The sequence below is a fragment of the Halichoerus grypus genome, chromosome 11 (genome assembly GCF_964656455.1).
Source record: "Halichoerus grypus chromosome 11, mHalGry1.hap1.1, whole genome shotgun sequence".
Taxonomy (NCBI): Eukaryota; Metazoa; Chordata; class Mammalia; order Carnivora; family Phocidae; genus Halichoerus; species Halichoerus grypus.
Genome location: NC_135722.1, coordinates 43807184 through 44083485, shown reverse-complemented (window position 1 = coordinate 44083485; position 276302 = coordinate 43807184). Strand labels below are relative to the sequence as shown.

The 276302-nt window shown below is 48.8% G+C and overlaps 1 protein-coding gene across 6 annotated transcripts; it reads left to right on the top strand.

Annotated features, from left to right (window-relative positions):
- Positions 1-53171: 53171 nt before the first annotated feature.
- Positions 53172-263598, top strand: MICAL2 (microtubule associated monooxygenase, calponin and LIM domain containing 2). 6 transcript variants are annotated; one of them, XM_078058397.1, is made up of 36 exons: positions 53172-53347; positions 100068-100408; positions 136058-136265; positions 139576-139692; positions 141043-141144; positions 143531-143686; positions 146968-147068; positions 151377-151634; positions 152696-152811; positions 153671-153797; positions 154435-154525; positions 155249-155396; positions 156511-156710; positions 157088-157194; positions 165453-165521; positions 168530-168679; positions 170144-170266; positions 171307-171525; positions 171708-171809; positions 172987-173112; positions 177582-177644; positions 182428-182535; positions 183567-183753; positions 184926-185014; positions 186241-186343; positions 202221-202401; positions 206317-206480; positions 211203-211277; positions 215742-215896; positions 217154-218483; positions 234087-234202; positions 238119-238208; positions 240943-241036; positions 255812-255911; positions 259811-259884; positions 263000-263598. In XM_078058397.1, the coding sequence occupies exons 2-36, from the start codon at positions 100145-100147 to the stop codon at positions 263182-263184; spliced, it is 5898 nt and encodes a 1965-aa protein (XP_077914523.1). In that variant the 5' UTR covers positions 53172-53347; positions 100068-100144; the 3' UTR covers positions 263185-263598. The 6 variants fall into 6 exon arrangements, 3 of the variants coding, with proteins under 3 accessions (XP_077914523.1, XP_035943808.2, XP_035943806.2); XR_013442423.1 differs by lacking the exons at positions 202221-202401; positions 206317-206480; positions 211203-211277; ... (6 more) ...; positions 259811-259884; positions 263000-263598 and adding exons at positions 189037-189127; positions 190114-190343 and having other exon boundaries at positions 53178-53347; positions 171705-171809; XM_036087915.2 differs by lacking the exons at positions 202221-202401; positions 206317-206480; positions 211203-211277; ... (6 more) ...; positions 259811-259884; positions 263000-263598 and adding exons at positions 189037-189094; positions 190114-190343 and having other exon boundaries at positions 53178-53347; positions 171705-171809.
- Positions 263599-276302: the final 12704 nt, after the last annotated feature.

The window sequence follows — 276302 nt, the reverse complement described above, 5'->3', positions numbered from 1 at the left end:
ACGGGCCCGAGGCTCTCTGAGCCCAGAGCCTGTGTTCGAGCCTAGGTTCCTGCCTGGCAGCAGCGCCAGCTGCCTGACTTAGGAGCCCTTCTCCGAAAGCTGCTGCACTGCCCCGGCCAGTGAGGGCTACCACGCAGGGTGTGTGATTGTTGGGAGAAGTGTGCTGGTGGGACAGTGTCCTCCTCTGGAAGAGGAGGACGGAGCCTGAAGGAGACGGGACAAATTTCACAACTGACATGGCTGAGGCCAAGGTGGGAAGACGGTACACCAGGAATTACACGGAGGGAGGGCAAGAAGAGGCATCCCCTGTCCAGAAACTCAGGACACGTGTGAGGAAGGGAGGACTCTACCCCTCACCTCACCCTGCTGACCCCCCGTCTGGGAGCCCTGACTGAGCCCTCCTGCTCTTCGCCTCCCTCACTGCCCTCCCGTCCCTGGCCCAGGGTTGCTGGGAAGACCAAAGGAAAGGTAAGGGACTTGGCCCAGTGCCTGGCACATGGAGAGTCCTCAGAGGTTCCCACGTCTGTCCTCACCCTCTTCCACTCAGCGGACCCGACATGGGGTGAGGACAACGAGCCGCTCAGCCAGGGTCGGAACTCACCGCCGGGTGCCGCGCTGACCCACACAGATGTAACACCAACCACAGATGCAAACCCTTTATTTGATCTAACCTTTTCTAGGGGTCCCATGGAAAGAAGTCAAAAGAAACAGGTGAAATTACTTTTCATAATATATCTTATTTCACCCAATATATCAATATCTTGTCATTTCAACATGCAATGAAAAAAAATCAGTAAGATAGTCTATGTTCTTTTCCCCCCTTATCCTGAGTCTTTGAGATTCGGTGTGTATTTCACACTTGCAGCTCGGTCCCTCCCCAGGCCCTGCTCCTGAGGAGATCTGGAGCTACTTCTCTGTCGCTGAGTCACCAATGTTCCCTGTGCCTCGGGGCACATCACTCCCTCACGTGGGTCTTGTTGTCCTGCTCCATGAGATATGGGGCTGGGCGGCTGACCTCTGCTGTTTCTTCCTGGAGGGAACTTTTACGATCATAAAATGGGGCCTAACCGGTTAGTGCCCTGCCCTGCTCTTCCCCCCTCCCCGCCTCATCGCCCCCCCGCCCCCCCGCCCTCCTGGGTTGCTGTGAGGCCCTGTGAGAGCTCGGGGATATGCAAGCAGTGCTTTGCAGGGAGAGGGAAGTCAGTTATCTGTGTCATGTCTCCCCCATCCCTGCTTCCTGAGGATTGCTGGAAGCTGCCCTGACTTCGTTAGCCAGACTCCAGACTACTGAGGTCTCTAACTGCAGCTACCCTGAAGGATTCCCTGGCCTCATTCATGGGCCTCTCCCCTCTTTCCTGGGCTTTGCATTCTCTTGCGGTGGGCTCCTCTAAACTTTGGAGCAAGACAGAGCTCTGGTTTCCACCTGAGCTCCCTGAAAGCAGGCCTCCTTTGGTGCTGTGGGGAAATCGTGTGAGGCTCAAGTCTGAACCCCATAAGCCCCAACCATCCATGAGGGCCCCAGCTCTCCCACCGACGGAGCTCAAGACTCAGTCAGCTTCAGAAGCCCCACTCGGCTCTGCATGTAACAGTTCCTCACCCACACACCTCCTGGGCAGAGGGATAGTCCTCAAAGCACAAATATATCTGTACCTGACTCCTTCCCTGTACTTGGGACTTAGACTGGTTACAGTGGAGTTGATGGAGACCGTCAGTCAATCACTGCAGTTAATCAATGGGGAAACTGAGGCCCAGAGAGGAGGCATGTTGCCAAGTCATGGGACCAGTCGGTGGCAGAGTCTCCTGTCTCTCATCCTGGGCTCTACCCTCCCCTCCCGGCACCCCCCTCTCTACCACCAAACGTGCAGTTGGGTCCATCTGCTCTCTTCGCTGGCGGCTCTGCACCTGTCATGGACAGCCTTGGATAAAACCACTCAAACTCAGAAGCCCCTGGGGGTTTGACTCTGGGTCTGCTGGGTGGGGTGGGGGCTGCAGAAAACAAGGCCCTGGGGGAGCTGGACCTCTATAGCCTCACCCCCAGCTGTTTCAGCTCCAGCCCCCTGCCCCAAACACGTTCTCCCCTTTCTGGCCACCCGGAGCCATCCCCAGTGAAGCACTCTCCCTCTCACCTCCAGGCCTTGGTCCCCAGGCTGCTCCTTCTGCCTTTCCATATGCAGCCAACTCTTACCCTCAGAGACCAGCTCAGACATCCCGTCCTTCACCCTGTTTCCCAAAGTCACTCTGTTACGGCCGCCACCAGACTCCGTGTCTGGCTTCTCCCTGCATATCCAGGGCCTGGCACCGTTTAACGATGGAGGTGTGAATGAGGTCCTGGATTCTGGCATGTTCCCATTCCGGACTGGACCAGTACAGGAGCAGCCTCCTCTGCTTCCTCCTGCCCAGGGTTGCCCATCTCTCCTTCCCTCCCTCCCTTCCCTAGTTGCCCTTTCCCTGCAGGAAAGTGCCCCAGCGGGCCTGGGCAGGTGGCCAGGCATTGCCCTTCCGCCCAGCCTGGTGGGACCTGGGAGGTCTCTGACTGCCCCCAACAGTCCTGGTTCCCCCTGGCAAGCTTGTGTGCACCGGCGCGCTGCAGTTGCCCGCGAGGTGGCGCCAAAGTGCTGCCAAGAATGGCATCCCGGGCTCCCTCTGGGCTCCCCCCAACAGGGCCAGAGCCCACCTTAGGTCCTGTTGCTGTGACAGGGTCCTGAAGGTTCTGCTCGTCATTGGGGCCCCGTGCTCCATCAGGCTGGGCTCTGAGTCACTCTTTGTACGCCAGCCCCTGCCTGGGCTGTGTGGGACATGGGGGACAGAAAGCCATGCAAGGACTGGCAAGGTCCTGTGTACTTCCTGTGCGTCGATTTCCCACCATCACAATGATTTCAGTGTCCTAGGCTGGGAGCTGGCAGAGAACTTAACCATTATTAGATGCTGGTGTGCCTGAAATGGGTTACAAGTTTATGCAGACATTGACTCTCAGGGTCCTGACCCTTGGGGTGGCTGGTGGAACCAGGAGAGTGGGACCCCTTGAGCCAGCTGCCTGTGGCAAGAAGCAGCCTCATTCATTGTAAAATTATTTTTTATAGATTTTATTTATTTATTAGAGAGAAAGAGAGAGAGAGAGAATGAGCAGGGAGGGGGCAGAGGGAAGAGGGAGAAGCAGGCACCCCGCTGGGCAGGGAGCCCGACGCACGGCTCAATCCCAGGACCCCAGGATCATGACCTGAGCCAAAGGCAGATGTTCAACCGACTGAGCCACCCAGGCGCCCCTCATTGTAAAATTAATATTTTCTATACAGGTATACCCCGCTTTTCAAAAGTTCATGTTATGCCACTCAGCTTTCTTGTGAGACCTGCGCTAGTACCTGTTTTCGCCCACTGAAGGAAATCCAAGGAGGATTTGGGCTTTTATGGAGAAAGGCAAGAAGTGGACATCATGTTCAGCCTTGGTTTTGCAGGGCCTTGGTGGAGGCAGCGCACACCCCAGGCAGAGAGAGCAGCCCTGCCTCACTCCCTCCCCGGGAACGACACTCAGCATCCTGGCATCAAGCTGCCACGGCTTTGAACCGTGTCTGTGGGCATCTGTGTTTTTCTCAATGTATTTTGTGTATCCGCTAGCAAGATGTGTCCTAAGGCATAAGAGAGGTTGTTTGGGGGCCTGAGAAGTTATTTTGGGGGGCCTGAGTATATAAATTAATGGTAATGCCTTCCTTGCTTTACACCATTTTGGCTTGTGAAAGGTTTCATAGGAACGCTCTGCTATCAGAGAGCAAACCTGTATTTACTCAGAATGAACGTGATCGGGAAGCACTTACCTCAGGCTATACTGTCCAGTAAGGACACTAGCCACTAGCCACAGGTGACTACTGAAATTAAAATTAGTTACAATCAAATAAAATTCACAATCCACACTAGCCACATTCCAGGTACTCAGTGGCCACACTGACTAGCAGCTCCCACATCAGACAGCACTGGGATGAAGATTTCCATCCTTGCAGAAAGTTCTGTTGGCTAGCAAGGATCTGGAGCTTACTCTCACCTCTCCTGGATAGGGTGTGCTCTAGAATTTCAGAAAGCTCTTGACCCCAGCACGCTCCGTTCCATCGCTGTGGCTGTTGCAAGGGCACAGAGAAATGAAATCAGACAGACCTAGGATTAATCCCGGACTTTGCCATTTACTAGTTTTGTGGCCTTGGAGAAGTCACCGAGCCTCTCTCTGCCTCTGTTTTCTCATCTGTGAAATGGGGGCGGTATTCCCCTGCTCCCCTGGCTCCTGGGAAGATTACATGAGGCAGGGCAGTGAGTCACCAGATGAAGAGCCCGGCACACAGTTTTATGGCTAGCCACCCCAACTCTGGCTGCGTCTTTTTGCAGCCGCTCACCCACAAAAGCCCGTATCTCTGGTCTCTACTGTGTTCAGACCTGTGTCGGGTTCCACAGTCTATTCAAAGGGAGCACAAGGCTTAATTCTAGAAGAGATTGCAATCTAGGTGGGAGGGCAAGGTAAGTGCATGAAGCAACCTGAAAACAATTCTGAGGCAATACATAGGACAGCATATCATCCAGTGCTGTGAGGCCCCACGGGGAAGGCGTTGTGTAGGGCCAGGAGGTTCATGGGAGAGGCCTCTTGCCGGAGGGGGGGCGGGGGGAAGGATGTGGTCTGCAAGGCAGCATAGGCGGGGACGGGCAGAGCCGATGGCAGAGGAGTGGCGTGGAGGACGGTGCTGGGCCAGGGGAACAGCATGAGCGAGGGCGGACGCGGAGGTGGGCCAGGGAGTGGCCCCAGCTAACATGCGCGTGTGCATGCGAGGGGCAGTGGAGCCGAGGGTTTTGTGGAGGGAGAGCCAGGAGGCTTTGCCAAGAAAACCCCTCCGCTCTCGGGAGCCTGGCTGAGTTGCTTGAGTTTGATGGAGCCTGTGGCTGCCAGGCAGGTGGGGTCGGCGCTGTGAAACAGGCCTGGGGAAGGTCCCGTTGGCGGCACCAGTAGGAGGGTCTGTGAGGGAGATCCTGAAGTCAAGGTGACTGTCAGAGACCTTTACTGAGCGCTGTCCGCATACCCTGAGCTCAAATTGCTGGATCCCAACATGTTACCCAGAAAAGGCACTCCGTTGGCTTGTACAAGCAGTCCAGGTGGCGGTGGGCAGTGGGTGGGCAGCGGGAGGAAGCAGGATGGAGGAAATGCATTCACAGCATATGCAAATCGGAGCCCCAGCTCTGCTGAGAAAAAGAACAGGATGAGGGCTGAGACTGGAGGTAGCAGTGAGGAGAGGAGGGAGGGGATTCCAGCTGGGCTCTGAGAAGCAGGGCTGGGTACACATTCACCAGGCAGAAGCCTCTCTCCACAGGTGCACACACCTGTATACCTACAAGTACATGGGTGTAGCCCCCCAATTTACACGTGCATGCTAATCATACCCAGACCCTTAAGGAAACATGCACACGCACATGTACGCAAATGCACGTGGACGCACACATGCAGGCACACACCAACACACATGTGCGTATACACGTGTTCTCCACCACCCCCCACCCCCCACCCCCGCCCAGTCCAGCCTCTCCTAGGGCTGGAGCTGGGGCTGGCATTGGGTTTACGGCAACCAAGCCAGGAAGAATCTGTCCTGCCTGGGCACCGAGTCCATTTCGGATGGAGCCTTCTCCAGCCTTTCCTTGTAAACACTATTTATTTTGGAAAGCAACTTCTCTGTTTTCAAATAAAAAGTTGGGACATGTGGTATTGAATTTCCCTGATCTGACATTGACCTAGAAAAATGTGCTGGCAGGAACAGAAAATGCGCTGCCCCACTGTGCTGGCAGGCACAAGTGAGTTTCGCTCTTCTTGGCTTTCACTGCAAAGGTTAAGGTGCAAACGAGGGGCTAGTGCTGCCTCCTTGTGCGAGCAGTGTTCTCCCTGCAGGGCTGGGGGAAGCTGAGGCCTGAGTCTGGGGGCTTCCTGCAGGCCTGGGTGCTCATGGTGTTGAAGAGCAGGCTGGCAGGGTCAATCAGAGGCAGCTCTGGAGGGGCAGCTGATCACGGGGGCCAGTGACAGGGGCCAGCAGGCAGAGCTGCTCCAGTCCATGCAAAGCAGGTATGGGGCCCAGCTAGGGGGATCCCCAGAGTCATCATTGGGGGATGGGCAATGCAACTTCAGCTCTGGATGAAGTTTGAAACGGGCTCCTGTCCCTTGAAGGAGAACAGGCTTCCAGGAGACAGAGAGGCCACGATGGTCTGGTGAAGGTCAGGGTCTGCTCCAGGCCTGCCGGGGGCCTGGGTACTAGTTATATAGAATCCAAGCAGGAGCTCTGCACCATGGTGGGAACATGAGCACTCACAGTCCTTTTAGGGGCACGGGGTCCTGATCTGATGGGCATCAAAGGAGGCTGAAGAAGCAATATGCAATCCACTGCCCCACAGAACCCCTCAGAATCCCCCAGCCAAGTGGGTGACCTAATTCTCTGCCTGTTGAGACCAGGCTTCACATTCTGCCCGTTTTCCTCATGGCCTCTTGTGAGGATGAAATGAGATCAGAAATGTAATGTGCCCAGCCAGGGCCCGTAACACAATAAGTGCTCAGCGAATCTGAGATCATAGCCTGGCTTCACCACTGACTCGCTGTGTAGACTAGGGCAGCCCACCCACCTGTGCCTTAACTTCCTCATGTGTAGAAGGCAGGTAATAATAAAACGTACTTCACGGAGCTGTTGGGGATCTGATGAGTTAATACACATAAGGCACTGTGAATAGTGCCCGGCACTTAATAAGCACGATTAAATGTTTGCTTATAAATTAAATATTATTCTTAGTGATTTATTCTTGCATGCATTCACTTATTCATTCAGCAAGTATTTATGGAGGGCCTGCTACGTGTCGATACTGTTCAGGCCCTGGGAATACAATGGTGAACAAGAGACAAACTCCGTGGTAGGTAGAATGAGTCTGCCCCACCCCCTGGATGTCCATGTTCTAATCCTGGACCGGGTACATAGGCTGTGCTACGTGCAGGGGAGGGGGAGGGGGGGCAGGTTTAAGATTGCAAATCAGCTGGTCAGAAGATAGATTATCTTGGGGAATGGGGTGGGGGGGCAGGAGGCTCAACATAATCACCAGGGTCCTCCTAAGTACTGGAGGAAGACAAGAGAGGCAGAGTCAGATATGTGAGGGCCAAGCAGAGGTCAGAGCGATGGGATTTCGGGCTTTGATGATGGAAGAGGGCCACGAGCCAAGGAGTGTGGGTGGCCTGTAGAAGCTGGAAAAGGGAAGGAGCTGGATTCTCCCCTGAAGCCTCCAGAAAAGAATGCGGCTCTGCCCCTGATTTTAGCCCAGTGAGCTCTCTGCCTTCCAGAACCGTAGGATAATAAATCTGTGTTGTTTTAAGCCACTAAGTTTGTGGGAATTTGTTATAGCAGCAATAGGATACGAACCTAAATCCTTCCTCATGGAGCTTACATTCGTCCAGGGGGAGTAGATAGTAAGGAAGTAAATAAGGAAATAAACACGGTGTGTGGGATGGGCATTTCCTCTTCTTTCTCTGCGGTGGTGAGCCTGGCTGCTGGGCACAGATGTAACTGCAGGGAGCAGGGGGCAGGACAGGCTGGAGGGAGCTTGTCAGGCTGCCGTCCCCCCAGTATGGGCACCTCCACCCATCATGCCCCTCCCTGTGGCCGAAGGGCAAGGGCTGCTCGGGGCCAGTGCTGCCAGGCTCTGGTGGGACACACAGCTGGGGATCCGGGGCTCCAGGGCTGGGGAGGGGCAGGTATGCAGGGTCTGGTGCAGGAGTGGGTGGGGCTGCTGCAAGAATTAGCTGGCCCCTGGGGGGGGCCTGCTGGTGAGGCGATGAGAATGACGAAAATGTGGGATTTGTCAGAGCCAATCAGGAGGGTCGCCTCTGTGAGAACCTCTCCAGGTTTTTGTAGTACAAGCTCTTGTATGAGCATAATGAGCAGCACCCAGAATCGGTTCTGGGTGGTTTTGCTGTAAACATCTTTGCCGCAGACGTTTTCACTGCATAACTAATTGACCGTAAGGCAGTTTTGCAGTAAAAGATAAAATAATGGGCTGGCTGGTTACATTCCTCCATTGATAAATCCAGGGCCATCTGCAGAGCTAATGTATGGAAGCTGGTTGTCAGTTGGGTTTTATTGCTCCATTGACAAAGTTCTCACTTTTATGTTACACTAGACTCTCCTCATCCTCATTTCGCTCTGGGGGCTTCTCTTACCCGCCGCCGCCGATGGTCTGGAAGCTGATGGTCCTCCTTCTGGAAGGTGGCCAAGTCAATGGCAGCCCAGGGCGCCCCAGTGTCTAGGTCATTCCTCTCACTTCGTGTCCTCACGGAGGCGTTTTATCCTCTCCCATTATCGCAGGAAGAAGGGTGAGTACAGGACAGTAAGATATGTTGAGAGGGATACATTCACATAACCGTTCTATTCTATGCTTGGTAATTGTTAATCTCTTACTGCGCCTCACTTAGAAATTAAACTTTATCCTAGGTGCGTATGAGTCCATCTAGGTAGCGTCGGCGCCTTCAGGCATCCACTGGGGTCTTGGAGCTGCACCCCCCGAGAAGGGGCGGACTGTGCAGATCTCCGCCGGCCTTCGGAGTGGTCTGTAGCGTGACCAGTGCAGGGGGTGGTCTTAAAACGGTGGATGGTACAGCCACAGAGGCCACCTTGCTAGAAAATCCCGTGACAAGCTTCCGGGAGGTGTGAAACACAGAGTGGAAGGCCAGACTGCCAGCCACGGTCCACCGGAGGAGAGGACCCCCGGGCCCCCCGAGAGCAAGGCTCAGTCACAAATGGCTTAGAGCCTCAGCCTTCCGTCCACACGCCCGGGACCAGCCGCCCTGTGGGAGGGTTTCACGACGCCTTCCGGGGCTCGGTTCCAAGTACGCATCCTAGGATTTGGGAAACGGATACCTCTCCTGATGAAGGAAGAAATGAATAATTTTATTAACTTTCTCATGTTTCATTGTATCCTTTTAAATGCCTCTCTTTTAGGTTTCGTTACTTTATCTTTTACGGCAGAATTGCCTTACGGCAAATCAGTTTTGCGGCAAAGACGCTTACGGCGAAGATGCTCCTGGCGGAATACCAGACGTGCCAAGAAATCCTGCCTTGAGGAGGCTGCAACACGCCGCTTGGCTTGGCTTTCATCTTGCCCAGCTGCTTACCAAAGCCTTCCTCTTTCCTCTTCGAGGCCTTTAATTGGCAGGGCTGAGCCCAGAGAACTACCTCAGGAGATGGCTGAAGCCTGGCTTGAATCCGGCCTCCCCAGCTCCTCCCTACCCGTCACTGAAGTCGGCTCCGTCCTGAGCTGGAGGACCCGCAGCCTACCACCAGGTGGGGGCTGCTACTCAGGTGGAGACTTTGAGTGAATGGTGCCTTGTGGCCTATGTTCAGGAATTCACCGAAGGGGCATCACCCCCATGGTAGACGGACTCTAATTTATGTGAGTGCGCACTGGATGGCACAGAGACCCTGGGTAGGTAGATAGGTAGGGGGAAGAGCTGTTTGACCTAAATTCACAGTGGCCCTTGGGCCCGTGCATCAACTCTGCATACATGTGTGCATCCACCACTGCCTGCCCTCCAGCTGCCCTTGCGGTCTTGCTGATGGCCTTTGATGCCTGATTCCCAGGCCCTTGAGACTTTGAACTTGACTTGATTGCCTCACCTCACCAGGGGTGGGTGGGGAGGGGAGCGTGTGTGCTGTTGTCCACAGGTGTGCCCCTGTGGGATGTGTGCACTTGGAGCGGGGCCGCTGCACACCAGGCAGAGCTGTGTTAGGTTATGCGGGAATATACTAACTTGACCTTTCTTTTTTAACCTGAAGAAGGGGCATCCTTTCCTAATTTGCATGAAGGTGTCCTATGGGCCATCCAGGCCCTGACCTGGCTCACAGAGATGCAGCCTTTACAGCCATGATCTGTGTGGTGAGGCCTCACCCTTTACGTCCCTGTATAAAATTTCAGTTATTTAGTAGCTATGGTCCTGCTCCCTGGGTCAGCCTTGACTTGGACTCTAACTCTTATTACTCATCTGAGTCTCTTAACCCTGAGGCTGGACCCAGAACTCTGCCCCTGCCTGGCGTCTGCTGTATCTGAGCTCACTGCCTGCAGCCTACCTGCCTTTCAGAGTCCTCAGCCAGGGGCAAAGGCAGTGTTTGCATGGCCAGGGATGAGCAGAAAACTGAGTTGAGAAAATACTTCTAAAGCCAGACCTAGGGAAGGGGTAGAGTCTAAACTGGGACAGCCTTTCTGGGGAGCAGTTTGGCAATATGGATGGATTCACATCCTTGGATGCAGTGATCCCGCTCTTGGGAATTTGTGCTTAAGAGAGAATCAAAGATGTGTGCACAGATTTTGCTGAAGATGTTAGTTGAAGCATTGTTTGTGCTAGCAGTAGTTGAAAATAACCCAGAAGTCCCATCAAGAGAAGGAGTGACTGAATGACAGATGGTCCTCGACTTTCACACATAGGAGTGTTCCCAGAAATCCATCCAAATGTCACATGTTTGAATCTTGGACAATAGCTTATTTTGAAAAACTAACAATGGCTCTTAAAGTTAGGAGAGACGTTACTATCCTCCCCTACTTTAAAAACATTATCGATTCACGGAATATGCCTTTTAAGACACAATCTTGAATAATATGTGTCTTAGTTTGGGTTTCCCCCAAAGTAACACCTGCGATAACAATTTGCGGGTGGATGGGAAGCCAGGCTGGAGTACACGGAAATGGGAAATGCTGAGGGGATATGGTGAGGCGCTCATCGGGTCTGTTATGGTACGTCTCTAGATTTTGTATGTTTTCCCTGATTCTTGTCCCTTAACAGTGGAACCTACAGGTGGCTAGCCAATCCAGAGGGTGCTCATTTGAGAATGAAGACTTCCCACGTGATTTCTGATCTTGTTACAGTTTGATTACTACATCAACATTTCTACTTTCCTCTGGTTTTTATAAAATTGTAAGTACCAAATGCCATCTCCAAGTAATCTGTTAACTCAGGTGGGCTAGAAACATATATTTCATTATTTCCATTACCTGAAATGAGTTTTATTTTAGACTCATATCACTGAATGAGGGAAATTAATCCCCATAAGTACAGGGGCTGCCTCGACCCTTTTCCTAGGGCCTGGGAAGGTGTATAGTGCCAGATGTTGGTTGCAGGGTGGGGTGGTGGGGGTTGCAGTGAGGCGGTGGAAGGTTGTCTACACTGAGAGGCCTCCTCGCTGCTGGGTCACTCGTCCACACCAGCTCATCCATCCCGAGTCCCTCTGAGTCCACTGGCTCTGTGGCAGTGATCCCATGCCCTCTCAGAGGCAAGGTCATCACTCAGATGCCCTTGGCTACACTGAAAGCAAAGGCTGTTTCCCTCTGCTTTCTGAGATCAGTCCCTACAACATCTGTGTGTGACACTGTCCTTTCCCTCGCCCACCCCTACACGAAGGGACTCTGCCCGGGAGAGGGAGGGCCAGGGAGGGGACAAAGTGTGCCGGAGCCTCTGTTCCTGGCCTAGCCCCGCTATTTCTCTTTTTCTCCCATCAGAGAAGTTTTTTGTTTTTGTTTTTGTTTTGCTTTCAAGGGTGAGAAAAACAGCTCTGTCTAGCAACTGTATAGCTCCACATCTGGTGTATTATCCATCCCAGATTCCTTTCTGTTCCTGCTGTTCTGGTTGTCTATTGTTGAATAAGAAACTACCCCGTCAGTGAGTGGTATTAGACATGTACATTTTATTTGGGTCTAGGGTTGCCAGATAAACCGTGATGAATATTTCACCTGTATGTATTTTATCTTCAAATGTTAAAAACTTAAAATTTATCTTCAAATACTATACCTATAAAAATTTAATTCCGGTTAAATTTGAATTTTAGATAAACAATTTTTTTTTTAAAATATGAGTATATCCCATGCAATATTGGGGACATACTTATACTAAAAAATTGTTGTTGATCTGAAATTCAAACTTAACTGGATGTTCTCTATTTTTTTTTTAAGATTTTATTTATTTATTTGACAGAGAGACAGCGAGAGAGGGAACACAAGCAGGGGGAGTGGGAGAGGGAGAAGCAGGCTTCCCACCGAGCAGGGAGCCCGATGCGAGGCTCGATCCCAGGACCCTGGGATCATGACCTGAGCCGGAGGCAGACGATTAACGACTGAGCCACCCAGGCGCCCCATGGATATTCTCTATTTTTATTTGCTAAATCTAGCACCCATATTTTGGTCACAGTCTTGTGGGTCAGGAATTTGAGTAGGGATTAGCAGGGGTAAAACATGCCCTTCCACGGGGCCTCTTCATGCATGTGTCTGGTGCAAGGGTACTCTGTGGCCTCATATGCCCTCTTCACGTGAAGTCTTGTCCTCCAGGGCTTTTCCATGCACTTAGAGATTCCCACACAAGGAGGCTCTGAGACCCGACTCCAGAAACAGGAAATAGAAGCTGTTAGCCTCTTAAGGTCTTGGACCTTGCAACTGGGGCAACACCATTTCTGCCTCATTCTACTGGTAGAATCACAAAACCCACCTGGCTTCACTAGGAGGGGACATAGACCTGACCTCTTAATGGGAGCCGTCATCTTTAATGTGCCACCTCAAAGTTCGGATGTCATCTGTGTTTCTTACATTGTTCTTTTCCTAAGGCCAAGGTACCAGCTCTGTTCAGCTGCTGCTTGATTGGGTGAAGGGCCCTAGAAAAAGGGGTTGTTCAGAAGGGTGTGGGAATCTCGGTTAATATTTCAATAGGTCATCCCACCAGACAACCAAAAAAATCGATAGGGTCGAATATTATATACAGGTGGTCCCTGACTTACAGTGACTTGACTGATGATTTGTTAAATTTTACAGTGGTGAGAAAGTGATGCACATTTAGTAAGAACCATACTTCGAGTTTTGATCTTTTCCTGGGCTGGTGAGATGTGGTACGGTCCTCTCTTGTGATGCTGGGCCGTGGCATCATGAGGGTAGACAACTGAACACTCACAGCCATTCTCTTGTCCTACAACCATTCTGTTTTTCACTTTGAGTACAGTGTTTACTACAGGATGCCAGGTATTTGACACTTCATTATAAAAGAGGCTTTGTGTTAGATGGTTTTGTCCAACTGCAGGCTAATGTTCTGAGCACATTGAAGGTAGGCCAGGCTAAGCTATGATAGGTGTACAGGCATATTCTTTTTATTGTGCTTTGCTTTATTGCACTTTGCAGATAGTGCGGTTTTTTACAGATTGAAGGTCTGTGGCAACCCTGCACGGGGCATGTCTTTCAGCACCATTTTTCCAATAGCTTCTGCTCACTTCTTGTCTGTGCATCGCATTTTAGTAATTCTCATAATGTTTCAAACTTTTTCATTATTTTATTAAAAAAAAATTTTATTAGAGAGAACAAGCGGGGGGGGGGGGCGGGGGAGGGAGGGAGAGGGAGAAGCAGACTCCCCGCTGAGCAGGGAGCCCGACATGGGGCTGGATCCCAGGACCCTGGGATCATGACCTGAGCCGAAGGCAGACACTTAACTAACTGAGCCACCCAGGTGTCCCACTTTTTCATTATTATGGTGATCTGTGATCAGTGATCTTTGATGTTACTGTTATAATTGTTTTGGGGTGCTGTGAGTTGCGTTCCTATAAGGTGATGAACTTAAATGTTGTATATGTTCTAACTGCTCCACAGACTGGCCATTCCCTCCCATTTCTCTCTCTCCTCAGGCCTCCCTAATCCCTGCCTGAGACACAACAATATTGAAATTAGGCCAATTAATAACCATGTGTTCAAGTCTCTCACTTTAAGTCTGAAGCTAGAAATGATTAAGCTTAGTGAAGAAAGCATGTCAAAAGTGGAGATAGGCCAAAAGCGAGGCTTCTGGCACCAAACAGTTAAGCTAAGTTGTGAATGCAAAACAAAAGTTCTTGAAGGAAATTCAAGGTGCTGCTCCAGGGAATGCACAAATGATAAGAAAGTGAAATAGCCTTATTGCTGATATGGAGAAAGTTTTAGTGTTCTGGATAGAGGATCAAACCAGCCACACCATTCCCTTATGCCAAAGCCTAATCCAGAGCACGGTCCTAACCCCCTTCAATTCTACGAAGGCTGGATGTGGTGAGGAAGCTATAGAAGAAAAGTTTGAAGCTAGCAGAGGTTGGTGCATGAGGTGTCCAGGAAAGAAGCTATCTCTGTAACATTAAAAGGCAAGGTAAAGCAGCTAGTGCTGATAAAGAAGCTGCAGCAAGTTATCTGGAAGCTATAGCTCAGATTAGTCATGAAGGTGGCTACACTAAACAGACTTTCAGTGTAGATGAAACAGTCTTCTATTGGAAGAAGCTGTCACCTAGGACTTTCATAGCTACAGAAGAGAAGTCAATGCCTGGCCTCAAAGCTTCAAAGGACAGACTGACTTTCTTGTTAGGGTCAGATGCAGCTGGTGACTTTGAGTTAAAGTCATTGCTCTTGGAACATTCTGAAAATCCTGGGGCCCTTAGGAATTAGGCCCAGTCTACTCTGCCTATGCTCAAACAAGGGAACAACAAAGCCTGGGTGATAGCGTATCTGTTTGCAACCTGATTTATGAATATTTTAAGAATATTTGAGCCCTACTGTTGAGAAAAAAGATTCCTTTCAAAATCTTACTGCTCTTGACAATGCACCTGGTCACCCAAGAGCTCAGATGGAGATGTACAGCGAGATGACTGCTGTTTTCATGCCTGCTGACACAGCATCCATTCTGCAGCCCACGGATCAAGGAGTAATTTCAACTCTCAAGTCTCATTTAAGAAACATATTGTAAGGCTATAGCTGCCATACATAGTGGTTCCTCTGATGGATTTGGGCAACATCAACTGAAAACCTCTGGAAAGAACTCGCCATTCTAGATGCCATTAATAATAGAAATCAATAAAAATAATAAAGAAGTCAAAATATCCACATCAACAAGAGTTTGGAAGAAGCTGATTTTGACCCTCATGGATGACGTTTGAGGAGAGACTTCAGTGGAGGAGGTAACTGCAGATTGGTGGAAAAGCTAGAGAACAAGAATGAGAAGCGGAGCCTGAAGATGGGACTGAATTGCTACAGTCTCATGATAAAACTGTAACAGATGAGGAGTTGCTTCCTGAGAAGAAAAAAAAAAAAAAAAGAAAAAAGGCTTTCTTGCTGTGAATTGTGCAAGACTGTTGAATCTCAGATCTGTACCTCTGAAACAAATAATGCAATATATGTGAAGAAAGAAAAAAGGAAGAAGAAGAATGTAGCAGGAGGGGAAGAATGAAGGGGGGGAAATCGGAGGGGGAGAAGAACCATGAGAGACGATGGACTCTGAAAAACAAACTGAGGGTTCTAGAGGGGAGGGGGGTGGGAGGATGGGTTAGCCTGGTGATGGGTATTGGGGAGGGCACGTTCTGCATGGAGCACTGGGTGTTATGCACAAACAATGAATCATGGAACACTATATCTAAAACTAATGATGTATGGGGATTAACATAACAATAAAAAAATTTTTTTAAAAAAAGGGCTTTCTTGAGATGGAATCTGTTCCTGGTGCAGGGACTATGAGGATGGTTGCAACGACAACAGAGGATTTAGAGTATCACATAAACTTAGTTGATAAAGCAGAAGCAGAGTTTGAGAGGATTGACTCCAATTTTGAGAAGTTCATGGTGGGTGAAATGCTATCACACAGCATCGCATGCTACAGAGAAATTGTTTGTGGGAAGAAGAGTCCATGGATGCAGCAAACGTCATTGTTGTCTTATTTTAAAGAAATTGCCACAGCCACCCCAGCCTTCAGCAACCACCACCTGATCAGTCAGCAGCCGTCAACATCGAGGCAAGACCCTCCAGCAGCAAAAAGATGACTCGCTGGAAGCTCAAATGACAGTATTTTTTTAGCAAGAAAGTATTTTTAAATTATCTGCAGAGTTTTTTTCCACATAGTGCTATTGCATACTCAATAAACTACAGTGCAGTGGAAACATAGCCTTTATATGCACAGAGCAACCAAAACATTCAACTCACTTTATTGTGATACTCGCTTTATTGCGGTGGTCTGGAACCAAACCTGCAGTATCTCTGATGTATGCCTGCATTTTGACTTACAATATTTCAACTTCGGATGAGTGTATTGGGATGTAACCCATGGTAGGTCAAGGAAATTCTGTAATGATTCAGAAAGATATTCATAAAATGTTAAGTGTAACAAGTTACAACACTGTGTTTACAGTATGATGTTTTAAAAAAATGTTACTATATAAATATTGGATAGCTATATGCAATAATATCAGCAGTTGGTGGTTTATCTGTAAAAGGTGTGATTCTGGCACATTTTAAGCTTTCTGTTTATCTGTGTTTTTGGTATTTTATAAAATGAATATATGTCAAGTTTATTTTAGGAATAAAAAGGTTATCATAAAACAAAACATAATCCACTGTCCTCTGAATTATTAACCTGTTTGTTATTTGTATAAATTTTGTTGAGCATGTACCAGTTACTATTCTAGTCTTTGGGGATTCTGCCATGAACAAGCCAGATGAGATCTTCCCTAGAGCCTTTAGAGAGGACATGGTCCCACCAACATCTTGATTTTGGACTTCCTAGCCTCCAGAAGTCCAGAGAATAAATTTGTGTTGTTTTAAGTCACCCAGGTTGTGATAATTTGTTATGGTAGCCCTGGTGCATGAATGTAACCCTTTTATTCCTTGAATCTTATTAACCAATGATGTAGATTTCCATTTTGGAAATAGGCAGTCTAATTGTCTCCCACTTTGCAGGTAGGGAAACAGATTCTGGGAAGATGTGTAGCTTATCCCAGACTCCACAGAACATGGCTTCCATAGCAGAGCCAGGACTCAAACCCTGGTCTCTCTCCCCCCGACATTTAGGCTCTCCCCATGATTCCCAGCTTAGAGACCTGGGTTTCTAGCAGTTTTTTTTTTTTAAGTTTTTCTTTAAATTCCAGTTAGTTAACACACAGTGTAATATTAGTTTCAGGTGTACAATAGTGATTCATCACTTCCATACAACACCCGGTGCTTATCACAAGTGCCCTCCTTAATCCCCATCACCTATGTAGCCCATCCTTGCCCCCACTCCCTACAGGTAACCATCAGTTTGTTCTCTATAGTTGAGTCTGTTTCTTGGTTTGCCTCTCTGTATTTTTCCCTATGTTCATTTTGTTTCTTAAGTTCCACATATGAGTGAAATCATACGGTATTTGTCCAGCAGTTTCTACGAAGTCTTATGCATCTGTTTCTAAGGTCCTCGCTACCTTCCCTGCCTGTCACCCTGCAGAGACAAGAAAAGCAGCCCCCAGGGGACCTCTCCTTGGCAGGAGCCCCTCTTCCTCTTGGCAAATGAGGTGTCCTTGCATTAGGGCTGGCCCTGTTGTAAGACCAATGAGTCCCAGCTGGGATGAATGGACTTAGCTGTTTCCAGGGGTGCTCACTGCCACTTCTATCTGCAGCAGCTGATAGGCCCTCTGCATCATTTGCTGAGGTCAGTGTGTTTCCCTCACTCAAGAAACCACAGCCCCTCCTCTGACCAGGCGAGGAAAGGCCTACCATTGCTTTCCTTTCTTTAGATGAGGTTTCCCCCCCTCCCAGATTTTAAAATGAATACGTGCTTTTTGAAAAAAAGAAAAGATAAAGGACAAAGAAAACAAAAATTACTTATATCATCACCAACTGTTTACTATTTCCAAATGTCCAGAAGGAAAAAAAAACTACATCTGGTTATGTTACATATACAGACACATACATTCCCAGAACAAATTCAACTGTGTTTAAAAAATAACATATGGACTCTGCTCATGGAGAAATCGAGCCATCAGAACAAGTTTTTTACTCTATCCTAAGCATCTCCCCAGATTGTCAAAATTTCTTTGTAAGTACCATTCTCAACAGCTGCATCCTACTAGTCTGCTACGTGGATCACCCCTTATTAATCATTTATTATCTGTTACTAAGCATTCAGATTGCTTATAGTTTTTCATTAACTTTAAAAAAAAAACAGTTATGAGCATACTTGATATGTCTTTGTATACGTTTCTGATTATGCCCTTGACACGAACTTCCTGGGTCCAAGGTTACAGACATAACTTTTTTACAGCTTTATTGAGGTATGATTTACACAACATAAAATCCACCCACTGTGAGTGTATAATTCAGTGATTTTTAGTAATGTATACAATCATGCAGCCATCCCTATGGGTCAGTTTTAGAACATACTTATCACCCCAGAACATTTCCTCCCATTCCTTTGCTGTCAAACTCCCATTCCAGGCCCAGACAATACTGATCTATCTTTATAGATTTCCCTTTTCTGCCATTTCATATAAACAGAATGACACAATATATATTTTTCATATGGTTTCTTTCACTTAGCATCCTGTTTTTGTGGACTGTTGTTGTAGCATGAATCAGGACATAGTTCCTTTTTGTTGCTGAATAGTGTTGTGTGGATGTACCACGTTGTGTTTATCCATTCACCTATCAGTGGAAATTTGGACTGTTTCCAGTTTTTGCTATGAATATTTGCTTACAAGTCTTTGGGCATGTTTGCATTTCTTTTGGGTAGATACCTAGCAGTGGGTCATATGGCAAGTTTATATTTAATTTTTTAAAAAACTGCCATACTGTTTCCAAAGTCACTGCCACGTGTCACATTCCCACCAGCAGTGTTATGAAGGTCACACTTGTTTTCCATCCTTGTCAACACTTGCCATTTCAATTCTATAGCCCTTCTAATAGGTGCGTATTGGTATCTCTCTGTGGTTTGAATTCTCACTTTCCTAATGACTTACGATATTGAGCATCTTTTCTTGTGCTTATCAGCTATTTGTGTCTCTTCTTTGGAGAAATGTCTAGTCAAATCTTTTGCTCATTTTTTAATTGGGTTATGTGTCTTCTTATTGTTGCTCTTCATATATTATGGTAACATGTCCTTTATCAGATACATGATTTGGAAATCTTTTCTCCCAGTCTGGGGTTTGTCTTTTCTATTTCTTTAATGATGTTTGTTGAAGAACAAGAGTTTTTCATTTTGATGAAGTCCAATTTATCTTTTTTTGTGGGGGGGGACTTCCCTTTTTGGTGACTCATTTCAGAAAGCTCTGCCTAACATAAGGTCATAAAGATTTTCTCCTATGTTTTCCTCTAGAAGTTTTTTTTTAATATAATTTGAAATTGATTTTTTCATTTTGAATATAGCCTGTGGTAATATAAAAAGAAAATAGAGATTAGCAAATGGAAGAAAATACAGAGCACTCATAATCCCACTGCTCAGAGATAAACCACTATTAATGTTTTGTTACATATGTCTATATTGGTTACCTATTGCTGCATAACAAATTATCCCCCAAATGTAATAGCTTAACACAGCCCACATTTATTATCTCAAAGTTTCTGTGGATCAGGAATCTGGGAGTACTTTTCTGGGTGCCTTTGTCTCAGGATCACTGACAGTGCTGTGGTCAAGGTGTCAGTGGGGCGGCAGTCTTCTCAAGACCTGACTGGGAGAGAATGTGTTTCCAAGCTCACTCATGTGGCTGTTGTCAGGCCTCAAGTCCTCACTGGCTACTGGTTGGGGACATCAGTTCCTTGCCATATGGGGCTCTCCAGAGGGTGACTGGCAACATGGCAGCTGGCTCCCCTAAGGGCAAGGGAAAGAGAGCAGGTGCTCAAATACAAGTCAGTCTTTATGTAACCCAGTCTTGGAAGTGACATTCCATCATTTTGGCCTTGTTCTGTTCATAGAGGTGAGTCACCAGGTTCAGCTCCCTCTAGAGGGGAGGAGGTTATCAGGAGGTGGGGATCATTGGGGACCGTCTTGGAAGACTGCCAAAATGTCCTTGTTCGTTTTCTGTTTTTCTAATGAAGTAGGTGGCGAATCTTTACCTGTGGAACATACAGATGTAGGAGCTCCTTTCTAGATTGTAGACTCTACTGGGTTGGAATCTCCATGGGTGGGAAATGCCCTGCCCCGCCCCGCCACCGGAAAGCTGTCTTGTAAAAACTCCACAGGTCATTCTAATGGGAGCCAGGGTTGAAGATCACTGGCAAATTTAAATGTAAGTGGATGTGCCTCCGTATGGATTGCAGCTGTGCATATGGCTTAGAACTACGTTTTCCCCCCCAAATAGCCTGGAATACAAATGTGGCCTCAGTTCCCAGTGTGGGGCCACCATTTCTGTTCCTCTACTCCTCAGGGAGCCATGTTTGAGGGTCACTTTGCAGGCAGAGCCCCAGCAACCTGGCCTGATAATCATGACCTTCACTTTTGGGGGCTTCAGAGTAGCCAAGCAGGCGGCAGAGGCTGCCTGCCCCCGTGTTTGGCTCCGGAGCAGCTCCAACCTCAATCCATCAGCCCAGAGGACACTTTTAGATGCAAGTCTGCTGGTGTGGGGACTTTACGAGAACAGGAATCCCTGGCTGTGAAATCGCTGGCATTTCATGATGTGAGAGAAGATTTACAAGCTCATGCTGTGCTGGCTCTAAATTGTGGCCCAGCAATTATGTAATCAAGCCTGTGAAGCAGGCAGAATGTGAGGAGGTAGCAGGTGGGAGACAGGGAAAGCTACCACCCCACTGTGCCTGGGACCCCTGGCTCCAGCCATGCACCCAGGGGGGCTCGGTTCAGGGTTCCTTCGGGGGAGGAGTCATGCAGTAGTCATTAGTGAACGAATGGGCATGTAGTATTATGTGAGGTCATGGGCTCAGAATGGAAGGAGTTTCAAAGGGTTCCCCCTGGTGCTCCTTTAACACCTTCCTTGCTAAGAGGCCATTCTGCTTCTGCTCAGTATTCACACCTACCACCCACTGCAAGGAAGACACCTGCCACACACTCTCCCATAACCCTATTTTTTTTTTTTTTTTGCATAATCCTATCTCTACTGAATATATATTTTTGGCTTTTTATTTTTATTTTTTTATTTTTTTGTTATTTGTCTTCCCCAATAAATATAAATTCCCTGACAGCAGGAACCTTGTTTGTCCAACACTCAAATTATTGCTGGACCGTAATACCTATGTGTTGACAGAGTAAATGAATGAATGGATATTTGGATACTTCTAAGGGTGGGGAACTCAGTACCCTACTTGACTGTTGACTCTTCCTTAGCTTGCTGCCACCTACCTCCATGTGGCCTTCCTTCACTGTCCTCCCTTGTAGGGCTCCTCCGAATAAGCCCACTCCTCTCCCCTATTGGAGCTGGAGTTCAAGGTTTGAAAACAGTGACCACCCACATGTTTCTGAGATGAACGTTACCATTTCTTTTGGCCGTCCCTCACATGTCAGTGCTATCTTTGTTACCCTCCTCTGAAGGGCTCTCGTGGGTCATTCTCCCTCAGTAAGTTAGGTTAACTTGGCAGTTTGCAGAATTTGAGACCCTCCTCCCCCAACAAACATTTAGATCACGTCTTCATGCTCCAAGTTTTTAGGTAGGAAAACAGTCAGTGGGTTTAACTGAGTATTAATGCTTTAACCAGTCCTTATTCTGCTTCTTTGCCCAAAATTTTCAGGGAACAGCAGCCAAAAGTAGGGGCCCTTGGATTTGGGGGGGCAAATGGCTCTACTGATTTTGTCACCCCATAACTCTTAGGACCAGGGTGAAGGGTATGGCGCTGGAGGCAGCGTGTACTGTGTGGTCCCACCCACCAGAGGAGGAGGAGGCCAGCCCTCTGTCGTTCACAAGCAGTGCTCGTCTCGGGGAAGGACGGGGAAGGAAGGGGTTCAGACCCCTAGGGGATGCTACCAGAATCTGAGGTGAAGGGCTAGAGCATTTGAAAATGGACATACAATTTTCTTATTATTCTCATAATTTAATTGACAAGTCAAAGTTCACCGTTTTCTTGCCTGGTGGGGAGACAAAGCAAAGTGTGCAGGTGTGTCAGGAAGCTGGCTGGGACTCTGCCCCCACTTGCTCAACTCCCTCAAGCTTAGGGCAGACTAACCACATTGACATCCAGCTTGATAGGCCCATCCTGACCGCCCTCCTCCCATTGGTAGCCGTGGCCCTTCTGGTCCCAGGTGCAGGTCCCCACTCTGACTCTCGGTGGGGTGCTCTGAGGAGCCCTGCAGGGAACCACTTGGAGGGGCTTGAGAAACCAGCAGGTGCCTGGGAGGGGAGGGGCCAGGGGCTGCCTCGTGGTATCTGACTCCCATCAGCTACTGCTCTCGCCTGGGCCTCGGCTCGTCCCCGGTCCCTCGAGATGGGCCTGAGGCCTGATCAGGGGGGCATTTGGGTGAAGTACACAAGATTTCTGGGTGGTATTCTGCAGGTGACAAGGAGTGGAGGGAAGCATGGATCACAGATCATCTCATTCATCCCCGTGTCAACTCATTTGTTCACACGTGTTCTGGGTTGGCTGCAGCCAGACCCAGTGCTGACTGCGTCTCTCACCCTTCCTCTTCCAGCAGCCCCATCTCCTTCTCGAAGGATAGGATATTTCTAAATAAAATATTTAACAATAAAAAGGAAGGGCCTAGAAAAACCCAACTGTGTATAAATGCTACTTATTTTTAAACATTTCTAAATGATAAAGTACCATAATTAGAGTTTTGTAGAAAATTCCATATTCTTAACAATCTCCAGTCTCATAAAATGTCCCCAAGTCATTTATTTCTCAGTGCAAGTGTATGCACTTGAGTGTCATTCCGAAAATCATCATGGCTTGATGGCATATTTTATAGGGAGGAAAGGGGTTTGGGCAACTACTATTAAAGAAAAAACAGAAGGGGTTTCACCATCCCTGGAATCCTGGTTGGGCTGTTGGGACTCAGGGAATGGTCAGTGTCACTTAGAAAGAAAAGGCAGCTTCCAATCACACACTGTCCCAAAGCAAACACACAACGAACAAAAACTTAACGGGCTGTTTGTTTGGGGCTTATGAAGAGCTGCATCTGCTGTCCCATGGAAGAGAGAAGCCCCAGTCTGTGTAAGTGTGGGGTCCGTTCCAGCAGGTGAGCCATAAGATGGGAGGAGTGGGTGAGAGCCCTTTCTACCACCAGTCTACCCCCCGACATCCGGACTCCCTCTGCTCACCTGCTCCACAGGTAAGGCAGGGCCCACACAGAGGTGCATTCAGATGTTATCTGAGAGATGCTGACCACTACTATTGCTGTTAATTGGTGCCCACAATCAACGCATCAGATATCTGATGAATGTGCTGGGGGACCATGGCCCTCCAGTTTACCAGCTCTCACTAGTTTCTGAATCCTGATTTAGGAGCAAACCTGTTGGTGCCTCAGTCTCCCCACGTCTAACATGGGCAGTCACATGGTGATGAACCCTGGGAAGCTCACAGCAGTCACTGTTGAGTAAACAATGAGGAGTTCAGAGTGTTCTGAGGGCCCTCATGCTGTTCTAGCAGGTCTGTGTCACCGAGCCTATGAAATCTGAGGCCCACGAGGTAAGGAAGAGGGGAGCACATTGTGCCCACTGCCCTGGGGCCGGGGGCAAGTGCCCCCCTGTGCACACTGTGTACCCTGGCTTTGCAGCTCCCTGCCAGCCAAGGTCAGTGTTTTCGCCCCTGTAACATTTATAGCTTTAACTGTGGCCCTGAGGGCCACCGTGCCTCCCTCTTCTGGTCTGTTTGAGCCGGAGCCTCCAGATCAAGAGGAAAGGGATCCGACAGTTGTGGTGTGCAGCTGGAGCCCTCCAGCAGGTGTCTGAGCAATGGACCAGGCTCCACTTGGATGCCATCTGCCATGAATGGCCGGCCGTGTGCTCTTGGGGCTGACTTTCTAATCTTGCTGAGACTCCATCCCCCCCATCTCTAAAGTGGGGATTAAAAGGGCCTACCACATGGGGTTGTTGTTCAACTGAACTCTATGTAAAGAGCAGGGCATAGAGCTTGGCACAGAATTTGTGCTTGGTCAATGAGAGTGTCCTTCTTCCTCCAGCGGGTCCTTCCTGGTGTGGGCAGCCCAGGCCAGTCTGGGACAGGCTGCCTTCTCCTGCAGTCCTGGGCACCACAGTGGGGCCACTTGTTGGCTGGGCTTCCAGAACCTTCCATGTCTTTTTGTGCCAGAGGAACAGGGGCTCCGCAGGACTCACCTTCCACCCAATCCTGATAAGGCCACAGAACCAATCTCCCATAATGTATCACAGGTAAGATACTGACCATAGTCTAGAAGGAACTGCTCTGGGGTTGCAGGTTCTCCCCAACTTCTTTCAGTGTTTAGGGACACCAGGGCTGGGAGCCCCCAGGCTTTGTTCACTGATAATTGTAGGAACCCTCTGCTTTTATTCTGGCCAGCCACATGGTCCTCTAGATGTGGTACCCTTCAGTCATTTGCCCAGAAGGACTATTTTGGAAAATAGGTCAACAGGATCTTATTGACCACCCATTCCCCTGGCTCCCCATCATGTGCATGTCCATGTCCACCCACGCGCTCTTGCGCGCGCACACACACACACACACACACACACACACACACACACACACACACACACACATTCCCCTGCTTCTCAGCCCATGAAATTCCTAGCTCTAGTTGTTTGATCACTGGGCTCTTGTAGCTCTTGTTTGCCTGGTTTTGGTTTTATTGGTCCTGCAGGGTTTTGGGTAAATTGTCTTTTCTCCTTTTGAAAGTGAACATCGTATAAATGAATCAATGTTGAAGTTCCCCCCAGATTAACTTGTGTTGCCAAGTTAACTAGCTTCTGTGCTGGTCTCAGAACCAAGCTTTTCTGGTGATCTGTTTATTGAAGAATTTCTGGAGATTACACTGGGTTAAAATATACTTGTCAACCATTTGAGGTTATGTGTTTTTATCAGGATTCCTCAATTGTGCAGTCCATACAAAACAGAAATAAGTCCAATTTCTTTCTTCTTGCCTGCAACTGAGAGGCATAATCCCTGGTTTTGTTTTTGTTTATCAAGTAACCTTCTTGTTCATATAGAGTCTATGTCATAGATCAACTTATTATAATAAGTTAATGTTATATTTATAAAACTGAGTACCTTACAAAATTTATGAAATACATTTATACAAATTATTTTAAAGTACATTTCTGTGCTTGTATATTGTCAGTGTAGGCAAATGCTGTAACAAACAATCCTCAATGTCAATGTCTTAATTTATGGGAGAATACAGTGTGGGTCAGTGGGGACTCTGTTCCACAGTCATTCAGGAACCCTGGCTTCTTCCCCCATGTGGCTCCATCTTCCTCTGGGTCTTTGGAATTCTCTTCACTTAGCTCATGGATGGGAAAAGTAGGAGCTTGTTGGGGGTTCTGTGGCCAGGCCAGTGAGTGGGTTTGTATAGGGCAGGCCTGCTGTTGTGCCCATCACTTTATCACTTACGTTTACACCCCATTGGCCAGAACTCAACTGCATGGTCATCATACATGAATACAAGGAAAGGATGTGTGTGTGTCTAGTAGGAAGAAAAGCTGAATAATTGGCGAGGAGTGGCAGTTTCTGCTATAAATATATAACCTCACCCAAATGTGAACTCCATCAGAGAGCTCTTGGTAGGCGGAATGATGGCCTTCTAAAGATGTCCATATCCTAGTCCCCAGAACCTGGGAATATGTTACCTTACATGCAAAAGGGACTTTGCAGATGTGATTAAGAATCTTGAGATGGGGAGATTTTCCTGGACAATCTAATGGGCCCAGTGTGATCACAAGGGTCCTTATAAGTGGAAGAGAGAGTCAGGAGAGTCAGAGAGATTTGGAGAGGCTGCACTGCTGGCTTTGAAGATGGAGGAAGGGGCTACAAGGCCTGGAATAGGGCAGCCTCTAGAAGCTGGAGAAGGAAGGGAACAGACTCTCGCCTAGGCCCTCCAGAAGGAAAGCAGCCCTGGGGACACCTTGATTTTAGCCCAGTGAAACCTATTGTAGGTTTCTGATGTCCAGGATTGTGAGATAATACATTTGTATTGTTTTAAGCCACTAAATCTGTGGCAATGTGTTAAAGAGCAATAGGAAATGAATGCAGAGCTCATTCTACTTTGTCTCCCTACCACGTGCCTGACCCATAGAAGGTGCATTTTCACATGGCGTTCAGTGGGGAGCAAAGCAAACCTCTGTAGCGGGAACTGAGGTCATCAAGGACAGCAGGCTGTGTCCTCAGGTTGGGGAGAGTGTTGTCATGGAGCCAAGGTAAGAAAGGGCCTGGGCTCCCAAGTGGGCAGTGGTGGCCTGGAAGCAGCAGAAGGAGAAGCAAGCCTGTTCCTGTCCTCCTTGCTCTTTGGGGAGCAGGGGTGTCAGGGGAGCCGAGCTTCTGTTTTGGGAGGCAGCTGAGGAGCATGGGAGTGAAAGGCTCAAGGAGGTAGAAGGAATGGTGGTTAAGAGCTCAGGCTCTGGAGTCAGACTGCCAGGGTTCAAGGTCTAACCTCATTCCCCTTCCTGTTATCCAGCTGTGTGACCTTACGTGCCTCATTATTACTGTGGAACAAACTACCCAAAACTCCGTGGTATAAAACTATCATTGTATTATGTGCATGCTTTCTATGCATGCATGTTGGATAGGGCACAGTGAGGACAGCTTGTGTCTGATTTATAACTTCTGGGCCTCAGGGGAGCAAGTTCAAAGGCTGGGATGGCTCAACATTTGGGGGCTAGAATCATCTGGAGTTTGACACGGGCTGGCTGTCAGCTGGGTCCTCGGTGGGAGCTGTCAGCTGGAACACCCACATGGGGCCTCACCGTATGTCCTAGGATTCCTCAGAGCAGGGCAGCCTTGTACAGAAGCTCAGGACTTCAAAGGCAAGTGCCCCAGCTCATAAAGTAGAACCTGCAGCTTCTTTTATGATCTTGCCTTGGAAGTCATGCAGCATCACTCCTGATGCTATTAGTTTATAATCAGATCACAGGCCTCCCTGGATTCAAGAAGAGAATAAGGTTCTGCCTCTTGATGGGAGGGTGCCAAGGTCCTAGTAGAGCATATCCGAGGGCAGACACTGTTACAGCCATCTTTGGAAAATACAGTGTGTGGCAGCTGGCAATTTCTTTCCTTTCTCTGAGATTTGGTCTCCTCAGCAGGAATAGAGTAGTAATAGCTAACACTGTCATCTGGGTTGACACATCTAATGCCTTTGGCACAGTACCTGGCATGTGCTAATATCACAAGAGAGCAGAGACCAGGTCTGTTCTTTCTCTTGATTGTATCCATAGTGCCTTACCCCCTGCCTGGCCTATGAATGAGCCCGAGAGGGTTGTGCCAGGTTGGGATTGTCTGCCAGTGCTATGTAACAAATCACCCCAAAACTTAGTAGCTTAAAACAATAGCCATTGTATTTGCTTGTGGTTCTATGGGTCAGCAATTCCAGCTGGCCTCAGCTCAGTGGAGCTTCTGCTCGTCTCACCTGGGATCATTCATGTGGCTGCAGTTATGGGCAGTTGACTAAGGTTGGATGATCTGAGAAAGCTTTACTCACAGAGCTGGAAATTAGTTCTGACTGTCGGCTGGAGAGCCTCAGTTCTCCTCCACGTGGCCTTTCCAGAAGGGTAGCTTAAGCCCATTTGTATCATGGCCTCAGGCTTCCAACTGTGGCCCAAAGAGCAAGCCCTACTTCACAAGTGCTTCAGAAACCTCCACTTGTGTCTCATGTGCTGATTTCCCACTGGGCAGGGCAGAGCAGGTCACATGGCCAAGCCTGGATTTAAGCAATGGGAAGATAAACACCACCTTGTACTGGTGGGGCAGCGCATGGCTAGGAGGAATTATTACAGTCATCTTTGCAAATGATCTACCACAGTCGGTTCTGAGATGCAGAATAGCAGATGGAAGGAGGCTGGAGCCTCCATCAGCATGATGAAGTGGCAGGGAGAAGTGCTGAGCACATGTGACAGTCGATCCCCACATGGAGGACATTTGTGTCAGCAAGAAGACTCTGCTTCACCTTCTTTTTTCTTTTTTTTTTTTTTTTAAGATTTATTCATTTATTTGAGAGAGAGAGCACAAGTCAGAGGGGCAGAGAGAGAGGGAGAGAGAATCCTCAAGCAGACTCTGCACTGAGTGCAGAGCCCAATGCGGGGCTCCATCCCATTACACTGAGATCATTACCTGAGCCAATCAAGAGTCAGATGCTCAACCGACGGAGGCACCCGGGCGCCCCTCTGCTTCACCTTCTGCCTTAAACCTTAGGGAACTGCACCATCTCACATGACAGAATGTGCAGAGACCAGGCACGCTCTTGCTTGGCTGAAATGGCAACTCAACAGGTCATCAGTCCCAAGTCCTTTGCATGAACTCTCCACCTTCCTCCATGAAGGCTTTGCCCTTTAGGCTCACAGTATGGTGTCTACAGCAATTCCTGGAGTCACATCCAGGCACGTGCAGAGGGAAAAGCAGAACCTTTCTCAGAAACAGCTCAGCAGTCTTCCCCTTATTGCTCCTTGGCCGGGATTGGGTTAAGAGTGTGGGATTACCGTGGTTGGCCATATTAGTTCCGTAGGGCCGCTGAAACAAAGTGCCTCAGAAATGTATTGTCTCACAGGCTAGAAGTCTGAAGTCAAGGTGCCAGCAGGGCTGTAGAGGCTGTACAGGAATCCTTCCTTACCTTTTCCTAGCTTCTGGTGGCTTGCCTGATATCCTTGGCATTCCTTGGCCTATAGATGCATCATTCCAATCCTCTGTCTTCATGTGGTCTCCCTGTGTCTCTTCACATCATCTTTCCTCTGTGCATGTCTGTTTGAATTTCCCCTTTTTATAAGGACACGAGTCACATTGTATTAAAATGTACTTTGATGATCTCATTTTAGCTTGATGATCTTCGTAAAGACCCTACTTCCAAATAGTAGTAGAGGTTAGGACATCCACATATCTTTTTCGGGGACTTACAACTCATCATGTCGGCTTAGAGGACTAATCATCTGAAGTGGAATTGAGGTTAGGAGTGAACCACAATGACTCCTACAGCCCTCATGTGAAGGTATGAGGGAATGAATGAACATGGCACATAGGGGCCCACGTGGAGTCAAGTGATAGCTTTGTGGTGAGGCTTGGAGCATAATTTTAGCCCTAGAAATCATTGAGGATATTTGGGCACTTGTGCCTTCTGCTTATGACAGATTGTTGATCACAGTTATGATTTATCTCTGGCTGTGTCTTTAGTCAGGAATGCAACCCCTTACGGAGAACAAATGCTGTTCCTCTGAGAGATTTTGACAAACCACATTATGACATGGTTTCCAGGAATGCAGCATGGTGAAAACGTCCAGTCTGCTTATGCAGACACTCAGGAGTACCCAGGAGCACCCCCTTGTACACAAAAAACCTTGTCACCAGGGCAACTGCAGGATGACAGCTGGTTGCCTAGAAACATGGCCTCCCTCACTCCCACCTTCCAACCCCTCTATGCCATGTGCGGTGGTGGGAGGGGAGGTAGGAAGGGAGGCTTTGGGGAGCTCTCTCCCCTTTAGGGCAGCTCTCTGAGGGTAGGACAACCGGGTTTCCCTGGGGGGAGAGAGAGTGCTTTCCTGGAGACCCCGCTCACAAAGCATCCTGAAGTGGCCTTGTTGTTTTAGGGTATGTTTAGGTCTACCCTACCCCCAAGCGTACCACACACTTCTTAGAAGCCACACTTAAAACCTACACACACCATTGAAGTCCTGAGTAATACATAATGCAGATTAGTGGTTGAGTAGGTACTAAGTTGCTTACCTGTGATCTTCTGAGGAGATGGGGGAACTGTGCATAGTTGGGGCTTCTGAATGCCCTGGGAGGGTCCAGAGTTAAAACTAAAAATCTCCCCCCTTCATAGTCTGGACCCTAGCTATGCTCCTATCTCCACAGAGGGCTAGCAATCAGTTGTTTTTCATTGTATTTTTTTTCCCCTTTAAGGAGGACTGGGTTTTCTTTGACTAGTAGAAAAGGAAGAACAGTCAAAACAAAGAAATCAGTTTGCAGCCTGGACACTTTGAGGAGGTCAGACCCCTGTGGAAGTGGGTGTTTGGGGGCGGCTAAGTGGTGGAGCCGAAGGGTTCAGAAATGGGAGGAGAAGGATGCCGGAAGCCATTGTACTTCTGCCCAGAGCAGGGACACAGGAGGCCATCTGTCGTCCTGCCCATGGTTGCCCTTGCAGCCAGGAAAGAGTGTTCTCTTTTTGTCCAGTAGAAGCACCTTCCCTTGGACTTGTGTCCTCTCCTTGGTAATGGGGTCACCATGCACTCAGGTACCCAGCCTACCCTGGTTGCCTCCCTCGTCCTAGTTTTTCCTGTCAATGGGTCATGACGACTCTATATCCTCACTCTTGCTCGAATCTCTCTCTTCCTCCCTATCTCCATGACCCATGTTAGTTCAGACCCTTGCACTCTCTTCCTGTCCCTCTACCTCTAATTTGCCCTCCGTTCTGCCCACGATGGCCTTGTTGAACTGCTCATTTCATGACACCACTCCTGGGCAGAACATCTGCCACCTGCCCTTGCAAATCCACGCTGTCCTGCTCTTGGCCCTCGGGGTTGACCTGTATGGACCACCACAGTGGCCTTTCTTAGCTTCTGGCTTCTGGTTGGTTTTGGCTAATAGGGAGTACCAGCAGGAAGTCAAAAGGGGAAGACAGTGAGGTTGGGGGTTTATATCCTGGCCCCCTTGCTGTGGAGTCACCCTGACCAAAGGCCACAGCTCCTCTCAAGGTGACATTTGCATGACTCTGTAAGGAACTGTGCCTTCCCCTCACCCCTTCCTACCTAACAGCCCTGATGCTACTGGCTGCAGGCATAGCATTACACCTTGTGGTTTCACTACCTGCCGCCCAAACCTTAGTAAAAAACCCCTTCACTTAACACTCTTCAAATTATCCTCATTTGAGTGTGCCATTTCTTTCTGCTGGGTCCCTGGATGATTCCATTCTCCTACTCAATACCCACAAAGGCTTCCATCAGCATTTAAAATAAAGTCTAAATTGATGATCATAGGATTAAAGCCCCTTCATCATCCCGCTCCCATTTACCTTTCCAACCTGGTTCTTGACATTGGCCTTCACTTACTCTAGAATCTAATTTCAAGGAGTCTTTGGCATTTAGCCCCAGACATTTGTACTTCCGAGTATGCTGTTCCTTATGCCTGAGCTGCCTCTCTCTCAGCCTTAGGAAAACTTGACTGTTTTTTAAAACCGAATACAAAAGTATTAAAGGTATATATAGTAAACTTTCAGTAATTATATGATATGAATAAATGAGAATTTTTGAGAACCTCCCACCTTCTTCCAGGTCCAGTGTCATGCAAAGGCATATCATATTAATCCCCAGGCACTATATGGTCTTCTTCCCTAGGTTTTGGGGACAAGTGGCAAAGGGGAAGTGAGGGGGCTTCCAGTCATAAATCAGCACAAGATTGTATAACCCTGATCAAAACTTGGGCAGCAATGGCATCTTTCCCAGCAGCCTGTCTCTCATGATCCCTGGATGAATCACCATGGAAAAAATAGAAGATGTTCTAGGGCGCCAGACATATAATCAGTAGAAAAATCTTTCCCTTCAGGGCGTTCTCATTCAGTAAATATTCCCCTGCTGTGAGCTTCCTCAGGAGGGGTGCGCTGGTAGGGGTAAGGCAGGAGTGGGGAGAGGAGGGTCAGTGTAGCCCTGCCCATTAACCTGGAGCCATGGGAGGGGGCCCTGCCAGAGAGGGAGCCAGAGGGCCTGCAATGCTTTGGGTCTCCCCTCAGTTAGGTGGAACCGAGCAATTCTCCAACAATCCTTTACCCTGGGTCTGATTGCTGAAGAAATAAGTTTCTGGAAGGCACATAAGAAACTCTGACTAGTGGGTGTAAGAAGCGGGAGCTAAAGGAGAGGATTTTGCCTTTTCATCTTCTACCTTTCCGTATACATAGAATGCAGAGGTGTTATTTTTGAAAAATGCCAAAGAGGTTATCTCATCAGTGGGATTTGGGGCCAATTGGTTTTTACTCTTTTTTTTTCTGTATTAAAAAAACCTAATAAATGTTATTAAAAATCAATGCAGTTACTGTACCTTTGAGATTTCCAAGACAGCCCTGAGCTCAGATATTTTCTCCTTTTGATCTCACACATCACAGAAATGTCCCAGAAATTGACCACATGTTAGAATCCCAATTCCCTCACCTACCTGGAAGTAGTGCCAAATCTTAACTCAGACCCTGCCTCCCAATTTCTAGTATAGAAAAGATACTCAAAATTTTCATGTCTAGTACAAACATTCACTTTTTCCTTTCCTCTCCGAGAATACCCTCTGAGATGCTCAGAATACATTCCTTTTTTTTCTTTCTTTCGGGAATCTGAGGATGCAAACATGCCTCTGTAGGGTCCTGTGAGGATGCCAGTCCCCAAGCTTCAGTGGTTCGCCAAGCACCCACTGTATCCAGACACAGGGGATCGCTCCCCGACTTGTCCCCCATCATAGATCCTGCTGAGACCAGGCCTCTGTGTGTGTTGCTGGTTTTTATTCCTGTTCTGGAATTTTATCTTTTCTGTGGAGCTTTATCTTACGCTTCTTGATTAAGCTTCTCTTGAAGGCAGGCCTCTCATTATATTTTGTTATAAGCCAATAAATTCTCCTGTTTAAGATTATTCAAGTTGGGTTTTTGCTGCAATATAAAGACTCATAAGTGATCTGCTCTGCTGAAGGCAGTCCTGGCTCTGCCCCAGGTCTCTGGGCCTAGTTAGGGTCTTAATATCTCCTCTTCCCTGTTTATCAGGTCCCAGACATGACAGTGCCATCCTGCCATCAGCCCTGTTCAAGCCTCCACCATGTATAATCTCTTCTGGCTTCCTGTCTGATGGCTGGGGTCCCACTACCCTTGGACTAACCTTCAGATGACAATTGCCTGCCATGTCCTTGACCGGATGAGTCTGGCACCCACCATCAAGTGAGCCTGAGGGGGGAGAGTAGTGGGCTCACTATGGGTGCTCCAGTCTCGGAGGCTGGGGCTGGTAGGCCCCACTAGTGACGCAGGAAAAGAAACAAAGGCACACACAGATTGGTCTCAGTAGAAGTTCTTCCTGTGGGACCAGTAATTCTGAACCTGTGATCTCCGCCCCCCAACCCGGCTTAGCTGCTCCAACTGTGTGAGAGAGAGAGAGGAAGAAGTCGTACAACCACTTGGAAAACCATTGGCTGTTATCTCGTAAAGGGGAAGACGTGCACATTCTGTGACCTAGTCATTCTGCTCCTAGATACAAACCCTGGAGAAATGCATGCACATTTGTACCAGGATACACATACTAGAATGCTCATGGCAGCATTGCGTATAGTAGTCAAAACCTGGAAACAACCCAAACAATCATCAGGAGCAGTATCAACAAAAGATGGCATATCATGCAGTGGAATACTCTACAGCCATGAAAATGAACGCACGATAGCTATATACAACAACATGGATGAGTCTCATAAACATAACTGAGCAAAAGAAGCCAGAAACACAAAAAACCCAACTATAAGTCTATTCATTCAAAGCTCAAAACAAGCAAAACAAAACTATTTTCTTTAGGGATGTAGACTCAGGTGGCATAACTAAAGAGACAAGGAAGTAGATGCCATAAAATCCTAAGGAAGAGGAGAGTCTGATCAGATAGGGAGATGCAATGGGCTTCAGAGTGCTGGCAATGTTGCACTTTAAAAAAAATATATTTTATTTATTTACTTGAGAGAGAGAGGTAGTGAGAGAGAGCACAAACAGGGAGGAGAGGGAGAAGCAGATTCCCTGTGAGCAAGGAGCCCGACATGAAGCTCGATCCCAGGACCCTGAGATCATGACCTAACTGACTGAGCCATCCAGGCGCCCCGATGTTGCACTTTTTGATGGGAATGGTGAGTACATGGGTGATTGCTTTATAGTTATTAGAATGTAAAAGGTCCTATGCACTTTTCTGTATGTTTATTAATTTTTATCACTTAAAAAATAGAAGCAGGAAACAGCTTCATCTTAAGAGCAGCTTGGACAAGGGTCTCACACTTTGACGCTCTCTGCTTCAGAGTCCATCATCATGGTCCCAGAAGAGGGACAACATCCCGCCCTGCTCCTGGATCCCCCACTCCCTGGAAATCAGTCCCCAGGCCTCAGCTCTGGCAGAAGCAATCTCATCCTTGACTAAGTCTGATGCATCTTCTGGGCTCTTGCACTCCCACGGATGTAGCTGAGCATGCTCTGTGGGGAGATAGTCTGTAATAAACTTCCTAGGATGGAATTTGAACAGAAATCAAAATAGTTGTGCCAGATTGCTGGTGTGCATCGTAGCTCAGGAGTAGCCCTGATACGCCTGGGCCCGGGCTTGCACCTGGCGTGCATATCTCATGTTTGAATTTCTCCTCCTCCTTGTCCTCTGCTCAGGGCACTGGCATGCACGCTTGCTCTCTGAGTGAGATGGGAGGATCACATTTAGTTCAAGTACCTTCTCACCAGGACTATTTCTGAGTGTTTGGAGTGTTTGTCTCCACAGAACTCAGCAGCATCCTGGCACAAAGTGGTGCTCAGTGACCAGCTGGTGTTAGGGAGCCCTGTACACCCCGAGGCTGGGACTGAGAAGGTCAGTGCCCCTGAGGAGAGCCTAGAGTGAATTGTCTCCGAAGCCCTTGGGAGCTCTGTGCAAGGCACAGGAACCCCCTGGTTTGGGGCTGGGGAATGGTGAAGCTATCGTTGGAAAGATCGTTGTCTGTGGGCTGTTGGCCACCTGATGATTTGCTATGTGAGTAGAAGCTCCGACACCTCTCTACCTTTCCCTCTTTTGTCCCCAGCAAGGCAGGGTCAGAAACCTGTACTCACCTCCCTCACTAAGGATTTGTAGAGGTTGATCAGAGTGCTCAAGGTAGCCGGGGGCTGCCAGGGGATGTGGGTGGCTTGCTAACAATTTTCAGCAATGGATCCCTTGATACATTCCGCCTGGTCCAGGGTGTGCATTCCAGGCAAGTGAACCACATGAACAAAAGCATGGGAAGGCGAGGAGGCACAGAGGGCTTGGCTGCTGCCCTTTTGCCCACTCCCTTGGCTGAGGTTGCCTCTTCCTCCCCTTGGCATCAGAGGTCCCTGCTCCTGGGCCTGTGAATACAAAAGCTCAGCTCAGGTCAGGGGCCCTTTGCTCAGATGAAGCTGGTAAGTTCCTGGGACAAAACATGCTTGGTGAGACCCGAGCTTGCAGAAAGCTCGGAGCAGCCTAGGCAGGCTACAGTAAAAAGGAGAGATGTAGGGACAGGCAGGAGGGAGTCAGGAAGGAGCCTCTATCACTGACTGCAAATAGAAGCCTCAGTTTGTGGTGCGATGAAATCACCGTATATGGCTTGGGAGGAAATTCTCTACAGGGAGCTGCATGCAAATAGGTCATCAAGTAATGGCAAAAATATGCAGCCAAATGGAGGTGCCTCTGCAGAGTTTCTGTGTCTCCAAGGGCTAAGTAAACTCTAGGAAGCCATAAGGACTCAGAGCTTTATGTTACAGAGGATGGGGGACAACAGATGCTCCCTCTGCCTCCCCACCCAGCCTCCTGTCTCCTGCTTCCCCCTTCCCCGCTAGGACCACCCTGAGTCTGACCAGCATCTCTATTCCCTGTTGCTGAGATCAGGCAGGGACTTGGAGATTGCCTGAGATATTTTCTGGTGACTAATGCAGTACTTGAACAGGAAACAGACTGAAAAGGGCTTAGGAGGAGCTATAAATAGCCCATGTCCTAAAAAAATCTAACTTGGGAAGAAATGGAATTAACACACTGGAAGGAGAACAAGGAGATCACAGGCTCCAAGCAAGACCAGGACTTCTCCTGGGAGATGAGCTTTTCTTCCAGATGGAGCTCCATCTGCCTTGTAGGAGTCAACTCTACCAAGTATACCCTGTTCTGCTTTGGGGTTGACCAGCCAGCCCAGCCTGCCTGCCTGCCAATACGATGCCCTGAATTGTTGGTGGTTCTGGGGATCAAGCCGTGTAGGGATTATGTGAGGGTATGTGTGCATGAATGTAATGGGGGTGAGGTTCAAGGCTCAAAGACAGTGAATGGTCTCACTTGTTGGGGAAATAGAGAATTTAAAAAGTGTCAGGAATATTGCTTCTGCTTGCCTTGATTTCCCCTGTCCACCAAGCTATAGAAAACTTCTCCCATCTTGAACCCTGTGAAGGGCAGGGAGAGTATGTTAGGAGGGTGTGAGGGGCAGGGAGAGTATGTTAGGAGAACTAGCCTTGGATTGAATAGTGGGTCAGCAGACTGGCCAGCCAAGACTCTTACTTGTTGAGTAACTTGGAATAGACACTGAACTTTACTAAGATTGTTTTCTCTATGATGGAGAGGTTGGTCTAGTTCAGTGGACTTCAAATCTTTCCTTTTATTTTTTCAAAGCTGCATAACATTTCTCCAAAGGAAATCACAAGAGAGCAGTGCTGACTGGTTAAGGTGGGGACATCACACTTGTACACACCCACTCCCCTTGTGGTAGCTGCCAAGAAGCCACCATAGGACCCCAGGGCTTTACCGAGCACCATTTGCAAACCGCAAGACTGGAGTACTTGACAAGTGTGGCTGGCCACCCAAAAGCTACTCCTCACGATCCTTTTCTCCTTACCTCCATGTAGAGGCTGGAAAGGTAAAATACTGAAAAGTAATACTGAGCACTGGAGATTTAACTAAAGACACCAGTAAAAAACAGAGGAGGGATTTATGTCTCACAACCCTTAGCAAACTTCTTAATATCCTCATTAGATACTGGGATAAACTGATTGCAGGAATGGCTACAATCCTTCACCCCTCCCATTATTCAAACTCTCTATTTATTTATTTGAGAGAGCGAGCAAGCGAGGGCGAGCAGTGGGGAGGGGCAGAAGGAGAGGGAGAGAATCTCAAGCAGACTCCCTGCTGAGCATGGAGCCCAGTGTGGGGCTGGATCTCACGACCCCAAGATCATGACCTGAGTGGAAGTCAAGAGTCAGATGTTCAACTGACTGAGCCACCCAGGCACCCCTCACACCCTCTGTAAATTTATAGACCCTCCCATCAAGAGACAGAATCGACTTCCCCACCCTTTGAATATGCACTGGTCTTGAGGTTCGCTTTGAACAATATTTAATGGAAGATAGTGTGCCAGTTCCAAGTCTAGGGCTTAAGAAGCCTGTGTCTTCTACTCTGTTAAACCCCCACTACTGCCATGAGAACAGCCTGGGTTAGCCTGCAGGGAATGAGAGATCAGGTAGAGAGAGCTGGGTTGACCCAGCTGAGGCCACACCCAGACCAGCCTGCCCCTAGCCAACTGACTGAAGACACATGAGCACCCAGACTCATGAGAAATAACATTTGGTGGTTGTTTATGGCATGTGTTTTGGGATAGTCTTTTTCTGTTCCAGCTATCTGTTGTGGTATAACAAACCACCCCAAAACTTAGCGGCTCAAAACAAGTTATCATACTAATTTATTATGATCGCTCATGTTTTTGTGCATTGACTAGTCTCAGCTGGGCAATTCGCACCTGGGGTCTTTTATATGACTACAGTCAGATGTCAGTTGGGGCTGCAGTTATCTGAAGGTTTGACTAGACTGCGGGGTCTGAGATGGCTCATGCAGATCGGATGGCTGGTGTTTGAGGTTCACTATCATCTGGGGGCTCAGCTGGGGCCACTGACTGCACATGACCCCTCCACGTGGCATGGGTTTCTCACAACATGGTTGCTGGGTTCCAAGAGGGGGGAAGATGAAGCTGCCAGGCCAGTTAAGTGCTATCACGGTTCTGGTACAACATTACTTCCTTCATATTTGATTGGTCAAAATGGTCATAGCATCCTCCCAAATTCAAGAGGCTAAAGAAATAGAGGTTGCCTCTTGATGGGGAAATGGCAAGATGGCATTTCAAAAGAGAATGCAGGATGGAAGATATTCTTGGCACCACCTTTGGGAGGCAGAATCTGCCACAGTCGCACAATATTATTGTGGCAAAAGATAACAGATATTTTAATTTTGCATGGCCCCTTCTCCCCTGCAGCAATGCTTTCTGTCCATCCTCTCTGGCTCCTCAAGGAATCACACAGGGATTGGCAAAGGCTGAGCAAGTGGAGAGGAGAGGAGGAACTTCGGGGCCCTGAGGAAGGAGATGATGCCGCCCACCTGAGCACAAGTACCCTTGGCAAATGCCAGAGATGCTTTCTGTCAGAGCCCTGCCCTCCTGCCTGGGAGCCCCTGCCAGGGCAGCATCCAGTCAGTCAGCCCCCCTGGGGCCGGCTCCCACTACTCCTGTCCCAGCATGCCTTGTAGCCGAGCCCAGCTGCTCATGGCAGGAAACTTGCTGAAACCTCCCCTGCTGACTAGGGTTTTGGCTTGCTTTGGCACCAACGTCCTGTCTGTTTCATTTCCTACTGAGGGGCAAACCGGACTGGTTTCCAATTAATCCCATACCCCAGAGAGCCTGGAAGAAGAGACGGCCTTATAGAACTCCTTCAGGAGCCATCAAGAAAGGGAGGAGTTCCGGAGAGCCAGGAGCAGGGAAGAGGGAGGTAGAAGTGAAGTCCAAAGTCCAGAGTGTTCCTTCCTGGCTGAGGTAATGCCCCAGCAATGCACTTTATGGAATGTGCACCTCACCTTAGCGTCTGCTCACAGGAGGCCAGCCCCTCCCTGCAGTGGCCTCCCCTTGCCCACAGCCGCTCCCTCTGCTCACACACACCCTGTCCCATCTACTGAGAGGTGGGGATGATCTTTGAGCAACATCCTGCAAATGAGAGAGAAAGAATTATAGCCACTGTAAAACATACATATAGTAGAATATCTGAACAGAGAAAATTTCCAGAGTTCCACCCCTAGAGATAAATACTTCTACATTCTAAAAGAGTTTGTCTTGTTTGTTTTTATAATATTTAACCCAGTTATAGTCTTCAGATCACCTCTCTAGTATTCCCTTTGGTCTTTAGCTAAGCTCTCTCCCAGGCCACAGCGGTCATGGGGTGGCTAAGTCTTGTCTGACCCATTGTAAAGGGCAGAGCTATCTTGGTAATTGGGTTCAGGACTCTCCTCTGCAGCGACCAGGACTCAAGAACTGTGCTTTCCCCTTCCAAGAGGATCCTCAGCTGTGAAAGTCTGCCCTCCCCCTCTCCTTCCTCCAAGGGCAACAAGAGCACTCTGGAGAGACCGTGGTAATGGGGCTTCTAGATGCACAGGACCCTAGGATGCAGACCCTGGGAGAGGGAGGAGAAGGGCAGGCCTGGAGCCTCCAATTCCACTAACCCCCCTCCCTCCCCGCCCCCCGCTTCCTCTTTCCCTCTCTTCCCTCCATTGTGTCTCTCTGCCTCCTCTGTCTCCTGTCTCCCTTTTCTTCCCTCTCTTCTTCCTCTCATCAGTAACAGGCAGAAGTCCTTGGTGCTGGACCTTGATCCCACAGCCACAGGTCGATAGAGCCTGGCTCACAGTTCTCTCATTGACTGTCTGTAGGACCTTGGTTGCATGAGTCACTTTAGCTCCCCGAGCTTTTTTTTTCTCATCTCAAAACGAAGATGATAATGCCCCTGTGCTGGGGACAAAATGAGCTGGTATCTTTTAAGCACTTAACCCAGTGCCTAACACATGATGGATACGGACTAAAAGTGAACCGACTCGAACCTGCATCAGGTAAGCCCCTACTGCGTGTCAGATGCAGAAGGTCCAGAGCGAGCAAGGTGGAGATCCTTACACAAACCTCTGTCCTCATCTTTCCACGATATACTCTAGCGATTTGTTTCCATAAAAGGTGTAGGGAAGCATAAAGAGCTTCCCCTGCCAGCCATTCAGGGACCAGATTTCAAGGGCTCCTGCGCACTTAAAAACACAGAGTAGCCTGCTAGCAGGATTGGAAAGTCAAAACCAGATCCTGCAGCAAAGTGTGTCCCCGTTCAGTCTACTCGGCTCTTTGGTTTGCCTGAAATCTCGTTTCTACCGAAAACAGGAGAAGTTCATGTGTCCTAGGCGCCCGTGCACCTGTCTGTGAAAGGCAGCAGCTCCAGAGCCCCGCACAGGTCTCAGAGCCACCAGAGTTGGGTTGTCCCAGGGCCCCAACAAATGCTTGGAGAGATTTAGGCTGGATAGCACAGTGGTCTCACTGGGCGTGCCAGCTCTGACCAGCTGGGGCTGTGGCTTGAAGTACCAGGTCCAGAAGGAAGTGGAGAGTCCCAGGTCCGGAGGACTGGCGATGTCCGTCACAGTGGGATCCGCCAGACCTCCACAGCCCACTCTCATTTCCTGCTGGCTCGGCTCCACCCCTACCCAGCCAGGGCTCCTCAGAGGCACTCTCCTCTCCCATTGGCAACGATGCTCTGGGCTTCACTGCCACATCCCACACAAAAGGGAACCCGAATAAACGGAGAGCTTTACCTGACTTATGCATTGGAAAACTCAATACCATAAATATGAGAGTTTCTCTCAAATTAATATGTAAATTTAGTGAAATGCCTATCAACATCTCAGTGAAGATTGTCCTAGACATTTACAAGCGGATTCTAAAAGTCATGTGGAAGAGAGAAGGCCAAAGAAGAGCTTAAGTGACTTTGAAGAAAAACAAAAAGAGACTGACCCCCTGCCAGCTATTAAGACCTATTATGAAGTCATTGATCTGAAGGAATTCGTGCAGGAATGGAACAGACCAATGGGATAGAACAGAGAGCCCAGAAATAGGTCCACCTGTGTCTGGGTACCTGGCATATGACTGCAGTGACATTCATAAGGAAAGGACAGCCCATTCATTTAACGTGGTTGGGGAGTTGGTTATCCATATGGAAAAGTGAAAATTCAAGATGGAACATAAGAAAAAGAAGTAGAACGTAAGACTTTTTGGAAGCGAATGTGCATATAAGGGACTATATTTATGGCATTGGGGTAAGGAAATATTTTTCAGAGAGGAGAATAACAACAACAAACCCACAGACCAGAAAGGAAACAATGAATTTGCCTAAATTAAGATTAAGACTTTTGTTCAAGGAAAGACACAACCAAATAAAAAGATGAGACACAGACTACATCCAGAATAAGAACTCCTACAATCAATTAGGAAAAGGCCACGCAGCAGAATATAATGAACAAAGGGTATGACTTGGAAATTCACAAATAAATGACACCCAAATGTCCAAGAAACATACGAAGCTTCACCTTCACAGTAACTGGGAAAATGCAAATTAAGATCCCAATGAGGTATTTTATCCCCATCGGATTGACAAGACTTTTTTTTTTTTTTAAAGATTTTATTTATTTATTTGAGAGAGAGAGAATGAGAGACAGAGAGCATGAGAGGGAGGAGGGTCAGAGGGAGAAGCAGACTCCCTGCCGAGCAGGGAGCCCGATGCGGGACTCGATTCCGGGACTCCAGGACCATGACCTGAGCCGAAGGCAGTCGCTTAACCAACTGAGCCACCCAGGCGCCCTGGATTGACAAGACTTTTAAAGTCTGACAACACCAACTGTGGATTTCACAGACACGTTCCGGGGTATGGGGCATGTATGGCAGGAAATGGGTAGAATCACTTTGGAGAGCAATGTGCCCAGTAAAGGTGAAAATGAATATTCCCAGTGATCCAGCCATCCCAATTCTAGATATGTAGGGAAAACACTCTTACATGCACACAAGGAGACATACACAGGATGTTTTTGTGATATCAGTTATCATAGCAAAAAAAAAAATGTCTATGAACAGGGGAATGAGCAGATCAAATGTGTTGTATTCACCCAGTGGAACACCATTCAACAAAGCAGATCCTTATGAATACAATTCAGATACCAATATGGATAAATCTCAAAAACAAGAGGAAAAACAAATCACAATTTCGTGTAGTATGAATCTGTATCAAATTAATATGTTTAAAAATATGAAAACCAGTACAAAACATTGTTTAGAAATATATGCCTATGTAGTAAAAGTGTGAAAAAATTTATTTGAATGATAAACACCAAATTCACGAGGAAGACCATTCATGAGGAAACGGAATGTATCCCTTTGGGGTTATGATTAACTATTATGTTTATGTTTCTAAAAAAAAGAAAAACATCCGAAGCAAATAGGGCAAAATGGCAAGATTAGTGAAAGCTGTATGGTGGGTACAAGACTGATGTGTTATGCTTTGTTTCCTTAGGCTTGTGATATTAGAAAAAAGTCCCCAGGTCCCTGGTCTTTGGGTTTCCCCCAGATGTACGGTTATGGCTTCGGAGAACAGAGGCCAGAAATGTGTTCGCCTTATGTTTATACCCAGTGGTTTTCCTAGAGACTGTGCCTCTCCTGACACTCTTCTCACCTGTGACATTCGATGGCTTCACAATGATTAAATTAATTCAGTACCAGCTAAGTACCATGCACTGAGGAAACAATAACTCAGGTCTGCCTGTCCCTAATAGAGGGGCTCGTAGGCCCATAGAGGAGACACACAGCTCAACGCCCATGCTGTCAGACATGCAGCAGCTGAGGGGTGTTTAAAAACGCTGGGGCTAGCATAGAAGTGAGCAGTTCATTCCGCCAAGGGGGCGGGTACAAAGAATGCAAGGCCCTGACGGTTGAATATGAGTTTGCAAGACCTTGGGTTTGAAGAGAGGATAGCAGGAGTAAAGGAAACCAGACAGAGCACCCTCCAGTCTGGACACGTGCTTCAGAAACCTCCTCCCCACAGTGGTGGAACACCAAACAAAGGCAGGGGACTGGTTGGGAAGCCACTGAAGGTGTTTCAGTGAGAGGTGATGGAGACCTAGACCGTACCACAGTGATTTCGGCTATTAGTTTCCCCGCAAAACTGCACATTAATGGAGGGCGGGCACGATGGCTTAATCGGGTTTTGTGGATCTGTGTGTACCCCATAGCATCTACAGTTGCACCCTGCGTCTGATAGGAGCTCAGTGAAGGCCCGTTGATAGAAGGGAGGGAGGAAAGAAGCCTGCAGGCCCACGGCCCCTCTCCCTCCTTTTACAGATAAGAAGAGGGACAGAGAGCTGCAGAGGGAGTGTTTTCAAGGACGTCCTTAGCTGGACGCTTACCGTCTCTAACACAGCAAAGAGCTCTGTAGCCACTCTAACAAATGCATAAGCACATAGACCTTTAAAGAAAGAGACCTGGCAGGTAAAAAGTTCCGATACAACGAATCCTGTTATAAAGCTGTGCTCTTCATAAGAAAGTGCTTTCTTTTCCTCTCAGGCAGAAAAGGAGTCCCTTTAAGACAGATGAAATTCTCTGAGATGAATAATACGGAACAACAGCCCTTCACCTGGCCTCATCCAAATAACAGGCTCTATTCAGGTGGCTCTATAAACACCTGATTGTGTGCCGTTGGCACTGTGGGCAGGGCAAGCCCAGCAGCACTGGGGATTTTACGAGACTTTTGTTCTGCCACCAACCAGGAATTGGCTCTCCACCCCAACATAGTCAACCTCCAGTCACCTGAACAAAATTCACTTACATTAACAGACTTCGTGCAAAGCAAAACAACCTCCAAAGCGCATACGCGTGTGAAATCTTTGCAGCCTCCCCACCTCCTCTCTGTGATTCCTCCCCACCTCCTCTCTGTGATTCCTCATGTCTGAGACTCATCGTCCTCCGGTCCAAAGCTCCACCTCCTCCCACCTCCTGTGGATCTGGCTCCGGCAGGCAGGTGTTGAATCTGCCCCTCTTGACACTTCAACATCTTCCTGTCACCTGGCTCTTTCTTTCAGCATCTAAACATGCTCAAGGCTTTCAAATATCAGAAACCACTCTCTATTCTGCGTCTTCCTATTCCATGTGTCCCCTTGTAGTCATGAGATTCTGCAAGGAGTCCTCTACACTCACTGTCTCCCCCCACCTCACTTCCCATTCATACCTCTTAGCCAACCCAGGGAGTGTATGCTTAATATTTATCGGGGAGGGAAGGAAGGAAGGAAGGAAGGAAGGAAAGAAGGGGCTGATATTTATTGTGTGCTTACTATATACCAAGCAATGTTCTAAGAATTTTACGTGTATTAGCTTATGAAATCCTGACGTCACTGTCATGTAAGTGCTATTATTATTTACATTTTATAGATGAAGAAAGGAATCATTGAGCAGTTGAGTATTTGCCCTGAGTCATATCAAGCCAGAATTTGGGCAAAGGCACTCTGGCTCCAGAGCCAGAACATTCTTACTTTGTACCTAGTACGTGGTGCCTTGAAGTTAAAAATGGACTTGTCCCATTCATTCAGTCAGTCATCTGTTCATTATTTAACCCTTACTGAGACCTACCATATGCAAGGCAGAGAGATAAAGAAGTGAATCTGCCATTAAGATGCACAAAGTCCAAAGAGGGAGACAGCCAGTAATCTAGGGTGTAAAGAGCTCTGGTAAGTTGGTGTGCAGGGAGCTGGGGAAGCACAGAGGAGATAGCTTGCTTTGCTTAAAGCAGAGGTTCCCAGACTTTACTATGCATTGGAATCACCTGAGAGCTTTTAAAAGTTACTGATGCCTGGCTCCCACCTCCAGATGTTAGGATTGAATTGGTGCTGGGTGTTTTAAAAGCTACCCCCCCAGGTGATTCTAATGTTCAGGAAAATTTGGAAAGCACTGGCTTAAAGGGTAATGAGCAGGGACTTTAGTTTTCAAGTAATACAAAACCCAATTCAAACTATTTTAAGACAAAATTTAAAAATAAAAGAAAAATTTAAAAAAGAGCAGGGGAATGTGTTGGCTTACATTTCAAAAAGAAACAAAGGGTATGTGTCTATCGGTAAAATTTGCTCCAGTTCTCAAAAGATGTCACCACGGTAAGTGACAGCCCCAAGCTCAGGCTCCCCGTGGTCACAAGATGCAGCCGTCCCAGTCTCTGTACCTTCTTTCTTCACGTCCAATGCAAAGAAGAGGCCTGATTTCCTCATAGCTCAAATAAAAGCCCAGAATTGTGTTTCATTGGCTCCGACTTGGGCCTGAACCAATTACTGGGGCTAGAGAGGTGGAGGCTGCTGAATGGTGCAGGCCGAGTCATGTGTCCCACCTCTGGGGCCAGGGATTGGAGGCAGCTTCACCTCAAAGCCCACCTACAGTGGAGAGTAGAGGATTTGTGACAGGTGCTAGTATGTTCTGGGAGCTGAGGGTGAGGAGTTTAACTATGTTTTCTAGAAGGCAGAGATATTCAAATAGGAGAACAACCTGATCACTTTTGTCTTTTGAGCATGTAATTCTGACAGTTATTGAAAGGACATACGTCGGTTTTATTTTTGTTAAGATTTTATTTATTTATTTAAGAGAGAGACAGCGAGAGAGGGAACACAAGCAGGGGGAGTGGGAGAGGGAGAAGCAGGCTTCCTGCTGAGCAGGGAGCCCAATGTGGGGCTCGATCCCAGGACCCTGGGATCATGACCTGGGCCGAGGGCAGATGCTTAACCGACTGAACCACCCAGGCACCCCCATATATGGGTTTTAAAAAGGTTACCGTAGTTGTCAGGAGAAGAGATCCTGGGATCTGTACTAAGACGGTGGCAATAGGGTGGGGAGGAGGGAAGGGACTCAAGAGAGGGCTCTGAACTACACAGACATGATTTGTTATCCATCTGGAAAGATTTAGAAAAAAGAGAGGAACCAGAGATGACTCTGAAAATTCTAGTTTGGGAAATTGGTACACCATTAGTGAGATTAGGAATATATATCATTTAGTGCATTTTGGACGATTCAGTGTGACTGTTGAATGTGAGATGTGTCGAGGACTTCTAGGAGGTCCAGAGGGCAGGGGAACACAGGGATCTGGAATTTTTTAATATAAAGAAGAAAAGGAGTTTAGAGATATGGCCCTTCTCTGCAGATGTTACAGGCGTGTAAGAAACAGCTGGAGTGTCTCGGGGCCACGGTGTTCCCAGGATGTGCAAGGAGCGTGAACCAAGGCGGTGAGACTGCATAAGGTGGTGACCTAGAGAAGTTTGAAAGGGAATGATGGTCCTCGGTGGGTGGAAAGGAAGAGGGAGGGCCCTTTGGAGGGAACAGCAAGCACGAAACCCTGAGGCCAAGAGGGACGGGGGAGGAACGGGGAGATGCAGGCTGGAACCACTGGGGTGATGTTTCATGTCACACCCTGCCCCCTGGTCCTCCCACTGCCCTTCTTCCAGGTCTCTCTCCTCCTACTCTGCCCTGAACCAGCCATACCACATAAATTTTCTTTGCTCCATACTGTCCATGGGACAGCCGCATCCTCCTTCCAGGATGCTTCCCTCAGTCCTCAGGGAGATGGAAAACCTCGAGGGCTGGCCTCTCAGGCATTCTTAGAAGGCCGCTGGGGCCATGCCTTCCTGCTTTGTCCGGGGATCCTGTGACTCTTGGGCACAAGCCCAGAGCAGCCCTCATTCAATTGCTTCTTTGATTTTCTCCCAGTGGGACTGTCAGGGATTGTTGGCCAGGGGGAGGGTACTGAGCGGTGAGCGGTGCAGAGAAACAAATAGTGTATTTCTTTCTGCCAGAAGTCAGATTTCTTTTCAGACATGGCTGTACAGAGAGCGATCGGACCCCTTCAGTTAAGACACAGCCTACACCAGTTTGCTTAGTGTGCGACTTCAGCATGATGCCCAGCGGATCTAAAATGGATTTCTTCTTGGCATCCCATCTTTCAGGGTATGTCCATCTCTTTTTCTTTCCTGTGTTTGGCATCTTAAACATTTTAAACCGATATGTCTAAGAGTCTTTCCTATTCCTAATGAGTATACATCACATCTGCAGCCTTTTATAATTAATGAGATAATGCTCCTGATGAGTGTCAGGGTGAGTGAGTGACAGGAGTTCAGGCACAAGAGCAAGCTAGACCAGGGTTTGAATCCTAGTTCTGCCAGTTACTAGGACACAGTATTTAACCTCCACGATTTGAGTTCGTCCAAGTGTGGTGGTTAATTTTATGTGCAAACTTTAAAAAAAAACTTTTTAAAAAATTTTTATTTATTTTTAAGATTTTATTTATTTTTTTGACAGAGAGAGAAACAGCAAGAGAGGGAACACAGCAGGGGGAGTGGGAGGGGGAGAAGCAGGCTTCCCGCTGAGCAGGGAGCCTGATGTGGGGCTCAATCCAGGACCTTGGGATCATGACCTGAGCCGAAAGCAGATGCTTAACGACTGAGCCACCCAGGCGCCCCTTTATGTGCAAACTTGACTGGACCACAGGGTCCCCAGATACTTGATTAAACATTATTTCAGGGAGTGTCTGTGGGGGGTGTTTCTGGATAAGGTTAGCATTTGAATTGGTAGCCTGAGGAAGGCCATTGTCCTCCTCAGTGGGAGCAGACCTCATCCAAAGCCTTGAGAGCCTGAATAGAACAAAAGGGCAGAAGAAGGGAGAATTCACTCTCTTAGCTTGATTGCTGAGCTAGAGCATTGGTCTTCTTCTGCCTTTGGACTGGGACTCTCACCCTTGGCTCTCTGGCTCTCAGGCCTTCAGACTCATTAGAACTATGCTACTGGCTTCCTTGGGTCTCCAGCTTGCAGATGGTAGGTTGTGGGACTACTTAGTTTCCATAATCACATGAGCAAATTTCCCATAATAAATCCATTTATCTATCTCTCGATGTCTCCTATTGGTTCTGCTTCTCTGGAATGCTGACTAATATACAAAGTGTAAAATAGGGGTGATAATCTTAATCAGTAATTCTCAGAAGTAATCCCATAGGGATGTTGTGAAGAATAATAACGTATGAGCCCACAGTAGGCTCACAGGAAGTGGCAGTTTTATTTCCCCTCGTATTGGGGTTCGATCCGGGAAGCAGGACCATTAATGTGATAGGGAATAAGGGTTGTCATAGGGATTGGAGTTCACAACACAATTGCAGGAGCTGGTGAAGAGGTCTCTGGAAGGCAGGTGCCTCGTGTCTGCTGGTGGGCCCGAAGTTGTGTCCATCGACAGGGCTGGCAAGTGAGAAGAAAACTTGGATGTGGAGTGGGAGAAATCAAGAGGAAACTGAACTCGGAATTCCAGGAGCCAGAATTCGTGTTTATTTCTTACCACTTCCAACTTTAACACTGCAGTAGTGACTCTTAGAAGCAGCTTATATGTTCTGCCAAATTGGTGCATGTGCACTGGCCCTGGACTCAGGGATGCCGGAGGAAGCTATCTCCAGAAGCCTGGCTACTGCCCCCCACCCCCACTCCATTAGCAACGCGCATGCGCCGCACAGGTGCCTAAAGCCCTGCACTGACCTTCCAGGTGTGCAGCCTGTGGTCACTTCCACCTTCCTCATCTTGTGCACATGTGCCTAGCGGCCAGTCCTCCCTGGGAACCATCCACGAAAGAGAGTTCTGGGAAACCCAGTTCTAGCTTGGCAAGTTGCTAGGATATAAAACCACCACACTTACAAAATAGGGGAGAAAGCAACTAACACTTCATGAGGTCAACAGTAAGCCTTCATGTCTGGCATCTGATGTGATCCATACTCTGCCCCTACGAGCAAGGGCTATTATCTTCATTAACTGGCTCGCTGGAAGTCACGCTATTAGGGAGAACAGAGGTTGGAAGCAGACTGTTGGAGCCTGAGCACTTTCCACCAGAACTTGAGCTGTGAAGTTGACTCCGGCTCCATCACAGTGATACCCCGAGGGCCCCTGCAGACCCCACTCATCTGACCAGGCACGAATGACCCCTTCTGAACCAATCAGGGGCCAGGTTGCACTGCGTGGTCTCCTGCCATCCAAACTGCATCGAAGGGAAAGATTTGAAGAGAAAAGCAGTTGGACAGGAATTCGATTTTAATTAAAATGTATTTACTACAGAACACACTGAAGCTAGAGAAGAGTTTAATGGGGGGTTGGTATGTGGGTGGGTGGAAGTGTGGAGTGGATAATAGAGGGAGGTCAGAATGACATGACTTTCTGAGAGGTGAAAAGCATGAATTCCTTCTACGAGTTCATGCCCGCCCTGGTCTGTACCAACCCAGCAAATGGCCCTGTGTCCCTCCTTTCCCACTGCACTCAGCTTTCAATCAAGTGTCCACCTCTCTCCCCCACAGCCTGGTGTCTCTGGGGAAGCTGAGGCCGCCCCCCGCCCCCCCGCCCCAGGCAGGGGCCCCGCCTGGCACAGCCAATCAGCACATTCCAGTCCTCTGGCTACCCTAGGGGTTCAGGTGGGCATGTGACCCAATCCAGGCAGGGTGCGTCTCAGGACTCCTGCTTGGAATGCTGGGTCAGAAATGTTCTCTTTGGGATAAGGTTGCTTGTGGCAACAAAAGCTGTTGGCACTGGCCGCAATGAGGAAAACCAGCCTGAAGACAAAGCCAACACGGAGGAGGGCAGAGCCAAGAGAATTGTAAAGAAAGGTAGCTGGAGCTCTTACTTCCGGTCTCTTCTGTCCTAGGAGTCTCTTTCTCTCCTGTTGTGGTTAGGTCTTTTCTACTGCATGTGGAATACACTGACTGCTAGCCCTGACTTCTGTGGAAAGAGACAGCTCTATCTATACACTGGTCCTGAAGACGGAGTCTGCTTGGACCACCGGCATGTCTGTTGGACCAGTCACCACGGGGGCTCTATGGTCGGCCGGGCCTGGGAGCTGTGCCCAGTCTTGTGACCGGGAGAGTGTATAGAGCACAGGCTCAGATGTCAGCCAGGCAGATTCACCCTGCCGTATGCTGGCTCCTGGGAGAGCTTGGGCGAGTGGGGCTAGACTACTTTCATAACCCTGTGTCTCTTCCTCTCACCCCCTGCACACCTACTCTCTGTCTCTGTTTGCTTTCTTATGTCATCTCCTGCCTGCTCTCAGCTCTCCAGAGCCGACTTTCCCATCATTGCTGCCAATAGGCACACTTCCCCCAAAGTGCTACGGTCTCTCTGAGGGCATTACTGATTTCGATAGGTGCCATTTCTCCCCCAACTGTCTCTGGAAAACCCACTGAAAATGTGGTAGGCCTGATGAGTGCCTAGTGACCTTGCAAACATTTATATGTCTTATCTATGAAACATAGGGCATTGTGAGGCCTATCAGGAAGATAACGGGCTAGAACAAGGCCCCAGTGATCTTGCACTCCTGTGTCTGTTTGAGGGAGGTACAAATGTTTCCACTTCCTGGCTTAGAAAGTCCTTCTCCAAAGAGCTCCCAAGGTGGCCTGGGGCCAGTCAGCCTTTTCTCATCATTTAAGAAGGTCATCAGACTTTGCATAGATACCAGCCTTCCACTTCCTTCCGAAAGCCCAAGGGCCTTTGATAGCAGCATGGGCAGGAACTGGTGAGAACCATAATCACTATTTTACCCCTTCCTGGAATGTAAGTACATGAGGAAGGGGCCCGAGGGCAGGGACCCTGTCTCATTTGGAGGGGAAGACACAGGTGGTCTAACTCTTCTTCCTGCCCTTCAAATGTCGTAAGAAGCACCCTAGCTTCTCCACAGAAAATCTTTGCATTCCACTTAGTTCAATTCTGACCTTTCTTCAAGCAAATTGCCAGGCTTGAAATAAAAAGAAGCCAGGCCTGCCACCCCCACAGCTGTCTTGGAGTACCGTCAGGTAGATAACCAATGATGATGGAGATCACCAGCTGAAGTTTTCTCGAGGGAGGCACGCATGTGCTGGTAAACCCATGGCTTCCAGTCTGAGATGCAGATATTTTTAGGGATGAATCTGGGCCTGCCTTCTCTCCCTCCCTCTGATGCTAATGTGGCCATCTGCATCTCCCAGACAACCTTCGGCAGCACACATTCACCGTCCTGAGAAGAGTGGGTAGGGGAAGGGATTATTATTAAATATAGCTTACTGAGTCGTGGCACGAGGAGCTTGAGCTTGCCTGTGTGCTAAGAGGGAGGCCGGGGCCTCAGAGACCTGGAACCCATTCCCACACTCCCTGACACTCACAAGCGCCTTCCCTTCCCTGGGACTCCATTTGTTTTTTAAATTTCTTTAATCTGTTAAGTGAGGGACTTAGATGGTATTTCCTCTATGGCTCCTTCTAACTTTGCATGACCTTCTCTTTGAAGAGCTTAGTCTTATAAACTCCCAGACACACAGTCCAGTGGGAGATGCCATGGTTGCTGCTATGTCCAGAGGGGGTGAGGTTGTCATCTCCTGTCCCCCATTTCTCTCTACCCTGCAGCGAGATGGCCGGGAAGGGTAACTTGTGTGTGGAGGTGAGGGGCCCTGGCTCAAGAGGTCCCAAGGTGATACTATCTCCATCCATGCACTTAGCCCCCATGAACTCCCAGCTTGCCCTAAAAGCTCACCTAGCAAGGGTCTTTCTTACCTGAGCCCCTGAGTTAAAAAGGTGGGGTGGGAAAAACAAAACAAAACAAAAAGTTTGGGTCGGGGAGAAGAGGCAAAGCTCCTAGGAAGGCACGGCTAAGTTTTAGTTTTTGAGCTACTAGAACTTCTATACTGAGCAGTGTTCTTGCAAAAATTGGTTGGCCCAAAGTGTTCCTGAAGTAGTGTTAAATGTGTTTAACTTGGAGAACATTGTGCTAGAGATAAGGTGATGGGAATTATAAAAGATATAAGTAATAAAGAATAGAGCTCCCATAGCCCCTTGTACTTCTGGTTATTTATCAGCTGTGTTGTTAGTTACATGAATGCAGGAACCACGTCCAGCTCACAGTAGCATTTGTGAACTGAATGAATGACTCTCTCCAGCTCCATCCCCAACAGGGTTGCCTCAGACCCAGGCCAGAAGGAAGAGGCCTTGTGTCCAGTGAGGCTTTGTGCTGGGGGCAGAGGCAACACTGTTTCCCGAAGCTCCACTCTGTCTAGCGTTTCCTGTATCAGTCTGTAAATAAAGCAGGGCCATGCTGGTCTCATCTCCTGGCCCTAAGAGTCCCCAGGCCTGAGCTCAGCAGAATGTTTGGGCAGGTCAGGCTCCAGAGCAGTTCCTTTAGAGATAGGCGGGGCCTCTCCAGTGTTCTCGAGCCGCGAGCAGGGCTGTAGCAGTCCCAGTGCACAGTGTTAGGCATGCAGAGGCTGGGATCAGATAGCTTTAGGCTCAAATTCTGACCCTGTTACTTATTAACCGTGTGACCTTGAAAAGTACCTTTCCCTCACTGAGTCTCACTTTCCACATCTGTTAAAGGGAACAATAGCAAAGATACAGACCTTACAGAGCCATCATCAGGACTGAGAAAATGTGCACAGAGCCCACTCCATCCACGGGCATCCCAGGCAGTGTTCCGTCAAGAGGAGAGCCGCCCCTCTGGGAGTCACTGCTGACTTCTACAAACTGAGCAGGGACAGCTTTTGCTGAAGTTCAACTACAGGAAGTTGATTGAATTCTGAAGATGCTAAGAGAGCTACCAGGTAGGACAATCCCTGGGAAACCCCAAAAGGCCTGGAGTAGGATCCCCTGGTAAGGAGCAGAGAGAACAAAGAAAGCCCCAGGTTTGATGGGGGCAAGCTGTTCTGTTTCTACGTGCCTGGCAAGGGAACAAAGTTTCTCTAGAGGGTGGTCTGGAGCTGTGGAAATTCTAGCAGCCTGAGCCACAACACTCTTTACTCACCGCCCAAGCTTGCCTGTTCTCTCCTGGGTCAGCTCAGTTCCCAGAACATTCATGGATGCCTGCATTGGGCCCAGCCCGTGATAAGAGCCCCGGCTCCAGAGGTGAGTAAGACATGGCCCCTGCCCCTGGGATCCCTGTTCATGATCACTGCTATGCCCGGGGCAGTCTGCACAAGTTGTTGGTAGGATTTACGGTGTACAAAGCCGCTTGGCAGCCCTCACTAGGCCCCACCTGTTCACACTGTTTTCTGTGGATGGTGCTCTCTGCGGCTGAGGGCGTATGGGCAACCCAGGAGCGTGGGCAGAGAAGAGATTAAGGCAGCCATTTGACAGTCAAGAGAAGAGGGTGCTTAGGTGATGTGACTAAGGTCACGTGGCTGGTCTGCACTACGGCCACTCTTCCCACCAGCGGCGTTCTAAGCAAGGCTGGTCCAGGTGAGGGGAAGAGCCTATCAGCTAACAGGGCGTTTGCTGAAGCCCGGCTGGTCAAGAGCAAAAGCAAGGAGGGAGGTCCACAGCCGTTACAGGAAGTGCCATGCTGCTCCCTCACTTCCAAAAGGGGAAGCTGAGGCTTGCTTTCCAGCTGCCCAGGCCAAGGAGCTTGAGGTCCAGCCCCTGCCTCTCCGCCGACACTAGGATACTAGCACCCAGGTTTTCATCTAGCAGCACCATTACGCCCCGCCTTCATCGGCCCCCCGCTGGTCTCAGACCTGTGCTGGTCTGGGTGGGAGCGCCCGCGGCTCCTTGCGCTCGGGGCACGGCTGCAGCCCACGTGCGCCCGCCCGCAGACGCGGTGACAGCTGGCCCCGTGGGGGCGGAGCGGGCGTGGAGCGGGGGTGGGCTCCGCGCCGCACTGCCATTGGCCGCGGGCCTCGGGTCGGGGGCGGGGCGCGCCCCCGGCCGCTCTGTCATTGGCCGCGCCGCCGATGGGGGCGGTTCCCAGCGCAGTCAGCCGCGCGGCGCAGAAGTGCAGGCGCTCGCCTGGCTAAGGCTGCGCGGGGCTACCTCCCTAGCTCCCAGCTCCGCAGGCGGCCTGCGGGTCCTGACCGCCCCGTCCGCGGCCCGAGGTGAAGGCAGAAGCTGACCCGAGGCTCGGTGGCTGGCGCGGATCTCGGTAAGGGGGGTGGGGTGCGGGGCTCCAGGGAGGGCGGGCGGGGACCATGGCAGCCGAGCCTGGACTCTGCGCCCTGGCCCGCGCCGGGGACAGTCAGGTGCGGCCGCAGCATCTCTCGCTTCAAACCCACCCCGCGGGGCGTCCGGCAAGCAGGTGGCCCTGCCCGGGGAGGCTGGGGCTGCCCGATAGGTCTCTGAATCGATTAGAACGCAATAAAAGCCTGCCACCCGTACCCCGCCCGAACTACCTCCTACTCCGCCCCAACACCCAAACCCTGCAATTCGAAGCCGAGAAAATCCCCAAACGTCAACACGGAGTGGGCGCGACGCGCCCGCAGTACCGCATGCCACAGGGGCAGACCATCCCCAAACTTTGCTTTCCCATAATTTGGGCTCTGCTCTGTTCACGCTCTTTCCCGGCTCTTCACTGGGCGCTTCCCTACCCGCCGCGGTTCTTCTGCCTCCTTAACAACAGGAAGTTAAGTTGGGCCAAATGTCAGTGGCCTGGCCGCCTGCGGGCTGGGATTGGGACTGAGTCTGGGGCCCGGGCGTGGAGGTGGTCAGGGGACAGCGGCGCTGTCCTGTCTGTCGTGTATCTCCCAGCAGCCCAGGCGCACCCCAGGCCTGGGAGCACCCGGCGGGGGCGTCTGCGGCTCCCTTTTCGTTGTCGTCGTCCGTACTAGCTCTGGGAAGAAATGGGGTCTTGCCGGCAGCGTCTGCCACCGCTGACCTGGCTTCCGGACTGGAGCAAGTGGGGTTAACTTTATCCTAGGCCAGCCTCCCTGCAGAGCTGGGAATCATAGCCTTTGCTGGATGGGGAAGAGGCGTGTTGAAACCAGAGTAAACGTGTGCCTCTTTCCACGTTGTTAATTCTGTAACCTGGGTTCTTAAGGCCAAAAGAGCTTTTATTTGGAGGGCCATCCTGCCTTGTGGGACTTGAGGTGGCAGTGTGTGGACCTTCTTGCTGTCAGCCTCCCTTGCTCACTCTAGTCTTCTATGGTTTCAGGCGGTGGGGGGCGGGGGGGGGGGTGGTGAAGTCACTAGCTGGCCCCCTTGTGGGCAGGTCCCTTGGAAAGAAAGCCAGCAGCGGGTTGGCCCTCTGGTGTTTATGTGCCTGGGTGCCTGGCACCTGGACCAGCTCTGTTCTTGTCCCCTTCCTGGGGCCAACAAGTGGGCCTCAAGTCTCCAGGACAGCCCCAACTGATGTTCTGAAGACTCCTTGCAGGAAGAGCTTGCCTTTGGGCAGAAGACAGATTTATTACGTGCCTACGGACAGACAGGTCCTGCCCTGTGGCACTTTTGCAGCAGATTTCATGGTTATTATCCAAACACTCAGTTTTGCCCTCCTCATTTTAGATGTGGGGAAACAGACTCGGGTAGCATAAGTGCCCAAGGTCACACAGAAAGTGGCTGAGCCAGGATTTGGACCAGGCTCTGCCAGAACTATATTCAGTGTTCTTCCTGCTGCCCTGTGGCTCTAGAAAGTGATGTCTGCAGGATCATGGCACTCCCTTGTGCTGATTGGAGCCTCCTGGCCTTTGAAAAGATTCTGTCTAAAGATTCAGAGGCTGCTTCTTTGGCAAAGCACTTGAACTGACCCTGGTTAGCCCAGGTTGTTCAACCTGCAGACCACTTGCTCACTCTGTCCTCTGGTCAGGGATGAATGGCTGGTATTGGTCATGCTGTACTGGGGAGGGATTTGACCTGCTGGTGTTTGGGTACTATGGGGGGGGGCGGGGCTGGGGAGGAAGCCTGCCTGTGCCATTGACTTGGTCTCACCTCTGAAAGTTGGTTTCTGGGGTAGTCTAGGAAGACTATTAGCTGAAATAACCTCTACCTTAGATCTGATTCTGGTTTTGTTTGTTTTGTTTCGGGGGGACAGTTGTTGAGCTATACTAGTTATGGTTGTAAGGTGATTGAGATCCCCAGATCTTCTTATCTGTGCCGCCTTCCTTCTTCAGTCCTGGAGCTCTGGCTTTCTGCTCATCCCTCTCTTCTAAAAGAAAATCATGATTAGCCTAATACCAACCAGTTGTACTTTAGTAAAAAGCATCTTATGGACTAAGGCTGGTTTTAGCTGTGTTCATTGAAGGCCCATTCCCAGGGGCAGCAAGGAGCAAAGGAACAGTTGGGTAACCCTCCTCTGCCTATAATTGGGGTGTGTTTCTTCTCTCTGCCCATGTCCATACCCTCATCTGGGTGTGCCTGTCAACAACCATGGACCTGTTCCTTTCACTCCCTGCTTCTGAAGGGTAGAGGTCCTGCCTTCTTGGTGGAGAGCCTTCATTCTGGCTGGAGGGGTAGGGTATGGACGCAAGAAAATTTGGGCTGAACATTGCTCGTCTTAGAAGCCCTGCCAGGGCTAAAAGTCTCTGTTGTTTAAAGAGCCAGGGAAGGGAATACTGTTCATTATGCGGGGAATTTTCACTGTTTATATCAGTAGGTCCCCACATTAGCCCTCCAAAGAAGTAACTGGGGTTGTCCCCATTTTATAGATGAGGCGACTGAGACTGGGGAAGGTTGAAAGTCCCCCCCCCCCCCCCCTTGCTTCACGTGGCTAGTGAGTAACCAAGCTAGGCTTCTGGTCTCAGTCTGTATGAATGAGATTGAGGTGGTGAGTTAAGGACTGAAGGAAGCAGGAAAATCTGGTGGCTATGCTCTGTAGTCTGGAGGGGTGGTGTGGGCCGCTCCCTCGCTGCATTCACTAGTCCCCAACTTCTGTTATAATTCTTTGTGAACATGGCTTCCCACCCCACTATGAAATGGCTTTTAAAACCCTCACAAAACTTAGCAGATTTCTTTCCTGGTTCTTACAAATCCTCCTTGCTCTTTGCTCTGTATTCCCTTAGCCTTTTGTACCAGTCTTCATTAAGCTGTCCACCACAGTGTACTGCCATCCTCTATTTTACCATATCCACGAACATTTTCAAACACAAAAATAAAGACAATAATATAATGAGCCCCATATACTCATTGTCTAGCTTCAACAGTCATCAAGATTATGCCGGGTTGGCTTCATCTCTTTATTTTTCTCCCCTTCTGTCTTTTCTTCCTGAAGTATTTTAAAGCAAATCTCTGATACCATGTCATTTTGCCCCTATCTAATCCAGTATATATCTATTTTTAAAAGAATGTTTTTTTTTTCGTAACCACATTGCCATTATAGCATGTAATAAAATGAGCAATAGTTCTTCGGTCTCATCTGTCCGTATTCAGAGTTCCCGGATTGTCTCCGAAAGGACCTTCGGAATTGGTTTGTTCGAATCAGGATCCAAGTCTGTATGCTGCATTTGGTTGCTAGTCTTTTTATGCCTATTTTAATCTGGAGCAGCCTCCCCTCTGCTTTTTAACCAGCCACGACCCTCTGTCTTAAGTGCCCACCTCCCCCGCTGGCCGGCAAACCCTGCGAGGCTGTAATCCACTTCTGTGCCCAGCTGGATCCCCGTGTGGCCTCTGGGATGGGGCAGAGGCTAGCTGAGCATCTGTCCAGTGATGTCGCAGCCACTCAGGCAGTGCATTTTGAGTGAATGAACCCTGTCCTGGGCTTGTGTGACTGCTTGTGACAGTGTTTAGATAAGAGGGTTAAAAAAAAGATGACTTGCTCGCGTGTGGAGGTTTCCTCAGCAAGCATCAGTCTGTACACATTGTGAAATAAGAGGAGAACTATTTGCTGTGCTCACCACACTGCTCTGGTTTGTGGTGGGGAGCCCAGATGGCCGCCTTTCTGCCCTGATCAGCAACCGGTCTCCCCCGATCATCTGTGGGGCAGACGGGGACTGAGGTCATTTCTGCCAGAGCTTGGAATCCCAACTCACTCAGCCAAAGGCATCAGCACATTCTGACCCAGACACTTGGCGTTTGGGCTCCACAGAGACCTCTGCACACCTCGTCTGGGCAGCGCTCCTTCCCTGTGCCTTGCCGAGCTCCCCTGACCTGCCCCACACCTGGCCAGTTGTGGAGCCTTACTCAAACGACGCACACTCATGACCTTTTAGTATCTTGTCTGAGTTTGCGGAGAAGAGCTAGTGTCGCCTCTGGCACCTTTGTGGGCATCCTACTGAAGGAGAGACGGGAGGCTCAGGAGGGAAGGAAAAGGTACGCTTCACTCCTGGATTCCCTGTCAAATCTCCGTAAGATCTGACCCACCCGCAAGGGGCCCCCTCTGCAAACAGCCCTCAGAATGAGGAGTTGTTTTTTTCTTCTTCTTGTTTGTTGTTGTTTGTTTTGTCTTGGGTTTTTGTTGTTGTTTTTCACGTAGTCTTTTCCACCAGGCGAGTCCTTCTTTTTTGATGGCAGTGCTACAGTTGATTATTTTCCTTTATCTTTAGTCATCTTAGTATTTTCTCCAAATTTTTACAATAAAAACATTTTTCTAGTGGAAAATCCAAATACTTGGGGTCTTTTTCCTTAAAAAAGAGAATTTTCTTCAATGTGGATGGGTAGACAAAATTATACATGCATTTTTGTACAGCTATGTATGTGGATAAGGTCACAGAGCCATTGGGATTTTGATATTTGCCTATTTTATTTATTTGTTTTATGACATTATCTTTAAGAACTTACCTGGGCTTCCTCAAATTAGGGGATCAAGAAAGCTGGGGCTTAGGAAACAGGAACCCATGGAACCCATGCAGCCTCACCCTCTTTCCCATTCTACCTCCTCCCTTTCCTTCTTGAGAATTTCATTTTGGTTTCCCTGAAATTGTTCTAATGGTAGGCTCTTGATTTTTTTTTATTCAGCTATCAGAGGCACACAGAATGACATGGTTGTTAAGGCCAGGTAGGCAGGGCAAAGCTTCAGGCCCCAGTGGCCTGTCTTGTCCTCTTGGGGAAGTGCATGATAGCCAAACACCCCACGGACCTCACTTTGGGGGTGGGGGTGGCTGACCGCTCCCTCCACCATTTCTGTTTCCTCCCTGCATCTTCTCCAGAGGTAGAAAACATGGCTGGTCTGCACTGATAAATCTCCTCCTTTCTAAAGCACTGATCATCTGGTCTCGCAAACTCAGGCCTGGCAGGGATGATAGGGGACACGAGCCCTTTGGTCACAAACAAACTTTCACTGCAAGACTGGATCACCGTGGAGTCTGATTTTTGAGACCCTTTCCCTTCTCTGTCCACTGCTGAGGAAGTGTCCACCCCTGAGGAGCCTTTGGTGAAGTCCAGGTGTGATATCGTTTCTTAAATGTAATTGCTCGGTACCCTCCACCCACCTAAATATTATCGTAGTTCATCCTAGGAAGCTCTGGCCTGTTGCCATGGTGGCTGGCCGGGAACTGTGCATGGACAGTGCTGATGTTTTTAGGGTTGGGATTGTAGTACGTTCTTTGTTTGCACTAGTGTTTCTCTCTTCCCTGAGTGTTGGGGGAATTTCCCTGCCTGCACCCCACCCTGAATCCCCACCTCCCAGCCGGGATCCCTGGCTGCACTGGCATTCCTTGCAAGGCCGGGTCAGATCGCTCTTTGGGGAACACACAGGTATTGGCGGGTCCCCGAAGAGGGACTTGCTTCCTGCTGGTTTGGGGCCCCGGGTTTTCTCCTTCCCCTGCAGTGAGGGATGTCCAGTGCAGATGTCCTTTCTTCAGGCAGCAAGAGGAGGGTAGTGAGGAGCTGGATGGTGGCTTGTGATCTCCGAGCTGCCCCAAGAGAAGGTTTTAGGGACGTCTGCAGGCCAGAGCTCCTGCCACACCCAGTCTCGAAGCCCAGCCCTGCCAGAGGCGGGAGTGGGAGTTTAGGAACATCCCGTTCTGGCCCTGCCGTGCTCGTATCAGTGTGTTACAGCAGATGCAGAAACCATGGCTTTGCTCTCGTGACTCTGAATGGCTGGCCTTGGCTATGTATCTGAGTACTGACTGTAACAAGTAAAGATTTGCAGCATCGCAGAGTTTAACTTGGACCCGGGGCCAGGAGACGAGGTGTAGGGGAGGGTGAAGAAGTTCCAGGAAAAAGTCACTTGGGCCCTTTGGTCCCTGGGAGAGCTGATGCCTGGAGCAGGGTGGGCCCAGGGCTTGCTGGGGGCCTGGCAGAGCCGCTGACCCCTCTGTCGGACAGCTGTTCACCCTGGAGGAGCAGAAGGGCGTCCTGAGGTGTAGTGTGTGGAGTCCATGCCTGCTGTGAGGTCAGATTGCCGAAAGCTCCGAGTATCAGGACAGAGGGGCTTCTGCACAGCTTGATGCAAAGGGCAGGTGAGGAAACCCCTGCTTGAAGGAGGTAGGGGTCTGATAGCAGATGAAAGGGAAAACAGAGGAATAGATGGGGCCACTGGGGAGGCCTCTTTTCAGACTTCAGAGAGAGGACTAGGTCCATCTCTTTCCTCAGGGAATGTCCTATGGGGCTTGGGCAAATGGTGGGGGCCTTGGGGACTAGGGGGTCCATGCCAGGAGAGCTTGTCACCTGTCTGCCTGCAGCTGCAGGACAGGACTGTTGGAAGGAAGGAGGAGGCTCTGGATGAGGTCTCAGGATTCTGCTGGGTCCTCAGTTTGTGGCAGCCAGGGGCCCAGCACTCCTGCCTGCTCCAGGTTTCCATCTCTAGCCTGGGTGTGTCTGTTATCTTGTACCTGACATCCTGGACTGTCTTAAAAAAATGACTCACCCACCCACACACAGATACACACAGATGCAGGGTACTCACCCTCCCCCCCAACATGCATGGATGAGGGTAACATACTCATTCACTCAGGACAAAGGTAATTCAATGAAAAGTCTCTCTCCTTCCCATCCTCCAGCCCTCTGTTCTCTTCCTCAGTGGCATCTGCTGTCGCTAATCTCCTGTGGATCCTGGCAGACAGAATCGAGGCATTGATTTGTGCCTGTCTCCCCCTTTGCTCCTCTTTGGATCTGCTGGGAAGCACCCAGAATGCGGAGTGGGGCCCACACGGCTGCTGAGACTCGGTGGTTCTTTCAATTGGTCAAAGCTTAACTATTGCCCTTCCCCGCTACTTTGCCACCTCTCCTCATGCAGAATCTCCTGGTGTTAGATTTGTGGATGTAGAGAGCCTGGACACTGGGGAGAAACCTCAAGGGCCTGTTCTGTGATAATAGGTACAAACAATCCTACTAAGACAAACCTGGGTTCGAATCCTAGCCATGTGGCCTTGGGCAAGTCCACGAACACTAGTATTTTAGTCTATATAAAGGAGGTCATTACACCTACCTCAAAGGGTTGATGTAGAGATGTAATTAAAATATTTTTTTGGGAAGCACCCTGCAGAGGTGGGCACTCAAAGATGTCTTTACTTCCACTTTTAAGGAGTGACCCATTTTCAGAACAGGCCTGGAATCCTCTGGATGGCTTCCTGGAAATCTTTCTCTTGGTGGGTTCCTGACCTCTTAACTTCCCTGCAGAAGGTAGCCAGTTCTCCATTTTCTGTCTGGTTGAGCTCCTCCTCCCCACCACCTCCTTCTGCCCTGGGGAGCCCAGCCTCTCTGCACCACCTCTTTCTGTGCCCCTCCCCACCCCCAGTGGTGAGCAGGACGCTGCTGGCCTCCTGGAGAGGGCTCTGGGCTGTTTATGGCAGCTCTCCAGGGTGTTTATGTTGTGATCTCTTCAGAAGCTCCTAGCAGATGTCTGGTTATTGCTGCAACTTCATCTTTATCTTCAGCACGAGAGAAGAGGGAGGCTATTTTTAAAGATGTTTAATTGGCATGGCTGCACAGAGCGGCCTAGATTGCCTCCAAGCTTTATTCTGCATCGTTCCTGCTCTTTACCCATTCTGAACCCTTCCGATCCAGGCTGAGAGACCTTATATGTCCTGATTTTAGAGCAGCACTTAAATTTGGCAAGCAATTGTAATCTCTTAAAAAGGTAGGTCAGGGAAGCAAAGGCGACCAGCTGTCTTTTTCCAGGCTGGGACAGATGGCAGCATGAATGAGGAGCATTTCTGTGTCCATAGAAACCAACACCTGCCCCCAGTGCTGACCCTTCCTTTCACCTGTGGTGGCAAACCCCGCCCCCCCCCCCATGCTGCCTGCTGACTGGCTGGGAGATCTTTAGCATTGCCTTTGTCTTTGGACTCAGGTGGGGCTCAAGGTGAGCAGGGAGTGGAACTAGGGTAGTTTCAAACGATACTGACCTCCCAGGAGGGAGGGAGAGAGAGATGGAAGCCATGAGTCACAGGACCTTGGGATGTCAGACTGGAAGGGCCCTCTGAGATCATCCAGCTCTCACTCATGCCACTGTGGTTTTTACTTATGGGGAAACCGAGGCTCAGAGGTCTATTGGTACTGAGCAGAGGCCAGGGAGGTGCGGTTCCTTGCTCAAGGTCACCCAGCCAGGTGGGAGTCAAGTCTGTTCTCCCTCCACCCTTTTTGCCCAGCCGTGATCCTGTGGTTTGTCTTGGGCAGCTTTAATTGCAGTTGGCCTTCCCTTTTGGGGGCAGAGCCCCGCCCCCTTTCTCGCAGCTCTGGCATTCTTCCAGTTTAGGATGTATACACTTGTAGCACTGGCTTGCTCAATTGCTTGGTGCAAGATCTTTCGTTAACAAAAATACCTCCGCCAGAGCCTTGGGGCCTAAAATTCCCACCTTTGTTTCCAGTCCTTGTCTTCCCTTTATAAAAAATGTAGAATTTAACTGGGAAGGATATGTTGACAGATTAGCTTATCTCTGATTAGCTGTCAGCAGAGGGCTGAACCTGAGGGGATGAGTTAGCTGGGAAGAGGTGGAGGAGGGAAGCAGGACTGTTAATAGGGTGCCGTCAGGGAGGGCATGGAGCACCTCGACCAAGGCTCTTGAGCTCAGTGTGCAGCTGCCGTGCTGGGGATGCTGCAGTGAATGACAGGAGTGGAGCCCTCACCTAATGCACGGAGGTGCATTAGACAAGCTGCAGATGCCCACATAGCAAGGTAGAGTGCGGAATGTGCTTTGGAGAGCCTCACGGTGGAACCAGGGGGGACTTCCTGGAGGAGGTGGCACTTGGTGGTTGAGACGGGCCTTGGAAAATAGGATTTCCATAGGCAGAGATAGCCAGAGGTATAGCACACAGAAATGTGGAAAAGTGAGGGCACATTCAGGGAGCCACATGGTAGAAACGTGGGGGCTGCCTGGGGGCGATGTGGAAGGCTGGAATCGGGCCAGCCCCGAGCGCTGCGGTGGGGGTGGGGTGGGGGGGGTGTGCAGTTGTCAGACGCTCGTGGAGCATTGTGGGCCAGCCTCTGAAGTGGTCTCACAAGCACCCAAATATCCCCATTCAGGTGGGTGCTGCCCTGGGTTTCTGGTGCACACTTTGGGTTTACTTCCCCAGCGGAGGAAGAAGCTTGGACATGCGGGTGGGGCAGGACTTGATGTTTCCAGGCAGCTGGAACATGTAGGGGCTTGGCTGACTCCCCAGCCTTTCCCCCGGCCCTCTGGACACCTGGCCATGGGGAGGGGGCATAAACTGAGCTCAGTTTCCACTAGCTCCAGTGTTAACCTAGCAGGTGGGAGGCATGGCAACCTGGTGTGCTTAAGGCTTTGACATTTGAGCAGGGTTTCCAGCACCTGTTCTCTGCCACAGAGGTCTCAGGAACACCCTTGCTGTATGTGATGGGATAAATCGCTCCTGCAATCAGCAAAGGGCATGAGTTCAGTGCCCATGGGAGCTACGGTTGGGGTGGGGGGCACACACGGAATCAGCTTTCGTCTTTCTTTTTTCTAGTATTAGTGCTACCAATATGAGACCACATTGGTTCATTGACTGATCAGTTAATTGCTCAATTTATTCATTCTGCAACCAAGACTTCTGGAGTTTCCTTTCTGTGAAGCATGTTGTCCCACTGACCATGGTTTTTAGAGTTGTAAAACCTTTGGCAAGCCACTTCCTTTCTCTGAGCCTCAAGTGTCTCTTCAATAAGACGGGAGTGATAATATTCACCACTCAGGGTGGCTGTGAGGATTAAATGGGGCAGTGTGCCCAGCACACCTATCATGGTGCCTGGCACCTAGGGGGCAGAGACGCCCTTCCGCCTCGAGTCTGTTCCCGAATTGGCCCAATGGAGTCTGAGAGCATAGATGTGGACAGGGCTCCTCTTTGCTTCTGGCCTCCCATTCAGTCCTGTTCCCTAAGTGGCTTTTACCTTTAAGTAGTGACTTGTTAAGAGATTGGCTCAGTCAGAGCACCTATGTGTGCAATGAAGACAGATGAGGCGCCTTTCCCTTTGTGGCGAGATCTTCGCCATCAGACCTCGGAGCCACAGGGCTGTTCTGTTGGTGCTTGATTTCTCCACTGTGGTGGTCCAGCCTGGGCTTGCACATCAGAGCTGACCTGTTCCATCTTTGGACGGCTCCTCCTGTCCCCTCCCTGATGGCTCCTGGTAGCTTCTGGCATTTGGTCCCAGTCTTCTTTCTTGAAGTCATAGAGAATGAGCGTTCTCTTTCCTTCCACATGTCCACCTCCTCAGATACGGTTTTTAAATCCAGTCTGTGATACCACCGATAGGAAGAAGTACCACTATTTCGTGTACCTTCAAGAAAGAAAAAGTGCTTCCAATTAAATTGTGGAACGATGCTTTGTTATCACTGAAAAGTTTTATATTTACCGAGAGAAGAATCTTTTTAGACTTTAGACATAAGTTTATATCCCATAACACTTGTATGTACATAAAAAGGAAAACATATTGGTTAGGCGTTTCTAAAACCTCTTCAGTTTTAGAATCTGATTCTTCTAATTCACTTTTTGACTCTGCCATCTTTGTGGCTCTTTTGACATACTATTATATTTTGGTAAATTGATGATACATTTCTCAATCTCAGATGTTAAGGGGCTAGAAGATACATTCTGCTTTCAGACATTTTATAATTGAAAAGTACGCATCTTGTAATTAGTAAAACAAGATATTTAAAGGCAGCCCTCTTGTTCTCTCTCGAGTCTTCTTCCAGGTTAACAACCTGTGATGTGGTTTCAGTTCTTTTTATCTTCCTGGTGGTTCTCCTCTGAGCAAACTCCCACGTGTTCAGATTCTCATACAGTGCCCAGGCCATGTATGCTATTCGTGGTGTGGTATGATCACAGCAGAGGAAGGGAGCCATCACCTCCCTGGTTGAGGCCATTCTACTCCTCTTAATGCAGCCCAGGATTGCATCAGCTTTGCTGGCCGCTATATCACACCATTGACTCACTGACATTACTGCTGGCCAGATCTTTTTAACATGTGGTGTTGCTCAGCTGCATCTCCTCTGTCCTGAATGTGTGTGGCTTTAGAACTTAAATGCAGAGCCTCCTATTTTGTTCCCATCTGATTCAGAACAACCATTTCTATTAAATTTCCACTTTGTTAAATTCAGTGCATCCATGGTCCATTGAGCTCTTTCAGGATCCTATTTAAGTATGCCTTCCATGTGGTTGCTGGACAGGAGGGGGTTGAGGGGATGGGGTAACTGGATGATGGACATTAAGGAGGGCACATGATACAATGAGCACTGGGTGTTGTCCACAACAGATGAATGACTGACCTCTACCTCTGAAACTAATAATATACTATATGTTAATTCATTGAATATAAATAAAATTAAATTAAAAAATATGCTCTCCGTAGCATCATCCGAGTTGCTGATAAAATGCTTCTTGGGAGAGAGCCCTCTGGCTTGCTACTAGAGACCTCCCCTCAGGCACTGTGACATCTTTCATCAGCATGCTTTGGGAATGGCAGTCTAGGCTGCCCCTTTCCTGAGTCGCTGTCCGTTTGCTTTTCTGACTTCCGGCCAGGTGTCTTCTTGAATCTGGCAGGCCACGGCTATTGCAGTCTTCCATCTCCCTCCAGATCCCGTCACAGGAGGAAGTGGGCTCTGGCTGACAGCACGTGTTGTCAGTTCCCAGAGGGGCCCCCAGACTGCTTTCGGGTGTCCCCGGGCTGCCCCGCAGAGATGCAGCCGGAAGTTCAGCGGTCTCATCTGCAAGAGTTTCCAATGCTCTGGGCCAGGGGACTTACAGTCACTGGAAATATCTAAATAGATGTATTTTAGAAACCAAGCTTGTCCCCCATCCCAGCTCCCTTTCTCATCTCAGTGTTGGATCTTTGTCTGTCAGTCAAAAGATGGCTCTTTGGGAGAGGGGCCCCAATGCACCTGGAGTGGGAGCCCAGGTCTGACTTCCCAGGGCCCCTTTCTGTCCCTCGACCTCTTGGCTCCAGATGACCCCCCAGACCTTCCTGCCCTCTGCCCTCTGCCCTCTGCTGTGCAGCCTGAGCTCATCCCAGGCTTGCCTCCTCTGGCTGAGGCGGGGACAGGCCTCTCATCACTGTCTTAGGGTTTTCTTGGTTATGCAATCTCCTTCCAGTGATGGGTCGTGGGCTCCAACAGCTGGCCTTGTCAAGGGCTCCCTGTGCAACCACACGGCTCCTGTTCCGGAACATGTTCTGTAGCTGTCTGCATGCCAGGCCCTGGTATCAGGGCTTTGTAAACATGAACTCACTTAATTCTTGTGCCAACCCCATGAGGTGGATCTTGTCATTTGCCCCACTTACCAGTGAGGAAATTAAGGCACAGAGGGGTTAACTGATTTGCTCAAGGTTTCACAGTTAGGGCAAGAGGGAGAGTTGGAGTCTAGCCGATTTGTACCCAGAACCCAGCTCTCAACCTCTCTGGTGAGCGGCTTGCTACCTAGAAGGCCCCTCCCCCTTCTCCTCCTCCCGCTTCCTCTCCTTCCCTCCCTACCCTCCTTCTCACTGCCCCTGCCCCCTCCTTTGCAGAACCGGAGCTGCTTTGGAGTCTGAATCATTGACTTCCTCAATCTCAGGTCCTAGAGCCCTTCCGTGCTCCCAGCCATTTGAAGTCTGTGAGAGTCTCAGGCACCAACTTCCCCCTTCTTGGTCTCTCATAAATTTCAGAGGAAATGATTGCTTTTCCTCCATAGTTCCTGTGTCCTCCTGGTCAGTAACCCATTCTGCCATTGTTGTGGTAATCAGTTAGTCCTGTTTCTATGGATACTTCCTCCCTTTCCTGGAAGGGGAGGCCAGCCGGATATTTCAGCCAGTGGGGTTTCAGGACTTCCTTGTGGTGTTTCCTCTCCCCGCCCCCCCATGCCCCCACCCACCACCCAAGCTCTTCTCTGGCTGGCCTGAGATCCCATCAGCAACTGATACCACCCCATGGTGCCCATGGGGACCTTCCCTTTAGGCTTTAGGTCTTCTCTGAGCACACCTGTGTTCTGCAGAATATTTTCCTCTTTCATGCTTTTCATCCTCTGTCTCCAGGCCCCATCCCAAGTCCATCCCTTTAAGAGATAAAAGCTGGGCACTGAGAAGTGTATATCAGTTACGTAAAGAAAAGAATCAATATTTGTATTTGTGTGTATATACATAAACATTGTCAGGGATGAGGCGTAAGCAATGAGAGCCACTCCCAGGTTCGGAGTGGGGGCAGACTGGGTAGCTGCGGTAGAAGGGACACACTTCCTGTATACTTTAGTGAGTTTTGATTTTTGAATGTATTTCCTACCCAAAATTTAAAACAACAAAACAAATAAAAACCCAACCACAGACAACCTGGGACTGCTGCTTGGGGGACTGTGGAAAGAGCGGGACTCACCTGGTTCAGTCAGTGCTCTGCCTCCTACTGAATGGGCCTCTGCTCCTCAGGTGCGCACCGGGCTAGTGACAGCCCACTTAACCTGGCTGTAGGGATGCAAGGGGACCCTCTTCTACAGCCTGGCACATGGGGGGTCTGAGTAAACCACCTCCTCCCTGACTCTCTCCTTTGAAGCTCTGAAGGAACTTGAGACTTTGCTGCCTCTTATAATCAGTTTACTAAGAGCTGGTGCTCAACAAGTACACCTGGGCCTCAAGTGTTGGTTTTCCTCAATGACTCACCTACAACTCACTGTGGTCTTTTCCCCCTGTTGAATTCCGGGACTTGAGGTAGCTGAAATGCTCTGATTGCCTGGGTTTGCCTCCAAGAATGATGCACTTTCCTTCTCCAGACCTGCAGGATTTCACAGATCATTTCTTCCACCATACTCATCTGCCCAGCTCAGGGGAGCACGATTACAATGGGTCTAACACCCTTTGAAAACAGAAGCCCATAACTGGCTTTGCAGATAACCAAGGTCAGAGCAGACCCTGAAGAAAAAAATGCAGGCCATTGGGAGAAGCCAGTCCGGGCACCTGTAATTGAGGAAACGACCTGATTAGGAAAGTGACTTGTTTACCTTGGGCAGGTGATTGCGAAGCCGACTTTGAGCACCTACTGTGTGGCCTGGGCCCTGTGATATGGGGATGGCAATGGGGGTAGGCCCAGCCTCACCTCTACTCTAAAGCACATTCACCACATACTCGAGAAAACAAGACATACATGTTTTAAAAAAAATGAAGTAGGAGATTGTGGTCACGGTTCAGATCATTGAAGGCAAATCACAAGATAACTTCATGACTAATTCCATATGATGGTGGAGATAGCAGTGGGTGGTTTTCTAGGGGCTGGAGAGGGCCTGGAAAGCTTGGAAGGGAAAGAAGGAGTCTGGGGAGAGGTGGAGACTGCATTTGATCTGGATCTAGAAGGTTCCATGAAGTGCAAATGGGTACGTGGAAGGAAGAGGAGAGCATTTCTAGTGGGTGTAGAGGCCTGGGGAGATGGGAAATGGCTTGGTTTGAAGGTGGGCAGAAGGAGGTGAGGCTGGACATGTGAGTTTAGGACAGAGGCAGACAGCCTTCAATAAGGCAAGGAGAGAGAGAGTGTGTGTGCGCATGCTCACACACATGTGCATGCACGCACCTAAGTTCAGAACAGAGATGGGAGACTGTGGGCCCAGGGTCTCGTAGGGCACTGTTGTTGTAAATCCTAGGGAGAATGAACAAGAAAGGGTTTGGCTGCCACACATCTTAATCTAGGCATCTACAGCCTCTATTCCAGAAATGTCATCAGGAGTGGAGAAGGAGGCCAGAGGCATGCTAGCCATTCCCCCACCATTGTTGTTTGCACATTTTCTTCTTAGGCATGTCAAATGTCGATTCACTCAGCAGATATTTATGAGTTGTTATTCTCTGCCAGAAGCTGTTCTAGGTGCTATGGTTACAGAAGGGGAAAAAAAGGTAAAATCCCTTGCCATATAGACCTTAAGTTCTAGGACAGGGAGAGAAACCATAAATAATTAGGTTAAATGTATGAGGCCAGGCCATGAGGTGGATGAAGAGAGAAAAAGATAGGATGTTCTGGGTGTAGTTGGAGGGAAACAGTTGAGGAGAAGGCTGGAATTTTCGATGGAGTGGTGGGAAAGAGCTTACTGACTTGCCCTGCCTCTGGGACTGAGAAGCCAGCAAAAGAGAGGTCTGGGGCCAAAGGGAAGGAGGCCAGGCCAGATCCTGCAGGGATCTTGAGTCCCCATTTGATCCTCTTCCCTGCACTGGGGGCTTCGGCTCTAGGCAGCGGGGAGCCTTTGAGTGTGCTTGAGCAGAAGAGTGCCATGCGTGGTGAGGTGTCCCTTGTGACTTTGTAGAGGATGGGATATAGGGAGCTGAGGTCCCAGACGACCAGGGCCCACAAAAATCCACTAGTCTGACACCTCTGACTTAGGTACAGTGGGGTAGAGCTGGGAAGCAAGAGCAGTGGGATGGGGGCGGGGCGGGGGGGAGCAGGTACTGGCAGAAGGGGAACGATGGCAGAGTTTAGTTTGGAGGGGAGCAGTACGCTGAAATTCTCAGAATTTGTGGCTTGGGGTCCGTTCAACATTCTTGCTGTGACTTTTCTTTATTTTAGAATACTATAGTGCTTAAGAATGTGGGCTCTGGGTTTGAATCCTGCCAAAGTGGCCTTGGGAAAGTTACTTACCCGCTCTGTGCTTCAAGCCCCAGCCCTGTAAAATGAAGTAGTACTTACCTTTAGGTGCATTTTGGAGAGGATGAACTAAGCTACTGACTGTAGAATGCTTACAGCAGTACCTGGTGTATAGGAGGTGCCCAGGAAGTATGAGCTCGTCTGACTATCCTGTTTCTCTCTCCATATATAGGTGTGTGTCAGTAAAATTAATGTGTTGGGCATATCTTTTCTGTGGTCCTAAAGCTAAGTCAAATGAAGAAAATTAGGCTTTTAAGGACTAAATGAGGTAATGCTTGTGATGGATTTAACTTAGTGGCAGATGAATATGAGTTAAAAGTACTATGATCACCAAATATTATCGTGCAGAAAATGATTTTCCAGTGGAAATCCTTTGTAAGGTCATTTATTTAACCATTGCTTATCGTGCCTATGGTGTGCACTAGATATACCATCTCATTTCATCTTTGCAACACCTGCCCGAGATCAGCATTGTTAACCACATCTTACAGATGGGGAAACTGAGGCTCAGAGACACTAAGATTTGCCCAAGGTCGCACAGCCAATAAGTGCAGAGCCAGGATTTGAGAGCTTTTTTTTTCCCCCGCCTCTGACATTGAACTACCTTTTATAATAAGAATAATTATTCCATGAGTGATCTGTTATGTGAATGTACATTGACAATTAGGCTACATCAGTCTCCCTTGGTATTGGTGGTGACATGGAGCCTTGGGGGATACAGAGCCATGGCCAACTTCGCAGATAGACCAGGAGCAGTGTCAGAGGCAGGACCCTGGACCCAGAGTCAGAGTTGCACATGGGTGGGAGATACTGTGGGTAAGTCAGCACCTTCCCTCAGTGACTCATCCCCCAGAGCCTTTCAGCCACAGAGAGAGTCTGCCTGAGACCTGTCTGGGTTGACTCAGCCCCTGGTGTGCCGGAGGAGCAGAGTCTGACGGGTGCAAATCCCAGCTCCACCACTTAGCAGCCCTGTAAGGCCAGGATAGGAGTGAATTTCTTTGTGCCTCAGTTTTGTTATGGGCAAACCCACTCATGGGGATTTTATGACAATTAAATGAGGTAAGCCATGCAAATACCCAGAATTCCCTGGCCCCAGCAAGCCCTGAGAGTTAATATTATGCTAATAACTATTATAATGTTATAAAAGCCTCCTTTGACCTCTGAGGCCAGAATAAAATGTCCCACCCTCTCTGCATGGGCCCTCTGGGAGCATCTAGTTTTGCCTTATTATGTAAATGTCGGTGTAGCTCTTCACGGGACTGTGAGTGCTTGAGACCAGGGAATAAGTCTTAGTGTTTGTTTGTTTTGAAACCCCTGGAGACAAGTGCCTTGTCCTAGAAGATGTGGAAAGACGTTTGCCAAATGGAATGGGATCCTAGTTTCCACTTCGCTAGCAGCCGCATATTCTCACCTGCACATCCCACCTCCCAGGACTATGGAAAATGTCTGATGTTTCTAAGGGTGCTTTACAGTTAGCCAAGCACATTCACATTCATGTTTTACTCAGTCTTTACAATTGTCCCCTGTGGTCATCGGTTCTTATCCCCATTTAATAGGTAAGGAGACCGAGCCTCCGCAGAGTTCAGTAATCTGTCCACAGACTCTCAGGCAGAAGGTAAGGGAATGGGTGGTCCCCTGCCCATCCCAGGAAGCCTGAGTCTGGAGGCTCAGATCCACGGAGCCTCTCCATCTGTTCCCCTGTGCCCTTCTCCTGAGGAGGGCTGGGAGGAGACCATGGGACCAACAGACCTCTCTATGCTTCTGCTTTCTGCCCCCCACCCCACCTCCTCCAAAAAAGCACAGGACAATGGGCTTGAACCAGGGATGGGACTTGCTTAAATCACCTCCACTCCCATTTCCCTTCTCCGTGGGTCTGAGGCCAGGGCTCTGTGTTCTGGGTTTGTGGGGAGTGGAGACAGTGGGGACAGCACTGTAGCCACAGCCGAGCCTGAGCACAGACACTCCTTGGGGATACCTGCCAATGCAGGCGGAGGAGGCTGGCACCCATGCTTCTCCCAGGAGGAGGAGCAGGCCCTAGTTGAAGGGCCCAGAACCATGTCCGAGGTGCAGGGGAGCTCCTGGGGGTGCCAAAGTAGCGACTGCTGGGGGCGGGAGGCAGTTCCTTTCTAGGGGGCAAAGAGGCAGATGATCCTTCCCGCAAAGGCGGGAAAAGCCCAGGGCTCCAGGACAGACCTGAATTCAGACTTCTCAAACTCCAGAGCTGTCGCTTAAGTGGAAGAATCTTCTGTTTAGTTCAGTTTAGCAAACTGTTATTGAGGAAATACCTGTAATGTCCTGGCAGGTGTGGGGAATAGAAGTCCAGTGAGATAGGGAGCCAGCCCTAAGGAGCTCATGGCCTACAGCTCCCTTTTTACCTCTTCTGCCTTGGGGAGCCTTGAAGGCTGGGTGGCAGTGGTGATACTGGTGTGCACGTGGCAGTGTTCAGATTCCTGGCGTCCCAGAGCGTGGGCTGGAGTTTGGGCCTGGCAAAGCACCTGCTCATCGAGTTGGGGGCTGGGCCTACTGCGCGGATGGACGGGTTATTGGGCCTTTACGGTTGTGATTCTTGGCTCCCCCCAGGACTGTCCTAGGACCGAGGGCACAGACACAGGAGTGTCTCTGGGGTGTGGGTGAGAAAGACCCTAGGTGGAATGGCCCCCAGGAGGACGGCTGGGGCGGCCCATCCTGCCCTCAGGCCAGCCCCGCTTCCTCTCCTCCCCCAGCAGGCCGGTCTCTGCCGCAGTACTCTGCCCACCCGCCTGGCCATCTCTGCCTCCCACTCCTTGCTCTGGTGTTTTTGATCTGCAGGGCTTGTCTTCATCCTCTTTGCCTCTCTCCATCTCCAGGGCCTGGACTCAGCCCTGCCTGCTCCAGAAAGTCTTCCTAAATCCTCTCGGCCCAAACTCCCCCTCCTTTCTCTGGGCGCCTGCGGAGTGGAGAGCCAGCAGCCCCGAGCTCAGCATTTAGGCGAGGACTTTGGAGTCTGGCTGGCCTGGGTGTGTGTTCTAGCTCTCATTCCTGTGAGCTGGGTAACTTTGGGCAGCCGCTTTCATTTCTGAGTCTCCGTTTCGTCTTCTGAACTTGAGGATGTGGTACCCACCACACAGGGAAGTTGTAAGCTTCTGCTGAAATAATCCGTGCAAGGCCCTTAGGCCGCCTGCCCTTCCTGGCTCCTGTCAGTGGCTCTCCTGCGGCCGCTGTTACTAGTCTTTGACAGGCACTGCTGTATTTAATCCACAGCCTAGCTTTCAAAGGTAGACCTCATCCCCCAGAGGGGAACAAATGAGCCTTAGTGCCAAAATGATGCGCCTGCCGTCTCGGGACATGGAGGCAGGGAGGCTGGCTTCGAGGCCAGGTGCCGGCTGGCTGGCCCGGCCACAGCGTTCTTCTGCTGCCTCGGCTTCCTGTGTCCCCCTGCTTCCCTTGCTGTTGGGTGCTCTTCGCAGTCTGCCAGGACACTCAGCAAATGCTCATTGAATGATATTTCCTGGCTGGTTTAAAGGGAACCAGGTGGGGACAGGGGCAGGAAATGGGACCCCTCGAGAGCATTCCATCCCCTTTCACCTGATCCAGCTTGGCCACGGAGGCCTCCTGTGGACTGCGTGCCACCCCAGCACCAGGCAGGGCTGGGTCCTGTGGCCATTACACCCAGCCCTGGGCGGCGCGACCAAATCATGCCCTGAGGGAAAGTCAGCCTGTTCCTTTTGATTGATTGATTTTTAAATCGCAGAGCTATTTAAATAGCAACTGCTATGAAAAGAAAAAGAAAAGCAACGGAAATACCTGTCTGGATAGTCCCCTGTGACGGGGGCCAGCCACTGCCTGAACCGGCTGCTGGAAAATAAAGAGGAGGAAGGCCGCACCAGCTGGCAGGGGGCTGGGGCGCCGTGTGGTACTGTGACATGGGTGCCTGCCTGGGTCCGTGGGGGAGGCCTCTTCGGAAGGCACCGCGAACCTCCCGCACACCCGCAGGGACAGCCCGCGCCCTGCCAAGGCTGCTCGGCTTGGCCGGAGTGTCGTCCCAGGGAAAGGCTGAAAGCTCCCACTTCTGCTCTAGCCGACGTCTGCATAGGCCTCACTCCGCTGGGTGTTTGGCGTAGGCCTGTGCAGACTCTGGTGCTGGGGACCCCGCGTGTGGAGGTGTGTGTCTACCCCCTGGCTAATGCTGCGGGAGGTGGGGAGGCCATCGGTGTGATTTTGCTCCCAGGCTGGGCTTTTGTTCTTTTGTTGTTTCTGTTTCTCTGAAACTCTTTAAAACACACCTGAAGTTGGAGCTTCTTTTCCTGGAGGGAATTGAAAAGATGCTGTGGGAAGGCCCCGGGGGTCCCGTGTGGACTGTCTTCGGTGCTGGCCCGGAAGGTGGTGGGAGGACGAGACCCTGTTGAGCATGGTACCGTGTCCTGCACTGTAGTTGCACCTCTCAAGTCAGAACCTCTTGCGAAAGGTGACTGAGGATTAAAAAAACCAAAAAAACCAAACCCAAATCCTGGGAAACTCCGCATGGGCTTTGACGGGCATGTCCTGGTTAAAACCCACGGATACATGCCATGTCCATAGCATCACACCGTGGTTCTTGGGGATTAAAGTAACCAATGAAGGAAATGTGCCCAGGGACTCCCTCCAGATATCCACGGTGCTCCCTGTCCTGTCAGCACCTGCAGGCAGCCCCTTCCTCTGGGAAGCTGTCTCTGGGCGGGGGTGGAAGGTGGGTTGTAAACGAGGGGCAGCAGCACATGACCATCTCCCTTGGGTGGTCGGAACACAGGCCTGTGTGGCAGTGGAGGGGCCTGGGTGAGAAGGAGGCCTCGGGCTCGGGGCCCAAGCATCCTGGCTTCCATGGCAGCGTCCCTGGCAGGTGGACCGGGCATCGGGCACTAGAATTGTGACCTTGATGAGTTAGGCATTGAGCTCTCTGAGCCTCAGTTTCCTCCACTGGAAAATGCGTTGGATGAGCATCCAGCTCCTAGGGCTTTGCTGCAAGTTCAAGGCAATTGCACCAGAGAAAGAGTCACGCATTTACTCAGACAAGGTGGTTTCCCTTCTCTTAAGCACCTTCCTTCCTCCTCTGAAAAGAGTTGTCTCAAGCAACTGCCTGGAGTTTTTTTCCACCACTGTGAAGTCCATGGAAATCTGCTCCCCTTTCTCTTCTTCCTCTTTCTGACCGCTCATGTGAGGGGGACCCACGTCTGAGGCTGGGTTCCCAGCCAGGGGCCGCAGGATGGAGCTATTCACATTTTTGGTTCCAACATCTTTCTCTCCCAGGAAAGCCATGGGGGCAGGGGCTTGTAGTGGCCTCCCATCACTTCACTTTGCAGGACACCTTGCTGCACATGTTCACTTTTCCCTGGCTCTCTGGGGCTCACTGGGAGTGTGCAGCTGGCTTTTCCTCCCGGGTGGGATTTAGTGATGACGAAGCGGCCAGTTGCTGAGTGCTATTGTTAGTTGAGACGCTTTTGGTTTCAAGTGACAGGAATCCAACTTGAATGAGCTTAAGCAAAAATGGGATACCTTGGAAGGTTCTAGGGGAGACTCAGACTCAAAGGAAATGCTGCAGAATCCAGCACCAGGAAGAGAACAGGTGACCTCCGGCATCCCCTGCTCAGTGGCCCATGGCTGCAGGCAGCTCGCAGCTGGCCCCACACAGGCCTCCACCCATTCCAAGAGGACCAGGCCTTCCCCAGGTTTTCAGATTAGAACTTGGCCCAACTGGGAGCTGGTGCATACCTTTTGTACTCAAGATCATAGCCAAGAAGGAAAGATCCTCGGATGAACCTATCTTGAGTCCCATACCTACCTTTTTGGCTGAGGAGTGGGAGATAGGGTGGAATCTGTATTGGAACAAAGGGAGAAGGATGCTTGTAATATTAATAATTAAGAATAATGCTAAGTCACTAGTATGGAGTGCTTACTTACTTTGTGCCAGGCATTATTCTCAGGTCTTTACTTACATAACTCATTTAGTCTTCACAATCAATCCCATGTTCTATACTGGGGAGCTGAGGCACAAAGAGATGAAGCAACCTGCCCGAGGTCACACAACGGGCTAGTAGGAGAGCTGGGGTTGCACCCAAGCAGGGGACCCCACATGTGCTCTTCTCCATCAGCTCTAGTGCAGACAGTCACAACCCATGTCCTCTCCGTCTCCATGAACTACACGCACGGCTGCATCCTGAACCACAGTAACTCGCTTCCTCTTCAGGACAAGCCTGTGGAGTAGGTACCAACATTCGTCCCATTTTTACATCAGAAGCTGAGGCTCGCAGAAATTACATGACTCGCCTGGGGCCGTCTGACTAATTTCAAGTGGCAGAGCTGGGGTAGGAAGCCAGGTTTGCCTGATTCCAGGGCCTGAGCCCATGACCACTTCGCCGGGCAGCCTTTACGTTCAGACATTTCTCTGGCTCTAGCAGATGCTCACCTGGTCCCTGGGATGAAGAGCAGACCTGGGTCAGCCTCTGAGCCTTCCTTCTCTGTCTGGGGGGCTGGAGGGTGCGGTGTGGACACCTTGGCACACACTGCTGAGGGGCCAGTTTTGTGGTTCTGAGCCAGTCTTGGTGTGTCTCATGCTAATTTATACCAAAGGGTTCTTGAACAAGCTTTAAGTGCATCTAACCTCTGCAGTTCTTCAGTCCTTCATTCAGCAAATACTGATGGAGCATCTAGTGGGTGCCAGGCCCGTTCCAAGTGCTCGGGGTCCCTCAGTGAAGACCCTGAGTCTGTGGGGCTAGGCTGGGAGCACAGCAGAGAATAAGGCCCCCTGAGATACCCTCATGGCCCTCGAGATCATGAACCGACTCAACCACACAGGAAATCTTTCCTGAACCACCCAAGTCAGGTGCACAGGGGCCTGGAGACTTGGTGCTTCTTTGCTTGGGACTGGCAAGGTGGCGAGTCTGAGAGGAGACATTATTTCCTCATTCTCTTACAAAGGGAAGCATTGTGTCAGGGAGCACACATGGGCATGGCGTCAGGCCAGCTCCGCTGTGCGTCCCAGGTGCTGTGGCCAGGCGAGGTGCTTGCTGGGCCATGCCTCAGTTTCCCCCCTGTCACGTGGCTGTACCGCCTGCCTCCCAGAGTTGCTGGGAGGATTGTCTGCGCTAGCACATGCTAACTACCCACCGCCATGCCTGGGCATGGCTTAATCCTTTCAGTTCTTCCTTTTAACTACTGACAAGCTTTGTAGGTGTCGCTTTAAGTGGGGAGCAGCTAGAAGGGGTCTTTGGTGAGGAAATCACCAATTAGGTCAAACTTCTCATTTTATAGATAAGGAAACTGAGACCCCTCGAGGGGAAGGGAGGTGCTGGGCCCTAGGACCTTCTGGTTTAGTGGAGTACAGGGGAGTCTGAAGTATATTTAGCTGTTGGTCAGACAGAGGTTTGAGTTGGTCCTTGGAGTAGCTGGATCATAGTGTGTCCAGGTCTCTATGGGAATCTGACCAATGGTCGGCCCTTACAGACTGGTCCGGAAATGCCCACCTGCATCCCACTGTGCGGTCAGTCCAGTGTGCTTCCTTTGAGAAGCCCAGGGGCAGAGAAGTGGAGTCCTCCAACCTCTCTGAGCCTACAGCTCAGGCTGATAGAATGTGGGTGAGACAAACAAGCAGGCCAGCTTGTTTGTCGGCTGCCATGGGCCCGAGAGGTATGGCTTGATATGATGATCATGATGGGGATGATTGGAACTTCTGCCCAAGCGGCTGCACTCGGAGCCCACCGGGTTGTTTGCGGGCTGTTCGGACCCGCCAGAGCTGTGCTAGGACCCCTCTCACCTCGGTGTGGTGGGAAAGCCCATGAGCACTGGGTCAGCCAGCCCTGGGCTTGAATCCTGCTGTGCCCTGGAGCTGTGGGAGGTGCTTCTGCGCTCCAGGCCTCTCTGTTCCTGTCTGTGAGGAGCCGCTGGAACAGAACACATCCGGTCTACCAGTGTGCGTTCCATGCTCAGTAAATAGTAGCTGCTCTCCCATTCATAGACTGAGAGTTCTGAAAGTGCGTTCAAGTCCTAGGCTCTAAACACAGTCCCTGGTGTATAGAGAGAATACATGTGTGGTTATGTGGGCAAGTCGGCCCACCGCCCTGCCGAGCAAAGTATGCCTCTGTCCGTGGAGGATGCGTGTCACCTCTCATATATCTCAGATTTCTTCTCTGTGTTGACTTTTGTCCTGAGGGGCCACCTCTCAGAAGTTTGGAGTTGTGAAAGTAAATTCTTAGAAGTGCTTTAGAATGCTGGACTCCGTTTCCAAACAGGTGCAGGGCATTTTCTGCAGAAGCAGTAGGATATGACCGAACCATTTGGGTGGTCAAGGGAAGCCAAGATAGTAGTTGTTTAGGAAACTCAGCCATGACCAGATGGTCTGCTTTTAGAACTTCCTAGTTTATTTAGTGTTTTGGACCCTTTCCACCACGGTAAATATGGCAGATTTCACGTTGGTGACTTATTACCACGTTTTTACACCAGCTTGACTTACTTTCAACATGTCTGCACCTTAGAAAGTCTGGCACTTTCTGTTTTACCAGAGCAGCTACTGAAGTAATCTTTTCCAGACCCGTCTGACTTTCTCTGTAAACTCTTGTGTAGTGATGTGATAAACCCTAGGGTGCCCATACAGCGACGCAGTGGGATTTGTTTAAGCACCTAGCAGTCCCTTTCTTCACATGCAAAACTTGGAGCACAGAGAGAAATTCTCTGTGCATTTCCTCTTGTTGGGTAGTGTTTCTACGGGGTAAAGTCCACAGCCTGTGGGACCTTGTGGCAGGGAGAAGATAGGAGGCTGTAATGTAAGATAATGTAACTGACATTCATCGCCGGGCTCTTGTTTTTAAGGGAACCTGGCAACCTGTGCATGGCTCGTCCCACAAGGAGAGGACTTTTGAGTCCCTGCGACGCCTAAGAATCAAGTAAATCTCTTTCGTGCCATCGAGTCGCACTTGAGGAGCTGGCTTCAGGCTTTAGAAAGTGTAGGGGCGCTTGCACTCTTTCTTTAAGCCCAAGTGAATGTGAGCCAGTTTGGAGAGACACTGGTGGGTGAAGCCCTCCCTTGCCCTCCTCGGCCCTCTGTCTTTGCCTGCAGAGACCACGGTCGGTCGCACGGTGGTCTGTGCTGTCAGAGGAGGGAGGGAGGCAGGGGTTGAGACTGACGTGTGTCTGGGACCTACGTCAGTGTTTCAGGTGGGCGGACTCTCTGTCCCTTGTCCCCTTAGTAAGAGCAGCAGCTCAGCTGTCCCGACTCCAGTCCCAGCCCCGATGGTGTTTCCGTCTCCGGCTGGCCCAGATCCTGGCCAAGGCGAGAATCTGGCCGGCAGCTTCCGGAGGCAGTGACTGCAGAGCACTGCACCGTGTGTCCAAGATTTGAAAATGTGATTCCAGAATCTTCCTCTGCTTGGGTTCCCATCTGAGGAGAGCAGAGCTGTTCACCTCTGTCTGTAGATTCAGCAAGTCCATAGAGGCTTAGGGGCTGGGCGGCTGGGTATGGACAGTAATCGATAATGACTTGTTGGCATAGTCGCCCTCAGGAACTGTTGTGGGAGCCCCCACTGCTCTCCCCAGCTCCACTCTGTTCCCCTGCTTTGTCCTTTCTGGAAGACAGTCTGACCATCACTCCACTGGTGGCCTTCAGGGCCCCCTCCTGTTAGACCTCAGCCTCACTTTGAAGCCTCGTTTTCTGCCTCTCTCATTAGCCCTGGCTTTAGTCCCACAACTCCTGAAACAGATGTCCACACCGGGGACATGCCATTCCTTCTAGAAGCTTCCTTCCCTTCTCCAGACAGAGTTGACACCTCCTCCTCCTCTACACGCCCATAGCCCTTTGTTAGGACACCAGATACATGACTGGCTGAGTTAAGGTTTGTCCGCTTGTTTGTCTCACTCCTTAGCTGTGGGAGCCTTGAGGCGGACCCATCGTCCAGCCGTCCTGTCTGAGCCAGGCAGCACCATGCTGGAGGCACAGTATTAGGCATGTGGCAGGGGGTCAGCAGCTGTTTGTTGACTGAGGGAGTTCAAACCCCAAGATTTCTTCAGAGCTTTGTGGCCCATGAAGCTCTATGGGAGTGTCTGGTGGGAACCCCACTCCCTGACTATAATAATAATAGTCATTATCGATTACTGTCCATACCCAACCGCCCAGCCCCTAAGCCTCTATGGACTTGCTGAATCTACATTTCCTATCATCCTCACTTACTCTATAGACATGGAGACTGAGGTCTTGGCAGTCAGCTAACTTGCCCCCCAGCAGCAGCTCCTAAGGACCGGGACACATGTCTCCTATGGCCAGGCTAGTCTGGTTTCTGTAATACCAAATTTTATAATTAGAGAGAACCCAAGAGATTATTTAGTATAAACCCCTTATTACCAGATAGGAAACTGAGGCCTGGCCTGAAGATATTTTCTCAAGGTTACCTGCCTAATTGGTGCCAAATGGAGAATTGGAATGGAGCCCTGGACTTCCAGTCTAGCATCCTTCCTCTCCTCCTCCTTCCTCTTCTGCCTCCCTTCTTTGTATAGACATCAGAGAACATTTTGGGACCATCATTCTGTATTTATAGGAGGGTGAAGGACTTATAGAATGCCCTGAGTCAGAGGGAACATAGAGATGAATAGAACCGGCTCTGCCTCCAGGAGCTTCCCTGGAGGTGTGAGACCAGGGCAGGTCCTGGTGGAGGGGAGAGTGGAGGAGGGGAGGGGAGGGGAGAGCATCAGTGCCCAAGTCGGGGCTGAAACAGGGTGGAAGTCCCCATGGAGGGGCAGCAGGCAATCAGGTCTCTCATTTAGAGGCTGGCCTGGTGGGCACTGAGGATCTATGGGAGGTGAGATCCTGAACAGCAGGCTAGGGAGGGGTTGGCTGGACCTGGGGAGAAGCTACTGCAAGAATTCTGATTCTTAGTGTCTGGGCAAAGAGGTCCTGATCAGCCCATCTACTACTATGGCCTGAGAATCCTTTCTCTTTCCTAGAGAAACACAGAATACAGAATGTGTCCACAGAAGAGGGTCAGGCAATGGGCAATGAGTCCCATCATTGTCTGAAATGTATATGGGAAGGGATGTGTGTGCTGGCTCCTCTCTGTTGTGCTCCTATGGAGTTTTGTTTTGTTTCTGATTGACCACAGTTCCAGCTGGTCTTTTCCTGTCTCTCAATCATAAGGCTTTGCTGGGTGTTTCATTCACCCAGGCTTGATACAGGGCCAGGGAGGTCCTGGTTACTCTGTTTTCACTCTGCCCCTCTTGCAACTTCTAGGGCTTCCAGACAGGAAGACGGGGACTGACCACAGGCTCCATCTCTATTAGCAGGTTGAAACATAACCTTTGCCCAAATTACAGGGAATGTGGTGTTTGCCAAATATGTACCTTGGATTTTTTTCCAAAGATAGCCAGGTTATAAACTTCTCGAGGGCAGAAGAAGCATGCAGTGTTATATCATTGTTGTTTATCCCTTAGGTTTACATTGCACTTTACATTTTATAAAGATCATTTCATCTTTATAATAAGCAGGCGGATTCCTTCCCATTTCACAGATGAGAAAATTAACTTAAATTTTTACCCTGCCCAGGGTAGTATAGCCGCCTAAGGGCTGAGCTGGGACACAGCCCAGGCCTCCTGTTCATAAATTCCATGATCTTTAGACTCTGCTAAGCTCCAGCCATATGTAAATTCTTAGAGGGCATAGGACTTCACAGGAGCTCAATAAATATTTGTTGAATGTGTGAACTTTGGCTATTTGGAGGGGGGCGGGTGGGAGGCACTCTTAACCATAAATGAATCCTCTTTGGCAGCAAAGGGAACACTACCCTGTGAAGTATTTGCATTTCTTGCTACGATAAGTAGCTGGTAAGTTCTCTTCTCACCTAGCCTCACCTCCAGGAACTGGGTCATGCACACTGAATAATTAATTCCTTGAATCTCTTACTTTGAGCATCCCTCTCCTGATGCTGAGATGATTGTTGGTCTTTGAAAGGTTCTGGGCAGAGGCAAATCCTGTTGTTTGGTGTCAAAAACATTCAGATGACCCATCTAATTCCTCATGACGACTATTCTTGGCCTAATTAGGTCAGACTTCCAGTGAGTTAGTTCAGTCTGCCCCTTTTCCCCACCAACCTCCTTTAGACCAAGGAAGAGGGATCCTTGTGATTATCTTAGATATTCTGTAGGGACAGGAAGGCCCACCCCTCCCTTCTCACTGACCTTTGAACTCCTCAAGATTTTGCAGCGAGGGCTGGAGAAAGAACAATTAGACATGTCAGCTTGGGAAGGAACGCATGGGGTCAGGGAGACAGTTATCAAAATATCTTCCGGGCCTGCTCTTCCCCTAAGTGGCGCTTGGGTCATGTTTCTTAGAGTCTGCAGGGGATCCAGCTGGCCTCATTAGAGTAACCTAACTAGGTCTTGAGGTCAACGGAGTAGAGTGGAAAGAAGAGTGGGCTGAGGCCAAAGACCCACATTCTAGTACTGATTGTCCACAGCGTAGCTGCAAGGCCTTGGGCCACTCAGAACTTCACCTGCCCTCTGATTTCTCATTAAGGAAATAAGGGAGGTGTAGAGGGTTAGGTAGCATCTCAAGGAGCTTCCTAAAATTCTGTGACTTTTCAGTGTTCTCTCTGTCTGTCCTCATGATTCGCACTGCCTTCTCCAGGTCACCTCCTCCTCATGTAGCTGGGGCTTGCTTCTGTAGGCACTTTTCTCCTGGCCTTTGTAGCCTTGCCACCTCTCTCTCCCCTGCCCAACCCTGGGACATGCCAGAGTACAGATAAGAACTGCCTCTTGCAGCCCTAGTCTCTTGCCAAGCAGCATGGGGGAAAGTCTGACGTTTTGCTAGAGAGTTGGGAACCTAGGGGGTGTAGGTGGTATTGGAGGGGAGTGAGGAAAATCTTTGAGTGAGAAGAAGCCAACCCAGATGACCAGGGGTTGTTGGGATAGCCAAGCTCTCAATGCCACATGTTTTCTGGAGTTGAGTTGTTGAGTCGTTTGACCAGAGAGAGTAGATGTGTTCTGAAGAATATGGCCCCAAGCCTCTCCTTGTTTTGCCTGGCCAGGCTCTGCCCTCAGGAGTGACCAGACACTCTGGAGCAATAAAGGTCATAGTGTTGGTAGAAGTCTGCTCAGTGGGAGCTATGAGAGCTCTCAGACAAATAACTAACACACAAAGGGGAAGGTCTGAGAAAGGTGGGTTTGCCTCTAAGACTGATGATCATAGGGTGTCAAAGCTGGGAAGAATCTACAGATCATCTAATCCAATTCTTCGATTTTTATGGGTAAAGAAACTGAGGCCCAGAGACATGACTTAACAAGACCCATGAAGGAAGCGAGGGGTAGAACTGAGATGAAGGCCAGGTCTCCTGATTCCCAACCTCAGGAATCCAAAACATCCTCTGAAGTGGCTTTTCTCCCAACGCCATGTTGCCTCCTCACGTGGGTCCAGCTACCACACTTCCATGTCTCTCTGACCCTGAGCATGATTGTCTCATGTGTTAGCAGGGCCCCACTGCTGCCACCTCATTGTTTATCGGGGCCTAATAAAACCCCGGGTGCAACTGCATGGAGAGGAGGGGGCTTCTTCTCATGCGGGGGCTGTTGGGCTTGCGCTTAGTGCCTTACCACGGCTGGGTCAGCATTATTCTGTTTTATGGTGTGTTTTGGGGTGAAAGGTTAACCAAAGACAGGAAATGAAGGCTCTGATGGCCCAGCCTCGACAGGAGTGGCCCCTTGTGGGTTGGTCATTCAGATAAAAATCACCTTTGTTGCTAAGCAGGCCTGTTCTGAGAATCCCAAGCTAAGGGTGTGGGTTGAGTGTGGCCTATGCCGTCTCTTACCCTGAGAGAGGCCACTCTGGGTGGGAGGCTGGCCTCCTTATCACGGTGTTAATGGCATGTGACCCAGGGCGGGAGCCATTCACTTTTTTAAAATAGGACTCCATTTGGCTGAGCTTTTCCTGCTGAGCTCCAGGAAATGAGCGGGTACTAGGTGACACCTATGACCTTGTTAGTCCCTCACAGCAGCCCCCGGAGAGGTGACATGGTTCCTGATTGTGTTGAGAAGAAAACTGAGGCAGATACAGGTCAATGAACTCGCAGGGGCCAGGGCTCGGAGGCGGGGTGCCTGACTCCATTGTCTCTGCTCGCTCCACATTTCACATGGCCCCTCTCTCAGCACCGAGAAGGTTGGGCTGGGGCTAAGCGGGCCGGGCATTGATTGGGGCACCAAACATTTATTATGCGACTTCTGAGTGCCAGGTCCTGGGCTGGGTTGTGGGGAGGCAGGGGTGAGTAAGCCCTAATCCCTTTATTCCCAGGAGCTTGTGCCGGGGGGGTGGCAGCAGGACGGATGCATACAAAGTGACAGCTACTGTTCTAAGCATTGTCGTAAACACATCAAATGCCCCGGAAGCACTGAAAAGAGAGCCTCACGCAGGGAACACTGCACCAAGCAGGTGCTGGGGGACTTGGGTTTTGAAGGACAAATAGGAGATTACCAGGCAGATAAAAAGGCAAGAAGGTTTCCGAGTAAAAGTTGTGGTGGTATGAAAGGTCTCGATTCGGTACTTGTGAGTAAGGCAGAGTTATGTGCGTGTTTTCTTCTTAGCTGGGGGTGAAAGGAGTGGGGCCTTTAGTTGAGAGATAAACTAGGGGAGGGGGGAGGGGGTTTGACACCAGACTTGCTAATTCTGTGAGCATTGTTGAAAGAAACATCCGTAGGGACCAGCAAAGATTTTCCCGATATGAATTCTCTAGGCATCTGAAGTACCTTTCCCTGTAGAGACGTGTGTGGGGCTTGTTTTCAGATGGTGTGCGTCCATTTTCCGGGTCCTGTGTCTCACGCGCCGGCGAAGGTGTTTACTGATGGGGCGAAGACATCCGGGTGGGACCTGCCACCCTGGCAGCTCATGTTCAAAATGTCTCTGATTCCTCTTGCCAAATAAGCTGATAACAAACACCCTTGTGAGTTCATGTGCAGCCTGTCTCTCCAGGGACCGTGTTGCATTCCAGACAGGGCCACACAATCGTTCCGCAGGAGCTGGGCTGTGGGGTGAGAAGGCTACTTAAAAATAAAGACCAATGAAAAGATATAGCTGTTTTTAAGGATGATATTTACAAGGCACAAGGATCCAGGAAGTGGATGACTTGCCATGAGAGAGAGCCAGAATCTTCAAAAATATCAGCTCTGTAGAGTGGGAAGAGTCCTGGTGGAGAAAGAGAGCCCTTCAGGAGCCCTGGCCTCTCTCCTTGTGGATGAATCCTCCCTGAGATCTGCCCCAGGAAATCCGTTTGGGAAACACAGCTTTGAGCCTGACTTGTCCTTCGCTGGGAGGAGGCTAGTGAATTTGGAGTCAAAGGCTTCTCGGTCCCACATCACAGTCTCCTTTGTAACCTGTGGGTTTTGCTTTCTTTTTATGAAGAAAGAGAGAAGATCCTTTCAGACGGTTGCTGCTTATTTTGGTGAATGTGTTTTTCAGAATGTAAGCCCAAACACCAAGAGAGGAGTCCAGCATCTTCATTCAGCCAGCCCAAATTTCTTACGTTGGGGTGGTGGGCCACCGTCTCCCAAACCTCCACAGAAAATTCACCAGCGTGGTCCCACCATGGGCTTCTCCCCTGCACCGCTGTCTGTTGGTCTGTGGGTCAGTGAGGGGCACCCTGACCACTGAATGGGGAGTGGCATCTCTGAGCTCACAGGAACAAGGCCTTCGCATGTCACCAGGAGCGTGGGGCGTCCGTCTCCTTAGAGCTGTGCCACCCACCCACACAGGTCCACGTTGCCCTCAGCGCCAGCCTTGCGGCTGCTATCGATGGCACAGTACAACCCGGCAAGTCAGTAATCTCCTCAGAGGCCGGCTCAGCAGCTGAGTGTCTCTTAGGGAACGGTTCTGCCCTGTCTTATCAGAGAGGCCTTTCTGCATTTACTGCCTGGAAACTTCATTGGTTTTATACAGCTTTTGGGAAAATAGTTCCCAGGAGACCTCAGTTTCTCTGCACAGTGAGGAAATGGACAAAACTGTCTTTCTGTCTTCTGCTCAGATGCATGAACTGCCTCTTGATAACAGTGTATTTGACTTGGACAGAGAACCCCCTCGGTGGGTCCTGCTGAAGTGGAGACATACTTTCGCAGAGCTTTCTAACTCTGTCTCTGGCCCATTCGCCTCGCCCCCATCCCCCCCGGAAGGTCCCATCTGAGAACTTTTCAGGGGTGTTCATTTGCCTGGCACATCGTCATCAGTGTCTGTGGGGAAGATAGGAACAAATAAATAGCCAGGAAGTAAATCCTGAGATTTTCCAGCAGAAGCAAAAAGGAAGTGAACAGGCCTCAGACTGAGTTGCCCGAGTGCTTTCCACGATCCAGCATGCACTCGAGGAAAATTCCCTCTGGTCCTTGGTGCACAGGGATTTACAGATCTCCCATCCCTAGACTGGGCCTAGAGGGAGGGCAGGATGATCTTTGAGCCACATCCAAAAGGTTCCCTACTCAAGATGCGAGTTTTGTTTTCAGGTCTTAAAACAAATACACAAACAAACCACAATAATAACAAGAAACCGCTGGCCATGCTGGGCCCAGGGAAGCAGAGCCTGTCCATTCTGCTGGCTACCCCCGCTTGCCCAGCCCGCTCCCACTTGGCTGACTATCCCACGTAAGAACCTCCTGCTGGTGTCCCTGTTTCATCATGCAGCTTCTCCACAGCACAGGGGACTTCACGTTTAAATCACAGAGCCCGCTTCTCAAGCGTGTTGACATGCGGGTAGGGTTTGGACAGTCCGTGGGGCTTTCTGACTCAGGCAGGGCTGACTTGCCCGTACAGGGCTGCACACGTGCTCATAGAAGCTGAACGCAGTTTACAGGCCCCTGTATGGAGACCGGGGTGAGAGTGTGGCCGGCCCGACTGCCAGCTGGGGGGACGGCCTCATGGACAGAATGGGCAGGCATCTCCCCTTCCCCTGCCCTGGGCACACCCACACCGAGGCCAGCCGGCTGCTGAAGTCCAGGGAGGTCTTATTTACATTGCTAATAACATTCATGACAGTAAAAACAACAAAGCAGTCTAATTACATACCGGGAAATTGATTCTGAGATGAAATGTCTATAATTCAAATGAAAAATTTTGGAAGTCTTCTAAAAGCTATCTCTGAAAGTGGTACAACATCAGCTGTTCCGTTCCTCCTGAAACAGATTTGTACTGGTAGATGTTCACTTATTCAACCAACACGTACTAGCTACCTCCCAGGAGTGGACACCACATTGACACTAAAATTACAAAGGTAAAAATGAATAAATGACTTGTTAATGGCTGAATTAGTCAAAAAGGGGCATGATATGAAAAGTCAAATTATTTGAATCTTTAACATTGATTGAATGCCAATTGTGTACTTAGAACTAAGCTGAGTACTCTGGGAAATAGGGAAAGACACCAAAAAACAAAAGACAGTGGCCTTTTCCTTAAGTTTGTATATTAATCGTCCAGACAAGATTAATGCACAAAAAAATGTGTTGGATTCAAGGCTAGATGAAGTGTCAGATAGTCTGGCCTATGCCCCAGAAATCCTGTGTTGTGACTGTTTGTCTACCCCTACCTCGCTTCCGGCACCCCTCCCAGATGGCAATTTCTCAGAAGCTGGAGGACAGAGCTTCTTCACCTACAACGCAGGTTCTCCGTAAATGTAACGAGTGGAACCGGATGTGGTTAGTGACTCCCAGACCTGGCTTTGGGCCACGCATTCCCTGGGGAGCTAAAAGCATCTTCCCCCTTGGCCCTCCGGCTATATCAGTTCTGTTGGGGAGCGGGCCCAGGAAGCTGTATTTTTGGACCCTTCCTGGTAAATCTGCGGTGCAGCCAGGTTTGGTGGCCTCTGGCATGGACTCCAGGAGTGAAAAGAAAGCACAGGAATGGAAGGCCAGTAAGGTGGCAGGGCAGCTTTGGTGCCCGAGCACTCTAGCTCCTCCCTGAAGACCCAGCTCTGATGCCACAGCTTAGGGCTTTTCTGCAGGCTGCTGGTCACGCTATCGGTCACTCCATCCCGTCTGTGTGTCCACACGTCTTGGTATCATGGCAGCTGTTACCCGTAATTATTATTTAAATTTGATCCCCCGAATAGACTGTGACATTCTTTTGGGACCTAGTGCGTAGTAAGCCTTCGTGCCATGGGGCCCGCCCTGCTCCAGAGGATGGGTACGGTTGGAGCAGGGGCCGGGTATGGGGCGCTCCAGGGGCCCGCCTGTCGGACGCAGCCACGGGAGCATGAAAACCTCTGGGAATCAAGCCTAATAAGGAAATGGGGGTTGCACGGAGGACCTGGGGAGCCCATCAAGGGAGTGTGGACTTCCACAGAGGGGTGTAGGGAGCCCCGAGGGCTTTGGGAACAGTGTGGGGGCGGTGCTGGAATGAGGGGAAGTAGAGGCTAGGTAGGAGGCCCCTGCAGTCATTCTGGTGGTCATGAGACAAAGGGCAATCACCCCTCAAGCCACCACAGAGCCTGGATTTTGTAGCCGCTCTTGCTTGTATTTTACCCATAAGCGGTGGTTGTTGGGCATCTACCGTCCCCAGAGGCACAAGGGCCAGGCTGTGGGCTGTGCACTGGAGAGCTCGCAGTGCAAGGAGGCAGGCAGCCCTGTGAGTGGATCAAGTGCAACAGAAAGTAGCAAACCATCGTTGGAACCTCCACAGAGTACGATGTGGGAAAGGGGTTGAGGGGAAGTCCAGGTACGACTTCAAAGAACAACAGTGCTGTCTAGAAGATTGCCTAGCCGGGCATTGTGTTTCATCCTCACGTAGCCCAGTGGGGTCAGGACTATTATTATCCCCATTTTATGGATGGGAGAACTGAGGTTCAAAGAGGTTAGGTAAGTCATCCAGGTTCACGCACCTAGGCAGTGGTGGGTTATGTTTGTAACAAGTCTGCCTGACTCCAGGGTTCAAACTGGGACCCCTGGTCCTCTGCTAGCTTCGGTGTTCCAGCGCTAGAGCCCGCTGGGTCTTCACCGAGTAAGCAGACGCCGCGTGGGCATGCTAGATGAAGTAGCAGGAGCCAAGGCACTGGCAGGGAGCCGTGGAAGAGAGTCCAGTTTATCAGGAGCTGCAGTGGCTCAGTAAGTCAAGAGTACAAGGGAAGGGGGAGCAGTTGGGGGCAGGCAAGGGGGGAATCAGGAAGGTGGTTTCTGTTTTGCTCTGCTAGGACATTCGGACTTGGCCCTGGAGATTTCCGGGGGAGGGGGTGCGGGGAGGCGCTGAAGGGTTTGAAACAGGAACAGAACCTGACCAAGTGTGTGTTTTCGGTGTAAAGGTGTCTTTGGTGGCAGCTTGAGAAGTAGGCTGGTGGGTTGGAGGGAGGTGATCTGGAAGCAGGAAGGGCTTCATGAGGACATTTTGAGGGTTTCGGTGAGAGCAGAGAGGAAGGCAGGCGGTAGTGGATGGGGCTCTTGGGGAGGCAGGACTGGGTGATGGATGCCTGGGAGGTGAGGGAGAGGGGCAGGGAAGGGGGCACTCTAATGGTTTGGTACGAAGGTCTGGATGTAGATGGTGCTGTTCACTGAGTTTGGGGGTGCAGGGGAGGGACAGGGGAGGTAAACTGACTACACCTGAGGTCTCTTTATGGGAGTCACTGCGGCTGGCTTATGGGCCCAGAGTGCAGCAGATCCCATGGAGGGATAGCTTGATGGGTCATCAGGACGTAGATATTGATCAAACTATAGGAGCGTCTAGGTCCTTGAGGGTGAGAGGAGAGTGAAGATCAGAACCTTGGGACACAGCAAAATCTCAGGGGTATTTAGAGAGAGATGAGTCTGCAGAGGCTGAAAATAGGAGCAACAGTGAGCAAGATAGGTTCCCAGGTGTGATGATGGAATTGGTGTGACAGTCTTGGGTGTGAGGCCTGGACCAGACTCTGTGTGTGAGTGGGAACCAGCCTGTGGTGGGTGCAGGGGGAGGTGGAGGTGAGGGAGGGGACGTTGCAGCAACCTAGGCTGGGAAATATGTGGGCGGGGGCAGAGTGCAATTTTGTTTCCTCCGGTGATAGCGATATAGACCTAACTATGATTGAGTTTGTGCACATTTTTGAGACTGACTTCATGTTGATAAATTCACACAACAGCAACAACAACAAAAACACAAAACTTTTGTCAGGCAATGAAAAAAAAATTTTTTTTTTGGCTTGACAAATGTGGTCACTGGCACAACTCTTTAAAATCTGGGGCCTTTGGAAGACAGACTCCGTGGTGAGACACTGCTGGTCTGTGAGCTTCTCAGGGCTGGGACTGCTCTGCGGTCGTCCCAGGCTCCTGGTTGAGGAGCCGTGGGCAGAGCGAGCAGGCATTGTTGAGAAATCCTTTTCATGTTCATTTTGCTAGGATTTCTGTCTCCTCCCCAGCATCTGTGTCTGTCCTCCAGACCAATTACTGGGGTCCAAGTCCCTGAGACCTAATTCAGCACATCAGGGGATGCAATGCCAACCCGATACAAAAGTTCATCCGGGGAGTGGCCTTAAGGACATGCTAGGCAAAGACTTGGTGGAAACTATGCTTTTAGCTCTCGTGTCCCAATGTAAGTTAGATTAAAAGGAATGAGCTACCTTTTCTATTTGTGTGAAAATGCACCAATTTCTGCCTTGCTTTGGTTTGGGCTGCTTTGACCTTGAGGTGGTGGGAGTCATCCCCCTGCAGGTGCTGGAATAACGCTTAGCACATCCGTGAGCATGAGCCATGAGGCACCTCATTTAAATTTCACAGAGACTTCGTTGTTTATGTTCAAGGGAGTGCTCAGTGGTCCAGAGTCCATGAAGTTACCACATCAGCTTTCAGGGGCCTCAGGAGCTGAGGGCTGTTGGGGCTGGCGGGGGGGGGGGGGCGGGCGGGGAGGAGATCATTGAAACCAAGTAAATGACTATCTTCTCTGTCCTGTTCTCCTGTCCTAGTCCATTCTCATTTGGGGAAGGGCGGTGGATTTTCAGTACAGGGTATAGATGGGCGGGGGGGGGGGGGGGGGAGGGAGGGACTTAAATGGAGAGGTGGGCAGGCTTACTCTGAGGGTCTAGCAACTTTTCCAGGATATTGAGGTCCTAATGGAAAGTCAGCTTTATAAAATGGCAGAACTAGTTATTTTGGAAGTTGACCCCCACAACAATGGTGGTAGTGAGAGATGCCTCTCAGGTGGTCACTCCCCTGTGACCAACAGTGTTACTGGGAGAGAAAGCTTTCTGACACAAGCCCAATTCGACACACCTACCACACTGTGGTTTAACTCCACGCTTCCTGCCTAGCAGAAAAACCCTCGGTTCTCGGTGATGTCCCACACTTGAAGTTCATGTCTCACGTAGGCAAAGTCCAAGTGTTCCTGGTCACAGAGGCTTTCCCACAGGTGGGCACCCAGGGAATCTGGCTCCTCCCTTCTCGAGGCTGGCTGGGCTGTCTTCCTCCTGTGGTTTCCAAGGCTGCTGTGCTCTGGCAGAAGTGGAAGAGCATGGCGGGCCCCCAGGGGAGGTTCCTACGGGGCGTTCCCAGAAGTTGTGTGCATCACTTCTGCTCACAGCCCATTACCTAGAACTGGTCAGGGGGGCTCACGGCTGCAGGGAAGGGCCCCGGAGGAGGGAGCGATGCATCTAGCGATCAGCTAGCCTGTCTCTGCCGTATCCACCGAAGCCCGAAAAGTGAGCTCTCAGCTGAGTTTTTGTCAGCAGGTTAGCCACTGAGGGTGCATTGGTCTGATGGTACATCGAGATTTCATGATCCAGATCGTAGCATTTTGGAGTTTGATGGAAGAAGAGGGGTCCTCGGCCAAGACCAGAGATCACGTCTCTGCTGTGGTGTGCAGGGCAGGACTTCTATACCTTTTGGCTCCATCCGCTTTGTGTGGGAGCACTATGGGTATAGTGGTTAAGGATGTGGGTTCTGAACTCTGGCTCTGGGGCTTCACCTTACAGCTTCACCACTTCTGGCCATGTGACCTCAGGCCATTGGCTAACGCTCCTGATTCTCTGAAAAATAGGGATAACGTAGTGTCTAATAATGCCTGGCTCTGTGACAATGATTAACTTCTTTAATACATATGAAGCTTTTAACACATTGCCCAAGCCTTCATAGATGCTCATTTAGTGTCAACAATTCTTATGTTCCCAAGGATTGAATAGGCATTCGTTCGTTTAGCACATACCATGTACAGAGGGTCTCGTGCTAGGAACTGGGAGTAGGGAAGTAAAAAATTCACAGAGGAACTTGCTATAATCGAGGCAAGTACAGGATGCCCTGGGAGGGATCCGACCCATCTGGGGCTAGGGAGCTAGAGTGTCTGGAGGAGAGGGGCCTTGAAGTTAGTTAACTAGGAGTTAGTAGGGTGAGGATTTGCTCACATGCCCTGCTTGAGAACACCAAGTAGGCTGTGTGATGTATCTGACTTAATGTTTTTTGAAGTGGGGAAACTTCTCTGTCTTACAACAGGATTCTTCAAAAGGATCTTTACCCAGTGTCCCTGAAATTGATGCTAGCCAATGAAAAATAGGCCCAGCCCTGACTTTGAGGGACAGGAGTCTCATCTAATGACACGGCCATTGTTTCCATTCATTCGAGCATGATGGTGTGCCCAACCCATCTGAGCTGATCTGGCCCTGTCGTCAGGGAGCTTTTAGGGAATCTGTATGCTGCAGGGAAGAATGTTCCCTGATTTCACAGAACTGCAGTCTGCTGGCACCCCTGCCTGGGACGGTCAGAACGCAGGCGCGTTCGTTCTCCCCAGGAGATGTGTGGCAGGCTCAGGGAGCCAAGACCGGGGAGCTGGGTGTTGAAGGAAATTTCACAGGTGCCCAGGTGTTTGGGGGCGGAGGTATCGGGGGTGGTTGCCGGGGGAAGGCAGAACAAGAGATAAAAATTACAGCTTGTCAGGGCTGAGCTTCCATAGGCTTTCTGGAGTCAGATAAGATTTGGAAGGAAGAATGAGAAAAGCCTAGTTGACTTTACAAAAAAAAAAAAAAAAAAGGTTAAAAGTTATTTCACTGAACAAGATTCTTTTATTAGCCTAATGATTTATTTTGCTTATTATGTTTTAACTCAAAAGTATTTTAGAAAATTAACTTCAATGTTAATTAGGCCACAAATTCTGTACTCTGGCCTTGGACAGCTCCTACTATTAGGCGGTAATGATGGTTTTTTTTTTTTAATGCATTTTATTTTTTCTTGTGGGAAAATATACATAACGTAAAACTTACCATTTTAACCATTGTTAAGTGTCGAGCTGCTCAGTGGCATTAAGTACGCTCGCGATGTTGTCCAGCCATCACTACCGTCCACCTCCAGAACCTTTTCATCTTCTCAGATTCAAAGTCTGTACCCCTCAAACACTAACTCCCCACTCCTCTCTTCCCCCAGCCCCTGGCATCTACCCTTCTACCTTCTGTCTCTGAATTTGCTTATTCTCCACACCCCCACTAAGTTCTGAGATAGGAGGGCCTCCTGGAAATCGAAATTGAGAGTTCACAGTATTCCTGGGCACCCAGCGTGTGACCAAGATGATCTGGGGCACATGCAGAATAGACTGAGTTTTTGTTGGTAAGATGAGCCCATCTTACCAGTGTGTGTTGAGATACATGTAATTTTGTTACCTCTTGGCCCATAACCAGGTATGCAGGCTTCCTCCTTGTGGGTTCATGGGCAAGGCATCCTGCGGGCCCAGCAGGAGATGGGGGCAAAGGTGTCTTCTTGGAAAGAGGCCTGAGGTCCAGAGAGCAGGGGAGGGGGGGAATGCAGCCTTGGGGCCTCGTCCCTCACCTGCTGGAATGCAAGCCCATTCATCAGGTGAGGATGGTGCCCGCGCTCTCTCTTTTCTGGAGAAAAAGCACGCTGCTGGTGTGGTGGAGGCCTGCAGGCACTTGCTGACCTGAGGAAAATATGATTCCCGAAGCCCTTCTCCTGCTGTCAGGACCCATGGGCGAGTCAGGGACCGAAGACTCCTGGACTTGGGATGTGTGTACAGGAGGGCCTTGTATAAGTTGTACACACTCCTGGTAAAATATTTGGGATATGCAGGAAGTGTGAAGCTAAAAATAAAAGTCATGTGAAAGACCATCTCTCTCTCTCTTACACACACACACACACACACACACACACGAACACACTGTTCACATTTGGCTTGTTTTTCCTCTTCTATAGATACTGCTTTATGGAATTGGAATCCTACTGAGCACCTGAAATTGTATTCTGCTCTCCTTACTCTGCATTAGGGCGTAAACATTTCCCCATGGATTAAATGTCTTTCTAAATATTATTTTTAAAGGATTGTCTAATACTTTATTATTTGGTTGCACTGTAACTTACGAGACCGTGCCCTGTTGTTGACATGTGTAGACACTCAGAGCCTGAAAGATCTTCAGAGACTCCAGGGCTGGACCCATTTGCTGTATCCAGTGGCTTTGGCAAAGGCAGGCCGTACTAGTTCTCTCTACATGGCGCCGATCAGTTGGTGACTAAGTGTGGATTTTGAAGTGAGCTGGAACTGGGCCCCTTTCACAGCATCCCTAGTCGTTGCCTGTGGGATACCAAGGAGGTTACTCTGTCATCTGCCTTTTCTTCTGCCAAAGAAGGAGGGGTAAATGAGATCACAGATGTAATTGTCTAGGACAGTGTCTGGCGTGCTGTCAGCCGCTGAGCCACGCTGCCTTTGGTGTCCTCATGAGGTGGTGTGAGGGGCGGGCCCAGACTCCTCATGCCCAGGCTGAAGTTCTGCCCACCTCAGAGGCTTCGCGTCTCTTGGAAGGTCCTCGAAGAGCGGCGTAGTGGTTCGAGCGGAGGTGTGGAGCCCTGGCTAGAAATCCTTATCGAAAAATGTTTAAAATAGGGACGTGTGTACATACATACATACACAATACACATGCATACATATGCACACACAATACACATGCATCCACACATAATGCGCATGCATACATATACACACAATGCACATGCATACATACGCATCCACACATAATGCGCATGCATACATATGTATATAAACACCTGCACATACATATAAGCACATGCACACGTATGTATGTGTACACACACAGACACACACAATAGGAAGCACATGTGGCTAACTTACACTTACTTTATAGAAAATCAAGGTGGGCGAGTTCTGGAGTGACCCCTTGCCCCTGCCCCCCAAAGCCCTTGTTGCAGAGAGCAGAAACAGAGGAAAGAAGACCACCACCCCACCGCAGACTTGTTGTAATGGGTCTGTAGGATAATGCTGGTGGAAGCCCCTGGCCTGCTGTGGCCTCTGGTCACATGGGCCTCTTCCTGGCATCATGACTGGTCAGCATACAGGAGTCCGGCTCATGGGAGCGGGGAAGGATGTGTTACTGAGATTCCAGGAAGAAGTGGATGGAGGTGAGGAAGTGGGAGTGTGTGCGGTCACTTTACGCCAGACCAATGGAGTCAAGTTGCTGTTGAAAGAGTAAGGAGAGGGCTGGGGCTGGAAGGGCAGGAGCCCCAGTGGCCTCCGCTCTCAGTAGGGGAGCTGCATAGAAGGCAGGGCCTGAGCTCCCTGCCTAGGGCAGTGTAGACGGAGGGTAGTATCTAGGCCCTTGTGGCAGGCTGGGAACTTGTTTGGGCTCTCACAGTGTGTCTCCTGGATGCATTTTCCTGAGCCTTTCCTAGCAGGGCTCCAGATGGCGTGTGTCCGAAAAGTGCACGTGTGGGTTGAGCCTGCGTGGAAGGAAGGGCTTTGACTTCCTGTGGGCGATCTCTGGGGTTAAAATCAGGAACAGAAAGAAGCCTGTGGACAGACAGGATTGATCATCCTGGGGAGTGACTAAGACGAATTAGTCTCCATTCAGAGGAGGCAGTGTGCTCTCCACCTGGGGAGGGGAGCAAGGGAAGGCTGCGGACCCCTGGCTGGAAGGAAATGACAAGGACAAGGGGGCCCTTGTAGTTCCTTCCCAACCCTGGGAGATGCCCCTCTTGGTTCAGGTTGGTTGCTGTATGTCCTTGTAGGTGGAAAGCCCGGCCGGGTGAGAAGATGAGGCCTGCAGGCATCACCTGGGAGCCCGGGCTCTGCAGAGTGCAGTATATGTGGGAGGCCTTTCCCTGGCTGCCTCTAGCCTCACCTCAGTGCTGGGGGCAGGTTGCTGTGACTGAGGGTCTTCTGTGCGTGAGGCTCGGAGCTGGGGCTTCTAGTTCTTCTGACCACCCTGTGAGTGCTTGGGGGGTGAACAGCCTCGTTTCATTGCCTAGGAAACTGGCCCTGCCAGGGGGCTCATTGCGGGGTACCTGGGAGATGGTAAGTCTGAATGGGGAGCTTGGCAGTGTCCATGGCAAGGGGGGGTCTGGTTTTTATTGTCTAGTTCTTACTGGATCTACTTACTTAACTCAAGTACAAGTTGACATGACGTATTGGCTTCCGGCGTACATCACACAGGTGCAGTCACCATCTGTGGCCGTACGAAGTTATTACAGTATTATTGACTCTGTTTCCCATGCTGTCCTTTTCATCCCTGTGACTGACTTTATAACTGGAAGTATATATCTCCTAATCCCCTTCTCCTGTTTCACCCCCCCCCCCCACCCCAAGAGGTTCATCTTTAGATTACGTTTACCTTGAGACATTGCCTTTGAGCTTTGAGGGTGTGGTTGAGGGCTGAGCTTTTCTTCTGGGCCAAACTGCTGCTTTGTGAGAAGGTTCTGCCTGGTGTCCCTCCGGCGCTCAAGTTTTTATAGAACTCTGTCATTTATCCACCACCTGGTCACCCTGTTTGATGCCGTTTGGCAGGTGATGAGGCCCAGGGAAGACAGAAGGGGGGGAGGGTTCCTAAATGTGAGTGCACTGGAAGCTCTTCAGCCAGGAGGTTCCTTCTCTCATTTGAGAGGTATTTAGGGGCTCTGTGTCAACCTTGAACTTGTCTCCCAGATGCCCTGGACCAAGCCCATTCCTCATGCTGTTGCCAGCAATTGGAGGCCCTGAGGTTTTTTAATTTGTAGCAGCTGGGGGCAGGGAAAGGGGGTTGGCTTTGTGACTCACAAAGTCACACAGGCAGAACCACAAATAAGGGACTCCAGTTGGCAAAAACCAAATTGCTTCAAGGCTATTCTTGGAAACTAAAGCATCACGTCTTGTTTCTTCCCAGAAAATGCAGAAACCTTTCATATTTCTGGGTGGTTTTATTTATATTTCATATCAAACTCTAAAAAGCAACAGCTGGGTGGTGGTTGACAAGGAAAATTTTAACAAGAGCTACTACCCAGCATCCTCTGATTTAACCAATCCTTGAGTTTCTTTTGGGGAAGGAGAAAGAGTATCTACCAGAAGAATTCCACTCTAGTCTCTGGAAAGGGGCTTGGAGCTCAGACACAGACTCCCAGAGCCCTTCCAAGTCAGCCTTTCTAGTTCATTAACAGAACTACCTTGTACCAAGGACGTTTTCAGTTCATTATGGAAACCTCCTTCTTCCCCACTCTATATTTGAGGGAACTGAAATCTCAGAAATTAAATGAGTTGTCCAAGGCTACACAGCTAGGAAGTGGATTTGAACCCACATCTTCTGAGTTGAAAGCCCATGGCTTCTAGTTTTAAAGTACAGATAATTCCTTGACCTGGGCATCTGGCCCCATCCTTCTGGTTTGATGACGTTTGGGCCATTTGAGGAATCATAATTACTGCTGGTTATCATGTAGCTGCCAGGTGCTAAATACGTCACATCCATGATGGAGTTCATTCCTTACGGCCCTATGAAGCGAGTATGATCATCTCATTCTGCAGATGAGGAAACAGGCGGAGATACGTCACGTGCCACGCTGGTGCGTGAGACCAGGTTCACACCCTTGTCTGGCAGACTCTAAACACTCTGAGGCTCTTCTGGAGGAAACATAGCCTGCATGGATGTGAGAGTCATTTTTAAGGTCTTTGACTTCAACTGGAAAGCTGATTTTACAGGTTGAGACCAGACCCTTCAGAGCGGGGAGGCAGGTCTGAGGCTGGTACGAGCTGCTGGGATAGGCCAAGGCGGTGCTCTCTGCTGTCCTGCCATCTCTCTCCACCACCCCCACCACCCCAGGTAGCTCCCTCTAGATAAGAGCGAGCTCCTGGAGCCCCCACGCCCAGCGAGCACCCTCTGCACCACCTTTGGCTCTCCACTGGAGCCCTAAGATCAAGTTATTCATTTTCCTTTGCGGGGAGGAGGGGCGGCAGCTGGAGCTGGAAGGAGACAGGTTCTTCCAGTTCGTAAATGATTCTCTGGGAGTCAGGTTTGGCTTGATATCTCTAACCAGTTCACCATTTTAGACAGGGAGGAGTTGGCAACTTGAAGAATTGATTTACAGAAGTATTTTTCCAAACCGGTACATTCCGCAGACACAAATCTGCCCCACGTGAGGGATGCAGCACCCATTTTCACCTCTGCCAGGCACCTCCCAGGGCCGGGCTTGCCACCACACACCTCTCTTGCTCTGCACAGCAACCCCGCAAGATGGACATTATCACGTCTCTTACAAAAGAAGAAACTGAGGCTCAGCGCTTCTGTGGCTCGTGTGAGGCCACGAGGGCAGCCAGGGGCCAAACCGAGCTTTGGACTTGGGCTCCACTCGCCCTGAAGCCTGTGGCTTTCTCTGAACCCACCTGCCCTTCCCCAGAACGGACTGCAGGAGGGCAGCAGAATTCAAGTAGCTGTGGATCTCTCAGTCAGCGACCGCATCCTTTGTTCAGCGCTGGGCGCAGAGTGCCTCCAAAGATAGAGACCAAGGATGCTCCTTCACTCTGAACAGCAAACGGGTCTTGCTCTCTGTTTATGCTCTCTGGGTGGCAAGTCCTGTACCTGCGGGAGAGTTGATGAAACAGTAGGAGGCCGTGTTTATGTGAGCGATGCCGAGGTGAGCACTGCAGAGGTTTGAGGAGCCGAGAGAGCCTCCGGGAGGGAATCCATGTCTTATCGGCACCTGCCAAAGCACAGGCCCCGCTCTCCACGTTTTCTGGCTTTGTTGAGGTGCGGGGAACAGAGCCGCCAGGTCAGTGCTCCTGGAGGACAGAGGCCTGGCTGAAGACTGGAACTTGGCTAGGCCTGGAGCAGGGAATGGGCCTTCAGCTGAGTACGGTGCCAGGCCCGTTGGAGACTGATGGGGTGGAGGGGAGGAAGGGGAGGGGTCCCATGCTGTTGCCGGTGCCCCCTCGGCCAGCAGCGTCTGGGTGTCTGCCCCCAGCCAGTTGCTCCCTGCAGCTGGTGCCCACGGGGCTGCCGTACAGCCTTCGTGTGTGTGGGGCTCTCTCCTGGGGCTCTCCCGGTGGCTTTGTTCATGGCCACCTCCCTCTCCCATGCATCCCCGCCACCTCCTCTGCGCAGAGACTCCTCTCGGCCCGCTGCTCTATCTCCTGCACCCCGCAGCCCACGGGAGAAGCCAGATCCCCTCCATGATCTGCCCTGGATGCGCCCATCACCTCTTGTCATGAGTTTGGAACTCTAGACGCCTTGGACTTGCTCTCATTCTGCAGCTGTCCTGGCTCTGTCCAGACTCACGCCTGTATGGTGTTTCTTTTGCCTGAGAACTTCTATTCCCTGGTCTTCTAATGAAATTCACCTTGTTCCTAAAATTGTAGTGTTTTGGGCATCCCAGCCCCCCTCCGCCCTGTGGCTCCTCTGGACACCTCTAGGGTCTGTTGGACACCTCCTTATGTGGCTTCCATGCACCATGTTCATCTTTTAAAAGTGCTTGCCTGTTGTCTTATAATCAACTCTTTATACACCTGTCTTCCTCACTAGGCCCCATCTCTGCATCCCCAGGACCTAGGGTGATGCATGGCTCTTGCTTAGGCACCAGTAATTGTTGCTGAATGGATGAGTAAAGGATGAAGGAAGAAAACAAACACCATTCTCTGCTTTTAGTATTATACGGCCAGCCCACAATCCAGATGCACCCACAATAGTGTTTCTGTCTGGAGAGTGGGAAGCCACCCAGCCCAAGGGCCTTGTCTCTGTGTTTGCTGACCTCCTCCTGCCAGGCCTCTGTCTGGGGGAGCTTGGTATGCTGTATCCTCTTGTTTACCGACCCTCTCGAGCCCTCCGGACAGCTGTGCAGCCCTAGTTCCTCTATGCTTGTCTTCTTGCACTAGCTTTGGATTCTGGAAAAATAGCTATTGCTTTGGAAAATCAACCCTAACTTATTTTTGTTCCTTTGAAACTTGAATGACTTTCCTAAGAAATGCCTGAGGTTAAAGTGGTGCAGAGAGACAGGCCGATGGCCAAAACCCAGGCGAACTATTTTCGTGATGTGAATGAATACCCATCGCATTTTTCCTTCTGTTGGCCTGAGCACTTGTTCCAAATAGCTCACAGCTTGGGCTCACAAAGCACAGACTCCTTTTGTGTGTGGGGAGGAGACCCGTGTGTGTCTGTGTCTTTTTGTCTGTCTGACTGAGGTGGATGCCGTGCTTGCAGCAGATACGAGGAGTAGAGAGAAGTTTCGAGAAGTTGCCGCTTGTCGTCTGTATAGGGGAAGGACCTGCCCTCTAGTAGCTACTGGAGGAAGACTTTCAAGTTTGGTGTCTTAGGATAGGTGGGAAGGCCTTGAAATCTAGGGAGGCACGTGCTTTGAATGTTTTGGTCTGTGCACTGTTCTGTGCTTAGATTACACTAATATTAGTCAACTAATTTACAGCACCACGAATTAAAGGTTTTCAGTGGTGCTCATAAAATCTAGTATGCTTCTCTGCTTTGTTCCCCCCCCTTACTAGTTATTATTTCTAGAACTATCTAGCTCATAGCAAGATTGACCAGGTAATGCTGACATCAGCCAGGCCATATCTTTGAGCAACCTGTAGTTCTTTACAACCAGCGAGAGGAGTGGGGTGTTGGGGGCGGGGGGGAGAAAGAGATTGCCAGCAAGACACCATTGTCAGGTCAGAAGGGATGATTGTACATTTTTTATAGATGGTTTATGTTTAGCATTAAGTATTAATGTTTAGTATGCTTAACATCCCAAAGGAATTTTATTTTTCCCTCTCAGCACCCATCCCCCCCACCTTGCCTGCATTGCCATGGAGCTCACCTCTGCCTCCACCTACCTTTGCAGGTGTGACGTGTCTCCAGGTACTTCATGGTGTTCTCCTCCGGCCTCTCCATACCACTGCGCTACACAACTCCTGAAACATGGGGGAAAACGAAGACGAGAAGCAGAGCCAGGCCGGGCAGGTTTTTGAGAACTTTGTCCAGGCTTCCACGTGCAAAGGCACCCTCCAGGCCTTCAACATCCTCACACGACACCTGGACCTAGACCCTCTGGACCACAGGAATTTTTATTCCAAGCTCAAGTCCAAGGTGACCACCTGGAAAGCCAAAGCCCTGTGGTACAAACTGGACAAGCGTGGATCCCACAAGGAGTATAAGCGAGGGAAGTCCTGTATGAACACCAAGGTAAGGGAAAACCCTGTGATTTCTTACCCTTGTGGGGCATGCGGGTTGGCTTGCCGGGAGTTTGGGAAGCTGTCGCCATCCTGCCATTCTGAGGTTCTTAATAGGTGTGGGCGTGTGCTAGCATTTTGCTCTGTTGAAGATTTCCTTGGTCTATACATGCACGGATTATCCTGGGTGGGAGCCTCTGTCTTACTGTGGTGGCCTCAGCTACTCTTCTTGTGTCCTCTCCATGGCAGAGAGAATAAAGGCATGCTTGGCACTATCCTCCTCCTATTACCACTGCTACTGCTAGTAGCTATGATTTATTGAGCAACTTCTGCGTGCCAGGCACTTTATAAACATGGTCTCAGTGAACACCTCCATGGTCCTTTGGTCCATTTTAGAGCTATGGAAACTGAGAAGTCAATTATCTTGCCCAAGATCACACAACAAGGAGGCAACCTTGGTCTGTCTGATTCTAGAGCTTACGCCCTAAATTCCATTCCCCGGGGAGCCAACATTGTAGAAAGATGCCTTGACTTTAATTGGCTAAGAAATAGGTCTTTGGTCCTTATGGCATTTTCTCCCTCTCTCATTCCCTTCTTCCCCCCACCCTCTTCCCCAGGATGCATTTCTGTGCTCAGGGTCACACTCGCAGTTAACCCTCCACAAGCTGATTACTTCCCCCACTGTTTGGCCATAGGCAACATTGGTGAACGTGGCCTAAGTAAGCAGAGCATCACATCTCTTCTCTCACTGCGATGCCCATTGCCTAATGGGCAGCCAGAAGTCAAGACTTCCCGCTGGCCCTGGGGGGCTGTCAGCCCCGGGCAGTGGTCCAGACTGTATGTTTAGGTTAAAAGTGAGCATGCTGTATTTAGACCTCACAGGAGGTAGCTCAGCCAGAGCCCTTGGAATTTTAGTTGGTGCCAATCCCAGACAAGAGGATTGAACTCTCCATGGCGATCAGGACTGTTGTGTTTTTGTTTTGGTGATGAGGAGCTGTTGAGTGTACCGTGGGATACGGCCGCTTTCCCCTGCCCCCGGGGGGACAGCTGCCAAAGCTCCTCCAAGCCTGGGGCGACTTTATGGGGCATAGGAGGAGCATTCCACCAGGCCAGAACTTCAGCCCAGAGCTCTAGCCATCCAGGCAGTGCCTGCCCATAACCTGCCAAGCTTCCTAGCAGAGACAGAAGTGTTAAAGAAAAAGGACAGAAAGGGGTGTGACCGGTCCTCGAGGTGCTACCCCCACCTAGCTGCTGTAACTTCCCAGCTCCTCTATCACTGGGAACCTCTTCAGACTTGGAGAGGGGGGCACTCTTTGTTTTCAAAGCATCACCCTTTTCAGTAACAGCATGTGACCGCTTTCTTTTGAAAAGGTCCCATAGAAGTCAGGTGGCCAGGCTGCAAGATGTTTTCTCAGGAAGGTTTTCAGAGACCTTATTCTATGAGGAAATGCCATGGCCTCCTGCACCCAGCAGTTTCTGGCTGTTGAGAGGACTCTCTCGGTGATCCAAGGACAGACCTGCGGAGCGAATGAGCCAGCACCGGGATGTGATGGAGGCTCGACCACCAGGGAGATGTGCTTTTTTTTCAAAAATCACCAGTTGGTCGGTTGCCTCTCCCTGTCTGGCCAGGCCTTATTTTACAAGCTTTGATGGGTTGAAATAGAAGAGTACTTGTGGACTCTTGGGGTTGGCAGGTCACCACTGGTGCTTGAGATAACAAAGGGAAAGCACTAACATCTGTAGTTAGCGATGCTGAGTTGACAGTGCATCTTGCTCAGGAATTTTATGCCTCGTAGGAGGAGTAATAAAGACCTTTCACATGTGTGGTAGCCCATCTCCTAAGAACTACCTAGATCCTGAAGCGTGGAACACATTTGGAAATATGGTCCAAGTACGGCTCTGACTGTGTGAGGTCACTTGCGCCACATGCTTGAGAAACCCAGCTCAAAGCTAACTAAACACAAAAGGGAGTCGTTAACTTGTATAAACAAGAAGGTCCAGACAGTCTTTCCTAGCCTCTCTCCTTCCATCTATGTCTTGGACGTTTTGCTCTATGTTGGCTCCATTCTAACATCCTGTGAACAGATTTTCTCCATGTTGGTGGTCTCTAGTTCATATCTTTATAGCTCTATGACCCAAAGGCTAGACTCTCTCTCCTCCTGCTCAATATTGAATAAAATCTCAGGGAAGGATTCTGATTGGGCTGTCCCTGGACCAATTATTGTGCCCAAACCAGGAGAACTGGCTACTGTCCTTGGTAGCCCTTTCAAGCATCACATGCTTGACATGAGGGAGGAGCAGGTTCCCAAGGTCATAGAGGTGTGAGATGGATAAATAACAGGTGTCCTCTATAGGGACTGTTTATGTGCATTCCGGTTATGGTATAGTCTCTCACCATATTGGATTCATGTGGATGGTTAATACTCAGCTCTAAGAGCCTAGAGCTTGTAGTCCTTGTTGTGAGTCAAACAAAACACAGAACATGGGTCCTCCCTCTCTTCTAACATGAACAGACACTGTCTCACTCACACACCTCTTTTAGGTATCCTTGGGTGTAGTAGTTTATGCTGAGCATTAGCCAAACAAGAAATGCTGGGTATTAGCATGCACGTGGATGACCACTAATGCTAAGACATATAGCACAGGTGCGTCAGGTTATCAGGCACATAGCCAAGCTCCTGGCTAGCCACAGTTAGAGTAGAAATAAATGGAATTCAGCCAGAACCCTCACCTTTCCATTGTTGTGGACATCTCAGCACCATCTGGAGTGGGTCTGGGCTTTAGCATTTCACAAGCATGTGAGTGTGTGTGTGTGAGTGTGTGTGTGTACGTATATATGCATGCATGTATGTTGGCAGTGGTGGTTGGGGGAGATTGACCAGCATCTGTCTGGAGAAGAAAGCCTCTGGTGGGGGTGCCAGGGGACAGGGAGAAGGACCTACAATGTCATTAGAGCAGTGGCTTAGGTGTCAGTTGTGTAATTTAACTTGGGATCATGGTTCATTATTGATTAGTTATGAGGGTTTTGTCAGGCACTTAATAATTCTTTCCTTGGGTGTGACCTGTTTTGCCAAGGATAGAGTGAACCAAGGATCAAGCCAAATTAACTCTTTTAGGACTAATATATTGTCTCTGCATCAGGGTAGTACCCCGATCAAATGTCACATCCAATTGTGTAATGTTCCTCGGGGAAAACAGCCCAGAAGGAAAACAAAACAAAACAATACAATACAAAGTTTGATATGGGAATTGCCATCATCACGAAATCTGGTCTTTTATTTTATATGTACCTAGTGTCAGAAGGACATATTTTGAGAGGATGTTGTGTACCATCTCTCCATTTGATAGGTGACATAGAGGGGCCCAGGAACCTGAAGCTATTGATCTGAAGCTAGCGGGTGGCTTTATCAGGATTTGGACTCTGTTGATGGGTGTGCTCCAATATGCTTTTTTTCATTCCTTCAGCAGATGTTTCTAGTGCTCTGTGCCTTGCTAGGCACCTGACAGGGGAGGTGGTTTGAAAGAATGAGAAGTGGCTCTGAGCAGTTTGTGAGACAGAAACGTTGTTTCTGTATTTATTAACTTATTTAATCATTCATGAGGTGAATAATTTTTGAGCAGCTGCTGTGTGCCAGGCACTTGTCTCGGTACCAGTCGGCACCAGCTAGCTCTGTGGCCTTGGGCAGGCTACTTAAATCACTGATCCTCAGTAGTGTTCTCTGTAAAATGAAGATGGTCCCTCTCTCATGGAGTTGCTGTGAGCACTAATTAAGGCAATCTTTGTTAAGTATTTAGAACACTGCCTAGTACATCATAAGTGATCAGCAAATGCTTAGCCATTATTTTCATAAATATCCTAAGTGTATGAGACAGGTGCGCCCACTGTTTTGCAGAAGTAGAGAAAAGCAATGACTGAGCCTGACTGGAGCAGTCCGGGAATGCTTCCTGGAAGAGAAGGTATGATTTGGAGCTTGACATATGAGAAGAAGTTTGCTTGGCCTCACTGAGGGAACACAAGGCAGAGAGCTATATTCCAGGGAGAGTGTGTTGCTGTGTAAGAGGAATGAAGGTGTGGGTGGGGAGAGGGGAGAGGGTGAGAGCCAGGCAGAGCAGAATAGATGGATGCAGGAGGAGACCTGCAAAGAACGGCCTCCCAGGGCCAGGCTGTGAAGAGAGGGTCTCGTAGTCAAACAGAGGACCTGGGGGACCATTGAGGACGAGCCTGGATTCCCGATCCAGGGTTCTTTCTACCAGCCTCCATGGGGTTGCTCAGTGATCACAGATAACCAATGCAGACCAGAAGGGATTTGTACATCATAAAAACACGCATGCAGGAAATGACTCATGGACTCTTGTCACCAGCAGGAATGGGGCCAGCCTATAAAGTGAAAACTGTTGGGTTATCTCGTGAGGAGGAAATGTCTGTATTTTGTGAGCATCCAGCAGGGTCACCGCATACCTTTTTTTCCTGACGGTGACCCTTGCCCACCTCTGCCTCTGTAGTGGCTCCCATCGGTGGGTGGCCCAGGCTTGGGGGGTACAAGTGGCTGCTGACCTTCGGAAGCTGAGCACAGCAGGAGGCAGGGAGGTGGGGTAGGGGGCAGCTGACAGGGCAGGCTGCTATCTCCTGGTCTAGATAAGCCTATCTGACATTCCGGACCTCTGAAATCACCCACCACGGCCCTCAAAGCTGGGCTCTGCTGTGCTGGCTGGGGCGCGTCAAGTACCACTCTGCCTAATACGGACAGCGGCAGGCAGCGCTGATAGAGCAGAGGACGGTCTCCGGGGTACGCATTCCTGCAGGGGACTCTGGCGGTCTCCGGGGTACGCATTCCTGCAGGGGCCTCTGGCGGTCTCCGGGCTCTGCATTCCTGCAGGGGACTCTGGCTTTGTCCGCTTACTTGTACCGGCCTCCCGGCGCTTCTGTGTCCAACAGGTTTCCCAGCCTAGATTACGTCGGCTCTGTGTTCATTCCTTGTCCCCACTGTCCCCCATGGAGTTGGCGGGCTCAGCGTGAGTGTGTGTGCTGCACGTTAGATACGAGCTTGAGTGGATCCAGTCCCCCAAATATTAACCTGAGATAAAAAGCTCTCTTTTTTGGCTGTCCTCACAGCGAGTGGTTAATTCAGGTTCCTTGTGGTTCATTTTATAAATACAGTTATAAAGATTTCTTTGTCTTTTTAAGAAAAAAACTAGTTTCCTTTAAAAAAAAAAAAGAAATGTATGCTTATGATTAAAAAAAAAAAAAATTCAAGCAGGACAAGAGCATGTACTGTGGTGAGTGTATCTTTTCCCCAGGCCTCCAGGTTCCAGCCCTAGAGGCAATCACGGGACCGTTTTCCATCTGCTTTTCCTGAAAGTCTCTACTTATGTGGGCATGTGGGCATGTGTGTGTGTGCATCCTGCCACCCACCCCCCCGCCCCCCGCTACTTATATTTTACTGGAAAATGTTGTTGTGCACATATTGTGCACCTTGCTTTTTTCACTCAAATATATCTTGGAGATTGTTTTATGTCAGTATGTGGGGCTCTAATCCCTTTATTATTTTCATGGCTTCCCATTTCACGATTTATTCAACTGCTTTTCTCGTTCCGAGTCTCTTGCCATCTTAACTAGTGCTGCACTACGTTTTCTTTTTTTTTTTTTTTTTTTTTTAAAGATTTTATTTATTTATTTGAGAGAGAATGAGAGACAGAGAGCATGAGAGGGAGGAGGGTCAGAGGGAGAAGCAGACTCCCTGCCGAGCAGGGAGCCCGATGCGGGACTCGATCCCGGGACTCCAGGATCATGACTGAGCCGAAGGCAGTTGCTTAACCAACTGAGCCACCCAGGCGCCCTGCACTACGTTTTCTCACCCACACTCCGAACACACGTGAAAGCATATCTGCGGGATAGTCATGAGGATTCTGAGCCGAGGGGTATGTGCATCACATGGAAAATATCACAGGCCTTGTGGCGTCCTCCCTGGAGGTTCTTCCAGAGGACACTCCCCACCAGCAGTGCAGGAGATGGCCGAGAAGAGTCCTTCTCTGAAAGGGAGCTACCACGGCAGGATATCGCCTGCTGGCATCTCCTTGGCCTTGCTGGATGGGCGTTGGGACGGACGCCCCCTGAATCCTGGAGTCTGGGCTGGGTGGCCGTGAGCAGTGCCACCGAGTGAAGAGCAGTCCAGGAACAGTAAGGCAGGGATGGCTGCCCACTCTGTAACAATCACAGCCACAACCACAACTTTGTTACTATTATTAACACCCAACAACTGCATAGCGCTTTAAGTTGAAAAATAGTTGCATATACATGGTTTTGTTCAGAGGTTTGCTTTATCTGTGACGATGAATGCTCTTTAAACGGGGAACCAATACAAGTGTATACTTTCCTCTTCGAATTTCATCAAATAATGGGAGTTTTAGAGCCCTAGTCCACGGAGGATGTATACTGCTTGTGCTGAACAGGGGCCCCTTCCTGGCCTAGCTAGCTTGTTCTCTGTGTGATTCAGTTTAAGCAAGCATCACCTCCTTCAGGGAGCCCTCCTTGAGCTCTTCTTCACTTCCTCTTCTCTTATTCCATCCTCAGTCTGGGGTTGGTGCCCACTGGGGACCCCAGGCTCTGGTCCTATGAAATCTTGCTGATTGGTATCCCTCCTTGATTGCTTTTTGTGTCTCTTTCTCACTATGGGCTCTGTGACGACAGGGACATGCCTGGCTCATCCCCAGGTCTCAAGCACCCAGCTTATTTTTAAACCAGATATCAGTAGAGAGATAGTGGCTAGAGGTTCAGTGGCTATATTCTCTGATTCTCTAGGCCAGTGCTGTCTAGTAGAAATACAATGCAAGCTGCATATGTAATTTAAAATTTTCTTGTAGCAACATTTAAAATGGTGAAATTGATTGGAATAATATATTTTATTTACTCTAATATATCTACAATATTATTTCAACCTGTAGTCAATACTAAAAAATATTGATATATCTCATATTCATTTTTTTATTAAGTCCTAAAATCCTGTATGTATTTTACAGCTCATCTCAATTCAGACTAGCCACATTTCAAATGCTCAATAGCCCCATGTGACTAGTGGCTGTTAAATTGTATAGTGCAGCCCTAGGCATTCCATCATACTTGTCACCTTGTAGAGCAAGGCGGCTGCTGAAGCTCCAGCCATCACATCTGTTTCCAAGACAGGAAGAAGGTAGAAGGTCCTGCTCTAGCTACAAACATTGCCTTATTATGTAGGCAAAAGTGTTCCCAGAAACCCCATTAAAACCCCATGGGGGTAGGAGTTGTTTTCTATACTTGCTGATTCCCCAGCACCTAGAATAATGCCTGACAGGCAGTAGGTATTTGTTATAGGTTAGATCTTCAAAAGCAGATGCTTAGAAGGTGTTTGGAGTATAAGGTGTTCATTAGCAATCAACACTTGTGAAAGGAATGGGAGAGGAAGCAGGATTGGACAGAAGATGACTGTGCAGAAGAGAACCAAATGCCTGCAGGTTCAAGAATGAGTTTTGCAAAAGACAAAGGGTGAGGGCCACAGTTCTCCATTTAACACGTTCCACAGGTAGGAACACAAGTAGTATACTATATAACATAGTTATAAGAGTGTATACTTAGGGACGATAAGTTGTAAATGTAACAGTATATACATACATTCTTCAATGCATTCTATATAAAATTATATTACATAAAAGTTCTTCACCTTAAACTTCACTGCAGCTTCTTGGGAAGAAAACCCAAATATGCTCTAACTTCAGAGCCTGCTCAGAGCCTTCCGCTGTATGTACCATGTTTTATTGCCATCTGGCATACTCCCCACCTCCTCTTATGTGTCATAGTCTTAAGAGATATAAATACAGGGTAGCAAGCTGTCACCAAACGTTTGTCCACAGGAGTTCAGCAGTGGGAAGATTTTTATTCTCCCAGCCTTTCTCTAGGAGAGAGCTGTCTGAATCTGGAAAATTCCTTTATGTCCAAATCCAGGGAAGTTTCCTTTACCCCATCACCAAGTAGCTAGCATGTTGATGCTTGCCCCACAGCTGTTTGTTGCTCTCTCTCTAGCTTTAAGAAAATGATTGCTTCCATTTACTTCTTTTCCCCATTCCTTATCCTTTTTCTTAACTGTTGATATATATGAAATTTGCTATTTTAACCATTTTACGTGTACAATTCAGTGACATTAAATACCTTCCCCATGTTATAGAACAATTGCCATTTCTATTTCCAAAATTTTTCATCACCCCAGGCAGAAACTCTGTACCCACCAAGCAATAACTCCCTATCCCCTGCTCTTGCCCCTGGTAACCTCTGATCTCCTTTCTGTCTCTATAAAACTTCTATTCTAGGCATATCAGACAAGTGGAATCATGCAATATTTGCTGTTTTGCGTCTGGTCCTTGTCTCACTTAGCGCAGTGTTTCAGGGTTCACCTGTATGGTAGCGGGCATGAGAATCTGCTCCTCTCTTTTTTTTCAACTTTATTAATATATTTTATTTAACCCGATATATCAAAATATCATTTCAACATGTAATGACTATAAAAGTTAGGAGTAAAATAGTTTACATTTTTTTACTAAGCTTTCAAAATATATTTTACTCATAGCACATCTCAATTTGGGGCTGAATTTTATTTTATTTATTTATTTATTTTATTTTTTAAAGATTTTATTTATTTATTTGAGAGAGAGAATGAGACAGAGAGAGCATGAGACGGGGGAGGGTCAGAGGGAGAAGCAGACTCCCCGCCGAGCAGGGAGCCCGATGTGGGACTCGATCCTGGGACTCCAGGATCATGACCTGAGCCGAAGGCAGTCGCTTAACCAACTGAGCCACCCAGGCGCCCCCGGGGCTGAATTTTAATCAGAAATACTTAATCTATATTCAGATTCCATAAAATTTACAGTTGAGAAAGTCGACTCACACGTGCAAGTTATTCCAACCACACTTAAGTTTTCCAATGGCTGAATTGAGTAGGAGGTGTTTTTTTTTATTTATTCTTTTGTTTTTTTTTATTATGGCGAAACATAATAACATTTACCCTCGTAACTGTTTTTAAGTGTACGGTTCAGTGGTATTAAAGTGCATTTACATTGTTCTGCAACCATCACACCATCCAGCTCCCAAACCTTTTTTTTTTTTATCATCCAAACTGAAACAACCCAAACTATACTCATTAATCAAAAATTCTCCACTCTCAGGGTGCCTGGGTGGCTCAGTCATTAAGCATCTGCCTTTGGCTCAGGTCATGATCCCAGAGTTCTGGGATCGAGCACTGGAATCGGGCTCCCTGCTTAGCGGGGAGCCTGCTTCTCCCTCTCCCACTCCCCTAGCTTGTGCTCTCTCTCTCTCTCTGTCTGTGTCTCTGCCAATAAATAAATAAAATCTTAAAAAAAAAAAAAAGAATTCTCCACTCTCCCCTACCCCAGCCCCTGGCAACGACCATTCTGCTTTCTGCCTTTAGGGCTCTGACTACTCCAGGTGCCTTACGTAAGTGGAATCCTACAATACTCGTCCTTCCGTGACTGGCTTATTTCACTTTACATAATGTCCTCAAGGTTCATCAGTGTGGTAACATGGGTCCGAATTCCCTTCCTCCTGAAGGTCGAATAGTTCCACATTGTATGTGTATAGACCACATTTTGTTTGTCCACTCATCGGTCGATGAACACTTAGGTTGTTTCCACCTTCTAGATGTTGTGAATACCGGCGCAGTGAACCCCGGCGTACACGTACCCGTCGAGCTCCTGTTTTCTGGGGTATCTACTTAGGAGTAGAATTGTTGAGTCCTATAGTAATTCTGTGTTCTGCTTTTGAGTAACAACCAGACTGTTTCTACCTATTTGTATTTTTTTTTTAATTGCCCTCCCTGAGTTAAATTTCCCACAATTGCTAATCCATTAGAGAGATCATTTTGAGTGTCTACTGCGTGCCAGGCACCAGGGATGCAGCAGTAAAGAGAACAGACAAAATTCCTGCCCTCTTGTAGTGTATGTTCTTCTCAGTGAGAGGCAGAGAGTAAACGTGTGTGTGCGTGCGTGTGTGTGGGTGTGTGTGTGTGGTAAGTGCTAGGCAGAAAATAAGGAAGAAAGCAAGGTAAAGGAGATAGGAGCGTCCCGAGCAGAGGTGGGTTGCTGTTTTATATAAGGATATGCTGGGAAGGCTTTATGTGACAGCAATATTTGAGCAGAGAACTAAAGAAAGCGAGAACATGAGCATGTGGACTCTTAGAGGGAAGAGAATTCTAGACAAAGAGAACAGCAGAAGGCACAGAGGTGCTGACAAGCGGAGGTGCTCAGTATGTTCTGGAAACAGCAAGAACAACGTAGAGGTCAGACGGTAGCAGGTGGGGTCCAGGGAGGGGGCCCGGGTATGTGGCCCATAAAACCTCTGGGAGGACTTTGCCTTTTACTCTGAGTGAGACACAAAGCCATGGAAGGCTTTTGAGTGGAGAGTCACATGAAACTTCACCATGGAAGGGATGTGGAATCTGAGTGATCCTGGAAGGGAAGGTAGACCGGTCGCCCAACTATGCGTAACAGCTGTCTCAGGCATAAGGAATTTATTGCATCCCGTGCATGTCATGTCTTCGAGGAGCTGTGTGCGTTTCACCACAGACCAGCAGATTAGGGAAAGGCTAAAACCAGCCTTGCTGCCCAGATTTGGGCAGACCTGGTCATTCTGATTGAAAGTCTTCTTGGAAGGAATGTCCTCAGAACTTAACACTACCTGAGAAGAAGTATGTTCATTAATTTACTCTTTACTGCTAAGTGCTGGCGCTCTATGCTGGGCACCAGAGAGAAGGATGAAGACAGAGAAGACCCCACACTTGCAGGTCTTTCTGTCCAGTTAGGAGAGAGAAACACACAAAGATAATCTTATCATGTCATCCCAAGAAGGACCTTCTGTTGTGGGTGTTGTGCTAGAACTGGGAGAGAGGAGTTGATTCTAGACAGGGTGTCAGGGAGGTGGCATTTAAGCTGCGGTCTCTAGGTGAGAAGCAGTCAGCTAGGCGAAGAGCGGGTTGTTCAGAGAGGACAGCAAGTGCAAAGGCCCTGAGGTGGGAAAGCTCTTGGCTGGTTGGAAGCAGCAGCCAAGACAGGGCTGGGGTGAGCAAAGGGGATAGTGGTACGCGGGGAGGCTGGGGGTGGCGGCAGCCAGGAGGCAGATGGTTGAAGGCCCTTCCATGTAGTCTGTTGTAACAATGTTGGGCTTTACTCTGAGAACTCTCTTTGACTGCTTACTAGGTATTGTGATGATACCTCTGTTTCTTCATCTGTGAAGTGGGAATAATAAGAGCTATCATCTTACAGGACTGAGATGAAGGGTATATGTGAAATTTACCTAAAGCATTTAAAGTACCTGGTAGCGATTAGTTTCCTCCTCCTCCTTGAAACTCTCCTATTGCATTTGTGACACAACTTTCTTGATTCATTTTTGAAAGTCGTCCTTACGCTCTTTCTCCTTTTCCATAGGACATACAAGGTGTCCTCCAGGGGCTTGTATCTGACTCCTTTTGCTTCTGCTGGGGGTGCTTTCTCAGGGGGAACCTTCCCTACACTCAGCTGTCACTCCCCGTGATGATGACTCTCTACAGTTGCTACCTTCTTGAGCCCCACGACCCCACTTGGGTGCCTGTGGCTGTCTTTAGGATGCCCCTTAGGCACCTTTAAGCCACATTCACCAACTTCTTCCTGATACCTGCTTCTCTTCCCCTGTTTCTTCACTTCCCCTTCCTTTGCAATTCCATTCATGCTCAGCCCCTGCCCTCCATTCTCACCTCCCCCACTTTGGTGGCAGCAGTGACCTCTTACCCAGGTGGTCACAGTCGCCAGTCTCTCAACTCCCTTTTGCCTTTCTCCCTCTCCAGCCCAGCTACCCACCCCTGTGGAGCCATCCTCCTGAAGCACAGGTCTGCCTGCGGCTCCCTGGTGCCTGTCATGCGGTCCCACCCCCGGCTTGGCCTGGTGCCCTGGCTGGTCCGCCTGCTCTGGGCTCACCTGGTGTTCCAGAAGCCCCTTCCCACATGCCCCATCCTAGCCGCACCGCACTCCTTGCTCCCCATGCCCTCCCCATCCTGCTCTGCCCAGCCTTCCCACATGTCCGATGCCCACCACCCCCGCCCCCCGAACCCTCTCCTCAGAGGCCCTCCGCCTTGGCGGTTCCAGTGGCTGCCACCCACCACCTCCGCCTCAGCCACCCGTCCCCAGAGCCACGCCTAGGAGTTTGCCACCAACCAGGGCTGCTCCACCTAAACTCCTCTAGAAGGCTCCTCTCTAACTACCACTCAGAGCTGCTGCTCCTCTCACCAGGGGGCCCTCCCTGCACCTGCCCGCCCCCGCCCTCCCAGGTTCCCGTCCTCCCTCGCCTGCCCCGCCATCAGCCTTGCCTCTCCTTGCCTTCCTTTGCTGGCCCATCCTGGGACAGTTTCTCGCTACCCTGACTGCGGGCTGACCCCGCCCTGGGAGATCGGCCTCGAACTTGGCGCCGGTGGAGGAGGGAGCAGAGTGGGTGGTCTGGGGACCCACATAGGAGGGAGGACTCTGTGCTGAGCCGCATGATGCTGCTGGGAAAGCCTTTTAAGAAAGCCTAGCCGGTTGTCTAACTCCCTCCTTCCTTCATCTCCCTCTCCATCCTTCTGCCCCCTCCCTTTAATCAGCTGTCCCTTTTCATGAGACTGAGGTCATCAGATCTGTTTCTTCCTCCCTTCTCAACCAGATTCTTGGGGAAGATGGTCTCTGTGCTCCTCACTCCCGTGGCTTCCCCTCCCTCCCGTTCCAGCTTCCTTCCCACCATGCTGATAGAGATGATTGTTTTCAGGGGCCCTGGGGGCCTCGAGGTAGCCACACTGTCACAGTTGCTGTATCCTTGCTGACTCCGTGACTTTCAGACATTGGATGTGACGGGTCACCATCTCCTTGAAACTCTTCTCCCTAAAGAGGAGCCTAGGTCAAGTCCATGAGCCCTGGTCATTGGGGGAGGGGAGGATGCACGTTATGTTCCCTTGCAAGGAATTGTAAACCTGAGTATCACCAGCTCCACTTTCTTCCAGGGTTTTCATGCCTTCTTGGCGGGAAGGGTTGCCATAAAGAGCACATCATTGGCCTTCCTGCTGCCGCTGCTGCTGAACTCAGCGACAGGTGTGGGCAGCGTGGATTAATGATCCCTGCTAGTGCTGCAGGAGCCTCTTATATTTCCCTGCTCGGATTTACGGCTGCGCTCCAGATCGTACTGAAGGACTTATCCTTTATTAGAGTTTAGTGGTGCATCACAATGGGATTAAGTGTTTCTGCTCAAGAAGCAGTTTTGCACCTAGCCTCTCACTTGATTCGCCTACTAACTCTGTGAGGTAATAAGGGCTGGTGTTACCTATCCCAGCTTTATAGATGGGGGACCTGAGGCTGAACGGGATTAAAGGGCTTGCCTAGAATTTCGTGGGATAAATGGAAGAATGCAAGAATGTTCAGAACCAGGGATCCCAGACTGCAGTGCCCAGTTAATTGACCTTTGTGTGAGGACCTCACCGTAGGCACTGACAGTGTGAGAAATATGAAATCCATTGTACCTCCAACCACACTATTTCGTCAAATATAGGTTGGGGGGGAGTGTTGGTGCTCAGACATCATTCTTACCATTATTTTCAAAGGAAATCCTGTCTGGGGCACCTGGGTGGCTCAATCGGTTGAACATCGGGCTCTTGATTTTGGCTTAGGTCATGATCTCGGGCTCGTGGGATCGAGCCCCACGTGGGGCTCTGTGCTTAGTGCAGAGTCTGGTTAAGATTCTCTCTCTCCCTCTGCCCCTCCCCCTGCTGATGCTCGCCCTAAATAAATAAACAAATAAATAAATAAATAAAATTTAAAAAAAAGAAAAAAGAAAACAAAAAAGAAATCCTGTCTGAAATATTTAAGGTGGACAACAGTATTAATTTGTATTTATGCATTCATGGTTTTAGAATTTCACAGTTGAGTGTTTGCTTATTAGATGTTCTCAGTTCACGTTCTGGTACCATGAAGCTCTTTTGATGGATGTAGTATTTTGAAATTTGGGGTTAAAGATGGCATTTGCAGTCTTATATCAGCTTCAGCATCCAATTTATTTTGTTTTATTTGCACAAATTTAAAAATAAGGGGTTCCAGGTAAAAGGGTTTTTAACAGCTTGCTTTGCGATCTCTCTAATTATATTAATCCAGTAACTCAAGCGTGTAGTAGGTAGATCTGTCTAACTTGTTTTAAAGATTCAACTTTGAAACCCAATTTTTTTATCTGTAAAGTGAAGGTAATATTACCCCCTTCAAAGAGTTGTTGTAAGTAGGAAATGCAGCCGCTTAGATGAGAGCCCACAATGTTATGAGCATTCAGTAAATGCAAACTTATTATTTTGCCATACAGGTTTGAGGAAAAGGTTTACAAGTGTCCGGCATGCTGGGGATTCATGGCAGTGCCGCTCTCTGCTCTGTGGTGTTTTGGGTTTGGGTTTGTTTGTTTTTTTTTTTTCTCAGAGCAGTTTTAGGTTCACAGCAAAATTAAGGGGAAGGTACAGAGATTTCCCACATACCCCCTGCCTCACCCATGCAGCGCCTCCCCCATATCCTCCCCCGCCACGAGAGTGGTAGATTTATTACAACTGATGAACCCACACTGACACATCCTCATCTCCCAAAGTCCATATTTACCTTCGGGTTCATTGTTGGTGTTGTTCATTCTGTGGGTTTAAACGATGATGTCATGTATCCATCATTATGATATCATACAGAATATTTTCCTGTCCTAAAAGTCCTCTGTGCTCTGCCTGTTCATCCCTCTCCCCACCTTCCCAACCACTGGCAACCATGATCTTTTTACTGTCTCCACAGTTTTTTTTTTACATCCTTTTCCAAAATGTCATACAGTTAGAATCATACAGTATGTAGCCTTTTCCGATCAGCTTCTCCCACTCAGTGATATGCATTTAAGTCTCCTCCCTGTCTTTTCCTGGCCTCATAGCTCATTTCTTTTTGGGGCTGAATCATATTCCATCATCTGAATGTAGCAGAATCTATCCATTCACCTACCTAATGGACATTTTGGTTGCTTCCACGTTTTGGCAATTATGAATAAAGCTGTTGTAAACATCCCTGTGCAGGTCTTTGTATGGACATGGGTGCTCAACTTCCTTGGGCAAATACCAAGGGGGTCGATTGCTCCTTGGTCATGTGGTCAGAGTATGTTTAGTTCTATAAGAAACTGTCAGACTGTCACCTGAAATGGCTGCACCAATTTGCATTTCCACCAGCAATGGGTGCGCGTTCCTGTTCTCCATCCTCGTCAGCCCTTGGTCTGTCCGTGTTCTAGATTTTGGCCCCTCTAATAGCCATGTAGTGTTATCTCATTATTGTTCTAATTTGCATTTAATTTGCATTTCCTTAAAGGCATGTGATGGTGAGTATCTTTTCATGTGTTTGTTTGCCACCTGTTATGTTGTGAGGTTTGCTTAATTTTCAGGAGTTTGTGAACTTGGATGGTGGAAAATTTTTATTTTCACTCACCTCTAACTGAAATGTAGCATTGTTTCCAGTCATGAATGTGGGCAGCAAACCTGTGTGAGGAGTGCCTGTGACTTTATCACCAATAGAAATCACAGGTGTTTCCATTTATCCTCTTGCTTGTTACAAGTTCTTCAGACTCTCGTTTATACTTATTATTATTTGGAAATCATGTAAGGTATTAGATCTGTGGCTAGATTTATTATTTAATATATTATTAGATATGTTCAAGGTGTTAACATTTTGTTTTGTGCATTTTAAGATGTTATTCTAAGAAGGTGTCTATGGGCTTCACTGGATTGCCAGAGTGACCCATGGCATATAGAGGACCCCTGGTCTGATGAAACAGAGCTAGGAACTAGGGGTCAGGAGCTGTGTGGAGTCTGCCTGTGCACGGCAGCGGGCCATGCTGGAAAGAGCCTGGGTGCGACCCAGGTCAAACCTCAGCTCCTTCACTTACTAGTTTGTGACCCTCGGTCAGTCACTTGAGTGGCTTGAGTCCCAATTTCCTCTTCTCTAAAACAGCAATGTAAAACATACCTTACCAGCTTTAGCACCGCATAAAGAATCATTGCTAGCACAAAGGAAGTCCTCAAAAGCGTAAAATTCCTCTCTCCCACCCTACTCTGCTCTGTCTCCTCTTCTGTGACATGCAAGGTTCTAGCAGATGGCCGCTTTAAGACCTCTTGCAAATGTGGTGTAACTCTGTGTCTTTGTTTTAATTAAGGGCAGACCAGGTGGTCCATTGTTCAAGTCCGAGCTGGGGTCTTAATGCCCCATAGGAGTGCCAGGCTCCTTTCCTGGAGCAGCAGTGAGAAGCCCAGGCTCGCAGACCTTTCGTGGCCCTTCCCCTGTGCACCTTGGCTTTCTCTGGCTCACCTCCAGGCTGACTCACAGGTTGGGAATGCGTAGGCTGATCTCCCTGGCGTGCCTGTGATCGGGCCTTTGGCGTAGCATGTTCTAAGAACAGTGCCTACACTTAGTGTCTGGAACAGCTGATAGCAGGCCTGGGAAACCCATTAATCAGTGTCCTCAGTGGCTCCGCAGATCCTCGGGGCTCGCACTGCTTCTCCGTCTGTTGTTTCAAGCCAACTGTTCTTAGGGGGAAAACATAGCCTATTGTTATCTTGGTGATAAGGTGCTAAAGTGACAGAATGCTTCATTATACAGGAAGTTAGGAGTATGGGGGGAAAGTGGCTAGATGCCATCATGACTCCATATCCTCCTTTTTTGTTTTTCTTAATTAAGCATTGAATCAAAAAAAGACTTTGTGGTCACTGAGTTCAGACGACATGTGTTGTGGTTTTATTTTCTGTTGTTTAACTGTCCTGGGCCTTGGAACCATATTCTGTTCCAACTCAGTTTGCAGAGTAGGTGAAAATGTATGGCATGCCTGGCTGACCATTGCACTATTTGTTAAAAAGACTGCCAGAGTCTCAGCCTCACAGACATCCATTTGGAATACACTAGGGGAAGGTCATTGTCTATACTCTGCATGTCCTCCTCCCTGTTCCAGCCCAAACACAGAGCCTCCGCTCCAGCTCAGAGCCCAGAATCTAACCACCTCTGCTCCTCCCAAGTCTGCAAGAGAATTGAGTGTGAGGAAGGAAGTGTTTCTGAGTCTGAGCTGAGCCAAGAGGGGTTGATGATGTGTCTTGTATCTTTAATATCACTAGTGGGATGCTGGCTGGAAACTGTGATAGCTGTGTGACTTCCAGCTTGTTCCTTAGCCTCTCTGTACCTCAACTGTGAAACAGAGAAGATAATGGTACCCAACTAATTGGGTAAGTGTAAGACCTGAAGGAATTCATACAGTAAAGTACTTAGAATAGTGCCTGACACAGAGTAAGGTCATTACCTTGGTCATGATTACCAGTTGTCAGAGCAAAAGAAACCTGAACAGTGGGGCTCTTTAGACCTCCACTGTCTCCATGCCCTGTGAGCTGCTCCCGGTTCACCTTCCTTCTAGTGGTGTCTGTGTCCCAGGGGAGGGTGCCCTGCAGGCCATAACCACTGGGCATAGCTGCCCACCGAGGCTGCACAGCTGGGGTTCAGCTGCCCCTCTGCAGTCCCAGCCCAGGAGAGGTAAACTGGAGAAAGGGCCAGTCCCCAGCCTGCCTGTGGGACACCGAGCTCCTGAGTACCCTGTCCTGTCTGTCCCAGAAAATGACATTGGGGTTTTGTGATGAAACTGTTCAGCTCTCTGAGAGGCTTCACAGATCGATTCCAGATCTTATAGTAAACCAAGCCCATCCCTAGACCTTTCCATGTTTTTATTGACACAAGAATGAACTTGAGGGAATGACTTCAGGGATCCCTCACTTCAGGTGGCTATGAGAAGGGGGCTGGGTGGAGCTGAATTTGGGGGTTAACAGTCGCAGTGTAACCAGTGCCTACTGGGTCCTGTGGTTTTTAATTTCTCTGTCAAGCCCAAGGGCCTGGTGAGGTGACCCTGATCGCTCAGCCTCCGGGTGCCCAGAACCTCTCCAGTCAGCTGGGCCTCCTGAATCTCTTCATTTATGTAGCAGGAGGGGAGGAAGCAAGGTTTCATGTGACCTAGAAAATTATTTTTGAAAGTCGATGGCCAAAGGGGGGTTCTTCATCTGTTTCCCCCAAGATTCCTCCTGTTCCATGAGGTGTTTGTAGAGGACTTAGAGTAATGATTAGCTTTCATCCAAAGCACGCACACACACACACACACACACACACACACACACACACACACAGACACGTATATTTAGGGTCACGATGGCAGTGTTCTAGATGCTGGAGAGAAAGCAATGAGCTCTCACTAAATAGTCTCTAGTAGAATAAACCATGATTTAGTGCTGGAGGGCACAGTGAAGAAATATTCTACACTTGACCAGGTCTAGAGCACTTTCCCACACAGAAGACCTTCCTTGCCTGCATCCTTTCTTATTCTAAGCTTCTCGTGCTTCCAGTCCAGATGACAGGGTCTGGCCATCTCTGAGCCATCCCCTGCTGGGTTGGCTGGGGCGGGAATCCAAGCCTCCTGGCAGCTCTGTGATGTAGGTAGATGTTACTGCTATCATTTCATGGATGAGCAGACTGAGGCTGGGGGAGACCAGGGGCCCAAAATAGAGGAGGACTTCAGTTCTTAGTTCAGCTCAGTTCTAGCCGGTAGTGTTCTTTAACTACACTGCGTGGCTCAGCTGTCCTCAGGGAGGCAGGCAGCGAGGATGTCCAAGCTCATCTACAGGGTGTGAGAAAGGAGAAGCTCTGGCCCTCTGGAGGTCTGGAGGAAACTGGGGTGACACCCCATACCCTGGAATGCTTCCTCTAAACCGCTTCACCTTGAGCCTCAACCCCCACCTGCAATCCTGTTTCCAGAATCTGGCTAGGGACTTTGAAATCCTACACCCTCTTCAGCAGGTACCTGGTGCCTCCCGGGCGCATAGTAGGCGCTCAGTGGTAGAGTCCTAGAACTACAAGGTGGGCCGAGTTGCTCTGATGGGGTTGGGGTTTCCTTGCTTCCTCATTCTGGGCGTGGGAAGCTCTGGAGCCAGCTGCAGGGGGAGGCGATCCCTTACGGGATTAACTGGAGCCTGTACTTTTGCTGGAAACGGTGGGAAGCAGCAGAGAGCTCTCCAGTGCTTAAAAAGTGGGTTTTGAAAAACAAACAAGACCTTGCCCACGCAGGGATGAAGCAGAGGTTAGATATGGTCCTTTGTTGTTGTTGTTGTTTGGCTTAGTTGAATAACAGACTAGAAGGAGCTCTGTAAGTGGGCCTTAGTCCCTTTGAAAGAGGTCCATAAGTTTGTCAAGGGGACAATATGCTGTCTGTATTAAGAGTCAACTTAATAACTATCATTTATAAAACTTTATAAAGCCCTTTTCACATGTATTCTGTGTGTGTGTGTGTGTGGGTGTGTGTGTAAGTACCATATGTAAGCTTCCCCTGTAAGGTTATTATATTAATAACACACACACTCTTCATTCTGCCTGTTACATAGTGGAAACCACACAGGTTGGCTTGCAGTCTCTGGGCCTCAGTTTTACCCATCTGCACAGGGAGGATGACAGCTCCTATTTGGGGAGATGGTGTAAGGGAATGTGCCCCTTCCTGGTTCAGGTGGGATGTACCTCTTCCTGGAGGCAGGCAGGCAGGAGAGGCTCAGGCCCCAAGGACTCGTGGGTTTCTGACCTGCCTATCCAGGCTGCCCTCCAGACCTGGTTCTCCAGGATATCTGACGGGTCCCCTGGTCCACCACCATGCTAATTCTCATCAAGGAGGGCCTCTGAGTGGTGATCTGTGTTTCTCCCCTGAGAGTTTGAAGAGCAGTGCCCCAGTCTCATGGAGTGGAGATGGACAGCACCCTCCTGCTCCTGCCTGAGGCCCGGTGCTGGTCCTCGCATCTCCATGAGCTCTGGCCATCCCCTGCCTGCTCTCTTCCCCTGTGGGGATCTGCCTCTCCCCTTGTCCTTTTCTGTCTGTCTTCCTCTGTCCTCTTCCTGCCCCCTTGCCCTTCCTGTGCCTTCTTCCTTCTTCGGTCCACAGAGCTGTTTGCTTTTTAATTGCAAAGGGTTTTCTCTTTCTTGTTCCTATTTAAAACATCAGTTAGTCAATTGGTTTCCCATTCAAGGGAGGACCATCTCTAAGTTTGAACTTGAATTATGTGCTTCAGTTAAGTTTTCTTCTTTAATAGTTAGTGAAGCATCATGGCCCCAACCCTTCCCGGTGGTGTGGTCCTGCGTCTCCATCTGCACAAGGGGTGGGGGAGGAGAGTGATGCTCCTGTCAGGGTAGCAGTGGCCAAATGGGTGGATAAAAAGTCCAGACAGTGGCAAGCCCCCAGCCCTACCATTTGAATTACGCCAAGGATGTGTTGATGGTTGCTGAGTGGTCCCAGGCAAGGGCCTCAATTTTCCTGGATCTGGCTCCAGATTGACTAAGACTCTGTGGTTTTGAGGGCTTTGTTTCAGTGGTTACTTGGGCTGGAATCAGCCCTGTGTCAGCTGCTGCTGGTGGAGGTGACCCTGGGCGTTCCCCACTTGTGGATGAGTCGTCTGCATCTGTTTGACTCCCTGACTCTGCCTTGCTTGCTGGAATCTGGGAATTGCCTCCCTGAAAGCCTCCCTAATTCTCTGTGCCTGCGTGGGTGGGTCTCCCAGGGCCCCCTCCCCTGGGCTCCCTCTCTCCACCCTTCCTTACCAGACACCTTTCTTCACCCTCCACTTGCCCCACCCCATCCCATGGGGTCAGTGGGTTGCTGGTAGGGAGAGGCAGTTCTCAGAGGGGGAAGGAAAAGCTTCAACTGTCAACATTCCCAGAACTTGTCTATTGTACTCTCTGACCATTTCACCATTGTCTTTTGCTCCTCTCTCTCCACCCATTCTTAAATGTGGGCGAGCTCCCTCTTCTTCTCCTGGATCTGTGTTGTCCGGCATGGGAGCCGTTAACCTCATGGCTAGGGCACTTGAAATATGGCAAGTCCAAACCAAGCTGTGCTGTCAGTGTAAAATACATGCCTCATTTCAACGACTTACTGTGAAAAAAACAAAAAAAAAGATTGTACAATATCTTATCAGTGCTTTTTATATTGATTACATGTTCAAATGATAATATTTTGGATGTGTTGAATTAAATCCATTTATTAAAATTAATTTTCTCTTAATTTATTAAAATTAATTTAGTAAAATTAATTAAATACATTTAATAAAATTAATTTATTAAAATTAATTAATTAAATACATTTATTAAAATTAGTTTTCACATTAAAAAATGTGGCTACTAGAAAAATTACATGTGTGGCTCACATTCTATTTCTTAACTAGTGGCGATTTTACCCCCCCACCCCCACCCCCTTCAAGGACATTTGGCAATAGAGATATTTTTCATTGTGATGCTCAGGGGAGAGGGGTTTGCTATTAGCATCTGGTTGGTAGAGGCCAGGGATGCTGCTTAAAGTCCTGCAGTTCATAGGATAGCCTCCCATAACAACAAGTGATCCAGCCCCAAGTGCCCATAGTGCCAAAGCTGAGACACCCTGTTCTATTGGACACTCTCACTTTGGGTGATGTCGTCTTCTCTTATGGGCCATGACTTCCAGATAAGAGGTCCCAGGGCATCGCAGAAAGAGCAGAATGGCCATCATCAGATACCTGCAACCACGGGCAGGTTACTTAACATTTCAGAGCCTCCACTTCGTCCTCAGTAAAGTAGTCATAATGACGCCTATTCTATAGGTTTCTAATTAGTAAATGAAACTGACGTATACCATACCTGACACGGAGAAGACTTCCACTGAATAGAAGTGACTGTTCCTGTTAAAAATCTGAATCTCTTCCTCTGTTGGCTCTGTGGATCAACGATGGGGATTTCTACACGCCTTCCAGATTTTTCTTTGCGTGCCACTCATGCAACAACTTGGAAACTACATCTCTTTATGGGCTACGTGTGTCTCGCATAACCCTTTCCATTCCCAGCTAGCAGGACGTCTTTACCCAGCCTGACAGTGGCTTCCTTCCAGATTTCTGCCCCTGCTCTTTCCTGATCCCTCTATGTGCGTGCTTGGTGAACTCCATCTTGTTCAAGAAACTTCAGTGTCCTTTTTTTTTTACCTCCATACTAAAGTGGGAGTACCTGTGGGCAGAACATGCGATGTGTCCATCTCTCTCCAGCACTCAACATGGTGCCTAGAAAAAAATGTGTTAGTTGAGTGTTTTTTAGATGAACGCATGAACGAGTAAATGATAAATATCCTTTCCTTCTTGGCTCCTGGGTAGGAGCAGGTACTACAGGAGCTAGGATAGTGTTTTCCAAATGCCTTATTTTCCCTTTTAATAGCTCAGCAGAGCTGAAACCATGTCCTTACCTACCTCATCACTCCCCCTTCCCCCCCACCTCGTGTTTGCACTGGGGAAGCAGTTTGTTTGTTCTACATGGAGGCTTACGGTAATTCTTCCCCTCCGGGGTGATGGCCATGATGCAATACACCTCTGGCTCACAGAAGTCCTGCCTTCCATATGTGGACTTCCTCCTCCAGCCTAGAAGGTGGTGCCCCAGACATTCCACTGGCCCAGGCATGGCCCCTTGCGGAGGGTGGGTGTGCTAGATGCCCAGGCATGCCTTCCTCCTCGTGGCAGAAAGAATTCCCCAGCAGCCCCCAGCCAGGCTGTGAGGAGAGGCTCTCCAGAAATTTGCCCTTGAAGATGCTCTGATAAAGAAAACGTGTTCTTTAGCAGGTTGTAATCATGGGCGGGCACGAGGGTGTAGGGTTGGAGTCTCCCAATGTCTAGACACTGTGATCTATTCACAGTTTTGAAAACATTTTAATTACAAGCCACTTTATAGTGTAAGGTAACCCACTTGGAAGAGCTTCTGGGCAAGTTTGCTCATTTCTTTTATGGCAGCTGCAGGTGGAGTCAGAACTGCCTTGCTCTGGTGAGAATGGCCCGGAAGGCTTGTGTTGGACGCTGTTACCTGCTGCTATCTGTTGTTTTCTGCAAGGTGTAAAGCCCCTTCACTGGGGAAGGAGTCTCTGTAAATACACAGCAGTGTGTCTTCCGGAGCTGGTGAGGCACGTCTGGCTGTGGGACTTCCCTATAGCCTTCCGTGGGTTATGTACGGGATGTGTCTCCCAACCCCAGCAGATGGATGGAGGTACAATGACCAAGGGGATTTTCCCTTAAGCGATGTCCGGATTTTCTCTCACCTCTAACTGCATCTGAAGTTTTTTCCCTTTCTTGACCCTAACTATTGCACTGGTGAGAGATGAGAAAATCCCTGCCTCTTTGCAAGTTTCCTTTCTTTCCTTCTCCCCAAAACCTATGCTTTGAAGCAAATCGTTTAAGAAACAGCTTGCATGTTTTAGATAATATCTTCCCTTCAGTTTTGAAAAATCCAAAGGCACATCACTACTTATTGGCATTTCTAATCAATCGCAGATAATCTGTGAACCCACTAAATTGATAAAACCCCAGCAAAATTAAGGAAGAGTGGTGGTTAGTAGCTTGGGGCCGAGTTTGGCAGACCTGGGTTTGAAACCTCGCCCTGCCTCGTAGCAGATAAATGTATTTGAGCAGTGGGACCTTCACTTCAGTGTCACCAGAGAGAAGGAGATAAAATAGTTCCTATCCCATAAGTTAATTTCTGTCTCATTTAATAAGATAGTATGTGCACAGCCCACAAGATATAGTGTCTCAATAAATATTCACTATGATATTTTGGTTAGTCTCTGCAAGCATCCCGATTTGGGGTAAATGTAAGGTTTGATTGGATTCCTTTACTTCCTTGGCAAGGCAGCTCTTATGGGTCAGGGACTTTTCTGGCCTCTGGGGATACAGCATGAATAAGGGAGGCAAGTTACTTGCTTTGATGGAGCTTTCATTTTAGAGGGAGAGAGAGACACAGTGAACTAGTTAACAAATAAAAAGGAGATTGAGGGTTTTGGTAAGCACCCTGTGAAAACAAGAAAAGGTGAGAAGAGTAAATGGGGGGCGGGGTGGGGAAGATACCACTGAGGAGTGTGATCTTTGAGCTGAGACGAGGATGGGGAGACGCCGCCTCTGTACAGGGTTCCAGGGCAGGGCATCTAGGCAGTGGGAGCAGCCAGGGAAATCCATGAGAATTCAGGACATACTGACAAAGACCGCTGGGCTGTCATGAATCCCTCCTTGGAGCCCCTAAAGTAAAGGGATCACTGTGGAAGGAGGCATCAGACGGGATGATCTAAGCCAGCGGTTGGCAAAAAGTCTAAAATATTTGCTACCTGGTCCTCTACAGAGAAAGTGTGCCGACCCCTGGTCTAAAGTCCCTTCCAGCTCGGACAGTTACACACCCCTGTGGGCTCGGGAGGCACAGGGCAGCTCGCTGGTGCGGGTGCCAGTAGCCTGGCAGCCTCCTGGGTGCCCAGGCTCCAGGCAGGGCTCAGCTGCCGTGCTACAGATACCCTGATAAAGGCAATACAGCTGCCCAAGGAATGTGAAACACGCCCAGCCTTGACTCTGGCTGGATTGCAGCGTCCATGTCCCTGGGCGAGCTGGACCGTGAGATCTTAGAGGTGGAAATGCTGCTTTCACTTAGACAACTTCTGCTCAGGAAGAGGGGAGGGAGGAGACGGGCTGTCAGTCATTGCTACCCTTTATTGGAGGCTTACCGCATGCTCTGCTAGGTGCTTCTAGGAACAGTTCTGCAGCTTCTTGACTCCATTCCCATCACAACCCTAGTTGGTGGGAGCTACCCTAATGCCTTGTTTGTGGTTGGGGAGATGGAGGTCAGGAAACTGGACTGGAATGAGCTGCTGCTTTACCGAAAGTCACAGAGCTGGGAAGTGGCCAGAATCCGGGCCCCTCACTTCATGGCCAGGGGAACTGCTTCCCGGTGGCTAGTTTTCACCTGTTTGCATGTCTGAACTAAGTCATGCTGTGAGGCTAAGCCATATTTGTCCAGTACCTGCCTAGGAGGCTGGAGACCCTATAAAAGAAAAGGGTGAAGGAAGCTACCATATCCTTAACAGTATGCTCTTAGAGCGGATTCTTCCCTGCTGCCTCCTCCTTGGGGAATATTCCAGGGCTCTTGGCGGAGTGTTTGCTAGTCCAGACATGGCTGTGGAGTGGCAGGGGTGGCCTGGCATTCCTTGGGCCCTCGGCCCACAAACAGCTGCTGGGCTCAGGTAAATAGTCTCTCCTTTGCTGACCTCAGAGCAAGAAGAGTCTGTGAACATGGGAGGAACGCCCAGCCTTTGCTCACGAAGATCCATTACCAGGCCCACAGTGGCCTTTCTGGCGAGGTCAGCCTGGGACAAGGCTGTGGTCCACCGATAGGGCCAGGCTTGCTGGTCACCCTGTGTGGCCATGGGATGAGGTGGCCCTGTTGGAGGAGTCAGAGTACCTGTGAGGGAGAAGAAAATGGGCCAGAAAGGGAAGTGGACCCTAACACGCGGGAGAAGGGTGTCAGAGAGGGCGATGTAAGAAGAAAGAGCCTGATGGTGGAGGCATGAGGACCCCGTCGTGACTCCAGGCTCTGTGCTTTGCTAGGTGTGAGATCTTAGGCACATGTGTGACATGAGTCCATTTTGGAACTAGAAGCCTGGATCAGAATACCAGCTCCTTCTCCCTGGGATGCAGCCTTGGGCATTCCATTCTACCATTCTGGGCCTTGGTTTCCTAATTTGGGGCTGCTGTGAGGTTTGCATACCTTAACACACGTGAAGCACTGAGTTCAGTGCATGACACAGAATTCGAGTTCAATAAATGCCAGCTCTATTCAGTCAAGTCACCCGAGTGTCAGCTTCTCACCTGCAAACTGGGAAAAGCCGGGCCACCTTCACAATGGAGATGAGTTCGTGTACTCAAAGCATCTGCTACAGGTCGGCTTGTGTAAGATACTCAGCAGGTGCTGCTCCTCACCTCAGGTGGCCCCCAGTCATGGCCCCTGTTGAGTGGAAATGTTTGTCACCGGGTGGCTATGGCTGGGGTCTCCAGGCTGGGAAAGTGTAGGTTGGTGGATGCTCAGCTTGTGTTCCGCCTTTCTCCCTGGGTTAAGCTAACATGGTCCCAGCCAGATGGGGTGTCCTGCCATTGCTGTAATTTTCCTACTGGATCCTGCCGACGCCTGCTGCCCTCCTAGCCCCCTCACCAGCTTGGCCCCCAAAGGGCACTGGTCTGTCCAGGGCCTGCCAGCTAAGCTCACTTCTTTTTTTTCTAATCATCGCTGAGCACTAACCCTGTGCTAGGCTAGTTGTTTGGGACACAAAGGCAAGCCAGACATGTCTCTGCCTTTGAGGAGGTCACACATAATTAGAATTCACTGGCACAACGGAGGGCTGTGTGGAGCTACCTCCCTGCCCCTGTCACCCTCAGGGGTCCCCGTGGCCAGTGACCAAAGGCATGGTCTCCAGTGCCAAGCACCTGGGTTTGAGTCTGGGCTCTGCCTCTTATTAGCTTCAGCGGTGGCACTGGCATGCTAGGTTCAGGTGGCTGTGGACGAAGGACTGAGTGCTGGCTGTTGTCACGTACTGTGGGGACACCTACCTGACCGATCTTACAGCTCTAGAGCCCTAGCAAAAAGAGAAAGTGATAAACATGAACTAGTGTATCTATTTCTGGATGCTAGATTGTTTGTGTATCTTAGCTCTACTTTTTCCCCACATATGGATTGTAACTGGCTAGACATTTCTTAGCTTTGAAATATCTGGCCTCAGCCCATCTCAGAAGGCTCCTTCCCCTGTTCCTCCTCAAGGAATGTGAGATTCCTCCACACCCCTTTTTTTGGGGTCTTGGAAGGGCCTGGGACTTCTGTTTTCCTGAGGGAGAAGAGGGAGCCAAGACAGCCGGGTGCTTGGCCCCCGACCCTGCCCCTTGACTAGAATCTTCTGGCTGATAACTGCATGCACCAAGATACCAGCACCAGAGGGGACAAAAACTCTCAGGAAGAAAGACCACTGACAGGGAGAAACCCATGCTCCAGGAAGCAAAATATAGAGTGTAATTTGTCACCTCAAATGGATATCTTTAAGATTAGTACATTTCATCGTATGTAAATTTTATCTTAAAAAAACAAACAAACAAAAAACAAGTCTTGAACTCCAGTCAGTGATATTCATCCTCAAGTATTTGGGAGGAAACATACTGATTCTGCAATTTAGTTGGAATGCACAAAAAAAATAAGATAAGTTGATGAATGGGTAGAGGGACGGAAGATGAATAAATATGTGATAAAGTAAGGAGAGTAAAATGTAATTATGGAATCTAGGTGGTAGGTACTTGGTTGTTCACTAAAATTATTTCAACTTTTCTGTTATATTTGAAAACCTTTGGGAAAATGTTGCAAAGAAAACATTGTAAAGCTACTAGATTACAAAGAGAAAAAAAACAGCCTGTAATGGAAAAATATACAAGTAGACCTGGAAATATTTACCAGTATTTAAAATGCTGTTTGGAAAGCTGGATGTTAATATGAAGGAAAATAAAACTAAGCCTATATATTTTCTGCAATAGATTCCCTTTTTTGTATCAGAAAATAAATGTTTTTTATTTTATATAATGTTTATTTTATATATTATGTATATAATGGGGGTGGTGTTCCAGATAGGGGGCAAAGCAAATGAAAAAGGCCTGGTGTGTACTTAGGCCATTATGGCTGGAGTGCAGAGAGGGAGGGAAATGTGGTCGGAGCAGAAGACAGGAAAAACTGGAGGGGAGGGTCATGTAGGGCCCAAGGCCATGATAAGGTCTGATTTTGAGCTCTGTGTGCTCACTAGACACTAAACACTAGAGGTTGTGAGCTGGGAGTAAATGATCTGACTTTAGAAGGCCCTTTCTGCTCTTTTGGGGGAGGGGAAAAGGGTTGAAGGAGGGCTCCCCACTCCCTCCAAACCCTCTTTCTGGTCCAGACCTTAGTGTGCCATTTCTTCTGTCTCCGCATCCTTGGCCTTGGGTTTCCAGTCGTGAGCCTTCTTCTAGAGGGGTCTTTCTTACCAGAGTCTCCAGTTTGTCCCTCCAGCAAGCTTCTGCAGTCGTCACAAGCAATCTTGAAACAATCCAGCTCTTGTGGTCTCTGTTGTATTTTTTCCCTGGTCCCAGCCAGCCAGTCTCTGAGGCTTGGGAATACCAGCCCTATCTTGCTCAGGGGTTCTTACATGTCCTAGTGGAGGAAGGGACATGTTAATCCTCTACCACCTAGCACCCCTACAAGCCCCGGATGAGTGGATATCTAGGCTTGTGATTTCAAGCGTGCACTCTGGGGTAACAGGTTAGCTCCCACTCTAGTTCTGTGACCCTAGACAAGTCCTATCAGCTTCCCAAACTCCAGTTTTCTCAGCTGCCAGACGGCGATGAGTATGATGAGGATGCCTAACTCAGGGTTTCTGTAGGAATGAATTGAGATGCGTTTCTTACAAAGGGCTCGGCACAGCTCTTGCACGTCGTAAGCAGGTAGTAAGCGCGGGCTCTGATTTTTATTACTGCTGTTATGAACACTCTGATCACTGTTGCTCTTCCCAGTATGGGAGGTACAGGCACCAAACAAAGGCGGGACTGAGCGGAGCTGGTGCTGTTGATTTGGCACTTTGTCATCTGCAGAGGGAGGAATCCTGTTCTCCCCTGCCGGAGGGAGCTGGGCGGGGGCTGACACGCATGCCCTGACTTTAGGGAACTCCTGCCTGGGTGGGGAGATACCATGAGGTATCCACAGCACCCGGTGGCAGGAAGCACAGCCCTGAGCGTCGCACTTAGAACTTCAGACCAGGGGTCCAATACCAGCGAACTCACAAGGCCGAGGGGCAGAATGTGTGCAAATGAAACTGTCCGTGAAAACCCAGCCCCTGTGGCCACTGGGTACAGTTGCTCCTCGGAGCACTGGCTCAAGCTGGAAGGGAAGGACAGGGAGGAATGGAATGTTTCTCAGAGGGATTTGTATTCTTTTTTTGAGAGCAGGCAGGGAGAACAGGATATCTTTTTCCTTTTCCTTTGTGTAAATTTCTGAAGTCAGTAAGTGGTGTTAATTGTTACTCAGGAATAACTGGGGGTGACCCAGATACAGGAGAGGCGGGAGCGGACCAGGGCCCTGTCCAGTCCTAGGAGATTTCGCTCCCTGCCCAGAGTGGCCCTTGAAATCCCCAGGAAGAGCCCCTGTCTGCTCACCCGGCCTCAGAGACTCCTCCCCGGCTAGAAACTTCAGTGGCTGCGTCTCTCCACTTGGTGCTGCCCCATGGGGTGGGGATATGAGGCCGGCCCCTGCCGTACGCCCCCCGTACTAGCATGTGGGTGGCACCTACGATCGGGATAAGCCTCCGTCCTGGGATTCTGAGATGAGCTGTTTGCAGTCGTGGTAACCCACTAGCAGTCAGGGCCTTCCTGCCTGGCTTCAGATGAGCAGCTCGTCCGAAGAGCCCATGATGCTGGGAAGCCACACTGGGAACCAGAGCGCTGCCCTGGGGAGCCGGCCTGTAGCTCAGCATGCAGCTCAGCATTCTAGCAGGGAGATGACACCATGCGCGACCTCACAGGGCTCGGCTCGCTGCCAGGGCTGCCTGCGCCCCGGAGGCACTGGAGGAGGCTTGCACGGCCCGTGGCCGAACCCTCACGGCCATGGCACCTGCCGAAGTGGCTTCCTGGACATGCACGAGCTCTAGCTCCGTCTGGCCTGTAAATGTCCACCCCAGGGCAGCACAAGAGGCTCGGCCCAGACGTCGGCTTAGGCCCTCTGTGCAGTGGCCCCGTGCACCCAGCCTGCAGCCCAGCTCCGTTCCGCAGGCCGAGACGTGCCCCGGGCCGGGAAGCACTTCTCCCCGATGGCACCCCGGAGGTCTGCTTTACTGTCCATCAGACACGCAGTTCAGAGCACATGCCTGGGACCCACATGGCTTCCATTTGTATCCAGACTTGACCACTTCCTCATCATGGGGCCGACCTGAATTTCTTACTCTCTTTTGCCCCTGTTTTTTTGCTCAAAAACGGGGATAATAAGGGCACCCAGAGCAGGCAGCTGAACTTCTCCTGGTCCTCAGCTCGCTCATTTACAAAGCGGAGGTGATGATGACGCTGACTGCAGAGGGCCATGGGCAGGACGCGATACATGATGTGACTGGGATGGTGCCTGGCACCTAGAAAGTTCTGGGCATGATACAGTTTACATACTATAATCCTCCTCTTCAACAAGGTGCTGAGCGCCGGGCCGGCCCGCTAGCGGACGGCAGGCCTTGGTCTGCCCGCTGCCTGCAGGTGCTGGCTCTCTGCACCCCGCCCCCCAGGGACGTCTGCACACACGGCTCCCCAGGAAACTGGAGGCAGAGTTGAGGAGCGGAAATCAAGTCTCCAGACCGCTAACCCCTGGCTTAGCCCCTGGTCCCCTTGGGGTTTCCCTCTGGGGACCGAATACCTTTCACATTCTTGGCACAGTCCCAGGACACCCACCCACTTGTGGATTGGAATCTGCACCAGGTCATCAAGAAGTGGGGAGCGCTTGTGGGGCTCCTCCTGGGTGGCGCAAGAGCCCTGCGTGACCGAGGCTGCCCCAGCCGCGGGCCTGACCCACCATCTGTGCCTTTGACTGTGGGCTAGTCCTCTTGTCCCCTCTTCCCACCCCTTGATATTTCCATGTGGTGTTTGTCTCTCCATGAACGCAGAGGCCTGAGCACCGCCAAGCTTATCTATACACTGGACTTCCTGCTGGTGTTGGATCTGCCCCACTCCCCACTGGGTCATAAATTTATGTCGCCTGAGCACACTGATCTGCTGACGTCCGTGATGCTGGTGGCCTTGGCAGACTCCAGCTCCCCCCACTTCTGGGTGGGAAATGCAGACATAAACCCTGGCTGACATGAGCTGAACATCCCAGTGACTGACGGAGAGCCAGAACTGGGTGGGCGGGGAGGGTGTGGGAAGTTCATTCATCCATCAGCTGTTTACTGAGGCCTCCCGTGTGCCGGGCCAGGTACTGGGCTCTGAGCATACGGAAGTGCAGAGGACACGGGGACAGCTTTTGAGGATCACTCCCGCTGGCCTGGGAAACAGATGTGGGTTATTATAACATGCAGAGCTGAGTTCTGGGGTAGCATTAAGGACAGAACCTGTGGACGGAATGTACAGTGTAATTTGGGGCTCAAGGAAGGCCTCCAGGCTGAGTTTTTTTTTTTTTTTAATTTTTTATTGTTATGTTAATCCCCATACATTACATCATTAGTTTTAGATATAGTGTTCCATGATTCATTGTTTGTGCATAACACCTAGTGCTCCATGCAGAATGTGCCCTCCTCAATACCCATCACCAGGCTAACCCATCCTCCCACCCCCTCCCCTCTAGAACCCTCAGTTTGTTTTTCAGAGTCCATTGTCTCTCATGGTTCTTCTACCCCTCCGATTTCCCCCCCTTCATTCTTCCCCTCCTGCTACATTCTTCTTCTTCTTTTTTTCCTTCTTAACATATATTGCATTATTTGTTTCAGAGGTACAGATCTGAGATTCAACAGTCTTGCACAATTCACAGCGCTTACCAGAACACATACCCTCCCCAGTGTCCATCACCCAGTCACCCCATCCCTCCCACCCCACCCCCCACTCCAGCAACCCTCAGTTTGTTTCCTGAGATTAAGAATTCCTCATATCAGTGAGGTCATATGATACATGTCTTTCTCTGTTTGACTTATTTCGCTCAGCATAATACCCTCCAGTTCCATCCACGTCGTTGCAAATGGCAAGATCTTATTCCTTTTGATGGCTGCATAATATTCCATTGTATATATATACCACATCTTTATCCATTCATCTGTTGATGGACATCTTGGCTCTTTCCACAGTTTGGCTATTGTGGACATTGCTGCTATAAACATCGGGGTGCACGTTCCAGGCTGAGTTTTAATGAAAAGTTTTCTTTCCTTGACAACAAATCCTCAGCAGTGAGAGCCCAGACGGGTGTGGGAAATGAGGAGAGTTTTTTCAGGTTGAGTTACCACAACCCTTTGCACCTGTGGTCTGTTTGCACCGAGCCCACCATCCAGAGCATCACCTGTGGGCACACTGGGGGCAGCCGCCTTCTCTCCTGTTCTCTGCCCAGGCCCCTGGCAGCTGTAGTTTTTGGCATCTGCTCAGAATTCTGAGTTCCCAGGTTAATCATAACAAGTGTGTTCTGAGAGGAGCTGGCCTGGCCCCTGCCAACAAGCCTGTCTTGATAACATCTGCACCGAATTTTCTCCCTTTATATAATTAGGTATTTGCTTTGACTTGAGATTAGAGTGTGACTGGCGTCTCTGAAATTTCAGGCCCAGAGTATGTGCTGGGGCCCATAGTGGTGGGAAAACTGAGCTTTCACCAGTGGGGTTTCAGGTTCAGCTGGGAGGGTGGGGAACAGTGCGCTGGCTACTGTCAGCATGAAAACTGCCCTGCAGCCTCCCAACGGGTGGGAAAGGGAGCTCCTGCCTTGCTCCGGGAGCAGTGCGGGGTCAGGCCTGGTGGACAGAAGGATGCAGGACAGCTCCCCCTCCTTCTCTTCCTGCCCTTCTTCCCCCAACATCCTCCCACCCCCGCACCATCCCTGGCCCTGGAGTGACAGGACTCAGCAAACAGGAAAAGATGCACTAACTGCAAAGAAATGCACTGAATCCAGGCTTAACCCCAAAGGCAACCTCAGAGTGTCAGGGCTTGGAATCTTCCTTTGAAATGCCCGTCATGGTCTGGCTATGTCAAGCCAGAGGAGCTGTTTGGGGTGTGAGATAAGGAGTGGTCCTCCCCTGTCTGCTCCAACCAGAAAGGAGGCAAAAGGATTTGCATACCCGCTCCCCGACTCTGGAGTGAGCTGTATCTCAGCAGTGACTTCATTTCCCCTAATGGGGTTTCCACAAACTCCCTGGAAGGTTCCAGCCAGTAAGCCACACTGATTGTGGTGTGGGAGTTTCTGATATGCTTGTTTGTACTTTCCCTTGGAGACCACAGAGGCCCCAGAGGAGTGATAACTGGATGATGGAATATTTGCTAGGGGAAGGGAAATGCATTTTTTAAAGATAAGGTTTGATCCTGAGCAGAGGGGAAGTTCCCAGATGCCTCTGCAATGTTGAACAGTGTGGTGTGGGTACAGGTCTCCTTCCCTGTTGCCTTGCTCGGGTATCCTCAGGGATCTAGACCCCGCCCCAGGGGGACTCTGGCCTCTTGAAGGTGCTGCAGGGGCTGCCTGGGGGTAGGGCGGGTGCGGCACAGGGGTCTCTGACTCTCTCAGCCAGAACACTGCTGTTTCCCTCTGTCTTTACACGGTGCTGGTGACTTCGTTTAAATAGAAGGGCTTTGCTCAGAACAACTGGTTAGGTCATTCCATGCTGTCCCTTCTCTCCTAATAGGGCTGTAGCTTCCTTGGGGAAGGACCCTTGTCCTTCTTCAGACTTAGTGTGGGACCTGTATAGAATCCGGTTTTGTCGCCTCTGCTCCCCATGGCCCCAGTGTCTGCAGGACCAAGGTCATACTCCTTCACTTGGTGTTTAGGACCTTCAGCATCTGGCTCCAGACTGAATCTCATCTCTTTCCTCTCCTTCCTTTCCCTTCTCCCAAAGTATCCTCCTCTCCATCCACCTGGAACTTCTTTCTTTTTGAATGGGTGAGCCCTCTGCTGAAATGTTCTTTCTTCTTTTTATTCCTGTCAGAAGTAGGACAGAAGTAATAGTACAGCATGACAGGCCCTGGAGTAAGACCACCTGGGTCTGCATCCTGGTTCTGTCCCTCTGGATCTGGGAAACCAGGGGCCCATTACCTAGCTATGTTGTGCCTCAGTTTTCCCATCTGTGAAATGAGGATAACAATAGTTTCTTCCTCTCCTATGTGTTGTGAGGACTAAGAGCTAAAACACATGGCGCACATGAACTGAGTGTCGGGCATGTAGTAAGTGTTCAACAGGTGCAGACTCTGGTGATGGTGAGGGTGAGGATGAGGATGGTGGAGATGGTGAGGGTGAGGATGAGGATGAGGACGGTGGTGATGGTGAGGATGAGGATGGTGGTGGTGGTGATGGTGAGGATGGTGGTGATGGTGATCATTGTTAAAGACCTGCTCTGTGAAGTCTTTTCCAGGTTATCAGGAGGGTCAGCGTTTCCTCGCCTGTGCCCCTAATAGAACCAACCACAAAGAGTTCTGGTTTCTTATCACACAAGTCTGAGTTTGCCACTAGACAGAGAGTCCCTAGAAGACAGGCACTGGGTCTCAGTGACAAGAATGAGAGCATCTACACTAGTGTGTACCAAACTCCATAACATGTGCTTTTTCTTCTCATACAAGTAGTTTATAAAGATATAGTTCACATACCACATACCACATACCACATATTCACATACCACCCTTTTAAAGTATAGAATTCAGTGGTTTTAATATATTCACAAAGTTGTGCAACCACCACAACTACTGGATTCTAAAATATCGCCATAAAAAGAAACCTTTCCCACTCCCCTCCCCCCTCCCCTGGCAACCACTAATCTACTTTCTGTCTCCATGAATTTGCCTATTCTGGACATTTTATGTAAATGGAATCATACCCTCGATGTCCCTTTGTGTCTGGTGTCTTTCATTTAGCATGACGTTTTCAAGGTTCATCTATACCTCAGTACTTCATTCCTTTTTAGAGTTGAATAATCCATTGTATGGATATACCACATTTTGTGTGTTCATCAATTAATGGACATTTCAGTTGTTTCTATTTTTCTTGGCTATAATGAATAATGCTGCCATGCACATTCATGTGCACGTCTCTGTGTGGACATATGTTTTCATTTCTCTTGGGCTTATGCATAGGAATACAATTGCTGGCTCACATGGCAACTCTATGTTTAGCTTTTTGAGGAACTGCCAAACTGTTCCAAAACATCTGTACCATTTTACATGGGTTCCAATTTCTCCACATCTCTGCCAACACTTATTTTTGTCTGTCTTTTTGATTATAGTCACCCTAGTGGTTATGAAGTGGTATCTCATTGTGGCTTTGATTTGCATTTCCTTGATGGCCAATGATGCTGAGCATCTTTTCATGTGCTTTTTGGCCACTTGTATATCTTATTTGAAAAAAGTTTTATTCAGGTTATCTGCCTGTTCCTTAATTGTGTTGCCTTTTTTTATTATTAAGTTGTTAAATTCTTTGCATATTTTGGATACTAGTCCCTTATCCAATTTATGATTTGCAGCTATTTTCTCCCATCTGTGGGCTATCTTTTCACTTTCTTATGGTGGCCTTTGAAGCACAAAAGATTTTAGGAATGAAGTCCAATTTCTCTCCTTTTCCTTTTGTTGCTTGTGCTTTTGGTATCACATCTAAGAAACCATTGCCTAATCTAAGGTCACGGTGATGCACCATAAGCTTTTTAAAAGCAGTCTTATTTTCGATAATTCTATGAGGAAAGAGTAGTAGACCCATTCACAGATGAGGAAGCTAAGAGGTCAAATGCCAGAGCTGGGGTTTCAGCCCAGGTTAGTCTGGCTCAGAACCTCAAGTGTATCTTTCTGTGCCTCCCCCCAGTCCCTGTACCTCTGCATCCCTCCCAGGGTTTGGCCCGGTGCCTGGTTAGGCCCACAGGTAAGGTACCTTGGGTGGATGAGTGGCAGATCCTAACAGGTGCTTGATTTGTACTCGCTGGTTGATTTGAGGGGACCCGTTAGCTGTTGACGAGGGGTCCACAGTGCTAGAGGTCACTGAATGTCTCTCTCCTCTCTGGCCTCTGCAGTGTCTCATCATTGGGGGAGGACCATGTGGTTTGCGCACTGCCATTGAACTTGCCTACCTGGGGGCCAAAGTGGTTGTGGTGGAGAAGAGGGACACCTTCTCCAGGAACAATGTGCTGCATCTCTGGCCTTTCACCATCCATGACCTGCGGGGCCTCGGAGCCAAGAAGTTCTATGGAAAGTTCTGCGCTGGCTCCATCGACCACATCAGTGAGTAGAGCCAATGATGGCACCCCGTTCAGGGACGGGGCTGACCCTGGGTGGGGCACATCGCTCCACACTGAGGAGTTTCCAGGATGTTCCAGCTTACATGTCCCTGGGGGATCCATACATTCAGCTGGCAGACATTTCGTGAAGGGCCTGCTTTGTGCCTTACGCTGGCTCTGTGCTGCGTAGGCCCAGGGAAGCACCATGAGGTCGGGGCCTGCGGTGTGCCTTGTTCCCCAGAGTGTCTCCAGGGCATAGAAGAGCGCTCGACACATGGTAGGTGCTCAGTCAACTTCTGTTGGATGAATGGATGAAATATGGGAAATAGAATCAGAGGTGGGTAGCACGGTCTGCCCTCTCAGACGGCTCACCGAGATTTTGTCAGGAATAAACTGCGCGTTAACAGAGTGGTCAGACTTGCTGGAGGAGTTCCGATGAGGGAGGCACACAAAACCATGGAATGGGCCAGGGTGTCGAGTGCCTCTTGGACGTTGTGCTGCCAGTTCTGGGGGAAACCGAGGTTTTAGAACAGAGGAATGACACAATTGACAGGCCCTGTACCAAGTTTCCTTGAGTTCTAAAAAGAGAGAGGGCATCATGACAGGGGTTCACCCAGACAAGGAGTGGGGAGCAGAAAACATGGATTTCAGGCCCTGGGCCAGCCCTGCACGCCGAGTACGCTCCGGGGAGCACCGAGGCCCTTCTGCTCTGTGTTACTCCAGCCTGGGTCTCCAGGCAAGATCTGTGCAGACAGGCTGTGGGAGAACAGACTTCCCTCTCGGGCTGAGCAGGGAGGAGGTCTTTAGCCATTTCGTATAGAAAACTGTGTCCCATAAAAGTCAGGGAGGTTAACACTGTGGGGAGAGTTCAAGGGCTTGGACAAATCTGGGCCCCAAATCTGTCTTGCCCATTTGCTGTGGGAGTTGGGTCAAATTCCTTACCTTCTGCAGGCCCCAAGTTTTTTCTCCCGTACATGGGATGAATGCCTGCCTCCCAGGACCGCTGAGAGAATCAAGTGAGGTCAAGTTTGTGATGTGCTTATCACTGTGCCTGGCAGGTAGTAGGTACTCGGGAAATGTTTTGCATCCATTGGTATGCAGTGGGCAAGAGGCAGCAGGGTCCCCAGCTTCAGATGTCAGAGCTGCAGTCTCCCAACCTGTGGGTGGGAGGACAGCCCTGTGAGCCGTGTTCTCATGCAGACAGGAACCACGGGAAAGGGTGTGGGGCTCAGAGGAATGACTGGAGAAGGTGGGCAGCCACATAGGATGTAATTTAGTCATGGGTACAGGGGAACCTATCAGCAGTGGCCCCAGATTTTATTCCCACTCTGGCATGAGAAAATTCCAGGAGTCCGTTGGAAAGAAATTTGGGTTTGCCCAGAAGGCTGCAGTGTCAGCTTTTGGGATATTCTCTACCACCCACAGAAAAATGTATGTTAGTGCCCAATTCGGAACTACAACATTGAGCACCACTTTCCCATCAGGCGCTCCTGAGAGGCAGAGCTGGGCACCAGAGCACCACCCCCATCTGTTGGGCTGCCTTCCCTGCTGGCTGGGAGCCCCTCTCTGCCCCCACTGATGGGGCTCCCATTTAACCCCTAGTTCTCAGAAAAATCCCGATGTGCAGAAACACTGGCAAGAGTCTGGATCTGAGATTCTGACATTCAGGGCGCTCGTTGTCAAGAGCAGTTCCATAGCCTGTGGGAAGGGAGACAGGGAGAATTTATTGAACACCTCCCGTGTGCTGGAACAAGATCAATTAGGAACCTTGAAATGATGAGGAGAGGCCAGGCCGCTGCCTATGCCTGTTTCCAGGCATGAGGTGCACTGGCTTCTTTAAGCCCCAGCTGACTGGCTTCGTTTCAGACCAACCCTGGTCTGCAGCCCAGGCTTTGCCCTCGCCCCCCAGCACGTCTCAGCAGTTCCCAACTGTCCCATGTCAGCATCCACCTCCAGTTCCCACGCGGCTGCTCCAAACCTCCACCACAGCCTCCTCCTTCTGAGCAGATGGCCTTCCTCCTGTGCTCTGGGGAGGAGAAGCCACTGGGGGGCACTCCCAGCCCCAGCCCCTCTCCATCCTCCTGCACTGGCCTCCACCTGAGTACCTGTTCCCTCCCCTCGCCCCATGTCTGAGGCTCAGCTCCACTCTGCTCCCTCCCGGGTTCCTGCCCCTTACCTCACTGCCCCTCTACCCTCTCTTATTTCCTTTACTTTTTCCTATTTCAAAGCATTTGCTGTAGAAAGAGGGGGTGTAGACTTGGTCTGTGTGTCCCATTCATGCCCCCTTCCATTGCAATCTGACTTCTTCCCCACCCCCTGTGAAGGAGATTTTCACTGAGATTGCCACCCCCAGAAGCCTCCTAACTCCCAAGTGCCCCGGCCTCTTGCAGTTGTCATAATCCCTAATCTGTCCATGGGATTTGGTGCTCTGTTGGCTTCCGGGACCGCAGCTCAGGCCCTGTTCTGTCACTCCCCTGCCCCCTGACCACCGTGGCCTGCCCTGGTCTGTCCACCTGCGTTTCCTCCACTAGAGTGAGTTCCATGTCTCTGTGTGTACCATGGCACCTGGCCCATTGTAGATGCTCAATACATGTTAAGTGAACAAAGCCCACAAAATACAGAGGGACCCACAGAAAGTTTCTCACTCTACAGAAAAATATTTGGAGGCATGCCCATGTGTGCTGAATGGCTGGGGACGAGGTAGAGAAACGAGGTGGTGACACTCATCAGGGGAGTTTAGGGAGTGGGTACAAGGTGAATTCCCATAAGTCCAGCTCTGTGGAGAGAATTTCCCGCCTGACGCTGACCCTGGATGGCTAAGAGCTTAGGCTCAGTCCTTCACAAAATGACCCATTTCATCACTGACTTTACTTATGGCCATTACTCTCTAGGTCTACTCCTCTTTCTGTCTTTACCTTGTCAGACCTCTAGCCCGTCTCAGGGAGGAGGCAGGAAAGGGAGAGCCTCCATCATGATAGCATTTTCTAAAAGCTAGAGCACAGTCTTGGAATCAGGCAGATCTGGGTCCACATTCTAGTTTTGCTGCTGTATGACCTTGAGCAAGTCACTTCACCTCACTTCACCTCAATTTCTCATCTGTGAAATGGGAATAATTATCCCGCAGGGTCATGGTGAGGGTTAAACGAGAAAACACTGAGTAGCTGGCACATAATTAGTTCTCAGTCGTGATCATTGCTGGGACATTGCTCTGCTCAGAGACCACTGAGCAGCGATTATAGAGTACTATATAGCATACAGGAGGACTCAAGCATTGCTACTGATAATTCTTCTCTTTCCCCCTTCCTTTCTAACAGGCATTCGTCAGTTGCAGCTCATCCTATTCAAGGTGGCCTTGATGCTGGGAGTTGAAATCCATGTGAACGTGGAGTTTGTAAAGGTTCTAGAGCCTCCTGAAGATCAAGAAAATCAAAGTACAGTATAATCTTCCTCTTTTGTCTAGAAATCAGAAATTGCAAAATGGAAATTGCATTCGCAGCTCTCAGAGAATGTTCCTGTAAGAGTTATTCTTGTCGGGAGCTGTTGGGCATAATTCCTTCAGAGGATGTGTTACCTTTCCTGACCAACGCTGTCACTTTAGGTTTGCTCTTCTCCTCCCAGGGGATTTATTAAGTCATTAAACCTATAATTTGGTTACCCTGTCGGGAGGTGGTACTTTGACAAACAAAGTAATAGGTAATTAGGATAGAAGACGTAGATTCGGTCGTTTGATGAAGTTCATTCCTATGCTCTCCAGGCTGCGTGGGAACACACACGGACATGTGGCTACACTTGTTGTACCCACGTGATATTTTAAAACCCAGTTAAAAAAAAAAGTGAAGCTTCTAGAGCAAATACGAAATAAGTGCTCATGATATTATTTGGTATATAATATTCTGAAGCCTTACGGAAGCATAATTTACAAACCACAAAATACACCCGTGGTGGGTATGTCGTCTTCTTCAGTCACGTTGGTCTTTTTCCTTTTAGTATGTTTATGTAAATGCTGAAGTCATACACACAGTGGTCAGAGTTTGTTCATGATGCCTCTGCAGCTTATTTCTTATCGAAAGCTGCTGCTGCCTGGGCAGGGCTTGTGGTTTGGGCAGCTTCGTGTCGGAGACCTCAGAGTTTCGCGGGCTCGTTACGACTCTGACCTCTCCTGTCCTCCGCCCAGAATATTTCAGAATGGAGGAGAGGCCTTCCGTGGCTTTTGTAGCAGGACAGCATCTGTTAGTGAACTTCCAGAGATGCGTGTGCCCTTCGCCTTTCTCAGACCCAATTCTGGGTGACCAGCAAGGTGTTACCTGGAAATGTTCTCATCGAAGGCTGTGTGCTGCCCATCAGAACATTTCGAGCATAATGAAGTGGGAAGCCAAACTGGTTTCATGACACCCAGCACGTCCTTCGGGTCTGGTTGGTAATAGGAGGGCAAGGAGGAATAGAGAGGACTATGAAGAGAACATGGTAGAATACACTGAGACAAACAGGGTTCAAGTGAGACTGGCCTGAGAATCATTGAGGATAGACTCCCAGCCTTTAGAGAAACCAGTTAAATCAGGCATGGGGTGGGCGCTGCTGGTTTACCTTGTCCTGGATTGAACTGCTATTAAAGCCAGAAGGACTCCAGATGAGAGTGTGCTTTAGGGTAACTCTGGATCTTCCCTCGGCAGCTCTGCCTGCGGTGCCTCTACCTAGTGATATTATCCCCTTTTTCCCCGGCCAACACTGAAGGGACCTCCCACCTTTCTCTGCCAACTCAAATCATTTTTCTGTTCTGGCAGAGATCGGCTGGCGGGCAGAATTTCTCCCTGCGGACCACTCTCTGTCGGACTTTGAGTTTGATGTCATCATTGGCGCCGACGGCCGCAGGAACACGCTGGAAGGTGAAGGCTCTTATTCCTGGAGCTGAGGGGGGGGCACGGGAGTTGGGGGGGGCTGCAGAATGGGGGCAAGAGAGCAGGTGCCAAAGCTGGATGGGGGCCTTGATAGAAGGGCAGACTGTCCTGCCGTGCCTGAGGCTGAACATTCAGAGGGCAAGCATTTCATGGTCTCTGAACGTCAGGCTTCCCATCTGTAAAATGTAGATAACAGAACCTCCTCAGAGCATTGTCATGAGGGCTAGGAAAGGACTTGTATGTAAAAATGCTTTATAAAGGTAAAGTGCCACGGAAATTGAAAGTCAACATGCATTTATTGAGCTCCTGTCAATGAATCCATGGTACTTAGCACTTTCCCACTTACTCCATCTAGCTAAGACAACCATTCTTAGACTCTCCGTGGCCTTCTTGTCCTGTCGCATGTAATACCCCAGCAGGAGGAGCCCGTCTCTTCCGTAACTTTTAAGCACACTCACTGCTGGGCAGTAAGATAAGCTTTTCCCAGACTGTCAAGGTGCAAAACCCTGCTTCTCTGAGTTCTGGAGTTGGAAGCATAACATGTTTTCTTGGAGTAAGATCTGGTCAGGTTGGGAGAAGAGCACCACTGCCAGAAATGTCTTCAATCCCCTAGCCCCTCCCCCGAAGATTAATTGACTCAGAGGTTGTACTAATTGGCGCTAACTGTATGAAGGCGAGACTGCAGATTATGGACAAAGTGGTCCCACATGGCCTCTCTCAGATTGGTGGCTATCTGCTCTTCAAGCTGGCCCCCCTCAAGGGCTGCAGGCTGCGGATTTCTGATGGGGAGGGCATGTCCTCTGAGGACAGAACACACTCCCGGAAAGAGGGCTGATGCTGGAGGATTTGGGAGGTGTGGGCTGCCTAGCTGGGCCCTACCCACCTGCTGTGCCACCAGGACCCTTTCCCCACTCTTGCGCCTCTCTCTTCTCCTCCATCCCTACACTCGCCCGACCCCTGCAATCAATAACCCATATCTGACAAAGACTTTTTAAGCTGTTAACCTGGATGTTGTGCTGTTGGAATTTATGGGGCCATTTTGGTGGTTGGGTAAAATTGTAAGTCTGAATATTTGCCAATCCACACTTTGCCTGAGTATAGTTAGGCATATCATGGGCAGGAAAAGAAACTGTGAGAAGGAGGAGAGCCATTTAGGCAGCTTAGCACCAAATAAGTAGACTAGAGCGGGAGTTTTTCTATACTGGCACTGTTGACATTTGGGGCCAGATCATTCTTTGTCCTGTGCACAATAGGATGCTTAGCGGCATCCCTGGCCTCTCCCCACTAGACACCAGTAGCGCCCCCCAAGTTGTAGCAACCAGAAATGTCTCCACACTTTGCCAAGATGCCCCCTGGGGGCCAAGGTCATTCCCAGTTAAGAAATACTAGACTAGACAACAATGGCCATTTCTGACCATTTCAGTAAAGTCTAATGAAGAATGACTTAAAGAGGAGGTATTGAGAAAAACCCCAAGGTTTCTAGTCAAAGGGAGTATTGACAGAGAAGTTTGGGAATCAGCATGAGGTTTGAGTATGCGGTGAGCAAATGTAGGGGGAGTTCCCAGAGGAGGCTGAAGACAAAGGCATGTCCAGAGGAGCCTGCCCTTGTGATGAGAGCCTTGAGTTAAGCAAAGTAAACAACAGTGTCTGGGGCAGAGGGAAGATTCAGGACTATGGGATAGCCAGATGCTAGAAAGGAAGGGGATTGGCAGAAGATGCTCCATTGAAGTGTGACCACCTGCTTGGGATCCTCTGTGTCACCACCATTAAAAATCAATTTTAATATAAACCATTAACTACTAGAAGAACCCCAAGGAATCATTGTATTAAATCAATTGCAAGTTATACTTTTGTCTACTCATTATATATTTACTGAGTGTGGACTAAGCGCCAATCACTGGAGACTAGAAATAGAAAATTTGTTAAAATCCCCATCCCACAGGAATTCAGTCTCATAATCCTACTTTTCAAAGGGAGGAAAACATGAACAATGCTGACAACCTAGTTTGAATCGTGTAAGTTCAAAGTGCACGTGTCATGGGTGTACCTAGCAACAGTGCCTAGCAAATCTTAGCAGGATGAGCCTGCTGGGAAAATCACTTTAGCCTTTTGTTTGTAGAAGCCTAACCAGAATAATTGGTCCTATAGATTTTAGGAAAGGAGAAAGTCCCCCTGACTGAGGCCTCTGGTGGTGTGTTTCTTCCTCAGGTACGAACCTTGGCATTTCCAAATGCCTGCCCCTGTTCTCCAGAGATGCAGAACTCTAGTTTCACTGGCCTGTGAGGCATCTGAGAACAGCTTCCTCCATAATCGTTCTCAGTTTTCACACCAAATGCAGAAGAAAGACTCCCTTTTTGCCTTTTTCCTCACGCAGGGTTCAGAAGGAAAGAATTCCGTGGGAAGTTGGCTATTGCCATTACCGCCAACTTCATAAACAGAAACAGCACAGCTGAGGCCAAGGTGGAGGAGATCAGTGGTGTGGCTTTCATCTTCAACCAGAAGTTTTTTCAGGACCTTAAAGAAGAAACAGGTGGGACTTTCACCTTTCTCCAAATCAGGCCATTGTCCGTGCTGGGCATTCCCAGCTCTTGGGATTGGGACACTCACTCTGATTAAGTGGAAGCAGGGACTTCTCCATAGGATAGAAATGGGCAGGGTTCCTTCAAGGATGAGAGAGCTTCTCGAGGGAAAGTTCTGGATGTTGTACCTGAAAATGGATAAAGATATATTTACTCAGCATTTAGTCAACATGCCCATTGTGTGCTTGTATTCAGTATCGTGGGATACAAAGTTGAGGTTGACATCGTCCCCTCCCCAAATGGCTCCTTGTCCAGTGATGGACACCCAGGTAAACCACCCTGATGCAGGGAGGTCGGTCTATGCCTGAGGCAGCGTGAGCTTTAGGGAGCCCTCTGAGGAGGGAATCAGTAACCCCAGGTTGGTCCCCGAAGAAGTGTAGGTGTTCTAGTTCAGTGTACCAGCTGTCCTTCCCCATAAGGGACATCCAGGGATGCCCAGGAAACATGTGCTCACCCCAGGGCATCAGTTGTCCCCTAGCCATGGGCCTTGAGTATCTTTCGAAGATACTCATTCATGTACTCAACAAATATTTATTGACTGCGTACTTGGTGCCAGATGCTGCTCAAGGGCCTGAGAAAGAGCAGTGGGCAAAACGAGACCCCTCTCTTGGAGCTTATATTCTATGGGGGGAGACTGTCAGTAAACAAATAACTAGCACGTCAGGCGGTCAAAAAGATGATGGAGAGAAGTAAAGCACGGTGAGGAGAAAGAGGGATGAAACCCCGCTGCCAATTAAGTAAATTCCAGATTTTTCTTTTAACCTGATTTTAAAATCTTATCTCTCCTTGAAAGGCAGTGTGAAAACAGTGTTAAATAAAAATTTGTTTAAAGATTTTATTTATTTTGAGAGAGAGAGTGTGAGTCAGGGGAGAAACAGAGGGGGAAGGAGAAGCTGAGGGAGAGGGAGAGAGAATCCTCAAGCAGACTCTGCACTGAGCCTGGAGCTGGACGTGGGGCTCGATCCCACGACCCTGAGATCATGACCTAACTTGAAACCAAGAGTCGGACGCTTAACCAACTGAGTCACTCAGGCGCCCCTAAAATTTTTATGCTAGAAATAAATCATCCACACTCACTGTCAACCTAGCACAGAAATAGTCCTCATTTCCATATACTGCTTTTCAGTAACCGTCCACCTGTACCCTCCCTTTTTACATGGCTCCAGCTCTTAGCAGAGCGCTAGTACTCTTTGTGATTCTGGTTTTCTCATTCGGCATCGCATTGTAAATATTGTCCATATTGCAGCCAAGTCCTCCGGATGGTCAGTTTTGCAGGCTGCAGAATAGCTCAGGAACTGGACGTTTGTCACTGCCCGAGTGTCTACATTGGAGGCTGGCAAACTGTGGTTGGAATGGCTGAAGGAAAAGCAAAAGAAGAATATTTTTTGACAAATCAAAAGTTATATAGAACTCAGGTTTCCGGGTCCATAAATGAAAGTTTATTGGAACACAGCCATGCCTGTTCATGCATGTCACTGCCCGTGAGTGGTTGTGGGCCTGGATGGCTTGCAAAGCCCGAAATACTTACTGTCTGGCCCTTTATGGCAAACGTGTGCTGGCCTCTGACTTAGACCTTTCAGTTACTTACCCTTACAGAGCAAACTGCTCCTGCTGGAATATTTCCATTTGGTTTTCTAGGAATGGGATTCCTTATGGAGCAGACTGTGCCGCTCTCTGGCCACGAGGACATGTGTTCATTGTGCGGCCCTCTGAGTTTCACCACGGTGGCATGATTTTATTAGAGTGTTTTCTTCCACCATGTTATGCTCTTCTGAATGATTTAAGAATTAGTTCAACCCTCCCTTCCTCTTAAAAACTGAGAAGATAAATACTTCAACAAATCACCAATTATGACAGGACATTGAGTGTGTTTTTCCAAATGTTTCAATGAGTTTCCTTTAAATTTCACTGGGATGGTCACCCTTGGCCATTGTTTCACTGTGCCCCTTACAAGGTGACAACGATGAATTTCCTCCCATTCTCTGGGGGGCCCTCTGCATTGATGGCTGTTTCCTATTTAACGGTAATAAAGGGGTTCCTATGGTTACCCAGGACGCCCTTATCAACTGCTGATAGGTTGTTGTGTCTGTTCCTTTCTCTCCCTTTGAGGAAGCTAAGCCAGTGGTTCTCGAACTGACACGTGCATCAGAATCCCCTGTAGGGCTCGTCAAAGTGCAGACTGATGGCCCTACGCTCAGAGTTTCTGATTTACTAGGTCCAGGGTGGGGTCCTGATCATTAGCATTTCTGGGTTCTCAGGTGATGCTGATGGTGCTGGCCAGGGGGGCCCCACTTTGAGAACCACTGAGCTAAGCTCTCATAGCATTTTTTTTTTTAATGCAGAAACCTAACCTATGAAGTGTTTTTGCAACTGCTGGAAAGTGCAAAGCTATACAACCCAGCCCTCTAAACTGAGTTGTTCCTACCAGGGCATCTGGGTTTCCCCACACGGGGGGGGATAGTAGAAACATCACTTAGCACAGTCTTGAAAGAATTCCCACAGCTCTTTGAATCTCTGGCCACATGGAGGGCATGGTGGATGGGACTTGGAATCAGACAAGCTGCGGTTCAAATCCTGGCTCTGTTGTTGCTTAGCTGCCATGCCCCGGACAGCTCTTGGCCCTTCTGCAGCACTTCGCTCTAGCTTGGAAATACTGGCCCACAATCCCTAAAGACTTTGAGGTTTTCTTTATTTTTTAAATGCTTTAATCATATTGCAATATATAAATATATCAAATCAACATGTCGTACACCTTAAACTGACACCATGTTATATGTCAATTACATCTTAATTTAAAAAAACACATAGTGTCTTTGGGGCACCTGGGTGGCTCGGTCGGTTAAACAGCCGACTCTTGATTTTGGCTCAGGTCATGATCTTAGGGTCCTGGGATCAAGCCCTGAGTCAGGCTCCGTGCTCAGAGAGGAGTCTGCTTGGGGATTCTCTCTCTCCCTTTGCCCCTCCCCCTGCTCACGTGCACGTGCGCTCTCTCTTTCTAAAATAAATAAATAAACCTTAAAAAAAAAAACACATAGTGTCTTTGTGGTACAATACAACCTAGCTGTGTGGAGTTGGGTAAATTCTAGCACTTAGTTTTATCTTTTCCAGCCTTGTATGTTTTAAAAACTTGCCTAATGTGAATACATGCAGGTAAGTAATGACACCTGTAATGCGGCGAGGCACTGAGACACTGAGGGAGTCAAACTGAGTCCATGCACGCTTCCCTTTGCAGGGATTGATCTTGAGAACATTGTTTACTACAAGGACTGCACCCACTATTTTGTCATGACCGCCAAGAAGCAGAGCCTGCTTGACAAAGGTGTCATCATTAATGTACGTATCTCTTGGCTGCGATGTCCTGTCTTTCCCTTTGTGACCTAGCAAGTGCAGGAGTAGGTGCTGTCCCGCAGGAAACTGAGCAAGGGGGTGGGGGGCAGGTGGGAAAGAACCACCACCCACCACTCTCCTCCTCCGTGCTGTTGTGTGAGTGTTGGATGAAGGAGCCCACACCACCACGCACAGACATGTTTCTGCAGAGAGCTGTGGGCTGGGCTGAGACCCTCACCCAGGTGTTCGTGTGAGCCTTTGCCCCCAGGAGACTGGCTGAGTCTTTTCCTTCCCCACGTCTCATTCAACCCTGCCCCTGTTTCGGGAAAGTCCCACGTCATTTGGAGGCCGATGGGGGCTCCTCGTCCTAGTGGGGCACTGAGACAACATTCGCTTGTGAATTTCCCTCTGTGGCCCTCTTGTCATGGGGTGGTGGGGAGCTCTCTGTTCTCGCAGTCAGAAAGGCTTCGCTTGAATCTTGGCTCAGTCGAAGATTAACTCAGGATTGTGACTAAGCTGCTCAGCTTTTCTGAACTTCAGTCTCCTTCTCTGGAGACTCCGAATAATGGTTTCTGTCTGAAAGGGTTGTTTGCAGAAGTAAACGAGAAAATGCATACAGAGCAACTGTCCCAGGGCCTGGCCCATATAGGGGGAGTTTACAGATTCCCTGCGTAACTTCTGTCTGGTTTGGACACCTGCTTTTTTGTCTTGCTGGCTTCCTGGCCTCTGTGTCCTGCCTTTGCATCTTCATGCTTCAACCGAGCACCAAGTTGGAAGAAAGCACATGGAGTTGGGGGCCCTGGGCTGGAAGCTTCTTTGGTCAGGTTTTCAACCCTTCCAGAACCTCTGTTCCTGCCCCGGCTGTTGCCTGGTGCCATCCGAGGTCAGCCTGCTCTCGGGGTGTCAGCCTGGAGCCCGGGCGGCATGGTGACCATTCACTGTTGCTTGTCGGAGAAGAATGTGCCTGTCCTCTTGCCACTTGTGCTGGCTGCTGGTCGGGTGACATGAGTAACCCAGCCGTCCCCTGGGCCTCCTCCATGTGGCTCAGGTCCTCGCTGAGAGCCCGAGCTACAGACAGGAGGCTGTGAATGGCGGGACGGGGGGTTGGAAGAAGCTGACTGAGCACAGCTAGCAGATGTGTGAGCAATGAGTTTCAGCGTCTGGTACTCCACGGCTGACGCGGTCTGGGGGAGGTGGGGGTGGTGGCCCCTTCTTTCCTCTGCTCCACAGGCACCCCTCTTGAAGTTGCCTCGTTCATCGGGAGGACTATGGCAGACAGTGAAGGACTGTTTGGGGTCCAGGGCTGCCAGCACAGTGGGCACCTCTGCAAAGGAGGGACCGAGGAGGCTTTTGTCAGTCCCCGACCCCACCCCCAGGGAGTTAGGCAGAGTTTGACGTGGGTTTCCTATTTCACTGGCTGAGTACTCCAGCCTCTGGGACACCAGGGCTCCCTCAGGGCATCCCAGGGCATTTGTCCAGGTCAAGACATGTTGCTCATGGTGACTCAGCTCTTGGGCAGTTGTCAAAGCCCCTCCATACTCCCATCTGTCTGTCACGGCACAGGTGGGCAAGTGTGACTCACTGTGAACCTGTCATGACTGTGGAAGAGCTGGGAGCAGATCCCGGGCTCGTGGGTGTCCTCACCAAGGCTTTTCTTTCCCTCACAGACTCTGGGGGCATCTTCTGAGCCAGTGCTGAGGGGCCTCTAGGTATAAGACAGGAATTCTCATCTCGAAATTACAGGCCCCAGGCCAGACAGGAGAGAGCTGGACGGCCATTTGGTTCAGGAGCTCTGGCCTCGAGTCTCCCCGTGTCCAGCCAAGCTCTGTAGCATTTGCATAGCTGGGAGCTGGTCCGTCTAACCCAAGCCTCTCAGATTAACATTCTTGTCGTGCTCCCAGGGGAATGGCATGTCCTCTCTCGCTTCCTCTCCCCACATGGGTCAGCATCTTCCTAGAGGCACACAGAGGTGCTGAGCAAATGTGTGTTGAGTGACTGACTGATCTGCTTCCCCATCTATTCCTGCTGACCTCTGGGCTTCTTTCCATGGCTGCTGAAGGGAGAGTGAAGTTTCTCCTCAGGAAACCATGCCTCTGGGCTCCCCGCTCTGTCCATCTTGTTCTCTGTCACAAAGGGAGGGCGGCCCATTACCCCGGGACCCTGCCTCTGCTGGGCCACATACATACAGGCTAGGGATCCTGGATGCAGCAGGCTTGGTGTCGGCACTGTGGGAGGGAGCACTCTGGCCAGGTGGGCAAGGCGAGCACACACCATAGCTGGTGTCCCGATGCTGAACCCGCCCTCACTGGCAGCCGTTGCCTGACCTTCTCTTCCGGTCTCCAGCCTTCTTCCTAGCGCAGTACGTGGGGCGACTCCTCTTCCTGTCTATTACAGCCACCTGGGCTATTCCTGCTGCTTCTCTCTCTACTGCCCCCCTCTCTGCCTAGGACACAGCCTCTCTTCGGTACCTGTGCCTGTGGAAAGTGGGCCCCACCCTCATTCTCCTGCCTCTGTCTTAATTTAGAACTCCCTTCTCCAGGCCTGCCATTCCCTCCTTCTCTCCCCTCCCTTGTCCTTGTTCTCACCCCATCCCCGTGGTCCTGCTTCTGTATCCACCCACTCCCCTGGAACCTCCTGCCTGACAAGGTCCCTCGGCTCCTCCCAGCAGCCCTGGACCACGTGGGCTCTCAGCCCAACACAGCCTGGGGCTCTGCTCCCTGTGCAGGTCCCCGCGTTCCTGTCTGGGCCACCAGCACCAGGGACCTTCACGGTGCAGTGCTCACACTCACTCGTCAGCCAGCCCACCTGCGGCATGCTTTGAAGAGGGGGTGTTTTCAAGACCACTCCATTCACCCTTCCCCGTCTCCTCTCCACACCTTTAAGGGAGGGAATTGGTCATGTGACTGTAGGAACAGGCGTGAGAAAGGACAAGTGAATGGCAGGAGCTCCAGCCTGAGCACCACCGGCTGACACACGGTTCCCGGGCCAATGCTGGGTGCGGTCTGGGTGATGTAGTTTGGTGTGAACATGTTAGAATTTCTGGAACATGATATTTGAAATCGTGGTTATTAGGAAAATTGACACAGTGGGTCACTCTGTTTGTAGATGTGGCTGCGCCTGCTAAGACCTTTGTAAATGCTCCTGGTGGTGCCTGGGTGGGTCCAGGAATGTACTGCACCAGACGCTGTGTTTTGTGCCGTCATGAATTATAGGGGACAGAAATTCCCATTCACTGAGCACTTCCACGTGCCAGGCATCAGGTTGGGTCATAAAGTCTATGATTTCCTTCGGTCCTCACTGTGTGAAGTGGATTTTGTTATTCCCATTTTACAAATGAGAAAATGGAAACTCAAAAAAGTTCAGTAATTTGCCCAAGTTTGCTCAGTGAACAGCAAAGGTGGAATCCAACCTCATGCTCTGGATAACCCCAAGGCCTGTGTTGGTCTTACACACTGGTTCCCACCCATGTCCCCGCCTCCCCTTGGGATCTGCACTTTCTGTGTCACGTTTTGGGAAAGATAGCCTTCTAGCTTCTTAGCCACATGATGAGCAGATTAGACTCTGGGAGACGTCCCGCAGGTCGCTGCGAGGGTCCCTCAGGGAGGGATATCCTGCTCCTCTAAGCCAGGGCCCTCCTCCTTCCAGCGGGGAGCGGACAGTTAACATTGTAAGAGCACAGCAGAGCCCCAAGCAGCCCTAGCCTCTCAAGAAAAGAGAGCTGATTCTGGAGAGAAGGTTTGCAAGCCCTGCCAAGCACCCATGTCTTTTCTGGTCTTGTTTGACCACTAAACACAGCATGTCTGGACCATGTTAGCTTAGCTTAGTCCACTAAGAAATCACTGTTCCTTACTTGCTCTCTTGTCTTTTAATTTTACTGAAAGTTATCACAAGAACCAGCCATGGGAAATATACTCCTGCATTTACCGCTAGACCATTATTGAGTAAGCTGGTCATTACAACACTATGTTCTCTACGTGAGACCGTTCTTTTAGAATTTAGTGCCGGGAAAAAAATTTCCTCCCCTAGGAATTTCTACGCTTCCTTCTTTCTGATAAGGAAAGCCCTGCCATAGATCACATTTCCCCTTTGCCTTGGATGCCAGGAAGCTCAAAGCCAAGCGTGAGGCCTAATCACAGCTCTGTTAACCCTGACAGATGACTGATTTGGTTCCTCCTGATTCCTTTGGCCCTGATTTTCTGTTTTGCTTAGCTTTGCTGTGCAAGCCCATTCCAGGTCCTTTTGCAAAGACGTGGGTATGAAGGCTTGCCCGTCCCGGGGGCGGATTCCCGCACCGTGCTCTCGTTCTGTCCCCAGGACTACATCGACACGGAGATGCTGCTGTGCGCAGAGAACGTGAACCAGGACAACCTGCTCTCCTATGCCCGTGAGGCCGCAGATTTCGCCACCAATTACCAGCTGCCATCGTTAGACTTTGCTCTGAACCACTACGGGCAGCCGGACGTGGCCATGTTCGACTTTACCTCCATGTACGCCTCCGAGAATGCGGCCTTGGTGCGCGAGCGCCAGTCACACCAGCTCCTCGTGGCCCTGGTGGGCGACAGCTTGCTCGAGGTAGCGCCTGCATTTGGGAACCCCGCCCGATTCCCAGTAGAAGACAGATGCCTCCATTTCTGGTGTGGCCAACGGCATCTGCTGTCGTGCAGCCAAGGGGAAGGACGGGCTCCCTGCCAGCAGGCCAGAGTCGGCCAAGCCCATCCTGGCTCCGGCTTGCACCTGGCCTGCCCTTTCACCAGACCCAGAGTTGCTCATTCTGCCTTCCTTTCCCCACTCTGGGCTCTTTGGGCTGATCTCTTTGTCACAGTACGAAACTAATCGGCCCTGCTCTGCCCTTCACGGGCGGGCGGCCCTCTTCAGAACATGTACCCCCTCAGCTGGGCCACATCTTCTCCCTCACGTGGGGAGCTCTCTGGGGCCTTGCAACATGGAGATCGGAGAGGGGGCAAAAGGGCATGTGGGCTCCAAAGTCCGGCTTCCATCCGTGGCCTCCCTGCTCAAAATGCTTCCCAGAGCGTCGGCAACTGCATGCATCCTTAGATTGAACGAATGTTTTCAGCAGGGTTACATTTTTATCTTTAAAGTAAGCAGTAACCAAAAAATGTTTGTTTATCCCAAGTTAAGAGTCAAATTCCAAACCATGCTTTGGGTGCCCATGGGACAGTTCAGTTAGAACTTAGCTTGGCGAACCAGCCCTCGCTCACCATGGTGTGTAGGCTGTGATCTGCCCCCGCTGCCGCCCGCCCCTTCTCAGCATTCTCTCTTGCTACTCAGCTCCGTTCCTCCACCAGGCCTTTGCCCATGCTAGTCTTGAACGGATCAAGATTAGAAGCCTCCCCGTTCTTTAAAATCAGCATAAATGCAACTCTTTTGTGAAGCATTTCCTGATTTCCATCTCCCTCCCCTGGGTGGGGGGGGGGAGGGGGGACAGACGGACTTGCCTGTGCCTTGTTGCCCCAGAGCAGTTTTGCTCTTCCTGTGACACCGCACCCACACTCCCTTCAGGGCTTCCATGGGCTCAGCAAGCAGAGTGCTGGATAGAATGGGATAGCAGGCTGGGGGGAGGGGGGAGGGTGGGCATGAGAACCATCTGGAATTTTGCATGTTTTCTTCTCCAGCCATTTTGGCCCATGGGCACAGGCTGTGCCCGAGGCTTCCTGGCAGCCTTTGACACAGCCTGGATGGTGAAAAGCTGGGACCAGGGCACCCCTCCCTTGGAGCTGCTTGCTGAAAGGTGAGTACTGACAGTGGGGCTTCCAGCTGGGGTAGGACTGGTTCCACAGCTCAGGCAGGAAAGGGAGCAGGGCTGGCCATCAGGCAGCTCCTGGATGAGCCTGGAGCCTCTGTCCTCTTGTATTTCCTTCCCACATGTGGCCTGATTTGATCATCAGGATCCCCGGGGAAACTCTCTGTGTCATGCTTTACCTCCTCCCGTGACTTCTCTGGGGACCAGGACCTTAGGACCTGAATGCAGAAGAGAAATCTTGATCTGGAGTGACCCCGAAGTTAGGGTTCCCAGCATGGCCCAGGCACTGTGAGCGGAAGAGGTTGAGGGGAAGCCTCGGCTGTGGGGCTGTCTTCCCCTGCGGGGGGCCGGGTATCTGACCTCTCAGGCCTCTCCTGCTGTTGCTGAGACCCAGAGCTCCCCCCCAGACCCCGCTGCTGGCCCCATGGCTGTAACAGCTGGTGGACTGGGAGACGGCAAGACTGATGGTGGGGGGGGCAGGCTTCTGCGGGTCTTGGGTGTGGTGGCCTGTGGTCACGGGGGACCGGAGGCCATGGGAGGCAGCGTGGCTGAGTGGTGGTTATAGCAGAACCACAGGTCCCTCAGCTACCAGCTCTGGTGTCCCTGCCCTCTGCTTGGGGGAAGGAAGCTGGCATCACTGCTGCTGGACACCCCCTCCCCCCCCACCCTCTCCAGCCCTTCAACTGTCCCCCACTTTGTGAGTCTCAGGAACCACGGGGGCCAGGCACTGCAGGGAAGAGGTACACAAACACATCTAAGAAGCCCTTAAGAGCAGGGAAGGGGTGAGGGGATGAGGGGATGAGGCTGCCAGAGCAGTCCCTGACCCCTGGGCTCTGCCTCATCCTAGAGAAAGTCTTTACCGGCTGTTACCTCAGACCACCCCGGAGAACATCAACAAGAACTTTGAGCAGTACACCCTGGACCCAGGGACACGGTACCCAAATCTCAATTCCAACTGTGTCAGGCCCCATCAGGTAAGTCCTTCCCTGGGTCCCATCTGGGCCACCCTGCCCTGAGCAGTGGGTGGGAGGTCACGCAAAACCTGGCCCCATCCCCAAGGCTGTGGCCGCCAATGCCTCCTGGCTCCGATGTGGGACCAGTTCTTCTCTCTAGGAGAGCCATGAGAGACCATAGAGTCAGCGTCTCTCTAGCCCACAGGAAAGAACTAGAACAGATGCCATGTCTGTCCTTGTCTGCACACACGCTGACGTGTTTACTGTCATCGTGCATCGGTATCGCTAAGCACGCCTCTGTCACGGAGTCTACTCGGCCAGCCATCAGGTCCTTTCAGTTCCCAGTTCCTGAGTTTCCTCCTGTTGACTCAGGAACCCACAACCGCTAACTTCTTCTGGCTGTGCTGTTTGCAAACCCCGTCCTGCTGTTTGTAAAATCAGCCAATTGTGTGTTTTCACACTTGAGTCCCCCCACGTTTGGGTGGACAGCTGAGATCCATTGCTCTGCATCTCAGGTTCCCCGGGGCCCCTTGTCCAAAGTCCTGCCCTCCAGCGAGAGAGGAAAAGGATGGTGGACGTGGAGGAGAAGCTGGGCCGGCCCTGAGACCAGCTTCAGGGAAACCCCGGTGGGCAGCTGCGTGGTCTCTTTGGCTTGTAGGTGAAGCATTTGTACGTCACTAAGGAGTTGCACCAGTGGCCTCTCGAGAGGCTGGGCTCGGTGAGGAGATCCATGAGCCTCTCCAGGAGGGGTAAGCCGCTGCCCTGGGTCCTCGGCCAGGATGCTGGGGTGCGGGGTGGGGGATCGCTTTGCAGGGTGGCTGTGGGGGCCCAGGCCCTGCAGCCCACTTGGCTCTGCTGCTATGACCTGTGTGACCTTGGCCAGGTACCTCTCCTCTGTCCTTCCATTTCCTCATCTGTAAAACCAGGACAAGGACAGCCCCAGCTGCAAATCGGTTGTAAAGGAGAGAATATGTGTCGAGCACTTAGGACAGTAAAGTGAACGGTGGAACCGCGCCTTGCTTTTCCCTCCCTGTTGTTTCCAGTATGGGGATCTTGTCTCCCCAGCTAAATAACAGGCCCCACATGCTACACACTTTTCCTAGTGGAGGGAAGGGATGGTTAAATGAGTAACTCCCCAGCATCAGTCCGGCCTGGCTCGGGTCACCGTCCAGCCGAGAGACCTCTTCGGTCTCTGTTGCCCGCCCAGACCCCGCCTCCTCCCTGCCGCTGGGTGCACACCGCCTTACCAGCCTCCCCTCCCATCCCCTCCCATCCCCTCCCACCGCATGCCCCACTGCTGCCGCCCCTGTTGTACACAGCCTGCCCGGCCTTGCTAGATTCTTCCGTGGCACGGCCCTCTTCTGTTTTCCTGGAATGCTTTCTGTCTGATGAATCCCTCGACACTCCTCAAGACGCGGCTCAGATGCGCCTGCTCCGTGACTCTCTCCACTGTCTGTCTCCCCCTGCTGCAGAGTTAGACATCCGGCCCAGCAAGCTCTTAACCTGGTGCCAGCAGCAAACCGAGGGCTACCAGCACGTCAGCGTCACCGACCTGACCACATCCTGGCGCAGCGGCCTGGCCCTGTGTGCCATCATCCACCGCTTCCGGCCTGAGCTGATGTGAGTTGGGGGCGCAGGCTGCACCTGCTGAGCCCTCCATGGCCCAGGGGCACCCTGGAGACAAGGGGAACCAGGGGTGTTCTGCTGGATGTGGAATCCTGGCTCAAAGTCTGTCTTTGGTTTGAGTTTTTCTTAAGTTTTTTTCTTTGCTGTTTGCACTGATTACTCTGTCAGCAGCTTGATTAACCTGTGCTCCTAATATGTGAGGAGCAGACGCAGTTCAGGCTCCGTGCTTGTACTCATCCCCGCATCCCCTCCATCCCCGTACTGGGGAAATCGAGCATTCACCCCTGGGCACTCTCCCCACAAGAGAGAAATTACAGGCAAGACCTCATTCTGGGGACAGTTCGAGGATTTTACAGCCAAGAGAATTAGATCTGAGATGCAGACAGTTAGCTGTGTGGCACTGGGCAGGTCCCTTAGCTTCTCTGAGTTTGTTTCTTTGTCTGTAAGTTGGGAATAATGGCAGCGTCGACAGGAAGATTGGACACACTTTGTGATGTTGAAGGCCTAGTGCATGTATTAATGTTGGATTCAGATTGGCTGCAGAGTAACCACACACCCACAGGCACATTCATCCAGAAGGCTGAAAGGAAACCTCCCAGAGGGTTATCAGTCGGTACCTTTAGGAAGTGAGGCTGCCTCAAGAAGGGGATGGGGTGCTCAACTGTTACTTTATATGTTATTTATCCCTTGATTCCTTTTTTTTTTTTTTTTTACAAGATATCCATATACTTTTATAATTAAAAGCACAAGCATGTAAAGGAATGATTTAAAAATAAAGTAGCTGATAAGTTTTCCAAAGACAAATTATTTTCCCATTGTTTCAGCCCAGGCAGCAATGACATTGTCATGGCCTAAATCTGATTTGGTCCCTACCCCAAGTGAGGAGGAGCCTCCCTGGGCAGTAGTGGGGGGGGGGGCAGTGGGGTGGGGAGGGCAGCAGGGGGCTGGGGTGATTGGGGGCAGGAACCGGGGTTGCAGCTCCCTCGCCCCTCCCCACCCGGCGAGACCCAGCAGAATGTTGCCCACAGTGCTCCTTACGGGTAAGTTGGTTCAGCTTTTCACACCTCTGTCTCCTGTCCCTGAACTTTGCATTGTTCTGGTTCTCCAGCAACTTTGACTCTCTGAACGAAGATGACGCTGTGGAGAACAACCAACTGGCATTTGACGTGGCCGAGCGCGAGTTTGGCATCCCCCCAGTGACCACGGGCAAGGAGATGGCGTCAGCCCAGGAGCCCGACCAGCTCAGCATGGTCATGTACCTCTCCAAGTTCTACGAGCTCTTCCGAGGCACCCCGCTGAGGCCTGTGGGTAAGGCCCTGCTTTGGGACAGGCTTTGCTGTGCCCTTGGGCCATCTCCGCCCTGTGCCCATGTCTGGTTGCTCTCCACACTGGTGTCCTGTGTTCTGAGGCCGGCCCCCTGCCTTCCCTCTCACTTTGAGGCCAAACCGGGGTGGACCTGTGTGTGTGAGTGGGTGTGTGTGGCAGGTGCCACGTGAGGCCAAAGGTCTGCCCCCGAGACTGGGAGGTCACTGGTTAGAGCTGCATCAGCCCCCTACCCAGCCCATTTATATCTTTAGTTGAGGGGGAGGGAATTATTTGGAGGGACCTTGTAGCCATGACACCCCCTGAGCCTCGGGGTAGTGGTGGCAGGGTCCGATCTCTGTCATATTTTTATTTCCTAACAGATTCTTGGGGCAAAAACTATGGAGAAAATGCGGACCTCAGCTTGGCCAAATCCTCCATTTCTCATAACTATCTCAACCTCACATTTCCAAGAAAGAGGACTCCACGGGTAAGTTTCGGCCACGGATGGGGCAAGGGGAAGGGAGAATGTCACGTGCTCGGTCTGTTAATGCTGATAAATGACCCAGATCGAGTGCCCACGGGAGACATGAGTAAAGCGCTGTTTAGTGACCCAGTGCTGCTGGAAGTCCCCCGGCGCCATGTAGCTGGCATCGGTGACATGAACTGGTTACAGGAAGGGCATGGCACAGAACTGAGAGGTCATGCCGCTGAGTATTTTTTTAAGTAAATCAGATTAGCCCCGTCTCCTAAGAGGAAGGTGGAGATGATTTCTTACTTGTTAAAGCAGTTTAGATCAGTTATACCATGGCTGTTAGTGGCAGAGTGTATGGTGATGCTACATTTATACATTCTGTTCCATTAATTTCTTTCCTTTCCTTTCCTTTCCTTTCCTTTCCTTTCCTTTCCTTTCCTTTCCTTTCCTTTCCTTTTCCTTTTCCTTTTCCTTTTCCTTTTCCTTTTCCTTTTCCTTTTCCTTTCCTTTCCTTTCCCCTTCCCTTTCCCCTTCCCTTTCCCCTTCCCTTTCCCCTTCCCTTTCCCCTTCCCTTTCCCCTTTCCCCTTCCCCTTTCCCCTTCCCCTTTCCCCTTCCCTTTCCCCTTTCCTTCCCTTTCCCCTTTCCCCCCCTCCTCCCCTCCTCCCTTCCTCCCCTCCTCCCCTCCTCCCCTCCTCCCTTCCTTCCTTCCACAAATGTTGCCAACTTTAGGGCTGAATTTTTTGTTTTTCTATTTTTTTTTTTTTTTTTAAGAGAGAGAGAGAGAGAGATAGCAGGGGAGGAGGGACAGAGGGAGGGAGAGAGAAAACCCCAAGTAGGCTTCACACTGACTGTGGAACCCGACATGGGGCTTGATCTCACCACCCTGAGATCATGACCTGAGCCAAAATCAAGAATCGGACGCTTAACTGACTGAGCCACCCAGTCGCCCATTTTTTGTTTGTTTCTGATGAGAGTAGCAAATACACAGAGGTGAATAAGGTATGCCTTTGAGCAGCTCGAGCTGAAAGAGGTTCCCAAACTTTCCTGACTTAACAGCACCCTTAGTGTCTCAGTGATTTTTATCACAGTGCCCCCCGAGGTCAAAAGAAATATCTAAGAGTTCTGTTTACTAAGTAGTTGAGTCCAAATAACTTGGTAGGGGTATTTTACAAGGTGTATAACAGACTTCACCACGTTTCCCTGGAGAATTTAAAGTATCGCCCAGCGGCTCCTCTGCAAGCTCCCTGGGGGGGGCCGTGGGGTGCCTTGGTACACAGTTTAGGAACTGAGAGGCTAATGAGGCGTTGTAATTTCATGTGAATGGTGGCACGTCTGTTGTAGGTATGTTGCAAGTTATCTTACGTAATGTGCTCATTGTACAGATCAAAAAAATGGAGGCGCAGCGACGGGAGGTGGCAAGTCCTCATACAAAGCTTGCCTCTCTCCACGGGGCGGCAGGCCTCTGTGTGTGTCTCAGACAGTCTCCTATGTGTGGTCAGTCACGCCTGGGCCTGCCAGCCCCTCTGCCCAGGGTGGGGCTGGGGCCACGTAGCCTCCTGTCTTTCCCTCTGCTGTGTGAGCAGTGGTTGCTTCTTCCACTGAGGCCTGCGCTCCCTGGAGCGTTGTAGCCTTTGGGCTAACTCCCGGAGCAGGCACGCCCTGTCTATAGGAGGGACCGGGCCAGCAAGGCCAGGGCCAGGGAAGGCGGGTGTGCAGGTCTGCGGGGGTTTTCAGCAGAGCGGCGAAGGGGCTGAGCTGCACCCAGCCGCTCTGTCCCCCTCTGCTTCCCAGGCTGCCCCGTTCAGAGGCTCTGTGGGAGGGCTGCGTGGCCTACCACATGTCCCACTGAGTGGAAGTCGTCTTCTGGAGCCAAGTCACAGGCTCGTTCCACCCCAGCCCAGCTTTTGTCCCTCTAAGCATCCCCACTTCGGGCTTCCCCATCCAAGCAAGCCAGGGCAGCCTTTCTGGAAACAGCCTGAGCCAAACATTTAAGGCCTTTCTCCATCCACCTGCTTTCTCCCACCACTTAGCCCACAACTGGGAACTGGAGAGGAATGCTTAAACCTTTCACTCGCCACACCTCTGTTTACAGAATGACGGAATTATAACAGCCTGGCCAGCCCCAGGTCACATGGTGGGAATGGTCGGCAAGGCCAGCCAGGCCGTCCAAGGGCTGATAGGTCCTCACTCCACTTGCCACTGGCTCTGCTAGAAAATGCAGGGGGCATGGGCAGGCTCTGTCTGGCCTGGCCCTGGCTGAGTTTGAACCATGTCCAGTTGCCCCCCAGGGTGTGCCTAGGGGCTGCCCATCCTGAGAGGATGCGTCTGTGTTCAACCTCACCCCCTCTCCCCAGCCCTCTCTGACCCTTCCTACGCCCTCACTGACTCTCAGAGGAGCGTCTTGACGTGGGAATTGAGAAGCCCATGTTTGTTCACAACATGGCATCTTAATGTGGAGAGGGTCCGTTTTTCTATTGAGCCAGCCTTAAAAATCTCTCTCTCCTGGTTTTCACGGTTGGTGTTAAATTGTTGTCTCATCCCTAACCCCAGATAGCATCCAAATCCCAGCAAAACTGATCAGCTTCAGGCAAAATAGAAGACTTTTCCTCTACCAAGGGCCTTGTTTACTTTTAGAGAATGCAACTTTCCCATCGATCTGCGGGTCTGCTCCTGAAGATCTGCCTCTGATCCTAAAAGCATTCGCACAAAAGCCTGTGACATGGGAAAATTGCTGGGGACTCCAGATCTCCTGTTACCATGGACCTCAGACGATATCTGAACATACCTACATGGTCTCTGTCCTCCCACGTGTCCCCTCCTAGACCTATGACATGTGGGTCATGCCTGGATTTATGGCCACTGCAGTCATCACAGACAGGACACTATGGACACACTCAGGGCACCTGATGTTTGTTTTCCCCAGTCTGAGCCCACTCCTTCAAGACAACACAGCACAGAGGTGTCGCTTGTCTGTGAGAAGCCCATCCCAGGGGCCCGGGTGGTGGCCCCAGGGTGTTTATCCTCTCAGCTGGCTGACGCTGACGCAGGCTCCCCTCCAGCACTGTTCCCGGGACAGTGGGGTTCACAGAGCCTGGCTGGTGTGGGTGTCCGGTCTCAGCAGTCAGGGTGCCCGCCCCGCTCTCCTCTCCTCACCCCTCCCACACGAACGCTTTCCAAAGAGCCAGGCGCATGAGGTAAGGAAGCGTTTCCTCCATCCAGACTGGCCCGGTGCCTATCTGATGCTGGGTTGTCCTCTCGGTGCTGGGGGTAGAGCAGAGAACAAGACAAGCAAGGACCCCGCCCGAGGACGCTGCCCTTCTAGGGGGAATGTCTGAATTCCTCTCCCCTTGCCCAGCTGCTCTCACAGAACCCCCACCCAGCAGCCAGAGCTCCCCACTAGGTCTCTAGTGCTTCTCAGTTCACAGATGTGAAGGAAGTCCCTGAGAGTCGAGAGCACAGGGCCTCCAAGCTGCCCCTCTGGCCCCCATGGTTGGCAGGCTGGTCTCTCTTCTGTCCTCTGTGCCGCACAGCTGGCCATTCTGAGCTGACTTACACAATGGGAGTACATTAGAAGCCAGGCAGATGAATATGTATTTAGGTCTGCTGGGAATTTGGCACATGCTTGAACCTCTCCGAAGGTGGTTCCTTTGCTTGTCTGCAAAGTGGTTGCAGTCACATCAACACTGCATTGCATCACGTTGCCGTGAAGAGTGCGTGAACAGATGCGTGCTGCAGGCCAAGTGGGAAGGGCTCCCCAGAGGAGCGTGCCTGCCCCTTAGGAGTACCGATTCAACACAGATGCCTGTTTCCTGAGAAAATGAGTCAAGCTAGCGGGATTGGACACTTGGTTCTCCACTGCAACCATGATCAGTGTGGCACCTTACAGGGACAAGGCAGTTTCATATATATCTCATTTGCTCCTTGTGTTCGCTTTGGAGGAAGGCTGGGCATGTGTTCTCAGCCCAGTTTTAAGGAGGGGAATGTTGGCTGTGGGGAGATTAAATCGCGATGTCCTGCCTGTAGGTGGAAAGTCGAAGTCAGAACTAGAATTCAGGTTTTCTAATTCTGTTAACTAGCATTAACCTAAGTAACCGTGTGTAACACGTATATAGCGCCTTATAGGAAGTGTTTTATGTACACGACTTTGTTAATCCTTACAACAATTTGTGAGCTAGATAGGATATCTAGGTGAGGAAATAATAGATAAGGAAAATGCAGTCAGAGAAGTTAGGTGATTTTCCTAAGGTCACACAGCTGGGAAGTAAGTCATGTCAGAATTCGAACTCATGACTCCTTACTAGTCTGTTACTGAAGAAAAGAGTTCCCTTGCCAGTGTCATTGGCCTAAATATCACCACTGCTTCCCTACTCAACCAGGCCGTTGCCTGCAATGGCCGGTCTCTCTTTCTATGCTCCAGATCCAAATTTCTCCAGGGTTAGGCTAAACTAGCTAGTTAAATATAAAGGTTGTTTCCTTTGGGCTAAAATCACAGGAATTCGGGCTTTATGGGGACATGGTTATCTTGTACTGATCAAATAAATACTCAGATTAGCAAATACTTATCTTTTTTTTTTTTTAAATGGAGATACCAGTTAGTTTAATAAATGCCCTGTGGGGAAAAAAAAATGCCGTCTGGTGTATGGACTCTTTCAGATCATTGGGGAATCATGATAAAGTGTTCTTAGGGGGAAAGGCAGGAAAAAATTAAGAGCAAAAGAAAGTGAGCTGTTTGTGTATTCTCATGCTCTCTCGCTCTCTCTTGCTGGACACCGTTAAGTATTTTCTTCCTCCTTGTACTCCATTCTTTGTAGAGCAAAATAGAGTCCAAGGAGATGGGGCTACTAAGGCAACATTGGCTTGCAGATAGAGATATACAGATAAGAAAAAAATTAGGTAAATCCCTAGGTTTGAGTTTTCTCCACCTTTCTGTTTTAACCTAACTCTTTAGTTGAGAATCAGCGCTTCCATGAGAAATGCATAAGGAAGAGTAGAGACCGTTTGGGTATGTGTGTTGCCAACCTTTTCACATAGACTGCATTTTATTTTTTCTATGGGTCAGGCTGAATCAGAGGAGGGGAGGTTGCCCCACCTACTTCTTTTTTTCCCCCTGAAGGACCTGGGGTCTTCTCAGGTGCTGGGCACACTCCCTCCCAGGAGGACTTCTTGTGAGCCTGTGACTAACCTGCTGGGTTTGGACCTACTTGGCTCTGATGTTGGAATAGTCAAGTCCCAAGCTGTTGAATGCAAAAGAGAGAGTAAGAGGCGTTGCTCTTTGAGAGAAAAGCCAAGTCTTCATTTACGGTGGAAACAACCACAACAACAAAACAACAGAAACCCCTAAGATTATGCATGCAGCGTTCTTGTTGGGTAGGACATCCTGTACTTTCTCAGACCCCCGTCTCTGCCAGCAAGGCATTCACAGGCTGTGGAGCTGGGGACCCAGATGGCCTGTGCCTCTAAGACCCAACATTGTTGCAAATAAGGTCATCTATTTCTCTTGGTGTTTGCCCAAGCGTTTGGGTTGAAATCATTTCCATTCACAGAATAATGATTTATTAGAAGCTGAGAAAAATGTTAAAGGGAGGGCAGGCCCTTTGATCTGTTGTTTTGTGCTGCCTGAACAAGGAAAGGGTCAAATTTTTGAACAAAAATCAATGCCTAAACTATGGTGGATCTTGTCTTTAAAAATATCAAAGGTGCTGGTAAGCGTGGGAAGGGGGCAGGGGTGATGGGAAAACAGAAGCAGGGGAAGCAGGTGCTTTCTGCTGGGAGCAAGTGGGCACACAGTCATGTGTGCTGGGGGCTCTGAGTTCTTACTGCAGAACAGGTGAGAGGTAAAAGAATCTTCCTGCGGCGCAGCAAGGGTAGGAGGGGTGGGGCGGATTGGGCTGTACTCCTGGGTTCAAGGGGAGAGATGGTCAGTAGCCCTTCCCTCTGCCTGCTCAGTGGAACAAAGGCTGGGATGTAAGCTGGCCTGCTCTGGAGGGCCTGAGTGTGTAGGAGGCTTGGGGGTGGGGGTTCCATGGCCCTCAGGGGGCTGGCCATGTGGAGAAGGCCCCAGCTGGAGGCCGGTGGTAGTAGGGTCCGGGTAGTTTTGCCATAAGCATCTTTGCCGCAAGCATTTTTGCTCTGTAACTAATCAGCCCTAAGGCAGTTGTGCTGTAAACAAGAAAAGCACAAGAAACAAATGATGGGCATTCATTAAAAAGGACATAATGAAACATGAAAAACAAATAACAAAATTAAAAAGACTTTATTGTGAAATACAAAAGATTTGAATCCTTCAGAATAAGTAGCGTAGATTCATGGCAACACTGTGCAAACAGCTGGTTTCATTTCGCAGATTGTACCTAAGCACTTGCCTTCACGGTCTTTGGTTCATATTATTATACATTTTTTGCTCACTGATTCATCTCCATGTTCGACATTACACATTTTCTTTTTTCACTAAACTTTCTTCCTTCATTAAGAGAGGTATCCAGGGGCGCCTGCGTGGCTCAGTTGGTTAAGTGTCTGACTCTTGATTTCAGCTCAGATCATAATCTCAGCGTCTTGAGATTAAGCCCCACTTTGGGCTCCATGCTGGGCGTGGAGCCTGCTTAAGTTTCTCTCTTCCTCTCCTCCTGCCCCCACTCTCTCTCTCTCTCTAAAAAAAAAAAAAAAAAAAAAGAGGGAGGTACCCATTTCTAAATACGAGGATGCATATTTGTGACTGAGCTTTATGTTGCATTGTGAACACCTTCCACCTATTGTTTCCACTTGGCATTTTGTCACGTGTCCGTCAATAGACATCCCAAAGTTCTATGGGAAATGTGGGTTCAAAACTCTGCACCACTGTATAGATCATCATGAGGGCTAAGATTTATATAATATAAAAACGGGAGCACTGTGCCAGAGGAGAAAGGAAACCAAGCTGTCAATTACCTGATGAAACCAAACGGTTAGCCCATTATCTTTGTATCTGTTACGGCAAAATTGCTTTATATCCAATGAGTTACGTGGTAAAAACTCTTGTGGCAAAGGTGCTTGACGCAAAGCTGTCTGCAGCAAAGATGCTCATGACAGAAATACTGGACATGGGTAGGTAGACAGGTCTAACCCCAGGGTCAGGATAGACTCACCTGGCAGGGCGCAGGGGAGGCGCTGAGTCCAGCCCCCTATCCCCAGCCTAGCGCACAGCCTCACTCCATCTGTGCAGCCCCGCCCATCCTCCCGCAGGAGACAAGACTGACAATGCCTGTGCCCTTTGGTCCCTTGCAGGGTCGCTGCAGTGGGCTTATGTAGAGTGGGGTTCTCCAGACTTCAGTGTTCAGGTTCAGGCAGCAGAAAGTAGGCTGGAAGGGCTTATTGGTAGGGCATCCATGCAATTTATTGTCTAACTGGGATACTTTTGAGAATGGGGAGGGAGCACTATAAATAATTCTGATGGGGAAACAATAAAACGGTCCTGGGGCGCCTGGGTGGCTCAGTCGTTAAGCATCTGCCTTCAGCTTGGGTCATGATCCCAGGGTCCTAGGATCTAGTCCCACATCGGGCTCCCTGCTCAGCGGGAAGCCTGCTTCTCCCCCTGCTTGTGTTCCCTCTTTCGCTGTGTCTCTGTCAAATAATAAAATCTTAAAAAAAAACAAAAAACAAAAAACGGTCCTGGGAATACATTGCTGTATGATCACCATAGTTTCCAGACCATATTTGATGCTCCCTTGAAGCTGATAAAATATCATTTACTGGAATTTGCAATGGTGACCGAATGGCAGGCGTAATTTGCCATCAAATCCCTGGACAGCTGCTCTGAGCCCCGAGAATCCCCACCTGTGAGGTGAGCAGTGGCACCTCCTTGCAGGAGGGGGGTCTCCTTATGGCAGCATGCCAAGGGGCATCAGCTGGCCAGGCTGTGACTGCTTGGAGCCCAGGGACACATCGACCACAGAGACAGTCCCTGCCCCACCCGTGTCATGGGGATTCTTTGTGCTTTGGGATGTTTCAGAATGCTCTTTGGGGATGTGATTCCCACCCCTCTGACAGAACCCCTCCCTTCCCCCTCCCACACCCCACCCCCCGGTTCAGGAAGGCTCCCTCTTCTGAACAGAACTCTGTGATCGCATTTCACAGTACAGGGTGATGGGTGTCCGTCTGTCTCCTGGGATGGCACCTGTTGGTAGGCAGGGTGGCATCCCTGAAGGCTGGCGCAGGGCCTGCCCCATGCCTCAGGGCGGTTGGTGGAACCGCAGACCTCGCTGGCCCTGAGCTTACCACGCTTTCTTGGCCGCTGCAGGTGGACACCCAGACTGAAGACAGCGACATGAACAAACGGAGGCGGAAAGGCTTCAACAACCTGGATGAGGTTTGTGAGCACGGTGTCCGTTTAAACAAAGGCTGGTTGCCTGATAGCCAGTGGCCACAGCGCTGGCCCTTCCTCCTTTCCTCTCTCGTGAGCCGCTCGGTTCCAAGCTTGGCTTGATGGAGAAACCACTGGGCTCTGGTCCTCTCTCCGCTGCTTCCTAGCTGTGTCACCTGGAGAAACAGAGCCTCCCAGGCTGTGGCTCACGTCTGTGAAAGGCATGTGTAGGCAACTTTTTGCAGGATTTTTAAAGATTAAATAGGAGGACGTATATAATGTGCCGAGCATGCCATCAGGCACCTGTGCTAATCCACACAGCATCACTATTAGCAGAGAGTAGTAACCGGGCACCGGCAGCCCCTCCTGTCCCCTAGCCCTAGTTTCTACCTTTCGTTTTCTGCACTTGTCTTTTAGGCAAATGGCCTGGTGCCCACAAGTGCCACCTTCTGGCGAAAGCAGAAAATTACAGGCTACTTGGTCAAAATGAAGCACCAATCTCTCTCGGACACGGGGTCTCAAAACAGTGATCTTTGTAACAAATAGAGCTACAAGGCCCAACCTGGGTGGGTGGGGAAGCTGCCTGTTGTTTACCCCATTTTCTGGAAGGGGCAAAGGGGTGCTCTGATAACGGAACCCTGGAGTTCAGTTCACGTCTTAAAATGTGCACAAACACATTTTATCTGATGAGTTCAAATCACCTTTGTCCAAAGCTTTTCTAGAACTTCTTTGATCCCTTCAAGAGCAGTCGCTTCTCCATCTCTTGGTGCTAGTGTGAGCAAGAAGCCAGTGAATAGGGAGATAGTTGAAAGGAGCAAGCGGAGGCTGATGAACAGGGTGGGGGAGACCTCCCACTTTCCCAGTTATGGGGTGTTGGCTCTCACTTTAAGTGCCTGTGCCTCCTCCCTAGAAGTTTCCCCGTGATGCATGATGTCTCAGATAAAAACCTGCTCCTGCCTTTCATCTGTGGCTTCTTTGAGGGAGTGTTTGTGCTCTCTCTGTTGCTGGCAACACAGGAGTCAGTGTGGGAAGAAATCGGTTGCACCTGCCCCTTCTGAGATGTTTCTAGGCTGACCTGAGCCAGCTGTTTTACTAAAGTCAGGTTTCACTAAGCAATAATTTTTTCCAAATTCTTGCTACTCAAAGTGTGGGCCGGGAACGAGCAGCATCAGCATCACCTAGCAGCTGGTTAGAGATGCAGTGTCAGGCCCCCAGACTATGGACTAATCTGAATCTGCCTTTGAAAGAGCCCCTCAGTGATTCGTATCTGAGAAGCACTGGTCTGCATGACCCACTGTCCTGGCCGACTTTGGCCTTGTGTAACAGTGACCTCTCCAGTAAACCTACCCTCTTCCACTCAAGCCTATATCGATATGCAGAGTTACATTCTGCACTTCGAAGTGGGGAGTGACACTTTGGTCTGTGTTTGTCCAACACTTGAGAGTGGCTATGCATACATGGTTTCCCCTGCGGCTACGCCTCTTAGGGGATCTTTAAAAAAAAAAAATTCGGGGCACCTGGGTGGCTCAGTTGGTTAAGCGACTGCCTTCGGCTCAGGTCATGATCCTGGAGTCCCACGATGGAGTCCCGCATCGGGCTCCCTGCTCAGCGGGGAGTCTGCTTCTCCCTCTGACCCTCCCCCTCTCATGTGCTCTCTCTCTCTCTCTCTCATTCTCTCTCTTTCAAATAAAAAAAAAAAAATCAGTTGACCGTAGCTTGCCTCTTCCCGTGACTTTTCTAAGTGAACATATCTTCGTTGTCTTGAGAACATCTGTTCCTGTGTGGGAGATGCGGTGCCTCCTTGGGAAAGCACACTGCCCACCTGATATAATGGTGGCATTTGCTGCTGAGGCCTATGGGAGCAGGTCCTTTGGTAAGGAGAGCAGACATCGAACCAGTGAATGCTGGTAACTTTCCAAGTTTTATTTTTTAGCAGATGAGCTAAAGAAGGCTCACGTGGAACTCCATTTTATAAAACAGCACAGTCAAGTGACCACAACCAGCCCCTCACCAGTCAACAGTCACGTTGATATCATGGACCCAAGCACTTCTGAACTTTGAGGCATCTTCTCCAAAACCCATAACCCTAGTCTGACCATAAGAAAACATCAGACCGACCCAGTTGAGGGACTCTGTACAAAATAGCTGACCTGTGTCCTTCAAAATTGTCAAGGTCATGAAAGGCAAAGAAAGATGGAGAAAGTCTTACAGAGGAGGGAGATGGAGGAGACATGGCTAAATGCCATGTGGGACCTGGGCTCGTGTCCTGGAACCCAAAGGACATCGGTGGGAAGCTGGGGTAGTCCGAATCAAGTCTCTAGCTTAGTAGAATCGTGCCGGTGTTCATTGCTTAGTTTTGGTAACAGTACCACAGTTATTCTAGATGCTAACATTGGGTGCATCTGGGTGAAGGGTATGCAGGAACTCTCTATGTAACTTTTCTGTAAGTCTAAAATTCTTTCCAGATTAGAAAGGTCAAGGTCTTTTTTTAAAGATAGCGACCACAGAGCAGGGCTGGTTGAAGCTGGGAGTGGGGTGCAGAGGAGAGAGGAGAAAGAAGCCCAAAGCCTGTGCCTTGCCTGACTGACACCCCTCTTGCTTCCTTCATCCCCCCTACTCTTCACCTCTCACAGCCACATGGTGTATTTGGGAAACCATTTTGCTGATCACTTCATTATTATATTTGACTTCTGTAACAACCAGGTGAAGTGGGCTAGGCTCCCATTTTATAGATGAGGAAACTTCAGAGAAATGAAGTAAATTGCCAAGGTCACTGGGCTGGGAGGTGAAAGAGGCCGTTTTCAAACCCTGTCTGGCTCCCAAGTGGGGTGTGCCCGTCCTTTGGGAAGATGTGAGCATCGTCTCAATGGGCATCACCTGCTGCTCCTGCCACCCATCCTCAAACCCTGGCGTCCTCCTTCAGAAAACTGGTCCGGTGTCCCGAGTCTCCGGGCCCCTTCCTGATATCTGGGTTCTGGGATCCAGTAACCGATGTGCTCGTTTGGCCTTTGCAGCCTTCAGCCTATCCCAGCCGCAGCCTGCGCTGCAGTCCAGAGGGCGGCAGCGGGAGAGAAGGGGGAGGCCAGAACAAGGTCAAGTCCATGGCAAGTCAGCTGCTGGCCAAGTTCGAGGAGAGCTCTCGGAACCCCTCGCTCCTGAGGCAGGTAAGTCCCATCAGATGCTCACTGGACCTGCCTTCCTGGTGACCAGCACCTGCTGAGAAGCCAGCAGAAACGTGCAGGCTAGTGGTGGATTTCAGGTATGCCAGCCAGGCCTGGCTCAGGGGAGACGGGGGCTCCTTCTAGATCAGGAGTCAGCAGACTTTCCAGGAAGGACCAGGTAGCACATTTAGGCCATAGCAAAGATTTGAGGCTTCGGGAGCCTCTCGTCTCTCTGCAACTGCTCATCTCTGCTGTTGAAGCGTGAAAGCAACCATAGGCAGGACCTAAGCAAATTACGGAGCTGTGTGCCAACAAAACTTAAATTACCAAAACAGGCAGCAGGCCAGCTTTGGCCCGAGGACCATAGTTTGCTGATGCCTGTTCTGCCCTGGAGAAGAAATCCAGAATTTGGTTTTGCCTTGTAACCATGACTTGATTTGCAGCGATCTTTGAGATGGTACAGCGTAACGGAGTTTTAGAGACCTTGGCTGCCTGGGAGTCTAAGTCCAGAGTGAGAAAACCTGTGCACTCCAGGGAAAACTAAGTCACGGCCCTCAGCTCCATGGGAACCAACCGCCCAAGTGTTCTGTGACGTCCCCTCCTCCGCATTCTCTTGGGTCAGGCTGGCAAGGCTGTGGTGTCCAACCAGGGCGGCTGGGAGGCTGAAGGAGGCAGAGTGCCGTGGGGCAGGCTTCACACCAACCTGATTGCTCTCAGACTTGATTCCACGGTCTGCGCTGCGGGGTTCATTTTGCTCCCCTGAATTCCTTTGGGATGCCACCATCAAATTACAAAAGCTTGGGACAAGGGGTTTGGTTCTTTTTTGGAGAACACCTGTCATATAACAGAATTAGGCTCCTCTCAGGAGGAGGACAGACTCTTGGTTAATTAGCATTATAGGCAATCATAAATGTCTACCTGGTCTTGATGGTGGACCTGCCCCTCCCGGACAAACTGGCCTTCCCCAGGAAGCCAAGTTTTGTGAGAAGAGTTTCTGAGACTTGTGATTTTTTTCTCAATTGCCCCTTCTGGAGGCTGGGCCCCTAGAAGTCCCCAAGTGTCAGTCGAGGGTTCTCTTCCATCAGAAGGAATGTAGCATCCCTGTCATCTTGTGTGCAGGAGACTTTGCCATTTCCAGGAGGACTCCAGGCCTGGCCACCTGGGCTTGGCATAGGCTCTCGTGGTGCAGGCCCAGTGCCCCAGGTCTGAGCCAAAAGCAAGGCCTCCCTGGGATTTACACGTTGTCCAGGAGAAGGGGACTCCAGGACTTTGTGTTCACATGGACAGAGAACCAGGGTTCAAGTTTCCCCTCTGGGCCTGGCTTGTGGGAGCTCAGCCCAGTGCTGTCTCTGCACTTGCAAACTCTCTCTGCCTGCCTCTCTTCCTCTCCTCCCTCCAAGTGTCTGACTCACCTTTTCCTTCATGTTTCCTGTGGCTGCTCTTTCGGACTCACCTTCCTCCTCCCAGGAATGCCATGTCTCAGGGATAGGTAAGCCTGTCCTGCGTACTTCCTCTGACCCACCTGTTAACTCTCGCTGCCCTAGGCCGGAGGAGCCCACACCCAGCCCGTCACCTCCTCTGAAAAGGCAGGTAGGGCTCCTTCCAGTGGACCCTGTCTTGGTGAAGTCAGAGGGGACTTTGATCCAGAGGGGTGGGGTCAGTGGCTCTCTGTGCGCCCCAGGTAGGGCTGACTATAACTTCTCTGGGAAGGCAGACACAACTTGAGGTGACCATCCTTATAGGTAAGAATAACCAGGTCTGCAGCCTCTTGAAATACGTGCCAGTCCAGAGCATCATCTGCCCAACTGCTATGCTTTTGATGTTTTATTTGCTTGGGGTAAAACAGGCTGCGCCACATGGGGCATTTGGGGGACGCTCCAGGACACTTAGCTTTATTTGCAGGCCACTTGGATAGGAGATTTCTAAATAGATGGACAAGTGGCAGGGATGGTGACATGAGCTCAGGTGGCCAGTTGGCTGCACATCACGGAAGGGGTAAGGCCGGGGTACAGTGAAGCCGTCCCCTGGCACCCAAGCAGACGAGGACCTGCCCGGGGCCGGGGAGGCAGCCATGGCCCGAGGCTTTGTCCAGCGAGCATCTCTGGGTTTGGAATTTGAACAGAATCACTATTCCTGAGCACGCTGTTCAGAAACGTCTAGCCAGCAGTAGGAGGTTGGTGTTGCTCCCGTGGTGGAGGTTGAGCGAAGTCAGTGAGGATATATTGCAGTGATGTTAGGCCTGTGTGCATAGAAGAATCACCTAGAGAGCTTTTTAAAAAATACCACCATCTGGTACCCACCCCCAGACCAGTTAAACCAGACTGTCCGGGGGTTGGGCCCAAACTCGGGTGACTTTTTCTAAGTGCCCTAGGTGACTTCCCTATGCAGCTAGGACCGAGACCGGGCTTGTGCAGGTTTTGACCCGGTGGGCCGGTGAGGCCCGAGACCGTGTATCGCTAATGAGGATGGCAGGTGGCGGAAAGTCAGGACCTGAGGTTAGCGGGGGGAGTCTGACTCGCAGTGGCCCCTGCTGCGCCCTTGGTCCCTGGTCCTTGTGGGGAGGGCTCACAGCAGGGGGTGTATGAATGGGCCACAGTCGGGAAGGAAGCTTGACTTTCCTTCTCTCCCAGTTCCCCTCGGTGGTTGTGACGGGGCACGTGCTCCGAGAGCTAAAGCAAGTGTCTGCTGGCGGCGGGTGCCCGAGCAGGCCCTGGAGAGCCAGAGCCAAGTCTGACCTGCAGCTGGGCAGGCCCGAAGCCCCTGCTGGCCTGCCTCCCACCTGCCAGGGAGCTCTGGCCCTTTCCGGGGTGCTGCGGCGGCTGCAGCAAGTGGAAGACAAGATTCTGCAGGTGAAAGCCCGCTCATGGCCCTGCCTCTGCCTGTGTTTGTGGTGCCTTCCTTCCCTCCTTCCCTCCTCTGCCCTGGGTGGGTTCCTGTCTCCTGTCCCATCCTGCCCACTCTCCTGGAGGCAACCACCATTGGCTCTGTCACTGTCACTCTCTCTCTTTCTCCTCTCTCGCCCTACCAGCAGAAGAGGGCTGAGAACTTGGCCAACAGGGAATTTCACAAAAAGAACATTAAGGAGAAGGCGGCTCACCTTGCCTCCATGTTTGGACACGGGGATTTTCCGCAGGTAAACACGGGGCTTTCAGAGCCCCCAGGAACCCAGATGTTGCACATCTGGCAAAGTGGCCACGAATCCATCTCCGGAGCTTCATTTCCTCCACCCTCCTCCTTTTCTGGCAGGAGGGGCTATTGACTTTCCAAGCCACTAATGGATTTGGGCTGGCATCTAAAAAAGACTCAAATGAGCAGACGCAAAAATAATCAGTTATGACAAAGGGAAGACCAAGGTAGTAACATAGGCTGAGGTCCAAGGAAAATGTGATGAGCAGAAATGTATGCTGTTAGAGCCTAGACAGGCCTGAGTAGGCGCTGAGCTCCCTAAGAGGCAACACAAAGAAGGAAAGCTGGTCACTTGCAGGCATCACATCCCAGTGTCTTAAAGTGAAAGCATGGTGTTTTGAGGCACAATGGAGGAATCTCCCCGTGGCCCTGACTGGGGAACTCCTGAATGACGAGCCAGCCATAGGCTCTAACCCATGCTCTGCTTTTCCAAACGGCAGCATCAGCCAAGCAGAGTGGCTTTGCCTCAGAACGGCAGGGACTGACCTAGAAACTTGCTGAAACGAAGAGGGAGTGCATGGCAAGGAGAGGGAAGAGTTGATAATGAGGTGCCACAGTCCGTGTGTGTGTGCAAGGGCCACCCTTGCTTGCAGACAGCCTGGGCTCTAGAACATAACTGCTCTGCTGCTTTCACTTGGTCTCCTCCAGACCTGTGTCCTATGCTACTGGGCCGAGGTGTTGTCATGGGGAGGAAGTTTTGCAGCGAGTTCATTTCTGGGTCCCAGGGGGCTGTAGAGGCGCCTGTCGTGGCCGTCTGCCCCCCAGTGGCCGGGGGTTCTCCTTCCCTCAGTTTGCAGCTTCTACTTCACACCAAGCTCCAGAGCGAGAGCATCAGGAGTTAGCTCTGGTATTGTGGCAGACGTACGCGGCAACAGGGCGCGTCTGCCCCAGCTACTTCGCTGTGATGAAGGAGCCGGGATGGCTGTGGCAGAGTGCAGTGTATCCGGGAGCCAGACGGTCCTGCTGGGCTCCCAAGACAGAGGCTTCTCTTCTGTCCTGAGACACAGCCCTGGATTTCTTTTCCCCTCCCTGAACGCATAGGCATGGGGCTGCACGGTGGAGGTGAGCCTCGCTGTGCACTTGCCAGGGACCATCACCGTTTGCTCTGTTTCTGTTCTGTGCAGAATAAACTACTTTCTAAAGGCCTGTCTCTCGCTCACCCTCCGGCTTCTCCCTCCTGCCTTCCGTCTCCCGATCCCGCTGCTGCTTCCTCTCCATCGACTGCTGACTCTGTTTCTCCTGCCAGAAAGGTAGTCGTCCTGAACAATTAGCTGCCCCACTCCCTGCACGTTCTGAGATGTTCTCATGCTCTGCTTGACCTGCGCGGACAAGCATCTGGAGCTTGCTTTGGCTGCGATGAAAATGTGTAAGAGCCTTTCCAGCAGTCCTGGATTCGGTTGGTTCTGTGTTGGAGCAAGCAACCAGGTGGACCAGGAGACACACAAAAATGTGTCCAACCATGCTGCTCATCCAGCAAGCATTAATTGGGCACCCACCGTACGCCACCATGTGCCAGATGCTGACACAAGGAGGATGGTGGCACAGCTCTCTCACTCCAGTTTTGAGGACAAACAGCACATTAGCCTCGAAATGGAGGAGATTGCCAGTCTTTGGCTGTTTTTGACCTAACCAAATGGCAGTCTCACATGGCGAACCTACCACTTTTCAGTACTGCCCCTTAATTCTGAGGGACATAAAGGGCAAGTTTATAGGAACCCAGAGGGGAGAAACCTGAAAAGGATTCACACAGGAGGCAATATGGGAACCAAGTGTCAAGGGTTCCATGGAAGGGGAAGGGCAATGGTTCTAGAAAGGTCTAGTGTGTGCAAAGGAAGGCAGACAAGGTTTGTGTGAATGGAAAGAAGATTCTGGTGCAGCTTGCTTTGGGAATAAAAGTATTTATGGGAGTGTGGAGGGTGAGGGTGGAAGTCAGCCTGCTCTTCATGTTAAGGAGTTTCATTCTGCTCTTTTGGAGCTGCTGAAGCCACGGCTCTGTGTTCTAGAAGGATGACTCAGGTAGCAGTGCAGAGGTTGGCTCAGAGGAGAGGAGGAGGTGGGAAGCTAACTTTAAGTAGATCATGAGATGCAACCCTTGAACAATTTTTAAATTGGGGTTCTGGAGCACTTTTCATGGTTTCCATTGTCCTCCTGTTACCAAGTATGCTGAGAACACTAGCAGGCTACGGTGGGAAAGGGGTGGTCTCCAGGAAGCTTGGCCCCTGGACTGGATGAGCCTGAAAATGGATGTGAAGCCCATTTCTTTAGCTGTTGCTCGGGAAATGGGTTTTGGTCTCTTCCTCGCAAACCGTGCTCCTCCAAACACACCTGGTCTGTCTCACTTCCCCAGGCTTACCTTGGCGCGGAAAGCTAGATGTCCCCCATCACAGTTACTGCTCATTTGCTTCCATGCTGTTAGGCTGAAGCACAAACCAGCAATCTGCTGTTGCCTTAGTGGAAAATTAGGAGCTGCCTCTTGGTTTGTAGTTGGGACCCCCACTGCTGTGGGGAGAAGGGTGCAGGTAGGGTCCCTAAGAAAGGAGCGAGGAATACTATCAGCGCCACCCCCTCCACCATCCCCAGTAAGGGTATGAAGCATCCCCAGAAGGGCAGCAGGAGGTGGCCCAGAGAAGCACAGACACCTCTGATCTGCAGCTCCACTGAAGACAGCCATGGCCAGGATGCCCAGCGTCTTGTTCCAGGTCAGCCACTGGTCAGCCATTTGGCCTCATGCCTCCTGACCTGTCTGGGCTTCTGTATTTTCTCATCAGCAAGAGAGTGATCCCTGGCTCATGTGATAGCAGCTGTCTGGGTGGGGACTGGCATTTTTGTTGTCATCCTCACCAAAGCTCCAGAGCAGCCCTTTTGCCCAGCTCGGGAGAGGAGCCTCCCGTGGGGGGTGCTTTCTGTTATGGCGCCCTTGACGGGACGAGAAGGGGCGAGGGTGCCTGGGCACAGACAGGCAGCGGCTGGTGCTCCTGGCTGGCCAGCTGGGCCCACACCGTGCTTCTCTCCCACCCAGCCCCTGGCTGGCCCTGGTCCGCGTTCCCTCTAGCCTCTGCCTTTCTTTCATGCTCAGGGTGGCCTGGCTTGAGGGCAGAGCTGGGGCAAGGAAAGCTCCCACACTTCCCAAGGTCCCTGACTTGGTTTCCAGTAGGCATTCGAACTCTAGGTGCTGGCAAGAGGCAATCTGCCCAGGCACGTGCGGGCCACCAGGGTCTGACAGAGACACTTCTTGTCAGGAGGCATTGCTCCATCATCATCATGCTCCACTGAGGCCCTCGGCTTCTCCTCCATTAGGCTCCTCAAGCAGGTTTTAACCAACGTCACTCATGGAGCGAGCCAGCAAGTGAACATTCAGCCATTCAACAAACATTTATTAGACCACAGACGGCTCAGTGTCAGGCACTTTGGGCTCTTGGGATGTGCATCAGTCATCTGGAGTTACATTTCTCCCCTGATGAGGCTTGTATTCTACTGGGTAGAAATGAACAATCAACAATAATGTAATATATAGGTAAATTATATAATACATCAAAAGACAAGATAGTACTTCCTATGGAAAAATTATAGCAGGGAGCTAGCATGCTGGGGAAGGGTAGCAATGTTAAATGCAGTTGTGGTGGGGGCTGTTGTTCCTGGGAAAGAGAACTGAGCAGGAGTAGAGCCACAGATAGGAACACAAAGGTGCAAGGAGGAGACCAGTCCCCAGGCCTCCTGCCCCCCGGCCCAGTGTTCTCTGTACCACAGTGGCCAGGCGTGAATGGGAGGCCTTGTCAGACGCACCAGCTTGGAGGCTATAGCCACGTAGAGCTCTGCACCCAGGTGCATCGAGAGCTGCAAATGGGGTGGGCTTTGGGCTGACCAATCCCAGGCCCTCTACTCCTCCCATAGCTTTACTCTTTATTCTACCAGGTTGTGGTAGAACAGTCACCCCCTGTTTTTCTTATCCCATCTCCTTAGCCAGCCTTGGCCATCAGGTGATGGTGTAATTGGGCCGATGAATTACAGGCTGATGCGCCTCTCCCAGTAGGGCCGGGAATGAGTGGAGAGCTCTTAGGGCCACCCTGGGACAGTGGGCAAGTCACTGACCCTCTTTGTGCCTTAGTCTCTCTGTTTGTAAAAAGGACCTAGTCTGGACTCAACATTCCCAGCACCCTCCAGATCTCAGTGTGAAGCCGTTGTAGACAGGACTGAGCGGTGAGTTTCCAGGGGCAAGCAGTCTCCGAGAGGACATTGCCAGTGGCCCTGCAGTCTCCCCATCCCCCACCACCAATTTCCCTCCCTCTCCTGGACCCCACCCCACCACCCATTCAACACTGGGTTTTGTGCATGCGGAATCTGGCAGGGTGACAGCCTCCTCCAAAGAGAGAATTGGCTGCCACCTAAAGTCTGTGACAACCTGGTGACAAACTTTATTCAGTCCTAAAGGAGCTCTGAGAGCCTCTCCCCTGAAGAGAGCCTGAGGCTGCAGTGCTTCTGCCCAGCCAATGATGGGCTGCTCTCATTGCCCAGGGGCCCAAGCTCGCCTCCATTCAGGGAAGCCCTGGGAAGGAAAATGCACTTCGAAACTGATGTTTAGTCCTTCGCAACCTTGAGGCAGGCAGCATGTCTCTATTCCTGCCCTAGAGCCCCACACTCCAATTCTGAGGATCCAGAGATAATCCCCTCCATGTGGGAACAGACCTAGCCAAATCCAGATGAGGACCACGGGTTACAGGGGTGCGGACTTGGGTCACCAGTCCTGAGAGATGTGGCCAGGGCTGTGCCTTCAAATGGCCCTCTCAGCTATACATTTGCTTTAAGATTCAGTGATACTGCTGAGAGTTTGGCCTGAATGGTCACAGGGCGTATTGAGGTCCTCTCATTTAGGATCTAGATCCTTACCAGAGTCTTGTCTTTCAAAGACCCAACTAGGGATCATGTCCACTTGTATGTCTCCAGCACTCATTCGACTCGTCCATCCCATCAAACCAGCCCTTCTGTAGTGTTATTGATCCCCTATCATCCATCAGTTAGCTCCTTTTTTCAATCGGGGAGGCCACTGCCAATTTGGCACCTGGCACGGCTGCTAGCCGTTTGCCAAGGCTGGTGAGCTCTTGCAGGAACAAGATGGTGGCTGAGTGTTTGTGCCAAGGAGCAAGAGGGAGCTGTGGTTTAAGTCTTCCTGGGTCAGAAGAACAATGTGCGTTACAAAAGGAGCTTTCTCTACCTGGGGGTGTTTGTTTTAAAACTGGATTTGCAGGGTTTACTGGAGAGATTTGCACATTGGAGCAAAGCTAGGGGAGTCTTGGCTGGGCACTATGTCTTTCATTTGATACAAGGATAGATCTCAAGGCTGCCCCCAACCTCCTTGTTCTTCTCTTTGTTCCTGGGATAGGACTGCCTTTGGAGGTGTCCTGTGTGCATCCCAGCTTGGGGGATTTTAATTTGCAGAGTGCTGGTGTGTTTCAGGGAAGCAGGGTGCTATAGGGAGAAGAACATGGGCTTAGAGTCAGAGCACCGACCTTGGAGGAGTTGGTGGACTTCTCAGCACCTCAGTCCCCCAATTATAGACCGGAGGTGACAGCAGCTAGCCCTGATAGTGTGAGGAATGTTGCAGTGAGCTGGCAAAGGTAGAATGCCTAAACTGTCCAGTAAACGTGCTCTTTCCCCAGCAGAGGAGAATTCCAGAAGAAATCTCACTTACCTGAAATGCATGTTGATTCCTCTCTTTCTAAAGGCAAAGAAGTCACCTTCAGGTTTCCATTTCCATCCCAGCCACTTAAGAACAGTGCGGCCTCAGGTGAGTTAGAGCCTCTCTGAACCTCAGCTGCTCCATCTGCGAAGGGGGATTATGAGACCCACCTCGCAAGGCTCTGAGGGCCACACACATATGATCACAGCACAGTGCCTGGCGCCAGGGGATGCAGGTGCAGACGTGGGCACCCACGGGGAGGTCATAGCCCCAAAGGCCTGCCTGAGTCTTAACTCTGAGCATGTCATTTCCGGACCCCCTCAAACAAAGTGGTTTCAGTTCTTGCCCTCTCTTGCTCTTGCCCTGAGCATACCACTGGGCACCCAGGCCCATAGCCTGTCCTATGATGTTTCTCCCGCAGGGACTCCTCAGAGGGGAATGTTGGCCCCAGTGGGCGCAGGAGACCTCCTCTGGCCCTGCCAGTCGAAACCTCCCCTTCCTGTGAGTCCTCAACTCTGAGGTCCTAGAACCTCTGCCTTACCCTGCCTGAGCCATGTGGGCTTCATGATGCTCACAGCAGGCCAGGTGGCCTCAGGTGGCCCAGCTCCATGGTGAAGCACAGCCTGGACACCTGGTATTCTTGGCTGAGTTCCAGGCCCGAGGGGGGAAGTTAGCATTGTTTGGACACAGAGGAGTCCAGGAAGCTGCTTCCTTCTTCATTCAGAGCAAATGCCCTGTGCCAGGAGCATAGAAATGAGTAAGACACAGGCATACATCAGGGAGTGCAGACCAGAAGGGAGCTGGTGAGAAAGGCTCCAACATGCAGCTGCGGACTGACGGTCACGTTCTGAGCTCAGAGTGCCAGGATTGCCTCAGACATGCCTCCTTGTGGGGGTCCAGCTATCTTCTGCAGCCTCTGGGGATGATGCTGGGGATGACAGTTATGCCACCATGTTTGAATCTGGGTTGACTCATCGAAGAAAAGCCAGTGTGCTCATTCTGGGTAGGCCATACCATTCTTACTCATGCAGAGGAGGGAACCCAAGTGACCTAGAGTTTCCCAGAGTGAAGACCATCTAAGAAAGGAAAAAAGAAGTTCTAGAACATGGAAATGTAAAGCCCTGCCAATGGCGGTATTTTGGACTCATTAACTCCCTGCAGAGTGCTTCTTGGGGGCCCCACACCATGTGAGGTGTGGCCTGGATTCTTTGGTGACCCTTTTTTGTAGCCCTGCAAGGGTGGCAGTGGTCTCCCCATTTTACAGATGAGGAAGCTGAGACTCACAGAAGGGAAATGGTGTATGTGAGATTAATCTAATGTAATGTGAAATAATGGCGTACCAGAAATGCCCAGCCATTCCAGCTTGTTCTAATTAACTGAAAAATAATTAGAATTCAAAAGAGGGAAGAGGGTAGTAAGAAACCTTCTTCAAAATTATAAGAATATTGAAAGATACATAAAGGTTTGCAAAAGCAGCCCCATGGCCCTCCAGAATAGCCAATTCTTTAAAAACTAGTGACTGGGATGTGATCATTTTTGGCCAGATCTTTTTGTTTGCACAAACTCCCCCAAATTATAAATTCTGCTCTTGACCAGCCCTCTGCAGGAACATATATGGCCTGCCTTGTAGTACATGAATCTCCTTGCTGAGAAACCCTGGCTCTCACTCTGAGGTCAATACCAGAATGAGTTTTCTGGCAGTTTCTCTACAAATTGATCTCTGTCTTAGGATCCCGGGAGCTTGGTCGGCTAGAGCAATGCTGCTCAAAGTGTGGTCCATGGGCAGGTACTGGTCTGTGACCCAGTGAGCACGGTGAATGAGGGTGAGCATTAGACACTTATAGAGCAATCTGATATTGCCACACATCCAACTGTGTGGTCCTATTTCCAGTAACTCACATTTATTATGTCCAGAAATACTAGGTCACAACAGACTAGGATTTTTTTTTTTTTTTTAAGCAAAACCTGGTCATTTACCACTGGTAGTTTGAGGAGCAGTGAGCTAGCATTTGTCTGGCTGGTCATGTCCTCACTCTGCTGGAGCCAATAAGGCATCCTGTTGACGAGAAACAAAACAGAACCTGTAATCCTCAGGGCAATGTCTGCCTCCACACTGGTCTTTGGGGTGGGCTTCAGAGGGGTCCCCCCTCACCTCTTGAGATGAGTTCTCCATCACTGGGTCTCCTTGTGACCTCTCCAGGAAGTCCAGTCCACCTCTTGGTTGGCCATTGGTGACTCAGGTTGGAAAGGGTGTGTGGGAGACGCAGTGCTGCTCTCCTTAAGGGTGCTTTCATTATTCTTAGGAAAGCCGTGGCAATGGGCTGGGGCTGTGACTGCAACTGGGAGAAGGGAGTCTTTCAGGCCCATTCTGAAAGACCAGGTCTTGTCTTCATCCTAGATCACATGGCCAGGTGACCTGACAGTGCCCTGTCCTGGCAGGGCAACTGAGCAGGCCCGTGAGCGCACGGATGGGTCTGGTGATGCCTGCCAGCTACCTTCTAGCCCTCGGCGTGCTTCTGTAATTGCTCCTTAAGTCAGGATTGCACAAAAGCTCAGCAGCACAAAGTGCTTATTAGCTAAGTGGTTAATAAGGTCCCATTAAGGACTTGTATTTAAAGCCTCGGAAAGTATAGTCTTGATTCCGGCTAACTCAAGGAGGCGATAATTGCGCGTGGGTACCATGGCATCACCATGGAGTTTTTCTGGGAGGGCCCCTCAGAGCCAGTTCACACATGGGGCCACTGGAGACAACCACACAAGGGCAGTGTGGGCAGGGAGGTAAATCTGACCTCCGTCTTCTCTCCCCCTTTGATTTGATATAAACCCAAGAAGTACTTGGTATTCTTCAACCCCTTCCTGAGGGGCCTGTGTGTGTGTGGGCAGGGGTAGGGGGGCGGTTCCCGGTGGGGGGTGGAACATCAGGCAAACAATAGCTTGTTGTTCTGAGCCAGTGCACCTGAACCTTTCTTAGAAACAGGAGCCAAGGTTCTGGGCATTTATTTGTGACATCCTGTAAATGGCAGAGAGTGTGCTTGGAAGCAGAAGGCTGATCTCTCCTAGGCTGGGCCAGCTCGGGAGGTGAAGTGGGTCTGGGGTAACTGGTGGGGCCGCTGCTCCTGGGAAGGGACAGGCTTTGTAAAGTCTGAGGGGCTCCCATCTGTCTGAGCCGTGGGCTCAGACCCCCTACTTGGCAGGCCCATGGCCTGCTACAGTCCCCAAGAGCCCCGCACGTGGTCCAAGTGGACTGTTGCAAAGTGGCTGTGAGTGTGAGGGCTTTCTTAATGAGAAAGGGAGCAGAAGCCTCCTGGGTCTTGTCGTTCTCCCCAGCCTGCCTGGCAACCTTGCAGCAGCTGTGCCCTTGCTGGAATCCAGGAGGCTGGTCTCAGCTTCTGAGGCTGGGCTCTGCTACCGGGAGCTGGGGGACCGCTGCCATTAGCTTTGCCGTCCCCCTAACTTCCTGCTTTATAGCTGAGGCTTTCATAGCAGATTAGATGTGGCCTCCCAGGAGCAGTCCTGGGTTTAGGTTGAGGGTGTTCCTTCAACCACACCCGTCCACCTATGCTACTGTTGTCTCTGGCTGTACCTCCCAGAAGCTAGATTCTAAGGCTGGGCAGGGTCTGGAGCCTGCCTTCTTCCTGGATCCTGGGACCAGAAACTGCTTACAGAATCCCTTCCTGTGGTATGTGCCTCCCTGAAGAGGAGACTGCAGTGTTCCCAGGGTGGCTTTCATAGCTGGTGGGAAAGGGGGAGCAAGGTGGGATTTGTGGGGGTATCTGGGTGATTGTGCCATGTCTGCGTTGGCTGTCAGCTCCACTCCTGCCCCAGCTCCCAGACACATGGATGGGGAACTGGGCACTCACAGGTCGGGGGTGGCCGTCATGCCCTCCAGAGCATAGGCACCTGTGACCTGCCAGGCAGTAGTGCCCAGGGCCCCCATGGAGCTGACTTGCCAGCATCAGCCTGGGGCCTCTGGGCACTGCAGCCTGGGGCACATGGTGGAGTACCATCCTGTTGCCTCCTCACTCCTGTTCTAGTCACTTCTTCTGTAGGTCTGGGGGGCACTCAGGTCAGACACCACCATTGCATCCCAGGGGTGTGGAGACTGCAAGGCAGGCTGGGACCGGCTGCACTCGGGAAACGGGGAGGGAGGAGTCCAGCTCATCCTGGCCTAGCCCCGCCAAGCGCCAGGCACTTGAACACCCATTCTCTCCCTCAGTTCTTACCACACAACCATGAGTCAGGCACGATTTCCCCCATCCTACTAAACAAGGAAACTGAGCTCAGAAGTTGAGAGTTTTGTGCCCAGTCTCAGAACTGGTTCATCGTGGAGCTGGGGTCCAACCCTTCATCCCAGTCCTGGAGGGAGAGGGGGGCGGGTACCTCTCACGAAGCAGATGAAGCAGCATCTCACAGCCCTCCAAAGAGGAGGGATCTCTGTGGGAGGGTGGCTGCTGTTCAGCTGTCTGTCTGTGAGGTCCTGGTTCCTTAGGGTGTGAGGGCACCTGGCTGGGGCTCAGGAGACCTGAGAAGAGCTCTGAATCTCGCACATATTTGCTAAGTGGCCTGGGAGAGCTCCCTTCCTGTCTCCGGGATTCATTTACCCCATCTGTGAACAGGAAACTCGACGAATCCTGAAGGCCTTACATGCTGACGGAGCTAGTTCTACAAGTCACCTGGCTCACCCCGGGCCCCAGGGTTCCATTTCTGTCCTCTCCATCTCCAGAGTGCCCGCTGCCCGCTCCAGGCTGGTTTTGCCTCTCCTGGGACGTCGGGCGCTGTTTGCATGTGGGTGTGGAGCCCTGTCCCACATCCAGCCTGTTTGCGCTTTCCTTCTCAGTGCTAACTGGCCTCTACCTTTGTCTCTGTCTCCTCTACCTCTGCTCTTGGGTAGCTGACGGTAGGGAAAGTGTCCAGCGGAATAGGGGCTGCAGCTGAAGTCCTGGTCAATCTGTACATGAATGATCACAGACCTAAGACCCAGGCCACCTCTCCAGACCTGGTAAGGACGCACACCCCTCAGCCTTCACCCGCAGACACCGGCTCTGGTCTCCCAGGGAGGATGGCCTGGTCCGTGCGAGGCCCCCTTCTCGTGGACAGGAGGCGTGACAGTGGGGTAGACCGGTGCCGAGGTTAGAGGGAGGGCTGCGTTTTCTGACCTACAAACCTCACTCGGCTCCCCTATAGGTCATTTCACAAGGCAGAGCCTGTCCCCTGCTGTCTGGAGAGCTCAGTGAAGAGGCCAGGCAGGCCACCCCTTACCCTCAGCATTTGGCGTCCAGCCCAAGTAGCCCTTTTGCACTGGACTGAGAATCCAGTAACAGAGAGATACTCTTCCTTCTGAATTCTCCCTTCTCCAAACAAGGCTGCCTGCTGCGGTCACCAGCCATTTGACTGGACAATTCTTTTGCTTTTCTTTTGACATGTCCCCGCAGCCCCAGAACCCCCCAAGTGCACCGCTGCCTGCCCTCATCCTCCTCCCTTGCATTTAGGAATTTGCCTGGCAGCCCCGGGGGCTGGAGGACACAGCCTGTCCCTTCCCTGCAGTTCTCTTCAACAGTTTGGCTGCCACAGGCTTTCTTTGCCTGGCCTAAGTCACTGCAGGGGGACAGGGGCGTGGAAAACATTCTTTTGGGGACCTCGCCCTAGAGGCAGGCAGATGCCCGGAGGGGGCCAGCGTCTCTGGGCAGGCATGTTGGTGAGGGATGCCCACTCTGTCAGACAGACAGACGCCACTCCCGCCCCCAAACTGGAGCGGCCGGCCTCAGGAGGAGCCCCTCCTGGGCCTCCCCCGTCGCCAGCTGGCCTGCCTGGGAGCCCGTGTGGGGTGGGGTCATTAGGGTCTGTGCTGGGGGCGTATCGTCCCACCGCTTGGTCTCGGCTGCCGTGCCTGCGGTGCCACGGGCAGCAGACAGGAGCCCACGAGGTCCCCAGGATCGAGGTCAGGATTTTCCAAGTCTCGGCCTCGCACCGCGAGACGCGGGGTCAGCCCTGACGCGCGGCGCTTCTCTCCCGCCGCCCTGTGCCCCCCAGGAATCCATGCGGAAGGTGTTCCCCCTGAGTCTGGGCGGCAGCGACACCTGTCACTTCTGCAAGAAGCGCGTGTACGTGATGGAGCGGCTGAGCGCAGAGGGCCACTTCTTCCACCGAGAGTGTTTCCGCTGCAGCGTGTGCGCCACCACCCTGCGCCTGGCCGCCTACGCCTTCGACAGCGACGAAGGTAACTCCCAGTGGCCGGGGACAGCGCTGGGGTCTCCGTTCCGGGCTCCTGTCCTCTGGGGGCTCTGGGGTGCCCCACCGCTTCCCAGGGACTGTGGCGTCCCCAGGAGAGCTGTTCTGGGAGCTGGGAGATCCTGCTGGAGAGAGAGGCCACCTGCGGTGGGCCCGGGGAGGCGGGGAGCGCCTGCTGGATACCAGCAGCAGCGGCACCTACTATGCGCTGAGGGCTTTACACACGTGTCCTCGCCAGCACCCCCACCTTCCACGGCCCCGTGGGGGCAAGGACATCACACCTGGCGACCTAGTACCACGCGTGGTTCCACACCGGGCTTGTAACAAGGGTTCGATAAATGAGGATGTATTAATGTCTTTATTTACAAAGGGTGTCTTACAAAAGTGGTCATAATAGCAAGCTCCCCTCTGAGAAGCAGCCTGCCAGAATGAACCGTTAACGAGCCCCGTAACCTGGGACCTGTTACCTAACCTTTTGGTCCCTCCGTTACATCATCTGTAAAATGAGGATAATAATAGTTCTTAGCTCTTAAGGTTGTTGTGAGGTTGTTCGTGTGAGTTAATTCACGGGAGGCATTCAGAGTAGTGTCTGCTCTATTGTGAGTCCTGGGTAAGTTTTTCCAGTTGTACCGTTGTTCTTGAGGTTACTGTTGTAACAGTGAACGAAGAAGGCTTTTCCAGAAGGTGCCCAGTGGTCCTGGGCCATGGCCAGGGACCCAGGGCAGGCCTCACCTGGGTCTTTTCCTCCCCATCACTGCTACCATCTGTTCTGAGCCTTTCCCACCCCCAGGGGCCCAAGAAGGACTGCAAACTGAAAACAGTGCTGTCCATTCTGAGCCTGGCAGCTGGCCTCGGGAAGGGACTTGGCCTCCATTTGGCTTAGGGATTATCCGAGGGCTTCAGCCCCATCCCGGCATCCCCCCGCCCCCCCCCCCCCATTGCTACCGTCTGCCTCTGAGGCAGCAAACGGTCCTGTTACCTCATCGGAGTGTGGCTTCTTTAAGACCGGTGACAGAAAGCAGGTTTGAGGCCTCCTGGGCTTACTCCCAATATTGGCATTCCCTGACCTAAACAGGGGCGGACGTTGGTTTGTATCTGCTGAGACTCTAATTTACAGGAGAAAACCCATGCATGCAAGTGTGCACATGTTTCTCTTTACAGGCAAGTTTTTCTGCAAGCCTCATTTCATTCACTGTAAGACCAACAGTCAGCAAAGGAAGAGACGAGCAGAGTTGAAGCAACAAAGAGAGGTATGCTTTGTTCCTGAAAGTGCTGTTGAAACAGGGACAGCCCCTGGATAGGAGACCGTTCTCAAAGGTCCCTCCAAGTGAGGCCAGAATTTCCGGCCCTGGAGGGGCCAAGACCCACAGGTAAAGCCGAGTCCATACTGTGCGTGCGGCGTGGAGGGTCTCTCTGCCTTAGCCTGTCGTGCCAGCCTCTAGGTTTATCCCATTCTGGAGGCCGGCTGCCTGGAGAGCGGTGGTGCTCGCTTCTCCTGAGAAGGGCCTTCCTATAGTCCCAGCCATGTGGAAACCACGGGGTCCGCCACGCCTGGGTCCCACGTGACCACAGTGCTATATGCAGGGATGCCTCCTGGGGAGCCTACCTTTCCCTCATTCCCCCCCCCCCCCGCCAGTCTCTTGGATGTCAACAAAGTGACAGGCTGCTGAATGTATGGACGGTTGGTGATAGTGTCCCTTCCGGCAGCTCTTAGCACGCACCTTCTCTGCCGCGTGATTAACCAGCCCCTCCAGCAAGGTCCCACACCATACAGCTCTTTTCGGGTTATACGAGTCATAGAGGCTTAATGTAGAAAAATGGGTAAATGAAGTATGTAAAGAAGGGAAGTTAAATCATCACCACCCTATTCTGAGAAACCCATAGCTAACATTTTGTGACATTGCCCTATGTGAATGTCTTTTACCCTAGTTGGAATCCAATCATTACACTTTCATATCCTTCTTTTTATTTACTGGCACTACACCAAGAACTGTTCCCCATAACATTAAAAATTCTTGTGGAGCATCATTTCTGATGCCCATGAAAGATGATTAATAATTTATTTAACAAGTGCCACGTTGCTGAATGTTTATGCTGTGTCCTGTTTTACCTTACAACTATGTTCGCAGCCAGCATCTTTGTATGCACGTCTTGGTGCCTGTTTCAAATTATTTCCTGAGGACAGATCATTAGAAAGAGGATTTCGGAGTCAAAGGACATACGTGCGTTGTTGTTGTTGTTTAAGGACGTGTGTTTTGAAGGCCTGTGAACCCTGTGGTCACGCTGGCCCCAGAAAAGCGATGCCCATATTCAGTCCCCCTTCAGCAGTGCACAGGGGCTATTATTTGTGGGGGGCTGGCTGCAAAACGCAGGGTCTGCCGCGGTCCGTGTGCGTTGGCTCTCTTCGTCTGCTTCCTCGGAGGGGCGCTCCGTGAGAATCATGGACTAAATGCCCTCCCTCTGCTCCCTCTCTCAGGAGGAGGGACCGTGGAAAGAGCCAGAGGCCCCTCGGCGGGACGCTCCCGTGGAAAGTTCTTGCGCGGCTGCTGCTGTTGGCGCCCCCGAAGGCAGCCCTCCAGGTATCACCAATTCCTTCTTTAGGAAGGCGCTAAGCTGGCCCCTCGTGCTGCCGGGGGGCCTGCTTCACGTTCCCCGGAGGCTGCTTAACTGGATTCGGGGACTCCTGCGTGCAGCCGGCCTTCATTTCAGGGACAATGCTTATAACTACTGCTACACGTACGAGCTCCTGAGCCTCGGGCTGCCCCTCCTCTTGGTGTTCTCTGAGGTCCTGGCTTCCATGTACCGGGAGTCTGAGGAGTCCTTGGAGACCATCCGCAACTGGGTGCTCAGATGCTTCCCGGTGAAGCTCCACTGAAATGCCAACCACCCCACAGCGCCCTCACATTTCCAGTTTAGATGGCCGCGTGTTGGCAGTTAGCCAAGGCTCTGGCCGGGAAGCCTAGCATTCTCTAGCCAATTCGCTCAAAGCCAAAGAGTTTCACACTGGCCACCCGCGCCTGACTCCGTCAGGGTGGACATCTGCTCCTGGTGCCGGGGCCAGACGACATGAAGGATGTTTTTTATAGCTTTGTACTTCTTTTATACCAAAGCGAGCCATAGTTCTAGGTTTACATTTCAATTTTTAAAACTTTTAATAAGCCAAGAGAAAGTATTTTTTTTCCCTATGAGTGTCAGTTTTTCTAAACACGGTTTGAAGTTTGTAACTGGTGTCGCGAATCCCTTCCACAGTGCGGTCCATGGTCATGGTCGCTGCCCGCGACACTAATGATTGGGGCTTTTTATAGAAACAGAAGCGAGTCTGCCACCTCCTGACCAGTGCCTTTTGCTGTATGTACCCTGATGCCACTTGTCCACAGGGGACAGCGTTTTGGCACCACGAAAGCCTCAGCAGTTTAGAAGAAAAGAGTAGATCAGGGTAGAATTAAACCACACAGAGACACACGGCAGTATGTAGTCGGCTGTGATCTGCCCTCCCACAGGGAGGGGGACTGTTTTGCACCCTTGTTTAGATGTAAAATTAGTAGCTTAAAGGTTTTTCCCCTCATCACCAGCCAAATGACTGTGGGGTTTCCTGCAGATTGCTACAAACATAACACTGTCCCTTCCCACGAACAAGCAGTGCCTGCGAGGCCCCGTGGCCCCTGGCCAAGCGGAGCTCTGGCGAGCTGGTGCATTGCAGGAGAGGAGCTCTGCCCCCCTGCCCCACCCCCTGCCCGGGGCCCCCGATCCGGTCCTCAGCCCAGGCTGCAGACTGAGCCAAGGCCACTCAGGGTCCATAACGGTCAGGCTGAGGGAAGAATCTGCCCTCTCGTATCACCTGCTATGGGACTGAGGCCGTTTGTTAGCACCTCAGGGTATAGGATTTCTGGGAAGCGTGACCTGCCCAAGGAGCCCTGCTTACAGACATCCTGGCTGCTTAGCCCCTCGGTGCCATTCATATTTGGTCAGAGCAGCCAGAAACCATTTGTTTTCTCGCTGTCCTAGCAAAGGAATGTGTCTGACCTCCTGTGTCTTGACTGGCAGGGGAGGCAGGGAGTGGAAGCTGTTTGTTGACTGATACAAAAGAAATATGCCCTATTAAGGGCAAAAACAGGCCTTGGGCCTACCTGTGTTCTTCACTCTGGGCTTCCGGGGGAGGCCTCCGCTCCCCGCACCCTGCTCTGCCCGGACGAGTGCCGCTGCTGGGTCTGCTTGAACAAGGCAGAGGCCTTCCAACATGCTCAGGATATCGAGAGTCGCCAGGCTGGAGATGGCTGTGTGCACTTGTGACACTAGAGATCTCCTCTAGATTAAGGAAGGATGGAACCCGGGGTGCGTTAGGAGCCAGGGTGCTCGAGAGCGTGGAGATGACAAGTTTCTATAGGGCAGGACGAAGGGGAGAGGCATTTCTACAAACCCTTCCTTGAAGTCCTTGGAGAAAGCAGGGGCCTGGCTGTGGCCCAGCCCGTGGGAACTGGCACCTCTGTCCTCGTTGGAACCGTTCTCAGTCTGATGACTTGCGTTGGGTTTTTCCAAATTTTTGCTGCAATTTTAATATTCAGCATGGTGGGAGGAGCCCTAGATTCATGCTATGTTTGATTCTAAAAGGAAATCTTGAGGTCATGATGTGAATGCATGCACAGCCATGTCACTGCTCCTGTCTTCAGCTCAGGGTGGGCTGAGACGCTTTATGGAGTGCTCCATGAAGCCAGAGTTAGACTCTCGGAGAATGTCATTTATGGCCATAAAGAGACTGGTTTGAATTATTCTGGGGAGACAGGGTGTGCCTGTCAGAAGCCTGAGATGTTTGTATGTTCTGAGGCTGTGAACCTTCCTGGTGGGCAGAACCGAAACGCATGGTGGATCCCAGGAGGCAGACACCTCTTGGCCTCCACAGCATATTCAAGAATGAGTGTGGGACACGGGAGTAAAACTGGGGAAAAGAGATACCAGCGGGGGGGGGGGGGGGGGGGGAGGGGGCAGGGGGTCCTGAGGACGCGTGTCGCTCCGAGGGGAGAGCGTTGGCCTAGGCTAGCTACATGCATCCACTCTTGCAGATGAGTAGGTGGTCACTACCAGAAAGGTTCATCTGTCCCAAGCAAGCAATGATTTGTTCGGGGAAGTTTCCCTTTTATCAATGGTGGCCTCATCTTCAACTTCCGTGCCTTTTGTGTTATCAGTCTTTTTTCCTGCCCCCCCCGCCCCCGCCCTGGCCCCGAACTAAATTCTCCTTTCTGTCTCTCTCTTTCCAACCTTACACTGTGGCTACCAGTTCATTTCAGCCTTCCAGTGCTACACCCACTTCTTGGCTGACGCACTTCTGCTCGGAGGTGACTGGTTTTCTTGCCAATTTTCAGAGAGAGGTACTAACGCCTAACGTGCTCTCCGTGCCCCATCCTCCCCAGCGCGGTCCTGGTTGTGCTAACTGCGAGCATCTTGCGTACTAACGGACTCATTCCATGGCATGGGGGTTTAGCAACGTGGGGTGGTGTTCCGCTCGAAAGCCATGTTTGACTCTACTTACCTCTGAGCCGGCCACCAGGTCTACACCGGCTGCATGCCCCGCCTCCCCGCGGCTCCCCGTGCGGCCTGCATGCATACCTTTCCCCTCGCGAAACCACTTCCCTTCCTGGGACGCTTCCCCCAGCCATGAGATGGCACACTAGAGAGGCCTCTGTCACCTTGGAAAAGAACTTTGGTCTAGTAGCCGCTGAAAAAGTACATGCAAACAAAGCGTTCTTAAATTGATTCTAGTATAAAGATTATCGATCAAAACCATGGGTGACTCTTTCGGGAAGGGTTTAAAAAGAAACCATGCTCCCAGCCTTCATCAGAGGCTTGACCCATGCTTTGTATTTTGAACACACAATCACAATGTTCCTGGCAAATCCTTTCTCTACCACAGCTTTTACTTTAGACACAAGGGCTTTGCTGTGGCTCTTCTTACTGTTCTTGGCTCATAACGCCCCAGATGATGCAGAAGCTTCCACTGGAGCAATCATTGTCCCAGGCCGGGGGTGGCTGTGAGACATGACTCTGCTCAGCCCGGGCCTGGTGTCCATGCCCCCGTGGCTCTGCTCAGACGACATGTGCCCGCTGACTCATTACTTGGAGCAGCAGGACGTTCAAAGTGCTTTTAGAGAGAGGGGCGCCGTGCCAAGTCCGGTGGAGCTGCTGGGCGCCGGGCCTTGGGGTCTCAGGCGGAAGGTGGCGTCTGTCCTGCATGTGGCCCGGAGCCACGCTGACCTCTCGGCCTGTCTGCACAGCCCTGCATGCTGCATTGCTCACGGCACTGGTGCAGAGTCTAGCCAGTACGAAGTCATCGCTCTTGTCTTGTCTTTTCTTGCAGCGTTTCCCTCCCTTTATAGAATGTCAACCAGAGAGGGCCCTCCTTCCCTCTCAGCCTTCTCTTGAGCTAGCCCCCCCCCCCCGCCCATCTCCTCGCAACGCATGTCTGCGACCTCCGATAGTCCTTTACAGTGCCACACGGGACCCTGTATTTTGCACACAGCAAACGATGTTTAGCTTTATTTATGGTATTTGATGCTGTAAATGAAAATAAATATGGTTCTTTATAAAGCTCATTGTTTCCTCTCTTCTTTGCCATGGAAGCTGCTCCAACCTCAGACACGAGGGCTGGTTTAGGGGAACAGTCTTCCCTAAACTGCTGGTGGGGCCTGCACTCGTGGTGACATGGGACGCTCTGGGGCTGTGCTGGGCACCTCTGAAAGGAAATATTACCCAGGGGTAATATTTGGAAAAGGTCACCGATGCTCCTGGGCCAGGCTTTGGGGTCTCTTTCTTGAAAACTCATGGTACTTTTTCTGTGTAGATTCTGGGCAAAGCTGGGTGAGGGTCAGTGTCACCTGAACTGTGAGAAACAGACTGTCCTAACAGCTCCTGTTCTCATTCCCCCCCCCGACCCCCACCCAAACCGTGGACCTGTCGGAGAGCTTTCCTTAGGAACCGTTCACTAACTTAGGTTCCTCCGTAACAAAGGTTGCTCTCACAGGCCTTATGCTGGTCCAGCTGAGTGGGAGGTGAAAGGTAAGAGGACCAGACGTTGGTTTCAGAATGGCAGCGAACACGGAAGGCGTGCTTATCCAGATGGAGAGCCATTTGTGATCCTAAGAGGCCTCCCCTGCCCCCAAAGACTCAAGTCACTCAGTGTCTTAGGCTGCAAGGCTCTGCGTGCAGAGCCATTCGAGGACAGAACCGTGGCAGGCTCTGACCCAATTCCAGGCTGGCTTCCCCTTACGGGAAGGATGCAGAGTCTCGCTTGGCTAGTCTGGACAGCGCCAAGGAAGTCTGGTCCTCAACTTCCCTGGGTTGGGACGCCTGACATCGCCAGGCTGGATGTAGCTGGGCTTCTGACGCTGGGATGAGCCTCCCCTGAGGGGTATTTCTGAGGCCCTGGGCCTCTGCGCTTACCTGCTGGCTCCTGGAACTGCCTCCCGAGCTGCGTAGGGTCATGTACTCTTACCCAGGTGAGATAGTCTTTCTCTTCCATAAAAGGAAGGGTGTTAGGGACTGAAGTCAGGAGCTCAGTCGGGCAAGTGATTCATTCCTTTATTTATTCATCTGTTCAAGTATTTGTTGAACACGCACCATACCCTAGACATATTCCAGCTCCTAGGGATGCAGCAGTGAACCACACAAAGTCCCTGCCCCTCCCTGCGTCTTAGAACATATCTCGGTGTTGTGCACTGGGTTTGATTTGTTTTATTTGTACATACACTCATTTATTTACTTAACTAATATTTACTGAGCGTCTATGGTTTGCTGGGAATATAGCAGGGGTGAAATAGACAAAAGTCCTCATTACCATATTGGAGCTTATAGTTTTGTTTTGATGTTCTGATTTGAAGTTGTGTTAAAGCAACATTTTCCAAAGCGTGGCAAGGGGAAACTAGCTCCAAGAGGGGCTTTGTGAATGAGGAGCTCCGCGAATGAGGAGCTCCATAGGCGCAAAGTTTGAGAAATGCTTTATAGGAATAATGCTGGTCCTCCCAAACCTTGGAGATCCGCAAGACTTACTGGCATGGTAAAAGTCTCTGAGGGACCCTCCAGTAAAGAAGCTTAATTAACTTTGCTGAGGTGGGCTTTCCCATATCTATTTGAAATGAGTTTTTTGTTTGTTTGGGGTGGGGTTTTTGTTTTGTTTTGTTTTGCATGTCACATTCTATATAAGTGTCTGGTAGAATATTCTTTAATCCAGAAACAGTGGATTAAAGACTTTCAAAAGTAGAATAATAGAATTAAATATTAAATAGAATTAACTATGGATTAGATCATGGGGTTATAACTTTCTAAGCTTTAAAACCTCTGACAGAAAAAAATATGTAGGATTCACATGATGCAAATCTGACAATATACATTTTAAAAACTTAATATATAACAGTACAAATGGAAATATTGAGTAGGCAGGCAGACTCGGGGGAAATTAGATATGATCATAAAGAAGTTCATTGCTATGGCCTGAAACAGTTCATGCAAACGAGGTGTTCCCAGGCACCTGACAGTGTCAGTGATCAGCTCATGTTTGTTGATTACAGACCCAATGATAAGTGTGCAAAGGCTATGAATAGACACTTCTCACTGAAGCAAATTAAACAAGTAAATGCTAAAAAGAAAAAGTGAACATTTATAACAATTACATTCGAGGGAATGTAAATTCATTATCTCCTACCTACTGGATCAGTAAAGAAAAAGCGAAGTAGATTGTAAGAAAAAAAAAAAAGAGTGTTGGGTAAAAAGTAAATGGTGACAATCTTTTCTGGAAAGCAATATGGCAACAGTTATGAAGACCCATAAAAGGGCTCTGACCTCTTGGCGCAGTAATCCTACCCCAGGGAACTTATCCTAAAGAAATAATCCAGCCGGAGAAACCAATCTCTGTGCACCCTGAATATTAAGTAGAGTAAGTGGGTCATGCAGAGTGAGGGGGCTGTTCTCCTTTATTTCCATAACTCGTTCACTTTTACAGCTTTTTCTTTAATCCCTAAAATAAGGAAAAGAAGTGACTGCTGCTTGGACGGCTCTGGGGCTGGCTGTCACTGACCGAGTGTGTCCCCCCTCCCCCCACCCGCCGTGCTGGGCATGGGGCCAAGCCCCTCGTGTGCAGGCCCTCGTTAGCTCTTCACCTCCTCGAGGACACCTTGAGGGGAACCTTGACATTAAAGGAGGTGATCTAGAGCAGCATCTTCAGCTGTCAAGGAACAGAGCGTCACCAGGCCCCGGCCAGGAGTCGGATGCTGCTCTCAGGGGAGCCTTGGCCATGGGAAGGTCCTGGACCTGGCCACAGACCCAGCTTTGACTCCGGCACTGTGTATGGACTCAGTGGCCTTGGGCAAGTCCCTTCTAGAAATGGATGCCTCTGACTTAGCATTTTGTGGAGGTAGAATCGGGGAACATGCCCGATAGGGCTCTCAGGGCAGCAAGAACTCTCTTGCTGAGCTCTAGATGGCACCTTCCTGGTTTTGCACAGTAGGGAAGACTTCCGTGGGCATTCTAGATCATTCTAGATCAGTGTACCCCACAGGACATTTTGGGTTGGCCACTACATGAAGTTTCAACTCACACTGGGTGGCGCCATCTATTTTTCTCTCCTTTTCTGATCTCCCGGCCCTCTTGAAGGTAACTGGTCACCGCCCTTCAGACACCACAGCCTCTGCCGTGGGTCCCCCTTTCTTCCTGCCACCTGCCAGCAAGACTTTGGTTTGGTTTAGTGAATTCCTGAGTCTCAGCAAAGAAGGAGGGTGGCTCTAGCTCTTCTCTGGCTGCCTACTTGACATCTGTGCTCAGATTCTACCAAGTCTCCAACCTAAGTATCCACCTCCTGCTCCTAATCTTCCCCTGAAACAGGCTCTACCCTTGGCCTTCACAGTTTCAGGAAACAGCAATTCCATCCTTCCCATTGCTCAGTCCAAAGCCTTGGAGTCATTCTTGACAACTCTTTCTCCTGGCCCCACACCCACTCCATCGGTGAATCCCAACCAAGCACAGCTAGAACCTGTCCACATGTCACCACCCCCATGCTACTGCCCCAGCCTCAGCCACTGTCCTCTCTTCTGGAGTTACTGCAGGGGCCTCCTACGTGGCCCCCAGGTGCTACCTTGCTCCCTTCAACCCATTTGCAACGTAACAGCTAGAGTAATCCTTTCAGAACTTAGATCTGTCCTCTGCTCAGAACTTTCCAACGGCTTCCCAGCTCACTCAGAGTAGAAGCCAATGCATATAGCAGACTCAGACAGCTCTGGATGGTCTGGATATTCTGACCTGCTATCTCCCCGCTCTCTCTCATCTGCTGTGTCCCAGCCGCATTGGCCTCCTTGAACACCAGGCATGCTCTTAGAGCCTTTGCACTGGCTCTTCCCTCTGCCAAGAACGCCCTTCTTTAGTGTCCACGTAGCTGGCCCCACCCTTTATTCAGGTCTTTGTTCCCTGTCTCCCTCCCAGTGAGGTCTGCCTTTAATACTGCAATCCATCCCCCCAGCTGTCCTGACCCCCTTACCTGCCTACACAGGTTTTCAGAGCATTAACACCTCTGACCATATTATGTAATTCACTTACTGAGGATGTGTATTGTTTGTCTCCCCTCTTGCTAGAACACAAGCTTCTCGAAGACAGGGATCTTTGTTTCTTTTGAACATTCTTATCATCCCCACAGGTAGAACAGTGCTTGACACATAGCGGACTCTCAATAAGCATTCGTAGAATAAATAAAGGCCCTGACTTCTGGCCTGGATGCCAGACTGTGGAGCCTGTCTTGGGCTTAGGAAGGTCTTGCTGGCATCAGCTCATGGCTCAGAAAGGAGAACCTGGAGGAGAGGTATGACATTGTGTGTCCGGCTGCCTCCACAGAGCCCTTTGATTGATGGGGAGAGGGGAGTCTCGATTTTACTTGCATTTTGCCTTCCCAGGGGTGCGATCTTCACAGACCTGGGTGACCCGTGGGAGCAGGCCTGAGGCTGGCCACAGAGAGCAGTTCCAGTGTGACCCCCTTGGGTGTCAAGGCCCAGGCCACGGGCTCACGCACATCCTCTGTCCTGACACAGGAATCCAGGTGGCAGGTTTGAGACAAGAGGTGGGGTGGGGAAGGCTCTGTTGCCATGGCACATTGTTGGCCCAACTTGCCTTTGACCTCCTGAGTCTAGGCCTCCTGCAAGTATCTCTAACTGAGACCACGAGAGTACAGACAGCAGGGGGACCGAGGAAGCAGGGCTAACCCTACCACCACCACCACCCAGAAGAAGATGCCAACCTCTCAATATTGCAGGGCCTAGAAGTGTCCAGAAGCTCAGGTCTCTCTACTCTTACTGCCACCTGCATGAAGCCCAGCCAGGCCTGGCGCATCCCCTGGCCGTGAGGACTTCGTCAGGGCCCTGTGGTGGTGCCTGCCATCCCCATCTGCCCTGACGTGAGCTGGGAGCAGACGTCTGCTCAGCACTGGGTGACCAGCTGCCCTAGCCACGGGGTGTGTGCAGGAGTAAAGTACTGGGGGCCCCGAGCCTACTTCCCTTCCTGCTTCCCTGGGTTGCTGTTGGTGTTCCTACCCGGAAACGTAGAGTTCTCCACCCCCAACCTCGTTCAGAGAAACTTGAGTATAGGTCCTGGCTGTGCCCAAAGTTGGAGGCCCAGAGCTGGCCCGACACGGTACCCGTCTGTGGCAAGAAGAGAGGCAGGGTCCGAGGACTAAGGCCCTACACCTGCTGCTGTTTGCAAAAGAAAAGGAGAAAAAGTGGGCTGTTTGAGGGCCCGCTGAGCTGTCGGGAAGATACCATGTGCCCCCTCCCCTCCTGGCCCTGATAGAGGAGACCCTGCTCCTCTGGGTGTTCACACCAGGTTCGGGGCCTGTCTGTGAGCGGCCCTGCCCTGCTCTCTGGCCTTGCATCCAGCCGAGGGCTCCGTGGCGGGAGCAGGCCAGCTCTGCTGAGGCCGTGAGGGAGGGGCCTGCAGCCGGGGAGGGCTGAGCTCCCCTCCCTCCCCGCTGGCTTTTTGTTGACCTGAGCTGGTCTCTGCATAGAGGCTGCTCCCGAGGCCAGGCAGGGCCCTTTGAGTGGTGCTGCTCGCCCTGGTTCAGGGCAGCAGAGGGTGGGCCTGTGAGTACACACGTCTGCACACGAACAGGCTCACACACTCAGCCTGGGGGTGCCTGGCAAGAGTACAGGAGGGCAGGACAGCCCCGCCTGAGGCCCAGGGCTCCCCATCGATTTTCTCATTCCCTGAAGACCCTTGGAAACTGGCATTCCTGGCAGTTCACCCTGGGGTGTCACTCTCAGAAGCCCCAGGATGGCAGCTGCAGCCGTTAGGCACCTGTTCCTTTATCTTTTATTTTTTTTATTTTTATTTTTTTTAATGTTTTATTTATTTATTCATGAGAGTCAGAGAGAGAGAGAGAGAGAGAGGCAGAGGCAGAGGGAGAAGCAGGCTCCCCGCCCAGCAGGGAGCCCGATGCGGGACTGGATCCCAGGACCCTGGGATCATGACCTGAGCCAAAGGCAGGTGCCCAACCATCTGAGCCACCCAGGCGCCCCTCCTTCATCTTTTAAAGGGACACGCGCTGTGCAGGACCTTGGTAGTGACACTGACAACTGTGCCGTCCCCTGACACAGGCCCCTTCCCGAGACCCTCTCTCATCCTGCTGGGGGCTTGTCAGTGTCCCCTCACTCGTCACTGTCCACCTTGCAAGGGGGTGGGGGGGTCTGCTCTATGCTTAGTATCCTGGACATTTGCCTGTTTGCTGTCAAGATACCCTCCCAGCTGTCCCCCTGCTCTGCTCCGTAGTAAAGTATAATCCCTGCAAACTACATTTCCCAGGCTCCCTGGCACCTGCTTCCTGTTCGGTCTGACTGGTGGGAGGGTGGAGGACGGGATCGAGGGAGAAGCCAGGGTATTCCCCCGAGTCTCTGCATCCCGGGCAGTGGCTGGGTCTTCCCCGTGGAACCCACTCCTGCCTGGTGGCCCTGGCCTCTGGACTCACCGGCTCCTCCCGCTGTCCCTTCAGCCGGCGGCTTTCTGCTCTGGCTCATCTCTGGGCTGTCTCCGGATCCGCACTTGGCTTTTCGGTTCATCCAACCCCATCGTTGTGAGTTTCCTGTACTAACTTTCCTCTGTGGAACTTTCTGGCTTGAGTTCTATTTTCCTGATTGGATCCTGATAGACTTAGTTTCATTGCTCTTTTTAAACTTGTTTCCTCAGAGAGAACAGTGGGCAAGACAGCAGAGGGAGTTTTTCCAAGCCCGGAGCCAGAAGTAGCTCTGGCAGTTAGGAGCTGTGTGACCTTGGACAAATGAGCCTCAGTTTCCTAATCTGTAAAATGGACTTAATAACGATACGTAGGAGAACTTGTTGCTTTGTTGTCTCCCTGGGCTCTGGGGCAGAGTGGAAGGGTCTCCAGACTTGGAGAGAACACAGAAACAATTTCACCAACAGAACGAGGGCAAGGGTCCTCACGCTGATACTGTAGCAGGGGTCTGGGGGTGGCGTGTGAGGACAGACACTGCCTGGCTCTGCCTCTGGAGTATCCTCTTTCACCAGGGAGCACTGGGAGGAGACTGAAATGCTCAGTTCTGAGAACACCTGCTTCCCTCCAGGGGGCCAGGGAGCTGCTGGATCATTCTCTCTGCCCACCCTGTGCGCCTCCTCCCCTCGCATCCCCCAGCCCCGCTGTAGACCTGGCTTCTCCCTATGGGAATAGATAACTTTAGGCGAAATCTCGGATAAACTGCAGACAGGCCTGGGGGAGGCAGCGCAGGTGAACACAGCGGGCCCCTCCCGTGGGGCTGGCCACTGACGCGGCCGCTGTGTGTCCCGGGGCGGCCGATCCGGCTCACTCACTCACTGCGGGGCCCTGGCTCAGTTATTCTCAGGGTGCCACGTTCTTGCACTCATGCAGTGAAGATGACAACACTCTCCTTTCAGGCTCTCAGGATGTTAGAGATGATGAACATGGATAAAGGCCTCAATAATGCATTGCCGTTGCTTTCGTTGTTACCTCGAGACTACTTCCATTGCTCGTACTGGGGCTGCTGGTCTGTGCACGCAGACAGGGAATGAGAGAGGGGTCTGGAAGTAGAAGCTTGAGAGGAGTGATTTCCTCCGGGGCATAGCACTGGACCCCAGAGACCCAGCTGTAGCCTTTGGCCCAGGCCTTGGGGGGCAGAAGGGAGGGGAAGAGGATGTCCGTCTTTGGGGCTTTTTCACCTCAGCAAGGTGTTGATCAGAGAAAGCCCCACCTTCTTTTTTTCCAAGTCTCTACCTCCCCCCACCCCCAGCCGCTCCACTGATATCTGGGCTCCACGGTGAGAGACGCTGGCCCCGACCCCGCTGTCCCAAGGGCTCATCAGTCAGCCATGTCCCCACCCTCCAGCCTGAGCCCTTGCCCCGTTCTACCACTCGGCCCTGCTGGCCAGGTCAGAACTCTCTAGGAGGAGGGAGGATACAAGCAGACCCCCGGGGTGTCCCTCGCAGGTTTGGGCTGTCCTGGAGGTGGTGCCGCCGCGGCCCGGCACAGCTCCCCTCCACTGCCTGTCCCTCCAGGCTGCTCTCGCTAGCCTCGCTCCCCTCTTCTCCAGCCACGCATGCTCAGCCTTTAGTTCTCCTCCAGGTTATCATGGCCCTTTCCCTGGTCTCCCTCTCCCCTCCTGGTGGGTCCTCTGGTCCACCTTGCACTCGGCAACCAGAGCGATCTTTCTATGAGGCCACTCTGACGATGCCAGTCCTCAGCTTCCAGACTTTCAGTGCTACTCTTCACTTTGCCCTTCAGGGCCCTTTCTGGTCCCATGTCAATGGAATGGTGTCCCACTGGCCTCTTTCATATACTGTCCTGTCCTCCAGCCACGTGGACGTGGTGTCTGTTCCCATGCAGATGGCAGTGCTTTCCCTCATTGTTTTGGCTCGCAGAGGTCCATCCCGTGGAACACCATCTCTCCCTTCTCTGTTCAGATCCTACTCATCCTTAACCCATTAAAATGGTGCCTTCCACCTAAAGTGTTCATTGTTCAGATCTCCCTCCCCTTCTACTTTGTCTCGCCTTACTCATAGATGGTCTGCCTGATAAGGCTGCCTCATCTCCCCTCTGGGACGGGAAGAGACCCTTGAAGGCAGAGCATGGCTGATTCATCTCCAAATCCCCAGCACAGGCCTGGGTCAGAGGAGGCCAAGTAGCATTTACTGACGGTACAGGTCTCTGTGCAGCCCGCTCAAGCACACACACCTGTACTCAGGTATAAGCCAGGTAGAGTCGAGTCTCTGCTACAGTAACTCTGTGTGATAAGCCTCCTGAATTGCTGGGGCTCATGGCATCTATTTTACTGGCTTGGGAGTCTGTGGGGTTGGCTGAGGAGCTCTGCTTCAGGCTGCAGGTCTAAGGGTGGCCTGGGCTCCCATGGGATTGGCTAGGCAAGGCTTCAGATATGCTCCATGTGCCCACAGTCAGGGACCTAGGCTGCGGGGGCAGCAGCCCTCTGGGACAAGCTCTTCTCATGGCAAACTAGCAAGAGTGTGGGTGGACTGGCCAAACAGCAAGGCCATTTGAAGCCACTGCTCATGTCACATCCACTCATTTCCCCTGGGCAAAGCAAGTGTCAGAGCCAAGTCCCATGTCAGTTGGGCAAGGAAGCATACCTACCACCCCTAGTAGGAAGGACTGCAAGGTCACAGAAAAAAAGCACAGCTCTGTTATGGAGCGGGGGTGAAAAACAGGAACATAATCCTGCCCAAACTCCCAGAATAAAGGTCATGCACATGGGCGTCCATGGTTCTGTTCTGCTCGCAGCCATACAGGCGGGTCCCCGTCCTCTGATGTCTTAGCCTCTCTGTGCACCTGTCTTTTCATCAGCAAAATGGGGATAATAATACTTGTCTACAAGGTTCTATGAAGTTTAATAGACTTAATAAGCGTTAAACACTTAAAACAGTTCTCCATAAAAGTGCTCAGTAAAAGTAAGCTGCTGCTACTATTATTATATTATTACAGCTACTACTACATAGCCAAGCATCCAGTTACACCCCTGCTCCCCAGTGCCTCCCACGCACAGCCGCACCAGTGCAGAAGTGTGCAAATGCACACGCACAAACAAGCGTGCACGTATGTCCGGAGTGGCAAGCTGGCCACCCACTGGCCGCATCTGCCCGGAGATGTGTTTTGTTTGACCTAACAATATTTTTAAAAACATGAGGCATTTCACGTACAAATAAAGATTTCTTGAGTTATCTTCCTAGATGGTAAATATAGTTAGGGAGGTGGAGGTGTGAAGAGCCCAGCATTTAGGGGTTGGCTCGGAGACTGGCTGGCTGAGATGCAGCCAGAGAGGCAGTGAGAGAACCGGGTCCCCAGAGCAGGACCAGGGGAGGGCAGCAGCAGCTGCGGGAAGACCTCAGAGCTTGTGAATTGGACTTAGCAATAAGGAGGCTGCCGGGGGCTTTAGGGGGGTCGATGTGGGAGTCATGGAGACACAGGCAGGATTGTAGGGGATTGAGGAGTTGAGTGATGGAAGGCGCACAAGTAGAGAAGGTGAGTGCAGCAAACTCTTCCAAGATGATTGGCTGGGAAGGAGGGAGAAGAGGAAGAAGGGTTGGCTAGGGGCCAGGCATGGGAATTGGGTCAAAAATCGTTTTCTTAAAATGGGAGAGGCTTCAGCACATGCAAATACTGATGGAAAAGGTCCAGTAGACAAAGAAGTCTGTGGCACAGGGAAGAGGAGGTAATGATTCTTGGAGGGGGGTTGGTGAGGAGGGAGCCAAGTGCAAGTGAGGGGTCAGCCTTCAAAAGGAGAAAGGACGCCTGGCCCACTGTGACCAGAGAAGGGGTCACCCAGCTAGTTCGTGGCCAAAATGGAACTGGGCCTCAGGTGGCCTGTTTTGCTTACTCGTTCATTGATTCATTCAACAGGCATTCCTCGAACATCTACTCCTTACCAGGTACTATCCTAGTAAGAAAGGAAACAGACACAAATCACTGCTTATGTTCTAGTCATGGGAGAGAGATAATAAACAAAAGAGAAAGTTGTAGAATTTATTAGAAGGTAAGATGTGTTATGAATAAAAATAAAGAGGAACAGAGAGTGCTGAGGGCACAGGTTGCAGTTAAAATAGGATGACAGGGTAGGCCTCATGGAGAAGGTGCCATTTGACCAGAGACTTGAGGCGGTGAGTGAGCAAGCCCTGCAGGAAGCTGTCCAGGGATAGCATCTCCTAGGAAGAGGCAGGAGTGGTACACAGGGCTGAGATGGGGGGACAGCAAGGTGGCCACGTGGTCAGAGCACATAGTGGGGCAGTAGTGGGAGATGAGTAGTGGGAGATGGAGTCATGGGGGCTGCTGGAGGGTGTTGAGCAGAGGAGCATGATCTGACTTATATTTAACAGTAGTACTTGGGTGGCTGTGTTAAGAAGACTGAGGGGAGCATGGCAAGAGGGAAAGAAGGGAAGCCCACAGAGGATGTTTCCATAATCATGGTGACTGGGGCCAGAGCAGTAGCAGAGGAGGTGGTGACAGGTGACTGCATTCCTGACCTATTTTGAAGGGGGAGCAAGCAGGATTGGCTGATAACTTGAGTGAAGAATGAAAGAACAAGAGAAGTCAAGGATGCCATGAAAGCATTTGACTTGAGCCGCTGGAAGGCCAAGGTCGCCATTTAACGAGATGGGGAGGGCTATGGGGGAAGCAGGGTTGGGGAGCAGTGGGGCTGAAGAGGTCCACTTGGACATGAATTTGATAATGTGTCTGCTAGACATCCACGTGGAGATGCCAAGTAAACAGTAGGATATATTAGTCTAGATTCAGGGGAAATGTCTGAAATATAGATGTAGGAGTGAGTCATTGTTATCTAGGATTATTTGAAACCAGGAGACCAGATGAGATTATCACAGGCATGAGTAAGAGAAGAGATTCAAAGACAGCCCCGGGGCCTTCCAGTGTTACCAGATCAGGGGGAAAAGGTATACCCAGCAGAGAAACAAAGAGGGAAGGAGAGCTGCCAGTGAGGAGAAGGGAGCCAGGCTATGCTATCCTAGAAGCTGAGAGGAGAGCTGTTTCTAGAAGGAGAGAATGAACCGCTGGGTCAAATGCTGCTGATGTGTCAAGACAAGAATAGAGAAGTTGCCACCAGGTTTAGCAGTATGTTGGACATGGTGATTTTGACAATGGCAGTCCAGAGGCTGATGGGCCTGGGTGGTCCCTCTGAACATTTCAGGACCCTCCTATGGGACTACATGAGATATGTGTGTTCATGCCCTGTACACAGAAGTGCTCTAAATCCTGGGGCATCTGGTAGGCTAAGTGGTAGGAACAGAGGACGAGAAGGTCAGTCTTGGAGTGTCCAGGTAGACCCAAAGCCTGCTGCTCTGCCCACCCCCTACCCCAGCAGCCTCCCCAAGCTTCTGGATGGGAAGCAGGTACCCTGCAGGGCCCCTTTATCCCCATCATCTCTCTAGATACTCTTGTCCTCCCAGCAGATGAGCCAACCTCCCCCAAGAAGCCCAAGAGTGTCCTGGAGCCAGAGCCCAGTGATATGGAAGGTGAAGCCACCTCTCTCCTGCCCTCTGAGTGGACCTCAGTGAGGATCAGCCCTGGGGAGAATGTAGTTGGAGAAGACATGATGGCTGTGCGTGTCCTGGTCACCAGTGATGACAGCAGGTATGCTCAGGCTGCTGCAGGATGGGGACAGAAGAGGGATTGGACAAGAGTGACAGCATTCAGGGACTGGTCTCCTCTGCACTCACTGACCATGTGACCTCTCTGTATCTCCACGTGCTCATCTGTAGAATGGGGACAGTGGTAATACCTGTCTCACAGACAGTCGTAAGGATCTCACAGTTAATGTATATGAAGCATGTAGAACAATGTTCGGCGCATGATAAGCACTGCAAGTGTTAGCAGTTGCTGTTTTCTCAGGGAAGGGACAGGCTCTGGCCCCACTGTCTTCTCCCTGAAAGGCAGCTGTGGTGTAGGCTTCAGCGAGGGGTGCCGAGTGGGTGTCACTGTGACAGTAAGATGTAAGGTAGTGATGCATGGTGATGGGGAGGCTGGGCTGGGGGCGGGAGAAGGCATGAGAAGTGAAGCCCTGCTGCCCTAGATGAGTATTTCTCAGAACGCCATCCTTCCTGCCCAAACTGGAACCACCCAGAGTGGTCATTAGGAGTGCAGACTCCAGGCCTCCCCCAGACACTGAATCCATCCGGGAGGTCAACCAGCAAGAGGGACCAGTTGCTCAGTATGTACCAGACTCTGAGGATATAGCAGTGACCAACACAAGACAAAGGCCTTGCTCTCACAGGCCTCTCATTCAAACTGGGTGGGCAGTCAGCAAACAAGTAAATAGTTAACAGGAAAAATATCACCTATGTTCTAGGTAGTAAAATAAAATAGGAGTCTATGATAGAGGGTGACTAGTCAGCTACTTTTGATTGGTAGCCAGGAAAGGCCTTTGTATCAGTCATCTATTCTCACCATCGTGCTGAGTAACAAAGCACCATTATTCTACTCAAGATTCTGTGGGCCAGCAATTTCAGTCAGGCTCAGTCCTGCAGTTATTCTGGTCTCAGGGGGCTCCTGTGTGTGTTTGGGCTTCTAGAACATGGCTAACTGTCAGCTGGGGTGCCAGGAGGCTCTTGGGCCGTGGGTCCTTCATCCTCCAACAGGCAGCCTGTGCTTATTCACATGGTCCTATGAGAAAGCACAATCATTCCAAGTCTCTTGAGGTTTCAGCTATTCCTATCACGTCTGGATGGTCACAAGTCCAGCCTGGATTCAAGGGGTGGGGAAATTGACTCCACCATTATGGGAGGAGCTGCAAAGGTCCATTGAAAAAGGGTGTGGCTCCAGGAGGGGAATGATTGCAATCATTCTTTGCAAACAATCAACCACAGCTTCCAAGAGGAGGTGACATTTAAGCTGAGAATTGTTGACAAGAAGGGACAGTCATGCGAAGACTGAGGAAGTGGCATCCAAGCAGTGGAACACCAGTACGTAGGCCCTGGGGCGAGTGTGGGCCTGATGTCTTCTAACATGGCTGGCACACAGTGAGGGGAAGAAGAGTAAGATATTATACCAGAAAGTAAGGCAGGAGTAAGGCTGAGTAAGACAGGGAAAGGAGTTTAAACTTAATTCTAGGTCCAATTGAAAGCCATTACATAATTCTTAAGTCAGAGAGTGACATCTTATTTATGATTTCCAAAGATCAGCAGGGCTTGAGACAGAAAATGGGTGGAGCAGAGGTGGGTGGGAGTGGGGGCAGGGAGGCCCGGTGGGAGCCTGTGGTACAGGTAAGAGATGGGGGACGTGGACCAAGGTTGGGAGCAGGGGAGAAGATTTGCTAATGGACTGAACATGAAGGTGAGAGAGAGCCCAAGGGTGACTCTCAGACTTTGACCCAGGTGACTGCATGAAAGGTACAGTCATTTCTAGAGTAGCCTTGAGGAGGACAAGATTTCAGGGAAGAGGCAGGTCTGTGGAGAAAATCAAGAGTTCTGTTTTGGACCTGTGGGGTTTGACATGTCTACCAGATGTCTTTGTGCAGTTGTCAAGCAAGCAGTAGAACAGAGAAGTTTCTGGGAGGCAGGACTAGAGACAGTGGTTTGGGGGCCAGTAGCACATAGAGGCTATGAAAGCCAAGGGAGCTGATGAATCACCCGTGCAGTAAGAATATCTCTTCAGGAAAAAAAAAAAAAAAAGAGGCTATCTTCTCATAGATAGAGCTAAGCCTAGGTGAGGGCCCCAGGGCATTTGAACATTCAGTGGGCAAGCAGAGAAGATGCTGGCAAAACCCACAGGAAGGAGAGAAACCAAGAGAGGCTGAGTTGGGGAAGCTGAGAGAAGAAGTTTCAAGATGGAGGGTGTGGTTCACTGTTTCAGATAAGAATGGAGGAACTGGAGAAGCGACCTCAGGATTTTCCAACAAGAGGATCAGAAACATGGCTGGAATAGGTGTGGGAAGAATGTGAGGGATGAAAACAGATACTGCTGTGCAGATAGGTGGTTCACGAAGTCTGGAGCCTTCAGACTCTGGAAGGGGGGGCCTGGGAACGTACATTTTAGCAAAGCCCACAGGTGATTCTGACACACAGGTCAGCGTGAGCACCTCTGCCTTGGAGTGCCCTCTGCAGTCACTGAGATAAAAAGCAAGGCCCAGAGAAGGAAGGCCCTGCCCCAAGTCTCACAGCCTTCTAGGCCTCAGGTAGGCAGGACCATGTCCGTTGTAAGAGGCAGAAACCCAACGCTAGCTTAAGTAACATAGCAAATACTTCAGTTCCTCTGACTGGGAAGTCCAAGGCTAGTCCTCTCTTCAGGCAAGGTTGGAGCCAGAAACTCAAATAGCCACTCTCTGCTGCTGCCCCTTTGCACGTCGGATTTACAACCATCCACAAGGAGGCTCTATCCATGTGTGGAACTCTTGGCTACGGAGGGCCTCAGCCCGTGTTCGTCAGTCCATGTCCATGTCCCAAGATCTCAAGGTAGACCTCCAATGGGTACTACTCACATGGCATGCCCACCTCTGGGACCCATCGGTGAAGAGCACTGGGATGCCGTGGCCGGTAGGCTTGGGCACTGTGATGGATAGAGAGTCCACCAGAGCACACAGATGGATAAGGAGCAGCGACCCAGTGGAAAGATGCATGCTGGACTTATATACACAGAGAGTGAATAGTCACAGCCCTACAGATTTGCGCCTCCCCAAGCCCCTGGGGGACTGTATCTGTGCTGTCCCTGCTCCTGAGGACACATTTCTTCCATCTCTCTGCCACGCGAATTCCTGCCCATCATTCAAGGCCCAGATTACATATTCCCCCTCCAACCCTGTAGCCTTCTCTTTTCTCCCATCCATTCCCACAGGACACAAGCAATGCTGAAATGCCTAAAGTTTAGGACAGGTCCTAAATGATAAGCTCATTTTGCCCCAGAGAGCTGAGGAGTCATGCTCAAGGATGGCTGAAGGTAGGTAGACCAGCTGTCTGGCAAGCACGTCAGCATATGTTCACGGGGCTTCATTCTCCTGCTTGGATCCACACCGGTATTTTTTCATTAGGGCTCCATAAAGCACCATGGACTGGGTGGCTTAAACAACAGAGACATGCTTTCTCACAGTTCTAGAAGCTGGGAGTCCGAGATCAAGGTGTCAGCAGGGTTGGTTCCTTCTGAGAGCCACGAGGGGGAAGGATCTGTTCCAGGCCCCTCTCCTCAGTTCGTCGATGGCTGACTCCGTGTTCACGTGATGTTTTCTTCTCTGCCTGTCCAAATTTCCTCTTATTGTAAGGACACCAGCCATATTGGATTAGGGCCCACCCTAATGACCTCATTTTAACCCAATTACCCCCTTAAAGACCCAATCTCCAAATACAGTCACATTCTGAGGTCCTGGGGTTAGGACCTAATATGAATTTGGGGGGACACAGTTCAGCCCATAACGAAGCCTGAGGCTGGGCTTGAGACAGAGGTGACAGAACCACTCTCTGCCCCAGGGCGCCATGGGCAGTGACGGGCAGGGCACAGTGGGGGTGTGGGAGGTGAACTACAGGGCCGCCCGCTCACCCACCCTCTACTTCTTCCTTCCAGCTCTGATGCAGAGCCAGACTGCCCCAGCAGTGAGGCGTCCGGTGCACAGCCCTGTGAGGAGAGACCCCGGCGGCCGGAGCCCCTCACCAGGCACAGCTCCCTGAGAGAGGCCCCAACCAGGAAAGTCTCCCCACAGCACCCTGAGGAGTCGCAAGCGGTGCATGGTGAGCAGAGAGCTTGCCTGGGTGGGAGGCAGCCTTGCTTGATCCTGGGACATGGGGAGGGAGCAGAGGCTCCCCATGGCCAGTTTTTCCTCATGGAGGATCCGGTGACAGGTGCAGCCCTCAGGCTCAGAGGTAGTGGGGCTGCGGTATAAGTGGGGCTGAGGGGACTGGACCCAGGCCCAGCCTCCTTCTCCAGGAGAAGCTTTGGAGTCTCAAATGGGTAGGTGGCAGAGGGGTCTGACTGGCTGTTTTGTGTCCCGGGCTGGCAGAGATAAGGAGACCCCAGCACCCTCTGGCCTGGAACAGTCTCCTCTTTGAACATCTCCGTAGGGGCCCATCTGGCATGCCATAGCCCGCGAGGGAAGGATGTGGCTTAGCTGCCGCTGGACCACAGACAGCCAGGGCCAGCACAAGGCCATTGCCGGTGCTGGGGACACGTGGAACGCACTAAAATTTTACACAGTAATAAATACACTTCTACTAAGCACCTCTAATGCCTGAGGGTTTTCCCATATGTGGCCCCATTTCATCCTCAGGATGACCCCGGGGGGTAAGTAAGCTCACCATTTTACCCGTGAGCAAACAGACCGTGTTTTTCTTAGGTCTCACAGCTAGTAAAGGCCTGCGGCCCAGGGCCAGGGGCCTCCACACCCTAAAAAGTTGTCTTTAGCAGCCCAGCTTGTTTTCATAAAGGTGGCCTTGATGGCCTTGAATGGAATGTTTTCATTCAGTCAACAGCAGCTTGTGAGCTCGGGGTGGGAAGAAGCAGACTAACAGAACCTTGCCACCTTGGGCACCAGCAGCCTTGGTGGCCCTGGGAGAGCTGGAACTCAGCTTGTCCTGCACACCCCTCTGGTGGCCGAGAGCAGAATTTCCACCGGAACCTAGAAACAATCTCCCAAGGACACCGGGGCTGGGGGCCGGCCTCCTGGAGACTCTGGATTTACCCTCCCCTGTGAGCCTTTTTATAAAAGGACAATTGTCATCAGAACATATTTGCTCAGTACCATCGTGGTGCCGTCTGGAAGGGCTGAGCATAGGCAGTGAACAGAACACTGCGCTGTGCCCGGCTGGGGGCAGCCGCCTCTGTCCGCTTATGCGTGGCCGCTGTCTCCCTGGGCTCCAGCCTCCTCATTTACAGTTACAAATCCTGCCCGCCTTTCATCCTTTCCCTCCATTTCTCCTCGCTCCTCGATTGCCAGGGGATTTTAGGCAATTTACAAGAAAGACTAAAACAAAATTCTACGTCTCTCTCTATAAAAGATAAAGCCTCAAGATCAGGGTTAACAAAATGAGTTTAGGAGATAGAGACCCCAGAGAGGTAGAAGGTGGGCCTAAGCAGTTGCTCTAGTGGAATCATAAATTTGATCCTGAGTTTTCTGGCAGCCAGAGTTAAAAAGGAAACACAATTATTGTTCATGAGAAAAACAACATATTGGTTTGCAGCAAGTTCCAGATCTGGTACCACTTTTCCTAGTGCTTCCTGTCAAACAGACAGCAGTGAGAGACCCATGAGTTCACATCCTGGGTGAGGCTGTCTCATGCGGCTAGCAGGTGAGGCCGTCGCGACCACACACGACTCAGCAAGAGGAGTTCTTCCGGGGGATAGGGCTGGGTCAAGATGACAAGGCAGGGTGGCCAAAGCGTTTTGTTTCTGACAGTCCAGTGAAATTCCAGGCTAAAATACAGAGTAGACAGAGAAGTGGATAGACCATGTGACTTTCAAGCAATCTCTTGTTGATTTCGCTGTCATGCATCGCGTTTTTGATCATTGCTAGGCAGACCACATTGTAAGGTTAAAACCTCTGGTACAGGCTCAGCATTGTGTTTTGTGTTGCTGGTTATGTTGAATCTGTTACTTTACCGGATCATGTAGGTTGATATGTTGTGCATGTTAATGGAGCTTCACTCATCACAGTTTTCACTTGGATAAATGGCGCAGAGCTGAGCCAAGGGAATGCCAAACAAGGCCAATATACTGCTTTAAGAAGTTTTAAGAAGTTTGCACACCCATGCTCATCCGGTATTACTTACAATTGCCAAAGGGGGAAATGACCCCAAAATTCATCAACTGGTGAATGGATAAACAAATTATGCTATATCCATATAATGGAATATTATTCAGTGTTGAAAAGGAAGAAAACTCTGACACAGGGTACAACATGGATGCATCTTGAAGACATTATGCTAAGTCAAGTAAGCCAGACACAGAAGAACAGGTATTATACGATTCCACTTCTATGCGGTACCTAGAATAGTCCGATTCATAGAGAAAGTCGAATGGTGATGACAGGGGCAGGGGGTAGGAATTTGGGGAGTTGCTGATTCATGGGTACAGAGTTTCAGTTCGGGATGAAGAAGAAGTTTGGGAGGTGCACGGTGGTGATGGTTGTACAACAGTGTGAATATACTTAAGGCCACTGAACTGGACTCTAACATGGCTAAAATGGTAGCTTTCATGTTATGTAGTATTTCTCCACAATTTAGGGAAAGACTTCTGGGACTACCTCAGCTCATCGAGGAACCTATTGTGTCCTCAAAGTTCTTTAGCATAGAGCATGCCCAAGAGGATGGCCTGAAATAGAATTTAAGCCCTATGTTATCGAAGCTCAGTAGAAAAGGCTCAGTAATGGTCCCCCAAAACACCTAGTTCAGTGTTCTTTAAAATCTTGTTTAAAAGGCAGATACATAGGTTCCCACCTGCAGAGATTCAGATTTGGTGGGTCTAGCATGGAGCCAAGTATCTGCATTTTACAGAAGCGCCCCAATTGCTTCCATGCCGGGGGGAGGCCACATCCTACACTTGGGGGAATCACAGAAGAGCAGCCTCCAAGAGGGCCTGTCTGGATAAGTTTGTTGTAAAATGCACACCTAAACAATTAAATGAATCAGTCGAGTGCATTGGGTTTTAGGCGTAAACCCATTTAGAGCTGGGGGGCAGACTGCCCCATCTTATTCTGGTTTAGAAAAATTGGTATTTCTCCATTTTTTTTTCTGGCAGTAATTTGACAACAGGATGGTCCAGTGACCTATGGAGCACACTGCTAGTTTGTAACGATAAAATGATATCATTAGCACCATATGGCAAAATACTTACCCCTTATTCCTTTTGTAGTGGGTCATGCAGTAGGAGCTCCAAAAGTGCTCCCTAAAAATAAATATAAGTAAAATATAAGCTGAAAAAGGGACCCAGGCTGGCTTTATGCTGCTCAAAACAACTGGATCAAATCACTGCTACCCACCCTGGTGTGCCTATTGTGGTAAAAAATGTGCGCATGTGTGTCCCATAAACACTAGGGATGGAAAATTGCTTGTGAATTTTAACCAATTTTAATAAGTTCCATTCCACAAAGTGAAAAAGCTGAGGTGAAGCAATAAGAGCTTGAAGCCGTCTCCTACATCTCTCGGGAAATTTCTCCACCAGCTGAAGGAGGGAATAGCGGCGGTCAGCAGGAGGTAGCTATCCTGGAGGCCTGCCTGTCCCTGTTGCATACCAGCCCAGCTGGGCAGACCCCGCCCTGTGCCTGTGGGAGGAACAGGCCCAAGCTGGAGGCTGGGGGATGAGGCTGCGCCCTGAGCCAGTCCACACAGGCTCCCCCTCAAGCCCATGCACTTGATATGACAGCAGGCCTGTGGGACAGGGAACCCACAGATCGAACAGGCCCACATCATCTCCAGGGACAGTAAGGGAAGGAGGGGAGTCAGGGATCTAAGGAGCTGTCGGATCTTGTCCCAAGGAAGAGAAGCCCCCAGAAGTGGTTGCCACCTGCACCCCACAGCCTGGCTAATGAGAATGGACGCCCAGTTCTGAGCACTGGCAGGGCGTGGGATCCAGACCTTCCTACCGAGACTGAGGGCTGGACCTTGGCTTCAAACCTTCCCTACCCCATTCTCCCACACCCACATCACTCCTGGGGAGTTCTTTCCCTCCACGCCCCCTAGTCCCACCTGTGTGCGCATTCAGGCCTGCATGCAGTGCCCCATTCTTTCCCTCGGGTATGAAGGAACCACCACAGGGACCTGGAGCCTGAGGCCAAATCTGAGAGCCCAGTGTGGGAATGGGGTACGTGTGCATCTCTCACACCCTAAATGGCCAAGGCCACCTTCTTCTGCATGTGATGCTCATCTTGCTCAGCTAATTCTCAAGACCCAGCTGGGTGGAGGGTCTTCAGTACACAGTCCATGGAATCCTGGTTCCCAAAGGGTTTGGGAGGCTTTGCGGGGGAGGGGGAGAGGAGGTAGAACTTTCAGCAGCTTCCAGGTTTCAATAACAGCTCCGGTTTATCTACTACGTATACGGGACATTGATGTGAGACCAGCTTTGAAGAACTGCTCTGCTAAAAACGGGCAAACAAGTGTGCGTAAAAGCATGCGTATGTATGGGTATGCGTACATACATGTGTGCACGTACACACGTATACATGTATGTTAATTGTGGGCAAGTTGGAATGATGGCTCATAATTTGAGGCATTTTCTGAATGATGGCCGTACCTGTCCCATAGCAGGGCCTCAATACACATTCAGTGAATGAGCAAATGAAATGTTGGAGGTGTGTGTCTTAGGGATGGGAAGATGTGGTCTGGACAAGGAAGGGGCTCAGTTAATTATGACTATTAGTCCATAAAATGTGCCATAGGAGAAAACCCCATGGTTATTCTGTAAGTTTAACAGACTCTTCCTCCCTCCCCATCTCCCCTGCCCCTTTCTTTTTTCCACCACAGCTCTGCAACGGGCCAGTAGCTTCCAGTCTCCACCTCCCAGCAAATACCAGAGCTGGAGAAGAAAATTCCAGTCGAGTGAGTCATGAGCTCTCTGGGAGTGGGAGGGGACAGGCATGGGCAGTGTCTTCTGGTCAATTCTCAAGGGCACCTGTTCTCATTGCATGCATGTCCTCTCTGACCTGGCCTCCTGGATGTTAGGGGCAAGGAAAGAAACAGAAGGTTGACTCTTCCCACGGCTGACTCGAGGAAGCATTTACCAAGGATTTGGGGCCTTTCCTTCTCCTTCGGTCTGGAATCCTGGAGCCTTAGAGCTCTACAGCTGCACCTGGAAGGGGTGTTAGTAATCATCGGCTCCAAGCTTTGTGAAACACAGATGAGGAAACTGAGACCCAGAGCCTCTATGTATTTTCATTTTGTGCACTGGAGTTGGACTGGGGGCATCAGGGCAAAGCAGTGAAGGAAGCCACACCCACACCCACTCACACACCCATCCATACAAACGCACCCGCTTCTTTTTCTGAGCAGGCTTTGACCCCAGCATCCCTGAGAAGAACAGGGCTGGGTGAGGACCAGTGGCTGCAGCGGACGCCAAGGCCTCCGGACCCCACTAGGGGGCACAGTAACCCCGCTCACAGTGGCACAGCACCCCAGGGCTGGCCATGTTCTCTGTGCTGCCTCCCTTACAGGGCAGGCATCCCGCCCCCGCCCCCCCCCCCCCCGGGCCCTCTAATCCATCTCCAAGTCTACCTTCCATCTCCCCCTGCCCCCACACTCTCTCTCTCTGGGCTTTGCGCTGGGAGAGGTGGACCCAGGAAAGCCTTGGGTTAGACAAAAGTTTCTAAAAAGAGCCATTGTTGAAGTTGGAACAGAACACTAGTTAGTTGCTCCTTCCTTCTGAGTCAACACGGACTCCTGGCCCATGAGTCATTCTCCCAGCAACCCTCAGGCTCCAGGCCCCCCCTTCCTTGGATGAGGCTGGGATAATGGGTGCCTCTGGAGCTGGACCACAGCTGCACCCCGGCAAACCACTCCACCTGGGACACCCTGAAATGAACCTGGAATCATCTTGCAGTCCCAGGCACTGAGGGTGACGAGAAAAGAGAATTCATGTTTACTGAAGGCCTGGGTCACTTCATTTCTCCCCCCGCCCCCCGAGCCCCTCCCCAGATCACAGGAATTCTGCTTCTGTGGGGTGGGGGGGTGTCCTTTTGAGTCCAGATTCCACCCAGCACTTCCAGCTGACTTCACTGAGCTCCAGGAGTACAAGGGGCTCGGCCTTTGCCCTCGAGAAGTTCCCAGTCTGGGGTGCAAGCTGCAAGACTGGTGGGGGCCCCTCCTAGCAGGTTAGGGGACGCTGGAGGAGGCGCAGGAGAGAGAGGACTGCTAACCAGCAGCATGGTTTCTGGGATGGGCCTGAGGACCTTGGCGGGTCTTTAGTTATCCCAGATGTTGGTTCTCAAGTGTATATAAAAGCTGGTTTGAGGGCAGGCCTTGAGTTGGGGTCATTTGTATGGGTCTGGCCCAGAGGAGGTGTCCAGTTGTTGCTTGCTGAATGAATGAGTAAATGAGTGAACAAACGAACATAGAACCAAGGAACAAGCAGGCTGGACCGAGTGAAGAAACGAATGGAGCCCATGAGTTCAGCCTGCGCAGGCGGCTGCCCCTAGAGGGCGCGCTGAGACTGGGAGATTCGAGCATTGCCTGAACTCCAAATTTTGGGAAGCTGCACCCCGGAATCCCAGTCTTTGTAAAAATCCTCACACCCGTCATTTTGGTCATCTTCACTTTGCCCAAGAGGAAACCCCAGGGGGCAGCACTGGTCCCACTGTGGTAAGGAGCAGGACCCGGGGCACCGTCTCCTGGGTCCATTTACTGCCCAGTCAAGGCGGTTCTGGCCCCAGCGCCAGGTGGGAGGACAGAGGGAGCTGTGTGAGTGCCCTTCTCACCCTCCCCTGTGACCATAGTCACCACAGTGACCTCTAGAACCAAGGGGAAAGGTCACTGCCAGAGGGCCCAGAGAAGAGGCAGCTGAGCCAAAGGAGGCTTGGGCGCTGTACCCCAGGCCCGCTCTGCTCGTCAAGCCCTTTGCATGATGGGAGCAGCAGGGCTGGCAGCACCCGGGACTGAGGCCCCTGCAGAGGGCAGGGCAGCCTGGCTGAACTGTGCCAAGAGTCCAAGGAAAACAAGAAGGAACTTGCAGAGAAGGATGTGAGTTGCTGAATGAGGAATCCCTGGGCCTACGAGTTAGAGAAATCCTGGCCAGGGTCGGGGTATGCAGCCCCCTCTGGAGCAGGTCACCAGTTCAGCGCTGTCTTTATTGGACACAACTTGCGTGCGTGGGAGGAAGACAGGGATTAGAGTTCATATTTAGCTAGCGTGCAGCATTGACTTCGCATTCTACCCCGGGCACCGCTTTTTATCCCATTTTATTCCTTCAGCCTCCCTGTGAAGCAATGCTAGCCATCCCGTTTTTCACAGGAGGAAAGTGTGAGGCAGCTGGAGTGGGTGTGAAGGAGGTGGGGTTCCAGGTTCCCCTTTGCCATTCTCTGAGGGAACCCAAAGACATTGACCACCTCAGGCAGGTGAGATCTCCTGTCGCCTCTCAGCTTAGCTCTGGCCTTCTCCCAGGTGGCAGCTTGACTGGCAGGTGTCCCTTCAAGCTCTGCCCAGGTTCTCCTGAAGTCAGTGCATGAGGAACATGTGTGCAGAGAGGCCTCACTGGTGGGAGTGGTGGTGGGGGGGCAGGGATTACAGAAAGGAGGAGGGAGAAGCCCCTGGGTCATGACCTTGTGAACCCCAAGGCTTTCCTGTCAGGTTTGGTTCCCAAGGTGTCCCTGGATCTGTGTCAGAAGGGGGGAACAAAGAAGCAGTCTGTTGAGCTGAGGGGCCTCTGAGACAAGCTGAGGAGTTTGATTCAGGAGGTAGCAGAGGGAAGAGAATGAGGGGGCAAGGAAGAGGAGGAGGAGGAATTTGGCAGGAATTTGGCAAGCCGAAGACAGGAAGCAAGGCAACAACTGACTCACAGCGTTTGCCTTTTTAGGCTCGAACCATCTAATTGTGGGCTGCACTGAGGGTTTGGGTGACAGGCTGGCCAGCTGCCTCCCCCGCATCGGCTCCTGGCAGCCCCGGGCCTTCTCCCAGCAGCTCCTTCCTGCCACCCTCAGATCTCTTTCCCTGAGTTATCTTTTCCCTCAGAAGCTTTCTGGAGGGCTTCGCTTTGGAAGCCTGCGGAACATGTGTGTGTGGTGGCCGTCTTTCCAGAGCCCAGGACTGCGATACGCACTCTGACACACTTGCCTGTGTGTACAAGGGAAGCAGGACAGAATCCTGAAGAACCCAACTTCTGAGGGTGCGGTTGGCCTGGCCTGTATGGGTTCCAGAGGAGGAGCGTCTCACCCGAAGCTTTGGGGAAACTGAGGCAGGGGATTGTCTTGAGTTAGGAAGTGAGCTAACATCTGAAGGCTGGACAACTTGGAGGGAAATCGGAATGGGTCAGCAGAACGGCCGCAGGCAGGGAGTGGGACAGGAGTGGGTAGACGCACATTGGTCCTGGGAAGTCTCTGGGGGGTAGCCTTATTTGCTGGGAGGGTTCACAGGAGAGCTGGCTGGGCTGAAGGGTCAGACGCTGAGCGGACAATTCCGAAACGGAGTGTGGCATTTTCTGAATCCCTCTGAGGACATATTATTGGGATGCTCTGTTACAGAAGCAAAGCTCTTGAGATTTTAGGTTTAAGGTTACTAGAGGGCGCGTGTGTGCACTCATGAGAGAGAGAGAGAGATTGAGCTCACAGGCTACAACTGTCACATTTCTGCAGTTACCAGACGAATGGACTCCAGCTCCCACAGAGCAGAATGAGGCGCGTCCTCAGGGTCCCAACCACACACTCCTTTCTCCCGTCGCTCTGAGCGCACACACTGCACCTCGTTTGTTCCCTGACCAACGGGAGCTTGGCACGAACCCCACTCCATATGCTTCAAATGATTTGATGCTCATTATAACCTCCCTCCCTAGTGTTCTCTTAAAATCTCAAACTAACCATCTCATCTGAGAGCCCCTTGGCGCCCGTGTGAGAAGGAAGCCCCCACTTCATTAGTGGTGATGGTCTACCCTGCCCACGCCCACGGCTAATGGTCCAGCATCTTGTGGGAAGAGGACTCAGGTGGTTTATTGACTAAGTGACTTAACGCAGCCCAGACCCCAACCACAATGGCTTCAGGGGAAACTTTAGAGGTAGGTGCCCATTTCCAAGAGATGCCCTGGAGACTCCCTGTTCCATCTCTCAGGAACATCCTGAGTGCGAAGTGCGATGGTTCCTAGACTTTTCGTCCTTGGACCTCCGTTCCCCCACAGGAGGCTGTCACTCCTCACCTGTTCCTCCTAAGGTCAAGCTCAGCGTTGGGGCCTCTCAATCAGTCTCCAACACCTTCCTCCCTCTGACTCTATTTATTGAGTTGGAGCTTCTCTTAAAACCTCCTCTTTTCATGATAAAATAAGGTAATAACAGCTCTGTAATGGAGAGTATGTTCTTTCCTTGGTAGGTTTGACACCAGTGAACAACAAAACAACTATGTCACCTTCAAAGGAAGCTGCTCCTCTTTCTTCTTCCTCATTGTCTTCTCCCTCATCTTCGTTGCCATCTTTTTCTTCAACCAGTGTCCCGGGGAATGCTCTGGATGGCTTCTCCCTACCTCAGGTAAATGCCCTTTGGGGCCCTGTGCAGGTGTTCAGAAGGTGAGCTGCTCATGCTCCACCCACTTCCACACTTAATTCCGGATTCTTAGCACTCTTAGGTCACCCAAGTGCAAAGCCAGGGCCATGAGATGCTCTGTCAAGAGTCCACCCAGGCCTGCTTCACTTGTCCTTTTCATGAAGGCTCACCCATCCTGTTCCTTCTCAGCCAGCCCCGGGGCACAGCCACTCACTAAGCTGACTTTGTGGGGCACAGACTCTGGGCAGGACTGTGGCATGCAGAGATGCTAGGATATATGCTCTGCCCTTGAGGGCCTGGCAGATGACCTTGAGGAGTTCACAGTTGAAGGAAGGCAGACACAGACTGAGGCTGCCTTTGGTAGCAGCTGAGACTCTTGGAAGCACATCCCCCCTTGAAAAGAAAATGGCATCACTGAGATACTCAGGTTTGATCTTTATCCTTCAGTATGAGTTTATCAAGCCTCTGTTACCTGCTGGACCCTGGTCTAGGCTCTGAAAAATAGGGTGCACAAGACGAAGGGTACATGCTCTTGTAAGTTCCTGTCCTATGACCTGCCCCTCAGGCACCAGAGCTCTTGGCAGGGCACAGCCACTCCTAGAATTTCCCTATGCTCTTCCTTTGCCAAGGGCCAAGTTCTTGCATGCTTCAAATGACTACTTTCTCAATGGTGCAAAGCATGAGTCAGGTTTAGAAGGGTCATTGAAAAGTCCTAAAGGCCATCCTTCTGCCACCACAGCTCCAGCCCAGAGGGAGAACTGTCTGTCCTTAACTTAATAATCTCCAAGGAAGAAGCCTTGGCCTCTTGGTTGTTGGAGGAACATACCTATGGGTGCAATGTACCCCTTAGTAAGGACCATGGCCAAGCCAGCCATGGGGTATCTGTCCTCCCGTACACATCTGACCACTCACAGGGGCCAGGCCAGCTCTGCCTGGCTGGCCAGGGAGCTTGTCCGTGCCTTTGCCTTCCATTCTGGCTTCCTACCCACCTAATCCAGCACCCAGCAAAGCCTTTGATCAGTCCAGCTACAGGGACTGCAGGCAGATCCCAGCAGGTCCTGAAGCAGCCACTTAGAATGAAGAGCAGCCCTTTGAAATCATCCTCGGCAGATTTCTTTCAGACTTTGGGTGTCTGAGATCTGAAGAGAGGAAGGGAGGGGGCCATGGGCTGAGATATGCCTCCCCATATAGATAAATGCTGGGAATTCCTAAATAACCATTCATTTTGCCCATCCCCTCTAGGTGACAGCTAACAACCTGCCCTCACAGGTCTTAAGAGGTCACTCCAGCCCTTCTACTCCAATCTTTCTGAGGCGCGCCAGAGCCCAAGGGTTACCCAAGGACATGCCCCTGTATCTGCCTCATGGCCAAGTGCTGGAGCGGGCAGAGTACTGCATGGTGAGGCCCGGTGGAGATGGCCTCGCCAGCCCCCAGCCGCCCAGCCTTGCAGAGATGGCTTCTGATGGGTGTCAGGGAGCAGAGGCCCCTCTTGGGGACACCAGAAGCATCCGCAGAGGCCCTCACCCCACTGGAGGGAAAGACAGGTGCTTGCCAGACCAAGAGCTATCTCCCAGGGCTGGAGAGGACCCAAGAGAAAAGAACACTGGACCCAGAAGGGGAGAGGAGGATGGGTCAGAGCTGGAAGAGGGGAAGAAGCTGGACTTGAAGAAGTTAGTCCTCACTCCGGAGCAGAAGACAAAGCTGCTGGACTGGAACCATTCCATCCCTGAGAGTATGAGCCTGGAAGCTGGGGCACAGTCTGCCCAGAGAAGTACTGACAATGGTAGGGGAGGCTGTGTCCTGAAACCCGTTAGTCCCTTGCTGCTCTCCCGGACAGCGAGAGAGACCCCGCCCACCCAAGGAAGGGCTCAGGAGAAGACGGGGACCCCAGCTGAACGGGCTCCACCCAAGTCCCCACTTCGGCTCATAGCAAATGCCATCCGAAGGTCCCTGGAGCCCCTCCTCCCCAACTCGGAAGGTGGGAGGAAGGCCTCTGCCAAGCCAGAATCAAAGACCTCGCCCACCAGCCAGCCGCATGCTTGCACTCGCTCGTTCAGCCTTCGCAAAACCAGCTCCAATAAAGATGGCAACCAGCAGTCCCCGGGGAAAGACATGGCGAGCAGGGCCTCAGCCTTCTTCTCCTGGGGCTCCCCACCTGCCAGGGCTGCCCAGCCCTCGTACCCTAGCCCTCCTGACCTTGCCCTCCGCACCCATAGTTTGCCCAACCGACCGTCCAAGGTGTTTCCTGCACTCATGACCCTGCCCTGCCACAAGATGGAAGATGTTCCCACACTCCTTGAGAAAGTGAGTTTGCAAGAGACATCCCCAGATGCTTCTCAGGTTCCAAAGGGAAAAATCTCGCTCTTTCCCTCCTTCAGACTCAAAGACAAATCTTTTGAGAGTTCCCTCCAAGAATCCAAACAAAGAAAGGACCTCCAGGACCTCTTTAGCACCCCCAGGGGGGCGGGGGAGCCGGCGGACAGCACCCAGCCCCTGGAGAAGTTGGCACGGCCTTTCAGCAGCACCTGCCTGGGGCAGAGGGTCCGTCCTCCTTCTCCAGACAAAGATGCAAGTAAGTGGCGCTTTCCTAACCGAAGTCTGCAGTTCTTGCTGGGCAGTTAGTCTTTCTTACTGGACTAACAACAGGCATCTTTCACTTTCTCCTTCTTCCCAAATTAAATTCTGACAAAAGTAGGAAAACCTGAATTTGAAAAATTAAGAAAAAATTAAGTTTGAAATGATGTTACAGAGAGTTTTGAAAAAGACAAAGAATCAACCATAATCTCACCACTTGCCCACTCATTATCCGTATATGGCAACTTTTACTAAGTTTTACCCCCCAAATTGTATTTTTAAAAATCAATATATCCTAGCTATTACGACAGCATATCGTTTACATAAATGCGATTTGATGGCAGTAGACTATTATATCTAGTGGACATGTTGTTTCATTAAGTAAATTATTTTTTATTTAGAAAATAACTGTTTTATTAATTTATAGATATATATGTATATATAAATTATACATATGAGTATATTGGTATTTTATATATGGTATTGAATGAACATTTTTATGCATATAGGTTTTTCTTTCCTTTGAATTATTTTTGTTTTAGGATAGGCCCCAAGAAATGAGGTTACTGGATTAAAGATGCGAATATTTTTAAGTTTTTTAATTTGCACTAACGAATTATTTTTTAACGGTTTGGATAAAGGATACATGGGAGTTTTCTGTGTTATATCTTACACTGCATGTTATAAATATGAATTAAATGGAGGGAAAGGTACCAGTTTATATTTCACTGCTAATGTATGAAATAACTTTTTCACCATACTGTCACCTGTATTGAGTACCACATTTTAAAAACACTGCTGTTTTACTAGTCAAAAAATGGTGCCTCTTTTAAGCTTGCATTTTTTTTATTTACTGTTTAAACACACATATATTTGGTTACCAATGGAAACTTAGGCCTTTTTATATTTAAATATGATTGTAATTTTTTAAATTATTGAATTAATTAATACATCAAGAATTGGAATAATCCAATAATACAGAAATATCTTAAAAAAAAAAAAGTAACATCTATTCTCTGCCCCCTCTCCTCCTTGCCAAAGTTTTGGTATATATCCCTACCGACAGTTTAGTTAAACACTCACATGATTTATTTTGTTGTTGATATTTATTTGTTGGCTTTAAACAAACTGTGATTCTCCTATTCCTATTTTTTTTTAAGATTGTATTTATTTATTTGAGAGAGAGCACAAGCAGGGGGAAGGGCAGAGGGAGAAAATCTCAAGCAGACTTCCCACTGAGTACGGAGCCCGATGTGGGGGTCTATGCGGGACTCAATCCCAGGACCCCGAGATCATGACCTGAGCCAAAGTCACACACTTAACCGACTGAGCCACACAGGCGCCCCTCCTATCCCTGTTCTTGAGCAACTTTGTTTTTACTTATTTTGTTAACTTTTTTCTTATTTACCTTTTATTTTAGAACTTAAGTTTTCAAATGAAAAATTCTTTTCCTTCTTTGGTGCCTTAATCAGAAAGCTACATAGATTAACAAGAGACTTTATTTTCAGTCAAGCTCAGGATAAGCACAAACAGGCTGGAGTTGAACTAGATCCTTTATTCCCCATCGTAAACTTTAATGTGTTGTGCATTTTTTGATAGATAATACATTCATGTGGTTTAAAATAAAAGGGTACAAAATGCACAAAATAAATAGTCCTATCTCCCTTCCCTGTCCCTGAGCCATCCAGGTCATGTCCCTGAGGACAGATGTGATGATCATCAGCTCTTGGGCATTTTTGCAGACAGAATTCATGCATATAAGAGCAAATTTACATATTATATTCTTTCTTTCTTCGTTACATTAAGGTAGTTTGCTAGCATATTAGACACACTTTTTATTATACTTTTAATTTAATTTTTTTTTTTTTTTTAGATTTTATTTATTTATTTGACAGAGAGAGACACAGCGAGAGAGGCTTCCCGCTGAGCAGGGAGCCCGATGTGGGCTCGATCCCAGGACCCTGGGATCATGACCTGAGTCGAAGGCAGATGCTCAACGACTGAGCCACCCAGGCGCCCCTACTTTTAATTTTATTTTGGAGATCATTGTATATTAGCACATAAAGAGCTCTATGTTTTATAGCTGTACTGTATTCCATTGTGTGGATGTGGATGTAGGTAGCCAGTCGCCTAGGATGCAAGTTTATTTCCAATCTTTTGCTATTACAAACCGTGCTGCAAAAATGAACTGGGAACTTGGGCCATTTGGCATATCTGGCAGTACTGGAAGCGGAAATGCTGGAACAAAGGATCTGTGGACCAGGGATTTTGATAAATGCTGCCAAATTGTGCTCCATCACAGTGGTGCTGGTTCAGCAAAACATGAGGGTGGTGTTTCCCTAATTGCGCTAACCATGGCGCTACCCAACTTTTTTTTTCATCGTTACCAATCTGATAGGTGATTGAGTATCTCCTCATATGTTAAAAGGTCATTTGTATTTCCTTTTCTGTCAGCTATTACTTCTCTGTCTTTTGTCCAGTTTTCTGTTGGATTGTTGGTATTTTTCTTAATGATATGAAGGGACTCTATTAAAAGGGAAATTTAACCCTTTTGTGTGATAGGAATTACAAATATTTTTTTCCAGCTTCTTGTTCGTGCTTAACTTTGTTTATGGTGGGTTTTGTCACATAAAATTTTTATTTGTATAGAGTAGTTATACAATTTTTCATTTTATGACTCCTAGACTTTATATAATAGTTCAGGAAGAGCTTCTTCCAAGTTTATAGAAGAATTTTCTTATAGTTGCTCCTAGTCTTTTTTGTTTGTTTGTTTTAAACTTTTTTACATTTAAATATTTATATCAGGAAACTGTCCTAATATCAAATGTGAGGTATGGATCTAACCCTGTTTTTGTTTTTGTCTTAAGCTGTCTCCCTGGTTATTCTAAAATAATTTAGTGACTAACCCATCTTCTCCTCTCTTATGTGAGATGACATCTTTGTCATGTATCAGTACTTGGACTGATTTCGATACCATCCATTATATTCTGTTGAGTTGTCTGTTACGTATCAGTACCACACTGTTTTAATTATTTTACTTTATATATTTATACCTTTTTAAATTTATGTATCATCAGGTAGGAAGAGTATTCCATGATTGATCCTCTCTTTTAGAAATTTCCTGTCTCTTCCTGCTTTGTTTGATATTCTATATGAATTTAGCATCAGCTTGTCTATGTACCTAAAAAATCCTACAACTACTTTTATGGGATGAAGTTTACAAACAAACTTGGCAAGAATTCACAACCATATGATATGAATTGCCTTTCCATTTGCTCTCTTTTTTATGACTCCTCCCCCCCCAGAATATTTTAAACTTTACATCTTACAGGTCTGGCGTATTTATTAAGTTTATTGCAATATATAAGTTTTTATTGCTATTGTAAATAAAATCTTTTGATCTATCTTCCTACTATTGTTTGTATACCTGAAATGTGTTGATTTCTGTATAGTACTTTGGCACCCATCCATTTTGCTAGATTCTCCTTGCTTATGAACACTTTCCAATGGCTTCTCCTGGGTTCTCCCCAAATGTGCAATCATAACATCTGTAAATAATGATAATTTTAGGGCATCTGGGTGGCTCAGTCGGTTAAGCATCTGCTTTCAGCTCAGGTCATGAACCCAGGGTCCTGGGATCGAGTCCCACATCGGGCTCCCTGCTCAGCGGAGAGTCTGCTCCTCTCTCTCCCTCTGCCTCTCCCCTGGCTTGTGCCCTCTCTAGCTCACTTTCTCTCTCAAATAAATAAATAATATTTTTTTAAATGGTAATTTTACCTCTTGTTTAAAAGGTGTATACCTCTAATTTATTTTGTTACCTTAATTTCTTTGGTTTCTAGGATCTCCAGAACAATATTAAATAAAAGTAGTAATATGGTTTCCTTATGACATTCCTAACCTTAATGAGAATGCATCTCATTAATGAGAATGTTTTCCCATTTAAGCATGATGCTAGCTGGCTTTTGGGTTGACTAGGATAGATTTAAACACTAAGGAAATTACCATCTAATCCTATTTTATTGAAAGTATTTTAAATCATGAATGGATGTTGACTTTTATCAAATGTCACCCCAGTACCCTTCAAGATGATTGTAGGATTTTTTTCTCCATAGTTTGATTAATACCATGAATTACATAATAAATTCACTGATATTGAACCATCCTTATATTGCTGAAATGAATATCATTTGGTCATGATGTCTTATTATTTTAATATATTTTTCTGTTCCATTTGCTAATATATTTTTTAAGATTTTATTTAGGTGAGAAAGAGAACGTGCGGGAAGGGGGAGAGGAGCAGAGGGGGAGGGAGAGGGACAAGCAGACTCCGAGCTGAGCACAGAGCCAATGCAGGGCTCAATCCCAGGACCCCAAGATCATGACCTGAGCCGAAACCAAGAGTCAGAAGCTTAACCGACTGAGCCACCCAGGCGCCCCCTGTTTGCTAATATTTTATTTAACACTTTTGCATCAAATTCCTTAGTAAGATTGGCCTTTAGTTCATTTATTTCACACTTATATGGCTTTTGTGTATGCTGATTACAATGACTGGGGGTGAATGTGTTTTCCTGATTTACTTATCATGGAGAACTGTTTCATTTATATTTACTAGGGAATGGTATGACTTCCTTGGCTTGGAACAGAATGGGAAGGTAGAGAATGGAATTAGGTTAAGGCTGACTTGCTCTGGAAATAGTGTCTGGGCCCATCTCATGGAAGAGCTTTGTGTTTCTCTCAAATGCTCTTAGGTCAGTATCCTAAGAATGTAAAGATTTTACCTCCCCTACCAGATTTGGCCCATTAGTTTCCTTTTATTTCCCTGCCCCTGCCCAGCCCACCCACCAATCACAAACACACACACACACACACACACACACACACACACACATTGCTCTCTCCACATTTAACTTGTGGGTACACTCCCATGCAATGGAGAGAGGAAACAGTATTCTAATTGAAAATGAGAAACTCTCAAAACGTATTTGAATGGAAATACCTCAAATTTATGATCACTTGAATAAATCGGCTGAAATTTAATTTTTCTTATCTTTACAACAAAACTTTCTGGGTAAATTAATAGTATATATAAACTTCTCAGGGTCTTTAAATTCCTTAGGGGCATAAACTGATCTCAAGCACTTACCAGTGCTGATTTTATACAAACAATTTTAACACAGATTATCCTTCTTGTATATAACTAAACAAGGCACTCTGAGAACGTCTTTTTTTATTTTTGCATCAAATCTTTATTGCAGTATAAAATATATAAAGTACACAAATATTAAGTACACAACTGGATGAATTTTAGTAAAGTGCATATTTGTACAACTACCTCTGAGATCAAGATATAGAAAATCACCAGCACTCAGAAGCTTCCATCATGCCTCTTCCCACATATATGTGACATCCAACAAAAGTACTTGCTTACCATCTGACTTCTGTCATCTTGGATTACTTCAGCAGGTTTTTGACTTTATAAACATTGAATCATTCAGTGTTATGGTAGGCAGAATTCTCAGAGGGCCCCATGCTTTCTGCCCTGTAGAATCTCGTCCTTTTGATTCTGGTGGGAATGTGAATATGATGGATCTCACTCCTGTGATTCGGTTACCGGATTTTGCAAATGTAATTAAGTTCTAAACCAATTGACTTTGAGCTAATCAAAAGGGAGATTATCCTGGGTAGGCCTAACCTAATCGGAGGAGCCCTTAATAAGGATGGGGCCTTTCCTGAAACGCGCAGGGTGAGAAAGATATGATCCTGCTGGCTTGGAAGAAGTAAATTGACATACTATGAGAGGCCCTATGGCCAGGAGGCCTCTGGGAGCTAAGACAGATCTCCAGCTGGCAGCCAGTGAGAAAATGGGCCCCATCTCCTACAACCACCAGGAGTAGAATTCTGCTAATAACCTGAATGAGCTGGAAGAAAACTCTGAGCTGCAGCTGAGACCCCCGCATGGTAGATACCTCAACTGCAGCTTTGTCAGACCCTGAACAGAGGACCCAGTTGAGCCATGCCTGCCTGTACTTCTGACCTACACACTGTGAGATAATAAATGGGTCTCGTAGGTGCTGAATCTGACTTCCTTGCTCTCACAACAACAGAAAATACAAGCCTATATTATTGGGGTGGGGGCGGGGGATCCATATTGTTATGTGCAGGAGTGGTTCATTCTTTGCCTCCCTACCTCTTATTCCCTTGTGTGAATATGCCACAATTTATTTGTGCATTCTGATGCTGGGCACTTAAGTGTTTTCAGTTGCTTTTATGGTGAATAATGCTGCTTTGAGCCTTCTTAGACCGATCGTTTCTATTGGCTATTGTCAAAGATAAAGCCAGATGCTGTGAAAAGTGTTAAGGATGGATTTTAATTAACAACATACTATTACAACAGAAGAGAGAGTCCAATATGAACTGAACTCACCTTTGATTTATGCCGAGGTGGCTGGGTCCTTTACAGGGAGATTGAGGGAACAGGGAGGGGCTGAACAGAGACTCAGTAGCGTCAAAGATGTGAAAAATTACAAAGGCTCAGTCAGTATAAATGCTGATTAGGCCAGATATGTGTGTTAGCTGACAATTATTGAAGTTAGGATTCTATCTTCCCATAAAGACTGGGAGACAGAAGTCCTAGCCTTCCTGATGATTACATTTCAAAGGACTGGCTTTCACGACCTTGAGAAAGACATTCTTGAGTGGTAGGAGATACATATACATCTCAAAAGGACAGAGGAAGGATTCTTTAAAGCCCTTTTTAGTAATTGTTCTAAGAAAGGGTAGTCAGGGACCTATCAGCAGGTGTGGGCTAGAACAAACACTAAATTCCTTTGTCAGCTTTTGAGTTTTCTCAGGCAGGTACTTTTTCTTCCTACTTCCTTCCATGTAGGAAGAAGTGGGTGGGCTAAGTAGTTTATGTGGGGAGTCTGTAGTTTTTACAGGCCAAGGTTGAGGCCTAGCCAAGAAGAAGGCTCAGAGGAGCTTGCCCAAAGTTTGTTCAAAGACAGACTTTGTCAGTGTATGCCTGGGAGTGGACTTGTTAGGTCGTGGGATAGGCATGTACATGGTTTGCTTTAATAGATACTGTCCCACGGTTTTCAAAAGTGGTTGTACCAGTGTATATACACTCCAGCCGGAAATAAGAGCTCCCCTTGACCTCCATCTTTGCAACACTTGGCAGTCTCAGTTTTGTTTTGTTTTGTGTTTGGATGGCACCATTTTTATGGACGTATCTCATTATTGTTTTAATCTGCATTTACCAGGTGCCTGGGTGGCTCAGTCGTTAAGTGTCTGCCTTCGGCTCAGGTCATGATCCCAGGGTCCTGGGTTCGAGCCCCACATCGGGCTCCCTGCTCTGTGGAAGCCTGCTTCTCCCTCTCCCACTCCCCCTGCTTGTGTTCTTGCTCTCACTCCCTCTGTCAAATAAATAAATAAAATCTTAAAAAAAAAAAAAAAACTATAATCTGCATTTACCTGCTAACCTTGTTGCACTACTTTTCACATGCTTAATTAGATATTCTCTTGTGAACTCTCTAGTCGTTTTGCCCATACTTCTCTTGTGTAGACAGCCCTTTCCTTATTGATTTGTAATCTGTGTAGATTCTGGATATAAGTTCTCTGTCAGATATACGTATTATAAATATCTTCTCCCACTCTCAGGCTCACTTTTTCACTCTTTAAAGGTGAAATATTACTAACAAACTTCTATAAATAAACACTATACTTATTTTAATGCAGCCATATTTATCAGTATTTTCCTTTATTGCTGGCTTTACACCCTGGTAATGAGACCTTTCCCTACTCTGAAGTCATAAATATGTTCTGTGTTACTGTTTAGAACTGTGCCGTCCAATATGGTAGCCATGATTTCACACTTGAAATGTGGCTAGTATGAGTGAGGAACTGAATTTTTAATTTAATGTTAAGAAATTTCAATTTAAATACTGAATGGAAAATGTTCTTCTATTAAACACAACCTTTTGGGGCGCCTGGGTGGCTCAGTCGTTAAGCGTCTGCCTTCGGCTCAGGTCATGATCCCAGGGTCCTGGGATTGTGCCCCGCATCGGGCTCCCTGCTCAGTGGGAAGCCTGCTTCTCCCTCTCCCCCCTCCCCCCTGCTTGTGTTCCCTCTCTCGCTGTGTCTCTCTCTGTCACATAAATAAATAAAATCTATAAAAAAAAAATAAACACAACCTTTTGAATTACATTTTACTTTAACTGTTAAAAATGTGTCACCTAAACAGGAATGTATAAAACATGTACCAGATTCTGAAGACTTGGTATGAATGAAATAATGTAAAATATCTCAATAATTTGTATATGACCACATGTTGAAATGATAATATTTTTGAAATTTAGGGCTACATAAAATATATGTTTAAGACTAATTGCAAATCTGTTTCTTTTTACACTTTTTCATGTGGCTGCTAAAAAATTTAAGTTATATGTGTGGCTCATATTATATTTCTATTGTACAACAGTTATGGAAGTTTTATTATTTTACCTTTCACAGTTTAGTCTACTACCAAACTAAGATAGATTTTTGTATATTCTGTGAGGTAAAGTTTTATTTACTTTTTTATGTTATCCACTTGATTCAACAGCATTCATTAAAAAGGCTGTCTTCCTCCCCTCCCCCCCCATGTTATTGCTGTGACACTGTCATAAATTAGGCAGGTCTGTTTTTGGATCTTCTATCCTGTTCCACTGATTGGTTTGTTCTTACGCCTGAGTCACACTGTTTTCATTAAGTGGTTTTATAATAAATATTCACAGCCTGGAATACACCCTCCACTTTGTTCTTCTTCAAGACTATCTTGGCTATTCTTGGCCTTTTGTATTTCCATGTGAATTCCAGAACCAATTAGTCAATTTCCACAAAAATATTTTCTGAACATTTGATTGGGATTACATTGAATCTATAGATAAATTTGGAGAGAATTAACATCTGTGCAATATTCAGTCTTCAAATCCATGGACATGACACCTCCCTGAGGTGTTCTTCAGTTTCTGTCCATGTTTTGTGATTATAGCGATCTTGCACAATTTTCATTAGATATATTCCCTAGTATTCGATTTTTTGGTGCAGTTAAAAAATGATAGTCTTTAATTGATTATTTTATAGACATTTGCTAGCTTTAGAATAATGAGTATTTTGATCTAAGAATATACAATATTCTTAGTCCTCTATTTAGCCAGAGTTCCTAAAATTCTAGCTATAAATCCTTTATCAGATCTTTATTCACAAGTGTTTTCTCCTAGTTAGTGGATCGTCTTTTTATTTTCATCACAACATCTTTCAAAGAAATTTTTAGTTTCATGAAGTCAAATTTATTAATTTTTCTCTTTTATAATTTGAGTTATAGTTAAGAAATCTTTCCTAAACCCAAAGTCACTAAGAATGTCTCCAGTGCTTTCTTTCAGAACTTTTACAGTTTTTAGCTTCCAGGCTTAGATCTATAATCCAATTCTAATTAATTTTTTATAGTGAATAAAAGTCAAGGTTTCTTTGTCTATAGATATCTAATTGTCAGCACTACTTGTTAAAAAGACTATTCTTTCCCCATTGGGTTATTCTGGCACCTTTACAGATAATTAACTAAATATGTGTGGTATATCTCTATACTCTTTAATCTGTCCATTGATCTATATGTTTATCCTTAAACTAATAACATGAACTCTTGCTTACTGCAGCTTTAGAGTAAGTCTGGAAAACAGGTAGTGGGAATCCTCCAGTTTTGTTCTTAAAATTTATTTTGGCTATTCTAGGTCTTTTGTGTTTCTGTATAAATTTTAGAATGAGCTTGTCAATTTCTAACAAATAAGTCTGCTAGAATTTTGATTGGGATTGTTTTTCATCTATAAATCAATTTGGGAAGAATTGACCACTACTGAGTCTTTCTGTCTGTGAAAATGGAATATCTCTCCATTTATCTAGGTTTTCTTTCATTTCTCTTAGGGAGCTTGCATTGTGTAGATTCTGCATATATTTTATTAAATGTATCCCTGAAGTATTTCATTTTGTTGTTGTTGCTATTATAAATGGAATGGCTTTCTTCATTTTGATTTTCAGTTGCTCATTGTTGATATATAGAAACACAGTTGACTTTTTATATTGTCCTTGCTAAACTCACTTATTATTCTAGGAGCTTTTTTGTGGAATTTTCTACATAAATAATCATGTTGTCTACAAATACAGTTTGACATCTTCCTTTCCAGTTGGTATACCTTTTATTTAACTTTCTTGACTTATTGTTCTGCCTAGGACTGCCTATAAATGCTAAATAGAAATGTTAAGAATGTACATCATTGTCTTTTTCTCCCAATAACAGAGGGATTGTATTTCACTGCTGAATATATTGTTTGCTGTTGATTTTTAAGATAGGTACTCTTTATTATTTAAAGAAGATTCCTTCTACTCTTAGCTTACTCTTTTTATCATGAATAATGATAAATTTAATGAAAAGCTTTTTTAATTCTATTGAGATAATCATGTTTTTTTTTTTTTTTTACTTTAATCGGAAATGTACTGAATTACATTGATTGTTTATAGAGATTTGAAAATGTTTTGGAGTAAACCCAACTTGGTCATAATGTATCATCTTTTTATGTATCACTATATTGGATTTGCTAATCATTTTTAGTAGTTTTGCAGCTATGTTCATGAGAATTACTGGTCTGAAATTTTCCTTCTTGCAATATCTTTGTCAGGTTTTGGATTCAAATTTATGCTAGCCTTGTAACACAAGTTGAGAAGTGTTCCATCGTTTCTTATTCTCTGGAAGAGGGTTTGTTTTAACACTGGTGTTATTTGGTTTTTAAACATTTGAACACAAATGAAGTCATCTAGCCTAGTATTTTCTTTGTAGGGTGGTTTTTAATGTGGATTCAGTTTCTTTAATAGATATGTAAGTATTAAGATTTTCTATTTCTTCTTATGTCAGTTCTGGTAAGTCATGTTTTTCAAAGAATTTGTGCATTTTATCCAAATTTTCATATATATTGTCATAAGATTGTATAATAGCTTCCTTGAATACTCTGGAGGACTTTTCATCCTCAATGTTGGTAATTTGTGTTTTCTTTCTCTTTTTAGAAGTCATCAATGTTATATCTTTTTGAAGAACCAAATTTTTACTTTGTTAATTTTTTATTTTATTTCTGCTTTGTTTTTATTTTCTCTCATACTCTGTTCTTATCTTGATTATTTTCTTCCTTTTAGTTTCTTTAGGTTCAGTTGTTGGTTCTTTTTCTAGCTTCTTGAAATAGATCTTACAGCATTAATTCTCAACTTTTCTTTTGCACAGTGTGTACACTGAAAGCTCTAAATTTCCCTCAAATCACTACTTTAGCTACATCCTAGTTATGTTGTTATGCCATATTCTTTTTTTTTTTTTTTAAGATTTTATTTATTTATTTGACAGAGAGAGAGACAGTAAGAGAGGGAACACAAGCAGGGGGAGTGGGAGAGGGAGAAGCAGGCTTCCTGCTGAGCAGGGAGCCCGATGCAGGGCTCTATCCCAGGACCCTGGGATCATGACTGAGCCAAAGGCAGATGCTTAATGACTGAGCCACCCAGGCGCCCCTGTTATGCCATATTCTTATCCCATCAGCTTCAATTTACTTTTATTTTGTCCTTGATCCATTGGTTCTCAGAAAAGTATTGCTTAATTTCAAATGATTTTGAGATTTTCTAGTCACAGCTTGGTCTCTCTAATGACCAACCATCTTCCAGGAACTCACCAAGAGTCACTTCATTAGAACAAAAGGTGCTCCTAACATGGGAAGTTTCAAGGGACTTGGGAACTTTTCACTCAGAATGACAAGCATTTCAGGAGCTCTGTGTCAGGAACTGGAGTCAAAGACCAAATATTGGTGGGAATGGGGGACAGAGACCAAATTATATATTTCTTATTATTTCACACTATCCTGCATTAAATAGTTGACTATCTTTTAAAGAAGTTAAAAACCAAAAGGGAAATTATTTTATATTTACTATTTTTGGAGCTCTTCACTCCATGTGTTATATTCCTTCTGCTACAGAACTTCTTTTGACATTTTTCTTATTTATGTCTGCTAACAACAAATTATCCTAAAGCCTTTATTTTTTCTTCATTTTGAATGGATCATTTCACTGGATATAGAATTATAAACTGACAGACTTTTCTTCCAGCATTTTAATGATGTTTCATTATCTCTTGGTTTATTTAGGTTCTGATGAGTTGTCCATGGACATTCTTATCTTTGTTTCTCTGTATGTAATATATCATTTTTCTTCGTCTGCTTTTAAGATTTTATCTCTATCTCTGGTTTTCAGCAAATTTATTATCGTGAGCCTTGCTATGATTTTCTTTATGTTTACCCTGCTTCTGGCTTATTGAACTTCTTGGAATTTACAATTTTCATTAAATTTGTGTGATTTTCAACAATATTACATAAATGACTTTTTCTATCTCCCGCCATCTCCTTCCAGCACGCCAATCATACGTATTTTAGACCACCTCATATTATCTCACAGATCACTGAAGTTCTATTCAGTTTTTCAGTCTTTTTTTCCCTCTGTGTTTCATTTTGGATAATCTCTATTGTTGTTACTTAATTACACAGACTATTTTCCTCTGCAATGTTTAATCTACTATTAAGCTGATCCAGTGAAATTTTCATTTCAGATTTTGTATTTTCCATATTTATAGGTTCCATTTGGTTCTTCTTCTATATTTTTTACCTCCTCATTCTCTTCATGCTGTCTTTTTAAATTCCTGAGCATATTTATAATAGTTATTTTTAAATCCTTGTCTGCTAATCCCATTATCTTTGAGCCTGCTTTTATTAACTGATTTTTCTCTTGATGGTGAGCTTGTTGTCCTGCTCTTTTGCAATCTAGTAATTGCTTTCTGGCTGCTAGGTTTGGTGACGATTACATTGTAGGGTGTCTAGACTTTGTTTCTTCATTTAAAGAATGTTGTATAAACAGTAAAAATGTTTGGCAGACAGTAGTGTAATTTGAAGATGAATTTGTTTCTTTCAAGGTTGTTTTTAAGCTTATTTGGGACAGTTTATAATAACCTTTACCCTAGGGCTAATTTGTCCCTATTACTAAAGTATGACTCTTCTGTGGCCTCTATTCTAATGCCCCCAAAGTTTGTTCTACCCTAGCTGGGTGGAACTTGAGTATTTCCCAATCCTGTAAAAAGCTTTAGAGGCTCTTTAGCCTATAATTTTCCAACAGTCACTGGCCCAACCTCATGCAATTCCTCTCTATGCATCTAAAGTTTACTATTAAGCAATAGACTCAAGGGGACTTCTGTGCTTATTCCTGACGTGCTTTTTCTGCATAGCTCTCTCCTCTACCCCCCACCCTGACACATTCCAGCTGCCTCCACTCACTCAAACTCTGATCCCTGTCTTTTCAACTCAACAAACCTGCTATATTGTTTAGGTTCTTCCTACCTGCACTGTGGCCTGGAAAGTGCCTCTAGGGAGGAAGCTAGTGTGATTGTAGGGCTTCATTTGCTTCTGTTCTTACGTTTATCACAGTTCTGCACTGCCTGTTGTCCAATGTCTGGAAACAGCTGCTTCGTAGATTTTGTCCCAACTTCTAGTGCTGTGCGGTGGGATATCAATCCCAGAATCAGTCACTCCATTATAGCCAGAGTGGAACAATGCTGCCAAGTTTTTTTTAACTTTGCAATTGAAAAGTAAATTTCTGGAATCGGTGGTTCTGTGGTGGAAGAGAGTAAAGGGGAAGAGATTCAGAGGTAACTATATATAACGCTTGCCAGAAGTTTAAGAAATGCATTATATTCGGAAATATTTTCTTCTCGGTTTCAAAATAAGATGCAAGTGGAACTACTATATTCATTTTTGGAAGTTTCTACTTTAGGTTATTCTACTTCTGTACAATGAAGGTTAATTAGGCAGTGTTGTTAATATTGCGGTATTGTTGATTTGGATCAATGATAACGATGAGGCAGTTGCTGCTGCTGCTGATGACAATGAGATTTATTTAGGCATCTCCAATGAACCAGGCACCGTGTCAGGCTCTTTCCATCGATTACCTTTACTCTTCTACTACAGTGCTGCAAGTTAGAAGTTGTGAGTTCCAGAAACTCAGGGAGGTGAAGTTAGTTCCTCAGGCTCACACACTAAGAAGTGAACACTCCATGACTACATTCCTCCATAGTAACCTAGTAGCCGGAGTTGGAGGACAATCTGAGCTCACCACCAATGGTGCCTCCTTCCATTACTATGCTGCCCTCTGATGCTCTCTTCACCTGAGCTTCCCCATCTGGCAAATTGTAGTGGAAAACAGTTAACTCCTTCCCCAGGGAGGCTGTGCTATTGTATAGATGTTCCGCATTATTTTGCTTTGAATAACAGCATATGTAAATGTGCTCCCGGAGGTTGAAATTACCCTTATTTTCTAAAACTTGGCCTCTCCCACTGGGGTAAATCGTTGGAAATTACGGGGAGGAAAAGGCAGGCTGGAGGGAATGTGAGTCACATGGAATTGCTTCTCCGTCCCCCTCCCCGCCCAACACATATTTCTCTTCGGATATAGGCTGCCATGGCCGAGCAACGATTTGTACATTTCCTCTCATGGAGTCCTCACGGGTTGTGATAGTCAGCATCCAGCGTGGGTTCATCCAGACATTACTCATTAACTCTGCATCAGGATGATGTGCAGGGGCAGATGTTCTTGCTGAGAAGAATAAAAGCCTCCTGTGGCACCTGGAGGACTTTACCCCACACGGTCCCCAGCTAGATCACAAAGAGATTCTAGTGAACACGGGCCCTTGGCCGCCTCTAACCATCTACCTCTTGTTCAGAGGTTGGCAGATCTCCTGGACTTCAGCTCTCCCCTGGGCCCTGCATTGTTGAGCCCTCCCTATCTTCAACTGCCTTTCCTGGCATTTGAATCATCACTTCGATGATGTGATAATATCTGCAAGTTGGGAAAATAAAAGTGGCATTTGTTTAGCCATAATTAATGAAATATTTATGTTGCATGAGACTATGTGATAAAACCTTAGGCTTAGAGTCCTTTTGCTTCTGATTACATTTGGGATTTTTTTTTTCTATGACCAGACATTCTGACGCCAGCTCTTTTATACTGAGCAGATGTCATGTAGTAAAAATGGGTGCCAGATGCTGTGAGCCACAGAAGGGCGATTTGTTTAAGAGCTGGCTCTGACTTTCTTGCATTCAATTACTCTGCAGAACGAACCTTACACGAGCGTTTAGGTAACTCAGCTAACTTCAGACAAGCATTTTAATAACAGATTTCATCTCTGAATGCGTTCTAAGCAACACACCATATAAATGGTGTTTAAGGAATTAATTGATTTCTGCATAATGCCTTTTTTTTTTTTTTAAATATGAAAGGAGAGCTGCAAAGCCCTTGGCAGGGACCCAGAAATGTAATTAACGTGGAGGGCCAAATTTTCAGTTGCCCTTAGGTTCTGTCTCCTCCTGCTCATGGCAGGTGCAGCGAGGGAAGGGCAGGGAGGAAGGGAATGCGGTAAGAAGGGCGGAGGGAGAGGCAGCTTTGGGTCGTGAGGCAGGAAAAGAAGCTGGGATTTCAGTGAGTTCTTCTGTTCCCATTTCAGGTCCCAAACACATCCCTATCCAAGTGCAGGTGCCAGGGGCCGCCTCTTCTACCTCCTCCACCAGCCCCTCCTCTGCAGATGAAGACTTTCATCCCCAGCCTTCCTTGAGGTCAAAGGTAACAACACTTGGCCAACCAAAGAGGGCCTTGCTTGCGGGGGCCATTTACCATCCAGGTTTCAGACCCAATGTGGACTCCAGTGGCAGTGGTTTTTCGTTAGGAGGAGCATGTTTCATTGCATCTGACAGCAACCGCTTTTTTTACCTGGAACACCCCAAGAATGATCTGTTTTTTTCTAACTTTTAGAAGCTTGCCTTTCTCAAGAGACTCCAACTGGCAGAAAAAAAAAAAAAACAAAAACAGACATATTTACTTAAAATCATTTGGTGACTGCAGCTCTTAAAGTGGGTTTAATATGTGGTCCAACAAGCAAGCCATCGAAAAAATTACAATAAGCAGATGCATATTTCCCTGGGGGAAACACAGCTTCATTTAAGAAGCACTAGAGGCAGATTGCATGGAAAATGTTATGTTTATTCTAATCAGAAATATGAAATGAACCATGCAGTTGCATCTAGACATGGATACTCCAAGAGTCCCTGCTGTGGAAGGGACTAGCTGCGTGCCGGCTAGGGAGATGGCCGTTCTCTTTGCTTCGTGAACGTATTTCTGGAAAACACTCCAAACAACTCCCATACCCATAGATTTTAAAAATGCAAACATTGGTGTACGTCTTTAAATGCATCTGTGTGTCACATACATGAAGACACATCCCACAACCAAACCTCACTGTTGTTTTCTTGATCTACTGGGGCTGGAGCATTTTCACTGGGACTGAGGGATGAATGGTTGGACCTAAAATGCTTCCCAGGAGAACAGACAAGCAGTTCACTGTGCTAACAGTGTTTATTTTTTGGAGCAGTGAGGATCTGAGGAGAAAGGGAGAGAACCGAATTTATTTACTTAGACTCAACTTTTCCGTATCTGCCATTAGGAACTTTGGTGTCATCTCAAGTCACTCGGGGGTTCTAGCTCCCCACGGCCCAGCTTAGAGCAAGTCAGGAGGGGGCTGGGACATAGCATGAGAGTGTGTGTGTGAGTGTGTGTGTGTGTGTGTGTGTGTGTGTGTGTGTGTGTGTGTGGTAGGGGGGAGGGAGAGACAGGGAGAGAGGGAGGGAATGCAAATGAAAGAGAATATGCATGCGTTTCTCATTTCTAACTGTGGGCATCTCTGATTAGTTCAGTACTCAACACAAATGAATTTGGTGTGTTATGTTGATTCCTGGGGTTTTGTTCCTGTCCCTCTCATCCCCTTAAGTGACCTTGAGTCAAGTCTGTATTCAAATGAATACAGACATTCATCAGCCATTCTAACAGCCATTCCAACACTCACGGAGAATAAGAGAATGGAATGGCCCAAACACATCAAATAGCAAGACCATGAGATCTAGGGCAAGCCTTGCAAGTAGCTCCTTGTCCTCCTGCCGGCCCAGAACAGAGCCTGTCAGCACTTAAGCTTGCGGTGTGGAAAAGCTTGCCTGCTTCACCTGGCCTCTGACCACTCTTACAGGAAGGGAAGCTGGCCAAAAGTTCTTTCTTTACTACTTCACAAAGGCCCACCCTGAAGGAACAAGGGTTTTTTCCCCCCTCTGGTTTCTTTATCTCTTCTGTCCCATACAGGTGTGTCCCCAGCCCCTTGGCACAGAGCCCACTCAGCTCAAATGAACCTTTGCGCAGGAAACCCGAGACAGGATGTGAACACTCCACCCCTCCCCTGGACTTGGGCCCTCCCCAACGCTCCCCTCCCAAAGCCAGGCCTGGACCTGGGAGACTGGGGCAGGCGCTCGTCCAGGGTCCTGCCAGACCTCTCCCTTTCTCTGTCCTTTGTCTTTTCCTTCCTCGCCCCAAGCCTCTGTCCTTGCCTCTCTGTGCTGGCATTGCCACCATTGAGGCTGTAAGGACTGAGCCCGGCTCGTCGTAAGACTGGATGAGCATTTATGAACAAATCAGCCTTCTTTTCTGTGTCAACATCTTCTAATTAAAGGCAATAGTGACTTTCTTTCCTCCTCCAGGTTCTGCTTTGCTGACTCTTGATAAAACAGGAAGGGTTTGGCAGCTCTGCTGCTTAGAAGTATTAAGATGGTGTGATGCTGTCAAGGCACACCCCTCCCCTTGAAATTATATTAAATGGTCTTAATTTAGGAGGAAACCTTGACATTTCTATAAGGCAGGGGTCCTTGATGTGCCTGCGCAGTATTTGGCATAGGAAAGGCCGTGTAGACCAGCTGAAAATGTGGATGCTGGATTCAGGCTACCTGACCTTAACTCCTGGCTCTACCAATGACTAATTGGGCCATCTTGGGCAAGTTATTTTGGTCCAAGATTTGATTGCCTTATATCCATAACGTAAGTGTAATTTGAGGAATAAATGAGCTGATACATGTGAAGTAATCAGTGTAGTATCTGCCACATAGCACTCAGGATGTGCTGGGATTTATTATATAAATTAACATAATGGAAGCTCAAGAGATATTTGTGAGTCTGTGTATAGATTGAGTTAGACAGTCTCTGGGCAGCAACAAGTGATCTCCACCATGCCCCTCTGCCCTAACATTTCCAGAAAGATTCAGACTGCCTAATGGTGGGGTTCCACCCCCCCACCCCCCCCGCCAAATGGGCCAGACCCTCTGTTCAGAGTGGTTGACAGTCAATCTGGAAGTTATCTCCTAGAAATAGGGATGATATGATACGGAATAAGTTTCAGTTCTGAGAGCTAGAATTTCCTTCCAAGGATGAAAAAGATCTTTACAATTCTAGATCCTAAGGAGAATTCTAAAAAAATGAAATTTCATCAAGATCAATGTTTTCACTGACAATCTGTAGACACTCTGAGGCCTCCAAGCTGGCTGCTTTGCTGAGGAGCATGATGGTCTCCCCACACCTATCCATGGAATGGGTGACTGAATGACCAGGATCCACGAGGCCCTGCAAATGTAGGCGCTTTTCAGGCATAATCTCTGACCTCCGTCATGGACCTGGATTCCTCTGGCAGTATCTGGGGTACGCCTATTAGGTCCATTCTTCCCTTGTGGATTTATACTCTCTTTAATGGGCAAACATCCAGTTCAACCACAGATACTGACTGCCCAGGCACCAGGCTAGCTGTAACAAATTTTTAATTCCATATTTGTCTCTGCCAGCATTAGAAAGAAATCTCTAGCATGCTCTAATCTTTATCCTAATATGTAGAAAGTGGATGAGTATGCTCCAAGAAGACAAACTCATAGTAAAACTAGCTCAATTTGAACTTTTACTCTGTAAACATAGGAAAAATAATGGATTTTCGTAAATTATAATCACGCTGATTTATAATATGATAATCTAATAATCATGCCACTAATAATAAAAATCATGGTATTTATGTATTTATCCCATATCTTTTTCAAGTATTCTAGGAAGGGCATGACCCACATTCTCTCAATTAATTCTTATAACATCCCTACAAGGTAGGCACTCAATCATTTTCATCACTCTGAAGTTCAGAAAGTTGTGTGGCAGGCTGAAACTCACACAGCTCAGCTGGAATTTGATGCCAGCTCTGCAAGGCGCCCGGCCCAGTGCTCCACCAGTATTCTCTGCTCTCTCTGCAACCAGAAGTGTCTCCTCTTACAATTATGGGAATCTGGCCACACCGTAACTGTTCCTTTCTCTGGTGTTTCAAACCTGTAAGTGACCGCATCAAGATTTCAGTGCATCGATTTTGAGTGTTCTGGATCTTACAAGCCCAGGGAAATCAGTTTCTTACTCATGCTAGCTCATTTCAAATGTCCAACAGCCACAGGTGGCTAGTGGCTTGCATATTTTAGCACAGATATAGAACATTTCCATCATCGCTGGAAGTTCTATTGGACGTCATTGTTCTAGAAGCTAAGCAATGGTTTGCTTGGAGCAACTAGAAGCCTTTGTCATTATTTTGCAGATTTTAACCCCATTTCTCCCAGATACATTTTTTCTTCTCTTTTGGTTTTTGTAGGAGAGGAAGACACTCAGAAGAAGGAAGCTGGAGAAAGCCACAAAACAATTGGTTAAGCAAGAAGAATTGAAAAGACTTCATAAAGCTCAGGTCAGAAAACACACTTGACTTGAATGAGTGAACCTGGGGCCTGGGACCTGGAAATTGGATTGGAAAACCCTTTGGAAGTCTCTATTGTATTGGGGGAGGCGGGCTGGGGGAAAGGTCAGTCTCTCGTCTCTGAATGACCAGGTCTGTGGCCATTCTAAAGCCCTGACTCGATCCCTGGTGGGACTCAGGGGCCTGAGGAGCCCAGGTGTTGAGCTGGCCCACTCCCAACTGCAAACGTGTATCCTGCAAAGTGAGCCTGGAATGACAGCCAACACATGGCCATGGGAACCATCCCAAACCCTGACTGCCACATAGCAGTGGACTTAGTCTTGTCCTCTGTGAGGATACAACTTTCCCCTGACTTCCTGCCAGCGTCCCTGCTGAACTGACAACTATCAGGAGCTGTCTCTATTCCAAGGTTCGTCAAAAACATAAGCATCTAGTATTTCAATATAGATTCCCTGTCTTGATTGTTAGCTCTAACATTTCTGCCCAAGTGGGTCTGCCCACATCTGTCGCAGACAGGCAAAGGAAGCAGAAAGTCAAGGCATTTTCCACGTCCCTGAGGACCCCAGACTTAGCCTTGAAGAATAGCGAGGTTTTAGGACAGAAGGACTTAGAGTGACCACCCATATTCATGCAATGTTCCCTCTATTCCTTTCTGCAGTTACCCCCTTTATCTGGCCATGTAGTCTTGTTGAGGAAGGAAGCCGCTTAACCCAAACTCCTTTACCATTCACAGTGATTGACAAGGGAGTCACCCCTTTCACCTAGCAGACAGGGGAAATCCCCACAAAGTCCCTCTGTCCCCTCTCAACTTCTGAAACAGATTTCCTTGAAACATTGTAACTTGGCCTTGTGAGAACGAGATAAGCCTTTAGGATACGGATTGGCAGACTGGCAGCCCCCCTCCTTACGTGCTCCCTCCAGACTGCAGGTGGTGATAAGGACCATGATAGCCTTTGGAAGCCTCATCTGCTAGCCCCTTCTAGTCTTCAAGATTTTCATCCTTGGTTTCCGAAGACTGACCACTGTATTAGTCTGCTCGGCTGCCACGACAACATAGCACAGAATAGGTGCTTAAACAGCAGGGATGTATTTCTCCTAGTTCTGGAGGCTGGAAACCCAAGATCAAAGTGCCTTCAGGACTGCTGTCTAGTGAAGCCTCTCTTCCTGGCCTGTAGACACTGCCTTCTTTCTGTGCCCAGGCGGAGAGAGAGAGAGAGAGAGATGTCTCTCTTCCCATCAGGTCACCAGTCCCACAGCATTGGGGGCCCACCCTTATGATCTCATTTAACCTTAATTACTTCCTTAAAGGCCCTATCTCCAAATACAGTCACACTGGAGTTAGGGCTTCACTATATGAATTTGGGGTGGTGGGGGGGACGATTCAGTCTATAACAACAATAGAGCCATAAATGCATGACGGTCAGTCATAAAGTCATTCAAATGTTGCCCTTCCATGAGTGATTCGACATCCTGCCATCAAGAGATGGATTTATAAAAATAGAATTGTCTTTAAAAGAGAGAGAGGGCATGAAATTTTGGTGGCGTTACATAGAATTCCCATCTATTTCAGATTGTATATTAAACCCTGGGACGGGTTTTATGTTTAGCTGGGACGAGGAGAGCCAGGTGGCTGCTCAGGCCCAACCCCAGCTCGCGTCTCTTCACAGGGTTGGAGGTACTTCAGTGATTGTACTCTGAATCCAGGGGAGACGGAGAAGATGTGGAGTTAAGGAGGAGAGGGGGTGAGACAGAGCTGCAGTGAGGTAAAGGAGGAAGAACACACACATTCTACCTGCCCAGACAGCTGCCGGCTCCTTTCATGTCCCTGTTCAGCCAGGTGTGATGTCTATTCTGCCAAGAGATGTGCCTTCTGGCAGCATGCTGTTTGAGAGCAGAGGAAACTGCTGGGGAACAGAATGTATACGGGGAGAGGCTGTCCCCTCATTTTCCTTCCTTATACAGACAAGAGAGAAATAGCCGTAGGAAAACTAAGAGCGTAAATGCAAACTCAAATGTGAATAGGTGCCAATCCTGAGTCTAGGGAGGGTGTGAGGTTGTCGCTCACGGGGTCTTGTCTTCATAATCTACTACTCACAGCCACTGCACACTTGCATATTAAGAGGCCCCTGGGTGTTCGCCCTGTGGTACAGGGAAAGAAGAGGTGCAATCTATAGCTCAGGACGAGAGCTAGACACGCCGAGCAAGGCACACCCAGCCCCGGGAGTTGGCCCGGGGTCTCCTGCTCCAGACCAACTTCCCGGGAAGTATCTGCTGGCTCTTCTTGGCAAAATGGAATGTGACCGTGCTCTGTGTTTGCCCCCAGAACCTCATCCTACTCTGAGTAGAGGCTGCCGCTCTGCGTATGCTATGACCATAGTCAGAGGCCAAGGCTCGGGAGAGTCTGGGAGCCGTGAGAACCACCCACCTAGCCCAGCATCCTCTGCCTGAGGGCACGTCTGTGTGGTTGGCCTGGTCAAAGACGACTGTCCTCATGTCTGTGTGGGGGCAGATTGAGCTTATAGACAGACTCCTTGCTTTATGTTTTCACACTAAAGAAGGGAGACATCAAGGTCTAGTTGTTTGGGAATTCAGAGGTCCTTACCCAAGGAGGGACATCATAAGGGACAGGGCCTCTTCTTCTTAAAAAGTAAGTAGCAGAATCAGCCCCCTCACGTGACTCTGCCCCTCAAGAGTCCCCGCGTGACACACGATCCTGGCATTGCAGGCCATCCAGAGGCAGCTGGAGGAGGTGGAGGAGTGCCAGAGGGCTTCGGAGATCCGAGGCGTGAGGCTGGAGAAGGCGCTGAGAGGAGAAGCAGGTAGGAAGCCCGGCAGATGGCAGGGGTGGGTGTGGGCCCACGTCCATGGTCTGAGAATCGTGCTGGTCCAACCATGCTGTCACCCCGTGCAGCTGTTAACGCAGGTTTCCAAAATCAAACTGACGGTCCACTTTGAAATTCCTAGGGCCCTGGTCAGCCTGTGGGCCTTGTACCTGGCTTTCTGGCCTGCCCAGTCTCACTTCTGCAAGTGTGAATGTTCTTGGCAATCCAATGAGAAATTCAGGAGAACCATTCAGACAACATTAGTAGTGCATCAAAGCCCGGACTTAGACTCAAAGTCCTCATTTCTTCCTTTTCTAGCCGTGTCCCTTGGGCTGGTCACGTTCTAAACTTCTATGACCTTTCGTTTTCTCCTCTAAAATGGGGATATTTATGGTTTCCTTTAGAACTGATACAAAGATTAGAGAAGAAATTAGATATAAAATATATATAAAGAAAATAAATTAGTGTATTGCCTGGTACAAGAAATGGTAAGTGTTCCACCAATAGCTTCGGACTCTTAGATCCAAACAGAATTCCTCTGGTGAAGACCTACCATGTGGGGGACATGAAGACAGTGGGTCTATAACGATGAGCATGGCCCAGTTTCTGCCTTTGAGAGGTTCACGGTCAATTGAAGGATGCAGACACGTGAATAAATAGACTTCCCTACAGAAGGACAGGTATAGTGATAGGAACAAGCATTCGGGGACGGGGGCATGGGGAACACCGTCACGAGCTTCCTCGCTGACCTTGGGGAGAAGGGCACTCAGGCTAAGCACGTGGAAGGGGTGATCCATGACGATGGAAACCACACGAAGGATAGGAATTCACCTATTCACCTCGGAGGCGAGGAGATTGTTCTGGAAGAGGGAACGGCACCTGCAAAGGCCAAATGTGAAAAGACGTGAAGTGCCTCAGTGAACAAGGAGTCAGCAAAGGATTCCGAGGTGAGGGATGGCTTAAAGAAACCTACATTTTTGGAAGCCAGCCCAGCACTAGTTTATGGCTAGTGAATTGGAGGGGCCCTTAGAGTTAGTGGGTGGGAGGGTGGTATTGTCTCTTCAGTTTTCGGATGTGATGTCTTTAGCCTTCTGCATTTTGGATATCACGTGTGAAAAACCAGACCCTGAAAACATATCTCTGTGTGTAATTGCTTAAGCAATATGGTACTTGTTCAACAACATAGCGGAAGGTTGGGATTTCAATTCTCTCAGAAGTTCATTTATTTGAGAGTGATGCTAGCAGCAGGGGCAGACCTGGACTTCGTGAGGACTAAACTTTGTACAGAGTCACGTGGGCAAAATTGGGAGGGTTGTTCCCAGAGCCTTGCGAGGTCTCAACCAAGTGAGGGGCCCCGCAGTGTGAGCCTCAGTAGCGGCGTGGTTCAGGGAAATGCTGGGGTCTGACTTTCTCCCTCCGAGCCTCGGTTCTGGTTTATAAAGTGGGAGTGATCATCATACCTTGGATTTGTGGTGAGGATTGGCCTAAACGATTTATGTGGAAGTTCTAACACAGCATCTGGCATGGGATAGATGATTAGTAAGTATTTGTTGTTGTTGTTTTTTTAAGATTTTTATTTATTTATTTGAGAGAGAGAGAACGCGAGCGAGGGAGGAACAGAGGGAGAAGGAGACTCCCCGCTGAGCAGGGAGCCCAACATGGGGCTCGATCCCAGGACCCTGAGATCATGACCTGAGCCGAAGGCAGACGCTTAACCGACTGAGTCACCCAGGTGCCCCTCTTCCTTTCCTTACTAAAATACACTGTGCATTTCCTTGCAAAGATAACCCAAATCCACCTATCAGGAGTAGACTTCATGACACAAATAGTAACTGTTTCTTGCCTGGAGTGAGAGTCCCTGCCTGTCTCTACAGCTGTTGCTGGGACGTTCAGTACAATGAACTGCCCTTGTTGTCCATACGGCCAGATTCCCCATCAAGAAGGCTCTGCACTGGCCTTTGGGAGTCCACAGGTTTCAGCGAGAGCCTTAGAAATGGAAAGGATAAGCCAGCAAAGCTGGGGCACATTTCAGTTTGCTGGGGAGGCAGGGTGGCCTGGTGGGGAAAGGCATCCAAGAGCCCCATGTGCAAATTCTGCTCCGTTGCATTTAGGCTGTGTGACCCTGGGAGAATCGCTTAACCTCTCAGGCTGCAGATTCCTTATGTGAGAAATGGAGCTAATAATCCTTACCATTACCAGGTCATTTTGAGAATTAAGGGCATTGGTGGGCAGAGTGCCTCCCAAGAGTGCCTACCACGTTGCAGGCATTCAACAAAAGCCACCTGATATCATTTGTACAAAGTACTCTTAAATATCACACTCATGCCCCGTGAAAGAATTGACTTGCTCATCTTTGCCGCTTGAAATTTAAATTCTAGGCACCACATTTCTCAAGCTTCTGAAAATCTCCCTCTCCCCCAAGTGTACAGAAAGGCTATTTTGAATTATCGGCTGAAGAAAGCCAGCTTCTGTTTTCAAAGGTGTGTCAACCCAGCCAGAAGATGGATTCCCTTCATTCCCTTTACATCCTTAGTAATTTAATTCCCCTGTTCCGTTCATGGGCCTTTCTCTCCCTTGATTGTCCTTGTGTGGGTGACAGATGCAGATCAACGTGGGGCTGGAGCCTGGAAGAGTCGAGTCAAGGGGAGCGGCCCTGAAGGAAACCAAATGGAAGATGTGCAAACCAGGCGTCGAAATTAATACACTCCAATTTGTAATGACATTTGTGCAGTAACAATATCCCTTTGCAGTTTAATATTCTATTCAGCCCCTTTAAAAGATTGCCCTGGTGCTTAATGAATGACCAATGCTTATTAGGTTAAGTTGTATTTGAGCTGGCTTGTACCGCTCTGGTTCAAGTGATTTAATGGGAATTATTTAATAGGTATTATTAGGATAATTAGAAAATGATCACAGTTAGGCAATAATATTGAGCTATAAAGGTTGTGAATAACCAAATTTAGAGACAGGCCTGAAAACATGAGTAGTCTGTGACAGTTATGCAAGGTTCCTCTAATAATTACGTGTGCCAGTCTGAAAGGCTCTTTTGTTCCTAGGAGTTATTCATTAGGCGGGCATTGAACTAGAGGAACATGCGGGGGCGCAGGACGGAGGGCAGTGATGGCTGATGAGCAAAATGAAGCTTTGATGAGCTCCTAATTGTCGTGACAACAATTCCTCCTTTCTTTCTTCCCAATAGTCGGAAATAAACTCCCCCACCCCCGGGAAGGGTTGTTCCCCATTTTGTCAAGGAAAGGGAAACAAAGAAAAACAAAAATCCAACCACCCACCCTAGATGATAAGTCATGATATCCTGTAGGGTGGGTGTTGGGAGGCAGGGAGAAGTGTTACGGTTGGATGTCCTTGGAAAAGGGAATGGATTCCCCCGGTGCTCCTAGCTGCCCAGAATTAAGGTTCACGATGTGCCTGATTGCCCTGGGCCCCACCCTCTCTGAGGAAAACAAGCCAAGCTTTGCCAGCCACTTAGACTCTTCTTGGTCAAGGCACTGTTACCCACTGCTTTGTTGGTGATGCGGTGGTCAGTGTTAAGTGCAAGGGCCAGGGAATTCCCCAGTTTTGCAGGAGACCACCATTCAAATTTAGATGGTGTGGATAACCGAATCTGTCCTCTCTTTCAATACGTGGAGGCAGGTGAAATCTGATGAAATTGAGAGCAGCTTGGAAGGAGAAAAGATTTGTCCTTAGGGGAGGTATATGGGAATTACTTTTCCCTTATAGCTCTACCAACTTTTGGGGAAGGTTTACCAGCTGGTTGTCTGCATTGAGTTTGTTGTTTGTTTGTTTGTTTGTTTGGAAGGTTTTTAAAGAGCCAGATGGCTTCTCCTTCGCCAAGATTGAGTTTACGAAGAAATAGCAGGATGTGTGAGGCTGCCGGTAGGTGGCAGCAGGAGCACATGTTATGCCAAGAGAAACTGCAAGCCTAACTTAGCCCGGAAGAGGGAAGTAGTTTGGCTTACACTCTGTGGTTTTTATCTTGACGGCTGCTGAGGCGCAGAGGAAATAATACTTTCCTTGATAATGTAACAATGAGGTGTCCTGAAAAGAATGCAGATACTGGAATCAGACGCCTGTGAGTTTGAATCCTGACATCATTCATAGAAAATGGCCAGGAGTAACAAGATTCCAAAGTTGATGGCTAAGCAAGCCAGGAATTTGGATGGGTTTGCTGCAACTCTCTGTGCTGAAAGTACCCAGTGAAATTCAGTGCATCAGAGCACGGGAGTTTTTTACTCACAGGCCAGCAAGCAATGGGAACGCAGCACGGTACAAGTTGCGCTCTACCTGAATGCTGCAGTTTGACCTGGCGGGCCCAGAAGGTGGCCATGCACACAGTGGATGGTGCCACAGCCCAGGGGCTCAGGGCAGGGTACTTGGCAGCCTTTACAGCAAGCACTGAACAAGCCAGCCCCTTCCCAGGAAGCAAGTCGTTGTACAGTAGTCACCCTGTGGGATCCTGGTCTCCTTCTCAGAATCACCTCCTTGGCTGGTTGCAGGAATGGCTCGGGGCTGGAGGATGGTGGCGCCTTGCCATTTGGCACACTCAGCAGAGACGTGCAGGGATGTTCAGGGTCTACTGCAGATTGCCTTACTCGACAAATAGGAATTATCCATTGATTGTGCGTTCCCCTCAGATACCAGCCTCAGTGGCCACCCCGTAGAAAGTCAGTGGCCTTGCAACAAAGATGGGCCCCGTGAGGGTGAGCCCGAGATTCTCTTCCTGAAGAAGAAACCTTGAGTCCTCTCCGCTGCATGGTTTCCAGGTGCATCGAGGTCTCAGAGTTATGTGCCCTAGAGAACTGCTTTACACCAAAAAACCACCATGACAACAGCAAGACGTGCATTTTATATCACAAGTTAGTACATATAAATATATAATTGAATACAATTCATCAAGAAATAAAACTGAATTTTGCTACATATAAAAGACTAGTACTTTCCATTCCGTCTTATTTTAGTGCTTGTGATGACCCGTTAGGTTAATTTTGCAACCCTCAGATTTAAAAAACACGGTCATAATGATCTTTACCTGGAAAAATATTTGAAACGAGATTACCAAGTGGCCGACTCCACCAGAAATACAGAATGCAGTTCCCGAGAAGCATGGAGCAGCAGAACGGTGGACTAGATGCTATAACAGGCCATTCACCACAAGTCTACTTTCCAAAATACTGCTAGGCTCCCAAGTAAGTGAGGTAAACCTCTCAGGGCCAAGAAGAAAGAAGAGAAGAAGAAGGAAAGTGTGCTGAAACTTACACGTGCCAGGAAGGAAGCAAGCATAAAAAAGAAATCCAGGGTTGCCTTGAGGATAAATATCAGTGGTTTTAAAGTTTAAGCCTTGGGACTAACAAAAAGGAGGGAAGCTAACCTCAAGAGTCCCACATTATGTCAGTTCTTCTAACTCCCTGAAAAACAAGTATAGATCTTCTATGAAAGAAACCATGCTTTAGTTTACGCCCTCGGGATTCAAATTAAGTTCAATAAACTATGAGATGATAATTGATAAATAATCCTACAAAACACAAGGAAGTGAGCCACTAAGAATGGCCAAAACAACAAATTTAAATGGCCAAGAACTTCAACTGTTATTAATGATTAAATACAGAATATGCTATGTCTCTGCGTCAAACGTTTACAGAAATAGATTACACAGAAAAATGAGCAAGCAGAAAAAAACACTACAGAGGTGGACGGCAATACCACCTTCACCTTGACCAGCTGTAACCACAGTCAAATGTAACATAATGAGCTTCCTGCTATGACGTACCAAGAAGACGGAGCATCACTTACGTAGCAGAAATGCTTAACCTGAACTTAACCCTAAGGATATAATCAGACAGTTGCAAACTAAGAGACAGTCTGCAAAATAACTCACAAATGTCAATGCCATAAAGAAACAAAAGGCAGGGGGATATCTAGGAATTTTATTCTAGATGAAAGGCGACTAAAGAAACGTAACAACTAAATACAATGCTTAATCCTTTAGGTTTAAGTTTTTTCAAGTAAAAAGTTGAGAAAATGGCCAGGGATTTTTTTTAAGGATTTAAAAAAAATAAATAAATGGAGAGTCTGAAAATGAAAAATATATTCATTGAAATTAAAAACTCACTGAATATACTACACAGCAGCTTGGACACAGCGGTAGAGAGAATGAGTACATTGGACAGTATATCTGAGGGAATGAACCAGAATGCAGCACAGAGAGAGAAGGAGATGGAAAACATGAAAGCGTGGTTTGAGGGCATAGAAGATGAAACGAGAAGGTATGTGTGGTATATGTTCAGAGTCCTGGAAGGAGAGAATAGAGAAAATTAAGGTTGTGTATTATTTGAAGAGATAATGGATGAAACATGACAACAAAGCATTTATAAATGTTAGCTTTCTTTTTCTGCAAATGGACGAAAGACAATCTATAGATGCAGAGGCTCCAGGATACAGAAATCAGGATAAATTTGAAATACATCCATCCTTACTTTGGCACAACGAAGGAAAATGTAGAACATCAAGTTCAGAGATGATCTTAAAGTGGATAAGGAGTAAAGATAAGTCATCTAAAAAGGGAATGAAATTTTTACTAACAGCCTTTTTCTCAACAGCAATAACGGATGTTACAAGACAGTGGAGTAATAGTGTCAAACAGCTAAAAACAAAAAATAACTCTCAAGCTAGAACAGTAGACACAGAAAAACTGTATTTCAAGAACAAGTGCATAATAAAGAAATGTTCATTTTTTCCCCCCAATAGAGTTAACTATGTATAAACAAAATTCTAGACAATATACTTTAAGGAGAAAAGGATACGCAGAAGGATGATCTGAAATATGAAAAAAGAAATGGTGAATAAAAAAAATAAACATGTAAGTAAATCAAATAAACATTGTTGATATAAAATAATACAGATTTTTAAAACAGAACTGAAGTATTGGACTAAAATAGATATAAGTTTGGAGTTGAATGATTGGAAGTAAAGTGTCCCAGGGCCCTTATATTGTTTAAAAGAAGGCTAAGATAATAAGTTTAAACTTTGTTAAGGTATTAAGAATACCTATTTAAATTTTAAATGTAGACACTAAAACAATAGAAATAAAATTAGTAATTTCCAAATCTGTTGGAGGAAACAAAGGGAGAAGAAATTTTAAAAAATAATAATCAGCCAAACAAAAATCCCAACTCAATTCCAAATAAAAACAAAGGAACATTTTAAAAAGATAGCGCAAAGTAAGACAGAAGCAAGTCCAAATATCTCAGTAATCATAATGAAAGTTAATGAACAAGACAACTGTATCCATATAAAATATAAATATACAACAAGTTTTAAAGTAGAAGGATGGCAAAATATATACTAACTAAATAAAGCTGGGGTAATGTATTGTGTTTAAAATTCTCCCCATAACAAAAATATTTAAGAGATGAGGAAAAAATCTGGAGATAATTACATTAAAAACAGATAAAATAGCCTTTAATACCAAAACAATTATTAGGAATAAACAGGAATAAAATTACTACATAATTTTTATTTTTTAAAAAAGATTCATCCATTCACTTGAGAATGAGAGAGAAAGCACAAGTCGGGGGGGAGGGGCAGAGGGAGAGGGAAGCGGACTCCGTGCTCAGCACGGAGCCCTATGCGGGGCTTGATTCCAGGAGCCCTATGCGGGGCTTGATTCCAGGACCCTGATCAGGAGCTGAGCGAAACCAAGAGTCGGAAGCTCAACCAACTGAGCCACCCAGGCGCCCCATATTACTACATAATTTTTAAATGATCAATTCACCAAGAAGATATCACAGTTTTAAATGTATATGTATCGACTATAATAGGCTCAAAATATATATAACAACAAAAAAAAGAGATAAACTACAGGGAGAATTTCTACTACTGTGGCAGGAGATTTTAGTATATCCTTCAATGATAGTCAAGCAGAGGAAACATTAGTATAAATGTGAACAATGCAACTAATAACCTTAATTTAAAAGACATTTATAAAATCCTCTACCCCTAAATAGAGAATGTATATTCTTCTCAAGTTCACATGGTGATTTATAAAAATTAACCATATTAGTTCATAAAATAAATCTCAGAGAACCTAAATTATACGGACCACATCCTATAGTACCATGTACTTACCATGTACTTAACTTAGAAGTCAATAGCCAAAAGATGTTTTTCTAAAACCATTCATTTGGGAAGTTAAAATATATTTCTCATGGATCAAAGAAAAAATCAAATATATATTTCTAAAAATACTTGGAAATTTAAAATATATCAAATATGAAAAGGAGAACAGTAGATCAAAACTCAGGGGATGCAGTGAAAGCACTGTTGAGAGGTATCGCCCTAAATACTTTTATTAGAAAAGAAGAAAGGCTGAAAGTTAATGAGTTAAGCCTCCAACTTAATTTAGAAAAAGCAAAAACAAAATAAACCTAAGAAAGAAGATAATAAGCAGAAGGAAATGAAATAGAGTCATTGTAAAATGGAGAGGATCAAGCAAGCCAAATGTTGGTTCTTAGAAAAGACTAATAAAAGACTAGAAGCAACCCTCTTAAATTGATTTTTAAAAATAAAATAGAAGACAGAAATAAGTAGATTAGGAATGAAGGGGGCAGACATAATTGTAGATATAGCAGATTCAAAAAAAATAAAAGAATATAAATGATATTTAATGCAATTAATTTTAAAATTTGGCAAACTAAAGGTGATTTAACAATCACCATATTAACAAATGAAAGAGGAAAACCATATGGTCTTTTCAATATAAGAAGAAAATATCATTTGACAAAATTCAACACTCATTTGGGACAAAAACTTTTAGCAAAAAAGGAATAGAACAGGATAGAATTAGTTTGAAGGATATCTTTGAAAATGTTATAACAAACATCACTGTTAAATGGTAAAATATTAGAAGCATTTCTTTAAAAATCAGAAATAAGAATAATTACCTCTTCTATTCAACATTGCACAGGAGACCATAGCCAGTGCAGTAAGACAAGGGGAAAATGGCTTAAGGTTTGGAAAGGAAGACGCAAATCTTTGTCGTTTCCAGATAATAGAATTATCCACATGAGAAGCCCCCTAAAATGCACAAATAAATTATTAAAAATAAGAAGACCCTATATGACGGTGATTGAATATAAGCTTAAAATAAAAAAAGCAATTGCATTTCTAGATCTCAGCGTCAAGCAATTAAAAAATGAAAGAACAAAGATGTCACTTGCATTAGCATAAAACCTATGGTACCTAGGAGAAAATCAAACAAAAAACGTACACAACCTTTATGAAGCCAATTTTAATGCTTCACTGAAAGCCACCAAAAGACTCAAACATAATCTCACATATACAGAAACCTGATATAAGCCTACAGTAGCATTGCAGATCACAGGAAATAAGTGATTCTGGGACAAGTGGTTTTCAACAGAGGAAAAAGATGAAATTGAGCCTTACATCATACAAACAAATCAATTTCATAAGGATTAAAGATTTAATATGAAAAATGAAACTTGAAAAGTTAAGAAGAATCTTTTTAACCTCAAGCTGGTAATCTGTAGACACTATAAAGGAAAAGAAAAGATAAGCCACTACTTCAGAAACTACATCTGCAACAAATATAACCAAAAAAGAATCAGTGTTCTAGACTATGTAAAGAACTCTTACAAATCAATAAGAAATAGAGAAGCAAATATCTGCCTGTATAAAAATAGGCAAATAATTTGCAACGATGTGGATGAAAATAGAGGGTATTATGCTAAGCGAAATAAGTCAGAGAAAGACAATTATCATATGATTTCACTCATGTGTGGAATTTAAGAAATGAAACAGAGGATCATAGGGGAAAAGAGGAAAAAATAAATCAAGACGAAATCAGAGAGGGAGACAAACCATAAGAGACTCTTAACCGTAGGAAACAAACCGAGGGTTGCTGGAGGGGAGGGGGCTGGGGGGATGGGGTAACTGGATGATGGACATTAAGGAGGGCACGTGATGTAATGAGCACTGGGTATTCTATAAGACTGATGAATCACTGACCTCTACTTCTGAAACGAATAATACATTATATGTTAATTAATTGAATTTAAATTAAAAAAAAACAAATAAAAATAGGCAAATAATAAAAATATATATTTCACAGAAAGAATACTCATTAGTAACTAGGAAAATGCAAATGAAGACTATGATGAGAAACTATTTTAAACTATTAAATTACCAAAATTTATAAAACTTGATAATACTAAGGATGTGGCAAGGGTAAGAAGCCAGGGGAACTTTTTATTCAATGTTAGTGGGAGTAAAAACAGTCATAGCTCTTTGGAAAACACTTTGGCTTTCTGCTGTGAAACTGACCGACGCTTTGCATACCATACTATTCAAGAAGTTCATTTGCAAGTGTATATTCCAGAGCAGGACATGAAGAGCAACTTAGATATCCATCAACAGGAAAATGGATCAATTTTGGTATGTTCAAAGATATCCCCCAAAGTGATTTTGACTGTTGAGGAAAGGAAGACTCCAAAAAAACTATTGTAAATTATTTCATGGAAAAAAAAAGAAAATTGAATGGAATGATTCAGTTCAACTTGTGTTTGTTGAGTACAGCATCAGCAGAAATCAGTACGGCTACAAGGCGACTCTCTCATGGACCACGTTTGAGAAGGATACCTAAGACAAATTAAGAAGGAAACATGTAATGCAGGATAAAAGTCTGGCTAGAACCTGTGGGTATAATGCAGCAAAGAGGCTGAATCTGGGGGGAAAAAAAAACTCTAAAGACAGCAAAATAGTGCCTTTAAAGCTGTTTCTTTTGGATTGAGAACAAGGAAAGGAAAGGCCCAGTGCTCAGGCAGATGGTATAATGTTACATGATGAAAAAAGGCAGAATTTCCAACTCTCAGCTTTTCTGTTTTCTTTATCAAGGAAAATGGTCCTCAATCTAGAAATGTTAAACACATCTAGAAGAGGGAACTGAATCTGGATGAGAAATCCAGTTAAGAAAAATGAGGTCAGAGCAATGAATTCAGGTTTCTAAGCCCGGGTGAAAGATGGTATATAGATTCGTGTCTTGAGTGTGGCATTACTCAATCCGAATTTGTTGAATGAACCAAATTAACCTCCTGGTGTTTGAAATAACTGGTAGTTGTAACCTCTGTCTTTGGAAACCCATGGAGAATTCCAGAACCCAAGACTAAAGGCCGGTATATTTTCTATGTTTCACATCACATGGGAAAGAAATATGAATTCTGAACCTTGTCAAAATTCTAGAAAGGATTATTAAAGAAATTGTGAATATTTAGAAAGAAATTTAGAGATTACTAGGAACCACTGGTGTTTACTGAGAAGCTGTGAAAACAAATGTCATTTCCTTTTCTGGGTGGAGTTGTGAGGTTTTCAGTGCCAATGGACATGGCAGACATTGTGAAGCTTGATTTCAGGAAATTATTTTACCAAAGTTTCCTGTGACAGCCTCATGGACAAAACATAGACATGTGTGCTGGATCATCGGGTGCATTTAGAGTCTGTAGAACAGCCTCACCCAAAGCCTGAGAAGGGTCCCTGATGATGGGCCAGATGGCTCTGTTCTTGGTCCAGTCCCATCTGACATTTTGTTTTTCAATATTGCATAAAGGTCCAGGATGCCCATTTATCAATTCTGCAGAAATCCCAAAGCAAGGTCTGTGTCAGCTAGATAAAATATTCAAAAGATTTCCCTATGATGGAACAGAATAAACAAGATGATATTTAACAAGATACATAGAAAATCTTGACTCAGGTGAAGGAAAAGATCAGTTGTACAAATAGAACACGGAGTCATCAGACTTCACCACCGCCAGTGTGGAAAGACCACCTTTGTGTGCAAGGTAGTAAGAGCGCAGTGAAGACACATGGCAGCTAAGAGACCTTTGCAGCCCTAGGGTGCTGGGCTAAGGTGCAGGAGGGTCTCTTCACTCTGAGCTGTTGATAGTCTGTTTGATTCAGACTCCCTTTCAGTTGCATCCTGGAAAATGACCGTTACCATTTATTGAGCTTAAACCACGTGCCGGGGCTGGGTTAAGGTCTTTGTGTGCACAGTGAATCCTGTTGCATTTCCATAACAGATGAGAAGGCTGAGCCTCAGGGAGGCTACGCTAAGTGTTCAAGCCCATGTGATGGGGTGTGGAAGAGTGCAAGTTGGATCCCAAGTCTGAGTTTAAAGTAACTTTTATGTTCTATATGATCTCTGGTCTATATACTTTATTCTTTCAGTGTTGTCATAGCAAGGGGACACATTGTATTCTATTTGGCTGTGCAGTATTGGGTTTCCCCACTGAACTGCAAGCTCCCAGTTTCCCTAAGAGTCGAAACCAATGCTTATTCATCCCTGCCTCTCAGCACCATGAACATTACTTAGAAGACTTTGGTACTCAACATGTTTATAAATTCATTCATTCATTCATTCATCCAAGAAACCTAAGGAAGAATAACATCTTGCTTATTTCTCTCCCTCCCTCTCTCCCTTTTAATCCTTTCTGTGTAAAACTTGACTTAAATTATCCTACTTGACCACCTTGCATATCCCTCATAAAGTACAATAGCCTTAGCATGACGTTCAGGGGCCTCTATGATGAGATCCTCAGACACGCCCAGACCTCACCCTGCACCCCTCCATCCCCCTTAGCCCTGCCTGATCTCTGTCTCTACTGCCTTCTGTCCCATCCCCATGTCTTTGCTGACATTATTCCTTCTTCTTGGAAATGTCTTCTCCCATCCTCGTTACTTCCTCCCCAAGTGTTATCCATTCTTCAGCATCCCAGTTCAAATACCACCTTTCTCAGGAAGCCAGCCTCATATCCTGACCAGGAAAACCCTCCCTTCTGCATTTTCCCAGAGTACTTTTTTGCTGCTTTGTTGTTGCGGGAGTTTCCTAATGGTCTATTTTATTCTAGCTCTTTAAATCCATCTGATTCAAAAGAGCCTTAAAAAAAGAGAGAGAGAGATGGCAGGCATTATGCCTTACTATGTCCAAATTTCTCATGATATGTAGCATTATCTGTCACTGTATCCCCAGTACCTAAAGCAGTGTTCAATACCTATTCAATAAATAGGTGTTATTAGATGAATGAATGAATTTATGGATGGATGGATGGATGGATGAAATGGACAAATGAATGAATTCATCAGAAGTCAAGATCTGCATTATAGCACCAGTTTACCCATTAATTATATAATTTGGGGCACTTCATATAAATCTCTCTAGACTCAAGTGTCCATATCAATAAAAAGGTGGTCAAGAAGACAAGGAAGGGGGCGCCTGGGTGGCTCAGTCGGTTGGGCATCTGCCTTCGGCTCAGGTCATGATCCCAGGGTCCTAGGATGGAGCCCCGCTTCAGGCTCCCTGCTCAGTGGAGAGTCTGCATTTCTCTTTCTCTCTCCCTCTGCCTCTCCCCCCACTCGTGCTCTCTCTCTCAAATAAATAAAATCTTTTTAAAAAACGACAGGGAGAAAAGGGAACTCATTTTTATGGATGACCTACTAGGTACAAGGCAATGTGCTAGGGATGTGACTTACCTTACATGCCTATAAGAAGGAAGGAAGGAGTGAGGAGGAGGGGGAGTGCTGTACAAGCAGCAAAAAGCCCAGGCTTAGGATAAAGCTCACTTGAGTTCAAGCCCTGGCTCTGCCACTTACTAACTGTGAGCTTGGGAAAATTAATCTTCTAAACTTCTGTTGTCTTCAGCTATCAAGTGGTGACAATAAGCAAACCTACTGGTGAGTCTGTCATGAGGATTAAATGTGATGTCCCATGTAATGCACGGAGCCCACTGACTGGCATGTGATCACTGCATAATAAACAGTAGCTTATTACTATTATATTGTGTGTCTTATTGTTCAGTTTAACCTATGAAGAAGCAAAGGCTCAAGGTCATGTATAACTTCCATCTGCACTCTTTTCCCCTCTGCCTATGGGACACTCCAGTATAATAAATCTGTCTAGAATGGCCATGAGCTTTGCAATATAGCCTGTGTCCTCATTTCAGGGTGAAATACTAAAAAGCCACCTCCATGTTGCTACTTTTGAAATATGCCCAGATTTTAACATTGTATTATCTAAACCTTTAGCATCTAACATTGCGTATCTAAAAGCAGTGTCGGTTTTCTCATGGTTATTCTTATGCTCAGTGAAGGTCATAAATCTAAGTTATAAGAAGGTATGACTATAACTCTCCGAGTGAGACTCAAAGCTAATAACATTTTTTTTCATCATTTGGCTTTTCTTTGTGCAAAAAATGATGATGCCCATCACCACCCCTCTATGATTAAATGTGGCGTGGGTGTCTCTGCCCCATGAAGGGAGCCACACCCCACCTGGGCACTCAGTAATCATTTGATTTGGGAGAAGAAAGGGAGGAGGAGATAGTAACCAGCGGAGTTACTAGGCTTTTCTTTGGTGGAGAATGTGATGCATAAACATACAGAAGTTTTATAGAGAATCTACTAGTAGGCAAGAGAAGTTTCATTTGTGGCAGGACATTATCAAGATTATATGACCCTTGGAGCTGAAGGATTCCTGCCCTCGGTGTCCAAGAGGACCTCTCCCCCAGGGCATGCACAGGGGGGTTTGATTTGTCAGGCCCAAAACCTGAGGCATCAACAGGCCATCAGGGGGCTGCTGCCTGCTGAGGCTTTTTCCGCTACAAACATGGCCCACTAGCGCAGCTCCTAAGCAGGTTGATCACGGGGAGAGAAATGCCAATCTAACGCATTTGCTGTTGATTTCTTAAGCAGATTCAGGCACACAAGATGAAGCACAGCTTTTGCAGGAATGGTTTAAGCTGGCTCTAGAGAAGAATAAATTAATGCGATATGAGTCGGAGCTACTGATCATGTAAGTAAGGCAACACAGATAACAGTGAGTCCTAAAAGCAAAGGGGGTGGGAGTGGGGTGGCTCGCCCTCCCGGGTTGAAGAACCAGGAATTTTTCTCCTCGTGCATACAGAATTGTGATTGAGGCAAATTGATATTTGGCGTCTTGCATATCATGTTGACATTAGTGCAAAGAATCTTCAGTTGTCTGTTCTCTCTGTGGAGTCCTATGGCTAAAAAAGATGTCAGGTGATGGGTCTGGAGCTGGAGAGCATTTGGATAAGGTATTTTCAGTCTGTCCTTGTCGCCCAGACTGGTGGGGGGGAGGGCATCTGCAGTCACACACCTGCAATGGGAAAGCATGTGTCTGGCCTCTGAGTACAAACCCTGGGAAGGGCTTGGGGAGATCTGCCTGGCCACTTCTTTGCATATTTAACATACTGAGGGACTGAGACCTCTCTGGCTGTGCTCTCTGAATGCGAGGTTGCAGCCTGGAAGGAGATCAGAAAGTAGAGGTGGATCTTATTATAGAGTTGAAGTCACTCGGCCAGATGCGGACATATCTTTGGGGGTAACCATTCAACCCACTACACTAACCTGACCCCAGAATGACACATATTCACCTATGTCATCACAAAAGTTAATGGACCTACTCGTTTCTTAGGGGCAAGGCTTTTACTCTAGACCAGCAGATCTCAACTGGGGGCAGTTTCACCCCCCCAGGGGCTAGTCAACAATATCTGGAGACATTTTTGGTTGTCAAACTTAGGAGATGCTGCTAGTATCTAGTGAGGAGAGACCAATAGTGCTACTTTACATTGTACAATGCACAGGATACCCCCTCTCCTCGCCCCCCCAACAAAGAATTATCCAGCCTAAAACACCAATAGTGTCAAGATTGAGAAGTCTTGCCCTAGACCTATGGCAAGGCTCAAAGTCATCAAGAACACAGGTCTGCTCCAGGCTGGCTGATCCCAAGAGAAAAAGGGTGTGAGCTGAGTTCACCTAGTTTCTTCCCAAATTTGCCTCTTCCTGGGTGAGAGTGAGTAAGAGTGGGGACTGGGGAAGGAGGTCAGGAATTACACTCACTGAGGTTCATGGACATGGAAAGAAAGTCCAGGAATGAGGAAGAAGGCATCTTCCTTAGTAATTATTATTTTTTTTTTTTAAAGATTTTATTTATTTATTTGACAGAGAGAGACATAGTGAGAGCAGGAACACAAGCAGGGGGAGTGGGAGAGGGAGAAGCGGGCTTCCCGCGGAGCAGGGAGCCTGATGTGGGACTCGATCCCAGGACCCTGGGATCATGACCTGAGCCGAAGGCAGATGCTTAACAACTGAGCCACCCAGGCGCCCCAGTAATTATTTTTTTGATCACTGTTTTTTAAGTTGATACACGTGCTGAGACTCAGAGCAACACTTGTTCTTGCCCCCCGACTGCAAAGCCCTTTTTTTTTTTAAAGATTTTATTTATTTATTTGACACAGAGAGAGACACAGTGAGAGAGGGAACACAAGCAGGGGGAGTGGGAGAGGGAGAAGCAGGCTTCCCGCTGAGCAGGGAGTCCGAAGCGGGGCTCGATCCCAGGACCCTGGGATCATGACCGGAGCCGAAGGCAGACGCTTCACGACTGAGCCCCCCAAGCGCCCCTGCGAAGCCCTTTTTACAGTCATACCACCTGCCTATGGACCAGATCTGAATCACAACGTTCATTCAACAAAAACCTATCCAACACATTCTTGGTGCCAGGAACTGCTGGGTAGTGGGGAGAGAAGAGTGAGCGGGGCCACAGTCCCTATCTTCTAGGATCTCGTGGTCTCAGGGAGACAGACATGCAAACACACAGCACACCAGCAAGAAGAAAACATGGCGAGAGCTCCGTGGAGGCTTGTGAAGGTGCAGTCTGCGTAGGTTCTCCCTGGGAGAATCAGGAGGGCGGCGGCTCCCACTGCTCCCGCTCGGTGCCTGGCTTCCCTAGTTAGCATGCGGCCAGAGGGAACCTTCTCCAAGAGAGGCCGGAGGGAAGAACTCAGGCCTGGGAGCTAGACAAAAGCAGGTGGGAGCTCTGTTAAAGGATTGATTTTAGTTTAGACAAACATCTTAGACAAGCGACTTGAGTGCTTTGGGAAAGTAGACGCCAAGACAGGATTAGAAGTACAAGAGATGGGGCGCCTGGGTGGCTCAGTCGGCTAAGCGGCCGGCTCTTGATTTCGGCTCAGGTCGTGATCTCAGGGTCCCGGGATCAAGCTCCGCGTCGCGTCAGGTTCTACGCTCAGTGGGGAGTCTGCTTGGGATTCTCTCTCTCCCTCTGCCCCTTCCCCCCCGCTCTCTCTCTCTCTAAAATAAATAAATCTTTAAAAAAAAAAAAAGAAAAAGAAGTATAAGAGACATGGTGGGATAAAGGGGAATGGGAGGGGGAGTAAGAGGGAAGTCTCAGACCCTCTGTGGTCATGACACCTGTGAAAGGAGAGGGGGAGGAAAGAGAATTGGGCAGAGGAGACTCCGAACTGCAGTGCAACCCTGAGACCATCTCTGCCAAGCCAGAGGGAGCACTGGAACAGAGATGCCATCAGGGGAGTCCAGCTCCAGGACTGCCCGCTGTGCTCTGTCATTGGCTGGGAGCTGGCCGGGGACAGCGTGGCCTGAGCACCACACTGAGTGGATTGTGCCTCAACAGTCAGCTCTCTGCACTCCGCCCAGAAAGTCCTTTCCTACAGGAAGCCTTGAGGGGTACACTTCCATGGGTGACCAGAGTGGGCCAAGAGAAGTTCAGGGTCAATAACAAAAGGCAGGATATTGAACATGGCAGGGATCTTGGCCCAAGTAGTAGGAGAAGTAGTAGAAATAAGGCAGCGACGGCAGGGCGCAGCAAAACGACCCCCGCGCTGTGGCAGAGCTGGAAGGGAAGGTTCTCAGCCCTTCCCCCCTTTGGTGTCTCTGTAGCAGTGAGCCTCTCTCACCTCAGCCTCTCTCTTCTCTCTCAAAACTCTCTCCTCGGGGTTTCTGTCATGCTGCCTTGCTTATTTTGATAGCTTTTCAGAACTTTGATGGCTTCCTCCCTGGTTACATCTCTTTTGTTTGGCTTCTCAATGGAGGCATTTCCAAGCTCCTGTCTTCAACCTTTCCTTTCTCTATAGTCTTCCTTTTAGGGATCACCTGGTTCCACCTACCATCTCTGAGCCCTGTGACAATCTGTGTGTGGTCCTCATTTCTCCTGAGTGCTCCAGAGTTGGGAACCTCCACATTGCACAAAGCCTAGCCTATCCCCTTGCATGCACATGGGATATCTCCAGGCATTGAGAGGTCAAGAAGTGCCAAACTGACCTTCACCGAGAACTAACTTCACTTCTTGACTCTGCTGTTTCTATTGGTGGAAACAGAGACCCCAGCTTGATGACTCCAAAGCATCACTCACTCTTCTTTCCACATCTCCTACCACCAAATGGATAGCTGTCTGGATGTTTTTTGCTCTACCTGGATAAAATGGCCCACTCCCGTCTCCTCCTCCTTGTTTTGTTGTTTACCATATTCAGAGTTTGGGAGTTGTTAGAGATGATACTTGAAGTCATGTTGCCCCTAAGAGAGAAAAGAGTTTTAGATTGTCATTCCTCTCCCCTGGATTATACTAGCCATTTCTTAATGATCCATCTTGAGGGTGGCCTGAGTGGCCTTCCAAACGCCCCCGGGGATCACATTCCAACCTTCAGCTGCTCCAGCGTCTCTGGACTTGAGCGTATCCCAGCAGCCCTTCTCGGCTCCTTCAGCCCCGGACTTTTCCATTTAGAGAGATTCCAAGACACCAGTTTTAATAAGAAAAAAAAAGCAAAAAGACTACAGCAGCTATAGTCCGTGAGCTTACTAGGCAGTGCTTCTAGGCAGATCTTCGGTATTTACAAGGTGTGAACGTTTTCTTACCCCCAGGGCCCAAGAATTAGAATTGGAAGATCATCAAAGCAGACTGGAACAGAAGTTAAGACAGAAAATGCTCAAGGAGGGTGAGTACAGTGATAGGAGTTTGGGCCCCCGTGAAGGACATTTTTCCCCGGAAAGGCACTTGCCCAGAGCATGCCGCAAATCCCAAAGCAGGGAGCTCTTCCCGGCTTGGGCGAGCAGCCTGGAGGCAAATGGGGAGGCTGGAGAGGTGCAAGCCCCCCGCCAGCACGGCAAGGCGCTCTGGCTTCGTTCACCTGGGCTGCAGGCAGCACTGGACTCCATCCCACCAGCTAATAGAACGAAACCGTTCATTCACTTCCCCATCTATTCAGTTTAGAAAGACTTGCGGAGAGTCTCATGTGGGCCTGGCGTATGAAGAGCACCCCGGCTCTGGGGTCCCACTGGGGAAGCCAACGCGCAGACAGGTGACTGTGGTACACATGGGGATGATTGAGACGCCTCCAGGACAGGGGCGCCGAGGAAGGCGGGCACTAGATGCGGTACTGGCCACAGCCTTCCCCACATGCGCCAGGCCAGGGCAACACGCGTGAGAAAATGATCCCCACCACGAAGGAGGGAGAATGAAATGAATTCAGTTGACACGCTGTCCTGATTTATGTGTTCATTGGCTCCAGCATGCTGGGCGTACTCAATGTTTTGTGTCTGTGCGTTTGTGGGACCAGATCCGTGCATGGCTTTCCTGCACTTAGACCTAGGTCTAAAAGGATAAGTTCAGCAAGTTCAGCAATTTCTTTATACCTCATGGACCAAACATGGCACCTCCCTATGGGGTTGCCTGGTACAGGGGAAGCACCTAGTAAATACTGGATATTAGTAAATATTAGTAATCATCGTGGTTGTTTTTACTTAGGCATTTTATCCCCATTTTACAGTTTAGAAAACCGAGTCTCAGCACGGTTGGCACGCTCAAGGTAAGTAGTGAGGGGGCTGAGATTCAGGAACAGACCACCACAGACTCAGGGTCTCCTGTTCTTTCCCACATAGTAGTGATTTGTAGACCTTCTTTATAGCAACAAAATTCTATTTCTAGCAAAATCCTTATAGGGCTGCACTGTATAGAACAGATAAAATTGGTATACATCATTTATATTTGTCAGAAGGGCTCAGATGAGTCCGTTGATGAGAAGCCAACATTGAGAAAGGAATTTTTTTTCTGTGTTGATTATCAAATAAGGACCAACACTGGACTAGACCTAGATTAACAAACCATACAGCATAATATCTGATTTACACACCTAATAAAAATTTAAATTTGCTCCATTTCAGGATGGTAAAATAAATACCACCAACAGACCCCATTAGCCACCTTTCAATTTTCTTTTCTTTTTTTTTTTTTTTTAATTTTTACTGAGGAGTGAGGATCATACATTTCTTCACACCTCTCAGGTGTACAAAAAAAAAAAGCCTTCTTCATTTTGACTATGCCTGAGCTCATCTTCCACAAAAGCTTTATCCCACTAGTTAGCAAGAAAGGAAAGAACTTTATTTATCCCTCTCTAGTAAGCTCAGTCTGACGCAATAATTTAAACAGTCCCTGTAGGAAGTGCTCAGTCTCTTTGGGATGAAAATGTTCCGCCTTGGAGATGGCCACCTTTACCTTCTGCCCTTCTCCCTAAGGCCAGGTAACCGGGCGGGAGAGGCAGGTTTGTGTGACTTTGAGACGTTAGGTATCTGTGCTGGTTGCTTTGACTCACTGAGCCCCCACACAGCTGTGTCCTGTCATTGGGCCGCCATTCTCTCCGCTGGCATTTGCAACCAAGGTGTGTAACTCGCATCCTCCACAGCCTGGCCCCTCCTTAGCATGCCTGGAGCCTGGTGGCATTCCCTGGCTTACTCATTCTCACCTCGGCACATCCTCCATTCAGCTTGGCCAGACGGTCTCCACTGTGGGACCACATCACTCCTCAACATGGGGGAGCCCTATGACCAGCTACCTTTGGCGACTCTGGGGCTGGTGGGCACTTCTGGGCCCCACCTGGGCCATACACTGCAGATCGAAATCTGGGGAGCCAGACTCAGACCGTTCTCTGCCCAACCACAACGTACTGCCCCATGTTTACACATAAGGTGCCCTTCCAGCTGGCTTCTTCCCAGAATTTCAAACAAGGGGCAAGGTAAGAATCCTTTGGCCCCCAGTGTTCCCACCAAACGGTATGACATTTCCTGGCCCAGAGTAGAGAGGCTGGAGCACAGAGCTCTCAACCTCTGCTTCTCTCTTCTCTCTCCCATAAAACATGAGGTGCAAAGGGAACAGTGCTTCTCCCCCTTCCTTTTGTCATGTGTACCTTCTTCCTGACCCTGTCCTCAGGACTAAGCCTGGCGTGAGAAACAGTGGCCCTTGTCTGCTCCAGGATCGGGCTCACTGCCTACACCCCAGTTAAAGGGAAGGGGCGAAGGTATTTATTATAAAGTCCTCTCCCAAGGCAGTAATCTGGTTGACAAGACTTCCATCTGCCTTAACATCTATTTTGACTGTCAGAAAGTCATTACTACCTGTTTCTTACTCTTTCCCTTCCTTTTATAGCAATCTTATGTCCCCTAGGCAATCGGATGCGTCAGGCCAATTAGGAAGAAGCTCTTGTACTCTGAAGGCAAAAGGGAAAAAATAGTTACAGTGTGGAGACACAGTCCCATTGGCCAGCCAGAGCCTTATTTTGCTCTTGCCTGGTCTCTACTCAAAGGACTGAAATTTGTCATTCACTACAGATGAAATAGGATTCTCGTCATTGAAATCGTAGCCACCAATGCGGATGGTTTACTTAGAAACTTTGCACATAGATTTCTTTGTTGTAGTTCAGACATGTTTAGGGAAAACAGCCTTTTTGTTGTTTTGTTGGTTTCTTTTTTGCGGGGGAGGGGAGGCTGGAGGACTCGGTGGGGCTTGGCTGATCTTCTTTTCCTCAAAAAGGGATTTCCCCCTGTTGCTTTATATATATTCTCAAGGTGAAAACTGAGCTGACTGCAGCACAAAGCAGCTTCTTTGCTAATCTGTGGCTTCAAGAACAGTTCCCTGGTGTTAAATTCATTTCCTTGTTTTCTCCATGGAAATTAAAAGGCAGAACAAGTCCAAAACAATCAAGAATGCCCACGCCAAGAACTCTCTCCCTGGGCCAAATGTTACCTGAGGTCCCATGCTTTTCCTTTTTTGTTTTTTAGAGAGCCAGAAAGATGAGAATGATCTGAATGAGGAGCGAGAAATATTCAGCGAGATGATGCAAGTGATTGAACAAAGGGACAGACTCGTGGACTCCTTGGAGGAACAGCGCATAAAAGAAAAGGCTGAAGACCAGCACTTTGAAAGCTTCATATTCTCCAGGGGCCGTCAGTTGAGCAGGACATGAGCAGGCCCAAGGCGCTCCCTGCCCCCCCCAGGGTGCCGGCTGAGGACGGATGGGGCCAGGCACGCCCCACACACTCACAGTTCCTTTGGCAGGATCTGCCGTACCTGGAACTTAAGGGATACCCTATCGCCATCTTTTCTTAAACACTAAAATTCTTCCATATGGAGTACAGCTGCCCGAGACCCTTCCAGAGATTATAATGAAGAAAATACAAAGACTGTTATGAGATCGGCAGTCCCTTTGGCAGGTCTCACATTGGAGGTGACCTTGGCAGATGACCAGCATTGTTTTCCCAAGAAAGTGACACAGAGATCGACTTTCCTGCTGCCTTTATCATTTATCTTCCCAATTCATTGAGTTACACATCTTCAGATTTTTAAGAAGCTGCCTTTTCATTAAATATATCCATATTTGCCTTTTTTTGCATGGATGACCGGTTTCCAAATGTCAGAAAGAAGCAGCCGCAGTTTAAAGATTAGGTTAATATTTAAATTGTGTTTCCAGAGAAAAAAGAGAAACCTTGAGATTACTGATTACATAAAGCAAATAACTCATATAGCAGGTGTTAATTCAATCCAGGGTGAATTTAATTTACCAGTTGTATTTATAAGCCTTAATATAATATACATAAGCAATGAGAGTTTAATACAACATTTGAGCCTTAATTTTATTTAAAAAAAAAAAAAAGGAAAGAAAACTTTGTCCCTGGAAAAAAAAGCATTTCTAGAAAATGAATAGTTTTCCAGTGCTTTTTTATATAACTGTTGGTGATGGCAAAAAGGGAAACTCATTTGTTGATAAGTACCAGTGAGGCTGGTGCAGTTACTGAAAACATACCCATTAGTGATCCAAGGTGAGAATGCTTCCCGAAGGCAATCTTCTCAGGTCCAAAGAGAAGCATCTCCTACACTCTCTCCAGGGATTCCCCAGGAACTCCACGGGACAAGGACAAAACCACTTCTGACTTGACCGGGGAGCTGAGTGCCGTGATCCCATTTACAATGCAGGGACCAAATCCCAAACTGGGTCATGGATTTTTTTAAATGACATTTTCAGTATGAAAAGAAAGCCAGGAGATGGAGTTTTGTGCACTGACAAGGGATTCCTGGGCCCTTCTGATGGGTCATATGGGAACCAAAGAAAACTGATCTGTTTTACATAGTGATCTGTTGTCAGAAAGTATTTGATTGTTTTTCCCTCAATGGGATTCTTTGAAGATTCATTCTGTCGCTGACAAGAGACGGACTGAGGAACTCTTTGTTGTATGTTTGGCCTCTCTCATTTCTGCAAGTGTGTAAATGTGTCACTGAACAGAAGGTGCTTTGCAACAGTTGGCTCTGACCAGAGACCTGACTCTCCTCCATATAAGTTGACCATGAACCACTTCTGTCGGAGATGCTGTCCGCACATGCCAATCTGGCCAGCCGACAAGCCAGAAATTAGAAATGTAACTGGATTTCCCAAGCCTGCCAACATTTGGGGTGGGGTTAAATGCAACCTTTCCACGGCATACCAAAGTCCAAAGGTTGCAGTTCTCTTTTCCTTTCTACTTTCCTTCCTTCATCTTCCTTTTTCCTTTCTTTTAAAAAAGAATCAGACCTTCTAGTGCGTGAATTCTTCTATAAGGGAATATGTGCAGGCATCTGTCTATCAAAACTGTGCCATTTATGGCTATTTATTCTTATTTATTTATATATTTGGTGGAAATTGCTAATACGATTTCCTCCTAATTCTGGTTTCCTGCGTTATACTACTGACACTAAGATATTGGTATATAAGCTATTTAACATACAAATAACCCAGATGTTTGGGGCAGTGAGTTGTATAGTATTAAAGATTTATGGAGGTAGTTAAAATAATATTTTCAGTCATTAGGTATCTAAAGGTAAGACTACAGATACTCAGGAATTTTATTTTGTTTAAAGAAAAAAATTCATTTAAATAAAAAAGATATAGAACTTCAGTTTTTATTCTAGAATGTTTAGAAATATCCGAACCCAGTCTTTTCTGTCAGTTACATGAAAGTGTGCTACTTGGTGCTTGCGTACCTTTAACAGAGGATGCTCACGTGTATAGTGTCTGTGTTGTTATTATACAAAAGAATTAATTGCCCCTTATTTTAATTTGTTCTATTTTCATCTAAAAGAAAGATTCTCCCAAGAGGGCCAAGAAAGAAGGTGTTTCTTAGCCCTAGTATTCTGTTAATAGATGAGAGAAGCAATTTGTTCACTTTCTCTCCCAAAGACTATGTTCTGTGGTTTAAGGCTGAGTCTTATCTGGCCAAGTTGAAACATAAACCTCATATGTAACAGCCTTCTACTTACACCGGCTTTCAGCTTAACAGTACATAAAACCATTCCAATGAACACTTCCAAAAGGACACAAATAATGTTGCTGTTGAATTATTTTGAATAGTTCCATTCCTTATGCACAAATAAAGAACGTTCTAAGACCCTCAAAATGTGAAATACTGTACATTTTAAAGATAGGTTTTTTAAATGCAATATGAATAGGATTATGATGAAAACAACTTCTTCTGTCCCATAAAAGAACACTCATGATCGAAGCTGGACAACATAAGACTCTGGGTGAAACATAAAGCCCCAGTCTCAGATCATATTTTAGACGCAGGCTCACACAGCTTCTAAGTTAAACTAAAGGGCTCATGATAGTTCCAAGTTAAGGATTTTACTTAAGATGGACTGAGAGGACAGTTCTTAAGCTTGCTCTTCCAAACCATTCATTTGTTGATCTGTTTGTTTAACAAACATTCTCTGATTGCCTATGGGGTCGGGCAGCCCTGAGTAGGGGCTGGCATAGAGGGAAGAATATTAGTCCTCCACTCCACCCAAAAATAAATGCAAAGATAAACAAGTACTACTCCCAAATAAATACAAAGATAAAGAACTATTTTTATTATAAGCATCAGCCTATTCTACTCACATTTATCTCAAGCATAAAGACTTTTACCCTCAACAATTGCAGTGCTTCTTTGGCAATAAAAATAAGTTCGTTTCTAAAACTGTGAAAAATAGTATCAAGTTGTACCGTTTCATTTAAACCTTGACTTTGGCAGTGCTAGGCTGCTTGGAAGCAATCAATGCTGAGATGCAGCATGTTAATTGCAACCGAGAAAGGAAGTGGCAGGTGTTTCCAACTTTGATGAGCTGCAATGAAATTGATGTTTTCTGCATTCTGGAGGCACATGACAATTCAGCAATGTCTGTCTTCCCAGGAAGCAGATTTACGGGCTTTTCCTTCCAAACTGAAAATGGCAGCGAGTCCCACCCAGGTGGCTGATCAGAGAACTACCCCAGCAGGGCAGAGGTGGCAGGGGGCAGCTGGGGCTGCCACATGAACAGAGAGAGTGGCAGTCATTGGATGTGGTGAGCTCGAATGTAGTTTACTGTAATAGGAAGGTTCACATACAGGGAAGCGTGTACTATCTCACCTACTGTTTATCTTCTAACCTCACTGCTGAGTAGCTTGTAAGAGATTAATTTGCTCCAACCATTGGGAACTATTCATGTGGACTGAAATGCGTTACATGTGCACTGCTATAAATACTGAAATGAACCAAAATTAAATGGTTTTCTGTTAAAGGAATCAAAACGTTTTCATGTGGGCTTGGTCTGGCACTTAGGAGGGCAGCGTCCATTCCATTTCTTTCTTTGCAGTGAAAGGAACGGGGGAAAGCTTTGATTTCGAGTGGGAGTCTGTGAATTAACAGTTGGATGCTTTATTCCCACCGGGGCACGTGGAAGGACTTACCCGACCAGCAAATCGCACTGGATTGGGAAGAGGAGTGAAGTCAAGCCTCGGGTCTAATTTTTCCCACAAAGAAAGTGACCCTCAGAGCTGGGGAGGGGGAGAGATGGAGCCCATCCTGGTTCCACCTCACCGGTCCTCTTACCTTCTTACCTGGCCTGGCCTGATTTTGTATTACATTCACTCAGCAGGAATGCTCCCACCTGCACCGAACTGGCCTCTTTCTTCAATGAGCACTTTCAAGACCGAGTTTGTTTGTTTCCGCTCTTAATCCCAGTGCATGCAAATTTACATGAAATGTGGCCCCTCAATACACCAGAATTGCCACATCAGACTAACCCAGTGGCCAGTCCCCAGCATTTCACACCGAGTTTCCCCATTGTTGGAAGGCTTTGTCTGCTGATGGAATATTTGCCATGATCCATTTTTTTCCATTGAATATTAACAAAAAGTAAACATAACTGCAGATAAGAGCCCCTGTTTTGCAAGCGCTAACATTTCGGCAGCAGGGAAAGCAGCAGCTAAGGCCAGCCACTTTTGATGGCACTTTGCCAGTGTTCTTGTGCTCGTGCTGGGGCTCATCTGCCCTCCTCTGGCTCTCAGAGCCGCAGACTCTAAGCCTTTAGCTGGCCCGTTTGCTGCAACTCACCATCCCTCAGCTTTCTGGGCATGCGTGGTAGTGTCATGCTCACTCCCTCTCCCAGCTTGTTTCTAGAAAAATGAAAAGCAAAACCAATGCTTTGGGCTCCCCTGAGGAGCCCTCAGACCCTGATCATGGTACTGGATACTGTGAATTCAGCTCATCTCACCTGCCAGGTGCTGTAATAACCTCTGTAAGTGCATTATTGCATTTAATCCTGAAAGCAAAATCCTTCAGATAGCCCATTCTGGAGATAAGACTGAGACAGAGGCTCGGCTTACCTGGTAGTCCAGGTACGAAGCAGTAGAACTGGGGCTAGACCCAGATGTCGGCCTCCAGAAGCTGGGCCCTCGACCACCGGGCTGTACAACCTTACCCTGTGTCCCCACCTGGACCTGCACTTTCTGTTTTCCCGCTCCTTCTCTTCCCTAGATCAGTTCCCATAGTCACCTTCCCCCAGCACGTCAGTGCCCAGCCCTGCTCAGGGGAAATCTGGGCATGGAAGCCAAAGCTGCCCCTTTGAAGTGTTTTGTGTTTCCTTCCAGCCTGCATCTAGCTATACTCTAACATGAGAACAATCTTCTAGAACAGGTAAGTTACCTAACCTCCACCACCCCTCACAAACATCTTTCAATAAACATGATACTCTAGGAAGATGCATCTTGTTTATCCCGGGTGACCAAGTGTCCCTGACACACTGCCATGGACCTCAAATAGAGAAGCATGGCATGACATCATCAAATCCCAGGTCCCAAGGGTAGGGAAGCAAGAACACAGGGCTGAAGGGACGGGAGAAGGTGAGGACAGAGGGAGCGTCTTGGGGACCAGCTGGTTTTTGCAGGCCCTTAGATCAGGCAGAGGCAAAGAGGGGCAGGACAGGAGTCACCCGAAAACAGCACTCATGGTCCTGGGTGAAACGGAACCAAATAACCTGTTATTGGAGCAGCAGGTCGGAATACATCTGAATTTATTTCCTTTCTCATCCCCAGAATAATTGAAAATGTTGCCATAAGAATTTGGGAGAAATGCACGTGTGTTTGTGTGTAGTAGTCCCAACACCGTAAGTGTGTGATTTGAAAACAAATCAATAGCTCAGGAAAAACCCAACAAGGATGATCATTCCAAACACAGTAACCCGAGCTAAGAGTCACTATTTCAGGGCTCCAGTTCCAGTTCTGCCTTTGCTCACTGGAAGCCTCGATTATGCCTTGATGTCTTCATTTGTGAAATGGAGCTGAACCTTCCTCTCTTCCTCCGTCCCTCCCTCCCAGGTTCCTTGCTAGAGTCCATCTGCTCTATCTAGGCTCCAGTTTTAAAATGGGAATGGCCAGAATCGGACTTTGTCATTGGAATGCCGTGGTGAATCTTGAACTGTTCTAATCCCAACAGTAGAAAACAGAAAACAACATCTCAAATCTCAGTAGAACAGGGAAGAATGGGGGCAGTTCTCAGGAGAGGAGGTAGAAGCTGTAAGCTAGGCCAGGGACCCCGCTTCCCAGTGCATTGTCACCTCCCTTTTGGGACTCTGTGTCTCCGAGCTGGCCTCTGCTGACCTCCTTGGCCAACGGTTTCTCAGGCACACCCTGAAAACACCATCTGGCCATGGTGACTGGCTTCCAGCTCATGGTTGGATGAAATATTTCTCACCTTCCTCCCTACAAGGAAATACCTAAAGTATAAATAGCCTTAATAGCTTCCCTAGCAAAGATGGGAGTGGAGACTTGTTCCTCCAGGCCACAGGAGTCTGGAGGCAGGTGTGGGAGGAAGGTGGATTACAACCGTGACCACCATGACCTTGCTCCTACAGTCACGCCTGCCTGGGAAAGGGTAGGGGAGACCGTGGGAATAATATCGTGGCCTGGGACACGGACCACACACAAACAGAATCACTGGGACCCCAGGTATTCTTGCCTTGCTGAGTCTGAAGTGTCTGACCACTCCTTTCTCTCCTTAGAAGCTCTGCCCCTGCTGCTCTTCTTCTAGAGTGTTCTCCAGTCCTCTGTTAGACCACTCGAGCAGGAGACACTGAATTTAGAGCTCCATCTGTGCGTGTAGCGGGCCCTCAGCTACCATGCTCAGGTGAGGAATCCCCCTCTACTGTCTACAGTTCATTACGGGACTCTTCAAGGATAGGTAAGCGGGTCACCTGTCTCCAAGATCGTGGGACACATTCCACCGTGGCTGGATCAGAGGCCATTTGAATGGCATCGTCCTGTGTGCTCCTCAACAACACCCCACCCCCAGACCCCCATGGACAAACCAAGGCTGAGGTCTTTCAACTTTCCCTGCCCTGATGCCTTTCCCCACTCCGCCGCCCCATGCTGCCATCTGGCTGCCTTAGCCTGTGCAAGCAGCCCTCTTGAAGGACATGCTCGCTGGCAGCCTGGCCTTCAGAGGCCACTGCTAATACCCCAGTGTTCCCAAGAGGAACACTCACTTAAGAGTTCTCACTTAAGAGTCCCACTCCAGAGCCATTTTCTCTCTCACACATTCTTTTCATCCGGAGAGCACACTTTGCTTTCAGTGATCAAAGAAGTCCCCAGGAGACTCTGGCTGGCTTCTCTTCACCACCAGCACGCCCGCCCCCACTGCTTTGATGTGGTCAAACAACCTCTGATTATTAATTAAGATCCAAACCCTTTGTAGAACCCTCTTCATGATCCTCAGGGGCCTCCTATTTTGTCCCTTAGACGGTATATTATTTTTGTAGGCAGCCATAGTGAAGGACTACAAGCTGGATGGCTTAACAGAAATGTCTTCTCTTACAGTTCTCAAGGCTAGAAGTCCAACAGGAAGGTGTGTTCCCTGCAGTGCTTCCTCCTAAGCCTCCCCAAGCATCCCTTGGCTTATGGAAGCATAATTCCAGTAGCTGTCTGTCTCCTGTGTATCTTTACATCATCCTTCTTCTGTGCATGTTTGTGCTCCAACTTTCCTCTCTCAAGGACAGGGGTTTTACTGGGTTGGGAGCCCAACCTCGTCCAGTTTGCCTGACATCCTATTTTGACATAACTAAGTACATCTGCAATGACTCTATTGCCAAATAAAGTCACATTTTGAGGTTCTGGGGTTAGGATTTCAATATATTTTTAGGGGACACAATAACAGATGGTATTCACGTATGGGAAATATAAAACTTCCCCCGTGAAAACCTCTTCCAGTTTGATTGTAGCTTAATTTGAGATTCTTGTTTTACCTCTATCTCCTGGGCTTTTAATCTATACAACAACAACAAAAGTAACACAGCAAAAGAAAAAGAAAACAGAATGCAAAAATAAGTTGCTTAAATATGACAGATGTAGATCACAAATACAATTTATGAAATCTGAGTGGAGCACACAGACTCCAATTTTCTCTCCATTATCTTACTATAGTTACTCTTTTACTATTCTTTAATGGTTACTCTAGAGGCTACAACACGATTGCTTGATTTATCAAAGTCCAATATAAACTGTTACCTTTACTTCTTCCCAGACAGTGCCTGGACCTTGGAACTCTAACTCCGTTTACTCACTTCCCAATTGAAATGATTTCGCTTTTGTGTATTTTAATTTGATTTCTATATTTTTTAAACCAAGACATTATGATTATTTTATTTAGTTAATATCCTTTTGAATTTACCCTTTTATTTGTGCTTTCTTCTTCCCTGTGTCACGAAGCTTCCATCTGGAATGATTTTCTTTATGTCATACGCTTTACTTCTGTTTGAGTCTGCTATTAACAATTTTTTCAGTTGTGCTTTTTAATGTAAATGCCTTTATTTTCTCTTTGTCTACCAAAGGGCAGTCTTCTAGAGTCCCAAACTAAAGCAAGGTGGGGGCGGGGAGGGTCCCGGGGGGGTCCCTGGTTTTGTGGCCCCTGAACATTTGCCTACTTATCCTTGTGAGCTTGGCAATTGTCCTGCTCAACCTCTCAGCTTCTCAGCTGCCTCTTCTGAAACTGGGGAGGAAAAAGACCCAGGTGATGGGCTCACCTCTCTGGGGCCCCTTCTTCTCCGAGATTGTGTCCCTGTAAGCTTTCAAATGCTCTCAAGAAGATTTACTTTACACTCAGTGTCCAGCTTTTCCAGTTGTTCTCAGTGGGAGGCTTGGCCTGTGTTACGTAGTCTGACGACACGAGAAACTGAATACCCCTTTTCCATCTATGTGTTAGGATTCCTGGAAGCTGTCACATAACACTTTGGTCACATCCCATAGGTCAAAGTTTAGTCATGTGACTGCACCTAGCTGGAAAATATAGTCTTTATTCTGAGCAGCCACAGCCTAGCTAAAAATTGTGGGAGATATTTTGGGAGAACGGATTCTAAGGACTATAGTATTAATCTCTCAGTTATCAGCTATGTGATCTGAAGCAAGTTATTTAAACTCTCTGAGTTTCAAGTTACTCACCTGTAAAATGGAGGTAATGATATCATTTATGAGTCTCCAATGAAATGTAATAATCAACACTGTATTGCGCTAAGACTTGTCATCTGCTAGGCACTGAGCTAAGTAGTTTATTTACACTCTTTTGATCCTCCCAATAACCTTATGAGGCAAGTGCTCATTTGTTTGCATTATGATGAGAAAACTGAGACACAGAGATGTTAAATCACTTGCACAAGATTGCACAGATATTTGACTGCAGAATGGCGATTCAAGCCCCAAACCTTCACCACTACCTGCTCCTGCCTTGTAAATTACAACACCCCCGCCCTGTGGGAATTGCTAAGGGAAGATCGAAGGACCAGGATGGGAACAATGCTGGGTGGATGAGAGCAGCACATGTTCCGCTAGAAAAATGATCTCCTAAGGGAAGGTCTGGGGACAGAAGTGACCTAGTTTGAGAACAGTGATGTGGGCCACTGAGGGAGTTGCAGAAGGAGACCACGGAGATAAAAGGGACCCTAAAGGGCACGCTATGGACTGGTAATGTCATGGCGTCATTGTATATTGAAGAAGCATATATGTATAGAAAATTGTTGAAATTATTTGAGTGCATGTTCCATGAATTTCCAAAGTGAATACACCCATGTCACCAGTACCCAGATCAAGAAAAAGAACACTACCAGTCCATAGCCTCCCCTCATGCCTTCCCACCCACCCTGTCCCATTCTAGTCACTACCCCTCCCAAGGTTCATCATTATCCTGACTTCTAACGTCAGAGATTAGTTTTGCCTGTTTTTGAACTTTATATGAATAGAAAGACAGAGTATATGCTCTTTTTGCATCTGATTTCTTTTCAATATTGTGAGCTACCTTTCTGTTGCTCCTTGTGGTTACAAATTGTTCACTCTCCTTGCTGTATAATATTCCATTGTGCGACTATCGCAACTTATTTATGGAGTCAACTCTTAATAGACATTTGAATGGTGCTGCCATGAACTTTCTAGAAGATGTATCAGAGTGCACAAATGTACTCATTCTTCTTGGGTATAACCTAGATTGAAATCGTGGATCATCAGGTGTGTGTGATGTTCAGCTTTAATAGGTACTGCCCTCACTTTCCTGATGACAGAAATGGAAGTACAGAAGGGCCAGTCATTCATCCAGAGTCACCTAGCCACTGAGCCAGGACTAGAACCTGGGTTTGCTCTCTCCCAGGGTGGTATGTCTAGCTCTAGATTTCAAGGAGAGACTGACCTAGAGATTCAATAGAGTCTCACAGCAACACACATTTCATTTATGAGCTGTCCTTATCATTAAACCTTACCTTAAATGGGTAAGATGAGACCAATGACCAAGCATTAGAAGGGCGGCTCCTCAGTGGGGCCATAATTGTAGACACCAATTTACAGTGAGGGAGCTGGTGCAGGGTCTTCTGTGCATCTTATCAAAGAACAGCATGAGGTGTGTGTCCTTGATTAAGCAGGACTTAGATTCAGTCTATTTCAGTGCCAGACCCCGTGTAAGATGCTTTCCCGTGTATCAACTCATTTAATCTTCTGAGCAGAACCAAATCATATCCATAAGGACTAGAAACACATAATATCAAAAGAGAGTGTCTGAACTCTGTAAGCACACTGGGGCAATTTGGAACAGCACTTTCCAAATGATCTATGGTGAAGGACCAATCCATCTCAGACAAATATTTTTGGAAAATACAGTAAAAAAAGAATTATCAAAAAAATAAAATGAAAAGATATTCCAAATATAAGCTTCCAATTTTTATTATTATATCAAACAAATATAAAATTGCACTGCTAAATTCCTATAAAAGTTTCTAGACACTCTCAATTTCTGTATTTATATCATAGAGGACCAATAACAGTTTGCAGATCAATACTGGTTTTCAGACTACACTTTGAGGGGCACTGATTTATAATTCACCACTCATTCCCTAGTGGGACTCTCTCAAGAGAGACTGATAATTATCTTAGAAGCAGGAAGGTTTGTAAACAAGACATCTGTAAAATACATAGACCCTGGAAACCATTCACATCCATACAGTTTCTGTTTACATTAATGGGACTTCACCATTTCACTGTCTTTATCAACATCACTATTCCAAAAATATCTTTCACGGAAAGATAAGAGTTACAAACAACTTCACTGTGGGTGCCTGGGTGGCTCAGTCAGTTAAGTGTCTGCCTTTGGCTCAGGTCATGATCTCAGGGTCCTGAGATCGAGCCCCATTTCGGGCTCCTTGCTCAGCAGGGAGCCTGCTTCTTCCCCTGCCCCCCCACCCCACCCCACCCCACACCACCCGTGCTCATGCTTGCTCGCACACTCTTTCTCTCAAATAAATAAATAAATAAAATCTTAAAACCAAACAACTTTATTGTGCTTTTCAAGACCTTCTCCCAAAACCTTACTGAAATGAACGTAAAACCTTTAAACTTTTCAATAGCATCAAAAAGATTATTTACTCTCCAAGATTCTTTAAAAGATTTGCCTTTTTTACCTAACAATCCTAAACTAGTATGATCCTTAGCCAAAATTAAATAAGCACTCCCTCATTGAAAGACCTGCCTTAAACCAGATTCCAAAACCTTATAAATATCCCCCACTCTGCCCTCTCCCAGTCCAAGATTCTATGCAGACTCTGCCAAGGCAGGGCTCTTCTTACCATGGTGTACAATAAACTCAAGCTTTGTCTTCTCCACAGCTTATTTTGCTGGTGTTTTCTGAGAGCCAGCTTTCAACAACCAAGACTTTGTTCCTCTTTTTTAGTCTTGCTCAGGTGCTTTCAAACTTTAGCATGCATAAACATTACCAAAGAGGGTTGTAAATGCAAAAGCATGCATGAGCATAATTCAAGAGATCTCCACGTATAATTTTGATCATGCCACATTTAGGACCTAAGCCTTGCTGACAATACCAGCAACTGATGAAGAAAAGAGAACCGCAGGATGTGGGAGCTGGAAGTGGCTCCAGGTGCCCAAATATCAGTGCGTAGATCAGCCCCATCAAATCACCTGATAGAATCCCTGTTAAAAAATACCTATGCCTTGGTTTCACCTCAGGTGTACTGAATCAGAACTTCTAGAGATGGGGCCTGTGAATGGTTATTACCAACTCCCTAAGGAATTGTGATGCACAATCAGTTTAGATAACCACTTTTCTGTTCCCCCACTTTATTTTGTGGATGAAGAAATGGAGACCCAGATAAGTGAGTAGAGTTGGCTGCGATCACATAACTATTGAGCTGTGTGTCTCCTGATACCCTGACAGGAGTTCACAGGGCTAGAGATCAGATGTTGGAGATATTTTTATGTACTCAATATCCTGAACAAGAATTGTTAGTGATGTAAAACAAAATCTATTTTGGCTTCTCCATATCTCCTTTAAGATTTATCGAGATGGTAGTTGGCGTTGGGACGGTGTCGTAATCTTTCCTTGCTCCTGGGTGAAAATTTTAGCGGTCAGCATGACCTCTCTGCTTTCTGGTAGGTAAGAGGCATCGGCTAAAGTATAATTTTCAAAAAAAAAAAAAGTAAGTATAATTTTCCAAAAAAAAAGGTAGAATTGTGACTCTTACACAAAGATAAAATGAACACATACTCTGCTGAGACTCTATTGGCCGTCTTGTGCGTTAAATTTTTGTTCTCAGGAATTATTGCTTGTCAGTTTGCTGATTAGCTGGAGTGAAGGCGGATGTGTTATTTAAAGCTTTAGGAATATGTCCTAGGAAGGAAGCACGGGTTGGCCCTCTGGGGAACTGCAGTGGGCACTGGGAAGAGATTCAAGGTCCAAGCAGCTACTAACCCAGGGTTTTTCGTAGTCAGACCACCTGGCTTCTTGAACCCACTTCCTTGCTCCCTTGGTTTGTTTCTCTGCTCATCCCCCTGCATATAACTAAAAAGAACACTCCAGTAAATGGAGTCTTCATGATCATCACTAGATGCTTGACTTCTGACATGAGTCTCTAGCTTAGTTCTGATTCTTGATTGAGATCATCTGATTGGCTGTTCTCCAGTCAAACATTCGCTCTCTTTGGGTCTGGTGGTCACCCAGGGTCAACCAGCTGTAGCTACTTGGAGGAAACAGTTGCCAAGGCGCTGTGTGGGGGGGGGAAGAGACAGCCCAGAGAGCCCCAAACTTCAGGGGGGCAAGCACAATAAAACGTGCCTTTTAATCATTTCTAGCAAGAGTCCTTGAATCTTGGGGTTGGTGCCACTCCCCTGTTATCCCAAATGAGTTTGGTTGCCATTCTGTTGCTTTCATTTAGCCAGGATAAGTTTGGGGCACAGGGCTGTTTCACAGGAGCCCATGGATGTACCTTCCCGTTCAT

Excerpts from the sequence above, each read along its gene's own strand:
- MICAL2 (XM_078058397.1), top strand. The coding sequence starts at position 100,145 with ATGGGGGAAAACGAAGACGAGAAGCAGAGCCAGGCCGGGCAGGTTTTT. Across the intron at positions 234,203-238,118 it reads AGCCTTCCTTGAGGTCAAAG|GAGAGGAAGACACTCAGAAG; the intron begins GTAACAACACTT and ends TGGTTTTTGTAG. Across the intron at positions 241,037-255,811 it reads GGCGCTGAGAGGAGAAGCAG|ATTCAGGCACACAAGATGAA; the intron begins GTAGGAAGCCCG and ends TTTCTTAAGCAG.